Source organism: Mustela putorius, unplaced genomic scaffold (assembly GCF_011764305.1).
Source record: "Mustela putorius furo isolate JIRA1106 unplaced genomic scaffold, ASM1176430v1.1 tig00003942_pilon_pilon_pilon, whole genome shotgun sequence".
Taxonomy (NCBI): Eukaryota; Metazoa; Chordata; class Mammalia; order Carnivora; family Mustelidae; genus Mustela; species Mustela putorius.
This window is the reverse complement of record NW_025422087.1, coordinates 20,883,837-21,093,756: the sequence shown is the minus strand read 5'-3', so window position 1 is coordinate 21,093,756 and position 209,920 is coordinate 20,883,837. Positions and strand designations below refer to the sequence as shown.

Genomic DNA, 209,920 nt, shown 5'->3' with positions numbered 1-209,920 from the left:
ATGTTCCCTCTCTCATTCTGTCTCTCTCTCTCTCTCTCTGTCAAATAATAAATAAATGAAATCTTAAAAAAAAAAAATCTCTGAAGTCTCACAAGGAGAAACCTCTTGATAAAAGTTTCTGAAGAGAAGAGAAAAGAATCCTGCCTGATCTGTGCTCCCCTCCCAGCCAAGTCAGCAAACAGGGATGGCAGCCGCCAACACTTGGATATATGCCAGCTTCAGCTTCGAGAACTTCTAACTCTACTAACTCAGAAGCCTTAGAGGATCTGAAAAATCAAACCATTGTCCTCAATTTGAAATGGAAATGGCACCTAAACATTTTTCTTCAACAGACAGAACATCTTAAAGTAAACAAACAAACAAACAAACAACCTCCCCCACACAAAACCTTAAAAATCACTGAATCAAGCCTGCATTCCAGTCCGGATTCCCACTAACTTTGGCTGTGATTTCATCCCACCTTGGCTTAAGTACTGTATAGGCAGCCTTGTCCCCTGTCAGATTTCTCTAATTGCTACAAAGTAATAATATCCAACAAACGTCACCTTAATCAATGGCGACCCATGATTCTTTTTCTCTGCTATCACTATGATGCTAATAGCATCTGTAGATGGTTCAGAAGTTCAGGGGGGCTCCACTAATGATGACATAAGTTTTCTGTGGTTTTTAAAAACGAAGAGGAGAAAAAGAAAGAAGAAAACAAAAAACCAGCCTGACAGCACAAGGCCGCAGCATGAGGGGTAGAAGGAGCAGGATGACCACAGAGATGGGTAGCCAGAACGCTCCACAGAACCACTCAAGCACCTAGCAAGACCACAGCCGTGGAAGGCTCCTGTTATCAGACCAGATCAATTTCGAGTCATCACGGGAGAAACAGAGCATAGAAAACGAGAGAAGAATTGGACTGCATTTCGACATGACACAGCAAATAAAAACCGGGTTTCTTGTATACCCCCCGTCATTTCGGAGGAACTCCGGGCCATTTGGTAAGACTATCCATAAGATTTTGCAATTTCTCCCTTTTAGACTCTTCATTTGTTCCACTTCATCTTTTAAATTTATTCCATTGACGCTTCTCCATTTCATGTCAATTTCTTTCTGCAATATTGCAAGGTCTGCAGTGTCCTAGGTAATACGCATGGAATCAAACCATTCATTCACATAAAGATACTTCTCAGTATTCTTAATTCAAATATTAATTAGTTAAATTAATATTATAAATACTAGAGAGTGTCCCATCGGAAAAGGGATCAAAATGGATCAAAATTTTGAGATCAATTTGGATCAAATGATCAAATTGAGAATGGTATTTCCTCTTTCAAAATATCATCATAACATCACACACAGTTCCTTTGCTGGTGGATTTTTCCATGGTACATAAAATATGGAGACAAGATATATTTTCCTTTCCAACATGAGGCCTAATTTCCCCATGCGGCGACTTTCATGGAAGGTAGTGTGGTACACATGGGAAGAACAGAATTTCAAAGTCAAACAAAAACCAAACGTTAATCCTAGCCAATTATTGGCTATGTAACCTTACAGATGATTTGCTTTAAATTTATTAGGATTAAATTTTTCTATCCATAAAATAAAGACCCTAATATATATCCTCAAAAGGATTTTTATAGAATGAAGTGAGGGGGGTGCCTGGGTGGTGCCTCAGTCCTTTAAGCATCTGCCTTTGGCTCAGCTTGTGATCCTGCGGGTCCCTGGGATCAAACCCCGCATCAGGCTCCCTGCCTCAGAGGGAAGCCTACTTCTCCCCTTCTCCCTCTCCCCTCCACCTGCTTTATGTTCTCTCTCTCTCCTTTCTCAATACAGAAATAAAATCTCAGAAGAAGAATGAAATGAGGGATGCCTGGATGGCTCAGCTTGGTTTAAGCATCTCGCTTTCGGCTCACGTCATGATCCTAGGGTCCCTGAAACTGAGTCCCACATGGGGCGCCCCTTGCTCGGCGGGGAGCCTGCTTCTCTCTCCTCTTCTGCCTGCCTGCCTCTCTGCCTACTTGTTGATCTCTCCTCTCTGTGTAAAATAATAAATAAAATATTAAAAAAAAAAAAAGAAATGACCAGTGTAAAATGGTATGATTCTAGAAACACACTAAATGACACATCTCATCCCTTTTAACCAAGTGTGTGCATTGAATTTTTTTTGCATTAAATTGCAATAAAATGGATCAGAATACCACTCATCAATGAACACAGCTACTTACATTTTCCAGTTTAAAATACTATAATAGAATAAGTCTATAATAATATTTGCAACTAATTATTTTCACTTAGAGAAATTATTTAATATTGCTTTAATTAGGCTAGAAGACAAATACAAATAAACCACAGACACCACTCAAGCACCCTAGCAGGTGCTTTCCTTAGATTTTTCATTTCACTCACAATTAAGTGCAAACACAAAAGCTGTATTTAAAATTTACAAAACTTAGCAAAGTCTTCTTATAAATCAACCCTCAAAAGGCTAGAGTCTCTTTTTCTTATAAATGTATAGTGAATGTGAGCTTTTACCTTGGTTGACAGCAGTATGATGAAATGCTTAGTATATTTATCTTCATTCCACCTTTTTCATTGATGTAAAGTCTTTGAGCCAATATGACTCTATTTTTTTTTTTCAATTACCTATTTTGAAAAAAGTACTAAAATAGGAAATCTAAGACATTAATAAACCACGGTGATTTTATTAAACCCACAACCAATTTCAAATATCAATTTCTCACTGAATCACTACTTCAGTCACACATCTTTTGTTTAGATCTTGAACTAATCTTAAATCATACATTCAGGCTTTCTAAACCTACTAAAACTGAAATCAAACTGAAGTAGTTTGAAATCTCAAAAAACCACTTTATACTACTCTGAAAAATTAGTGAAGACTCCAAAGAACTTTCATTTTATAAATGGCACTATGTCTACTTGAATATTCCTCTGTATTGAACTTAAAACCTAAAATCATTTAAAATATGTATTTTGTTTTTAATTCACTTAAATGTAACAATAAATCTAATTATATATTAACATAAATAGTATTTTGATGTACTCATATGCAAATGAGAGTGAAAAGGCAATAACATCTTTAATATTGTGATAAAAACTAGTTTTTTTCACCTCATGAAAGGTCTCAAACGTATCCCCAGCAGTCAGGTCCTTGGGACCATATTTTGAGAACCACCAGTACATCAAATCAATCAATATAGTAGTCATTTAATGAACGACTGTTTGTGGACACTGTGCATATAACCATGAACAAAACAGACAAAGTTCTTTTTTTTTAGGGAAGTGGACATCCTAGCTGTCACTCATTTCCTATTGGAAAGGACTTTAGGCATGAGCCTAACACAAAAGCCTCCTCCACCAAATTCAAAGTATTTTTTTCCACAGAAACCACTAACAAGGGGTCAGTTCTCTATTAAAAATAAAATACTTCTAGAGTGACTTTCTTTTCTCTCTCCTTTATTGAAACTTACTTGTCTTCTTCTTTATTCCACTGAACACAGGGTCCTACTAATAACTAAACTACCTCTAAAAATATATTATACATTTTGTTTCCTATCATGATTGTTCCTCCTCTTGACATGAGATTTTTAAAATTCTGCATTCAGATGAAACATTGTATCCTAAATGAGATCTGACTATTCCAGAGGAAAAATGAGACAGAAATTTGAATCCGGTGATGGTCATAATGTGCTATTAATTCTTAGTAAACATCACGTCCCAGGTGTGAGAATAGGCAACCAACCAGCAAACATTTCAAAAATAGAATATTGTGAACTATGATACTTTCCCTAAATTATGTATATTAGTGGCCCACAGACTGCCAGTTTTTAACAACTCATTTGTCATCTTGGATGCCAAGGTAATAGAACCAAAATCATATACTCCTAATATGGTTACAACTGTGTAAAAAAAATACAAAACAACTTTTCTAGTTTTATTATTAAGCATAATTAAAGTTAAAGGGTTTTTGGGGGGGGGGAGTTTGTTTTTTTTTTAAGATTTTAAAGATTTTATTTATTTATTTGACAGAGAGAGATCACAAGTAGGCCGAGAGGCAGGCAGAGCGCGAGAGGAAGAAGCAGGCTCCCTGCTGAAGTCAGAGAGCCTGATTTCGAGGGCTCGATCCCAGACCCTGAGATCATGACCTGAGCCGAAGGCAGGTGCCCTGGTGCCACTGAGCCACCCAGGTGCCCTGAGTTTAAAGTTTTAACCTTTTCACCAACAACAGAAAAAGAATTCTTGCTCATACTTCATAGACTCTGGTGATAAAAAGATCCCTTAACTTTGGCGATAGCCGGCGTACTTAATAGAGAAGAAACAAAAGAAAAAAATGTAATTTTCCTTTTTCAAGGCCCAAAATAGCTACATTATTTCATAAATTAAATATACATCCTCATTTTTAAAATTTTTTGTCTAGATTATTGAAAATTGTAAAACAAAACTTTTATCAGTCAAAAAAGAAGTCTGAGTTATGATTCCAGAGGAAACCAACCTTTAGGGCCAGTTTCATATGTGGCTGAGCTCCAAAGATCTCTTTCTTTCGGCCATTAACTGTTTAATATCACTCTCCATCCCTTCCTCTTTGCAATGTGTATAAGTCATGGTATTCTTCTACAACCCTGAAAGAAAAATAAAAAAGTATATACAGACTTTGTTTTTTGGTGAGAAGTCACATTTATTGGATAATTATTATGATATTAGACATTTAAATAAACAACTTTGTTCTACCATAGGCAATTTGTTCCTTTAAAAGTTATCATAAAGTAATTATGTCTTAATAAAGTAATTAATACCGACTAATACCAAGTAAAATTAAGAAAAAACAGTCACATTTCCTTTATAAATCTTATAAAAGTCCCTTAAAGTAAAAAATTACATATATTGTTCCCTGCTTCTGAGCTCTTTCCTTCATATTGTTTTATTCACTAGAATTTTCACAACATGGTATTCCAAATAGAATAACAGCAAGTATATCTAATTTTAAAAATCTGAATACAAAATACAACTAGGGTTCTTTTTAAATTTTTTTAAAGATTTTATTTATTTTGTTTTCATATGAAATCACAAGTAGGCAGAGAGAGGCAAGGCAGAGAGGGGGAAAGCAGGCTCCCCACTGAGCAGAAGAGCCTGATGTGGGGCTTGATCCCATGACCCTGAGATCATGACCTGAGCCGAAGGCAGAGGCTTAACCCACTGAGCCACCCAGGCGACCAAATTAGGGTTTCTTTATTAAAGACAAAAAAAAAAAACATTAATTATGAGCCACTATACTTTTTAAATTACATATAATGAATATGATTTAAAGAAATTCTCTACCAACCAACTAAAAGATTAAGTATAATCAAGTAAGTGCCTTTTTTCCTAACTATCTTTTCTTCATGTTTTTTACCAGAATATACATTTTTCCTTCGAACTTACACTAAAGCTTAGAATTAAATTTAGAATTAAAATGCTTCTGAGATTAAATAACAAACAAAGTTGTTGTACAAGCCATTTGAAACACCCGATCCTCCCAAGGAATATTAACTTTGCAACAAGAATTAAAGGCCCCAATACAGGAATTCCGCAAAGTGGCAGAATAAAAATCGATGCACAGAAATCAGTTGCATTTCTATACACTGACAATGAGACAGAAGAAAGAGAAATTAAGGAGTTGGTCACATTTACAACTGCACTGAAAACTCTAAGATACCTAGGGATAAACCTCACCAAAGAGGCAAAGGATCTGTACTCAGGAAACTACAGAATATTCATGAAAGAAATTGAGGAAGAGACACAAAAGAAATGGAAAAACATTCCATGCTCATGGATTGGAAGAACACAATATTGTGGGATTTTTTTAAGATTTTTATTTATTTATTTGAGAGAGAGAGAAAGAGCACATGAGCATGAACCAGGGGGAGAGGCAGAGGAAGATGGAAGACGACTCCCTACTGACCAGATGGCCTGAAGAAAGGCTCAATCCAGGACTTTGGGATCATGACCTGCACCAAAGGCAGACACCCTAACCAACTGAGTCACCCACGTTCCCCAAGAATACTCTTCTTAAAATGTCTATGCTTCCCAGAACAATCTATATATTCAATGCAATCCCTATCAAAATACCATCAAGTTTTTTCTCACAGAGTTGGAACAAATAATCCTAAAATTTGTATGGAACAAAAACACCCCAAATAGCCAAAGGAGTGTTGAAAAAGGAAACCAAAGCTGGTGGCATCACAATTCCGGACTTGAAGCTCTATTACAAAGCTGTCATCATTAAGGCAGTATGGTACTGGCACAAAAACAGACACATAGATCAATGGAACAGAATAGAGAACCCAGAAATGAATGCTTAATTCTATGGTCAACTCGTCGTTGACAAAGCAGGAAAGAATATCCAATGGAAAAAAGACAGTCTCTTCAACCAAATGTGTTGGGAAAACTGGACAGCCACATACAGGAGAATGAAACCTGAACCATTTTCCTTAACCATACACACAAAATAATCTAAAAATGGATGAAAGACCTCAATGTGAGATAGGAATCTATCAAAATCCTAGAGGATAAACACAGGCAGCAACCTCTGTGACCTCGGCCCCAGCAACTTCTTGCTAGATATGTCCCTCTGAAGGGCAAGAGAAACAAAAGCAAAAAATGAACTGATTGTGGATTTTCATCAAGATAAAAAGCTTTGTACACAGCAAAGGAAACAGTCAATGAAAATCAAAAGACAACTGACAGAGTGGGAGAAAGATATTTTTTTAATGTCTTCTTATCAGATATCTTATCAGATAAAGGACTAGTATCCAAAATCCATAAAGAACTTACCAAACTGAACACCCAAAGAACAAATAATCGAATCAATAAATGGGCAGAAGACATGACCACACATTTTTTGCAAAGAAGACATCCAAATGGCCAACAGAACATGAAAAAATGCCCGACAACATCACTAGGCATCAGGGAAATACAAATCAAAACCACAATGAGATACCACCTCACAACAGTCAGAATGGCTAAAATTAACAAGTCAGGAAACGACAGATGCTAGTGAGGAAGTGGAGAAAGGGAACCCTTCTACACTGTTGGTGGGAATGCAAGCTGGTGCAATCCACTCTGGAAAACAGTATGGGGGTTCCTCAAAATGTTTGAATATAGAGGCTACCCTGTGCCCATCAATTGCACTACTGGATGGATAACCCTCTACCCCAAAGATACAAATGTAGTGATCCAAAGAGGCACACCTGTACCCCAATGTTTGGAGCAGCAATGTCCACAATAGCCCAACTATGGAAAGAGCCCAGACATCCACTGACAGATGAATGAATAAAGAAGATGTGGTGTATATATACAACAGAATATTATGCATCCATCAAAAATGATATCTTTCCATTTGCAATGACATGGATGGAACTAGAGGGGATTATGCTAAGTGAAAACAAGTCAATCAGGAAAAGACAATTATCATATGATTTCACTCATATGTGGATTTTGAGAAAAAATAAAGGAGCCTAGAGGAAGGGAGGGAAAAACAAAACAAGATGAAACCAGAGAGGGGAGAAACCATAAGAGACTCTTAATCACAGGAAACAAACTAAGGGTTGCTGAGGGGAGTGGTTGAGGGGATGGGTTAACTGGGTGATGGACATTAAGGAGGGGCATTGTGATGTAATGAACACTAGCTGTTATAAATGACTGATGATGAATCACTGAACTCTATCTGAAACTAATAATATAGTTTATGTTAATTAATTGAATTTAAATTTTAAAAAAAATTTTTAAGAATTAAAAGCCTGTGGCATAGAATTATTCTAATTTTGGTGAAAGCCAGGAACCACCAGCATCAGTTTCTTAAAAGTCTTCTTTTTGGAGACTTCCATTTGTTCAGAGTAACTAATAAAGTAATCAAAAACCTAGGTGTCCACATAGGTGAATATACATATGAAAATTCAGGTTATACCTATGCCCTTACAATTTGTGCACATTACTACCTGAAAGTTAGTCACTGATTTTTTTTTTCAGGTAGGCTCACACCCAACATACAGCCCAATGCAGGACCTGAACTCATGACCCCAAGGTCAACACCTAAGCTGAGATCAAGAGTTGGACACTTAACTGATTGAGCCACCCAGGCAACCCAGTTATTTTTTAAAAAGCAGATACTTTTTAATGACCCTTGTTTTATAATAGCAAAAGAAAAAATTCAGAAATAACCACAATGTTCAATAATAAGGGATTGGTCACATAAAATATATGATATAGCTCTATGACGAAAATACTCTGCAACTAATTAAAAGATTTTGTTGTTGTTAATACTCTGGTACATGGGAAATTTTTTTCATGTTGTAACATGAGATAACCCAAAATGGTAAAATTATACATTCAGTTTTGATCTCATGTATATAAAAAATCCATAGAAGTGAAAAAGTGAAAAAATATATGAAAATATTAATAGTGATTACTTCTGAGAGAAAGAATTATGGGTGTTCTTTTTTTCCTTACTTGTTTCTATTTTCCTAATTTTCAATAAAATGTTATTATTTTATAAATTTGTTTAAGATTTTATTTTTATTTTATTTGACAGAGGGAGAGAGATCACAGGCAGAGAGGCATGCAGAGGGAAAAGGGGAAGCAGACCCCCACTGAGCAGAAAGCCAGATGCAGGGCTCCATCCCAGGACCCTGAGATCATGAACTGAGCCAAAGGCAGAGGCTTAACCCACTAAGCCACCCAGGCGCCCCTGTTATTATTTTTTAAAGTATTATTAAAAAATTCTAATCATTTCTAATCCATCCTACTTCAGATATTCTCCATTTCCTTCCCTTTTTCTCTGGCGTTAGATGTTTCTTATAATGGACATTAGCATAAAAAGAAGTTCTAACTTGGAGAGCCTGGGTGGCTTAGTTGGTTAGGTGACTGCCTTCAGCTCGGGTAATGATCCTGATGAGGGAGCAGGAGGCTGGCTGAGGACAAAGCAAAAGCTGGCGCCTTGCACCCCCTCTTCACCCGCTCCCCTCCATATGTAGTAGCATTCCTCAGGCACCCCTGACTGCCATAAAACGATAAATAGTTAACTTGCAGGGATCGCAATCCTGCAGAACAGGAATCTCCCTTGCCCTACAAGATGTCCTAGAGACCTAAACAGGGAGGTTACCTTATCAATAGCACAAATTTCCAGAGGCAAAATAACTCTTGGTTCCTGAAGCCCTAATGTCCCCCCTCCCACCATAAACTGGAGGAGACTGGAGTAGAAAGGAATGTAAATGATAGCCAGATCATAATGCCCCACCAAGAATCTCCCAATTATCTTGATGTTAATGCCTGACCTAAAGACGACATTGATCAGGCCATAAGGGCAAAGACTCCCCCCGGCACCTTGCAGACCCTCCCTAGCATGTGAGAACTCTGTCGAAACCTCCCATCCCTTCACCACCTCCCCCCCCCCAACCGTGGGTATATAACATGCCCACCTTCACAACCCGGGGCAGCAGCTCTTCCTGCCCACGGGTCCTGTCCCGTGCTTTAATAAACCACCATTTTGCACCAACGACGTCTTAATTCTTTCTTTAGTCGTCGGCTCCGAACCTCCTCACCCCACCGAACCTGACTTAGGTTCTGGGACTTCATCAATCCCAGGGTCCTGGGATGGAGCCCTGCATCAGGCTCCCTGCTCAGTAGGGAGCCTGCTTTTCCCTCTCCTTCTGCTGCTCTGCCTGTGTCTCTTGCTCTCTCTATCAAATAAATAAATAAAATCTTTTCTAAAAAGTTCTAACTTATTTTTATTAATTCATTCAATAAATATCTGTTTAGTGCCTACTACATGCCAGATACTATTCAAAACAAAACAAAGTTTAGTGAGAAGAGATAATCAACAAATCAACAAATAAAAAAGTAAAACATATTAAGCAATGATAGTACAATAGATAAAAAATCATCAGGAAAAGGGGACTGAGGGTACAAAATGTATTGTGGTTTTAAATGGAAGGGGATGAGTAAAAGGTCCAAAGGAAGGAGGGAGGAAGCTACACACTGTGGAAAGGAAGAGGAAAGGAAAGAAAAGGAAGAGAAAAAAGGAAAGGAAGAGGATTCCAGGCCCCAAGGTGGGAGTCCGTCTGGTATGTTCAAAGAGGAGCATACAAAAGGCAGCAGGTCTAAAATAAAGTGGGAGAAGTCAGAGAAATACTGGTAGGATGAATCTTGTAAACCATTTTTTAAAAAACATGGCCCTTTAAGATGGGGAGCTACTGCAGAATTTGGAGCAGAGAGATGACATTATTGGAGTCATATTTTAAAAGATCATACTGAAACCACATAGAACTGTAAAGACCGATGGAAATCAAGATGGATGTACTAATGCTTCAGCATTTGTTAGACTCTCTGAGTTGAACGAATATTTCTTGTCCTCGTTCTTGAAGCCCCCTCCCCCATTCACTTGTGCTTCTCTGGGATCCTCTGTTCCGGGAACTTAGTATGAATGTTTGAAACCTAGTAACCAGACTCACAGCCGGCACAATCACCAGTCACAAGACAACCTTGAAGACGTGAGGAACGTGACTGGCGGCACATACCAGATTCCCAGCGAAACCACCCAGATCCTGTATTTTTTCCTATAAAACCCCTCAGCCTTTTCCCTGGGGGGCAGTCCGCAGTTTTGAAGGCATTAGCCTGCTCTCTGCCCTCCTTTGCCTGGCAACGTAATAAAACTATTGTAAGGGCCTATTTAGCCAGAGCAGCTCCACCTTGGTTGAACAGCCATTTTGTTGTTTATGCAGTAAAAAACCCACACTGACCCTGCCCCACCCCCCCACCCCATGGGAACTTACTTAAAAAGCAAGTCCGGGAAACCAGTAAAATATGATCAACCAGTCCCTGATAACAGAGCCCAAATACAAGGGCAGGTCAGATCAGGTGGAGATAACAGCCCGAATGCAGGGAGGAGTTGGGCCAGGTGGAGACATCCAAACCGTGGGGCGTGCATAGGGTCTCCCTAGCTACCAAGGAGCGTGGGCCCCGCCTGTTGGGCGCCTTTTGGGCCAATTCTGACCAAGGTGATAGGCTAGGCTAGTTCAAATAGCTACTATGGGGACGCCTGGGTGGCTCAGTTGGTTAAGCAGCTCAGGTCATGATCCCAGCGATCCTGGGATCGAGTCCCACATCGGGGTCCTTGCTCAGCAGGGAGCCTGCTTCTCCTTCTCCCTCTGCCTCTGCCTGCCATTCTGTCTGCCTGTGCTCACTCTCCCCCCACTCTCTCTGATAAATAAATAAAATCTTAAAAAAAAAAAAAAGAATAGTTTTTTCTACTAAGACCAGAAGGGTGAATCATCTACAGAAAACAGCAGTATAATCAGTACATGAAAAAAGATCAAGGTACCCTTCTCATTCTAGTAAGGAATAAAAAAACAGAATAAAAGCTAAGAATATATCTCTGAATTTAGATTTTGTATACATTTGTGGTTTTCTTGACATTAAAAAAAAAAAGACAGTTAGTTACTCTTTGACACATCGTTTTAAAAAGCAGACTATGCTGAATTAAAAGGATCCTAAAACAAGATATAATGTGTGGCCCTATATTGGACACTCATTTGGACAACCCAATGTAAAATGTATTTTAGGAATAACTGGGAAATTTTGAATATGACCTGGGTAACTTGGAAAGTGAACTTAACTCAAATAGGTAGACTGTTGACTAAAAAAAAAAAAAGCTGTATAACGGTATATACAGTACAATTTAAAAACAACGCATGTAGGGGCGCCTGGGTGGCTCAGTGGGTTGGGCCGCTGCCTTCAGCTCGGGGTCATGATCTCAGGGTCCTGGGATCGAGTCCCGCGTCGGGCTCTCTGCTCGGCAGGGAGCCTGCTTCCTTCCCTTCCTCTCTCTCTGCCTGCCTCTCTGCCTACTTGTGATCTCTCGCTGTCAAATAAATAAATAAAATCTTTAAAAAAAAAAAAAAAAACAAAACAACGCATGTATGCACACATACATAGGAAAAAAAAAAAGGATATGCACTAAAGTATGTACAGCAGTAATCTATGGGTGGTGAAACTGATATTTTTAATTCATTTTTGCTTATTTGTATTTTTTACTACAAGGCACATAAAATCCTTCTATGATAGCATAATATTATTTTTAATCAATAAAATAAGAAAAAATTAAAAATCAAATATATCATTTGATAATAGATCCAAGAGATTCACAGTAATCAGAACTCTAACTGAACACGAAATAGAGTAAATGTCAGCAAACTACAGCCTGTGGGTTTAAACACAATCTGCCACTTTGCGTTTTGTATAGAATACAAGCTAAGAATTTTAGATTTTTAGTTTTTTATATTTTAAATGGTTAAAAAAGCAATAGGATAACAGTATTTGGAGACACATGTAAAGGTTTGTACCTTCACATTTCAGTGTCAGTAAATAAAGTTTTATTGGAACACAGCCATGTGCTGGTATCGCCCTTGCCTGCTTTTACAATGTAGTAGCACACATTACGAAGGCAGAGTTGATTGAGTAGTTGCTTCAGAAAACCGTATTTCACCATCTGACCCTTCACAGGTAAAGTTTGCTAACCTCTAAAATAGGATAAAAAACATTAGGATCATAGTAGATCTATTAAAATCTTAAAAAGAACTAGACTCACACTAATTAGGAAAACACAAACAAAAACCAGATACCTTTTCGTACCCTTCGGACTGATAAAAGATATGGACAAAGGGGAAATCTCATGCACTGATGAGAGGATATACTTGTTTGACTAGAGCATTTGGGCAATATCCCAGCAAGACAAGGCCATGCAGAGCCTATGACCCAGTAATTCCACTTCTAGGGATAAACCCCTGGAAAAATTCACACAAGAAGACACTAATGAGATGTGTATTAAAACAGTGCCTGAGGAATTAATAAATATATTAATTAAAAGATCCTTGTAGGGGTGCCTGGGTGGCTCAGTGGGTTAAGCCGCTGCCTTCGGCTCAGGTCATGATCTCAGGGTCCTGGGATGGAGTCCCGCATCGGGCTCTCTGCTCATCAGGGAGCCTGCTTCCTTCTCTCTCTCTCTCTGCCTGCTTCTCTGCCTACTTGTGATGTCTCTCTGTCAAATAAATAAAATAAAAAATCTTAAAAAAAAAAAAAAAATTAAATAAATAAATAAATAAGATCCTTGTATATATATTAACTCTTCCAGGCACTGTTGTAATAAAAAAAAGTTCAAATGTTTCTATAAAATTTTGTTTCTTCAAGTAAGGTGTGAAGCATGTATGACATAAGGGCTAACATCTTGTTAACTCACCTGGCATTCTTTTCAGCATCTAAAAGAGCTTGCGCCAAATCCTTGTGTGCCTTCTCTGCTTCCTTTGTTAATTTCATATCATGTGCACGAACCAGACACAACTCCCTGAAATAGAGTGAAGAAATTTTATGTCCATAGTTGAAGAGTTCCAGAAAGTTTTCTACCCAGGAAATCCGATTTATACTCAGGAATCTTCTCAGTTATGTGTATCTCTCTTCCTAGTTTTTACACCTTGTAAACCAAATCAAGAAATCTCATGTCCATTTAGATGGAATTATGTCAGGTTTGCCAGTGGAATCCGGTTAGCTGGAAAGGACTGAAAGATTATGTGAAAGATCTTCTCAAATTGGAAGAAGGCAGATGCTAATAGGCAAGGCCACCAGGCTCCTCTATCCTACCTTCTGACATGCCTATCTTACCCTCTTCTTATTCATTCTTGCTACCAATTATCTTGACACAGGTTACATTAGCACTAACCTTGACTGCTATGTAACGCTTATCCTCTTTTGGATTTAATCCTTAACATCTGTAATCATGGCACTGCTCTGTAAACATGATTAAGATCAACATCTCAATTCTGCAGAAAAAAAACAGGAATTATCTCCCTATTAAACATACATAGAGCCCTAGTTTTGTGTTAACCTGTGTAACCCAGGTCTCTACTTCTTCATCTAGTCCTTTCCATTCTCTTCCTAAACCCCCAAAAGAAAAAAAGAGTCCTCTATTTTAACCATTCTACTCTTCTTTTTATTCTCTTCAGAGACACGGTTTTGACTAGTGTCTTGTGTTTAAGATAATCACAGATTTTACCTGGTCAGTTCTTCAATAACATTCTTAAAATTGTACAGCTCTTCTAGAATGCGCTGGTCCATCATTCGCTGAGTTACCAAGTCTTTGTAGAACTCAATCATCTGTCTGGCAATTTGGTCAAGCATTTGTACATACCGCTCTCTGCATGAGAAAGAAAACAAGGTATCATTCAAAAAAAGGAAAAAAGGGAAAAAGAGCCAGAAAATATATGAAAGAAAAAGTAATGTTAGGGAAAGAAATAGTAGATACTCATAAAAGATATGCAAGAACAACAAAATAGGAAAAGAAAGGGGTCTAACATGTATATTCCTGCCATGCTTACACAAGCGAATAAACTGTGGAAGATTTTAAGCAGAGTCAATCATTTGGAATGTGATGTCTGAGATGTAAAGCAAGAGGAGAAATCCTTTTACATCTCCTTCTAAATTATAGACTCTATGAGGATAGAAACCATGTCTTATATATTTATATGGAATGGGATTTGTTTTTAAAGATTTCATTTATTTATTTGACAGAGAGATCACAAGCAGGCAGAGAGACAGGCAGAGAGAGAGGAGGGGAAGCAGGCTCCCTGCTGAGCAGAGAGCCCAATGCGGGACTCGACCATAGAACCCTGGGATCATGACCTGAGCCGAAGGCAGTGGCTTAACCCACTGAGCCACCCAAGCGCCCTTAGAACGGGATTTTTTATAAATAGTTGAGTTAATGAGTAAAACCACTTTCCCCAAGTTGTTTAAGTGTCAAAAGACACCAACTGTTCAAAAAATGAATAAAGACCCTAAATCCAAAGAAGCCATTTCTTTCAGTTTCAAATAAAACTAAATATTTGGAAGTGATTACAAATGAAAAATTACAAATACCATTCTAAGCAGCCTTTCTTCATATTAAAAGTGATCTAGGTGTTATATCCTAAACCTGAGACTGGCAATTTATAGTATTTTTGAATTGGAATGGCCATTTAGTTTAATATCTCACCCATAACAGAAAGAATTATCCAGGCTTTGCTCAAACACCTAGAGTCACAGAGAGTTTTTCAGTTTGATATGCAGTTCATATACTGGAAATATCGATTTTAAAAAACACACCTTCTTTAGGACTTCCCCTCCTGGCAATACAAGGACAACATAATCTGAAGGGTCTTCTTATTACACTACAACTAGATCCATGACAGAGCATACTTTCAGAAGCATTACTGGGCTTGCAGAAAAAGAACAGATGTCTCCAGGGGCAACGAACAAAAACTATAAACAAGATACAATAAACTAAGAATGGACTGGGAAATGGTAATCTTAGGCAAACCCAGGGTCATGTTGCCCCAGTGAAAATAACAACACTGGGGAGAAAGGGTAAGATGGCAGAGTAGGAAGATGCTGAACTCACATCGTCCCATGGACATACCAAGGCTGCTACTACATACAGTGCAACTTACTCTGCGAAAGACCAGAAGACGAGCAGAACAGTACTTCCAACAGTACTTCCACTTTATATAACGATATAAATAAAAACCTACATGAAAAAGGGTAGGAGGGGCAGAGAGAGAATCAAGAACTAAATCCCTGGTGTGGAGACCCACAAGCAGGGATATCACAGGTGTGGAGATCCCTGCACAACCTGCCCACCCTGGCAGCTGTGTCTTCCAAAGTGACTACTGTTGTATCACACCCAGCAGGTAGCCTCAGCCAGGAAAGACATGCCTCCAAAGTGAGTCCTACCCCAAGGAGAGAAGGAGCCAGCCCCACCCACTGCCATGCCTACAACTGTCCTGCAGAACCTCACAGCTGGCCATGCCACGAGCCTGCCCCACCTACCTACAGTGCACCCACAGCAGTTATGGCCCAATCAAGAAGGTTCACACAGTTCACAGAGGGGTCATCCCTGGAGCACCTAGTTCTGAAGACCAGCGAGGATTGTGTTACTGGGTCCCACAAGATGCCTTCTACATAAGGTCACTCATTTGAGACCAGGAGACAGAGCTGACCTACTTAATACATACAAACAAATACAGACTTAAACAAAACAGAGAGAAGAACATGTTCCAAACAAAACAATAAGACAAAACCGCAGAAAAAGAACTAAATGAAACAGAGATAAGCAACCTACCTGATAATGAGTTCAAAGTAATGGTCATTGATGCTTGGGAGAAGAATGGATGAACTCATTACGAATTTTAACAAAGACAGAGAATTTAAAATTTTTTTTTAAAAATGAAGCTGAAGAATAACTGAAAAGAAAAATACACTAAAGGGAATCCAAAGCAGAAAAGAGGATGCAGAATGGCTCAGAAATCTAAAGACGAGGTAGTGAAAATCATCTGAGGTGAACAGCAAAAAGAAAAAAATTTTAAAAATGAGGACAGGGTAATAGACCACTAGGCAACATCAAATGCACTAACATTCACATTATAGGGGTCTCAGAAGGAGGAGAGAGAAAGGGACAAAAAACTGATTTGAATAAATAATAACTCAAAACTTCCGTAATCTGAGTGCCGCTTCCAGTCGCTTCCAGTCGGCGACGGCGACGAGAGAAGAATTAGGCACAAACAAGTCAGCTGCAAAAGACTGGGAGCAGGGGACAACAGTCCAAAAGGACTACTGCCACGAGCAACTCTAGAGTCTCACTTTTATTGGATAGAAAACAATAGCCAACAGAAGGATTGGTGAAGGTCACACGTTAGTCACGTCTTGCAGGCCAGCAAGGAGGAGGGTAAGGTTTCTAGTTAACCAAGCACATTCAAAGGACTCCTCTAACCAACAACGAGCAGTTCTGGGAAGAGAAAGGAGCAATCACGAAAAATGGAAGCAGGCGGTTTTCGTTCCACCCTGAGCTGACCAGTCGTTCCCGGGTGCTCGGCTTCCCTGAAGCAGGCGGCGTTCTGCCCTGGGCGGGCCAGGCGTTCCCGGCTGCCCAGCTTCGGTGAAGGGGCGGCGTTCCGCCCTGAGCGAGCCGGGCATCCCCAGCTGCCCAGCTTCACGGTCCTACATCGTCCTTCTCCCCAAAGACCTGTTGTCAGTATCAGTGTTTCTTAAGGCCATATCTAAATGTGCTTGGCAACTAGTAAAATCCTCCAGGGGTTACAGTTAAGTAACAAGTTGTTCCGAGGGGCAGCAGCACTGAGGAAGGAAACAGACATCCAGATCCAGAAAACACAAAGAGCCCCAAAAAAGATGAACCCAAAGAGGTTTGTACCAATGCAAATAATTAAAATGCTAAAAACTAAAGAAAAAGAGAATATTAAAAATAGCAAGAGAAAAACAACTAGTTATGTACAAGAAAACACCCATAAGTGTAGCAGATGACTTTTCAGCAGGACCCTGCTAGCCAACAGGAGTGACTTGATATATTCAAAGTGCTGAAAGGAAAAAACTGACAACCAAGGATAGTCTACCTGGTAAGGTTATCAATCAGAACTGAAGGAGAGCTAAGAGACAAACAAAAATTAAAGGAATTCATCACCACTAATCCAGCCTTACAAGAAATTTTAAAGAGACTTCTTTAACCAAAAAAGGAAGGGCCACAAGTAGAAGTAAGAAAATTATGAAATAAAAAAAATGGTAAAAGCAAGCATATGCTAAAGGTAATATACCAATCACTTACAAAGTAGAATTAAGGTTAACAACAAAAGCAATAAATCAATTATATCTATAATAATTAATTAAGGTCTATATAAAATTAATTAAGGGATATATAAAATATAAAAATGTCAAACAGGATGTCAAATACATAAAGGGCTGCATGGGGAGTTTTAATTTAAACAACTGTCACCTGCCTCCTTAGCACAGTAGGAATCGCGTCAGTCTCATAAACAACTGTCAAGTTAAAGTAGACTATTAATAGGGCACCTGGGTGGTTAAGATGGTTAAGCATTTGCCTTCAGCTCAGGTCATGATCTCCTGGTCCTGGAGGTCAGAATCTCCTGGTCCCATGTCAGGATCCCGGCTCAGCAGGGAATCTATGGGGACTCTGCTTCTCCTTCTGCCTCTCCGCCCCTGCTCACACTCTCTTTCTCAAATGAATAAATAAAAATCTTTTAAAACAATAAATAAAATAAAATAAAATAGACTGTTAAGGGGAACCTGAGGCTCACTTGGTTAAGTGTCAGACTCTTGATTTTGGCTCAGGTCAGGATCTCAGGGTTGTGAGATTGAGTCCTGTGTGAGCCTGCTTAAGATTCTCTCATGCTCTCTCTCTCTGTCCCTCCCCTGCTCACATGCACAGGCACATGCTCTCTCTTAAATAAATAAATAAATCAGACTATTAAATAAAAAGGTCTTTTTTAAAAAAATTTTTTATTTAGTTATTTGACAGAGCAAGAGAGCACAAGCAGGGAGAGCAGCAGAGGGAGAGAGATCATGACCCTTAAACAAGTGAGCCACCCAGGTGCCCCTACAAAGGGTGTTATATATAAACCTCATGGTCATCACAGATCATGATCTCAGGGTCATGAGATTAGGCCCGATGTCAGGCTCTGCACTGGGCATGAGGCCTGCTTAAGATTCTCTCTCCCCCTCTCCCTTGCCTCTCTCTTGCTCAGGAGCACATGCATGTTCTCTCTCAAATAAATAAATAAATATTAAAAGTAAATAAATAAATAAATACCTGTTAAATACATAGGGTATTACAGATAAACCTCATGGTAACCACAAACCAAAAACCTCTAATAAATAGGGGTGCCTGGGTCGCTCAGTCATTAAGCATCTGCCTTCATCAGCTCAGGTCCTGATCCTAGGTTCTGGGATTGAGAACCACGTTGGGCTCCCTGCTCGGCAGGAAGTCTGCTTCTCTCTCTCCCACTCCCCCTGCTTGTTTTCCTGTTCTTGATGTCTCTCTCTCTCTCTGTCAAGTAAATAAATAAAATCTTTTAAAAAACAAAAAAACTATAATAAATACACAAGAAACCATAAAGAGAAAGGAATCCAAGCATAATACTAAAGAAAATCATCAAATTGCATGAGAAGAAAGGAACAGAGAAGAACTATAAAAAGAACCAGAGGGTGCCTGGCTGGGGGCTCAGTCAGTAAGCATGCAACTCTTGATCTCGGGGGTCTAAATTTGAGCCTCATGTTAGGTGTAGAAATAAAATTAAAATCTTTGGGGCACCTGGATGGCTCAGTGGGTTAACCCTCTGCCTTCAGCTTGGGTCATGATCTCGGGGTCCTGCGATTGAGCCCCACATAGGGCTCTCTGCTTAGCGGGGAGCCTGCTTCCCTTCCTCTCTCTCTCTGCCTGCCTCTCTGTCTACTTGTGATCTCTCTGTGAAATGAACAAATAAAATCATAATAAATAAATAAATAAATAAAATCTTTGGGGGGGGGAAGAGAGCCACAAAATTGCAATAAATAGAAACTTACCAATAATTACTTTAAATGTAAATGAATTTATTTTGGTTCCAAACAAAATAAATAAATTCAATAAATAAATAATAAATTCAATAAAAATAGAAGACTCCTATATGCTGCCTACAAGAGGCCCACTTCAAATACAAAGACATATACAAAATGAAAGAGAAGGGACAGAAAAAGATATTCCATGCAAATGGAAGTGAAAAGAAGCTGTGGTAGTGATACTTATATCACACAAAATAGACTTTACAACAATGAACATAACAAGGGACAAAGAACAGCATTACATAATGATAAAGGGAACAATTCAACAAAATGATACAGCAATTTATTTCTCAAAAAATTCAACAACCTAGAAGTAGAAGCAGAAACATACAATCTTCCCAGACTCAAGCAGGAAGAAGTAGAAAATCTAAACATATTAATTACTAGTAATTAAATTGAATCAATAAACAAAAAAAAATATTCTCAAAACCAACAGAAGTCAGGATCAGAGGTGAATTCTACCAAACATTTAAAGAAGAGTCAATATCTATTCTCAAACTATTTCAAAAAATGAAAATGGAAGAACTGTTTCAAATTCATTTGATAAGGACAGCATTACCCAGATAGCAAAACCAAAAACACCACAAAAGAAAAGAAAAGAAAATTAGAAGCCAATATCCCTAAGGAACACATATACAAAAATCCTCAGCAAAATATTAGCAAACTGAATTCAACAAAACCTTAAAAGGATCATCCACCACAATCAAGTGCGATTTATTCCAGGAATGCAAGGATGGGTCAATATCTACAAATCAGTGTGATACACCACATCAACAAAATGGAGGATAAAACGATATACAGTCATCTCACTAGATGCAGAAATATCATTTGGCAAGTTTAACATCCATTCACAATAAAATCTCTCAATAAAATGATATAGAGGAAATAAAACTCAATATAATAATGGCTATCTATGACAAACCCACAGCTAACATACTCAATGGTGAAAAGATGAAAGCTTTTCTCTAAGATCTGTAACAACACAAGTGTGTTTACTCTTACCACTTTTATTAAACATAGTACAAGAAGTCCTAGCCATAGCAATCAGACAAGAAACAAAAACAAAGGCACCCAAATTAGTAAGGAAGAACTAAAACTGTCACTATTTGCAGATGACATAATACTAAATATAGAAAACCCTAAAGATTCCACCAAAAACTATTAGAATAAATGAACTCAGCCAATTTGCAGGATATAAAATTAATATACAGAAATGAGTTGTATTTTTATATACTAATAAACGAGCAGAAAGAGAAATTAAGAAAACAATCCTATTTACAATTGCTCCAAAATAACAAAATACCTAGGAATAAATTTTACCAAGGAGGTAGAAGACCTATATTATAAAAATAGTATGATACTGATGAAAAAAATTAAAAGTAACACAAATAGAAAGATATACCCTGCTCATGGATTAGAAGAATTAATATCATTAAAATATCCATTTTGCCCAAAGCAATCTACAGATTCAATGAAATCTCTATCAAAATATTAACAACGGGGAGGCCTTGGGTGGCTCAGTCAGTTAAGCGTCTGCCTTCATCTTGGGTCATAATCCTGAGGTCCTGGGATCAAGCCCCATGTTGGTAGGGGGTTTCCCAATCAGCAGGGAGTCTTATTCTCCCTCCCCCTCTGCCCTGCTTATGCGCTTGCTCTCACTCTCTCTCTCTCTCAAATAAATAAAGAAAATCTTTTAAAAAATACTAATAATATCTTTCACAGAATTAGAACAAATAATCCTAAATTCCTACGGAACCGCAAAAGACCCTGAATAGCCAAAGCAATCTTGAGAAAGGAGAATAAAGCTGAAGGTATCACACTCCCAGATTTCCAATTATTCTGCAGTGCATTAGTAATCACAACCATGTGGTAGTAGCACAAAAACAGATACATAGATCAAAGGAATAAATCAGAGAACCCAGAAATAAACCGACATTTATATAGTCAATTAATCTATGACAAAGGAGGCAAGAATACACAATGGGGAAAAGACAGTCTCTTTGATAAGTAGTATTGAGAAAACTGGGCAAACATAGCAAAGGAATGAAAGCAGAACACTTTCTTATACCATATACAAAAATTAACTCAAAACTGATTAAAGACTTAAATGTGAGCCCTAAAATCATAAAACTCCTGGGTGGCTCAGTGGGTTAAACCTCTGCCTTCGGCTTAGGTCATGATCCCAGGGTTTTGGGATCAAGCCCTACATTGGGCTCTCTGCTCAGTGGGGAGCCTGCTTCCTCCTCTCTCTCTGCCTTGCCTCTCTGTCTACTTGTGATCTCTCTCTCTCTGTCAAATAAATAAAATCTTTAAAAAAAAAAAAAACCTTCCTAAAAAATAAAAAATAAGCCATAATCTCTCTAACATCAGTCTTAGCAGTATCTTTTTGGATTTATCTCTTCAGAAAAGAGCAACAAAAACAAAAATAAACAAGTGGGACTATACCAAAATAAAAAGTTTTTGCACAGTGAAGGAAATCATCAATGAAATGAAAGGCAATCTACTAAATGGGAGATATTTGCATATGATACACGCAATAAGGAGCTAATATCCAAAAGGCATATATAAACCATACAACTTAACACTAATGAAACAATCTGATTTAAAAATGGGCAGAAGGGGCACCTGGTTGGCTCATTCAGTTAAGCATCTGCCTTTGGCTCGGGTCATGATCTCAGTGTTCTAGCGTCGAGCCCCGTATCAGGCTCCCTGCTCTTGGGAAGCCTGTTTCTCTCTGTCCTCCCCACTCATGTGCTAATTCTCTCTCTCTCTCTCTCCTCATATAAACAAATAAATAAATCTAAAGAAAGAAACAAAGAAATTGGCAGAAGACATGAATAGACCCTTTTTAAAAGACACATACAGATGTACAAAAAGCACATGAAAATATGTTCAACATCACTAAACCATAAGGAAAATGTACATCAAAATCACAATAAGACATCACCTCACACCTGTCAGAATGGCTAGAATCAAAAAGACCCATAATAACAAGTGCTGGTGAGGATGTGGAGAAAAAGGAACCCTCAAGCATTGCTGGTGCAGTACTTTGAAAGTAATATGGGAATTCCTCAAAAAATTAGAAATAAAAATACCATATGATCTAGTAATTCCACTTCTGAATACTCACCTGAAGAACATGAAAATAGTAATTTGAAAATATATATGCACTCCTATATTTATTGTAGCATTATTTTTAAAAACTAAAACATAGAAGCAACCTAAGTATTGAAAGATGAATGGTAAGAGATAAAGAAATGGTGGTAAAAAAATTTAATTAACTAATTAATTAATTAAAATAAAAAAGAAATGGTGGTGTGTGTATAAAATAATACTATTCAGTCATTAAAAAAGGAAGTCCTACTATTCATGATATGAATGGACCTAAAGGGTATTATGCCAGGTGGCATATGTCAGGCAGAGAAAGACAAACATCATTTGATTTCATTTATATGTGGAATCTAAAAAACAAAACAAAGAAAACAGAAACAGACTCATAAATACAGAGAACAAACTGGTGGTTGCCAAAGGGGAAGGTGTAAAGGACTGGGCAAAACAGTTGAAGGGGACTAAGAGGTACAGACTCCCAGTTATGAAATAAATAAGTCATGAGGATGTAAAGTGCAGCACAGGAAATATAGTCAAAAATATTACATTAACTTTATGGTGACTTATCATGGAGAATATCTCATAATATATACATAGTTTCAAACCACTATGTCGTACACCTAACACTAATATAATATTGTAGTCAACTATACTTCAATTAAAAATAAATAATTTTTTTTAAAATACCAACATTGAGGGGTACCTGGGTGGCTTAGTCAGTTAAGCTGCCTTTGGCTCAGGTCATGATCCCACGGTCCTGGGATCAAGCCCTATTTCCAGGCTCCCTGTTCAGAAGGAAGTGTGCTTCTCCCTCTCCTTTTGCCTCTCATACCCTACTTGTGCTCTCTCTCAAATAAATAAATAAAATCTTTTAAAAAATTAAAAATATTTAATTATTTTCAGAGAGAAAGAAAGAGAGCAAAATCAGGGGGAAGGGCAGAGGCAGAGGGAGAAGCAGGCTCCCTGCTGAGCAAGGAGCCTGACGTGGGACTCAATCCCAGGACCCTGGGATCATGATCTGAGCCTAAGGCAGACGCTTAACTGACTGAGCCAGCCAGGTGCCTAATAAATAAAATCTTAAAAAAAAAAAATACCAACACTTTGTTCAAGACTAAGCCTTGGACCAGCTTCAAGGTAGAAGACCTGGGTGTTGGATCACTATATGAAGCGAGGATTCCAGAAGGAAGAAACTGGAAATCCTCTCTTCAAGAAGCATGGTTTACAACCTGAGGATTTCATGAATAAGATTAGCCAAATGTTACCTATAAAAGCAAATACTGCAAAATACTCATTTAAATAAATCATCACAAACGAAGACTCAGAAGAAACAACAGTCATTTTAGTCACTAGTAGTTTTCATATATTAGAAGTATGAGATTTAAAATATAAAACTATGCAGAAAATGTTTGAGAAATGAAAGACTGAATCTATAAATAAGCAATAAAAACATATTAACTATGATGAGAAAGATATGGAAACAACCAATAGAAACCTCTTAGATGGGAAGTATAATTACTGAATTGTAAAACTCAAAAGATGGGTTTTGGAATAGATGCACCTGAAGTGGTTTATTATTGTCTTCGGAAAAACTACCTAGAATGCAGCACAGAGACAAGGAGATGGAAATGAGGAAAGAGATATTAAGAGACAAAAAGCATAGGATGAAAGCATCCGATATAAATCTAATCAGAGTTCCAGAAAAAGAAAACAGAGAAAATTGAAAACAGATATTTATCAAAGAGATCACCATTGATAATCTTGCAAAACTCATTAAGGATGTTAATCTATAATAGGATTGTGGAATATAAATAGGTATAGGGGAAAAAAAAAGAAAAGAAATCCAGAGAAACTAAACGTACTCTCCTGCATGAAATAACAACCACCAAAAAAAGACAAAGTGTATGGAACAATTTTCAAGACATGTGTGACTGAAAAATTTTCAAGACCCTGCACCTAAGACACTGAAAGAAAGTAATTATTGACTAGAGGTAAATAAAGTAAGCCCTATGATTATTCCATCTTTTGGACTTGAAAGGCCAAAGCACAAGGACAAAGAACCCAGGAGAAACCCAGTAGATTCTGGGTTATGGAGACAGAGCTAAGAGTCTAAGGAGAAAAAGAGGACAGGGTACCAGAGGGAAAAGAGCTGTATAGGAAGATCCTCTGGTGGTCTGCTGAGAGTCCTTCTCAAGTATTCAGCTAAGTAATGATCAGAGGATCAATGTGAAGAAACTGTCTGAAGCCAGGGAAGGAGCCAGCTGAAAGGATCAATAACTAAGAGCATCCAGGATTCACAGGTGGCTCGAAATAGTGCTGGTTCCAACTAGTCAGACTGGAAAAACTTACGATTCATGGGTCACTGGATACAGTACAAAGAAGAGTCTGCCTAAGTATTCAGAAATAATTAGTTTTAAATTAAGCACTGTTCTGGTCCCGTCTAAAGGCCCAAAAGGATCAAATTATTTTCAAGTAGTTCATCATCACTTCATCATGTTTCAGATCAAAGTTCAATATTTTTAGAAATAGAAAAATACACAGTACACAGCATCCAATAAAACTAAAACTCACAATGCCTGCCATGCAGTCATATTTATTAGTCATGCAAAAAAGTCAGAAAACACATTTATGAAGAGAAAAAAACTGACTCAGAACTGTCATAAATGTTAGAATTAATAGACACAGATATTAAAAGCTGGAGGAGGTCATTCAGATTCTAGGAAATAGTTTCCATGATCTTGGGTGGCACAGAAAATTGACCTGCCAGAGTTCCAGAGAGAGCCTGAGGAGATTTGTGTACAGAAGTGTCAGGAAACAGCTCACCAGGTACAGGAGCTTGTACTGGTGGAGGACACCTAGCTGCTTCAATTCCTTTGGGAGCCCCCTGGCCCCTACATAAAGTGGTTTCTGGAGAAGTTAAAGCCTGAAGGTCTCTGCCAGCTCCTGCTGGGTTTGAGGACAGACTTGCCTGTGTGCTCTACACATTTGTGCTCAGCACCAAGGACCCCAGCAAGCCAGTGCCCCTATTCAGGGACCAGATCGTGGTGCTCCAAGGCCTCCAGAACTTTGGCTGAGACTCCTGCTTTCAGCCTGATGGATACAAGCAGACATATGCAAAGATGCCCAGAGCTGAGAAGAATGCCGCCTTCCATCACTTCCAGGCCCTGCCTGAGCTACAAAAACACTTTTGCAGCTTGACTTTTCTGGTGGACATTGATGATTGCCCTGGCTGGGGATCTGAGGAAGACTAGCCTGAAACCTCCCCCATCAATCAGCAGTCCTCCAAGTATTGCCTTCAGGGTTCCCACTTCCTAAGAGTGTTGAGACAGCCTCACCAGCCCTGTTTGGAGGAGCAGTTGGCTCTGCTTGGAGAAACTTTGGGTAGGGACATCATTATCATGTCTTTGAGGATTCAACGGTCCCTCCCACAACTTCCTGACCCGGAATCCTGAAAGGACCTTGGATGTTAAACTGGCGAGGGCACGATTGAGGGTTTGGGAAGAACCACACAAACACCCCAGATGTTTTTAAATTGCAGCAAATAAAAATACTGAAAGCACTTGCTTCCAATATAAAATGAATATATCAGCTTTGGGGGAAAAAACTATAACTATATTCTCTGTATTTGCATTGTTAAGTAGAGACATGGAAGATATTTTTGAAAAGACCCAAACTGAGCTTTTTGAGATGAAAACTACAATGTCTGAGTTGAACATCATTGGGTAGAGTAGATTAGAAAAGGAGATTAGATAGGGTAGAAGAAAAGATTAGTAAACTTGATGATAGAGCAATAGAAACTATCCAAAATGAACAGAAAAATATTTTTTAAATATGAAAAAATGTTCAAAGCATCAGTGATGCCTGGGACTATCTCATTATTCGTGGCCTAATGTATGAGTAAATGGACTTCCCTGAAAAGGGAGGAGGGAAGAAAAAATACTTGGAAGAAAAACTAGCCAAAAAACTCCTATATTTGATGAAAAACATAAACCCACAAATCCAAAAAGCTCAATGAACACCAAGCACAAGAAATATGAAGAAAATTACACCAAGGTGTATCATAATCAAATTGCTCAAAAGCAATGATATGACGCTCACAACTCAGTGAATTCTACAAAATAATGGTCAGAAAACATTTCAGCAGTTAAAATTGTGGTGTGAGTAAAGCAACCAGTCTGAAAAGACTACCTGCTGTGTGATCCCAACTAGATCACATTCTGGAAAAGGAAAAAGTATAGAGACTGCAGAATGATCAGTAGTTGCTGCGGGTTTGAAGGAATGGGAATGGAGGAGGGATGAACAGGTGATAGGTGGGGGGGGTTCAGGGTCGTGGAACTGTTCTGTAATGGTGGTGATACTGCATGAAATCGACACTGACTAATTAGCGTGCTTCCCACATATGGTATATTTCACCAAGAAAGCCTGAAAAAACTGGGGATATTTAGCCTGAATAAGGGAATGCATAACAGGGAAAACAAAAATGGCTATTTTCAAGGGGCGCCTGGGTGGCTCAGTGGGTTAAGGCCTCTGCCTTCAGCTTAGGTCGTGGTCCCAGGGTTCTGGGATCGAGCCCCGCATCGGGCTCTCTGCTCGACGGGGAGCCTGCTTCCTCCTCTCTCTCTCTGCCTATCTCCTCTGCCTACTTGTAATCTGTCTGTCAAATAAATAAATAAAAATCTTTTTAAAAAATTGCTATTTTCAAATATTTAAAGAGCTATAAGGTAAAAGGAAGAACCAAGTTATTCTGAGTATTTTCACAGTACAAAATGAGGGTAAGTGGGTAAATTTATAGGAAAGCAGATTACATTTATATAAAGTAGCTGTTAAATTTTTTTAGTAGGAGAAATTTGATACACAAAGGAATATGTGCAAATGAAGAATCACAGTGCTGAAATGACTGTGAACACTATAATTTTTTATTGAGATATAATTTATATGTCATAACATTCACCCTTTAAAGTATATAATACTGTTTAGTATATTCAAAAAGTTGTGCAACTATCAGCACTAATTCCAGAGTATTTTCTCATCACCCCACCCCTGCCAAAATCCTTTATGGTACCTATTAGCAATCACTCTTCCTTTCTCTTTCTCCCAGTCTCTGGCAACTACTAATCTACTTTCTGTCTGGATGTACCTATTCTGGACATTTCATATAAATGGAATCTTACAATATTGTGACCTTTCGTGACTAGCTTCTTTCACTTAGTATGTTTTCAGAGCTCATCCTTGTTATATCATGTATCAATACTTCATTCCTTTTTATGATTGAAAAATATGCAAAATATGCATTTGTCTGTACCCATAGAATACAACACAAAAAAATAAACCATAATGTAACCTATGGACTTAAGTTAACCATAGGATATCAGAGTATATCATAGCATGCCACATTAATAACAGATGTTAATAATGAAAGAAACTGTATATGGAGAAGGGGGGATAAGTGGAAATTCCTTATTATCTGTTCAATTCTGTAAATTTAAAACTATTCTTAAAAGAACCTTTTATCTTTTAAAGAAAGCCAGGGACATCTGGGTGGCTCAGTCAGTTGAGCAACTGACTCTTGATTTCAGGTCAGCTTGTGATCTCAGGGTCCTGGGATCAAGCCCTGCATCTGGCTCCTTGCTCAGCGGGAAGCAGGTTGACCCTCTCCCTCTGCCCCTTCCCCCACTTAGGCATGGGCTCTCTCTCTCTCTAAAATAAACAAATCTTTAAAAATAAATAAATAAATAAATGCCAGATGAGCACTTTTTTTTTTAAGATTTTATTTATTTATTTGACAGACAGAGATCACAAGCAGGCGGAGAGGCAGGCAGAGGGAGAGAGAGAGAGGAGGAAGCAGGCTCCTCGATGAGCAGAGAGCCTAATGCAGGGCTCGATCCCAGAACCCTGAAATCATGACCTGGGCCGCAGGCAGAGGTTTTAACCCACTGAGTCACCCAGGTGCCCCACGGGCACATTTTTTAAAAAAATGAGTAAGTTAAAAAAATTTTTTTAAATGAATAGGTAGGGGCACCTGGGTGGCTCAGTGGGTTAAGCCTCTGCCTCCAGCTCTGGTCATGATCTCAGGGTCCTGGAATCGAGCCCCACATCAGTACTATCTACTCAGCTGGAGACTGCTTCCCTGTCTCTCTCTGCCTCTCTGCCTACTTGTGATCTCTGTCTGTCAAATAAATAAACAAAATCTTAAAAAAAAAAAAAAAAAGAAGAAGAAGAAGAAGAAAACATTACTAAGAAAATCATAAGGAAGAAAAAATACATTTATAGTACCGGACTACAAAAAATCTGTTCTACGTGAACCTGTGAAATTCAAACCCATGTTGTAAACCCATGTATAAATGCTACATGATCCCATTGATATGAAGTTCCTAAATAGGTAAACTAATCTAAGGGGAGAAGAGGTCAAAACTCCTGGAGAAGGGGGTAGGCATTTACTGGGAAAGAGCATTAGGGAACTTTGTGGGGGAATGGTAAGCCTCCACATCTTAAGAGTTTGTGTTTGTCAAAAGTCAATAAAGGCAGACAAGATTTGTGTTTCTCGATACATGTAAATTTTACTCAAAATGGAAAAAAGGCAAATAAAAAACTCTGTCTGGTTAATGATATACATGACAAAGTGTTTAGGGGGAATACACTGAGGTCAGCAATTTACTTTGAAATACATGAAATGGATGGATGGATAGAAGGATGGCTGGATGGATAGACAAGTGATAAAGCAGAGTAAAATGTTAATGACAGATCTAGATAGTAGGTATTTGTGCGTACACATTAAAATTATTTCCATTTGGGGGCATGCAGGTGGCTCAATCGGTTAAGTGATTTCAGCTCAGTCGAGCCCTGTGTTGGGCTCCTTGCTCAGCACAGAATCTGCTTGAGGATTCTCTCCTTCTCCCTCTGTCCCTCCCCCTGCTCACACTCTTTCTCTGTCGCTCTCTAAAAGTAATAATATTTTTTAAGATCATAAAATAAAAAAAATAAAATAAAATTCTTTCCCTTTTTATAGATATTTGGAAATTCCCATAATAAAATATTGTAAAAAAATAAAAATAACAACAACTGAAAAAACGTCAGGTGCCTGCTACAACCAAAGATATTTATAGTGTCAACCAAGAAGATTGCAACAACATCCCTATTTCTTTGTAATGTGAGAATCTTGTTCAGCTCATATTCAACCTGGCAGTTATTCTTCCTCCTATAATAAACATTATTATGGGGACGCCTGGGTGGCTCAGTTGGTTGGACGACTGCCTTCGGCTCAGGTCATGATCCCAGAGTCCTGGGATCGAGTCCCACATCAGGCTCCCAGCTTCATGCAGAGTCTGCTTCTCCCTCTGACCTTCTCCTTGCTCATGCTCTCTCTCACTGTCTCTCTCTCAAATAAATAAATAAAATCTTTTAAAAAAAACAAAAACAAACAAACAAAAAAACATTACTATGAAACTCTGTTGCATATGAAAACTTTTTCTTCTGAGCTCCTGGGTGGCTGAGTTGATTAAATGTCTGCCTTTGGCTCAGGTCATGATCCCAGGGACCTGGGATTGAGTGCTGCATCAGGCTCCTTGCTCAGGGGGGAGGTTGCTTCTCCTGCTGCCTGCTACTCCCCCTTCTTGTACTCTCTCTCTCTCTGTTTGGCAAATAAATAAATAAAATCTTATAAAAAATAAAAAAAGAAGAAGCAAACAAACAAAACTTCCTTCTGCTGTAACAGGCCTCAGAGGCAGTTGCATGAAAAGCAGAGACACACACAAGCAGATCAGAAAGCACTCAATGAGACCAGAGGCAGAAAACTATGGTAACAGGCAAATGGAGAGAGGAAGTCAGAGGCTGATGTCAAGTATTTCCAAGGCATGAATGGTATTACCATCTTCTGGGGACTTCTATTGGATCCTCACAATGATCTCGTGAAGCAGAGAAAACACTTCAAGATACCAAGCTCAGGACAACCGTAGTCTTCCCCATTGAAGGTGGGCCCTACCCATTCAAAAGATCTCCTACCACAACAAAATGCTGACCACTAGATTATTCTGAACTACCGTGTTTCACCATTCCACAAACACATAGTGAATGTTTGCATAATCAGCCTAAAACCTCATGGCTTATTCTCACCTACCTTGTATTCTTTTTTTTAAAAAAAGAATATTCCACATTCATGTATACTTTCTATTTACTTATGTATGTATATATTTACTTACTTAAAATAAGCTCAACGCCCAAAGTGGGACTTGAACTCACCACCCTGAGATCAAGAATCACATGCTCTACTGACTGAGCAAGCCAGGCTTTATATTTTTAATTCCCAACTTTACCCTATTCTAAGTCCTTAGCTTAGGACTGCCGGTCTCTTTCTGTCTAGACTTTTGGGATTGGACCTGACCTTATTTTGGCCCCTAAAGGCTAACTCCTGAAATCAGCTAGAAGAGTCCCACTCATTTCTACGCCTCATAAGGGGAAAGTCTGGATCTGCCATTAGTCATTGAGCTCCTTTGCTATGCTTCCTCACCTGTCCCTCCCAGCTCTGTTCTTGGATTGACAACTCAGACTTCAGTTGTTCTGACCCTCATTTCAAGTTGCATTCTCCAGCTCTTGAGGTGTTCCAAGAACTGACTCCTTAGTATCCAATCTTGACAAGTATCTTATTAATGGCTTTGCTCCTCATATCTCCATAAATCCATAACTCAGACAGTGGAAAATGGGGCAAACTTATGTTATTTATTCTCATTCCATAAATCAGACAGTGGGAAAATAGGGTGAATTTATATTACTTGTTCTCATTCAGGAGAAATACTTTCAGAAGATCTAATAATCTTCCTGTGGTTCCATGGCAAGTAAGCTGCAGATATGTAATCTGAACCCAATATTCTAATTACACTATTCCTTCCAGCTTTTTGTTAAGTACCACAGTCATACAAAGCATTACAGTTTTAATAGTATTTATCATGATCATCTATAATAATTATATATACAAGGCATCTACTTCTGTGCTCTCATTTAACCTCACCACAATCCTATGAAGCTTTTTAATACTTGACACAGAGTACATACTCCACAGACACCACTGACTGATGAATGGACAAATGGACAAATGAATTGGGACAAATTCCCAATCATAAAAGAATATGGTGTTGGGGCACTTGGGTGGCACAGCTGGTTAAGCATCAGACTCTTGGTTTCAGCTCAGGTCACTATCTCAGGGTCGTGGGATCAAGCCCCCATCAAGCTGCACACTCAGCATGGAGTCTGCTTGAGATTCTCTCTCTTCCTCTCTCTCTGCCCCTGACTCATGCTCCCTTAATCTCTCTTTAAAGTAAATAAATCTTTAAAAATAAAAAAGAGTGGTGCCTGGGTGGCTCAGTGGGTTAAGCCTCTGCCTTCAGCTCAGGTCATGGTCTCAGAGTCCTGGGATCGAGCCCCACATTGGGCTCTCTGCTCAGCAAGGAGCCTGCTTCCCTTCCTCTCTCTGTCTGCCTCTCTGCCTACTTGTGATCTCTGTCTGTCAAATAAATAAATAATTTTAAAATTTTCGAAAAAAAAAAAAAAGAATATGGTGTCCAACATCTCAAAAGAAATCATCTTAAGAAAGTCCTCAACTGGGGCGCCTGGGTGGCTCAGTGGGTTAAGCCTCTGCCTTCAGCTCAGGTCATGGTCTCAGAGTCCTGGGATCGAGCCCCACATTGGGCTCTCTGCTCAGCAGGGAGCCTGCTTCCCTTCCTCTCTCTGTCTGCCTCTCTGCCTACTTGTGATCTCTGTCTGTCAAATAAATAAATAATTTTAAAATTTTCGAAAAAAAAAAAAAGAATATGGTGTCCAACATCTCAAAAGAAATCATCTTAAGAAAGTCCTCAACTGGGGCGCCTGGGTGGCTCAGTGGGTTGAAGCCTCTGCCTTCAGCTTGGGTCATGATCCCAGGGTTCTGGGATGGAGCCCCGTATTGGGCTCTCTGATCACCAGAGCCTGCTTCCCCCTCTCTCTCTCTGCCTGCCTCTCTGCCTGCTTGTGATCTCTGTCAAATAAATAAATAAAATCTTTAAAAAAAAAAGTCCTCAACTATTTTTTTTTTACTATAGAAAACAGAAATGGAATTCAGTTCCTTATTATCAATAGAATAGAGAAGGGAACTTTTTTTTATTTTCTTAAAAGCAGATATAAAAGAATTGTAATATAAAACTCACAAGGAAACTGGGATATTCCGATAATAGCTCTAACCTGATTTTAGACAGTAGTTCTCCTCTATCTGCACAGTCCACACTGACTTGCCGAATTAGTTCATGAAATACTGTATTGTAAATGTTCTGTTCCTTCCTTAACATATGTAGTAGTTTGTGCATCTGGCAGAAGATAAGGAATATCATTAGTATTTATTGCAGTCTTATCAGCAAAATAGCACTTTAGGAAGTAAGTATGCTGAATGTGAACGTTTTAGAAACACCTTGATAATTTATTTCACTTATATTTTTCTTTATAAATATAACTACAAAAATAATATATTATTTTTAGAAGTCTGTTTCATTATGTACCTCTTTACGCGATGCTCTGAGAAGGTCACAGTATCACTTCTATATCATCCCTGCCAAAAGTACATAACCTGAACCTAATCATGAGTACACATTAGACAAATGAAAACTGAAGAACGTCCTACAGAATAACTGGCATATGCTCTTCCAAATATCAAGGTCAAGAAAAGCAAAGAACTGTTTCATATTACAGTTGTCTAGGAACATGACAACGGAAAGTATTATGTGATCCTGGGATCTTGAAACAGAGGGGACAAGAGCTAAAACAACCATTATAGGGACAACTGGCAAAATTTGAATTCTGAATATGGACAGATAATTCTATCACATCAATGTTAAATTTCCCAATTTTGATAACTGTATTACAAATATGTAAAAGAATGTCCTTATCTATAGGAAACGTAGGATAACACCTGAAATTTTTGGTGATAAAGAGGCATGATGTCACCCGCTTACTGCAAATCAGTTGAGAAGAAACTATACATATACACATACAGATAGGTGTGTAAAGAAGAAGAGAGAATGACAAAGCAAGTAGAGCACAATGTAAACGAGTAAATCTGGATAAAGATTACATAGGAATGTTTTATACTGAACTTTAACTTTTAAATTCTGTAAAAATAAAAATTTACGAAATAAAAAAGAGCCCTCATAAAGAAAACTATCTGTGTCTCTTTAAAATTAAAAAAGTGCTTTCATTAACAAAATAAAAATTTTAAGTGCTAAGAAAGCATGGTTTAATTGGCAGTGGTTTCTTAGCGGTACATAAAATAATAAATGTAAAGTTTTTTCCGGCGAGATAAACACAACACCAGGCAAAGTGGGTGCAAGGCAATACTTATTAAAAACGCTCTCCGGTGAAGTTTCAGGGCTCAGGAGAAGGGGAGCCAGGAAAGTTGCGCCGGGAGGAGATGGGCACCCTCGGGCGAGTTTCCACGACTCTGGAAAGCAGGGTGGTGGAAGTCGTGCCCAAGGCAGGGAGGAGGGGGCTTTTAAGGGTTCCTGGGGAAAGCTCAGGGGTTAGGCTGTCAGAAAGGGCTGCTTAAGATGGCGAAAGCCCGCCACAAGACTTGAGCTCCGACAGGAGAACAAAGGCCCAAGCGGGAATCTGAGATCCCCGCCCCAGGCTCCTGTGGACCAATGGGACCCCGACGAGCTGGCGAGATATCCGAATAAGGGAAACTTGCCAAAAGACCCCTGAGCTTTCCCCAAGACCCCTTAAAAGCCCCCTCCTCCCTGCCTTGGGCACGACTTCCACCACCCTGCTTTCCAGAGTCGTGGAAACTCGCCCGAGGGTGCCCACCTTCTCCCGGAGCAACTTTCCTGGCTCCCCTTCTCCTGAGCCCTGAAACTTCACTGGAGAGTGTTTTTAATAAATCTTGCCTTGCACCCAATTTGCCTGGTGTTGTGTTTATCTCGCCAGAAAAACTTTACATTAAAGGTCTTATAATCAATGGTACTTTACAGTCAATGAAATGCAGTAATAATAATAATAGCAATAATTATACAGTGTTTACCACATGCCAAGCACTATTCTAAGCCCTTTACATTCACGTGTCATTTAATCTCCACAACAACCCTATAAGGTAGGTATTATTATTACCTCTTATTAAAGATGAGTAAATTGCAGCACAAATACATTAAGTGACTTGCCCAAGGTCACTAGCTAATAAACTGCAGGGCCAAGATTCCAGTCCAGACATTCTGGCTCCAGAATGCATGCTCTCAACCACTTTGCAAGTACCTTGGTTGGCCCTGTATATTCCTGATTTTCCACACCAGACCTCTCTAGCATAGCATCCATCACGTCATTCAGCTGGACCACTTCAACTCTTTTATTAGGTTTCCTAGAGGATTAAAGTGAGAGATTTATGTAATTAAGTGGTGTAACAGGTCATCCTCAAGTGACTAAAAGAATGTAATACAAATAAAATGTATATACTATGGAATATTAATGGTATATTTTTTACTTTAGGGAGAGAGCAAGCTGGAGGAGGGGCAGAAGGAGAGAACACCCAAGCAGACTCCCCACTGAGCACAGAGACCACAAAGGGCTCAATCCCAGGACCCTGAGATCATGACTAGGGCTGAAACCAGGAGGTCACCCAACAGATTAAGCCACCGAGGTGCCCCTGGAATATTAATGTAACTTTAAAGTATAGCCCTGTATGTACTGATCTAGTGGGTTATAGCAGTAATACAGTTAAAAAAAAAAAAAAAGAAAAAGGGAAAGGTAAATAGTATGATCCTCTTTTGTGTAAAGAAAATAATGCTTCCTTCCAATATTTCTATATACTTCGTGTGTAGGATTGTAAGAACATAGAAGAAATATGGAGAGATAAATACCAAGCTGTTAATGTTGGTTACTTCACAATGTAAGTGAAGAAAAGGGACAAGGGAGAGAGAAGAAAAAAAAAAGACTATAGCAAACAGATCTGTTGTACAACATTGTGCCTAGATTCAGTGATAACTGTATTGAAAACTTAAAAATTTGTTAAGAAGATAAACTTCATGTTAAGTGCTCCTCCCACAATAAAATAAAATTTTAGAAAAAAAATTTAAAACTGTAAAAAGAACTATTTTATAGCACTTAAATATTATTATAAATATGTAAAAATTTAAAACATTGATTAGATGATAGAATTATAGACAATTATTGTCTTGGATTTCTGCTATAATTTTAATATTTTCTGTGCAATAAAGTATTAAGGTAAATTTATATATATACAAGAAAAATAAATATGTATAAATAAATATGCATATGTAGATTAATAAATATGTATATTAAAATAAATAAATATATTCATGTGTCTATGTTCCTTCTGAGAAATATTTTCAAAAATAAACCATACTTACATGGATGGGAAGAGCAACAGCCTGTTTTCACTATCTGTGAGGAGAGTAGTATATTTGCTATAATAAATAAGTTAGATAAATATTATCATAAGAAAATTAACAGGCCTATTTATCACATATCACAGCATGATAAACCTAACACCTCATAAAATTGGGAAGCTTGGAGGCAATTTAAAAGGTCCATCATTTTACACAGAAGATCACACCTAGATAACTACAGACATAGATGTAATGACATTTATCATATTTGGAATATTTTTAGTAAAGGAGTTTTAATAACATTCCTCATATGTGAAAAATGAACATTTCCTTGATTCATTTTTTTAAATGCCTTTTCAAAGGTGGAAGGATGTTCTAAAAACACTGAAGTCAACAAAATTAAATGAATAAACAGGCTATAAAATTAATCAACAGAGACAAAACCAGAACCCAGTTTTCCTAACTCCCAGCCAAATCTGTCCTCTGAAAAGTGCCCATTTCCACCTAAATGAGTATCACAGTGAGAATCACATGGTAATCCTTCTAATTCATTATTATTCATGCAACATTTTTCTTCCCCTAGTTAATAAGCATTTCCTTTGGTTCTGCCCCCTACTGGAACTCAGCTGGTTAGTAACGTCCATTTTCAGAATTTAGAGCAGTGAAACTCTCCAGGGACTATGAAGACTCAAAATAAAGTTTCTCAAAAATGAGTAAGAGGAACCAGAAACAATGATAGTCCAGGCACAACGAGCACACCCACCACCCAGATCTTGACTTCTAAGTACCATTCTCCACTAAAAGGAATCTGCACTCCCTAGAGAAGTGACATAGCTGACTCCACAGCTGGAGCTGGGAAATATAAGATGAACCTGGAAATTTTATCAAGTTAGAAAATAAAGGAACACTCAAAGAATCATGGGACAGGTCCAAAAAATATAAGTGCCAGTTCAAAGGAGCTAACATTGACCAAATCTAAAAATCTTTTAGCATAAAATAATCATAGTAAAAGAACTATACCCCACTGAAAAAAACAGTAATCCATGAATCCATATGGTAAAATGTTAACTAATAAACAGAGAAGATACAATGAAGCTAAAAAAAGTCATCAAAAAGATCTATAACTGGTGGGCTTCTAAGAAATAAACACTGAAGTATTTGGTAGTAAAGGATCATATCTCCAACTTACTCTTGAATAGTTTTAATGTGTGTATCAAAGCAAATAAGGCAAAAAGTAAATACTCAGTGAGTTAAAACAGAGAGTACTTGAGAGTTGCTTTTCATTTTTTTGTAACAGTTTTATAATCTTGAAATTGTATAAAAATAAAAAGTTCCCCTAAAATGAATTCCATTTAGTTCTTTTTGACAAAATATTGTTCTGAAACCCACCATCATAAGGAAATGCCACAGCATTGGAAAAGTAAAAAGAGTGACAGCCTCTGGATATTTTATTATAAAACCTTAGTCCAAAGTTCTAGTTTTTTACACTACAAAACATTCAAACGTTGTTTCAGAACATACAAGCAAGATCCTATTTTTAATCCCCTAAGCAGAAAACAAAGAAAACTGGAGATGACTAGTGTGAAGGCTGGAGCCAAGCCCTAGAGTGTGCCTTATGAGACATCAGCTCAGAGGGCTACTTTCCTTTGTCTCCTTGGCCAAAACCATTCCTAAGGAGGCCTAGGTGAACATTCAGAACAAAGATACACTCTTTTAATTGAAAATTAAATAGTTGGAAAAGATAGAGAACAATTTGATCACTAAAATCCCAAACTCTTTTTTTTTTTTTTTAAGATTTTATTTATTTATTTGTCAGAGAGAGAGTGAGTGAGAGCGAGCACAGGCAGACAGAGTGGAAGGAAGAGTCAGAGGGAGAAGCAGGCTCCCTGCAGAGCAAGGAGCCCGATGTGGGACTCGATCCCAGGACGCTGGGATCATGACCTGAGCCAAAGGCAGCTGCTTAACCAACTGAGCCACCCAGGCGTCCCCCAAACTCTTTTCAATAAAACATTTTCATTTTGACACCTTTCTTAAATTTAGGATGGAAGGCCAAATATTTCCTTATTGTAATGTACATATTACCTGGGATAGATTACAGTACTCACTCATCGTAACACTCCAAACCTGAAACTCCTGTATTTGACACAATATGAAATTCTTCAGGAACCAAAGTATCTGTTAGTTTCTTTGTCTTAAAAAGAAAGAAAGACAAGAATGAAAAATTAGTAAATGAAAAAAAGTTGAATTGCATAAATCAACATTCCTACCCCCACAGGGATGCTATTTATTAAGAAGTTTTGATTATAGAACTAATAGCATTAGTAATATGGACCATAGGATGTAATAAAAAAACATTCAGCACACATTTTAAAAATAACCACTAATTAAAGAACAATCTTGGGTTTAGTGTTATTCACACATGTCCCACATATTCAGTTAATCCATTGACTCTTTAAAATTCAATAGAAATTTTAAATTTACCTTAGCAACATGCCAAAACTAAGAATTCTACAACTTTGAACTGTAAACCTAAAAAAAAAAAAAATCTAAACTTCTATACTGTATTTTCTAGATTAAAGTGGTTGGGCGCCTGGGTGGCTCAGTGGGTTAAGCCGCTGCCTTCGGCTCAGGTCATGATCTCAGGGTCCTGTGATCGAGTCCCATGTCGGGCTCTCTGCTCAGCAGGGAGCCTGCTTCACTTCTTCCCTCTCTGCCTGCCTCTCTGCCTACATGTGATCTCTATCTGTAAAATGAATAAATAAAATCTTAAAAAAAAAAAAAAAAGTGGTAACTGTTGTTTGGAAAATGGCTTAAAAAAGGGTATCATAGATCCTTTCCCACTAAATACTCTTTCCTAGAAATAATCAGAAAGTGCTACGAAAACTGACAAGTAATACAGGTTGTAGTCACAGTACAACATTGCTTTATATTTTTAAGGAAATGACTTAAAAATTAGAAGGAGAGGAAAAATACTTTATTTACCTTATGAGGCACAATGACACCATCATGTGACTGTAATGATCGTTCCAAGCGTGGGGGACAAAGTGAACTCTCCCTGGCCTCACCTTTAACGTATTTAACATCATACAGGAAAGAAATATCCCTAAAAAATACAAAAAATATATTTACAAAATAAATTTCCTGTCTGGCTACTGGATAAGAGTGGGTAAGATCCACACACATCCTTCTAGTGGGTAAAATGAGGCACAAAACCAGTCTCCTTACTTCATGCTTCACTAAGAGCGGAGGCGTTAGACATGAGCCATCCCCCTCCCCATTCTTCCTCTTCTCCACCTCATTTTTCTCCTTCATATCACAAATCCTTTCCCTTCCGTCAACTTCAGGTTAAGATGTATTCTCTTCCCCAGGGTTATTTCCTCCACTGACATCCTTGATTTCATCCTTACCGACATCCTTTGGGACTTCGTTCCACCAATCTACTCTCTGTTTGCTTCCTCCTCCCTTGGAATAATCACTTTGATCTGTAACTCAAATCTGTTCTCCTTCTAAAAGTCCTTCCTTGACCATGCATGGCTGTCATGTTATCAGGATCTATCAGATCTCTCACTGTCCGTTAATCAGACATTAATCAGATTTCTTGAAATCTGATTTCTTGAAATTTCCTTGCAATCTAATTTCAATCCCTCTCTTCTGAAACCACTCTAGAAAGCTGATGACTTCTACTGCTAAGTCATCATTTCCTTTCTTCCACCATTTTCCTGTAATATTTCCAGGGTTGACCATCTCTCTTTCTAAAAACACTTCCTCTATCCTCTGTGTTACTGGACTCATGGTTCTTTTGCCTTAACCTCTCCTTCTTGAACTCCTCTGTGACTTCCTGTCTACTAAATGGAAATGCTCTGCAACATTACACCCCACCTCTCTGTCTCCTGACCCTACACTTTCTCTTTGAGCAATGCCATCAAATCTCACCTTATCACATTTGTTACCTCTACATACCTCTGAATAAACCTCCCTCCATTCTAACTCTCCACCCTCCTATCGTCATTAATTCTGTCAGGAAGTACCACCACTCTATCCATCAAAAGCTCAGCATACATAATTGACTTCTTCCCAACCACTGCTCTAAATTCCCATCCACCACTAACATTCATTAATTTTATAGTCTCCTTCATAGCATTCCAGCATTGACCCTGTTGTTGCCAATACCAAATCACTAGTCCAAGCTATACCTACTTTTTATGTGGACTCTCAATTCTCTCTAGTATACTCTACACACTTCTGCCAGATTCACCATCCTATAGCAGTTATAATCACACCACTTACTGCACATGATTTTCACGTTTCTGCCCCTCCCCCAACTGTAACTGGGATAGCCATTATCCCAGTTAAATAGAATGGAGCTTCCTCAAAAAAAATAAATAAATAAAATAAAAATCGAACTACCATATGGCCCAGCAAACCCACTTCTGGATTATATCCAAAAGAAAATTAATCTGGATTTTTTTAAAGATCTTATTTATTTATTTGACAGAGAGAGAGAGCACAAGCAGAGGGAGTGGCAGGTAGAGGGAGAAAGAGAAGCAGGCTTCCTGCTGAGTGGGGAGCCTGATGCAGGTGTTGATCCCAGCACTCTGGGATCATGACCTGAGCCAAAGGCAAACACTTAACAACTGAGCCACCCAGGCACCGGATCTTGACAAAATATCTGCACTCCTTTGTCCATTGCCGCATTATTCACAAGAGCCCAGACATAGAAACAACCTAAATGTCCACTAATGAATGACTGGATAAAGAAAATGTGTATATATAGAGAGAACAGAATGTTATTCAGCCTTTAAAAAAGGAAATCCTGCCGTTCGTGACAGCATGGATGAAGCTGGAGAACATTATGCCAAGTGAAATAAGCCAGACAAAGAAAAATACTATATGATTCCATTTGTGTCAGATGAGGGCACTGGGAGGAAAGGGGAAATGAGGAGATGTTGGTCAAAAAGTACAAAAGTTTCAGTTATGCAAGATGAATGAGTTCTGGAGATGTAATGTATAGCACAATGATCATAGTTAGCAATACTGTATTGTATATTTGAAATCTGCTAAGAGAACAGATCTTAAATTTATCTTATCACACACACACAAACACGAATCCACACAAATGGTAACTATATAGAGGTGACAGATAAGGTCTTTAGCTTGATTGTGGTGCTCTTTTTACAATGTATACATTTATAAAAACACTAAGTTGTACACTTTAAATATTCACAATTTTTTTGTCAAAACTATCTCAATAAAGTTTTTTTTAATAAAAAAATAAAATTGCTTCCAGGATTGAACAGGATTATGGGACATAATTGCTTCCAGGATTATGGGACATTAGTCACTATCACACCAATAACTCCTAGAGATTGGCCAACACAACTTTGTTATATAAAAACATGAATGGTTCATACATATACATATACACACATACACATCTTTGTAAAGGAAATGTCAGTTTGGTAACTGTCAAATTTTCTCAAAAAGTAATTATAGGGCCCTCTTTTATTTCTATTATAAAAATTATAGGGGTGCCTGGGTGGTTCAGTGGGTTAAGCCTCTGTCTTTGGCTCAGGTTATGGTCTCAGGTTCCTAGGATCAACCCCCGCATCAGGCTCTCTGCTCAGTAGAGAGCCTGCTTCCCTTTCTCTGCCTGCCTCTTTGCCTACTTGTGATCTCTCTGTGTCAAATAAATAAATAATCTTTTTAAAAATAAAAATAAAAAATATCAGTTATCTAACTTGATTTTTATTTTTTTATCTTTATTTTTAGAGGGAACATTTGGTTTATGTGTTGGTATGTAAATCTCATTAAATAATAATCTGTTTTAGGGCGCTTGAGTGGCTCAGTGGGTTAAGCCTCTGCCTTCGGCTCAGGTCATGATCTTAGGGTCCTGGGAACAAGCCCCGCATTGGGCTCTCTACCCCAGGGGTGGGGGGAGCCTGCTTTCTCCTCTCCCTTTCTCTCTGCCTGCCTCTCTGCCCACTTGTGATCTGTCTCTGTCAATTAAATAAATAAAATCTTTTTTTTTTTAATCTGTTTTATTTCTGATAAAACTCTTGTGGTAAATCACTTGTCTCTACTCCTCTGGAAAATCTTTTTTTTTTTTTTTAAGATTTTATTTATTTATTTGACAGAGATCACAGTAGGCAGAGAGGCAGGCGGTGGGGGGGGCCAGCTCCCCGCCAAGCAGGGAGCCAGATTGTGGGGCTTGATCCCAGGACCCTGAGATCATGATGTGAGCGGAAGGCAGAGGCTTTACCCACTGAGCCACCCAGAAGCCCCTGGAAAATCTATCTTTATTTACAAAAACAAAAAAACAAAACAAAAAAAAACACTTTGATTCCTAGCCATAACACAAAAACTGGATCCCCCAGTTTATTACACTGAGTTCATACTTCAAATTTTTCTTCAAATAATCACTGGTTATGTTCACACATAAGCATGCTTTTTATCTGACGTCAAGGAATGAGGTATTTCAGAGAGATGGATTTTCTAAAGAGCTGAGATATGCTTTTTAAAAAAAACACTGTCTTTCTAAAATGTATTTAAAACTTGACAGCTTCCTTAAGCAGAGTGTATGTAACACAATATAATCTTTTCTTGACAATTCAAGTAATGACTTATGAAGTTAGAAGTGTCCTGAGGACAGTCTGGTTATGTTTTTGACACCTAAGTCAGTACTGGAATATGGCAGGCCCTAGTGTGTGTTGGGTCCTTCTTTGAGTTCAATGGTTGGAAAGCACTTCCCAGACACCCTTGCAGGTAGGGTTCTGGGTATGAACTAACTTCTGCAAGTAGATGCCCTTTTGCAAGATTTCAGAGGTAGAAGTAAAACGGGAGTCGCTTCCCTGTCATGTCTTTGGCGGATTCTACCAACATCAACATGAAAAAGTGGTTTTCCTGAAACATTCCAGAATCCACTGTCCAGCTACCCCAGTCCATAGGGGCAGTGCAGTAACTGCAGGGACAGCTTCTTGATTTCAGCTTCCAGATCCTTGGATCACAGTTAAGGGACTTTTTTTTTTTAATTGCAGTATCATTCACATACCATAAAATTCATCTTCTTAAAGAGTACAGTTTACAAGTTTTTACTATATTCACAATTTACAATTTCAATATATTCACAAGGTTGTTATGACCATCACCAGTATCTAATTCTAGATTATCTTTATCACCACTCCCAAAAAACCCTTACCCATCAGCAGTAATTCTCCACTCTTCTTGCCAGTCCCACCCCCAGTCTACTTTTTGTCTCTACGGATTTCCCTATCCTGACACTTCATATAAATAGAAACATACATGTGCCCTGTAATGACTGGCTTCCTTCACTTAGCAGGTTTTCAAGGTTCATCAGTGTTGTAGCAAGTATCTGTACTTCTTCATTCCTTTCTATGACTGAAGAATATTCCATTGTATATGCCATTTTGTTTATTTTTTCATCAACTGATGGACAGTTGGTTTGTTTCCACTTTTGGGGTGCATGAATAATATTTCCATGAATATTCATTCTAAGTTTTTGTGCAGTCATATTGTCTATTCTCTTGGGTATAAACCTAGGTGTGGAAGTGCTGGGTCATATGGTAAGCCTATGTTTAAATTTTTGAGGAACTGCGGAACTATTCTCCGACAAGGCTGCTCCATTTTACATTCCCACCAGGACGTATGACACTTCCGATGTCGATACCCTCACAAATCCTTGTTATTGTCTGCTTGTTGACGTTGGTCATCCTAGTAGGTGAGAAATAGTATCTTTTCAGGTTTGATTGCCATTTGCTTCTGGCTAATAATGTTGAGCATCTTTTCATGTGCATATGGCCCATTTTTACCTTCTTTGTACAAATGTCTATTCAAGCGGGCACACTTCTGAACTCTAGTGACAGCCTTGGAGGTAACAGCCTGGATAGTAGGTTAATTCCACCTTGTTCTGAGAGTTATTCCCAAAAGTATTGCTACATACCTGCTTCTCTAGCCCTTCCAAGAATTTTGTAAACAGTTGATTTATCGCTTAAAATTTTATTTTCTGCATTGAATTCTGACTGAGAAAGCTGTCGAAAAGTATTACTCAGAGGCTATTGCTAGGTTGTTTTATATTTTACTACTGTGCTCTAAATATTTAAGGTTGCCAGACAAGTTACCTCTTGTTATAAATACCATTAGTTATACATGTGTATTAATTTTCTACTGGTGTCATAAAAATTACCACAAATTTAGCAGCTTAGACAACACAAATTATTATGTTATAGTTCTGTAGGTCAGAAGTCCAACATAGGACTCACAGGCTAAAATCAAGGTGTTGACAGGGCTGTATTCCATTCTGGAATGCTCTAGGGGAAGATCCATTTCCGTGCCCACTGAAGTTGTTAAAGGAACTCAATTCCTTGCGGTTCTAGGAGTGAGATCCCTGTTTCCTTGATGGTTACCAGCTGAGGGCCATACCCAGCTTCTAGAAGACAAGAGTAGTTCTTAGCTTGTGTCCTCCCTACCTCCATCTTCAAAGCCAGTAATAGTAGGCTGAATTCCTTCTCTCTCACACTTCCACTGTGTCTTCCTCCATCTCTGATCTGTTCAACTTCCTTCTTTTTCCACTTTAAAGACTCAGGCCATTAGGTTGGGCCCAATCCAAGAATCCAGGTTAATCTCACCATCTTGTGGTCCTTAATTTAATCACATCCACAAAATCTCCTTGGCTACGTAAGGCATATATTCGAATTCTGAGGTACAGTGAGAACATTTTGTAGGGAGGCCATTACCCTGTTTACCACAATACAGATCACAGTTTCAAAATTCTAAGTCAGAAGTCATTTGACATTAAAACTTTAATACTGGGGGCGCCTGGGTGGCTCAGTGGGTTAAGCCGCTGCCTTCGGCTCAGGTCATGATCTCAGGGGCCTGAGATCGAGTCCCGCATCGGGCTCTCTGCTCAGCGGGGAACCTGCTTCCTCCTCTCTCTCTCTGCCTGCCTCTCTGCCTACTTGTGATCTCTCTCTGTCAAATAAATAAATAAAATCTTTAAAAAAAAAAAAAAAAAAAAAAAAAACTTTAATACTGGGTTACTGCTGTATTCAGATATAGCTTAATATTTTTTCAAAGTACTTCAAACATCTCATAACTACTAATCATAACTAGTGATAATTATAACCATGATTTAAATGTATAAAATAAAATACAGATACTTTGACACTTAAGCCCCAGGACACAAAAATTAATAGCCTAATTTCCTGCCACTTTTTCTAGCACTGAGACATAGCTAAGTAATAATAACATATTTATTTACTTTTTAAAAAGATTTTATTTATTTATTTGACAGAGATCACAAGTAGGCAGGGAGGCAGGCAGAGGGTGGGGGGGAAGCAGACTCCCTGCTGAGCAGAGAGTCCGATGCAGGGTTCGATCCTAGGACCCCAGGATCATGACCAAAGCCGAAGGCAGAGGCTTTAACCCACTGAGCAACTCAGGTGCCCCATAATAACTTATATTTAAATGGCACTGTATAGAGGCATCTGGCTGGTCAGTCAGTGGAGCGCATGCCTCTTGATCCCAGGGTCATGAGTTTGAGACCCATGTTGGGTATAGAGCTTACATACAAACATACATACATACATAAATAGCACTGTCCATTATCTCCTTTAAAATATGTGCTTTACAATATCCCTGAAAGGTCCACAAAATGGACTAAGTCTATTATTCCCTTTTTACAGATGAAAAAAATGGAACTCAGAAAGATTAAATAACTTATGCATGTGTTAATGTTTATTATTCCAAATTAATATGTCATTAATGTGTGATAATATTACATATTACTGCGTTCGGATGAAATAATATCTCATGAGGGGCGTGCAACTGATGAATGGACTACACATAGGAAATGAGCTGGTCACAATCTTCACAGGGAAACCCTGGACAGTCAGAATATTTTTAGGAATGACGTAAAAACAACAAATAGTATTTGCTGATTTGATATAAAGGTGGAGAGGAAAACCAAGGAGTAAGCACTTGCTTTTCAAGGTTTTCATGAAGCTATGTTACCTCACTCTTCTTAAACATGCAGATGAAAGAGGCACTCTAAGGCACTCTGCCTCTCGGATCTTGTCCCTTTTACTAGGGTACAACATGGGACAGAGGAGCAAGTGGACAAGGACACAAAGGCATGCAAAAAGCAAATCTAAACAAACCAAAAGCCAGTAGAGTTAATAATCCTACACACAGAAAGAAGGTCTTGTGTCTTCTTCAGATTGTATTCTGATCAACAAAGATACTGTAAACTTCAAATTTTAAAATCTTTGCTTCTGGGCACCTGGGTGGCGCAGTTGGTTAAGTGACTGCCTTCAGCTCAGGTCATGATTCTGGAGTCCCAGGATTGAGTCCAGCATCTGGCTCCCTGCTCGGCAGGGAGTCTGCTTCTCCCTATTCTCATGCTCGCTCTCTCTCCCTCATTCTCTCTCTCTCTCTCTCAAATAAATAGATAAAATCTTAAAAAATATATTAAAATAAAGTAAAATCTTTGACTCTGTAATTTTCCAAACTATGCCCCTCCCCAAGAAATGAGAAAACGACTCTATTCATCAGCATCCTCCCTACCATCTGCCTTCTTTACCTTCCGGCACCAGTTAGGGAAACAGGATGATCAATCAGGTATTTGAACTTATTTCTTCGAATAGGGTGATACCAGACCTGGTCAGTCTGACGCGGAAGAGTGCCCTAAGAAAAAGCAAATACATGAATACACAGCAGAGGGAGCTCTAGTCAAATGAAATCTGTTAATCCTTTGGAAAGGCATTTGAGTAGTCAGTGGGAAAAAAAGAGAAAGCAGAATGCTTAATCAACACTATGCAGAAAAACAGAAACTGGGACAATTCAAAAGTGAAAGAAAACTATCAAGACTGAGCAGTAATAATGATCACTTAGGTAAATCACATTTTAAATAGCATTTCCTTGGCAACACTAGCAAATGATTTTAGTTTTCATTCTAGGAAATTAATTTTAAAGTATGTTGAAAGACAATCAGGAATATATAACACTGGACATCTGGGTGGCTCAGTCAGTTAACCCTCTGCCTTCGGCTCAGGTCATGATCCCAGGGTCCTGGGATTGAGCCCCACATCAGGCTCGCTGCTCAGCTAGGGGTCTGCTTCTCCCTCTGCCTGCCACTCCCTCTGCTTGTGCTTGCGCATTCTCTCTGACAAATAAATAAAATCTTTAAAAATATATATATATATATATAAAACATTAAAAAAGAAACAACAAACCCAAATTGAATGCATTTGTGCTAAGCCTCACATCAGCAAAGCAACTGGAATTGCAGTTCTAGCATCTCCCAAGAGCAGCCAATCATCTGGAAGTTCCTGATCAGCACAAAGGAGGTAATTAGCCTGATAGGCTCCCACCCTTCCCCAGAAGATGATCCTGCCCAAAATAATCCTTTCTTTTGTTTATGACATCCCTGTCCCTGCCCTTTTCTGCCAAAAAACAAAAACAAAAAAAAAAAAACCCTCTATTTTGTACAACTTCTTAGAACTCCTTTCTACTTCCTATATGGGATGCAGTCTGATTCATGAATTGTTGAATAAAGCCAGTTATAATGCTCCTGAAATTTACTCAGCTGAATTTTGGTTTTTAACAAAGAACATGCTCAATGAATACCTAATGAACTGGATACCAAAGAGACGGGTTTCCATGTACTTCGTATAGGTATATACTCACTTTTGGGGTTTTAGTTTTCTTAGGGGGCAATAAGTTTTCAGGACAAGGACCAGCATTGGCGGCATAGGTCAGAGAAAGAAGAACTTCCTCAGGGATGAACTCATTCTGAAGGGATGTAGGAAGGGGTTTTGAACGATCCACCATATTTTTTTTTTCCTTTAGTTCAGGAAGTCCTAAGAAAGTGACAGGAAAGAAAAACTTGGTGCAGTTTTCAGTAGTTAGTTGGAGATTCCCAGGCTACCTCATCAATACCACCTGTACGTTTCTAACAGAGCAAACACTGCTTCTGGTTGCCAAGAATAGTAACAGTATTTTAAATACTGAACATCATCTAGTCAAAAAAAAAAAAAAAAAAAAAAACCCTCATATTGCCTTCCCTCCTCACACTAACGTCACACAGTTTCAAAAACCGAGGCACAAAGATGAACCTTCATTATTCCAAATTCAAAATCGAAAATTAAATTCACATCACCTGCCCAATTAAGTGGACCAGCCTTAATATGATGGGAATGCCTATTTCCCCTTTGATGTGAAAAGAACAAAAGAAACCTCTCCTTGAAACTGTCAAATTATTTAGTAATTATTTGTATGTAAATTCAAAGGTGAGAAGAACTGATTTAATTGGGGCATTTCTACAGTGGAAGGGATCTGAGTCCGGTTTAAAAGTAAAAGCAGAATGAGGATTGGTGGAAATGAAGAGAGTGGAATAATCTGAGCGAGCAGCAGAGTAAGAAACATATGGAGAGTGCTCCGTTCAGCCTGAGGAGGGCAGAGTTGTTGTAAAGATAGGGAATGGGGACAAACAGGAAAAGCCCTCCTGTGAAGTCAAGGAGAGTGGGGTTGTTGCTTATAGCACTCTCCACTAATCTATGCCCCTCACAAAGTATGGCTTATGTTAATGATATATTTTTGGAATGTTGATAAGGTCCAGAGCTGACAGCCAAGAAAGAATTCTTGAGATGTCTTTGGTGCAATAAAGGTGATTGTACTAAAGTACGGGGACAGGACCGGTGGGCAGAAAGAGCGGCTGCAACTGGGGTTTCGAGGAATGGCTGATGATATACTTGGGACTTGGAGGAGGTAAGGAAAAAGGGAGGTGTCCAAAAGACTTTGATATGCTAAAGATTTATAGGATACTGGAGGCCTAGCTAATGCTGAGTTATAGTGTTTTTCTTCTAGTAAGGCATTAACATTAAGTCAGTCTGGGGAGGTTTTTGGAGGAATGCTGTATCTTTCTATTACAACTTTCTGTCAATAAGTAGCAGGTGGTAAAGAAACTTAACTTTGTTTACATTTCCTTCTGCCTCTGTTTCCCACATCACTCATGGAAGAGGGTGATGTTAGGACTCCAGAAAATTGAATTATGGGTCTCTGAAAGTTACACTATTGATACGAATGCTTTTTCCTTGTAAATCACTAAGACACTGGTAAAATGATGGAGACTCCTGCCTGGTGGGACTGTGATCTCTCTTAGTGAACCATTTGTTTTTCCCGTCCCTTGGCTTTAGGGCAGCCAGCAGTATCTGAAGAGTGTCACACACATCCCACCAAGGAGCAGGTAGGTTTTGGGTGGGTTTCAGGTGTCAGCTTAACTTTGCCCCAGCTTGCCTTCTGCTCCCTCATTAATTTCTATAAGGAGGTAGCATGCCTTCCCTGTTCACCAGCAAAAGTTCTAAAGTTCCCATTACCAAATCTCTTTATCTCTTGAATGTTTGAAATGGAGGTAGAATATCACAAGAAATAGGAAGGGGAAAAAAAAAGCTGGTCGGGGTTTCAGCACAGTCTCCCCTTAAAGGAAGTTTTGGCATAATGGGAGTAGGGATGAGTCTGATTCTTATTCTAGAGCAGACCTGCATTTATCTCTATATGAATGAAAATCTTAAGGAATCACTGTTATTTAGAATAATTATTAAAACCTCATACAAACTGGTTCCTTCAAGTCAGAACCCAGTTACAAAAAAAATAGTTTCGTGCAACTACTGGAACTAAAAAAGGGTGAATATAAAACTAGGAGCGCCTGGGTGGTTCAGTCCGCTGAGAATATGGCCCTTGATTCTGGCTCAGGTCATGATCTCAGGGTGGTGAGATCCAGCCCTGCCGCTGCACTCTGCACTTGGGACTATGCTTGCGTTTTCCCCCTTTCCTTCTGCCGCTCCCCCCACTTTTTCTCTCTCTCTAAAATAAATAAACCTTTAAAAAGAAGATTTAAAACAATATAAAACTCATCATCATATTAAAAAAAAAGTACAGGAGCGCCTGGGCGGCTAGGTGGGTTAAGCCTCTGCCTTCAGCTCAAATCATGGTCTCAGGGTCCTGGGATCGAGCCCCGAATCTGAATCTCTCTCTGCTGAGCAGGAAGCCTGCTTCTCCTCTCTCTGCCTACTTGTGATCTCTGTCTGTCAAATAAATAAATAAAATTTTTTAAAAAATCTAAAAACAAAAGTACAGTCTTTAGGTGGAGTACTGAGGCAGGGCTCTGACTCAAAAGTACTATAAAAGGAATGGCTTTTTTTTTTTTAAGAATTTATTTATTTATTTGACAGAGAGAGATCACAAGTAAGCAGAGAGGCAGGCAGAGAGAGAGAGGAGGAAGCAGGCTCCCTGCTGAGCAGAGAGCCAGATGCGGTGCTCGATCCCAGGACCCTGGGATCATGACCCGAGCCAAAGGCAGTGGCTTAACCCACTGAGCCACCCAGGCGCCCCAAGGAATGGCTTTTGATTTTGTTGAAACAAGTGTATTAGAAAGACAAAACTAATTAAGGTATCCCGAAATCTCAAGATTCGGCTGAACAGGGAAGGGGCTGTGAGTTCCGTCCACAGCATGGTTACTTCTGTCTGCGGGATCCTTGAAGAAATTTACCTGTCTCCTCCTTGGATGCAGAGACTTTTAATTTTTTGCCCTCATGCGTTAACATGGAGGTTAGCGATGTGGAGGACGTTTTCGGAAGAAACATATTAGTCAAGGCTTCCTACCACTCTCTGGTCATTGGAAATACCGCTCCAGAAAGCGGACTTAGAAACAAATCAGCCCCCTACTGGGATTTGACAGTCCTGCAGGCAAAAGGAAGAAAGAAAAAACGAGAGAGACCCATTTAGTGCTTGTGTTAGGATCAGAGTTTATAATTCCTCTGGCGTGGGTTTTCCTTCTTTGGGGAGCCTTCCGCGCTCTCTCAGGTCACCTGACGCGGCTGAGAAGCCTGCGGCTGGGTCGGGGTCCGGGCCCAGGCCCGGAAGGACACGCTCGGGCCACTCACCGCCCCTGGCCCCACCCGGAGGGCGCCCCGGCTCCAGGCAGGGAGCTGGGCTCCGCGGCCTCCCACCTCCGCCCCACGCAGCGCCCCGGGGCACACCAGCTGCAAGGACTCGGGTAGGGCCGAATCCGCGCCGCGTCGCTCACCAGAAGTGATGGGAAACAGAGACAGCCGCTACCGGCCGATTGTGTTTCCCGCCAGACATAGCGCCTCGCCCTTTCCCGGAGCGCCTGCGTGTCGCCATGGAAACCCAGGACCCCGAGCTTTGGGCGCCCTCACGGGGGGCTGTCTTCGGAGTGCCGGCGGAGGAGGGGGATAGCGAAGAGTCCCAACCCCCGGGGATGCGGTATCTCTCACCATGGGATAGGTTCAGCAGCCATAGAAAACAAACATATTTAATCGGGCGGTTCTCACGGAGTGCGCAAGAGTGTAGATGCCGGCGCTTCCGCCCCAGGTCGTCGCCAGTGCGCAGGCGCCAGCGGGGGCCGGGTCGCTCTCCCTCCTCCCCGGGGACGACCTTCGCGGCTCCGGGGGAAGGCGCCAGCTGCCGTATTGGAGCTAGCAGGCTGTGAGAGATTTGTTTTCCCATCGCTCTCTCCCACTTTTTTGTTGTTTTTCCTATTTTTACAAACACACACACACACGCCCCACAAAGCCAAATTCAAAGTGAACTTAACCAAAAGCTGTTTTCCCATCTGTTGAAGCTTCCTTACGGATGCTGCCCTTGCCCTTGATCTCTTGGTGAAGGCTTCCTTGGGCACCCACGCACTACCCGCACCACCCCCCCCATCCCCCCCCCACCCAGCACCCTGACGGCATTCGTAGGTCGAGGCTGCTTTTGGGTGGAGGCAGGCAAGAAGATTGCGCTTTAGGATGAGCCCACCCGAATAAAATAGTTGGGGCTTCCCAAAAAGCTGTTCTCAGGAAAGAATGGCATAAACGCACTAGCATGGAGGAGCTGAAGCCCTGCCCCTTACTGTCACGGGGGTCATTTTCTATTAATATGGAACCTTGGGGGCGCTCTGTGGGTTAAGCATCTGCCTTGGGCTGAGATCGTGATCTCAGGGTCCTGGGATCTAGCCCCACATGGGGATCCCTGCTCAGGGATAGTCTGCTTCTCCCTCTTCCCCCTGCTCCTGCTGATTTACTCTCTAATAAATAAAATACACCTTTTTAGAATCCTAGCAATATTATGAACAAATTCCCTAATACCACTCAATACCTTAAAAAAAAAGGGTAGGGGAGCCTTAATGCCAAAAAGTGCGGGTGGAATCCCAGTGTCCAGGTGATTCCAGTCTGGCAAATAAACTTTAGAAGGGAAGATAACTTATCTTTCCAACTTTCCTATTCCCTAGGACCAAGCACGGTGCCTGGCCCAAACTATGTGGTGTTTTGAAAATCAACTGGACAGTTCTGTGCTGATGGATTTGGTCTCTGGTTTCCGGTTTTCAGGATAATAGCAATGAAAAATATGACCTAAGTGTTGCATCTAGCTCTTGGTTTTGGCTTGGGCCATGATCTCATGGGTTATGGCATAGAGCCCCCATTGAGCTCTGCAATGTTGGGGAGGGGGGTTCCTGCTTGAAGATTCTCTCCCTCTGTCCCTCCCCTCCCCCATCCCGGTCTTTAAATTTAATAAATCTTTTTTAAAAAATAAACACACACAGAGGTACTTAGGTGGCTCAGTGGGTTAAACCTCTGCCTTCCGCTCTGGTCATGATCTCAGGGTCCTGGAATTGAGCCCTGCATCCCGCTCTCTGCTCAACAGGCAGCCGGCTTCCCCAGTCTCTCTGCGTGTCTACCTACTTGTGATCTTTGTCAAATAAAAATTTTTTTTAATCTTAAAAAAAAAATACACAATCTCTGTGGCCCATTGTAATTCTTACTCAAACACCTTGGCTAGCTGAGCATTATAGCCTTTAGCCCTATCCCATCACTCATTTTTCTCTAGATTTCCCAAGAAATCAACAGAGGACACACAACACTCATATGGCACATACCTAGTTCCCTCTAAGGATTGGCAGTGATCAAGCAGGTGAAGGGCAAAAGCAATGCACAAGCCGGTGGAAGGTAACTTCCCTTCAGCTTGCCTTCTGCCTTCCTCACTGGTGGCATGACTCTACACTCTAGTTTGGAACCATAACCAGAAGACTAACTGAAAAAACAAAAACAAAAAAAAGACGACGACGACTAACTGAATTCAGAAATGCTAAAATTCTGAGCGTTCCTCTTAAAGTTTATCAAGCCTTTGGGTACTGGAAGACCAAGGTAACTAATCTTTCATATTCTTAACCTAGTTTTAAAAAAGTATCTAAGTAGGGACGCCTGGGTGGCTCAGTTGGTTGGACGACTGCCTTCGGCTCAGGTCATGATCCTGGAGTCCCGAGATCGAGTCCCGCATCGGGCTCCCAGCTCCATGGGGAGTCTGCTTCTCTCTCTGACCTTCTCCTCGTTCATGCTCTCTCTCACTGTCTCTCTCAAGTAAATAAATAAAATCTTAAAAAAAAAAAAAGTATCTAAGTAGGGGATGGATAGAAGAGATAGACAAGTGAACAGATTCAAGGACACATAGAAAATAAAATCTATCGAATTTGGTTAAGCGATTAGATCTTTGGTATTAAAAAGACATCAAAGGCCACTTCTCATTTTCCATCCTATGCAATGGTGTGATTATATATACTGTTTCCTGAGCAAAGGTATGCATTAAAGTTGTAGAAGTATATGGTAAATGCACAAAAACAGGTCAGAACTTAAGAATATTAGTTTATTGTGGATCAGATAGTTAAGTGTCGGCCTTTGGCTCAGGTCATGATCCTGGGATCCTGGAATCGAGTCCCACATTGGGCTCCCTGCTCCTTTGGGATCCTGTTTCTCCCTTTGCCTCTGCCTCTCTCTCATGAATAAATAAAATTTAAAAACATATATATTACAAGATCATAGCTATCGAACAACACAGTTGCCACTCTTGGCAAAACTCCTATTTCGATACCAAGGGAACCCTGAAGTGGAGAGAGGTAAAAATACTGAGGTCTTTGATGGAAACTATCACAGCACAATCCAAGATGAGCAGGTAGTAATCTTCCTAAATGGAAAACCTTATGATAGTAAAAATTGTCACGTAGTTATAACATGGCTAACTGAGCTTGTTGGCATTGACTGAATTCTGTGGCAGCTTAACACACACCCAGCTCAGTAGTAGGGACCTCTGGCTTCAAGCAGAGGGTACCTCAGAGGAGATTCAGTGTGATCACTGAACATGCCTTGAGCTGGGGAAAAAGCAGGAGTGCATTTGCACCAATCTCTTTGATCAATCCTCTTTTTTTTTTTTTTTTTTTTTTTTTTTGAGAGAGAGAAAAAGAGTTGGGGAGTGGGAAAAAATCTTAAGCAAGATCCAAGCTCAGTGCAGTCTCACCGCACTGAGCCAAAATCAAGTCTGGATGCTTAACTGACTGAACCAACTGAGGCACCCCTCACCAATTCCCTTTCTAAGTGTGTGCGCAGGGATTACACTCTCATTCATGGGCACTTACAAATAGCATGCATAGCTTCCTGAAGGAGTCAGTCTGGGGAAGAGGCCAATATTTGTACTTCGTGTAGCTTAACACTGAAGGTATCCCTAAGTGCTGTGAAGGAGACACTGAGAAAGCCAGCCAGACACTGCCCAGCCAAGCATCTCTCAGGGAAGAGTAACTTCTAGTGTTGCTTCCACAGGAGGACATTCCTAAAACCGAGATGCCTCAGCTGTTCCGTCATCATTCAGTTAAGTCCCCTCCTTCTGATTCCACGTGAGTGTGCATATGGAAGATGCTTTTGGTTTTGTTCACAAGCGTTATCTTCAGTACACAGCGCAGTACATGGCATGTGATGTTGATGCACTCTAGAAGAATTCCTCCTTCTCATCATACCATAAACTGGTCTTATACAGAACAATTGTTGCCAACCTGATTGATTTCTCATGGTATAGTTACAAACTGGTATTCCAGTTTTAAAAGTTTCATGAACTTCATTCATTGGAGTCCAAATGCAAGCTGAGTCTAAAGGGTCAAGACCCTCAACTTCATTAAATTTATTAACGAAAACTGCCACACCATGGTTCTGCCCTGGTGCCAAAGAATACTCACTTGGTCGAAGAAACAGAAAGGGGCCCATCTTATTTCTGAAGGAACTGCACCCTTCCCTGTCCTCTGGCCCTGCAGAAGCAGGTGGCTAGAGCCAGAGCAGGGGAGATTAGAAGACTTCTTAGCTTTTAGTATGATGATGCTTCTATGGGAAGAATGTTCTGATGTCAAAGCCTACTTATAATAGGTTTCTATTATGAGATTCTTTGGAGGAATGAAAGCAATGAATCTTGCTTCAAAATCAGTTTCCCCCAGTCTTGTCTGAAAAGGGACACTTTTCCACCAACGTATTTCCCAACTCTCATTAGAAAAGGAAGTCCATTTCTACCCATTAGGGGAAGAGCTGAATGCATTTTTAGAAACAGCCATTCACAAGTTTTAAGAGGCCAACTGCAAAAGGCGTCAAGCAACAAATAATGACCACAATAAAGAGAGGCGGCTCAAAGTGGCAGTGTCACAACTGGCCGTACCATTTATTGACTTGTAATCTTCAACATGATTCCCCCTCCATCATTCTGGGCTCCTGGGTGGCTTAGTTAAGTGCCTGCCTTTGGCTCAGGTCATGATCCCGGGGTCCTGGGCTCGAGCCCCACATCAGGCTCCTTACTTAGTGTGGAGTCTGCTTCTCCCTCAGCCCCTCACACCCTGCTTGTGCATGCACGCTCTCACAATCTTTGAAAACTGAAAAACATCTGTAATTATGAAATATGTAGATATTAAATGAACTTGATTACTTTTAAAAACAACAGAACTAAGTTTTTCCCAAATATTTTTATTTACCACATTCTTCACATATCCAATATCTTGCCATTTTATATATGTAGATTTTAAGACCGTGCATACTGAACAAAGTGACAGTACCAGTGATTAGACACACAGGGCAGGGTGTTGGGGAGAGGGGGTGGTTCCTGTATAGAAATTCTGGAAAACAGCAACAGGACTGAATCAGAAAAGACATCTTTTAATTATAGGAAAACCTTTAAAACCACCACAGATGTCCATGACCTCTGCTATGCTCAGAACACGACGGATTTCAAAGCACAAGCTGGACAAGCGTAGACACAGGAAGGAAGCTGCCGCACGGGCCCAAAGGGCAGAGCCGTGGCTGGAGCTGCAGCGCTCTTCTCACACAGGAATTGGCACATCTGCACACGGGAATCCAAACTGTATCCCTATGCGACTGCATGCACAAACTGCCTCAAGTCTCAGAACCACGAGGGAGCACACCCGCCCCCTCACTGAAACAAACAGACCCCAAACGGACCCCACAGCAAGGAGATTACCTGCTAGTGTCACATCAGCACTCCCTTGGCAGTGCTAGTAAAAATAAGGAAGAAAACATTTGGGGAAGAAAAAGGAATACAGAAGAGGCAATCTTAGTTGTGTTTTTTTTTTTTTTTAAACTACATAACTTCTGAGATTAACCCTTTTTCTCAGATCCAAATTAACTATTAAAAAGTCTTTATGCTTTACAGAAAAACAAAGTGGGAACTTGACTGAAAGGATTTCGTAGATTACATAGGCTACAGCTTTCCAGTTTTTATCATTATTGATGTTCAAGCAGGCATTAAATTTAGGGTGAGAAAGAGCAGACCAAGCAAGAAGGACTCCATTCTCCCCCTTTCGACCAGAGTTGAAATTGTGTTTTACCTCTTTTATAAACTGAGTTCCAAAATTCTATTACCTGATAGAAACTTTAGTGATGTTAGAAACTACTCAAATTCTTATATAAGCTTTACTAGTAATACTCATTTTATTCCTCAGAACCTTTATGTTCCAGTTTCTTTAATTTCTGAGCCATAAACATAAAGCCTTGAGAAAAGATATGCAAAAGTGTCCAAGACAGAGCTGTCTCTGTAGTATTTATGCACACACATATAAACTGTTCATAAAAACTACGTAAGTCACATAAAGTTTTGCACAAGGTTAGCAAGCAAGTCCATTACACATTATTAACCAAAGTGTGAACTATCTTCCATTAAGAATTTTGCCTTTCAAGACTAGAAGCTTTCAGGGCGCCTGGGTGGCTCAGTGGGTTAGGCCGCTGCCTTCGGCTCAGGTCATGATCTCAGAGTCCTGGGATCGAGTCCGGCATCGGGCTCTCTGCTCAGCAGGGAGCCTGCTTCCCTCTCTCTCTCTCTGCCTGCCTCTCTGACTACTTGTGATTTCTCTCTGTCAAATAAATAAATAAAATCTTTAAAAAAAAAAAAAGACTAGAAGCTTTCTTTACACAGGCAAAAGTTAATGCATCATTGGTTTCCTTCCTCTCCATAAATTCTAAAATTTAACTATAAAGTATACACACTATTTCTAACACTTAAATACCTAGGTAAAAGCAGACGTGCTTTTCTTTTTAAAATACTAAGCAGGTAAATCTGAAAGTAATTTCGGAGGTGGAAACACAAGTGCCTTTAAGAAATCTTGTTAAGGGGCGCCTGGGTGGCTCAGTGGGTTAAGCCTCTGCCTTTGGCTCAGGTCATGATCTCAGGGTCCTGGGATCCAGCCCCGCACCCGGCTCTCTGCTCAGCGGGGAGCCTGCTTCCTCCTCTCTCTCTGCCTCTCTGCCTGCTTGTGATCTCTCTGTCAAATAAATAAATAAAATTGTTAAAAAAAAAAAAAGAAAGAAAGAAAAGAAAAATTGTGTTAAATTCTTGTCAGTCCTGTTACAGGAGTGCTTCTATCAGTCAAGGTGACAACGGGGATTCACATTGTCATTGAGTCTATTTAAAAGCACATACTCTCAGGAGTGTGCAGCATTTCAAACATTCACATTTTTGAAAGATTCCAACGAGTTAACAAGGATTCAGGTTTAGAATTTATAGAAGGTAAGAAGATACTGAGGCCCACTTTCGGCCAGGGCTAGTGTTTTGCAATAACCCTATGAGGTAGTTACTGCCCCCATTTTACAGATGAGGGAAACTGTGGCTCTGATAAACAAGGCAACTGTGCCTACTGCCACACTGCTTAGTAAGTATGAGGCTATCTGAAACACCGGTGCATGCCTTTTTTGCTGCGTCATTGGTTTTCTGACTGGTATCTGGGGGTAGGAGAAAATGGGTGTCCCAAACAACAGGACTCCAGCCCTGCATCCCAATCTCAACCAGAAGCAGTTCTATTCTATCTGTTTTGCATGCTGGGCTTAAGTGTAACAATTTTTTTTATAGTTTCATAACTAAAACACACTCCATCAGGCCACCTGTTTACTACAATTGTTATTAGTTTACCTTCATTATTTTTCCCTTACAAAATAATGAGCTTTGCTCAAAATTACTCATGACCACATAAAACATCTTTTTGCATAGAAGACTTTAACAGTTCATAAATTACATCTTTTTAGGTACATAGCCCACATGACAAACCTTTTTAGATACATAATGTTCTATTAGGCCTGTCCACTCTTCAGGCCAAGTATGATTTTAAAATTCAATGAAAACCGCCTACACAAAATCAATGACTTGTGCAACAATCTGTGCTCCCAATTATAGACTATTTACACACTGTACCCTGTTAAGCTGCCAATGTCACCTACTTTTACCCTACAGCTAAAAGGAAAAGGCATTTCCCCCACTCCTCATGCTTCCAAAATCAAAAAGTAGTTACTGAAAGGTTAAAAGCAGCCTGAATTTTCTAATTAAATTCTATCATAAAGCAAGCAACTTCACTTATTAGGCAACTGTAGGAGGTTGATCCACCAAAAACAACTCCATTTTCCTTCACTACCCAGGACTGAGAATGAAAGCATCTAACAGATTTTAAAATTAAGTTTGAGATATTGTTGTTGCCTTGGAGGAAACACCCACAATTATGGCTACTATCATTAATACTTCTTATAGGAAAGGAGTTTTAAAAGCTTTCCTTTTCAAAATAAGAAAGTATCATCCTGGGGCACCTGGGTGGCTCAGTGGGTTAAGCCTCTGCCTTTGGCTCAGGTCATGATCCCAGGGTCCTGGGATCGAGCCCCACATCAGGCTCTCTGCTCTGCAGGGAGCCTGCTTCCTCCTCTCTCTCTGCCTATTTGTGATCTCTGTCAGATAAATAAAGAAAAAATCTTAAAAAAAAAAAAAGTATCATCCTATAAGCAAAAGAGGAAAAGTCAGTAAATCTTCCTAAAACATAACAGAAGTTTTATTTAGGAGTGTAGATAGTGGTTTAAATAAAATGACTTTTGCTATGAGCAGCTAGCAGTCCATGGCTATCAAACTAGTTTGTCACAGAAAGTAGCTCTTCCTTTACACATTTGTGAAAATTTCTTAGGGCAGTCTTAAGGTCTAAGGGTTCTAAAGAACCCTTAGTTTTAAGTATCCTTTGTTGTCACTTCAAGGTCTTGGGCAGGGGGGGAAAAAACTAGTAAAGGAAAGATGAAATCATGCTAAAAAAAAAAAAAGGCAAATCAACAACAACCAAAAACCCACCAGCCTTAATCAATCCAATAAATGCAATATTCAGAATTGAGAGACAGCAACAAAAATCAAATAGCAATGAAGAGTCCAACATTTACAGCACTTAACAGAAATACAGATTTGAGGGTTTCATTCTCTCCCTTCAGGTGATGACTCACTCATGAACAAATCTTACACCAATCTGGTTTTCTTAACTCCCTCAATATATTTAAAATGTAGTCATAAGTTCAAGTGAATAAGAGCACCTGGGTGGCTCAGTGGGTTAAGTCTCTGCCTTCAACTCAGGTCATGATCCCAGGGTCCTGGGATCGAGCCCCACATTAGGCTCTCTGCTCAGCAGGGAGCCTGCTTCCCTTTCTCTCTCTGCCTGCCTCTCTGCCTACTTGTGATTTCTGTCAGTCAAATAAATAAATAAAATCTTTAAAAAAAATTTCAAATGACTGATTCATTTTAACTTGAAAAAAAAAAAAACCAACATTTACAAGATGTCGTATAAAGCAGTCTCATTTGGAGGTTATGGCTCCCTGCTGGGAGACAGTTACTGCTGGGAATGTGTGAAAACCTCCTGTCACAGTCAGAAGCCTATCTGTTAAAGCTGGGTTTGATGTTTGAAAATTGCCCCAACTCATCTGCATCAAAGGTACTGAAGAAAATGGGTAATGAGGCTGGGTACTTGTGATACAAATTAAGTTGTGACTAAGAAACTCCATTCTCCTTATGACACTCAAACTGACTTTAAAACAATTCTAGAAGATGTCCCACAACTTTCTGGATAGAAGTAAGGCTATTAGGATACCAACACAGCCTCTCGGGTTGGCTGCTCCAAATAAAAATCACCTTTTGGGTAATTCTTAAGTCTCAGTTGTTTGAGTGGAAGATTGAACTCCATGGTCTATGATCCCATTCAATGCTTGGTCTTGACAAACATAATCACACCCCATACAGACAAAATAATTCCTGCACACCACACTGTATTAGCAATGAGCATCTTATAACAAGGAGACATCACATAATAGAGTACATTTTCTTGAAAATGATAACATATTAATTTGTTTCAGCTAAAGTATACATACTACCATTAAAAGTGTAATAATTGAGCACTGCAGAAGCCAGCTTCTGGATCTTTAAAAATCACTTTAATATTAATGGAATTTGATTAATACTTATATGTTACAGACTTACTAGTCTGCCAACTATTTCAAGTCAGTATTTATTAAACAGTAAGTATACCAAAGAGTACTTCTAAATAACTTCCCGAAAGTTATTACCTTAATAGCGTTTACAACCAAAAAAAGTTATCTTCCACATTAAGTTCCACGATAAAATAATTTAAACATATGACTGACTCAGCAAGTCTTTTTTAAAAATTATTTTGGAAGATGTAAAAGGAAGTGTCTTTTCTTTGTCCTGTGCCACTTCTCTCTTCTTCCCTTCCTACTTCTTTCTGTTCCCTCAATATGTAAGATTTCAGATACAAACTCAAGAATTCAAGGTGAAAGGTGTAATTTTGCTTCACAGAAATCATGACCTACACTTCATAGAGAAAACAAGGTAAAAACTGAGTAGACCGAACTTTTTAAAAAAACAAAAACAAAAACAAATAGGAGGCATAACAAGATTATCTTTGGAAACTAGAGATTTTCACTCTACTAGAAATAGCAAAATGTTCCACATTATTTTCTTTCCTTTCCCAGGTACATAGTTAATTAGCATACATTCCAACAGTGTGCCTGAAAAAAATTTCTAAGCCCCAAATATTTAAATTATTTCTTCGTTAAGTGTTTTGGCTAAGTCAGTGGCCAAGGACACATGGGGGTTTAGTCATGATGTTTAGATGGGAGTCAAAAACAAAACCCAGCAAAAATTGGTCACTGTTGTCAGCTGTAAGTCTCCCTTCTCCCAAAAAGGTTTAAAAAAAAAAAAAAAGAGTCCTGCTTTAAGTGCACAAGATTCCAGTAAACTTGCAATATCTCAGCTGACCTAGGAACGGAGCAAGCCATCTGTAAAGCGCGCAGTGATCCAAATACGACAGGTAACGTCAGCAACGACTGGAAACAGATGCTGGCCCCAAATCAGGCAGAATACCCATCTTCAGTATCAAGGAATGAAACGAAGTCCAAGCTTCTAAAACACATAACGACAAGTCCAGGAACGTGGCCGGATATAATCCAGAAATGTGGGCTTCAATGGGGAAAGAAGAATGGAAGAGTAGTTTATTTTCACACATGTGTGCGCAAGGTGTCAGGGTAGACAGGGATGCGTTCATTTTATACATTGTGTACCTCTACAATGCCTCCCATCATTTCAGTAACCTTTAAGCTATAAGCAGCTTGCTAATTCAAAAGATGTTCATTATTTTTATCTGTAACACAGATTATAGTGCTTTAGAAGTTTTACAGAAAGATTTTGAAGTCCAGTAAATTCTATACAATTACGTGGACTTCCGACCAAATTCCAAACAGGCACTACCTCTCTGCTGGATCTTGCATTTTATTTTAGCACAGACCTATGGTTTGTTGCCTAACATCTAAACTGTGGTAGGGTAAAGATGATAAAATATATACACAAATTACTATAATACAAGGTTTAGAATAACTAAATTATCTAAATGAGAACACATGAAGCATTATTAAAATTCACCAACAGGAAAAGCCTGGAGCAAGAATCTGAAAAAGCTGGAAGATGCTGCATCCGAAGTGGATTTTGAGAAAATAAAATCTGACAGGTGGACTCGGTGTGCAGATCACCAAAGACAGCCCAAAGCAGCTAGTTCAGATGCGCAAAGGGGGGATAAATAGGAAAGGAGGAGGCATGAGGGCAGCATAAGAAAAACAGCAGGAGAAGGATAAACAGCAGGAGCAGCTTTGGGAAAGAAACATTAATTTGTCTATAGGTGTCGTCTTCAGTTACAGGTACCTGTGAGAAATAGTCAGAAATACCAAGAAGGTGCCCCCTAAATATTTGGGAGTTACCGTATGCAACTAGAAGTGAAAGATTTAAAAATGAGACTCTTACATAATTACAAACAACCACACCACCAAAGGTCAAGGGAAATGAGATCTTAGACATAGGAGTATAGCTGGACATTTTCACAAAGAGTTGATTACTCTAGGAAGGAGGAGGGAAGAAATACATGTATTTGTAGGTGGTGGCAGAGGGGGCATATACATGCCACTGAGAAGGCCCTGCAGAACACCTACATTTTCAGGACACAGGAAGGAAATGAGAAGACCCTTTAAAAAACAGAACAAAACAAGAAACAGTGAAAAAGAAAAAAGAGAAAGAGAGAACCAAGAACTAGGAACATTCAATGTAAAGAAAACCAAAGAGAAGAAAAATCTCAAAGCCAGTACAGTAAGATCAGATAATAATCTAATCCTTTTACTCTTTATTTACCTCCCCTTAGCATTAATTCAGCATCATTTCCACTACTCTTCTTAATACTGCCCACGAAGCCTCACAATCAGGGGACAAAAACTTTACTTTTCCATTCCAGCCTAACCGAAGACTCACATTTTTGAGAGGACAGTGCTGACGTGCATACCACTCTTGGGAATAAAGGCACAGGATGACGCCATGGCCCGCGAAAAGGGAAGTCCACATCATAACATTCCAAATTGGCCTTTTCCGACTGTCGTTGACAATGAAGTTGAAAGCCACTAAAGTTAGAATGATAAAAAATATAGTTATCACAACATCATCTATCGGGAAACAAAGGGCCTCAGACATGTGCTGTAATCATGTTGTTATCACAATGAGCATCAACTATGGGTATACAGGTTTTATTCTGGCTACTGGTACTGTAAGTAAAAATGAAGCTTCAGGACACCTGGGTGGCTCAGTGGGTTAAAGCCTCTGCCTTTGGCTCGGGTCATGGTCCCAGGGTCCTGGGACCGAGCCCCATGTGGGGCTCTCTGCTTGGCGGGGAGCTTGCTTCCTCCTCTCTCTCTCTCTGCCTACTTGTGATCTCTCTCTGTCAAATAAATAAATAAAATCTTTTCAAATAATTAAAAATTTTTTAAAACTGAAGCTTCAAGTGTTGAAATTTATTAATCAGTGATTAACAAGAAATCAGAGAATATTCAGAGCAGGTGAAAATATATTTCATGGAATCATTCATATTTCAACTTGTCCTTCCCTCCACACACCCAAACAAGGGTCCATGTTTTTCTGGAGTGAACACTAACAGAGTGTGAAACTTGTTTATAGTCTTCATGATCTCCCAAATCAGTGTTATCATTAGTCTTCAAGAGCCTTCAAAATCCAAGTACACTTAAGTGTATGTCTCTTCTTCAAAGGATGAGTGCTGTGCACCAGAGCATGGTTAATTACTCAAAGTCAATGCTGTGACTGTCTGATAAACACTGCTTTGAAATGCTGTTGCTATGATCTAGTTGTCCACCCTGCCTTAGACGTCATCGTCTACTTTTCTTTCAGCGCGACCCTCAGTACTCTCAGGAGGCCAAGATACTTACTTCCAAAGAACATGAAGAGCACGAAAAGCACTGGATAGAAAAAGTTCAAGCAAATAGCCAGGGCATATTCATGCACTACAGCAGACACAGCAAAGACAGCTAACATGGCAGCCGACTTGAACCTCTTGGTGAAAAACTAGGGTAAAAGGAGAATATGAAAAAGCAATTTTTTAAAAAGTAATTAAGCCCAAAGTAGACACAGCCGACCCTTGAATAACACAGGTTTGAACTGCATGGGGCCACTTATTCAGTTAATAGAGCACAGTACAACTGGAGAAGGTATGTGCTATGCTAAGTGCTGTGAAGGGTATAAACCTGGCGATTCACAGACCTGTACCCCTGAGGCTAATACATTATATGTTAATAAAAAATAAAAAATTATTAAAAAATACAGCACAGTACAGTAAATGTGTTTCTCCTTATCATATTCTTATCAACATTTTCTTTTCCCTAGCTTACTTTATTCTAAATATATAGTATATAATACACAGAACATACAAATGCATGTTAACCAATTGTTTTATCTTATCAGTAAGGTTTCCAGGCAAAAGTTTTGGGGGATGCAAAAAATTACATACAGATTTTCCCCCTGCATGGGAGGGTCAGCACGCCTGCCCCACTTGTTGTTCAAGAGTCAACTGTATATATGACTTATAATTATCACATGCTAAAGGCACCTATTTTATTATGTTTATATTTGACTTTTCCAATCTATTCCTTGGGTTAATCCAAATGTAGTAAATAGGGGCACCTGGGTGGCTCAGTGGATTCAAGTCCCTGCTTTCAGCTCGGGTCATGATCCCAGGGTCCTGAGATCGAGCCCCACATCGGGCTCTCTGCTCAGCAGGGAGCCTGTTCCCGCCCCCCCACCCCGCTTGCGCTCTGCCTACTTGTGATCTCTGTCAAATAAATAAAATCTTAAAAAAAAAAAATGTAAATAATTACCAAAAAAATCTACGCTTAAAATCCTTATTATACTAAAATGAGGCACTGTCAAAACCATTCATGTTGGAAAAATTGGGCATATTTTTAAAAACCTACCTGTAACCTGTATTTGTAAATCATTACAGTAGACAAAACATAGTTTTCATATATAAATGGACACATCAAATCTCAACCTTTAGAGTAACACGGTATGGTAGAAAAGGCACACATCCTCTCCATCTGCACTACAGACCTTTAAGTGACACCACATTTATGAATGAAAGAACGCTTGACGACAGCACTGTCTGCACCATGTCATGCATCACTTAGCTAAATAGTGACTTAATAACCAAAACCCGCAATCCAGAGATACCAGGGATCATCAATCATGACAGTCATCAGTCTACGTAACATTCCGTTCTAAAGAATATCTCAAAGACACGTATCACCAATGGAGACACATAAATCCAAACTAAGTAGTTCCCTACTTTAGCAGAGAAACACACACACACACACACACACACACACACACACACACACACAGCTAGACAGAGATTATTTACTAGCAATGAGATTCGTAAGAAATGATCTGTTACTAATAGATCATTTCACCTTCTCTAGATGCCTCCATGCATTCTTACTTCATAATTGTGTAAAATAAATCCAGAGCACAACTGTGGTATTAGATCTCATCACTGTTCATACTGGTCTCTAAGCAGTACTGTCCAAAGCGTCAGCTGTCTAAATGGCCCACAGAGAAATGAAGACCACTTCTAGCTGCAGAATAATACTTTCTGGAGGAGCGCCTAAGTGGCTCAGTGGGTTAAAGCCTCTGCCTTCGGCTCAGGTCGTGATCCCAGGGTCCTGGGATCAAGCCCCACATCGCAGGGAGCCTGCTTCCTCCCACTCTCTCTGCCTACTTGTGATTTCTATCAAATAAATAAGTAAGGGCGCCTGGGTGGCTCAGTGGGTTAAGCCACGGCCTTCAGCTCAGGTCATGATCCTAGAGACCTGGGATCGAGTCCCACATCAGGCTCTCTGCTCAGCGAGGAGCCTGCTTCCTCCTCTCTCTCTCTCTGCCTGTCTCTCTGCCTACTTGTGATCTCTCTCTGTCAAATAAATAAATAAGAAAAATCTTAAAAAATAAAAAAAAAAAAAACTTTCTGGAAAAGGATCTTTATTTCTTTCACATCAAATGTATCTTGCCACTAACCCAGAGAAAGTCCTTGTAAGCATAGTAATACAACCAGTCATGAACCACAACGTTCCAGGTCCTGTAATAGTTAGCATATGATGTGGAGTTCCACCAATCCTGAGGAAAAAAAAGCAAAGATTTAGAACTACACACACACAACAAAGCAAAACCCCCTGAATATTCCTAAAGAACATACACACACAAAATAATATCCAGAATGTGTTATGACAATTTGTTAGTCTATACACTGATGTCAGAAAAATCTTAAAAGACATTTTGGTTATTAGTGCTCAATATATGAATTTTAGTTCCATATATGATGAAGTCCCTAACTTCACTTTGTCCCATTATCAAAAAAGTTATGACGGGGGGCGCCTGGGTGGCTCAGTGGGTTAAGCCGCTGCCTTCGGCTCAGGTCATGATCTCAGGGTCCTGGGATCGAGTCCCGCATCGGGCTCTCTGCTCAGCAGAGAGCCTGCTTCCCTCTCTCTCTCTCTGCCTGCCTCTCTGACTACTTGTGATTTCTCTCTGTCAAATAAATAAATAAAATCTTTAAAAAAAAAAAAAAAAAAAAAAGTTATGACGGAAGATACAGAACATAGAGAATCATTAAATCTAAGGTTCACCTAAATAGTGATCAGTATATCCCCTTACGCTGCTAAAACATAGGGAGAGCATTCTAAGAACTGCCCCACTGGTACCATAAATGACAAAATTTACATTGTACAAGGAGTGAGACAATGGTTACCTGTAACATATCACTCCTTATCTTAGTATCAGACCCATGGAATCAGACAGATGTTGCAACCCACACCCCCATTTCTCGGAGGAAGGAGTGCAAGGCTCTGGGTATTACCAGAACCACCACAAACAAACAAAACCCTAGAGGGTTTTACGCAGCATTGCAGAACACTATGAACACCCCGGTTCATCTAGAGCTTAATTCCAACTGTGTGAGAATACTATTTAAGTATAATTAATGTCTTCAAAAAAAAGGAGGGAAAAGTTATTTCCTTTATGAACTATTCAACAGTCTTAAATAATTTGCTAAGATCACTCCTACAGCACCAGACAGTCAATTTCAAAAGAATGATCTGCAAAATCTCATGATGCCCTCTGAACACACACCTTCCCACCAATACAGGATCCAACAGAAACCATATGCTTTTTTTTTTTTTTAACCATATGCTTTTTTAAGAGAACAGATATTAGGGGCGCCTGGGTGGCTCAGTGGGTTAAAGCCTCTGCCTTCGGCTCAGGTCATGATCCCAGCTGGGATTGAGCCCCATGTCCGGCTCTCTGCTCAGCAGGGAGCCTGCTTCCCTTCCTCTCTCTGTCTGCCTCTCTGCCTACTTGTGATCTCTGTCAAATAAATAAATAAAATCTTTAAAAAAGAGAGAGAGAAAGAACAGATATTAGGGTAGAAGATAAGGCTGTGAGTCTGTGCTAAGTATATCAACATCAGAATCTCAGAATTAATATTGGTAAAACTTATGGAAAAAGAACTTCACAATGTTTATGCTAAAAAGCTAGTAGCCAACGATTTTCCAATACTCAACAATGAGAATGTAAGTGCACAAATAAAGTGTGAAAAGAAAGGAGTCCAAGTATTTACCTTATAAAACATCCTGTCACCAAAGCGTAACATCTCAGCAAAGGCATTTAGCCAACAGTGTAAAAAGGCAAAAAACGTGAGGAACAGTACCAGCACACCTAAAAATAAGATTAACGATATTAAGAGTCTTTTCCAAATAGTTCACGCAAAGCAGTTAATTTTATGTCATGATGTTCCTAAGAGCTAGTATTATTCTGTAAAATAAAAGTTACTGTTCTAGCTTACCAAGTCAAGAAATGACACCATGTTCTTTTGGAAAGTTTTTTCATTTTAGAAAGCATTAAATTCCTGCCAAGTGGGTTTATAGGTAACAAATGACCCAGCCTGTTTTTAATAGAAATGCCTGGATATATGGCTTAATGTGGTACCCAAAGCCCTTTAACATATGACCCTCATGCATTCCTCTAAACGAGGTGCTGAGAACTGTGGGAGATTTTGCCCCCTAGAGAACATCTGACAATTCTGCAGACACTTTTCGTTGTCACAATTCAAGGGGTAAGGGTCGTACTACTGGTATCTAGTTTTTAGAGGAAGGATATTGCTAAATATCCTATAATGCACAAGACAGCCTCCAAATGTCCAGTGACAAGGTTACCTTATCTCTGACTCTATTCCCAGTGTTGTAAACATCGTCCATACCTGGACTTCTGCCATTCTGAAATACTCCATGCCATTCTGAAATACTCCATGCCTTTGCTTCCATCCACCACCTAGAAGCACGTTTCCACTACTTCTCTGCCAAACACCTACTTCTCAATACCCAATATTAAATGTCATGTCCAATATGATACAAAGTTCATTAGCACTTTGCTTATCTTACTTACTACACACTACATTGCAAAAGAGCCATTTTTATGCCCATCTCTTATGCATTAGACTATATGGGAAAGACTAGCTCATTGTTAAAACAAACACAATCCCTGATCAAGGAATTTGTAGCCTAGTGAAGAAGATATGTATTTAATACAAATTCTGTTAAAGGGACAGATAAAATAATTTATTGGAGTCAATTTGAGGGGGGGCAATCAGGAAGGGTTACCTAAAGAGTCTGGGATGGAGGTTAAGGAAGAAAGAAGGTAATAGAAAACATGACAAACATCTGACAGGTAGAGAAAAGAGAGTAAGTAAAGGAAACTAAGGAAACTGTAAATGCAATTAGACGGCAAGCTTTCAGAGTAAAGAGCATGTTATGTCCTCTTCACTGCTAGGTCCTCAACCCCTGGCACGTGATAGGTACTCATGTATCCCTAGAAAAAAAATATGAATCAAGAGACTGAGCAATGGCCAGAAAGAAAGGAGAATGAGAATGAGTAGCAAGAAAGAAATTTCACACCGTGGATCCAAACAGTGCTTCATGGAGATGAAACGAAGTAAGGGCTAAACCATCTACCAGATTTAGAATCCGGAGAGACTTCAGTCAAGGCCATCAGCATCCTGGTTGGATTAGTAGCAAAATTACAATGGACTGAAGACTGAACAGGAAGATCAGGCATAAATACGGACTACCCACAGCCACAGAAAGCAAAACTTGAATAAGTCAGAAGACAAAGAGAAAGACTGGGCTGAACCTGGAAGTATACTCACTTATGAAAACAGACGGAAAGAAGTCGAGATGAGGACAGATGCAGAGATAACTTCCGAGCAAAAACCAGGAAAGTCAAAGGTGTGCCTGTGCAACAGCTTTTTTTCCTCACAACTTCATGAATGGCCATGTTAACCAGTACCCATGTTACCTGGCAAGATGGAGTTAAATACACACAGGACCAGAACACGAGCGCTGAAGGGCTCCTGTTTGATATTCCGAAACAAGGGGGCGCAGAGCCTTTCAAAGATGTAGTACACATAAAAAAAGCAACCAAAAACCTGGAATATAACAGAGATATAGTTATAATACTGATGGATTGATATAAGGAAAGACAGTGATTGTTTTTCCTTCAAAGGAAGATAGATATGTGACCCTTAGACTAATGTTCATATGTATGTTCTTAAGTATGGAAGACTGCCAGACTGCAATCCTTCAGAGATGTTACACAGCTAGTTTCTGTCATAACCTTTTCTCCCAACCCTTTACCACATGGGTGTTCGATTGAGATTAAGAGTTTAAAATGGGCGGGGCACCTGGGTGGCTCAGTGGGTTAAAGCCTCTGCCTTCGGCTTGGGTCATGATCCTGGGGTCCTGGGATCGAGCCCCCATGTCAGGCTCTCTGCTCAGCGGAGAGGCTGCTTCCTCCTCTCTCTCTCTCTCTCTGCCTGCCTCTCTGCCTACTTGGGATCTCTATCTGTCAAATAAATAAATAATCTTTAAAAAAAAAAAGAAAGAAAGTTTAAAATGGATCTCCTGGGACTTATGATTCTGATAGAGAAGGGCAGGGGTGGCAATGGGGAAGCTGTCACAACATACCCACAATATATCCCAAAATAAAAAACCGTAAGGAGGGGCGCCTGGGTGGCTCAGTGGGTTAGGCCTCTGCCTTCGGCTCAGGTCCTGGTCTCAGGGTCCTGGGATGGAGCCCCACATCAGGCTCTCTGCTCAGCAGGGAGCCTGCTTCCCTCTCTCTCTCTGCCTGCCTCTCTGCCTACTTGTGATCTCTGTGTCAAATAAATACAATCTTTAAAAAAAAAGTAAAGAGTGGGGGGAAATTAACGTAGGTGCTTACTAAAGTAACCAAACGGAAAGCATTTAAACTCTTTTATTGCTTTTGACTTTGGCAAGACAAACACCATCTACTGGACTGGTAAAGAGTTTGAAAGACTTCAGAAAGAGGTCTAAAGTTCCCAGTAGACATGAATTTACCAACACTCTAAATAAATTATTATTATAAATTTGAATCTCCATGTGTAAGGGCTTGCCCCTCCCAGAGGAACTTGGACCCCGCTTGTAGGGATGGGGCAGGTCAGGTGGAGATGTCCAATCGGTGCGGCATGTGTATATCCACTAGGGTGAATTGAGAGCCTATTGACCACCCGTATAGGGGTGGGGCTCAACCAACCGCATATAGTTTGCTGTGCGCATAAAGTTTGCTGTGCGCATAAAGTTTGCTGTGCGCATAAAGTTTGCTGTGCGAGGCTAGCAGGGGAAGAGGAGAGCTGTGACGGGAGCAGAAGGAAGAATCAGTGGAGTGGAAGAGTCAGCAGAGTGGAGGAGCTGTAACAGCTCTTGTAAGAGCTATAACCGCTGCCAGCAGTCCCTGCGCTGACAGTCTCTGGTGGTCCCGCCTCCGGTGGCCCGGAGCGGCTGCCTGCAGCCTCCAACAGTTGCGCTGATGACGGTCCCGAGACGCCAGCAGCCCTGAGATGCCAACAGCCCGGAGATGCCAACAGCCCCTAACAGCCAGCAGCCTCACCGCAAAATGCCTCACCACCCCAAGCCACGAGCGGCTTTGTCCGCAGTGGTGGCTTCCTCTGGGTGGCAGCCTTGTCAGAGTGGCATCGTGGGGAGCAGAGTCTCTGTCATCCAGGTTGTCCTCCTTGTCATCGTCGCTGTCATCGTTGCCTCTTCGTCCTCGGGAGCAGCCTCGTCCCTGGGAAGTGGTCTTGTCCAGAATGGCCTCTTCTTGGGAGTGACCTTGTTGGGATCATCGTCATGGTCTTTTCCTTATCTCTTGTCTTTTCCTTATCTCTTAAAGAGAGCCCTGACCGGTCAGTTTGATTCTTGATGCTTGGCTCGAAATCAAGTTTTGCTTGACCTTTGCTTTGTATCAGTCTCGTTCCTTTGATCACGGACCCTAACACATGCCCCACTAATCTACAAAACTTATAAAGAAAAAAACTCACCTGTAAAAACTGCATAGCAACATAACCCCATCTTACAGTGGGAGTCCTAAAAAGAAACAAAATAAGTTTTCTAAATAAAGTAAGTTGTATTTTAATAAGATCCTCGTAATGTTTTCTCCACAGAGAACACGTCATTTTTCCCACGTGGAATGCCTGTATAATTCTGTCAAGAATTACCATAATCAAACTGGACTGCTAGAATCACCATCTAGGGCTTTCCCAAGCCAGCAAGAAAGTTAAAACTCATTTTACATTCGTTGTAACCCTACATGAACTGGCCCCCTGCCTACCTATCCCACCTCATTCATGCTACACTTCTGCTGCTCAACACATTTCTGGTTCACAGAACGGATACCTGGGATAGTTGTCACGGTAGATGAGGGTAGGTGCAAACAGGAAATATAGGTACTGGTTGACTGTGGGTATTGGAATCGTCTCTGGAAAAGGAAAACTCTGGTTAGATCAGACACTCTTCAGTTTTTCCCAGCAAAACTAAAAGGGAGAAATAAGCAAGCATATAATAGGGAAGAGTAAAAAAATGACTTCTCTTAGCTCGTAGCATTTCTTATCTCCCAGAGTGACTTCTTACCTTTATATTGATTCAGTATTGCCAATTCCTCTAAACTAAGCTATTTCTGTGACTCAAAATACCTTCTAGAGTTTGAAGCAGCAATTCAAAGAGTAAGCACACATGGAGGTAATGAGTCTATTAACACTCTATAAAAGTAAGGTAAAGTTTAACACTCCGGTGATGAGTGTTTTTAAATGGTAGGTACAAAGTCAAAACAGGGAACAATGAAGAAATAGTGAGATAGTCTTCCAAATCAATATGGATCCTACATCTTTAAAATCCAACATAACATCCACAGAATGTAAAACGCCATCCCACTGAAAAGTTTGAAATACTCCATTGAATAATCCTTGACCTAACGAAATTACATACCTGATTTCTCCTTAGCTGAATTTAGTACCCGAGGCACATTCTCTCTGACAAATGAATGGGCTTTCATTACGAAACGAATCTACAAAAGGAGGGGAGAGGGGAAAAAAGATGAACTTTTCTGCCACTGTCTTGTCTCCTATAAGCAACCCCAGAACAGCACTAAATCATATGAAGAACTTCCTAATTTTGCATACACCAACTCGAATTCATGTTTATGGAATAAAGCAAATGAAAAACAAAGTGTAAAGACGGACAAGTTATTACTCAAATTATTTTACATCTAACAGCATTATCTATTATAGTTATATTACAGTAAGAAATTAAAAGCCTGATCAAAGACAGTCTCCTGAAACAGTCCTTCAGAGCATAACAGACAGCCAATTTAAGTCCAAAAATTCCGAAGGGTGTATAAACAAAATAAATCCTTTATTCAGACAGCAACAGTTTATATGACAGAACAATGAATCTGATAACCTCAAAGGCAGAGTTTTTTTTTAATTTTTTTTAAAGGCAGAGTTTTTAATTACAAAACAACTTTATCATTTAAATGACTTCTACAAAATAAATAAAAATAAGTGACTTCTACAAAGTGTTCAAGAATAAAATCTGAATTCGTCCTAAACAGCTCAATATAATTTCATTACCAAGAATCAAAGAACACTGAAGCTAGTATGAATTTTAAGACATGAGATGATCTAGTTTAAAACTTTAATTTTATAAATACTAGCATGAAGAACTAACAGGAAAACTGACCCAACTAATACAATTGAAAGTAAAAGAATACCAGTATTATTATTTTGACAAAACATAGCATTGCATCGGGCAATCCTCAAAACCTTACCTGTTCAAGTATAACAATGCACCGGGAAGCTGGTGGTAGCGTATATGCCAATACAACATACGTTGGTCCCAAACCTAGAACGCCAATCTGGAAGACCATGAAAAGGAAGCAATGGAAGAGAGAATGGACCAGTGGGTGAGTACTCCTGCTATAATCTCTGGCCCAACGTTGAAAGAGGAAATAGGGAACACCAAGTGTACTCAAGAACATAGTACACCATGTCCACATAGCAATAGGAAGTTTGCCAAAAGCGTAAGACAGGAGACTGAACTCGAGCACCAGCCTGGAGAGAAAAAGCACAGAGAAAGAGCACAAAAGTAAATTTTCAATATGCACTAACTGACTCACAGAACTCAAAACTTTTACACCTAGAACTCTCAAACTTAGAAAATACAACAACATTAATCCATTGTGGTCAAGAGGGTAAAGTTGTATGAGAAGAAAAGGTGCTTCTAAGCCTCTGCTTCACAATATAACCCAACAATAAATATTCTAAAAGTCCTAAAGTAATATAGTATTTGAACATAAGATACCCAAGATGACCTAAAATAATAAAACTTCAAGCCATGATTAGAGTCTATCATTAATAAATTTTAAACTCTAAGTAATTTAATACATAAAAGTATTCAAACAGCAATCACCTATGTTCAAAAGATGATTTTTCAGGGAGCGCCTGGGCGGCTCAGTGGGTTAAAGCCTCTGCCTTCGGCTCAGGTCATGATCCCAGCGTCCTGGGATCCAGCCCCACATCAGGCTCTCTGCTCAGCCAGTAGCCTGCTTCCCTTCCTCTCTCTCTGCCTGCCTCTCTGTCTACTTGTGCTCGCGCTCTCTGTCAAATAAATAAATAAAATCTTTAAAAAAAAAAAAAAAAGATGATTTTTCAGAAATAAGAATTCAAAAATCTATTAATACACTATTATACCATTACCTCAAAATATAATTTTCTAATAATGTACGTAATTTGGTGGATGATGACCACACTGTCATTTTTAAAGTTTTATTTCACTTTTATATTAAAAAGAAAAGTTTTTCAGGGCACCTAAGTGGCCCAATCAGTTGGGTGTCTGACTGTTTCAGAACAGGTCATGATCTCCAAGTCCTGGGATGGAGCCCTGAGTCAGGCTCCACCTACAATCTGCAGTCTGCTTCAGACTCCTCCCCACTGCCCTCTCTCTTCCCCACCCCACCCTCTGCCCCCACCCCCACTCATGCACAAAAGCTTATGCACTCTCTCACTAAAAAATAAATCTTTAAAAGAAAAGGTTTTCGGGTGCCTGGGTGGCTCAGTGGGTTAAAGCCTCTGCTTTCTGCTCAGGTCATGGTCTCAGGGTCCTGGGATCGAGCCCCGCATCGGGCTTTCTGCTCAGCAGGGAGCCTGCTTCCTCCTCTCTCTCTCTGCCTGCCTCTCTGCCTACTTGTGATCTGTCAAATAAATAAAATCTTAAAAAAAAAAAAAAAAGAAAAGGTTTTCAAACATTAAATTCTAATAAGCTACTTATTTTTTATAATAACCTGAAATGCATACCACAGTGAGAAAATTTTTAAATCATATATACAAAATTCTCCCATCTGGAAAATTACCTAGAAACTACCAATTATGGACTCCTAAAATAGACCATTTTAAAAATAAAGGTAAAAAATTAAATAAATAAAAGTAATAAAACTTCTAATATTCCTTTTAGTTGTCCTTTTGGGAGAAAAGAATCTCACCCTCCAATCAGCTGCTTTGCGATTTTCTGAAGCAAATTCACCCGAAACACCAAAATTTACCAAAATTTAAATAATACCATGAAAACTCCCAACACCCCATGCAGCATCAACTAGCCAAACGTCTTTTTTCTGGTCTTACCTTCCTTCATCAATGTAATCTACAACAAGTGTGCTGAGGATGAACAGAATGAGGAGGGCAATAAACATGTGATAGATTGTTCTGATGTGGTCCACCTCAAACAGCTCACTGTAAATACAGTTCGAACAAATGAAATTATATTTCATTTTAAAGCACCATACATTAAAGTCTTTAAGGCAGTTCAGCAAATTCTTAACCCACCCTCAAATAGTAATCATGACTAAACATCTCCAAGAGGAATGACAGAATATGAAACGTGAAGCACAGACCATAAATGCCACGACCACGGTAAAAACTGAATGTGAAAGCTTAGGGTAAGGCTCTTTCCAATAAAATGATACTACCCTGAGAGAACAGTATGGGTATCAAACACTTAAGCAAATGGGAGCATTTTTGAAAACCTGCCGAAAGTGAGTGCTTCTCAGGTAGGCAAAACAGGAAACGCAAAAGCTATTCCAAATGTTAACAAGTGTTTGTCTTTAATCCTATTACATTCCACTCCCTATACCTAACTACTATTAAGTGCTATTCTATAATCCAACTACTACCCTACATGTCTATAAACTTAACCATTTACAAATATCGTTATTTTCTATCCTCACCTATCTTTTTATTTGATTAAAACAGGGCTATTTCCAAAATAGAGCAGTGACTTTCCAGATGACATTTTCTTCGAGAGGTAATTTCTTGTATTTCACTAAAACAAATTTTTTAGCCTTGTTTTTGCGAAGATGTGTGCTCATATCTACATTAACTTTTCAAAAATATTTTAGATTACCCTGGATTAAGGATCTTCAAATTCCAGTAAAAATCAACCTGAGCCATAAAATATGTGTTTTACTTCCCTGGTTAAAAAAATGTTTTGAGGGGGTGCCCAGATGGCTCAGTTGGTTACGCATCCATCCAACTCTGAGTTTCAGCTCAGGTCATGATTTAGCCTTTTTAAAATATTTTCTGTTTAATTTAAATTCAATTAGCCAACATATAGCAAGTACATCATTCGTTTTTAATGTAGTGTTCAATGATTCATTAGTTGTATGTAACACCCAGTGTTCCATCATGCGCCCTCCTTAAAGTTCATCACCCAGTTACCCCAGCCCCCACCCACTTCCCTTTCCAGTTTGTTTCCTGGAGTCAAGATTCTGTCATGGTTTTTTCTCCCTCTCTGACTTCTTCCCATTCAGTTTTTCCTCCCTTCTGTCCTCTGCCCTATTTCTTATATCCCACATATGACTGAAACTCTCCTCCAGTTACATCCATGTTGATGCAAAAGTTAGGTATTCATCCTTTCTGATGCCTGAGTAATACTCCATTGTATGTATGAACCACATCATTACCAATTCATCTGTTGAAGGACATCTCGGCTGCTTCCACAGTGTGGCTATTGTGGACACTGCTGCTATGAACACTGGGGTGCATGTGCCCCTTCTTTTCACTACATCTATATCTTTGGGGCAGATATCCAAGAGTACAATTCCTGGTTGTAGGGTAGCTTTATTTTTTAACTTTTTAAGGAACCTCCATACTGTTTTCCAGAGTGGCTGCACCATCTTCATTCCCACCAACAGTGTTAAGAGGGTTCCCCTTTCTCCATATCCTCACCAACACCTGTTATTCCCTGTCTTGTTAATTTTAGCCATTCTAACTAGTGTGAGGTGGTATTGTTCTTTTTAGCCTTTCTTTCAGCAGGGCACTGGCAGGGCTTTGTGCTTAGCAGGGACTCTGCTTCCCTGCTGCGTCTACCCCTCTCCCAACTGCTGCATGTGCACGCATTCCTTCTCTCCAAAATAAATAAAATCTCTTTTAAAAAGCTTTATAGGGGCGCCTGGGTGGCTCAGTTGGTTAAGCCGCTGCCTTCGGCTCAGGTCCCAGGTCATGGGATAAAGTCCCTCATTGGGCTCTCTGCTCAGTGGGGAGCCTACTTCTCCACAACCCCCTCACCCCGCCTCTCTGCCTACTTGTGATCTGTCAAATAAATAAATAAAATCTTAAAAACAACAACAACAACAATAAAAAAAAACTTTGGGGCGCCTGGGTGGCTCAGTGGGTTGGGCTGCTGCCTTAGGCTCGGGTCATGATCTCAGGGTCCTGGGATCGAGTCCCACATTGGGCTCTCTGCTCAGCAGGGAGCCTGCTTCCCTCTCTGCCTGCCTGTCTGCCTACTTGTGATCTCTGTCTGTCAAATAAACAAATAAAATCTTAAAAAAAAAAAAAAAAAACTTTGTAATTAAAGTATACTTTAGGGGTTCCGGGGTAGCTCAACTGGTTGAGCAACTGCCTTCAGCTCAGGTCATGATCCTGGAGTCCTGGGATCAAGTCCCACATCAGGCTCCCTGCTCAGCAGGGGGTCGGCTTCTCTCTCTGACCTTCCTCCTCTCATGCTTGCATGCCCTCATTCTCTTTCTTAAATAAATAAATAAAATCTTCAAAAAACAAAAAATAAAAAAATAAAAAGCTTTGTAATTGAAGTACACTGTAGGGGCACCCAGGTGGCTCAATCGTTTGAGCATCTGTCTTTAGCTCAGGTCATGGTTAGAGGGTCCTGGGACTAAGGCCCAACCATGGGTTCCCTGTTCAGCAGGGAGCCTGCTTCTCCCAATACTCCATGTTCCTGCTGTCTGACTATCTGTAAATAAGTAACTTTTTTGTTTTTTAAAGTGCTCTTTTTTTCATATAGTACAATTCTATCATTACAATCTTCTAATGTTCAAAATAATTTATCTTCCCCTAGATATATGGCCTTCTCATCAAATAGATCAAGGTGGTGTACAGAAAGTAAACTGTGGTAAGTGTAAGATGTTGTTTTTTAAAAAGCACATTACAGGACGCCTGGGTGGTTCCGTTGGTTAAGCAGTTGCCTTCGGCTCAGGTCATGATCTGGCGTCCTGGGATCGAGTCCCGCATCGGGCTCCTTGCTCAGCAGGGAGCCTGCTTCTCCCTCTGTCTCTGCCTGCCATTCTGTCTGCCTGTGCTCGCTCTCTCTCCCTCTCTCTGACAAATAAATAAAATCTTTTAAAAACAATAAATAAAAATTAAAATTAAAATTTAAAAAGCGCATTAAGGGATGCCTGGGTGGCTCAGTCAGTTAAGCTGCTGCCTTCAGCTCAGGTAATGATCCCAGCATCCTGGGATCGAGTCCCACATTGGGCTCCTTGCTCAGCAGAGTCTGCTTCTCTCTGCGCCTCTGCCTGCCACTCTGCCTGCTTGTGCGCTCGCACTTGCACTTGCTCTCTCTCTCTCTCTCTCTCTCACTGACAAATAAATAAGCACATTAAGACACTCAAAGTAATTTTCACCAGCCCAACTATTTCAGATGACCTATCCTAACACAGGTGAAACTGCAGCAGTATTCTGAGGAACAATTGAGTAAATAAATAAATAAATAAATAAATCATCTACTCAGAGAACAGTACAAAAGAAATATTCATTGTCTACCCAAAGCACATCTTTTTCCGTTCACACATGAGGCCCCATAAGTAATTTATACTGTCTAATTTTCTCTATAAAATTCACACAATCAGGGCGCCTGGGTGGCTCAGTGGGTTAAGCCGCTGCCTTCGGCTCAGGTCATGATCTCAGGGTCCTGGGATCGAGGCCCGCATCAGGCTCTCTGCTCAGCAGGGAGCCTGCTTCCCTCTCTCTCTCTCTGCCTGCCTCTCCATCTACTTGTGATTTCTCTCTGTCAAATAAATAAATAAAAAAAATCTTTAAAAAAAAAAAAAAAAAAAAAAAAATTCACACAATCAGGGTTTTAAAGTAAGTCTGAGAAAACTATCAGGTTTCTAAGCTGACTAGCCATTAAGAGATAATAATATATAATATACCAAGAAACACCAACACCAAAACACTCATGAGGGGTATACCTAATTAGAAAACACTTGTTCTAGCTTTGGGGGTAACCAGTTTTCTCTGTATACAACTTCAAGAAATTTGTCAGAGGACAGATAACTATGTTCACCTCTAACCCCGCCTTTGAAACTACATATAGAACCAGAAAATCACAAAAGAGGAGCAAGACAGCAAATGTACAAGAAGTACCAAAACTAATGATCTCCATGAATTCAGAACAAACTCACTAAACATGTAAAGATTAAGCAGTGATTTTAATAATCAGAGTAGTTTTTAATTCAAACTTATAATCAATAAAAGCAACTAAAAATACTCACTCTAAGAGAGATTGCCTTAGAACAAAAATCTTTCCATGTTCTGGAGGTGCTCTGAAATCTCTAGGAAGAGCAAAAAATTAAAATAAAATATAAATACTTCAAGTATTTTAAGACATTTAAACCTATGCATAAGAGAAAGAATATATTACTAACTACAGCATGTAATAAAGCACCTTCTCACTGACCCAGGTATCAAGGGTTCTATGCATGTCATTTACTCCTGAAAAATGCAATGAGGTAGATACATGCAGATCTGGTGAGAAGGAAGAAACATTAAGCACACCCCACGAGAGCGGCGCTCAGAAGCACACTGCAGCCCGGCCCCTGTGGAAACACATTCCTGGCATCAAACACTGGCAACCCCTCTTCCTTCTCCTAAACATCGCTAAGGTCGGAGATAGGCCTCTAGCCATACTCCAGTTCACAGGCTGTTACTGGTCTGAAACTGTACGAAAATTTATGAGACCTTCACCCTCCCTAATGTCAAAGGACTTCCAACAATCCCTAACACCCTCCTGATCTTATAGGTTGCCTCCAGTTACTAAAATCTCACACAGTGAGTATCTAGCATTATTACCTTTTTTAGGGCTTTCTGCACAACCACCCAACTATTAGTAGTCAAACTGTAATCCAGAACAAGACTGTCAGAGACCACTGGGGCATAAAACTGGAGACAGCATAGAATGGCAATTAGCACATACTGGCCTTTGATAGCTTTCCTTCTGCTGCTCTGGATGCCTGACCAATCAGAAACATATATACACCAACTGCACTGAACTTTACTGCAAGTACTGGATCGAGTACAAAAAAGAGGCTCTTGGGGCACCTAGGTGACTCAGTGGGTTAAGCCTCTGCCTTCGGCTCAGGTCGTGATCCCGGGTCCTGGGATCGAGCCCCGCATTGGGCTCTCTGCTCAGCAGGGAGCCTGCTTCCCTTCCTCTCTCTCTGCCTGCCTCTCTGCCTACTTGTGATCTCTCTCTGTCAAATAAATAAATAAAATCTTTAAAAAAAAAAAAAAAAGAGGCTCTTTACTGATGTGACAAAGGGCATGGACTCCTGAGCAAGGCTCTGGCTTCCAATACCCACTGTATGATCCTGGACATGTAACTGTCCCACACTTCAGGCATCCTAACTTGCAGCAGTTCTGGTACCAACCTCGTGGACTCATTGGTTTAAACGTAGAACATGCAACAAGTGTTGGCTCTTTTGTTCTGTAAGTCAACACAGTCTTCAATGATGTACGGATTTATTATAATCCTCATATTAAGATGAAGAAACCCAGGGTGCCTGGGTGGCTCAGTGGGTTGGGCCTCTGCCTTTGGCTCAGGTCATGGGATCAAGCCCCACACCAAACCTGCACCGGGCTCTCTGTTCAGCAGGGAGCCTGCCTCCCTCTCACTCTGCCTGCCTCTCTGCCTACTTGTGATCTGTCAAATAAATAAATAAAATCTTAAAAAAAAGAAGAAGAAGAAGAAGAAGAAATCCACCTTTCAAGTGGTTAATTTGCCCAAGGCAACACAGAGCTAATAAAAAGTGGCACCACGGTGTGAAACCAGGCATTTTTACTGCAGTACTGATTCTGACCACTGAGCATTATCAGAGAACATGTCTGCACCAAAAGAAACTAATACTCATACTTACTTAGCTCTGTGGTTGTTCTCTCCTTCAAGAACAGAAAAGCTTGTGATAGCACACCCACCATTGTCTAAGGATGCTGATTTTTCAATGAGACTGTTCACAAAATCATCAAAGTGACTGCCAACTTCCTTCATAAAAAATGGCTTCAATTCCTAGAATTTTAAAGCAAATTAAAAACAAAAAACATTAGGAACAAACACACGCTTGTGGATTATTAACATTTTTCCAAAGAATTCTCTTAAACAGAGATGGATCAAAGAAGTCCATGTTAAATCACTTCACAGAAGTAAAAACAGAAAATTGGTTTCTATACAACAGCTACTAGGAGATGATTAAAAGTGTCTTTTCTGAGCTAGGAGTTGAGCTGGAACCTCAAAAACATTGGAAGAATTAAGATTTAAGTGAAAAGGGGTACGAAGAGACAATGGAAACACTGTCCCATGTAGAAGGGAAATGTTAGTTCTGGGCACTGCTGTTCCAGGCACTAGAGATACAACAATGAATAAAACCAAGTCCCCACCTCCATGAAACTTAAATTTCCAATGAGGGTAGACAGGACACAGAGAATGCCAAATGGTGGTACAGAAAAAAATAATGCAGAGGTATGAGGGGTCAGCGGACGTGTTTTTCACAGAGGTCAAAGGAAAGCCTCAAACACAGCATAACATTGGAGATTTGAAGGTAAGAGGGCAAGTTAGTGGGTACCTATGGGAAAAGTAGCAGGAAGAAAAAAAGCACTAGCGTAGAAAGTCCTAAAGCAGGGAACCTGGATGGGTTTGAGAAGCAGCAAGGAAGGAGGATGTCAAAGCTTAAGAGGAGTGTAAGACCTGAGATTAGAAGAGAAGGCAGGGGTAGGGTACGTGCCTGACTGGCTCAGTTGGTAGGTAGAACAAGTGACTTTTTATCTTGGGGTCCTGTGTTCAAGCCCCACACTGGAAGAAGAGCCTACTCTAAAAAAAAAAAAAAAATCAGGGGCGGCTCAATGGGTTAAGCCACTGCCTTCGGCTCAGGTCATGATCTCAGGGTCCTGGGATCGAGCCCTGCATTAGGCTCTCTGCTCAGCGGGGAGCCTGCTCCCCCCCCCCACCTGCCTCTGCCTACTTGTGATCTCTCTGTCAAATATATAAATAAAATCTTTAAAAAATAAAATAAAATTTAAAAATAATAAAAATAAATAAAGAAGAAAGGGGGGGCGGCTAAACCATGTAAGGTTTTAAAACTTTGCTCCCTACTCACATCAGTCCTCTGAAATTTTACTCGACTTTGAGAAAGAGGCCTGGAATTTTTAGCTGTGGCTAAGGATGTCAAGCCATTTCTTTTAACAAGGATTCCTCCTACTCTGCAACCAGTCTCCTTCCCAGTTAAGTACTGGATTAAGCAGACCAGAAATATGAAAAAAAAATCATTAATACATGTTACACAAATGCCAGTAAAAGCTATTAAATATCAGGTCCTAATCCACCCAACTCAAAGTGAAGAGCACACAGCCAACGTCTTCCAGCACAAGTCTTGGCTTGGCCTTCCACAAAACCCACCCGCACGCTCCTTTGCCTTACACGACAGAACTTGCAGCTTCCCGTCCTATAGTGAGAACACCTACAACCCCCCACCCACCCTCTTTGTCAACTGTACCCTTTTCTTTTCCCCCTTCCTTCTATTTCCTTCCTTCTGCTCCATATTCCAAAAACTCCTATCTTTTAATCTTTTCCCGTCACTCCACCAATAAGAATACCCCTTGTTATCCTAACCCAGTATCCAACCCCCAAAAAACCCACTATCCAACCCAAGGAACCAAACAGATCTGGACGACTAGGGATATTTTTATTCAGCACCAAAGGTGCTGAGCAAGATACACACAGCCCTGGTCTCACTGAGCTCACCGTCCATCAATGAAGAAAGACGTAATTTATTCACAGTGTAGTGAATGTCACAAAGGGGCATTCCGACTAATAGAACAGGGGAAAGAGAAGAGAAAGAGTAAAAGAAGAATCACAGGCATCTCAACAGCGTGAGAGCCAGCATAAGGTGTACAGATGTCAAGTCTCCTTGTAACTTCCTTTCACAACAGCCTCGCCCCGACATCCCGTCTACAACCCCAACCCCTCACACCAAAGACAGGACAGAACACATCTCAGGAATGGTGTACTAAAAAGAGCTCTATTTCATTTTTTTTTTTTTTTAAGATTTTATTTATTTGACAGACACAAGTAGGCAGAGAGGCAGGCAGAGGGCGGGGGGAAGCAGGCCCCCGGCTAAGGAGAAAACCCAATGCAGGGCTCGTTCCCAGGACCCTAAGATCATGACCTGAGCCAAGGCGAAGGCTTAACCTACTGAGCCACCCAGGGAGCCCCAAAAGTTCCATTTTAATATGATTAATTTGTGTCTCCTTTCCCTGCAGTAAAATTTATATGCAGGAAGGAAAAAGAGGTCTTTAGTGCTGAGTAGTGAAGTAGTAAAGAGACAGAAGCTTTCTGCCAGGCAGACCTGGGTTCAAATACTACCTCCACCACCGAGTGTGGTGGCCTCAGGCAAGCTCTTTCACTTTTATGAGCAGTTACTCAAGTGCAAAGTTGAGATGAATAAAAACATCTAACTTACTAAACTAGTGTAAATTTTTTTAAAAGCCCCAAAACAAATCCCCTGCAAAAAATGCCCAGCACAGTACCTGACACAGTCATCACCTTACAGCTGTCTGCTGCTCTACCCAGTCAGAACCAACCAATGAAGAGGGGGAAAAAAAATGCACAATAAAAATCATCCTATAACTATTTTTTATGTCTATTTTTATTTAAATTCCAGTTAGTGGGGGCACCTGAGTGGCTCAGCTGGTTAAGTATCTGCCTTCAGCTCAGGTCATAAAATTCCAGGGTCCTGGGGTCCCCATCGGGCTCCCCGCTCAGTGGCAGCCTGCTTCTCCCTATCCTTCTGCCTCCCCCTGCTTGTGCTCTGTCAAATAAATTAAATCTTTAAAAATAAGTAAGTAGGGGTGCCTGGGTGGCTCAGTGGGTTAAGGCCTCTGCCTTCAGCTCAGGGCATTATCCCAAGTTCCTGCGATCAAGCCCCGCCATCAGGCTCTCTGCTCGGCAGCAGAAAGATTGCTTCCTCCTCTTCTGCCTGACTCTCTGCCTACTTGTGATCTCGGTCTGTCAAATAAATAAATAAAATCTTTTTAAAAATAAATAAGTAAATAAATTGCAGTTAGTTAACATACAGTGTAGTAATATTAGCTTCAGGTGTATGATATAATGATTCAACATTTCTTTTCTTTTTTTTAAAGATTTTATTTATTTATTTGTTTGTTTGTTTGACAGAGAGAAATCACAAGTAGATGGAGAGGCAGGCAGAGAGAAACAGAGGGAAGCAGGCTCCCCGCTGACCAGAGAGCCCAATGCAGGACTCGATCCCAGCACCCTGAGATCATGACCCGAGCCGAAGGCAGCGGTTTAACCCACTGAGCCACCCAGGCGCCCCAATGATTCAACATTTCTACACAACACCAGTGCTCATTAGAAGTGCCCTCCCTCATCCCCATCACCTGTTTAAATCAACCCCCACTCCCGCCCCTCTGGTGACCATCAGTTCTCTCCAGCTCAGTCTGTTGGTTTGTCTTTCTCTTTTCCCACCTATGCTCATGTGTTTTGTTTCTTAAATTCCACATAAATGAAATGCCTTTCTCTGACTGACTTCTGCTTAGCATAATACTCCACCCATGTCACTGCAATAGAACTATTAAAAGGAAATAATTCAAGTCTACCACATCCCTGTACACAGCATTATACTAACCAGACGCCTAATATGCATTTCTTTTTTAAAAAAATTATTATTAACATGGGGCGCCTGGGTGGCTCAGTGGGTTAAGCCACTGCCTTCAGCTCAGGTCATGATCTCAGGGTCCTGGGATGGAGCCCTACATCGGGCTCTCTGCACGGCAGGGAGCCTGCTTCCCTTCCTCTCTCTCTGCCTGCCTCTCTGCCTACTTGTGATCTCTCTCTGTCAAATAAATAAATAAAATCTTTTAAAAAAAAAAGAAAGAAAGAAAAGGTCAAATAATTAAAAAAATATATTATTAACATACAATGTATTATTTGCCCAGGAGTACAGGTCTGTGAATCACCAGGCCTACACACTTCACAGCTCTCACCACAACACATACCCTCCCCAATGTCCATAACCCAGCCACCCTCTCTATACCCCCTTCCCCCCAGCAACCCTGGTGTTTTGTGAAATTAAGAGTCTCATGATTTGTCTCCCTTCTGATCCCACCTTCTTTCATTTTTTCTTCCCTACCCCCACAACTCCCCACCATGCCTCTCAAATTCCTCATGTCAGAGAGATCATATGGTAACTGTCTTTCTCTGATGGACTTATTTCGCTCAGCATAACTAATATTCATTTCTTAATGCTGAGATTTCTCCTCTTCTTCTGAGAATTCAAGTGCACAGGAGCTGCTGCCTCCAGGACACAAGGAAGAACTCAGCTGTGGGCACCAAGTTTCCTTAGCCTTTCCTTTCATGTATCTAAATACTAATGAATATAAAGAGTGAGTGCTTGTTACTATCATTCCCCCATGTAAGAGGAAATACAGAAAAATACATTACAAACAGTGCTCCACTCCTGCCTTTGGAGTTCTTCCCTAATATGAGACTGTCATTAATCAGAACGTCACACTGTGATCATTATAAATCAGAACAACCTGATACTAGTAACCTGAAAAAGGAGACTGGAGTGTTACAGGCTTTCTAATCTGCTGATCTTCTCAACCTCACCTCTATGAATATTAACTTCATTCAGCCCATGGATTATGATTGTCCAAGCATGATGACAGATGGGACAGAAAGACGACCAAAGAAAGGAGGCAGGCAGTGAATTAGAAACTAGAAAAGCAGGTGCTTAAATCACTGTATTTTAGAGCTCAAAGAAACCTCTGACACAGGGCTCTATCGCTCAACCCTGAAACCATGAGCTGAGCCAAAATCAAGAATGAGACACCCAAGTGACTGAGCCACCCAGGCACCCCAAGAAACCTCTTTAAAAAGGGGGGGGGGCGAGGTGCCTGGGTGTCTCAGTGGGTTAAAGCCTCTGCCTTCTGCTCAGGTCAGGATCCCAGGATCCTAGGACCAAGTCCTGCATCAGGCTCTCTGCTGAGCAGGGAGCCTGCTTCCTCCCTCTCTGTCTCTCTGCGTACTTGTGATCTCTGTCAAATAAATAAATAAAATCTTTTTAAAAAGGGGGGGGGAGGGGGCACCTGGGTAGCTCAGTGGGTTAAGCCTCGGCCTTCAGCTCAGGTCATGATCTCAGGGTCCTGAAATCAAGCGGGGAGCCTGCTTCCCCCTCTTTCTCTGTCTCTCTGCCTACTTGTGATCTCTCTCTCTGCCAACTAAATAAATAAAATCTAAAAAAAAAAAAAAAAAAAAAAGACGACGACGACTTGACTTATTCATTTGATAGACAGAGCATGCATACACTGGAAGCCCGTATCTCCCTTTCCCCTTCACCCATTCTGCCCATCCCCTTACTCTCTCTCCTCTGAAAGAAATCCCATTTTTAAAATAAGCAGCTGAGGGGCGCCTGGGTGGCTCAGAGGGTTGAGCCCCTGCCTTCGGCTCAGGTCATGGTCCCAGGGTCCTGGGATCGAGCCCCCCATCGGGCTCTCTGCTCAGTAAGGAGCCTGCTTCTCCTTCTCTCTGCCTGCTACTCTGCCTATTTGTGATCTATCTGTCAAATAAATAAATAAAATCTTAAAAAAAAAATTTAAAAAAAAATAAAATAAGCAGCTGAACTGGACAACTTCTAATAATCTAAGAAACACCACCATGAAGCCAAGATCCCACAGTCTGAACACCTACTGAAAGCACTTAGAAGTGAGTTGATAGGAGATGAGGCTGAAGAAGCAAACGCGCTACAGCATGACAGACCCTTAGGCCATTTTAAGAATTTTTTAATTTTTTCCTAAAGGGCAACTGGAAACCAATTATGTTTTAAACACATAACATGCTCAGATCTGCATTTTAGAAAGATAATTCTTCTAAAAAGCCACCTAAGGAGAGGTTACAGGTTACCTTGAACTGAGTCTTACTTAGAATGACAAAAGAGCAGGGTCATTTATGGATAAATAAAATCACCCTTTCAAAGGTACAAAGGCATGAAAAAAATAAAGGCAGAGAGAAACACAAAGTAAAAACATACACTGAGAACAGGGTATAAAAAATTATACTCCGACTCCACAAGGTCATATTACTTGCTAGACCATGAGTCAGGGGAACTACTTGTAGAACTACAAGTAGTTCCCCTGACTCACTGCCTCGCTTTATACAAACAATCTTTTAAACCCACAGTGGTGTGGAACCAGAAACCGGACCTTTTGGGGAAAAACACAGTAATATTGTGGGGTCACACAATAGAACAAGTAATACAATATATAGATCTTAAACTAAATTAACTCGAGAGGTTTCCCCTAACAATTCACTCTAAAGCTACTGCATCTTACTCATTTCTTTCACTGCACTTGATGCCATCTGAAATTCTATATATTTCTATTTCTTGATGCCTTAATGTCTGCCTCCCCAACCTGAGTTTAAACAGCACATCTTTTTGTTAACCACTGCACATCTAGAACTCAGCAAAGGAACTGGCAAGACTGCAGACATTAAGTATATTTCAAAACAGCTTTTGAAACCAACCCCTGGCACTGAAACTCCTACTCATACCACTGCTGACTTTACTCAGTGTCTTCTATCACAAAGCAGAAAGTACTTGTGTAAAAGAACTCCTAGCCCTGCTTTCTTTCTGAAGGTTATGAAGGAAAAGAGACTAAAAATCACTATTGTTGCCATTGTCGGTAATGCCTGGGATTTATTCAACACTTGTGACTGCTAAATGCCAGATACTGTTAGGCGCTTTTATACACTACTAGTTCTAGTTAGAAAACAATCTTTGTGAAATAAGCAACATAATTCCTATTCTGCCTAAGAGAGTGCCAAACTCGAACAAATCAAGTAATGTGACTTGTCCAAGGTCACAGAACTTGTAAGCTAACTAGGATGAGAACGAACGCCCAATCTATATGACTCTGAGTTCATAAAACATTATACTGCTTTCCACTGTACTTGATCTAAAATGTTCTCTATAGGGGCACCTGGGTGGCTCAGTGGGTTAAGCCGCTGCCTTCGGCTCAGGTCCTGATCTCAGGGTCCTGGGATCAAGTCCCGCATCAGGCTCTCCACTCAGCGGGGAGCCTGCTTCCCTCCCTCTCTCTCTCTGCCTACTTGTGATCTTTCTCTGTCAAGTAAATAAATAAAATCTTAAAAATAAAATAAAATAAAATGTTCTCTATAGGGGGGCACCTGGGTGGCTCAGTCATTAAGTGTCTTCCTTCAGCTCAGGTCATGATCCCAGAGTCCTGGGATCGAGCCTTCCATCGGACTCCCTGTTCAGCGGGAAACCTGCCTCTCCCTCTCTCACTTCCCCTGCTTATGTTCCCTCTCTCACGGTCTCTCTCTCTGTCAAATAAATAAATAAAATCTTTAAAAAAATAAAAAATTTTCTATATGCTTAGTACCATAAGCCAAAAATAAAACCTAAAAAAAAAAGTCAACAGTGTATAGGTAGCCTGAAAATGGTAGGTAACCTAATAAATCAGTCCTATGACAAACATTTCATTTGAATGCACCAATGTAAAAGAGGTTTAAAGTCATTAACACTGTGCTGTAATAAAACTCCTCCTCCATATTAAACACACACACACACACACACACACACACACTTGTTTGGAAGTCAAGTCTTGAGCATTAACTACTGCATAATCCTTAATACCAGAAGCCAAAGGTACAAGATACCCAACTAATGAAATTAGAGCTCTAAACTATAATCCCTTTTTATTTAAAATAAAATACATCCAGAGCGGTCTCCCAGCTTAAGTCAGACTGCGATATTCCTGGTATCACGTTGTTATTAATACAAACTAAGCTGAAACACATTTATTTTCATCTACTCAGGGAGCTCCCCCATCTTACCCGATTCATATATTCTGCCATTTCTCATCATCTTTACCAACCTCCTTCAGCCATTGTTAAATGTTAGAAAACCAGAGAGAAGTAAAAATACATTCCTAGTAATTAATGATACATTCATACAAATGATTGTGAAATCATTTTATATCACATTTTCAAAAACTATTTTAACACAAAAAATCCCACAAAATAATGTCTAAAAATATGTAACTGAACATATGATGTTATCTTTGCCGTTAAGACTTACGCAGTATAAGCCCAGAAGTGTCTACATTGTCCACATGAATCTGTGTATACAATGAAGAAGGAAAACAAAATATTGGGAGTGGGGCAGAACCAAAATGTCCCTCAATCAGCGAAATACATAGTATCACCATCTGACTAGTTTTGATATTTTGCATTCTTGTTAATGTAAAATAGAGAGTAACTACCACATGTAAGGACCTCAATAAAGCTCTAAAATAATGTAATTTCTTATCACAAATACCAACCTACACTGACATCACTTCTCAGCTTTCAAAGAACATTTCTGAAGTATCTAATTCAGTTGTTGTCCCTCTTTTTATCCATTTTATACATGATGTTTTCAGCTAACATGAGGACAGGAACTGTGACATCGTTGGAATCCCAGCACCTAACACAGTGCCTGAGAAAGGAACCAAGTAGGTTATTCATGGAGCTGGATTACTGAACATTCCTGAGAGGGCACCATGACAGGCACCTTCCTGCATTTTAAGTGCTGAAATAATAAATAATAATAAACTGATTTTCCCAAGGTTCATCAAAGGAAAGTAGAGAATGATACAACTACATATTTAAGCAAAATGGAAAAAGCCAGAAAGGGAGGGATGAGAATGATACAATCACGTGGACACAGCCAAAAGAAGACATGACCAGAAGGATCAAGGGCAGGGAAGGAGAATGAACAAGTTGTAGTAGAGGCTGTTAGTTATCAACCCTCTCTTGTTTTCCTAACTCAGTCCTACTCCCTGGAACTCAGATGAAGTGGCTGGAGTCATCTGGACAATGAATAGGAAGGTCACAGACTACAAAATCCAAAACATAGAGGTAGAAGGGACCATGGTCCTGGGAGGACCACTGAGTCACCCCGTAACCATTCTAGATGGTTCTAGATCATTTACATGGAAGGGCAATACACAAAGCCACAATTATTTGTGTTCATCTTATGTTAGTCTCCTATAGCACAACCTAACCTCAACATACATAATAACCGAACAATTTCTGGGCAGGAAAAATAGATTGGCCCTATCTAACCACTCACTGTTTTAGAAGAGGTTACTTGGATGAGCAATAAGCCATATAGAGAAGTCCTCATTTGCAGATATGCCATCTGAGCCTTACTCATTACAGTTTGCTCATTTAATAGTTGCGCAACAGTATAAGGTACTGATGTGTCAAATAGGATCTTAAATGCCACACCAGAAGGAAATAATGAAATATGTTGCAATAAATCTGTGTTTTTAAGAAATAGAAATAGGAAGTAATTTTTCATCCCCTCACGTTAGATCTAGGATTCCCTCTATAAAGTTGTATGAATTAATGAAAGTTCTACAAATATTCGTAAGTATCAAGGCACTCCTTTTTAACTCTTCTCATACTCACTTTTCTCAGAAACTGTCCTCAGTGGTTAGACCAGGGTGATACTATATGGCCCTGCCCTTCTGGCCAAAACCCAATTCTCTCTCTCTCATAAATCTGAAACTCTGAGAGGAGACTGAAAATCTGATTAACTGAAAAATTCAGAAATACATGATCTCTTACTATTAAACCCTTTCCATATAATACCCCGAATAAGGGGGGGGTCTCTGCTCAGCAGGGAGCCTGCTTCCTCCTCTCTCTCTGCCTGCCTCTCTGCCTACTTGTGATCTCTGTCAAATAAATAAATAAAATCCTTAAAAATAATAATTATTATAATTAATAAACACATGTTGTATAATACCACTTAAGTGTTCAACTTCTGGGGTTCTATGAGATACATTAATATCTTTCAAATGTTTCCTTTTATACTTAAGCCAGAAGTAGGTTTCTTTTATTTACAACCAAAGAAACTGTTTCAAATAGTTTCATTAACACAATGTTAAAACAAAGTTAATTTATCTATTAACAGTAAATTGGTTGGGATTTAATCACTTGAATCTCCCTTGGACATTGGAGCTTTTAAGTCTTATTATTACACAATTCTAAGGACTTCAAAAGGTCATGATTAAGAATTACATGGGAGCACCTGGATGGCTCAGTGGGTTTAAAGCCTCTGCCTTCAGCTCAGGTCATGATCTCAGGGTCCTGGGATCGAGCCCCGAATAAGGGGGGGGGGGGGTCTCTGCTCAGCAGGGAGCCTGCTTCCTCCTCTCTCTCTGCCTGCCTCTCTGCCTACTTGTGATCTCTGTCAAATAAATAAATAAAATCCTTAAAAATAATAATTATTATAATTAATAAACACGTGTTGTATAATACCACTAGCACTGGATTTTTTTAATTAAATACTTAAAACTTTTTTAATGACAGACAGCATTTGTACCTAGCCATGACCTTAACAGATTCAATCAGTTCAACGCACTAATTTCATCATCCTGTCATTTGTCTTCCCTTCAGTCTAGAGTTTCAATACCTGACAACCTTTCCACACCTTTCTTTAATACGAGCTCTTCTATCTGTGTAGCTCAACTTTCAGAAAGTCCTTTGTTGGTTGCCAGATTTTGCAAATAAGCATATAGGACACTCAGTTAAATGTGAATTTGATAAACAAATGACTTTTTTAATATAATTATATCTCAAATGTTGCATGATGACTAAAAAAATATTTATCTGAAATTCAAATTTGACTAAGTGTACTATATTTTATCTGACAATTCCAGTTCTGTGGAGCTGAAAGAGTTGCCCAGTAAAATCTACAGATTATCCATTTCTTTCACACCAGGAAACAGTGAATTAGGAGCAAAAGTTTAGATTAGTTATGCAATGACACAGACTACTGGAGCTGAACAGAACCCTGGAGATGGTTAGAGCCATGTTTTCACCTCAAAAGATTAGGGGAAGATGGTCCAACCTAGTTGAGAACTGGGTCAGAGTATGACTCCAAACTACAAATGACTAAAAAGATTTTTCATTTTCATTTGTTTTAAAAATTATTTCTAGGGGCAGCTGGGTGGCTCAGTTGGTTAAGCAACCAACTCTTGATCTCAGCTCAAGTCACACTCTTAGGGTATTAAGATCAAACCCCGCCTTGGGGTCTTCAACACAGAGCCTGCTTAAGATTCTCTCTCTCTCTCCTTTTCCCTCTGATCCTCCCTGACCCTCTTCCTCTCTAAAAAAAGAAACAATTATTTCTAAAAGCCCACAAAAGAGAAGAACAAGTACATTTCATGGCCTCCAAATAATATTCACATACCTTTCAACCTCAATGGCCCTTTCACATTAGTAAGTATCAAACCATAAAAAAACAAATGTAACCATTTAGAGATCAACTTTGTAAATCAGATAATTTAATAAAATTATGTACGTAAACCACCTAGTACACGGCCTAGCCCATAAGGGACTAGGACTGCTAAATGGAGTTCCCCTCTCCTCCCTGCCCATTTACCCTATAGAATACTAGAATATTACAATAGCTTCCTATCTTGTCTCATCTCCAAAGTCCATACATTATCTTCAACTTTGCTATCAAAATAGCATTCCTAATATATCTCCCTCAAAAACATTCCAATTAATAAACAATGGTAAGATGTTCAACTCATTAGATATCACATTACCAATTAAAACATCCCTAAGTCTATAAGCTCACCAAAAAAATTATGGTGATTAAAAGTAAAAAGGAGGAAGGAAGGACACCATTTCAAGCTGGTACTTAGCAAACTACAGAAGCAGCAGCATTTGAGCTAGAATTTGATGGATATGCAGTATTCTGACTAGTGAAACAGAAGTTACAAGTTTCAAGAAGAAAGAGCTTTATGAAGAGGGCATGAAGATAGCGGGGGGAAAATGCTTAACAATCTAGTCCCAGTTGTCCAACTGTATTTTTCTTTCTGTCATGCTCTAACAGGAGCACAGATGCCCATCAACTGAAGTGCCATTTCCAAGAGATAGTCTAAGCTTCCTACCTCCATACTTCTGCTCAGGCCATACCCTCCCTAACAACAGGAATCCACTTTTAGATTTACTGCTGAGCCTATTCACTACAAACCATGACAGGTGGTGACAGAACCTTTCATATAGCACTTGTACAGACATTCAACTATATCACGGTTCACTAAAATCAAGTTCTGCTGGTAAAAGCCAGAAAATGAGGGACACCTGGGTGGCTCAGTTAGTCAAGCGCCTTCCACGGGGGTCATGATCCTGAGGTCCTGGGATCTGCCCTACATCAGGATCCCTGCTCAGCCAGGAGTCTGCTTATCCCTCTCCATCTGCCTTACCCCCGCTCATGTTCTCTCTCACTCTCTTTCGCTCTCAAAGCAGCAGCTAAAAATCTTAAAAAAAAAAAAAAAAAAAAAAAAAAATTAAAATAAATAAAAGCCAGAAAATTGGGGGGGGGGGCAGGATGGGGAGAAAAAAGCAATCAGGTTCTTACGTGTAGGACGACAGAAGTGGCAGAATAGTGTCAACTGAGAAGGAAGGTAAATTATTCTTCCCCCCCCCACCAAAGACTTTATTGTTTATTTGACAGAGAGAGAGATCACAAGCAGGCAGGGAGGAAGGCAGAGAGAGGAGGAAGCAGGCTCTCCAAAGAGCAGAGAGCCCGATGCAGGGCTCAATCCCAGGACCCTGAGATCATGACCTGAGCCAAAGGCAGAGGCTTTAACCCACTGAGCCACCCAGGCGCCCTGGTTAATTATTCTTTAAGCAACAGAGCATCAAACACTTACTAAACAAAATCCCTTACCCTAACTCTACATTCTTGTTTCAGAACAGGAAGCTACTACTTACCTCTGCCTCTGCTGTCAACTGTATCTTCTTTGCCATCAACTGTTTTAAGTTAATCCTACCTAAAGAAAGAAAACAAGGCAACTCTTAAGTTGATGGATATAGCTATTAACCAGCACTATTTAAATCATGAAGTTGAAAAACAAGCAGAAGGATGACTATGTAAATTATAATACAACCACAAAACATGATATAGCTCTTAAAAAATGCAGCATGGGCAGAATCAATAGAAGGAAATTTATACATAAAAATGTTAAGGACACCTGGATGGCTCAGTTGGTTAAGTGTCTGCCTTCCGCTTGGGTCATAATCCCAGGGTTCTGGGATTGAGTCCTGCATCAGGCTCCCTGCTGAGTAGGGAGAGCCTGCTTCTGCCTCTGCCTGCCACCTCCCCTGCTTGTGCTCTCTCTCTCCAACAAATAAATAAAATCTTACCCCAAAAAATGTTAAGAAGAAAAAACAAAACTAGGTACACACAGTAATCAGAACTGTATTAATCATATGATGCTTTCAGATCCAATTTTGACCATGAGAAATTAGACTCTGAACGGATCTGCAACTGTGACTACAAAAAATTCACAAGCAACAGTAGAAAACTTGGATACAATGGACTTCATCAAAATTTATTCCTGCAAAGGACAACATGAGGAAAGTAAAAAGACAACCCACAGAACAAGAAAAAAATTTTTTGCAAATGTAATCAGGAACTTTATACACACACACACACACACAAAGAATTCTTACAACTCAGTAATACAAAGACAAGTAATCCAGTTTAAACACAAGCTAAGTATCTGAACAGACACTACTCCCCAAAATATATCCAAATAGCCAATACTAAGATACTCCGTATCACTGGCCACCAGTAAAACACAAATCACAACCAAGACAAAACAGCACTTCATGCCCACCCAAGGTATGACTACAATCAAAAATAACAAGTGCTGGCCACTGTACACCATAAACTTATACAATGTTAATGTGTCAATTTGATTTCAATAAAACTGGGGAGAGGAAAAAAGTTGTTTGAGAAGAGTGTTATTTCAGGGACTGGATGTGACAGTTCTTTTGTGATACAATTAGATAAGTGTTTATAAACACCTGTAACAAGATAATCTACAAGAATGGTATCCACTTCGTAAGAATAAACAGAGGTTTTGTTTGTTTTTTGTTTGGGGGCACACGGAGTAAAAAAAAAGGTGTTGGCCAGAACATGAAGAAATTAAAACCCTCCTCCACTGGAATGTAAAATAATGCTCTAAAAACCAGTCTGAAAAGTTCTTCCAAAGGGTTGACAGAGCTACCACCTGACCAAATCCCAGTCCTAAGTATACACACAAGGGAAATGAAACGTGTCCAGCCAAAAGCCTGAATATGAATGTTTATAGGTGCGGTATCCATAACAAACTGAAAACAACTCCAATATCCATTAACTCGATACATTAACAGAATGTTTTCGATCCATATAATGAAATATTACCCAGCAGACAGGAGAGAAACATGGGACACACTTTAATATGTATGAAACCTGAAAATAGCTAAACAAAAGTCACAAAAAAAAACAACATATTGTAAGATTCCATTTACATGAAATGCAGAAGAGATGATTCTACAGAGACAGACAGAAGGCTGGTTGTTGCCCAGGGACCAAGGGTAGAAGTGTGAGGAATGGGGAATGACTGCTAATGGGTACAGACTTGTTTTTCGCTTGTTCTTGCAGAGGGCAAGAAAATTCATTTCGTTCTGAGATGACTAGGTGATTCAGTTCATTAAGCATCTGCCTTCAGCTTAGGTCATGATCCCTAGGATGGAGTCCCACATCAGGACCCCTGCTCAGTGGGAAGTCTACTATTCACCCTTACTTTTGCTCTGATAAATGAAGTATTTAAAAATAAACAAAATTCATTTTGTGGGACGCTTGGGTGGCTCAGTTGGCTAAGCAGCTGCCTTCGGCTCAGGTCATGATCCCAGCGTCCTGGGATCGAGTCCCACATCAGGCTCCTTGACTCTGCCTGCCACTCTGCCTGTGCTCGCTCTTGCTCTCTCTCTCTCTCTCTCTGACAAATAAATAAATAAAATCTTAAAAAAAAATTCATTTTGTACTCATTTCCTTATTCTGAAAGATTCCTTTCTGTATACTAAGTAACATTAACATAGCTTCCTAATGTTTAACTGAGGTTTACAGTCAATTATTTCTTTTTAAAGATTTTTATTTATTTATTTGACAGAGATCACAAGTAGGCAGAGAGAGAGGAAGGGAAGCAGGCTCCCTGCCAAGCAGAGAGGCCAATGTGGGACTCGATCCCAAGACCCTGAGATCATGACCTGAGCCGATGGCAGGGTAACCCACTGAACCACCCAGGTGCCCCTAGAGTCAATTATTTTTTTTAATTTATCTATTTGACAGAGATCACAAGTAAGCAGAGAGGAAGGTGGGGGGCGAGAGCAGGCTCCCCGCTGAGAAGGGAGCCCGATATGGGGCTCAATCCCAGGACCCTGAGATCTTGACATGAACCGGAGGCAGAGGCTTTAACCCACTGAGCCGCCCAGACATCCCTAGAATCAATTATTAACTAACATGAGCATCTTTTTCATATTTTAAAGAGAAACTGATTTTCAATGTACTAAAATATTTCTAATTAGAATTTGTTGCTCTGAAAAAAAAAAAAAAAAAAATTTGTTGCTCTGTAGGACTCCCATATACACTGTATATTTTGATTTATTACTGTCACAGATTTGCACACAGCTCCTAATTTTCATACAGAATCACAGTACTATTATAATTGAAGCAAGCAGCAGACTGTGTGCCCTTTCAATGTGGGAGAGATTTGCCTTCATTCATCAGTTTGTCTTCACACACACAGTATCTTGCATAATTCATCCCTAAAAAAATTTTACGATACCTGGGTGGCTCAGTTGGTTAAGGGTCTGTCTACCTTTGGCTCAGGTCATGATCCTGGGGTCCTTAGGATAGAGCCCCACATCAGGCTCCTTGCTCAACAAGGAGCCCGTTTCTCCCTCTGCTTGTGATGGCACTCTAATCTTCAAAAAAAAAGTGGTTTTAAGGTTTTTTTGAAAAATATCTAACTTGTATCCTTCCTACTTGGAGAAAGAAAAACAAACTGTTTAAAAAAAAAAAACAGCTGGGAGCACCTTTGCCTTTGGCAAAACATTCACCGCATAATGCAACACTATTAAGGTAACTGAACAATTAAATAGTAATGCAAAAGCTAATGTCCATTCTATTAAACCTGGTGCCCATTAACAGTCACATACACTGCTCACTCTTCTTACTGTAATAATCTCTTACTGGAAATATTTGTTATGCTTAGATTTTTCTGAGTTACAGTTTTACTGGAATCCATTTAAGTTTGACATACACTTATCTTGAAATGGTATATTTCATATTTTTTCAAAGCATATTTTCAAACATTATAGGATCTTTCATTTTATCTCTTTTTCAAAGCTTATTTTCAAATATTAATAGTACCTTCTTCCAGAAAAGGAATTTCATAATCTGATAGCAAATGTTACTTTATCATTTTAAGTGAAATGTAAAGTTACCTGTTATACTATGGGAACCAAGGCTATCAGCCACCATCATGTGTAGAGACCTTCCACACAAATGAATAAAACAGAACAGACTGAGAGCTGAAACACGTGAAGTAGAAAACTAAAACTTCTAGCTCCCGAAGTCTTTGAAAAAACTGTAAGGTAACTTCTTGTCATTTTAGTAATAATTTTTAAATGAGAATTTCTATTTTCTCATCTATTCTCCTTGGCAAAATCTACTTGAGTATTTTTGTTTGTGTCAACAATTGCGACTGCGTATTATACTTACAAGAGTGAAGGGCACTCAAAGTTTTAAGTAATTTTCCAGAAATATTTACTTTGTCAGTGCTAAAACGAAAACCACAGGCCCAAAATGGAGTTGCATATGGTAGGACAAGTCACCAAAACTAGGAACCTAACCTACTTAAATTTGCAACCACTTCCAGAAATGCAGTTTTAACCAATCAGGAATTTTCTGGTCAGCATCAATGAGGTAACAGCCTGTCACATGGCCCTCTCCTCTCAACTCCCCTCTACTTGGCAGAAGGGTGATGTCCAATTCATGAATCAATCAATAAAGCCAATTAGATTTCAACTTCTCCCAGTCGATTTTTTTTTTTAAGATTTTATTTATTTATTTGATAGAGAGAGATTTTGACAGGGAGAATTTTTCCTCACAGTGAGACTACCCTCTGAAGGCCTCACTCAGAATGATATCAAAGCTACCTAGTGGAATGAAACACCTGCCTGCCTAAATGGTAGAGCGTGTGACTCGACTGATCTTGGGTTTGTTGAGTTTTAGCTCCATGTTGGGTGTAGAGATAACTTAAAAAAAAAAAAAAATTAAAGTTTACCTGGGTGGCTCAGTTGCTTAGGCATCCAGCTCTTGGTTTTTTGGCTCTGGTCATGATCTCAGGGGTTGTGGGATCAAGCCCTGCATGGAGGCTCCTCGCTCAGCATGAAGTTTGCTTCAAAGATCCTCCCCCTCTGCTCCTCTCCCCATGCACCCATACCTCTTTCTCTCTCTCTAAAGATAAATAAACCTTAAAAAAGAATTTTTTTTTAGGGGCGCCTGGGTGGCTCAGTGGGTTAAAGCCTCTGCCTTCCACTCAGGTCATGATCCCAGGGTCCTGGGATCGAGTCCTGCGTCAGGCTCTCTGCTCAGCGGAGAGCCTGCTTCCTCTCTCTGTCTGCTTCTCTGCCTATTTGCAATTTGTCTGTCAAATAAATAAATATAATTTTTTTAAGATTTTATTTACTTATTTGACATACAAGTAGAGAGGCAGGCAGAGACTGAGAGAGGAGGAAGCAGAGCAGAGAGCCTGATGCAGGGCTTGATCCCAAGACCCTAGGACCACGACCTGAGACGAAGGCAGAGGCTTTAACCCACTGAGCCACCCAGGCGCCCCAATAAATATAATCTTTAAAACAAAAAAATTTTAAAGCAGCATTACAAAGCTATATAGTAGAAAAAAATATATTAAAAAGCCAATTCTAGGTTGCCTGGGTGGCTCCGTTTGTTAAGTGTCTGCCTTCAGCTCAAGTGAGGATACTAGGGTCCTGGGATCAAGCCCTGCATCGGAATCCCTGCTCAGTGGGAGCTCAGCGGGAGCCTGCTTCTTCCTCTGCCTCTGCCTCTCCCTTTGCTTCTGCCTCTGCCTCCTGCTCCCTCTGCTTGTGCTCCCTGTCTCTGTCAAATAAATAAATAAATAAAATCTTTAAAGAAAAAAAAGCCAATCCTATTTATTTTTCTTCACCTTAAAATTAATTTCATGTAATAGTCAAAACAAAGTTACTTTCTTCCTACCTCAAAATTTAAAAATCAAATGTCATAAAAGCCAAAAGAAAGCCCTAAAAGCTAACATCCAATGATTAAAGAACACACATCCAACCCCGTAAGTCAAGTCAAGGTTTTTAAGTTTCTAAAACACTGACCCTGAAATAGTGATAAGCCAGGACTGAGAGTCATACGACTTCTGAAAGATCTGCCTAGGTCTAGTAATATCACCAACTGATAACAGATGGAATACACCCAAGGATAAGTCCATAAAAAAACCAATTTACATTTTGTTTTCTCCTAGCCTTCTGATCTCCAACAAATCAGGCATCCAACATTTACCTTTGTGAACATTATCTAACCTTTGTAAAGTCTACAATATTTAATTGAAATACCACAAATTTATTCCCTGAAGTATCCAAAGTCTTATTTTAACAGATTTATTTATTTTAAAGAGAGAGAGAGTACACACACATGCACCCAAGTGAGGTGGGGGGGGCGGGGTCAGGGACAGAGAGAATCCCAGACTTCCCTCTGAGCATGGAGGCAGAATCAGGGCTCCATCTCACAACCCTGAGATCACGACCTGAGCTGAAATCAAGAGTCTGCCTCATTTTAGTCAGTTTTGATGAAGAGGTTTCTAAAAATTATTATATGCTATATACCACCTTAAAAAAAAAAAAAGACTAGGGATGCCTGGGTGACTCAGTTAAGTGTCTGCCTTCAGCTCAGATCATGATCTCAGAGTCCTAGGATGGAGCCTGTGTGCCCCCTTCCCCCCACCCCACTTCCCCACTCAGTGGGGAATCTGCTTCGCCCCCGCCCCTGCCCCTCCTCCAGCTAAGATCCATGTGCGTGCACAGAAGACTGTATATAAAATAAAAATATTTTTTTGAAGATTTTATTTATTTGACAGACATATCACAAGTAGGCAGAGGCAGGCAGAGAGAGGAGATAGCAGGCTCCCCGCCAACCAGAGAGCCCAATGTAGGGCTCGATCCCAGGACCTGGGATCAGGACCTGAGCCAAAGGCAGAGGATTTAACCCTCTGAGCCACCCAAGCGCCCCTATAAAATAAAATCTTAAAAAAAAAAGATTTTTTACTTACTGCACTGTGCTATCATAGCAATAACTCCGTATTTGACTCATTAAATGAAAACCCACTGAGTACTCAAAATAGAGTAGTACACATGTACTCCAAACCCTTCCTTGAGGATCTCAGGAGAAATGTGCAAACATAGATAATTACAACACACAGAGGACTGTGCAGTGGAGGGAGCTTTTGCAGAGTAAGTAAATATTTGAGCTGAGTCCCAAGTAATAAAGGAAAATCATAGTAACAGGTGCTAGAAATAAAGGGAGGGAGGGGTCGGTAGGTAGGTACAAGTGAGTTCCTAAAATGTGGTATGTATTTTATAATTAAAGTGCTTACCTCAATGCCAACTAGCCACATTTCAAGCACTTAACTGGCTGGACCACATCGAAGTACACTACTGTCTCCCACACTGAACGGTGTAGTTCTAAAATCAGGGGTCAGCAAATGGGCCAAACAGCAAGTATTTTAGGCTTTGCAGGCCATATGGCCCACTCACTACAAACACAACAAATGAACATACAAGGCTATGGTTGCCAACTCCTGTTCTAGATGGCAAATTAATTGTAAATTTGCCCAACAAAGCTGACAGGTAAAGTACAAGGGACTTTGTACATGCTAACAGACCATGGTCAACGCTGTTAGCTGCTTCCCCAGTAAGGGCTGTGTTTCATTCCCCTTGCCAGAGACTGATTTAAGAACGGGCACAAGTGTCTCCCAGAGTGAGGGCAGCATAAAGATGACCAAGGTGAGCTAGTTTACTGAGATGAGTTTAAAGAGGGCCCTTTACATGTGTGTACATGTACATGTGTGGGCAGAATTTAAGAAAAGCAACAAAAGATGGTGTGAAATTAATTCTACAGCTAGTAAAAAGTACCGGGGAAGCTATTCCCATCCCTAGGCCTCAAAGGACAAGGAAAGGAAACAGGGAAATCCAAAGAGAACCCCTTGGAGAACTGTTGGACAGGAGTGACGGTCACCCAGCAAGGAGGAAACCAACCAAACCCACTCCCCTTACTCTCTCGGCCAGTCCTCTCCCAACCCTACCCCAGCCCACGCCCTCCACACCACCCCTTCCCCAACCACACCTTACTGGTAACAGTCCATTCCGGTCAACCTCCTGGGGCACAAAACAGGAGAAGAGTAGAGAGACAAAAGGAAAATAGCTGGCATAACCTGTAATCCAATTATAGCCAAAGTGGGGAATGTCTAGTTAAAACTTCATTGCTCTATATTTAATTGAAACATAGGCAAACAGTTTCTCTTCTATCAAAACTGTTTTTGTTTTTTATTTAGACTGTTTGCCTTACCAGTTTTCTTATTCAGCCTAGAGGTACTAACCTCAATAATTTTATCACCACCACCAATTTCCTGGACCCACCACACCACAGCAAAATCCCAGATACCACCCACTATTTGCTTTCTCAGATTTCAAACTGTCACGTACTACAGAAGTAATTATTAGAGATAATTTTTTAAATGGACCCACTCTAAACTGATGCTGTCAAGCCTTAACCAGTCCTGCAATAAAAAAATGGAATCTTCACCTTGGCCTCTTGATGAATTTAACAATCCTCACACCTGTAGCTCCATGTATTTTCCACCTTCCCCCAAGTCCAAGTAACCAAGTAACCTACCCAGCAACCTTCAGGTGATCACCTTGGATACTAACTCCTTAAATGTCTTCTTTCTTAACTTTCACTATCTCTGTTGTTCCTACCATTAGAAGGCAGAGGCCCTCTCATCTTCAATACTAACTCTTCAAACCATTGCCCTGATCCTTCCATATCCTTAGAGATACTGTTCAAATTGGGGCGCCTGGGTGGCTCAGTTGGTTAAACATCTGCCTTTGGCTCAGGTCATAATCCCAGGGTCCTGAGATCGAGTCCCACATCAGGCTCTGTCTTTGGGGGGACCTGCCTCTCCCTCTGCCTGCTGCTCCCCCTGCTTGCACTCCCTCCGACAGACAAATGGATAAAATCTTTAAAAAAGAAAACTAAGATTCAAAGAAATTAAACACCTAGCTCACAGTCATATGGCCACTGAGTAACTGAGCCTGAACTAATACCCATCTTCTAAACCCTAAGTCATGCAACAAGCAGCAGAGAAATAAATTTTTTTTAAGATTTTATTTATTTATTTGAGAGAGAGGCAGTGAGAGAGAGCATGAGCGAGGAGGTGGTCAGAGGGAGAAGCAGACTCCCCAAGGAGCTGGGAGCCTGATGCGGGACTCGATCCTGGGACTCTGGGATCATGACCTGAGCCGAAAGCAGTTGTCCAACCAACTGAGCCACCCAGGCGTCTGAAATAAAACAATTTTTAAAAAAAGAAAATCAAGGCCTACTTTTAGTGACTACATTCCTAAAGACAACTAAGTTCTAAGCAGTGACTAATAACCATTTTTTCAACTTTTAGTTCTTTTAACAAACATCTTCTTTGTCTCTTTGTGGCAAGTACAGAATTAGCTAATGTGTAGGCACCGGCTCTAGCATATTTTTATTGCCTAGAGAAATTCAAATTCATTTTAATATCCTGGTTATTTTGGAGGGTACAAAAAAAAAGCTCTCATTGACTATGCCTTAGTCTTCATCCCAGCTTCACTCCGCTCTCCACAGAAAAGTAATCCAAGAGAGTAAGTGAAGTAGCTTCAAGTCCACAGGATGTTATGGTTACAAGTATTCCTTAAAAGAATCAATCATGTGTCAATCTTTTCTTAAAGATTTATTATTTGAGGGGCACCTGGGTGGCTCAGTGGGTTAAGCCGCTGCCTTCGGCTCAGGTCATGATCTCAGGGTCCTGGGATCGAGTCCCGCATCGGGCTCTCTGCTCAGCAGGCAGCCTGCTTCCCTCTCTCTCTCTCTGCCTGCCTCTATGTCTACTGTGATCTCTCTCTGTCAAATAAATAAATAAAATCTTCAAAAAAAAAAAAGATTATTTGAGAGAGAGATTGCTTGAGAGGAAGGGGCAGAGGGAGGAAGAGAGAGAGGAATCTCAAGCAGACTCTGCACTGAGCACAGAGTCCAACAAGGGGCTCAATCCCACCACCCTGAGATAACCACCAGAGAGGAAATCAAGAGTCTCAATATATAACTGAGCAAGCCACCCAGGTGCCCCAATCATTAATTAACCTTAACAGCAAAAGGGGAGATAGTATAATCCACCCACCACCTTCCACTACTCCACTGACCTCAAAAATCTGAAATTCTCAACTAATTAAATGTCTGTACTAATGGCACAGGAATAAAAACTACAAATGAGGATCAGCATATAAGTATTCATACAGAACAGGTTTTAATAGATACTACTGAAAAACCTGCCAGCCATTTTAGAAAACTGAAAAATCAGATCCCTAATTCATTTATTATTCAAAATAAATTTCATACAGATTAAATATTTAAGTACAAAAAGCCCCCCCCAAAATTAAAAAATTCATGTTTTCCTTCTTCATAATCTTGGATGATTCCTAAGCATAATAAGAAATCTAAAAGCAATAAAAGAACATTTGGTAATATAAAAACTAAACATGGGGGGCACCTGGGTGGCTCAGCGGATTAAAACTTCTGCCTTCAGCTCAGGTCACCATCCCAGGGTCCTAGGATCAGCCAGCATCAGGCTCCTTGCTCAGCTGGGGGAGTCTCCTTCTCCCTTGGCCCCTCCGGCCTGCTCATGCTTACTTTCTCTCTCTCAAATGAATAAATAAAATCTTTTAATAAATGAATGAATGAGTGAAAAATAGCAGCTACCAGGTAGTGAACAAAAATGTGCAGAATATGATAATTTTTAAAACAAAGTTAGTAATACCTTAATTTGTGAACTAAAAAAACTCTTTGATCCAGAAATTTCACTATTAAGTGTCCTACTAGCACAAGTCAGCAATGATATTGTTTCAAGAACGCTTCCTGCAGGGTGCCTGGGAGGCTCAGTCAGTTAAACATCTGTCTTTGGTTAGGTCATGATCCTGGGGTCCTAGGATAGAGTCCTGCATCAGGCTCCTTGCTCAGTGGGGGGGCTTCTCCCTCTGCCTTTCTCTTTCTCTCATGAATAAATAAATAAAATCTTAAAAAGAAAAGAAAAAAGAAAAAAAGAAAGCTTCCTACAGGACTGTGTATGATACTGAAATTCCCATCAGTGATGGATAAGTTAAATAAATTACCAAGTATCTGTGGAACAGAAATACCCACATACATACTTTTAAAAACTTACATTTAATGTATACTGAATAAAAAGACATCTAAGACTTACTAAGTTTAGAAATGCAAACTGCAGGAGAGATTCCCAAATATGATTCTACAGCAGGAAAAAGATAATGACTGCTTAAAGGAAAGAGAATTATTACTTTATAATGGTCTCTAGTGTTTGAATTTTTTCATGTATCATATATTATTTTAAATTTAAAATTTTATAAGCACATTCCAGCAATCTGTCTTTTAATGAAACCAAACAATCTTGTATTTCTAATGGAGGACTAATAGCCCCAAATTAGAGGCCCCTGGGTGGCTCAGTCATTAAGTGTCTGCCTTCAGCTCAGGTCATGATCCCAGGGTCCTGGAACTGAGTCCTGCATCAGGCTTCATGCTCGGTGGGAAGCCTGCTTCTTCTTCTCCCACTCCCCATGCTTGTGTTCCCTCTCTCGCTGTCTCTCTGTTAAGTACATTAACTAACAGCATTAAAAAACAAAAACAACAAAAAACAACAACAAATTATTTACAATGGGACAAAAGATTGAGTTTTTAAAGGTGTATTCAGGCCAATCTACAAAAGTAAATGGACATACCAATCACAATTGGTCTATAATTTTTTTAAGCTATAAACAGGCTTCTATTCTGTAACTGAAATAATCTAGAAACACTATTCCTCAACCAGACTTATTCGGTTTTTCTTTTTATCACCATACCTGTTATCAACTGTGTAGGTGGGATGCCACATAGTGAGAGAATGAACCTGCTTATGATTAAACTTTCACAATGCCATTATCTTATTTTCAAATCAGGACATAATTTGTGATAAAAAAAATTGCAAGATTTCATGTAGATTACACTTCTCAGCTGATGTATTATATAACGAGGAATAATTACAAAGCATTCTTAGGAGCTGGGACAGCATCAATGAGAAGGTTAAGATACCTTAATGAATCTAATGCTATTTGCTCTCGTTGGTTTTGCATGAGGTAAAAGTTAAGCATTGAGAAGCAGTCTGTCAAAGACTGAATACACAGTAAGACTTAAAGCCCCATTTTTTTTACTTCCTCCTGCCTTTCCAATTGTCTTCACATTCATGAAAACCAAGTACAAGACCATCTATACCACCTCCCCCCTGACCTCACCAATCCTCTAAAAGCAAACAAAACACCAATACTTAACAGTCTCTAGTCTTCAACTCCATGCCTTTGCAAACTCATTCCCTAATTTTGGCTGGAAGCCGTCTCCTGGTCTCTTCTTCAAAAACCAAATTCTACTTCTGTTGAGACACTTCCCTCCATTTTAGAGCAAGCCTCATCCCCAACCACATTAGTGTTCTATACCATTCAGTCACTATTAATTTCCTTAACTATTATTTATAACATGGGACTTTCTCTTTAGTATCTTATTCATCTAAACCCCCTACTAACAAACCTGGTACAATGCCTTATTTATACATCAATGGTACTTAACTGACATCTGATTAACCTGTTGGCTAGAAGGCAGTAACAGACTTTCATCTCAGATATACGTGTGGATAGGAGGGCATAATTAAATGACTGCTAAGAAAAATGTGTTGTTTTTGTTTTTTGAGAGAGAGCGAGAGAGAAAACAGGGAAGGAGCAGAGGGAGAGGAAGAGAGAGAATCTCTAGCAGACTCCACACTGAGCACAGAGCGCCACACTGGGCTTGATCCCATGACCCTGAGAACATGACCTGAGCCGAAACGGAGAGTCAGGTGCTTAACCAACTAAGCCCAGGAGGCACCCTTTGCTGACAGCAATTCCTATTCTAAGAACTTAAAATTCCAAGATTGAAACTTTTGATAAAATTATTAGAACTATTTAGATTCCAGAATGTTCCTGGTAGAACAGAGATTTTAAAATGCTAGCTTTGGGTACCTGTCTCAGACAGCAGAACATGTGACTCTATCTTGGGATTTTGAGTTCAACCCCCATGTTGGGTGTAGAGATTACTTGAAAATAAAATCTCAGGGAGAAAAAGAAAAAGCAAGCTCTTCCCTCAAACTTTTCATCTCTACACATTTCTAGCAAGTAGACCTTAAAAACTGTCAAAATTGGGGCACCTGTGTGGCTCAGTGGGTTGGGCCTCTGTCTTCAGCTCGGATTGTGATCTCAGGGTTCTGGGATCAAGCCCCGCACTGGGCTCTGCACAGAAGGGAGGCTACTTCCCCCTCTCTTTCTGCCTACCTCTCTGCCTACTTGTGATCTCTCTCTGTCCAATAAATAAATAAATTCTTGGGCGCCTGGGTGGCTCAGTGGGTTAAGCCGCTGCCTTCGGCTCAGGTCATGATCTCAGAGTCCTGGGATCGAGTCCCGCATCGGGCTCTCTGCTCAGCAGAGAGCCTGCTTCCCTCTCTCTCTCTCTGGCTGCCTCTCCATCTGCTTGTGATTTCTCTCTGTCAAATTAATAAATAAAATCTTAAAAAAAAAAAAAAAAAAAAAAAAAATAAATAAATTCTTTAAGAAAAAAATTTTGTTGTGATCTCTGTCAAATAAATTTAAAAAAAAAAATCTTTAAGGCGGCACCTGGGTGGCTCAGTGGGTTAAAGCCTCTGCCTTCTGCTCAGGTCATGATCCCAGGGTCCTGGGATCAAGCCCTGCATCGGGTTCTCTGCTCAGCAGGGAGCCTGCTTCCTCCCCTCTCTCTTTGCCTGTGTCTCTGGCTGCTTGTGATCTCTGTCTCTCAAATTTAAAAAAAAAAAAAAATCTTAAAAAAAAAATTTTGTCGAAGTTGACTATGTATTTTCCCCATCAGTACATTGTTATGATTTGCAGTTCTATTCCAGTTCCTGGGCCTGGCAACATATAGGGTAGGACCAGGAAAAGTATCTCATTAAAAGCAAAAGACAATTACTGACCTCATTTTCTTTCAAAATAGTCAAGTTGTACTTCATATCCCATTATTTAAAAATTAGTGTACCTTGGGCACCTGGATGGCTAAGTCCACTGAGGGACAAACTCTCGATTTTGGCTCATGGTCTCTGGGTCCTGGAACCAGCCCCACGTCCCACTCTGCCGTCGGCACTCAGAGTCTTGCTAGTGTCTCTCCCTCCACACTGCTCCTGCCACACACATACACACACACACACACAGTCTTCTCTCTCAAATAAATGAATAAATAAAGTATTTTTTAAAGATTTTACAAGCAGGAGGAGCAGCAGGCAGAGGGAGAAGCAGGCTCCCTGCTGAGCAGGGAGGCCAATGTGGAGCTTGATCCCAAAAGTCCTGGGATCATGACTTGAGCCAAAGACACTTAACCAACAGAGGCATCCAAGCATCCCCAAATAAAATCTTTTAAAAATATAAAAATAGGGGCACCTGGGTGGTTCAGTCATTAAGCACCTGTCTCAGGCCCGCATGTGGCTCCTTGCTCAAAGGAAGTCAGCTTCTCCCTCCCTCTCCTACTCCCCCTACCTATGTCCCTCTGTCTCTGTCAACTAAATAAATAAAATCTTAAAAATATATATATATATCACACAATATTTTGTTTGCCCTCTTAGAATTTGAAACCTTTTCAGGATTATTTTTAGCATAATTTTTTTTTTTTTTTAAGTTAAAAAGCTGTCAAAGTCAGGGTGTCTAAGGGGCTCAGATGGTTAACCATCTGCCTTCAGCTTGGGTCATGACCCCTGGGTCCTAGAATCCAGCCCCCAAGCAGGGAGCCTGCTTCTCCCTCTCCCTCCTCTTCTCCCTGCTTGTGCTCTCACTCAATCAAATAAATAAAATCTTTAAAGCAAATAAATTTTTAAAAAAGAGTTCACATCATCTATGATGGGAAAAAGTTCAAAGGAACTGGCACTCACATTTTGCTACTACAAGAGCATTATTTCCAGAAAGCCATTTGGCATTTATATCCATAAACCCCTCAGAAATACATACTCTTTTGACCTCATTTCTAGGAATGTACCCAAAGAGGAATTGTAAACACCTGAACTTTGGCTTATCTGCATTTTCTAAAGACAACATTTTTGGCTTTTACTGTAATGAAAAAAATGTGCTTTCAACCTACTCAGTTGTTCAAAGCTCTATTTGGACTGGCCATACTTGGCTGCTTCTTCAAAGCTCTGTATGAACTGGCCAGTTTTAGGATTACATGTGTATATTGAAGACAGGGAATGATTATAAGTAACAATATTCAAAACTTTTTCTCATGTTATTTTTGCCAAAGGAGTCTCAAAATTTCTTACAAAAGGCATTTCTCCAGATATTCAAATAGCTGTATGGATCAAAAATACTGAAACTAAATAGAACTAAAATATATCAACTGAGCTGTTAACATGTGAAACCCTTAAAACAATGCCTGGCACGTGATAAAAATGATGTTAGTAGCTAGTAGTAGTATTAGTATATTGATTAAGTTATGAAAATGAACAAAACAGCAAAATAAAAGGTAGTCAAGAATAAAAACAACCTGTAAATTAGAAAAAGGTAGAGAACTCCCTCACCTGATTAAATAAAATAAACCTACAGGGGCACCTGGGTGGCTCAGTGGGTTAGGCCACTGCCTTCGGCTCAGGTCCTGATCTCAGGGTCCTGGAATCGAGCCCCGCATCGGGCTCTCTGCTCAGTGGGTTAGGCCACTGCCTTCGGCTCAGGTCCTGATCTCAGGGTCCTGGAATCGAGCCCCGCATCGGGAAGCCTGCTTCCCCCACCCCCTCTCTCTGCCTGTGATCTGTCAAATAAATAAGTTAAATCTTTCAAAAAAAAAAAAAGGAGTGGAAAAAAAAAGTTATCAGCATTAAATGTGAAACTTTTATTCTGCCAAGGTTTGCTGAAGGTCAAATATGCTCATGTTCTTTCTGTTGCAATGTGTTAGCAAAAAGACGACTAAAATGATGGTTACTTGTCCCATCAAAGTTCTTACAGGGAATTGTTAAAACAACTTTCAAAGTCTTTGGGATTAAATTCATTGGACATCTAGGTCTTTTTCAAACAGAATAATTGCTAAATCATTGCTTACTGGATGTGGGTTTGTGCTTCTGATTACTTATTGCAAAGAAACTAAGGGTATTTAAATCTGCTGGCAAACACATTTTGTGCTTAACTGGTTCGCAATTTTGCCATCTGAAGAATTCTGGTGCAACAGTTCACAACTGGTTACTACTTAGTCTTCACTGGAGACTGAGATTTCTAAGAGTGCAAAACAATTCTATATGCAGAAAAGTAGGAGGTATGTAAGAAGATACAAAGAATGGGAATCCATTTTTGTTGAAGGCAAAAGAAGTTAATTTTGTCCTAAACAGATGGTTATTTGGAGACGAATGGCTTGGGACAAAATCTGAACGCAAAAAATAGTTGTAGGTTTGTGAAGGGAAAACTTTTGAAGGGAATTTTAGGCACAGTGAGGATGGACTAAAATTAAAATAAAAGGATTTTAAAAGTACACTGGGGTAAGACTGAAAGTCCATCTTAAAAAGACTAAGTTTTCTTGAATTGTTGATGCTCTTGATAAAACATGAACAGCTATTTTCTCTTTTTTGTCTGCGCAGAAGAACTGTGGTTTTATCAGGTCTTTGATGATCCCTAATCCTCTTTACGCACGTGCCTTTCTAAGGTCTTTAACAAACTTCCCCAAGAGCTAAATCATGAGCTAAGTCTCTGACTAATTACGCTTGTTTGTTTGGTATGGTACATTCTGGCATAAGGTCATTATCACTCCATATTCTAGCTACTGAAGGGTTAGTGTCACAGAAATAACTAGATTGCCTTGCAAGCTATTGAAAACTCTCATCAGATCTTTAATCATGTCCATTCTGAATTTGTCATTTATAACTTATTAATCTCTTGCAAAAGGAGTTTCATCTTCAAGGAGGTTCATAAAAAGGACTTTAGGACAAATACAGATACTCAGCAGATCAAAACTGAAATGGGTGGGGCACCCGGGTGGCTCAGTGAGTTAAAGCCTCTGCCTTTGGCTCGGGTCCTCGTCTCAGGGTCCTGGGATAGAGCCCCGCATCAGGGTCTCTGCTCAGCGGGGAGCCTGCTTCCCCCTCTATCTGCCTGCCTCTCTGCCTACTTGTGATCTCTGTCTGTCAAATAAATAAATAAATAATCTTTTTAAAAAAAATAAATTAAACAAGAATAGTAACATGGGACTATGTGAATTGGGGAAAAAAATGATTATGGTTTTTTGGAACTCTTGGTTAAAACACTGCTGGTTCTCTAATGTTTGCTCTCCAAGATCAAGGAAACTTTTGTAAGAAGTATTCATTTGTAAACAAATTAAAGCACTTAACTTTTCTCTACCTGAACCCTCTGAAATTAAAAAGATCTCAATTAAGTACTCTCTTTTCCATGGTAATCATAGTCATTTGCATAAGTTCAATAAGGACCCCATCTCCTTGTAACAGTGTAACCATTGGAAACATTGGTTAAATTTTACCAAGGCTTTGTCTGAATGTCATAACTGAGAGAAACAGAATAGACTCAAATATGACCAGACAGTTCTGAGGAACTAAGAATGACTTTATGAAACCTGGAACCATAAAGCCCCTTGAACTGTTGGCCTGATACATTACTTACAAAGTGCCCAGCAGCCTCACCAGGTTAAGTAAAGAATGTTACTTCCTGGCAGGTGCAGAACCTCAGGATACTTTGGGGACCTTGTGAAAAGGAATTCACCCACATCTACAGGTCCTGCAGTCATGTCTAATGGCAAGTACTGAGCTTGGCTTCTGGCCTGGAGAGGCCACTAAAAGTTCTACCTAAAGACTGCTTATAATAAAGTTCTAGCAAAGCAGATTCTAAAACTTCTATATGATCATTCTTGCTGAGCTTATGTAAATAATTGACACTGTTTGTTAAAATTGGACTCATTTTTAAAATAAATTAGTCTTATTTGGTTATCTCTGCGGAGGTGCTAAATTTCAGTTCTGAATGTCTTCGAATGTTGTTTGCCTATGCTAGACAACTTGAGGTAAACTTCAGAGACATTGCCACAATAGGCCATGTATAGACAATCTCCTTGCTTGTTATTCTGTGGGGATAAGAGGACCCCATGGGCATATGATTACTTGGAACTGGGAAATGGGATAGATTCCCCAATAACTGTATAGCTCAGCTATCACCCTGATCAACTCTATGTGGCTGGAATGACAAAATCGCTCTTTTAAAAAGTTAGAGGTGGGGGCGCCTGGGTGGCTCAGTGGGTTAAAGCCTCTGCCTTCGGCTCAGGTTATGATCCCAGAGTCCTGGGATCAAGCCCCACATCGGGCTCTCTCTGCTCAGCTGGGAGACTGCTTCCGTTCCTGTCTGCCTCTCTGCCTACTTGTTATCTCTGTCAAATACATTAAAAAAATCTTAAAAAAAAAAAAAAATCAGAGGGTACCCCATGGAGATAATGGATGGCCCCACTTTCTTTATGATTAGATAGGATAATGCACTTGGGGATGCCCTCATCTTCTGAAACAAGACTTCCTGCATTTGCTAGTGATTCCTTGTAATCAGGATATTGTTCAGGCTGGAACTCAAACAAAAAGGGCTTCTTTATGGTTTCATCCCTCATAGTCATTTATCCTGGAAGCCACCTCTACTGACCTACAGTTGCAAACAAAGGCTTTAGCTATGCATACAACAGCCCTCCTCCTGGCAGTAAGAGTCTCAAAGCTCACCATGGGCTTTCTGGGGCTTAACTGAGAACTGCAATATAAAACAAGCAAACAGGATGCTCACTCAGCAGGACTCTAAACAATAATACCCAGGCACTGGATGCACTCAAGCCAAGAATTAAATGAAGTCAGAGAAGGACTTCTCGAGAACTACACCACTCTTGACTGCACTATTATAGACCATCTGAGGTGTGGAAAATTTCCTCACATATGTTTTAACATTACAGTTAACTCCTGCAAGGTGTCCCAATTAAAAGGGGACATATGTGATCAGTTAAAATCAAAATATCCACTGATCTATTTGACAAAATTGGTAACTGGGGATCTTATCTAAGGGATGTGATCATAATTTGGGGCCTAAAATTTGTTTTCTGTCCATCCTTTTTGCATGTGCTGGTGCATGTACCATTTGCTGCCCATCAGGATCCCCCTGGAGCCATCTGGTGGGCCCCCAGACAGACCCCTGGATAGATTCTACCTGCCATACAGCCCACTATCCCTTTTCAGCAGGAAGCAGCCAAAGTACTCCTTTTCCTATTCCCTAAAGACAGTTAGGGTTACCACTGCAGGGAGAGGACTGGGTAAGGGACAGGGGGCTAGGTAGGGAGAGACAGGTAAGGAGCTATGTGATCAGGCTCACAGAAATCCCAAAAATGTGGAGGTGTAGGGAAACCCAAATTTGTGGGGACCACCCTGCCCCAGGTGTGTAGTGGGGTGTCTTTTATGATAATCACCTATGACTAACAAAGAATAACCAGACTGGAGGTGGGAGGTGGGCCACTGAAGGTGTCATCACTAGTCCTTGCTCAATGGTGGTGTCAACAGAGATGCTAAAACAGAACAGAGATGTTCCCTGGTTAGCTTTCTATAGAAGACCAACCCTAAAGGTCCTGTCAGGAACCCCTCTCTCACTCTTAAGAGCATTTCCTGTATCTTCACTTTAAAAAAAAAGTTAAATAAAATCTTAAAAAATAAAAAAATAAAAAAATTTTTAAAAAGTTAAACATTAATACATCATGTAAACTCAACAACCCACTTCTAAGTATATACCCAAGTAAAACTCAACAACCCACTTCTAAGTATATACCCAAGTAAAATCATTAGTTCACACAAAGCTTATACATGAATATTCACAGCAATATGATTCCTCATAGCCAAAAACTTAAAATAACCCAAATAATCAAATATTCATCAACTAATAAACAGCTGAACAAAGATTTATCCATACAATGGAATAATGCTCAGCCTTCAGAAAGAATCAAGTATTAATACCAGCTAAAACATGGAGAACATTTGCTAAGTGAGAAGTCAGACACAAAACATCACATATTCTAGAATTCCTTTTGTATGAAATGCCCGCAACTGGCAAATCCAAAGTGACAGGAAACTGATTAGTAGTTGCCAGGGCTGAGAGAAGGGAGAATGGAGAATGACTATTACAAGAACAGAGTTCCTCTCTGGGGGGATACCAAAGTTCTAGAAGCAAGCAGTGATAATGGCCATGCAACAGTGTAAATATATTTGCAACCACTGAATTGTATCCTTTAAAATACTAGTGAAAGGGCACCTGGATGGCTCAGTGGGTTAAGCCTCTGCCTTCTGCTCAGGTTATGATCTCAGGGTCCTGGGATTGAGCCCCGAGTCAGGCTCTCAGCTCAGCGGGGAGCCTGCTTCCCCACCCCCAGCACCCACCTGCTTCTCTGCTACCTGTGGTCTCTCTCTGTCAAATAAATAAATAAAATCTTTAAAAAAAAAAAATACTAGTGAAGGGCACCTGGGTGGCTTGGTCAGTTAAGCATTTGCCTTCAGTTCAGGTCATGATCCCAGGGTCCTGGGATCAAGCCCCACATCGGACTCCCTACTCAGCAGGGAGTCTGCTTCTCAGTGTCTCTGCTTGCACTATCTAATAAATAAAATCTTTAAAAGAAAACAAATAAACAAACAAAAAAAAGCATTTAAAATATTAGTGAATTTGGGGCACCTGGGTGGCTCAGTTGTTTAAGTGGCTGCCTTTGGCTCAGGTCATGATCCCAGGGTCCTGGGATCGAGTCCTATGTCAGGCTCCCAACTCAGCGGAGAGCCTGCTTCTCCTCCTACTTGTGTTCCCTCTGTGTCAAATCAAGATAAAATTTTTAAAAATTAGAAATCCCACATCGGGCTCCTTGCTCGGCGGGGAGCCTGCTTCTCCCTCTGCCTCTGCCTGCCATTCTGTCTGCCTGTGCTTGCTCTCTCCCTCTCTCTGATAAATAAATAAAATCTTTTTTTTTTTAAAAAAAAGAATAAAAGATTACTGAATTTTATGGTATATGAATTGTATCAATAAAAAATTAGGACAGAAGCAAAAAGGAAGAGGAGAAAGAGCTGTAAGGAGGAGGGAGTAGGAAAGAAGAGAAGAGATGAAAATGAGGAGAAAAAGAAAAAAGAACCTAGACCAAGCTCTACTCAAATCTTGTTTCCACATTTAGCATAAAGGCAGAACTGGTGGGCGAATGGATGGGTTAGTCAGCTGAGGTGCCAACTCTTGGTTTCAGCTCAGGTCACGATCTTGGAGTCATGGGACGGGCTCCAAGCTCAGCATTATGTCTGCTTGAGAGTCTCTCCCCCTTCCCCTCTGCCCTCCCCCGTTCATGTGCACATGCTCTCTCTCTCAAATAAATGAATACATTTTTTTTTTTAAGATTTTGTTTATTTGGCAGAGAAAAACACAGCGAGAGAGGGAACACGAGCAGAGGGTATGGGAGAGGGAGAAGCAGAGCAAAGAGCCTGATGCGGGGCTTGATCCCATGACCCCAGGATCATGACCAGAGCCCAAGGCAGACACCTAACGACTGAGCCACACAGGCGCCCCTAAAAAAATAAATCTTAAAAAAAAAAAAAAAAGAGGGCATTCCCTCTGCTTCGCCAAGAGCCTGCTTCTCCCTCTCTCTCTACAGCTCCCCTGCTTGTGTGCTCACTCTGTCAAATAAAAAAAATCGTAAAAAAAGACAGAACTGGTAAATGGTAGAGCTAATACTGGGTCTGGATAAGACTCTAAATGTTATTAGCTTTTTCTCTTAAGTTATACAGGGCCATCATTTCTATATACTTCTTAGAAAAACCATTACACAGCATATTACAAGAAATGCAAATCAGAGAGTAAAAGCAACAACAACAACAACAAAAAAAGCTGGTTATGCTGTCATGAAAATTAGTAGTAAGGGAAAAGTAAGATTTTTAAAATTTGGACACAGTAACACCAAAAACAAGGAAAGATTAATAGAGTGTAAGGTAAATGCTGCAACCCAGTACAGTATTTCAAAATACTTATTTTAAAATAACAACCTAAACCTGCAATTCTACCTTAGGCATCTGAGAAATATGTAAATATGTTCATTAGCATTTGTGTATAGCAGAAAAAATATTCATCAGGGAAACAAGTATGACACATATCAAATACTTTATAGCCACTCATCTATTTACTACTTGACAATGGAAAGATGTCTATCATGGGGTTCTTGGGATCCCAGTTACTAAAAAACTTAAAAAGTATTCTATTTGGGACGCCTGGGTGGCTCAGTTGGTTAAGTGGCTCCCTTCCGCTCAGGTCATGATCCTAGCATCCTGGGATCGAGTCCCACATTGGGTTCCTTGCTTGGCGGGGAGCCTGCTTCTCGGTCTGCCTCTGCCTACCACTCCGTCTGCCTGTGCTCGCACGCTCTCTTTCTCTCTCTGGCAAATAAGTAAATAAAATATTTTTTAATAAAGTATTCTATTTATGTAAGATGTTAGTAATTTATGGAAATGAAATGTCTGGACAACACATACTCATTTTTCCATTAAAAATTTTGAGTCACTTCTGCTTTCTTGTTTATCCTCTTCCACGTACTTTGAACCAACTGAACACTTTAACTGAAGGTAAATAAACTGAATGGCATAGCAACACTTTTTTTAGATGAGTATGTATTACTTTTTTTTTTTTTTTTAAAGATTTTATTTATTTATTTGACAGAGAGAAATCACAAGTAGATGGAGAGGCAGGCAGAGAGAGAGAGAGGGAAGCAGGCTCCCTGCTGAGCAGAGAGCCCGATGCGGGACTCGATCCCAGGACCCTGAGATCATGACCTGAGCCGAAGGCAGCGGCTTAACCCACTGAGCCACCCAGGCGCCCGAGTATGTATTACTTTTAAAATCAGGTTATGGTAACATTTTTTCAATTTAGGCATAAATTTTTTATCTTCAGAAGGGGTATTTCAAACAAATACCACAAAATACAAAAAAAGCTAGTTAATCATAATTTCACCTGATAGGCACTGGATAAACAAAAGATACTTTATATTTATTCACATATAAAGATATATGAATACTATAAAGTGACAGTAAGGTTTCTACTCAATGTGGACTCATCCTTATATACAAATTTCACATTTTTTAACATATTAAAACTAAAAATACACAAATATTTCGTAAGTAGCTAATGAAGAGCCTAACAATATAATGTAAATATAAGCAGCAACATTTATATTCCTGGTGGGATCCAGCTGCTGTATTCACAATTAGATTTAAGTAGGAAAAGCAAAGCATGTTTCTCTATGTAGGACGCCTCACAATGCCAAAGACAATCTGTCTCAGAAAGTTCCATCCCTACTTGTTAACCCAACAAGGCTCAAATTTCAAATCCTTCTTGAAATCAAACCTATATAAATGTCATTGCAAAAATAAATAGGCTGACGCAAGAGGGGACATCAGCTGGAGTTGCGCTTACAGGTCTATCAATCTCAAGCATTAAGCCTTGACCTTAACAACAAGCAGTGTGTCGTATTCTTTGTATTTGTGTGTTAAGCAATATTGGATAGAAGAACTAATAAAACTCCCTTATCTCTCCCTACACCAAGATTTATAGCCCTGTACTAACTTAAGTTAGGTACCCCGCTAACTAGGCTTACTATGCTCATTACAACTCCAAGGAGTAATTAGTACCACTTATTTGTAGTAATATAATTAACGTTAATTGGGGGTGGAATTCTCATTCACTTAACCTGAACTTTGCGAGGGCAAACGCACACATACATCACTACACCCAGCACCTAGCAGGGCACCAGTAATCACTGGTAAGTTAGGTGTTGAAGGAATAAATAAAAGGATGAATGGTGTCTAAAACATAGTACTGGGTGCCTAGATGGCTCAGTCGTTAAGTGTCTGCCTTCAGCTCAGGTCATGATCCCAGGGTCCGAGATCCAGCCCTACACCAGACTCCCTTGGTTAATGGGAAGCCTGCTTCTCCTTCTCCCTCTCCCACTCCCCCTGCTTGTGTTCCCTCTCTCGCTGTCTCTTTGTCATATAAATAAATAAAGTATTTTTTTAAATAAACATAGTACATACCCAAAAAAAGTTCATTTAATTCATTAACAAGAAAGGCTTATTTTCTAATTTCTTTCTTACCAGATACAAGAAATTTTATGTATATAAATCTTCTAAGTACACACTGCAAATTCCACTTAGATCAATAAAGCCCACCTCTGATCTGACACATGCAGCAATTTACACTCCAGTGTCACCAGCATAATGGGGCTGTGACCAGCACTTAAATCAAGATGTTCCTTTCTATTCTCTTTTTTTTTTTTTTAAGTTTTTATTTATTTATTTGACAGAGATCACAAGTAGGCAGAGGCAGGCACAGAGAGAGGAGGAAGCAGGCTCCCTGCTGAGCAGAGAGCGAGACTCAATCCCAGGAACTCGAGATCATGACCTGAGCCAAAGGCAGTGGCTCAACTCACTGAGCCACCCAGGTGCCCCGGTGCCCCCTTTCTATTCTCTTTATCAATGTATTTTTCACCTCTGTACCTTCACACTGCCAGCATACCCACCTATAATAAAGAGAGCTAAAGAGATGGCAATTCCTGCTCTAAAAAACACTGAATTTGTTCTTCTTTCATTAACTCACCTCAAAAATATTACAAGTCTCTCCTACAGTTGCTGAGCTCTTGCTGATCTCTGAATCAAGTTTGCTGCTGATTCTTTAGAGCACTAATCAACCTAACCCCATGGGCAAAGACCCTATCAGTATCGTTATCCTTAACCATGTGGAATCCTCTAATTCCCTCCCCGCCCCTACCAGGGATCTAGCTCATCTACAAGCAGGGGAGCACTGATAAAGGAACCACTGAGACGTTCAAGGGCAGAGAGCAGTGATGGGCAAGGGCCCCTTCAAACACACCCAGGTGCTGGACAAGCTGAAGGTGGAAAGCAAGCGTGGCATTATCACTCCTCCCTGTGGAAGTCAACAGACTAACCACCATGACATCACCACCAATGCTCCAGGCCCCAGCTAATTCATCAAGAATGTGATCAATGGGGGCACCTGGGTGGCTCAATGAGTTAAGCTTCTACTTTTGGCCCAGGTCATGATTTTAGGGTCCTGGGACTGGGCCCTACATTGGGCTCTCTGCTCAGCAGGGAGCCTGCCTGCCCCCTCTCTCTGCCTACCTATACCTTTGATCTCTCTCATTGTCAAATAAATAAAAATAAAAATCTTTAAAAAAAAAGAACGTGATCTCTAGACATCCAAGGCCAAGTGTGCCATGCTCATCATGGCGGCAGTATGCTCAAGTTTGAAGCAGGCATCTCTAAGAAAGGCAGACCTGTGAACATGCACTGGGGCCTACATGCTAGGCCTGAAGCAGCTTGCAGCTCAGGGTGGCCATCAACGAGAGGGACGTTGCCAAGCCTACCTCCAGCACCATGTGCTTCCAGATCACTAGAAGTGAGCACCTGCCTTAAGAAGATCGGCTACAACCTGGTCGCCGTGGCCATTGTGCCCATCTCAAACTGGCACAGCAACAATGTGCCCTGGCTGGAATGTCAAGAGGGTAAATGAAACATCACCAGGTGACTCTGCTAGAAGTCTCTGGACTCTGCCCCCCACCCAGTCAACAAGCCCCTAAGGCTGGCTCTGCACGGAATGTACAAGATCGGGAACACTGGCACCATGCCGGTGGGATGGGTGGAGACTAGCTGCGCCAAATCTGGGATGGTGGTCACCTTGTCGCCACCCAAGCTCAAGTCTGTGGAGATGTCCTGTGAGGCCTGCTGGAGGCCCTGCCTGATGACCATGTGGACTCCGACACAAAGCATGTGTCCAAGAAGTGGCCAAAGACAGCAGGAACGACTGCTCCGAGGAGGCTGCCCATGCTGTGGCACAGGTGATGGTCCTCAACCACCCCGGGCAGAGCCATGCTGGCTACACGACAGTGCTGGGCTACCACATGCTCAGATCTCCTGAACAGAAGGAAAACACGGACCAGCTCTCTGCCAAGAGGCTGGAGGACAACCCTAAGCCCTGAGGCATAGTGAGGCGGCCACTGTGCAGACAGCCCCCAGCAAGGCCATGTGTGAGGAGACCTCCTCTGAGTACCCAGGTCTAGGCCATTTTGCTGCGCGGGACATGACACAAACGATGGTCCTTGGAGTTATCAAAGCAGCAGATAAGCAGTCATCCCCTGTCAGCAAGGTCCCGGAGTCAACAGAAGTGAAGCATGTCCTCTGCAGTGTCCTCAGCAATCTTCACTATAAAAATTACTTCACATCCTAAGTATTTACTGACGAAGGTTAACAAAAGTTAAATAGCTAGAGGAAGAAAATTAAAAGCCTCACCATTACTAGCTGTCTCCAGAGACCCCCTTGAAGGGCTTCTCTGGTCTTCATTTTCCTCAGAATCTTCCCTGGACTTTGACAGCCGTTTTCTTAGAGTCGTCTTCTCTTCACCCACCATTGTACTGTCTAGGAAGGAAAATATAAAAAGCTTTTGTAAGAGAGGAAAACTTTCCCTTTCTTCCTTTCTAGGGTGCTGGGCTGGTCTGACAATCAGAGAGACCCTAAGACAGATTAATAGGAGAAAAACACATTTAATTTCATATGGAGGGGAGCTCATAAAAATGTGGATCAAAACATGGAACGCAGGCGCCTGGGTAGCTCAGTGGGTTAAGCCGCTGCCTTCGGCTCAGGTCATGATCTCAGGGTCCTGGGATCGAGTCTCACATCGGGCTCTCTGCTCAACAGGGAGCCTGCTTCCTCTTCTCTCTCTCTCTCTGCCTGCCTCTCTGCCTACTTGTGATCTCTCTGTCTAATAAATTAATTAATTAATTAAAAAAAAAAAACATGGAACGCTGCTATCTTTCCAAAGAAACAATAAATGTGTGAAGAATTAACTGCTAAGACAAAGAGATTTGGACTTGGGGTAGTAAATCACTGAAGAAGGCTGTTTAACATTTGGAAACCTAAATTCCTTATGTCTGGTGATAGGGATGTCCTCTACTATCCTGGTACGAGGAGGGTACGTTTCACATGGGAGATTTACCTCCTATTTTCAGAAAGACAAGGGAGGCTCAGAGCATCCTCATGCAAAGGATGTTCTTAAGTTAACTTTGACTCAAAATTAATATGCCAAAGCGGCACATTTTGGGGTGGTGTATTTTGTACCCCTTCACTTTACTTTGAAGTACATGGCTTAGGCAAATGTCACAGTATCACCATATTCACAGGAGGTGACAAATGATGTGTTCTCTTCCTTTTGTTTTAATCATGTTTAAGCATTTTCTAACATACTGTAACAAATTCAAATAAATGAGTCCTTATAAAACAACTGGTTTCAAAGGTCCTTGTTTAAACAAAGCCCTCATCCCTAGAGAACAATTTAGTTGAACAGGCATAGTATGAAAAATTCAGATAAGAAGGGGTGCCTGTTGGGACGCCTGGGTGGCTCAGTTGGTTAAGCAGCTGCCTTCGGCTCAGGTCATGATCCCAGCGTGCTGGGATCGAGTCCCACATCAGGCTCCTTGCTCGGCGGGGAGCCTGCTTCTCCCTCTGCCTGTCATTCTGTCTGCCTGTGCTCGCTCTCTCCCCCTCTCTCTCTCTGATAAATAAATGAAATCTTAAAAAAAAAAAAAAAAGAAGGGGTGCCTGGGTGGCACAGCCGGTCATGTGTCCAACTCTTGGTTTCATCTCTCGGTTGTGTTGGGAGGCTGAGCCCCAATTCAGGCTCCACACTCAGCAGGGAGTCTGCTTGAGTCTCTCCCTGCTCCCACAAATAAACAAATAAATCTTAAAAAAAAAAAAAAAAAAAAGAATTAGCTAACAGAAGGTGCCACAAAATAGAGTAGAATTAATAGGCAAGTCAATGGTAAAAACAATACCTGAAGTTCAGATGCAAGAGCTCATGAAGAGATGGGAAAGGTTTCACGGAAAAGGTATCTGAACTGAGTCCTGAAGGATGAGAACAGAGTGCTCCATGGATGAGAAAGGGTTAAAACAAGGTCCTTCCAAGCCCTGCCAGGGGACCATGACTAATCAGAGTACTTTACTAGAGGACAGGAAACAAGCTTTTGTTGAGCAGCTCAAAGTTGGAGGACTCTGCTGGGTGCTTTACATTTTCTAATCTAATCTTCAGTAACTCTGCCAAAAAAGATCTTATTAATCCCAGTTTGTATATTAAAACAAGTAAGGCTCAAAGTGTTACTGTCAAGACCCTCTGCCCACACACCAGGAACATACCTATAGCTGAACAAGTTGAATTTATTAAGGACATGCACCAAGGGAAACCAAGAGGAATTCCAGAATACCAAAAATGACTTCTTAGGATTTGGGAACTGGCTGGGTGATTTTTTTTGTAAGAGTCCAAAGCAGCAGGGGTTCACTCTGTCTGGGTACTATCAGAACGTGGGAACAATTCTACAACTGGATAGATCAACAAATCTCTTTACGAAGGCTAAAGCTGTAACCAGTAGAACAGCAATAATCATTCGCATCATAGCCTGGAGTGAGGGATGTTGTGTATTTTGTGAGTTGGACAATGTTCATGTTTTGTCTAGGTCAAGACATGATTATGGCATGTTCTTGTTTTTGTCTTGATCCACCATGGTTAGAGAGTAGCCTTGTCTGATGCTGATATTCAGTGAAATTGTTTGTGTTCAACACCAGAACACCAAGACCCAGATGATGGGTTCCAGGCTAGCTCACAACAACATCGAGGCCAGCTGTCAGTACCAGCACAGCTCCTGGATGCCAAGGGCTGCTTTTCTTCTCTTGACAGTAACTTGCCCAAGACCACACAGGGCCAGATCTGAACCTGGGTCAGAATCCAAACCACAAACACCATTCACTCTCTGAATTTTTTTTAAGTTGGTAACAGAAATGTGATAAGGGAAAAACTAGAAAGGAGAGCCAGAGTTAAACTCTAAAGCCCTAAGAAAGGAGGGTTTTGTTTTGTTTTTTGTTTAAAGATTTTATTTGTTTATTTGATAGGCAGAGATCACAAGTAGGCAGAGAGTCAGGCAGAGAGAGAGAGGAGAAAGCAGGCTCCCCACGGAGCAGAGAGCCCAATGCGAGGCTAGATGTGAGGCTAGATCCCAGGACCCCGGGACCATGACCTGAGCCGAAGGCAGAGGCTTTAAACCCACTGAGCCACCCAGGCGCCCCAAAGGAGGGGTTTTTTTGGTTTTTGGTTTTTTTAGTTAGGCAACAGCAAGCCATTCTAAGCACTGAAAAATACGTCCACAGTCCAACTTTAGGCAGATTGATATCAACACAGTACAAGGCTGACTCCAAAGCAGTATTTTACTAGATATTCATTAGTCTCAGGCAAAAAGAAATATAATGAAGTCCTCGCTACATTATTTTTAAAGCTCCGTACTTTAAATTCTAGTATTAATGGCCTTTCTAAACTTTTAAAATGTCTTTTCCAGGGGCACCTGAGTGGCTCAGTAGGTTGAGGCCTCTGCCTTTAGCTCCTAGGGGTCCTAAGATCAAACCCCGCTTTGGGCTCTCTGCTAGGTGGGGAGCCTGCTTCCGTTCCTTCCCTCTGCCTGTCTCTCTGCCTACTTGTGATCTCTGTCAAATAAATAAATAAAATCTTAAAAAAAAAAAATCCTTTCCAGTATGAAATGTAGTACATGGGGAGTCTGATTGTTTTCTTAAGCATCATTCCTTAGCAATGTAAACATCTGACTAATCTAGATCATTTCCCTTCTGGTTTTTTCAGAAATCAAACAAATGAAACAGAATTATGGATCAGGTCGAAATTTTAGGGAGACCAGTAGAAGCCAATTTAAAGGAACCTAGGAAAGAAGTCAGGGCCACTGATGAAGTTAAAAGTGCTTTGTGTAACAGTGACAGAGGAAGCCCGAAGAGCATCTAACCTCTCCAACAGAAAAGAGAAGTGACAACAGACAACTAAACTCTGGGGGATGCCTCAAAGACAGACATCAAGAAGTAGAGAAGAAAATCAGGGAAGAAATAACAGAGATATAAAGATGCAATAAAAGAACCAAGATGTTTTAAAAATGAAGGAATTATACAGGGGTAATGTGGAATTTAAAAATAAAGGGCTGTACTTTTTTTTTTCCTGGCATCTAGGAAAGGTACTATACTTTTCCATGTTTATGTGTTTTACATGTACTTTATTCTTAACATAATCTGTAAGGCAGATATGTTTGTTATTTTATTCCCCAAATACTATCTTTGGTCATCATGTCTTTCCATATACTCTTTCCTATCTCTAGAAAGCTGTTTGTCCTCTGCTCTTTATTCCTCTAACCCTACCCACCCATCAAAGTGAGGGTCACAGCAGCAGCAATAGTAACAACAGAGCTTTGATTTAATGAGCCCTACCCACCCATCAAAGTGAGGGTCACAGCAGCAGCAACAGGAACACAGTAACAACAGAGTTTTGATTTTATGAGCAGCTATTATGTACCTACCAGATGCTGTACTGCCAAGTCCTTTATTTTTCCAACCTTAAGAGGCAGGTACTAGCCTCATTTTACAGGAGGCTAATGCGGTTTAGAGGAACTTAACTTGCCCAAATCATCTAATTCTCCAAAGGCAGAACTGAGATCCAAAACCAGACCCCAGGAATTCCAGAGCCTGGCCTGTGATGACCAGGTGACCTTGCATGACCTCCTGTGCTAAGGTTTCTTTGAGCACCATCTCTCACATCACCCCCTCCTCTGCGGTCCCACTGCACTCTGTATCCTATCACACCACGACACTCAGCGACACCATCTGCCTCTTACACGAAGCATCAGCTTCTCCAAGACAGGGACAATAACCTAACCCTAACCCTCAAATAGAAAGGGAGCACCTGGAGCGTGACAGGCATGCAGGAGTACAGAGTGACTAGTTATTCCAACAGGATACCGTGCTCCTCACAGAGGATCAGGAGGAAAACGGATGCTGGGAGGATGACAACGAGCATCATCTTTACTATGAAGAGCTCCCTGCATCCTACTCATCAAGACCTAAGAGAATTGTTCTTAATCGGGGGTGAGAAGAGGTCCCTAGACTTTTAAGGCTATGCAAAAACTTAAAATATTTTAGCAACTGAGATAATTACACTTTTTATCACATGAAGTTAAGTTCTACCAGGTGACTAAAACAATGTTACTTTGCTTTTGGCTGATACTATATCATGTTGATTATCCCTTGTTGATTAAAAGCATTAATAAACGGGGCACCTGGGTGGCTCTGTCGGTTGAGCATCCAGCTCTTGGTCTCAGCTCAGGTCTTAATCTCAGGGTTGTGAATTCAGGCCCTGCCTCAGGTTTCATTCAAGTTGTGGAGCCTACTTTAAAAAAAGGTGAAAAGGGGCGCCTGGGTGGCTCAGTGGGTTAAAGCCTCTGCCTTCGGCTCAGGTCATGATCCCGGGGTCCTGGGATCGAGCCCTACGTCAGGCTCTCTCCTCTGCAGGGAGCCTGCTTCCTCCCCTCTCTCTCTGCCTGCCTCTCTGCCTACCTGTGATCTCTGTCTGTCAAATAAATAAATAAATACAATCTTTAAAAAAAGGTGAAAAAAAATACTTAAGAAAGAGGCACCTGGGTTGCTCAGTCCATGGAGTGTCTGCCTTTGGTTCAGGTCATGATCCCAGGTTCTGGGATCGAGTCCCCTATCAGGACTCCCTGTTCAGCAGGGAGTCTGCTCTTCCTTTCCCTCAAATAAATTAAGTATTTAAAAAAGGGGGGGGGGCACCTGGGTGGCTCAGTGGGTTAAAGCCTCTGCCTTCGGCTCAGGTCGCTATCCTAGGGTCCCGGGATAGAGCCCATCGGGCTCTCTGCTCCGTAGGGAGCCTGCTTCCCTTCCTCTCTCTCTGCCTGCCTTTCTGCCTACTTGTGATCTCCATCTGTCAAATAAAATAAAATAATCTTTAAAAAAAAAAAAACCCACAAAAACTTAATGAAACAAGTTTGACAACTAAATGGTGTTTAATAGCCCCCCTACCCTGTTCAGCAGGGAGTCTGCCTCTCCTTCTACCTAAAGTAAGTATTAAAAACAAAAACAAACAAAAAAAAAAAAAAAAACACTGAATGAAACAAGTTTGACAACTAAATGGTATTTAACAGCCTCCCCCCAAAATTTAAGCCTGGGTATCCTATGGAATAATGAATCAAATTCTTGGTGATGAGAGGAGCAAACAGTCTAGAGAACGAAGCCTTCTTTCAAAAGCTATTATTGAGGTACTGAGTCTGTACAATTACACCACCAGAGTTTAAATCTAGTTATTTTTAAGTCAATACTAACTTCTATAGCTTCAATATCCTCTACTTTGAAGGAAGTGAGAATTCCAAAGGCACCGGATTTGGTATCCAAACACTAGAAGGTAGTTTACACCCCTGCTCTGTCATACCACAGTGTCCTTGGTAAATCTGCCAGCCTCTCGTGAGTCTGTTTCCTCATCTAAAACATGAAGATAAATACTACTGCAGGAAGCTGTAACAAAAGAGACAATATACCCTGAAGTGTCATCATTACTAACAACCAAGTTTGCAAAACTAACCAAGTAAACTGATACCTACGTATCTACCTCCTGTATGCTAAGTGGTGGTCAAACATTAAACCATTAAACCATACCATCTGTCAAATTCTACAGTTTGCTTTTATGATGTACTAGATGAGGGTAAATAAAGGGCCATATTTATACACCTTCTCAAATGCAGCTCAAACACCATGTGGCTTCCAAGAAAATACTAAATTTTATTATTGTCATACATACAGATGTTAGGAAGGACAAATTACTTAAAATGGTTCACCTTGGGGCACCTGAGTGGCATAGTTGGTTAGGCGTCTGACTCTCGGTTTAAGCTTAAGTCATGATCTCAGGCTTGTGAAATCGAGCCCTGCATCAGGCTCTCTGCTCAAAGCAAAATCTACTTGGGGTTCTCTCTCCTTCTCTCTGCCCCTCCAGCCCAGGCTCTCATGCTTGCGCTCTCTCTTGTGCTTGCGCACGCGCTCTCTCTCTCTCTCTCTCTCTAGTAAAGAAATAAATCTTTAAAAAAAAAAAAAAAAAAGCTCACCTCAATTTTGAGCAAGTCCTCAGATCATCAGATCATGTGACTCATAAGATTATGAGGGTACATCTCTGAACCTCACTCAGTCCCCCTGTCTCTCTCCCTACCACTAATTTCTCTACACTTCTTTAACTTCAACACCCACGTACAAAGATCCATCCAATACCCTGGCCTCCCAGCTCCTTGACTTCTGTCCCCAACATACTCTTCTTATGTCCCAATTATACCTTCCCCTAGAACTTACTGTTAACCAACAATTTACCATGACCATAATTCTGATTCCCAGCAACTGAACCACTGTTGTTCCCTCCAAGTCCATTCTCGCAGTCTTCTCCATCTCAGTTAATGGGACGAGCAGTCAATTCTGCCCAGATTTTTTAAAAACCCAGGAGTCATCCTTAATTTTTACTTCCCTTATCCAATCCAAAAGCAAGTCCATTTTACTCTACCTTCAAAATAAATCCCCAAATGTGACGCCTTCTCACTACATCCACCACTTTTCCTGAGTCTAAGTGTGGTCCCGTCTCATAGTAGTAGCCTCCTAACTGGTCTGTCTTCATTTTCTCCCTTCTGCTCTACTTTTAACACAGCACCCAGACTAATCCTTCTAAGGTAAGTTAGAGCAAGTTACCCCCCGATCAAAACCCTCCAAAGGGGGGCACCTGGGTGGCTCAGTGGGTTAAGCCGCTGCCTTCGGCTCAGGTCATGATCTCAGAGTCCTGAGATCGAGTCCCGCATCGGGCTCTCTGCTCAGCGGAGAGCCTGCTTCCCTCTCTCTCTCTCTCTCTGGCTGCCTCTCCGTCTACTTGTGATTTCTCTCTGTCAAATTAATAAATAAAATCTTTTAAAAAAAAAAAAAAAAACCTCCAAAGGGTGGATTTTTTTTTTTTTTAAGATTTTATTTATTCATTTCACAGAGAAAGAGATCACAAGGAGGCAGAGAGGCAGGCAGAGAGAGGGGGAAGCAGGCTCACTTCTGAGCAGAGAGCCCAATGCAGGCCGCAGACCTCCATCCCAGGGCCCTGGGATCATGACCTGAGCCAAAAGCAGAGGCTTAGCCCACTGAGCCACCCAGGTGCCCCAAAGAGTAGATTTTGTTCTAAGTGCTCACCACGGTCTAGTAACTCTTCCATCATCTGCCACTCACCTCCCAGGCCCTCCCCAACACCACCACTTCCCACAACTATTCTCACTTGTTCTGCTTTAATTACTTTGGCCTTCTGCTGTGTTTTGGACAAGCCAACTCATTCCTACTCACAGGTCTTTGCTATTTCCTCTGTCTGGAATATGTCCCCCAGATACTCTCAAGCCTTTCTCGAACTTCACCTCATCCAAGTTCTCTGTTCTAACACCCCCTCCTCAGGGACTCCCCTCTCTACCCTGACTAAACACTCTTGCACCTTCTTACTCTCTTATCCCTTACTTTATTTTTCTTCAGAACCCTTACTGCCAGCACATTATCACCTTTATTATCTACCAACCCCACAGACTAGAATCCCCATGAAAAGTACAATTCTGTCTTGTTCATTATTTTCTCCAAGTATCTAGAACCATGCCCGAACACTCTGTACTTAATACACCTTTATTAAGTGGATAAAGTGTTACCAAGCATTTTCACGAATGTTAAAGGAATGAAACAAAGGTCCTTCACATGTCCATGAAGGACATGAGAGTTGAAATGATACTCACTTTTATTCCTAACTTTACCTATTAAGGCTAAAAGATAAATATAAAACAGTTTATGAGGACATTTGCCTAGCCTGGGATTTCCTTTCTTTTTTTTTTAATTTTATTTATTTGACAGAGAGATCACAAGTAGTCAGAGAGGCAGGCAGAGAGAGAGAGAAGGAAGCAAGCTCCCTGCTGAGCAGAGAGCCCGATGCGGGGCTAGATCCCAGGACCCTGGGATCATGACCTGAGCTGAAGGCAGAGGATTTAACCCACTGAGCCACCCAGGCGCCCCGATTTCCATTTTTTTATACATACACACACAGGTGCTCTGCTCTATAGAGTTTCAGACTTCTCATCGATATCTTCTATTCAGGACCCAACTCTAAACTTAGATTGCCTAAGAGACTCTGAACAACAATTTGCTGACAAATGCTATGCCCTTTACTCCATTGGAAAATTCTCTCAAACTTGAGAGACTGTTCTCCTGAAATGATTCAAATAATTAAAAAAACATTAAGAATTGTTAGTGAGTTCCCTTAAGTGAGTACTTAACTATTTGCTCTACTCTCTCATTAAGACCTTTATGTAGGGGCACCTGGGTGGCTCAGTGGGTTTAAAGCCTCTGCCTTCAGCTCAGGTCATGATCTCAGAGTCCTGGGATCGAGCCCTACATCGGGCTCTCTGCTCAAGCAGGGAGCCTGCTTCCTCCTCTCTCTCTGCCTGCCTCTCTGCCTACTTGTGATCTCTGTCAAATAAATAAATAAAAATCTTAAAAAAAAAAAAAGTTTTTATTTATTTATTTGTCAGAGAGAGAAAGACAGAGGGAGCACACAAGCAGGGGAAGCGGCAGGCAGAAGGAGAAGCAGGCACCCAGCTGGGCAGGGAGCCCAATGTGGAACTCTATCCCAGGACCCCAGGGATTAAGACCTAAGCAGAAGGTGGCCGCTTAACCAGAACCACGCAGGCATCCAAGGAAAACAATAAACTTTAAAAGGAGAAATAAACATTGAAGAGAGAGAGCAAGAGTAAGTCTTTCAATGAAGGACCAGAAGGGTTATGTTTCTTATAAGGCCCAAAAAACATCAGCGTATCAAATTAGACCTTGAAAGTTCATGCTCAAAAATGACCCTGGCACCTTAAAAAGTCTATGCTGGTTTAAACTTTGAAGGCAGGGGGGGTGCCTGGGTGGCTCAGGGGGTTAAGGGTCTGCCTTCAGCTCAGGTCATGATCCCAATCAGCCCGGCATCCAGCTCCCTGCTCAGCAGGAAGCCTGCTTCTCCCTCTCCCTCTCTCCCTGCTTGTGTTCCCTCTCTCACTGTGTTTCTCTTCTGCCAAATAAATAAACTCTTTAAAATGAATAAAATGAACTTAGAAGGCAGGAAAAAAACTTTGTAATTTGAACTGAAAAAATTTCTTTTAAGTTCTGACACTTCAAAGGCACATGTCAAGTATGTGAAAATTCATGTAGATTAAGCACCTCCTTCTACAATGACATCAGATAAATGTGTTGTGTAACAGAGAGGTGTACCCCCATCACACTGGTTGCGCAGGTGCGCACGCGCACTCACACACATACAGTATAACAAACCATTTAGGGAATTCCAACAAGTCCTCATCGAAGAGGTGATATTCTAGCCAGAGTTCAAAGAAGAAATGAAGTTTCTAGGTATCAAATCAGGATGGGATGGAGAGAGCACTTTATGAAAAACCTAAGTACAGACCTTGGTGACGGATTCACTATTTAAAATATTTTATGGAGGTCTACTACAGTAACAAGCCCTGGGATACAAAAATGACTATATAACAGCCTTTGCCCTCAAAGAGTGAAATTCTAGTGGGTAAAAGACAAAAACATAATTATAATACCTAGTGGTATTACAGAGCTATACCTGAGATGTACAGGGTATTAAGGAATTACAAGACTGGTGCCTAGAAAAGTCTCCTAAATAAAGTAAAATCTAGGTTAAATCTTAATGGAAGAGAAGGAATACGGTATTCCACAGGATACACGGAAGGGCATGACAAAAGATCAAGGACGCTCAGAACTGATTAGAAGACATTTGCAACTTCACACAAACAGGGAGCTGCAGAGTTTAAAAAACAAAAGGACAGGGGAACCTAGCAGGTTCAGTCCTTGATTTTTTTTTTTTCAGTCCTTGATCTTGATCATACTCTTCATCTTGGGGTTGTGAGCTCGAGCTCCATGTTGGGTGCTGAGATTACGTAAAAAAAAAAAATTTTTTTTTTTAAGAATTTATTTATTTATTTGACAGACAGAGAGATCCCAAGTAGGCAAAGAGGCAAGGCAGAGAGAGAGAAAGGAGGAAACAGGCTCCCTGCTGAGCAGAGGGCTCCATGCGGGACTAGATCCCAGGACCCCAAGATCACAATCTGAGCTGAACGCAGACGCTTAACCCACTGAGCCACCCAGGCGCCCCCTTAAAAAAAACTTTTATAAAATATAGAAAAAATAAACAAGAGGGTGACTTGATATTTATCTTTCAGTAAGATAATTGAGGCAAGAATGTGAAGAATGAGAGAATGGCAAGAACAATTAGCACACACACACAAAAGGACCTGAAATAGGGCTCAAATGGCATGTGATTATTAAATGAACAAATGACTTCACGAACAAATTAGAGATAAAGGAGATAAATTTACAAGCATTAGGCTGGTGTCTAGGATATCCAGGTGGCTATATCCAAAGGCATTTGTTAGAAACCTTAGCTTACAAAGGTTATGGGTGTGCCATCAAGCTAAGTAACTACAGATGGAAAAGGGAGTAGTTAAGTTCAGTCTGATTGTCTGTGGGTCAGCCAAGTGATGATGAAAAAGCAGACAGGTGAATGTACAAGTCTGGACTAAAGACAAAGATTTGGACTCATAAGTGTCAGCTAAGGCCAAGGCACAGGAAGGAAATCTCCTAGGGGGAGACCATAAATCAAGAAATATCTAGGAAATAATAAAGCTAACATTTCCCTAGTAAATACTATGGCTCATTCAATTCTCACAACAACCTATGCAGTAGATACTATCTTCCCATACTAGAGGTTAAGTAATTTTCCCAATATTACAAGGCACTTAAACAACGGTGAAAACCCAAAGCCTAGGAGAGATTAGAGTAAAACTATGAGCAAGCAATGTCATAAATCCAGTTAAAAGATTCAAGAACTAATCTGATCAGTATCATGGAAAATTCAAGTTAGACCAAAAAAAAAATAATAATAAAAAGGAAGGAGGGAACTAAAACAGGAGGTGGGACCTAAAATATTTCACAATTTGGGGACATTAATAGCTACAATTTACTTTACTTGTACAATCTGTTTCAGGAAGAAGGACAAAGAAATATATTGGACTGGGTTGCAAAATGAGTTGAGGAAGTAGAAACAGTGATCATAAGACCAGTCTCTCAGAAGGTCTAGCAATAAAGGAAGCAGGAACTCATGTTTACTAATCCAGTAACATTTACAGTACTGGGGAAAAGGGCAGGTGCACAACGGATCACATTTAACATTTGCATTTTAAAAGACACTAAAGATTCAGAAACACTATAAAGCCTGTCCAAAGTCACACAGCCAGTAAGTGGCAATGGAAACATTTTCACTCAAGGGGACATAAATCTGATCAGAGAGCTATTTTAAAATACAACAAACAAAGATTCCAATCTATGCAATGGTTCTGTCATGTTCAGTGTGACATTAAGAAGCCAACATAGGGGGCACCCGGGTGGCTCAGTCCATTCGTCAAGTGTCTGCCTCCGGCGACCGGGATCATGCCAGCATTGGAATCAGGCTCCCTGCTCATGGGGGAGCCTGCTTCTCCCTCTCTGCCCCTCCCCCTGCTTTTGCAAGCCTCTCTCCCTCTAATAAATAGAATCATTTTCTTTTGCATAGATTTTTTTAAAGATTATCTATTTATTTGACAAAGAGAGACCACAAATAGGAAGAAAGGCAGGCAAGAGAGGGAGGAGGAAGCAGGCTCCCCACTAGGCAGAGCGCCCAATGTGGGACCCTGAGATCATGACCTGAGCCAAGGCAGAGACTTAAATCCCTGAGCCACACAGGCGCCCCAATAAATAAAATCCTTTAAAAAAAAAAAGAAGAAGCAACACAAAACTGATTTGTCAACTGAATGTCAACTTTGGCCTGCATGCAGTGTACCTGTTAAAAAAGCTTTCAGGGGTGCCTGGGTGGCTCGGCTGGTTAAACTGCCTTCAGGTCACAATGCTTGAGTTGAAGGAAGTTGCTCAGCAGGGAGTCTGCCTCTCTTTCTGACCTCCCCTACTTTTGTGCTCTCTCTCTCATTCTCTGTCCCAAATAAAAATAGATAAATAAGCAAGCAAGAAAGGTTTCAGGGATGCCTGGGTGGCTCAGTCCATAAACATCTGCCTTCATCTCAGGTCATGATCCCAGAATGTTGGGGATCCAGTCCCAAGAGGGAGCTCCCAGCAGGGAGCCTGCTGCTCCCTCTGCCTGCCGTTCCCCACCCCACTGCTTTGTGCACGTGCCCTCTCTGTCAAATAAATTTTTAAAAGCCTTAAAAAAAAAAAAAACTTTCAAAAGAACCTATATAAAACAAAGAGTAACCAACTCTCAGGGACCAACTTCACTGTGTCACTTCCACCGTCAGTGAAGGAAAAGAGAACAATTGCAGATATATTTACAATTCCAAAAATAAAGCTTCCTCCTTCCCTTCCCAACAAAGACTTAACCCAAGTACAACCCTATAACACTTAAACATCTCTAAATGATTAAGTCACTTAGCTAAAGAACCCAAGATCTCATTCACATCTGTATGGGCAATATAATTATTTACTCTAAGTGACAAATTAAAAAAAAAAAGTCATTAACTGCCTTTTGTTAAAAACTTTTTTCATTTCCTTCCCCAAAGGAAGGGGCACTCCTTCCTTGTTAACTCCCTTATTAACATTTTCCATTCAAACAAGTTCTTTCCTCTGTTCTCCAACTCATTCATTCTTTCCTTGTGTCAGGTGCTTGACCAGACTCTGGTAATTAAGACACAAATAGATACACTAGCCCAGCCTTCCTGAAAGGTACATGCTAAACAAAGAGAACAAGCATTACAACTGATGATTACCAGCTGCTAAAGAAAACAGATTACCAGGTGGGCTTAAAAGAGAGAAGGCTGGGTTTCCCCAAGTGATAACTTGAGGAATGGGTTGGATTTGAGTGAAAAAGAGAATGGCAGGGCCGCCAGGGTGGCTCAGTTGGTTAAGCTGCTGCCTTCGGGTCAGGTCAAGATCCCAGGGTCATCAGATCAAGCCCCACATCCGGCTCCTTGCTCAGTGGGGAACCTGCTTCTCTCTGGGCCTCTGCCTGCCGCTCTGCCTGCTTGTGCTCTCCCTCTCTCGCTCGCTCGCTCTCTGACAAATAAATAAATAAAATCTTAAAAAAAAAAAAAAAAAAGAATGGCACATCAGAGGTGGAGGAGACCCCAAAAGACCAGGAGATGGTTTAGAGGACTTCTTAGAACAAAAATAAAACCAATGTGGCTTGAGTCTAGAGAACCAGAAGGAAAGTGGCCCAAAATAAAATGGAGAAGAGTGGCAGCAGTATTTTGGTCTTTATTCTAGGAGAACGTCAAGTGTTTTAAGAGTTCTAAGCAGGGGCGCCTGGGTGGCTCAGTGGGTTAAGCCGCTGCCTTCCTCTCAGGTCATGATCTCAGGGTCCTGCGATCGAGTCCCACATTGGGCTCTCTGCTCTCTGCTCAGCAGGGAGCCTGCTTCCCTTCCTCTCTGCCTGCCTCTCTGCCTACTTGTGATCTCTGTCAAATAAATAAATAAAATCTTTAATAAATAAATAAATAAAGAGTTCTAAGCATGTGAGACATAGATACACATGCGTTTTTAAGTAATTAGTCTTGAATATACCAGAGCTCCTTCCAAAAGCCATTCTCCTGCCTAGAGAGCACACAAACGTCCCCAACAAGTCATTCATTGATACTACCCACATCAAGGGGGGCGGGGGACCGCTTCAAGATGAATTCTGTGCCAAAGGAAGGTACTCTGAAAAAAGTAGTTTCAACTACGACTTAGAAAGTGACCAGTGAACTTTATCTACATATAAATAAGAAAAACAGCGTTTACAGTTGTTTCTCGGTTACAAATAACTTCTAAATATACCTATCAGAGAAACTAAATGGCTATTAACATTTAACAGTGACAGAAAATTGCACTTTAATATTTAAAAATATGAGCATGGTTACTTTGGTGCCCAGCCAGCCTTCAAGGTCTTGAGGCGCCACCTGCCCCCTGACACACTTTTCCTCCAAATCAATTCTAGGCTTCCTGGGCACATTTTTGGTTTCGCTTTTTCAACAGAATGTCTTCTAATTCGTAACTTTACTCCCAGCTTGACAGATGCCACGGGATCTGGGGGGCACGTAACAAACCTCCAAGATTTAAAGGGCGCCCCCACCGTAACTTTCCCGCCCACCCCAGCCCCCAAGCTCCCCAGGACTCACGGAGCCTCCCCTGCCCGCGGCTCCGGGCCGCCTCCCCCACCCTTTGGCCCAGAGCGAGGCCAGGCCCGCCGGGCCGGAGGTGCAAGCCGCCACTTCTTCCCCCTTCCTCTGCGGCTGAGGCGGGGGGGACCCGGGCGGGAAGTGAGGCGCGGATCCTCAAGAGCATTACCTGGGGCCGGAGCCCGACAGCGGAGACCTCGTCGGGAACCGCAAAGCAGGGAAGCCGGCACCGCGCGGCCGGCAGAAAGATGCCCTGACGGGAACTCACCCGCTCCCCGGCCCCTCCGCCCGCAAGTCCGCAACCCGCTACGCAGCGTCAAGCGCACGGCCCGCTCCGGCTCGCGATTTTATTGGCGGCCCAGGTCGCCGCCAGGCTCCGCCCACCGCCCACGGCCGCCCCGCCCCTTCCCGGGCTCCCGGGTACCCGGGAGGGGAGAGCCCACCTGGCCTCGGCTCCCGGACTCGGGAGCTACGCGCGATCGGGTTGTGACACCCGTGGCAGCAGCTTGCTTTCGTTTTGCTCCAGCGACCCGATGTGCGGCAGAGAGGAGGCTGAGAGAACGTCCGAAACGGCACCCGGCGCGATAGCTCCAGACCGGCGGGTCTGGTGCCTCTTCCAGAGACTCAGAGAAGCCGCCCCTAGAACCCGGGATCTTTGACTTTGGAGCTAACCCTCTAGGAACAAAACTGAAGCATTTAGCCAGCAGCGTTCATCATGGGATGCTTTACTGCTTCGTAAACTATACTTGACTGTGGCCTTCACAGGCGAACTAGATAAGGAAACAGTGAAATTTATTGCAACAATTAAGAAATTAAAAAGGAGGGGCGCCTCGGTGGCTCAGTGGGTTAAGCCTCTGCCTTCTGCTCAGGTCATGATCTCAAGGTCCTGGAATGGAGCCCCACGTCGGGCTCTCTGCTGGGCAGGGAGCCTGCTTCCCCCACACCCGCTCTCTCTCTGCCTGCCTCTCTGCCTACTTGTGATCTGTGTCTATCATAAATAAATAAAATCTTTAAAAAAAATTAAAAAGGAGGCTTCCTAATCAAAGGAACTTAATGATGCAGAGAGATTTAGGATGTAGATAAGATGCAACAGTTAATCCGATTTAGGTGAATTTAGAGTAAAGGTAGGTGCAAAGCAACGGATGAGAGCAGGAGAGACTGAGGGGTCACGCTCAGCCTACAAACCACTGCGAGCTATCCTAGCCTGCCTAATGACTGAGACCCTACTCCAAGAGCTGAGATAGCCACCCATGACCCTATTAAAGCACCCTGAACAAATGGATCAGCTTTATTTGAACTGACTACTCTGTGAACCTTTAAACAAGAGGATTTGTACAGGTTACCCTTGCAGCACTGTTCACCCCAGAGCTGGCCCTAACAGTCAGTCAGATTCAGAGCTTGCCTCCTCTACAACTGTGACTGGTGCTTCTGCCAACTAGATGGCAAAGGGAGCTGGTAGGGGCACCTGGGTGGCTCAGTGGGTTAAGCCTCTGCGTTCTGCTCAGGTCGTGATCTCAGAGTCCTGGGATCAAAGCCCCACATCAGGTTCTCTAATCAGCAGGGAGCCTGCTTCCTCCTCTCTCTCTGCCTGCCTCTCTGCCTACTTGTGATCTCTCTCTGTAAAATAAATAAATAAAATCTTAAAAAAAAAAAAAAAGAAAAGAAAGAAAAGAAAAAGAGATGAAGGAGCCAAGTATGCCAACCATGGGGAAGTAGAGCATTCTAAACAGTGGACAATGGGTGTTAAGGTGCTGATGCTGATATATAGTTTTGCTTACATGAGGAAGCAAAGATTTTATTTATTTATTCGAGAGAGAGATCGTGAGAGAGAGCATGAGTGAGGAGGTCAGAAGGAGAAGCAGACTCCCCATGGAGCTGGGAGCCCAATGCGGGACTCGATCCCGGGACTCCCGGTTCATGACCTGAGCCGAAGGTAGTCCTCCAACCAACTGAGCCACCCAGGCGTCCCAAGTCCTATCTTATTTTTATTTCTTTTTTAGAGAGAAAGAGAGCACACACATGTTGGGGGGTGACAGGGCAGAGGGAGAGGAAGAGAGAGAATCTTAAACAGGTTCCATGCCCAGCGTGGAGCCCAGCATAGGCCTTAATCTCATGACCTGGACATCATGACCTGAGCCGAATCAAATGCTTAACTGACTGAGCCACCCAGGTGCCCCATCTTTTTATGTTTTGTAAGGTGTTAAGGCACCTGGGTGGCTTAGTCAGTTAAAGCCAATGCCTCTTGGTTTCAGCTCAGGCATGGTCTCGGGGTCCTGGGTTCCAGTGTCACATTGGGCTCCACATTCAGCAGGGAGTCAGCTTGTCCCTCTCCTTCCTCCTCTGTCCCTCTCCTAACTCGTACACTCTCTCAAAAGAATAAATGAAAAAAGACAACAGGCCAAGTGTTATAATAAAATGAAGTGATAAAAAGGCCCACCTAACAGGGTCATTGTGAGGATTAAATACATTAGTACCTAAGAAGCCCCAAGCACAGATACTGGCATATAAAAGTGTTCAATAAACATCAACAGTTACTTTATAATTTTTACCCCGAGATCCATCATCACTGTTGATGTTGCTATCTTCTGGATACAGTGGGAGCAGATGGGATGATTTTCACAGCCTGCACTCTATGAGAGGGAAGGCTGAATGGAGGACTGACTCCCCCTTCCGAACCAGTAGGGGAGGAGTTTAGTTGGCAGGCAAGGGAAGAGGGACATTCTGACCAAAGGAAAAACAAAGTCAAAGGCCAACAGATAAGAGGGAACCAAAGCCAACTAGAAAAGAAGGCAGTTTGAGTGTTGTTGAACAAGAAGCAGCAGGAGATCCACTTGGTGTCAGTGCTTAAGAAGTGGGTAGGCCAGGACACCTGGGTGGCTCAGTTGGTTAAGCAGCTGCCTTCGGCTCAGGTCATGATCCCAGCATACTGGGACTGAGTCCCAAATGGGACTCCTTGCTCGGCAGGGAGCATGCTTCTCCCCCTGCCTCTGCCTGCCATTCTGTCTGCCTGTGCGCTCGCTAGCTCTCTCTCTCTCTCTGACAAATAAATAAAATCTTAAAAAAAAAAAAAAAAGAAGAAAGCGTGTAGGCCATGCTGGGACAATCTGACATAGACTCTCTCAGAAGAGCCAGTGAAAGACGTTCCATAGAGAAGAGTCACTATTTAGGAGACTGAACTCGAGGGAAATGCAACTGCACTTGAGCTCAATAAGGAGGGCATTACAGTAACATAGATGAAGGATGACAAATGCTTAAACTAAGGGTAGCAGCAAGTGGGGTGAGAAGAAGGGGACATATCTGAGAGCTATTTAAAAGGACAATTGACAGAATTAGTAAGTGTTTGGATGTGGGGATTAAAGATGTAGCTAGGATATCTAGCTTAGCAAACTGAATGGCTGGGTTTTGTTTTGTTTTTTTTAAGATTTTATTTATTTATTTATTTATTTATTTATTTATCAGAGAGAAAGAGAGCAAGCAACAAGCAGGGGGAGCGCAGGCAGAGGGAGAAGCAGGCTCCCTGCTGAGCCAGGAGCCCAATACAGGACTCAATTCCAGGAGCCTGGGATCATGACCTGAGCCCAAGACAGATGCTTAACCAGCTGAGCCACCCAGATGCCCCAGAATGGCTAAGTTATTGAGTTTGCCAAGTTGATGCTAAGTGAGGTAAGAAAATATATCCTGGACAAAGGGCAAGAATAACTACTTGCTATATCAGCTGAACTCATCCATCTCTTATTGAGACCTAAAGAAACTGAACAAGAAGCAATCAAGTTTTGTTTTGTTTTCAGAATAAAATCGCTTTAACGTGTTGTTGTTGTTGTTGTTGTTGTTGTTTTTCTGGTTGTGTTGATATTGCACACTTACTATGGGAAATAAAACCAAAGGTTGAACAGGTCATAGGTAAAAGCCATCTAATGCTAACCCAGAGATCCACCTAAAATTTGATGTGGGGAAGGAAGAGAACAATGGCCTGAGCCTGGGACTGAGCTCAGTCACAAGAAAGCCCTGGGTTCTATGGGGAACCAGAAAGGGAGACTGAAAAGGAACCACACCAGGGTTTAAAACACAAACATCTTGGGGCCCCTGGATGGTACAATCAGTTGAGCATTCGACTCTTGGTTTCAGCAGGACACACGATTTCAGGGCCGTGGGATCAAGCCCTCCATCGGGCTCCCTGCTCCGCAGGGTATGTTGAGATTATCTCTCTCCCTCTCCCTCTAGCCCTCCCACTCGTGCTCTCTCACTTGCTCTCTCTCCCTAAACAAATAAATAATAAAATAAAATACAGATATCTCACTTCTTCAAAGGTTCACATCTCCCTGACTGATACCAAACAAGCAATAAATATCCCAGCCCAGGAGCACCTGGGTGGCTCAGTGGGTTAAGCCTCTGCCTTCGGTTCAGGTCATGATCCCCAGGTCCTGGGATTGAGCCCGGCATCAGGCTCTCTGCTCAGCAGGCAGCCTGCTTCCTCCTCTCTCTCTCTCTGCCTGCCTCTCTGCCTACTTGTGATCGCTCTCACTGTCAAATAAATAAATTAAATAAATGAATAAAATATAATAATAAAATAAATAAGATTTTTAAAAACTATCCCAGCCCAAGTTCGTGTAATTTCTTCATTGGCACTTCAGCCTAGCGAAAGAGTTAGACTCAGCTGAAGTTGAAGTTTTGTGGCTAAGCACTAAGGACAATGAGTCAAGAGTGTAAATCAGAACGACCTAGATTGCTATGTCCCTGAAAACACTGGGAGAGCTGGAACCCTGCTTTATTAATGTATTCCAGAAGCACCCAGCACAGTACGCAAGAACCACCAGATAAATACACTGAATGGGTTAATGAAGCCAACAGAAGGCATAAGTCCTGAGATTGTGGGGCAGATCCCAAACAAAACAGATGTCAGGCACAATTTCATTCTTTGTCTTGGTGTTTCAGTCATCTTCCATGCTCTGAAATCATCATTTGTTTTTCTACAGACAGAAGTGTTGGTGTATAATAGGCGAGCACCATCTACCCCAGTTAAACAGGCAGAAAACTTGACTCTGTTGATTCTCTCTATCAAAATAGTGAAGCACATTTTAGGCACTGCCACAAATATAATAATAGTTCAAATATAACAATAGTTCAAGGGAGATACACATAAGAGGAAACACCCTCAAGAGTTCCTGAATCAGGGTGCCTGGGTGGCTCAGTGGGTTAAGCCACTGCCTTTGGCTTAGGTCATGATCTCAGGTCATGATCTCAGGGTCCCACATCGGGCTTTCTGCTCAGCAGGGAGCCTGCTTCCCTCTCTCTTTCTGCCTGCCTCTCTGCCTACTTGTGATCTCTGTCTGTCAAATAAATAATAAATAAAATTAAAAAAAAAAAGAGTTCCTGAATCACCACAGATTATTTTTTTTAATCTCACTGAAATTAAGTGGGTATAAATCTAAAGAGGATTATGAACCTTTAGGATAATTTTTTAAACCCTAGAGGAATCAATAAGAAAATAACTCTAAAAAAAGTGAAAAGGGGCACTTGGGTGGCTGGACCACTGGATGGCTTAGTCCTTAAATGTCTGCCTTTGGCTCCGGTCATGATCCCAGGGTCCTGGGATTAAGCCCCACATTGGGCTCCCTGCTTAGCAGGAAGCCTGCTTCTCCCTCTCCCAACTCCCCCTGCTTGTTTCTCTCTCTCTCGCTGTGTCTCTGTCAAATAAATAAGTAAAATCTTTTTAAAAAGTGAAAAAAGTAAAGGAATTTAAATGTTACACTAGAGGGATGCCTGGGGGCCTCAGTCGGTTGGGCATTAGTCTATGGCTCGGGTCATGATCCCATGGTCCTGGGATCAAGTCCCACATCAGGTTCCCCGCTTAGCAGGGAGCCTGCTTCACCCTCTGCCTGCAGCTCCCCTGTTTGTGCTCTCTTTCTCTCTGACAAATAAATAAATCTTTTTTAAAAAGTCCACTCTCTCACTCTTGCTCTCTCTGGCAAAGAAATAAATAAAATATTTTTTTAAAATGTTGCACTAGAAAATATTCAGGTAATGAAAACAAACAAATAAACAAAAACAAAGAAGAGAACAAAAATGTTGTGAGACATAGAAAAGAAAAATTTAAATGGCAGATGTTAAGTTCAATTACATCGATAGTAGCAACATTAAAAGTGAATGAACTGAGCAATCCAATGTAGATTGTCATTAATAAACATTAATAAATTAGATCCAGCTGTATGCTATCTTTAGGAGATACTCTTTTTTTTTTTTTTTTTTAAAGATTTTATTTATTTATTTGAGAGGGAGAAGCAGACAGGGAGCCCACTGCAGGGTTCGATTCCAGGACTCTGGGACCATGGACTGAGCCGAAGGCAGATGCTTAAGGACTGAGCCACCCAGGTGCCCTAGGAGACACTCTTTAGATTCAAAGATACACATAGGTTCAAATTTTTTAAATGGAAAAGGAAAAAGATGTATTGTGCAAAAAGCAACCATAAGGAAGCTTAAGTGTCGGTGTTAATATCAGACAAAATAAACTTTTTTAAAAAAATATTTTATTTATTTATTTGACAGAGAGAGATCACAAGTAGTCAGAAAGGCAGGCAGAGAGAGAGAAGGAAGCAGACTCCCCGCCGAGCAGAGAGCCCGACGCGGAACTCGATTCCAGGAACCTGAGATCGCGACCTGAGCCGAAGGCAGCGGCTTAACCCACTGAGCCACCCAGGCGCCCCACAGACAAAATAAACTTGAAGGCAAAAATTCTAGGGGCACCTGGATGGCTCAGTGGGTTAAAGCCTCTGCCTTCAGCTCAAGTCATGGTCCCGGGGTCCTGGAATGAGCCCCGCATCGGGTTCTCTGCTTGGCAGGGAGTGTGCTTCCTCCTCTCTCTCTGCCTGCCTCTCTGCCTACTTGAGAACTCTGCCAGATGGATGAATAAAATCCCTGGACCTTGATCCCTGGACCCTGGGATCAAGACCTGAGCCAAAGGCAGAGGCTTTAACCCATTGAGCCACCCGGGACCCCAGGATGAATAAAATCTTTAAAAAAAAAAAATTGCTGGGCGCCTGGGTGGCTCAGTGGGTTAATCTGCTGCCTTCGGCTCAGGTCATGATCTCAGGGTCCTGGAATCGAGTCCCACATCGGGCTCTCTGCTCAGCAGGGAGCCTGCTTCCCTACCTCTCTCTCTGCCTGCCTCTCTGCCTACTTGTGATCTCTCTCTGTCAAATAAATAAATAAAAATCTTTAAAATTAAAAAAAAATGCTTAAATGCTGTGCCACTTAGCAAGACAGTGTGAAAGTTAAGCAGAGTTGATGAAGGACATTTGGAAGGCAGACAGGGACAGGAGCTCCCACCACCTGAAGAGGAAACCATACTTAAAAGGATTTTATACCCCCTGAGGAAGGAGCCCTCCACCCTTTCAAAAGATAGATGGCAAAAATCTGATTGGATGAGAGGTGCAGGGAGGGTTAATTAGATTAAAGCAGCCCACCCACAAGTCCTTAACCCCCCCCTAGACTTAGACACACTGGTGGCAACTCCCTTGGGATCCTTCCCTTTGCGGGAGCTTTGTACTGCCACTTTATTATGGCTCCGTAAACTGCTTTGCAGCCCACCACTCTTCATTTGGTCTACCTCTTCATTCTTCGAAGTGGCATGACCACGAAACATGGGCACCAAAGAGAAGGAAATCCTGTAACAGAGTGACCATATGACCCAGCAATTCTACTCCTAGGTATAGACCCAAGAGAAATGGAAACCTACCTCCATAAAAAACTTGTCCAAAAGTGTTCATAGCAGCATTATTCATAGTGGCTAAAAAGTGAAAACAACCTGAGTTTTCACCCACGAATGAAGAGATAAATAAATTGTGATATATCCATATAATGGAATATTATTGAGCCATAAAAAGAAATGAAGTACGGGGCACCTGGGTGGCTCAGTCGGTTGGGTATCTGCCTTCAGCTAGGGTCAGAATCCCAGGTCCTGGGATCGAGCCTGGTATCAGTCTTCTTGTTCAGCAGGGAGCCTGCTTCTCCCTCTCCCTCTGCCCCTTCCCCTATGCTTGTGCTCACCCTCTCTCGCTCTTCTCTCTGAAGTAAATAAATCAAACCTTAAAAAAAAAAAAGAAAGAAAGAAAGAAAGAAAGAAAGTGCTGATATATGCTATGACTTGGATTAAACTCGAAAACATTCTACTAAGGAAAAAAAAGTCTGTCACAAAGGAGCCCATATTGTATGATTCCATTCATACGAAATGTGCAGAATAGGTAAATCCATAGAAACAAAAAGTAGTTTGGTGGTTACATGGAGCTGGGAGAACTGGAGGGAAATTAAGGGCCTAATAAGGGTACCTGTCTGTCCCAATGTGTGGAACATGAAACTCTTGATCTGTGAGTTGTAAGTTCAAGTCCCATGTTAGGAATAGAGTTTTCTTTAAAAAAGAAAAACCAGAATAACTGCTAATAGATACAGAGTTTCCTTGGGAGGGGTGATAAAAATGTATTAAAATTAAATGTGGTGAGCACCCCAGTAGCTCAGTTGGTTGCGCCACCCTTTCAGCTCAGGGCATGATCCTGGAGTCCCAGCATCGAGTTCCACATTGGGCTCCCTGCTCAGCAAGGGGTCTGCTTCTCCCTCCATCTGACCTTCCCCTTCTTGTGCTTGCTCTCTCTCATCCTCTCTCTCAAATAAATAAATAAAATCTTTTTAAAAATTAAATTAATTGTGGTGAACGGTGCTCAGCTGTATGAATACACTAAAAACCATTGATTTGTATACTTTAACCGGCTGGATTGTGAGGTATGTGGGTTATATCTCAAAAAAACTTATTTTTTTAAAAACAGTCCAAACTAATCTAGAGGTCTGAATGGTGGTTACCTTTTGCTATGTTATCAGTTGAAAGAAGGCATGAGGGAGCCTTCAGATGTATTAGAAATGGTTAATATCGGGGCAACTTGGGGGCTCAGCCAGGGACACATCTGCTTTTGGTTCAGTTCATGATGGTCCTGGAATGGAGCTCCATGTCTGGCTTTCTGCTCAGTGAGGAGCCTGCTTCTCCCATTCCCTCTGCTGCTCCCCTTCCTTGTGCTCTCTCTCACTCTCTATCTCTTTCTCTAATAAATAAATAAAATCTTAAAAAAAAAAAAGAAATGTGTAATATCTTTTTTTTTAAGATTTTATTTATTTGACAGATAGAGATCACAAGTAGGCAGAGAGGCAGGCAGAGAGAAAGGGAGAAAGCAGGATCCCTGCTGAGCAGAGAGCCCGATGCAGGGCTCGATCCCAGTACCCTGGGATCATGACCTGAGCCGAAAGCAGAGGCTTTAACCCACTGAGCCACCCAGGTACCCCAAGAAATGTGTAATATCCTAGCCAGGATGATGATTACATGGTGTACACAAATATGAAAGTTTTTCAAACTGTATACTTAGGATTTTGTACTTCATATAATACCTCAACAATGAGAAAATCATTTTTAAAAGTCATCTTTATTTACATAATTTTGACTTAAAATATTAATATTAATTAATTACATTTCCTATGACATTTAAAAACCTATATTAATTTTTATACATTTACTTTTTTTTTTGGCAGGGCTCGAACTCACAACCCTGGTATCAAGGCCTGAGCTGAGATTAAGAGTCTGACCCTTGGGGTGCCTGGGTGGCTCAGTGGGTTAACTCAGGTCATGATCCCGAGATCCTGGGATCGAGCCCCGCCTCAGGCTCTCTGCTGAGCCAGGGAGCCTGCTTCCTCCTCTCTCTCCTCTCTCTCTGCCTGCCTCTCTGCCTACTTGTGATCTTTGTCTGTCAAATAAATAATAAAAATCTTTAAAAAAAAAAAAAAAAAGAGTCTGACCCTTAACCGACTGAGGCACCGAAGTGCTCCTACATTTGCTTTCTTAGTGAAACTATATTCAACACATTCAATTTGCATACTTTTATTTATTTATTTATTTTAAGATTTTATTTATTTATTTGACAGAGAGAGACACAGTGAGAGAGGGAACACAAGCAGAGGGGGTTGGAGAGGGAGAGGCAGCCTTCCTGCTGAGTAGGGAGCCCAACTTGGGCTCGGTCCCAGGACCCTGGGATCATGATCTGAACCAAATGCAGGTGCTGAAGGCAGAGCCACGCAGGCACCCTAGCATACACTTTTTTTTTTTTTAAAAGATTTTATTTATTTATCGGACAGAGAGAAAGATCACAAGTAGGCAGAGAAGCAAGCGAGTGGAGGGGGGGAGCAGGCTCCCTGTTGAGCAAAGAGCCCATTGTGGGGCTCAATCCCAGGACCCTGAGATCATGACCTGAGCCAAAAGCAGAGGCTTAACCCACTGAGCCACCCAGGTGCCCCGCCCCCGCCGCATACACTTTTAAATTTTGGACACTTGTGTATTAATACTTAAGATCATTACAGCAGATAGAACACAAATACATGAAAATCTTCTATGGTAATTATTTCTAATAATTAATGATTTTATTCAAATAATAGCAAGATAAAAGTTATGGAATAAATACATGATAATATATAAATAGCATATGTTTTAATTTTGTCCTCATCCAAACATCATTAGATCATCAGCCAAAATTTTAGACAAATGCAATAATACTTAAATTGTCATTTTTGGCCTTCACTCACATAAAAACCCATAGCATCACATGTATTCTCTTATTTGATTCTTATAAAAATAGGAGGATAGATTTTGATAGTCTGTGTGAACTTGATTTATAACCTTTAAAGAATTAAACTTAAGGCATGTGGGCTTCAATTAGTTCTTTTGTCGTCACTCCTACAAATGGTACTGATGGGCTTACATATGGCTGCCTTGTTTACAGACATCTATATACTTTTTAACTGCCTTCTCCAAATTCCCACGAGTACCATACACACACACAATTCTGTATTGCTTCTGACGAACAGAGATAGTAATACCAATGCTTGATTCACCGGTATAGTGTCTATCACAGTGACTGCAGGCATCAGTAAGTAGGTTTTGAATTTAACTGAATCAAATGTTGGAAGTAGGAGGTATACTTTAAGAGATTTCTCTAGATATGGTGGATTTAAGAAATCCAAAAGCGGGAGGGAGTGATAGGTATGAAAAGTCAAGTCTTTTGCCCTCAGGACATGTGAAGTATAAGCAATAGAGAACAAGTTTTCCCAGTCCGAGTCACTACCAAGCATCCTTTGGCACAGTGAATATTTTCTACAGGAGAAAAGTTCACTGACCCAGAATTGGGCTGGCCAGTGAGCAGTAATGAGACATATGTCTTCTTGGTATGTTGCTTTAGAAGGAGAGGAGGAAAATATTAAACCTCATGCTCAGGGAAAAACAAAGCCAAAAACAAAACCAAAATAATCACTCTCTCTAGAACTATATAAGATCCTCTATGCAATGTTTTAACTATTCAGCTTTTATTTTCACAGGAATCTAACTCTGTAGAAATTACCAGTAAAAATTCAAGTAATAATTGTGGTGGTTTTAGCAACATAGTGAATAGCTATCTACTACAAATTTGACTAAATTTCCTACTAGGTTGTTGGGGCTGAATTAATTTTACTTCGTTTTTTGGGGGGCGGGGCACGAGTCGCTCAGTCGGTTAAGCATCTCTTTAGCTCAGGTCATGATCTCAGGGTTCTGGGATCGACCCCCGCGTCGGGCTCTCTGCTCAGCAGGGAGCCTGCTTCTCCCTCTTCCTCTGCAGTTCCCCCTGCTTGTGCTCACTCTGTGTGTGTGTCACATAAATAAAATCTTCTTTAAAAATTATTTTTTTTGGGGCACCTGGGTGGCTCAGTGGGTTAAAGCCTCTGCCTTCGGCTCAGGTCATGATCCCAGGGTCCTGGGATCGAGCCCCACATCGGGCTCTCTGCTCGGCGGAGAGCCTGCTTCCTCCTCTCTCTCTGCCTGCCTCTCTGCCTACTTGTAATCTCTGTCTGTCAAATAAATAAATAAAATCTTTAAAAATAAATAAATAAAAATAAAAATTATTTTTTTTAAGTAATCTCTATACACCTAATGTGGAGCTTGAACTCACAATCCCGAGATCAAGAGCCACACACTCTACCAACTGAGCCAGCCACGCACCCTGAGGCTGACCTCATTTTTCTTTTAAGATTTTATTTATTTATTTGACACAGAGAGAGAGAGAGATCACAAGTAGGCAGAGAGGCAGGCAGAGAGAGAGGAAGGGAAGCAGGCTCCCCGCTGAGCGGAGAGCCCGCCGCGGGGGTCGATTCCAGGACCCTGAGATCATGACCTGAGCCAGTCAGAGGCTTAACCCACTGAGCCACCCAGGCGCCCCTGACCTCATTTTAAATAATAATGAGAATAAGGTGAAGCAACAGTTAATTTCACCGAACAGCTCTCATTTCACGCTGTTGCAAGATTAGCATGTAACAATGAATGCAGTTCCTTACGTTTCAGGTCAGAAGGCAGACTTGCACAAACATTAGAGGACTGTCTCCCTTCTAATTTACATTCTACATAGAATGAAAATTAAAATTGTGCTCAGTCTTTGGCTCAGGTCCTGATCTTCACGGTTGTGGGATTGATCCTTTAGTCTGGCTCCAGGCTCAGTGAAGAGTCTGCTTGAGATTCTCTCCCGTACCCTCTGCCCCTCCCACTCTCTCTCTCTCTCTCTCTCTCAGATACATAAAGAAATCTTTAAAAAATAAAGAGTAATAACAGGCGCCTGGGTGGCTCAGTGGGTTAAAGCCTCTGCCTGCGGCTCTGGTCATGATCCCGGGGTCCTGGAATCAAGCCCCTCATCAGGCTGTCTGCTCAGCAGGGAACCTGCTTCCTCCTCTCTCTCTGCCTGCCTCTCTGCCTACTTGTGATTTCTCTCTCTCTGTGTCAAATAAATAAAGTCTTTTAAAAAAACAAAACAAAACTCTTTAAAAAATAAAGAATATGGGGACGCCTGGGTGGCTCAGTTGGTTGGACGACTGCCTTCGGCTCAGGTCATGATCCTGGAGTCCCGGGATCGAGTCCCGCATCGGACTCCCAGCTCCATGGGGAGTCTGCTTCTCTCTCTGACCTTCTCCTCGTTCATGCTCTCTCTCACGGTCTCTCTCTCAAGTAAATAAATAAAATCTTTAAAAAAAAAAAAAAAAAGAATATGGGGTGCCTGGGTGGCTCAGTGGGTTAAAGCCTCTGCCTTTGGCTTGGGTCGTGATCCCAGGGTTCTGGGATCAGGCCCTGTGTCAGGCTACCTGCTCGACGGGGAGCCTGCTTCCTCCTCCCTCTCTACCTGTCTCTCTGCCTACTTATGATCTCTGTCTGACAAATAAATAAATAAAATCTTAAAAAAAAAAAGATAATAAAATAAATTAAAAAATAAAAAATAAAGAATAATAAATCAAACACTAAATAGCTACCACTAACTTGAGAAATGAAATATCCCAGAATCTTAAAGCTTCTAATATGCCCCTTCCAGATTGCTTCTTTTACTCGTTCTCTATTCCTGAAACCACTATCTTGACTTTTATATTAATCACCTCCTTTGTTTTTCTCTGTAATTTGCTAGCTTAACACAAACGCAGATGTTCCTAAATAGTATAACAAAGTAGCATAAGCAGCTTTGTTTATTTGTGACCGTAATATAAATGATATATGTATTCTAGAATTTGCTTTTTCAGTTCCACATTGTTTTTATGATTTGTCCATGTCAATTGCGTTGCTAAATTTCATTCATTTTCACTTACAAAAATATCTTTCTTTATGTATCCATTCCAGTGTTGCCAGGCATTTTCATTATTTTTAGTTTTCTATAATTACAAAGTGAAGTGTCTCCAGATGCACATGGGAAGGAATTTCTATGGGGTAAATATCCAGGAGTGAAATTATGAATCATAAGGTCTACACATCTTCCATTTCAGTAAATACTGCCTATGGAAGATAGTATTTTCTAAAGGTACCTACAAAAGTATCTTCCATTTGAGGTCCCTGGCTGGCTCACTCAGTGGAGTGTGCAGCTCTTGATCTCAAGGTTGTGAGTTTGAACCCCACACTGGGTATAGAGATTACTTAAAAATAATATCTTAAAAAAAAATTTCCATCCACGTGCTCTTTTTATAATATGAGCTTGACATACCTCCCATTAAGAGGTAGAACCTAGGGACGCCTGGGTGAATCAGTGCATTAAAGCCTTTGTCTTTGGCTCAGGTCATGATCCCAGGGTCCTGGGATCAAGCCCCACATTGGCCTTCTCTCTGTCTGCCTGCTTCTCTGCCTACTTGTGATCTCTGTCAAAAAGATAAATAAAATCTTTAAAAAGAGAGAGAGAGAGAGAGAGAGAGAGAGAGAGAGGTAGAGTCTATGTCCCCTCCCTTTGTTAGTGGGTGAGGTTTTGTAACTGTTTCAACAACAGAGTATGGCAGAAGTTACTCTTTTTGAGTTGCTCAGTCATTTAAGCATCTGCCTTTGGTTCAGATCATAATCCCAGAGTCTTGGGATCAAGTCCTTCATTGGGTTCCTTGCTCAAGCAGGGAGCCTGCTTCTCCCTCTGCCTACTGCTGCTCTCTCTCTTTCTGACAAATAAATAAAAAAAATGTTTTTAAAAAAAAAGAAAAAAGAAGTTACTATACATGACTTGAAGTCTAGTATATAAAAGTCTGTACATCTACATTGTTAGCTCAAATACTAACTCTTAAAAGACTCTCACTTTGGGGCGCCTGGGTGGCTCAGTGGGTTAAGCCGCTGCCTTCGGCTCAGGTCATGATCTCAGGGTGCTGGGATCAAGTCCCGCATCAGACACTCTGCTCAGCAGGGAGCCTGCTTCCCCCTCTCTCTCTGCCTGCCTCTCTGCCTACTTGTGATCTCTCTCTGTCAAATAAATAAATAAAATCTTTAAAAAAAATGTATAGAATTATGGAATCACTAGATCGTACACCTGAAACTAATGTAACACTTTATGTTAACTATATTAGAATTAAAATTAAAAACTTAATAAAAAATATTATGAGTACTAACACTATGTCAGTCATATCTATTACAATGTCGCTTCTGGTGTTTCTTGTCCTTTTCTCTCTCTTGATATCGTATTTTGATGAGCAGGAGCTAGCAATATTTACCTTAACGTTTTGAGCATTTTGTCTTACATGTTTCCATCATAAAATCACAGAGAAATTTTCCTATAATTTATCCTAGAAGTTTCACACATTTTGTTTTTCATATTTAAGTCTTTTTTTTTTTTAAGATTATATTTCATTTATTTGACAAAGAGAGATCACAGGTAGGTAGAGAGGCTGGCAGAGAGAGAGAGAGAGAGAGGGAAGCAGGCTCCCTGCCGAGCAGAGAGCCCGATGCGGGACTCGATCCCAGGACCCTGAGATCATGACCTGAGCCGAAGGCAGCGGCTTAACCCACTGAGCCACCCAGGTGCCCCCATATTTAAATCTTTAATCACACACTTGGAATTTAATTTTGTTTGATATGAGGTAAATTTTTAATCTTTTTTTTAAATTTTAAGTAAACACTACACCACACATGGGGCTAAAGCTCACAACTCCATCAAAAGTCACATACTCTACTGACTCAGCCAGCCAGTTACCCTGATGTGAGGTAAATTTGTAAAAGTAAGTCTCATTCAGGATCTTTTCGCAACTGAAAGCCCTATTGTATGTCAAGTTGCCATAGTATGGTCTGTTTCTGTGCCTATACATACACACACACATACACACACACACACACACACACCTTTTATAAATATATATATATATAAATATGTATGATATATATAAAAATATATATAAATATATACACCTTATTCTTTCTCTCTCTTTTTTTTTAAAGATTTCATTTATTTGAGAGAGAGAGAGAGAGGGCAAGTAAGAGCACAAAAGCAGAGGAAGGGAGAAGCAGGCTTCCCACTGAGCAGGGAGCCTGATTCAGGGTTCAATCCCAGGACACTAGAATCATGACCTGAGCTGAAGGCAGCCACTTATTAGATTGATCCACCCAGAGACCCCTATATATACCTTTCTCTTGTGATTTAAAATTTTTTTTTTTAGGTAATCTCTACACCCAATGTGGGGCTTGAGCTCACAGCCCTGAGCTGTGACACATGGACAGGAGACATATGGACTGAGCCAGCCAAGTGACCCTGTTTCTGTGCTTTCTTGTCAATTCCATTAGTTTGTTAATCCTTTTTTCAGTACCACATTGTTTCAATTATTAAACCTGAATTATATATCTATATAATATATATAACTATATATCTTACATAATTATATATTGTATATCTATATATTATTATATATCTTATATTATATATTATATAATTGTATTATGATATATATGTATTATTTTATAATTATATTATATTGTAATATTATATTATATATCTTATATATTATAGATATATTATATAATATATCTATAGATATATATATACTACTATATACTATATATATACTACTACTAGAGATATATGTATATCTCTAGTAGGCCATGATTCTATTATCTGATTTTTCTTATTTGTGATAGGCTATGTCTCCCTATTTATTTATTTATTTATTTGACAGGCAGAGATCATAAGTAGGCAGAGAGATGGAGCGGGGGTGGGGGGCAGGGAGAAGCAGTCTCCCTGCTGAGCAGAGAGCCGAATGCAGGGCTTGGATCCCAGGGTCCAGAGATCATCACCTGAGTGGAAGACAGAGGCTCAACCCACTGAGCCACCCAGGTGCCCTTCCGTATTTATTTTGTCTACAAATTGCTCTACGAATATCTTGTACATTTTTGCCATGTTTATTCCTCAATATTTTACACTTTTTTTTTGTTACAATGATAATAGAGTCGTGAATCCTTCCTAATTGGGAAAGAATCCTGAGCAGACTTCCTGCAGAGAGTGGAGCCCAAACGCGGGCTCAATCCCATGACCCGGAGATCACAACCTGAACCAAAATCAAGAGTCAGATGCTCAACTGACTGAGCTACCCAGGAACCCTGAGAGAGAGAATCATAAGCAGTCTCCGAGCCAAGCACAGAGCCTGGGGGGGGGGGGGCTTAGTCTCAGAACACTGAGATCACAACCTGAGCAGAAATCAAACAGCAATTGCTTAACGACGAGCCACCCAGACGTCCCTCATGTAGAAAATACATGATCTCCAAAGAATTATAGTCATATCTTCCCTTCAAATTCTTACATACTTTATTTCTTGCCTTGCCTTGTTACATTAGCTAAAGCCGATAATACAACAGTGAGTAAGAATGGGCAAAGAGAGGGCGCCTGGGTGGCTCAATGGGTTGGAACATCTGCCTTTGGCTTGGGTCGTGGTCCTAGGGTCCTGGGATCAAGCCCCATGTCGGGCTCTCTGCTTAGCAGGGAGCCTGCCCCTGCCTCTGCCTGCTTGTGATCTCTCTCACTGTCAAGTAAATAAATAAAATATTTAAAAACAAAAAAAAAAGAGAGAATGGGCAAAGAGGACATTTCTGTCTATTCCTGATTTTATATTTTATTTATTTATTTTTAAAGATTTTACTTATTTATTTGTCAGAGAGAGAGCGAGAGCGAGCACAGGCAGACAGAGTGGCAAGCAGAGTCAGAGGGAGAAGCAGGCTCCCTGCAGAGAAAGGAGCCCGATGTGGGACTCGATCCCATGATGCTGGGATGATGACCTGAGCTGAAGGCAGCTGCTTAACCAACTGAGCCACCCAGGTGTCCCCTTTTCCTGGTCTTAAAGGGAAGACTTCTAGTGTTTCACCATTGAATGTGATATTTAGGGTATTTTTTTTTTTAAGATTTTATTTATTTATCAGAGAGAGAGGGGGAGAGAGCGAGCACAGGCAGACAGAATGGCAGGCAGAGGCAGAGGGAGAAGCAGGCTCCCCGCTGAGCAAGGAGCCCAATAACCTGAGCTGAAGGCAGCTGCTTAACCAACTGAGCCACCCAGGTGTCCCCTTTTCCTGGTTTTAAAGGGAAGACTTCTAGTGTTTCACCATTGAATGTGATATTTAGGGTATTTTTTTTTAAGATTTTATTTATTTATTTGACAGAGAGAGAGACAGGGAGAGAAGGAATGCAAGCAGGGGGAGTGGGAGAGGGAGAAGCAGGCTTCCCACTGAGCAGGGAGCCTGATGTGGGGCTCAATTCCAGGACCCTGGGATCATGACCTGACGGAAAGGCAGACACTTAACCATCTGTGCCACCCAGGCACCCCATACATTTAGGGTATTTTGAAACTAACTTTTTTCAGATTTTAAAGTGCTCTTGTGTTATGAATTGCTAAGAGCATTTTTTTTCTGTATATGTCTTGGTAATGATATGGTTATTGCTATGTGGTACCTAGCCTCCAAAATGACCCCAAATTATTTTTGTCTCCTGTTTTTCACACCCTTACATAGTTTTTCCCATACTGTACCAGGGATGATCAGCATAATCAATAGAACACGGCAGAAGTGATAATATGCGATTAGATGACATTATTAAAGATCCTATGACATAAATTTAGATATATAAGTCAGGGGAAAAAAACTGAGAGTCCAAACACAAACTTTACATTTATGGACAGTTGGTCTCAAAAAGGGTGCCAAATCATTTAAATGAGAAAGGAATGGTATTTTTCTTTTCTTCCTTCTTTAAAAATTTATCATTAGGGCGCCTGGGTGGCTCAGTGGGTTAAGCCGCTGCCTTCGGCTCAGGTCATGATCTCAGGGTCCTGGGATCGAGTCCCGCATCGGGCTCTCTGCTCAGCAGGGAGCCTGCTTCCTCCTCTCTCTCTCTCTCTGCCTGCCTCTCTGCCTACTTGTAATCTCTCTCTGTCAAATAAATAAATAAAATCTTAAAAAAAAAATTAAAAAAAAAATTTATCATTAAATATTCTTTTTTCCCTTTTAGTTTTTTTTATAATTTTTTATTAAGTAACCTCTACACCCAATCTCAAGATCAAGAGTTGGATGTTCTACTGAGTGAACCAGCCAGGTGCCCCAAGGAGTAGTCTTTTTCTTTTTTTTTAAATTTTTAATTTTTTTAATAAACATATAATATATTTTTATCCCCACGGGTACAGGTCTGTGAATCGCCAGGTTTACACACTTCACAGCACTCACCATAGCACATACCCTCCCCAATGTCCATAACCCCACCCCCCTTCTCCCAACCCCCCTCCCCAGGAGTAATCTTTTTCAACACATGATGCTGAGACAACTGGACACCCACACACAAAAGAATGAAGTTCAACATCTACTTCACATCAAACACACAAAACACAGCTCAAAATGGATCAAAACCCAATGTAAGAGTGAAAACTACACAACTCCTAGAAATAAATGACCTTACATTCTGCCATGGGTTCTTAAAAAAGTCACCAAAAGCACAAGCAGCAATAGAAAAAAAATGGATAAGGGCACCTGGGTGGCTTAGTCATTAAGCGTCTGCCTTCAGCTCAGGTCATGATTCCAGGCTCTTGAAATCGAGCCCTGCATCAGGCTCCCTGCTAGGTGGGAAATCTGCTTCTCCCTCTCCCACTCCCCCTGCTTGTGTTCCCTCTCTCTCTGCCAAATAAATAAATAAATAAATAAAATATATTTTTTTAAAAGGATAAAAAGAGTAAACTGTACTTTATCAGAAAGTAATCATTTTTAGAATATCTAAAGAACTTTTGATGCAACAATAAGAAGAAAAATAACCTAACTTAAAAATGGGCCAAGGATGTGAATGACACTTCCCCAAAGCCAAATAAACAGTCAACACCACATGAAAAGATGCCCAACAGCATTAGTCATTACGGACTAATGCAAATGAAAACCGCAATGTGATACTATTTCACACTGACTAATGTGTCTGTAATTAAAAATAATAATAATAAAAACAACAGGGGCACCTGGGTGGCTCAGTGGGTTAAAGCCTCTGCCTTCACCTCAGATCATGATCCTAGGGTCCTGGGATGGAGCCCCGCATCAGGCTCTCTGCTCAGCAGGGAGTCTGCTTCCACCTCTCTGCCTGCCTCTCTGCCTACTTGTGATCTCTTCTTGTCAAATAAATAAATAAATAAATATTTTAAAATAAGAATAATAATAACAACAACAGGTGTTTGCAAATATACAGAGGAACTGGAATCCTGCCACATTGTTCGAAGGAATGTAATGTGGTGTAGCCCGCATTACACAATGTGGGAACAGTTTGACAGTTCCCCCAAAAAGTTAAACTTGAAGTTACCACAGTTATAACTCATATGCTTTGGGAAATCTCGGAGGCCCCGGTTTATTTCCTTGCTTTTGTCGTTTGTTTTTTGGTTTTGAGGCCCCGGTTTAAAGTGCGTCCTTCCTGGGAGTATTTAAATTGACTCTGTCAAGTGCTTCTGCCAAGTGAAGCAGTAACAATCAGAGACCAGTTTTAACTACATTTTTAGCTAGAGTCTTGTTTATTTTGTTTTTTGAATGACTGGGAAGTCCTCAAGAGTCATGCATTTCCTCCGACAACGCTTAGGTGGAGACCTACAAGAGTCACTGGCAAACTCTCTATGGTATTTTTTTTTCCTGGTTTATATGCTGAAGAAAAGTAGCTTTGAGGGGATTTTCGCTTTCAAGGGAGGGTTTCTAACCAATGTTCCATCGTAACAGGGCAAGTCTTAATTTTCTCCCCCTACTCACTACACCTTTTAGAACTCAAACATTAGGCCACCTGTGTATATAGATGCCCCTAGAATAAATACCAACCTGACTGCACTGATGATTTCAAGGTTTTCAACCAATTCAGCCATACATTTTAAAGCTATACACACACACACACATACACACACACATTCACAAATGTGTGCTTTAGTGTTTTTAGGTATGCCATATTAGGATTTCTCTAGACTATTAATCTGCCATAAGACCCCAAATGAAAAAAAATCTGACAAAGTATATTTGTGCCGTTCACACTCCCCATTCTACCCCACTCTTAAAAAAAACAAAAACAAAAATAAAATCTTTTTTTTTTTTTTTTTTTTTTTTTATTTATTTATTTGACAGAGAGAAATCACAAGTAGATGGAGAGGCAGGCAGAGAGAGAGAGAGAGAGAAGCAGGCTCCCTGCCGAGCAGAGAGCCCGATGCGGGACTCGATCCCAGGACCCTGAGATCATGACCTGAGCCGAAGGCAGCGGCTTAACCCACTGAGCCACCCAGGCGCCCCAAAAACAAAATCTTTAAACAAACACTAGTCTTTGGGAAAATGTGCCCTGCTCATTCTGTGCTCTCTTTTACCCTGGACATTCTTGCATCAGTCATGGTTGAAGTAACACAGAGGAGGGAAAGATTAGATTGAAAAGTAAGTTGAGGTCACATTTAAAGCCTTCAGTGCACATGTAAGCTTATTTGTATTTCCAAATTGTCACTTTTGTGATTCAGTAGGATGAAATTCTAACTGGCAATAGTTGTTTGGGTTTTTTGGAGTTTTTTTTTAAGATTTTTTAAATTTATTTGACAGGTAGAGATCGCAGGTAGGCAGAGAGGCAGGCAGTATGGGGGGTGCGGGGGTAAGCAGGCTTCCCGATGAGCAGAGACCCTGACTCGGGGCTCAATCCCAGGACCCTGAGATCATGACTTGAGCCTAAGGCAGAGGCTTTAACCCACTGAGCCACCCAGGCGCCCCAGTTGTTTGTTTTTTTTTTTTTTCTTTCCAAATAGTTTCTTTCATTCATTTTTAAAAAAATATTTTATTTATTTGTTCTCAGAGAGGGAGAGAGCGTAAGCAGGGGGAACGGCAGGTAGAGGGAGACGCAGGCTTCCAGCTGAGCAAGGAGCCCGCTGTGGGACTCCGTCCCAGGATCCTGGGATTATGACCCCAGCCGAAGGCAGTCCCTTAACCGCCTGAACCACCCAGGCGCCCCAACAAATAGCTTCTTTCATTCAAACTGGTAAGCGGTTCCTGTGTGCCTGACACTTGTTTCTTGCTGTGTGCAGTGAAAGAAATCATGAAAGACAAGTTCTGCTGTTATGTAATTTACGAGCAAATCTGGGAAGCATTTCTTGTGTACAAATGATTACCACGCAAAGTAAACATGGCAAGTGCCAAATAAAGGGTGAGAGTTGAAATAGCTAAAGAAGTTCAAGGTAAGGATCAGTTCTTCTAGCCTCGAGTGTGAGCAGGGTGACCAACTGTCCTGGTCTTCTGAAACTGAGTGGCTTCCCGGAACACAGAACCTTCAGAGAGAAAACCAAGATAGTACTGGGTGAACAGGACAGTTGGTCACCTTAACAAAGGATGTTGTAAGGGGAGTCAGAGTAGACCTCATGGAAGACAGGAAATGAAAGTTGAAAAGGATCCTCTAAAAATTAGTTGGGAGCACCTAGATGGGTCTCAGTCAAGGGTCTCCCTTCAGCTTGGATCATGGTCTCTGGGTCCTGGATGGAGCCACATATCAGGCTCCCTACTCGGTGGGGGTCTGTTTCTCTCTCTCACCTGCCCTTTCTCCCCCACTCAGGCATGCTTTCTCTCTCTCTCTCTTTCTCAAATGAATAAATAAAATCTTTTTAAAATTTTATTTATTCATTTGAGAGAGAGCAGAAGCAGGGGGCAGGGGTAGAGAAAAATGGAGAAGTAGGCTCCCCACTGAGCAGGGAAACTGACACAGGACCCTGAGATCATGAACTGATCATGGCACTTAACTGACTGAGCCACCCAGGTGCCCCTAAATAAAATCCTTTTAAAAAAAAGTTAGTTGGAGGGACGCCTGGGTAGCTCAGTCTGTTAAGCGTCTGCCTTTGGCTGAGGTCATATCCCAGGGTCCTGGGATCGAGCCCTGCATCAGGTTCCTTGCTCAGCAGGAAGCCTGCTTCTCCCTGTGCCTGCTGCTCTCCCTGCTTGTGCTCTCCCTCTCTCTCTGGTGAATAAATAAATAAATAAATTTTTAAAAAAGATTTTATTAATTTATTTGCCAGAGAGAGATCACAGGTAAGCAGAGAGGCAGGCAGAGGGGGATGGGGAAACAGGCTCCCTGCTGAGCAGAGAGCCCAATGCGGGGGTTTGATCCCAGGACCCTGAGATCATGACCTGAGCTGAAAGCAGAGGCTTTACCCTCTGAGCCTCCCAAGCACTCCTAAATAAATAAAATCTTAAAAAAAAAATTAGTCGGATTGGATTGGCTGCCTTCTTCAATTGATACCTGTAACATACACAAGAACTCAACGTCTTCTCTTCTCTAGCCAAATAGCAGTCCTAGCAACTGTGTCGTGATTTTGTTCCTGGGAATACCTTGTTTGGACTGCCATATGGATGGAGATCTTTTAGTCAACCATTGGCTTCCACTTTCACTACTCCAACTTGAGTATCCTACCTGGTTTCCTAATTTTTGGTTTCTATCCTTCCTTCCAATACTGTGTTAAATGAGAGCTTTCTGTAATGCCTACTCCTCTCCAAATGTATTAGATTACGATGGAATCTGTATTAGCGGCAATAATGTCTTTGGGTCAATAATCAGAAGGAAGGCTGCTTAGAAATAGAAAATGGATCTTCATTTGAATGAAGCAGTAGTTGGCCAACTTTACAGTAAAGAAAGGACAGGGTATTCACCTATGTGGAATATTATAAACCGTGTTTCTCATACCTTACCCTGCATGTGGACTACCACCACCTCTCCCACAGCCTGACTAGGAGGGCAGAGAGGGCCTGAGAGTTTGCATTTCCAACAAGCTCCCAGTAGATTTTATTGCTAGCACTTCTAGGACTATATATCACTCTTTCTGCCACTTGTATGTTCCCGAATTTCCCTCCATTCCCTAAAATTCTTTTACTTGCTGCCGAATCTGAAATTCCACCAACTATACTCTTCTGAAACAAGTTGCAGCTTTATGTATAACTTAATATTGACTCTTCCTTTTTTTTTTTCTCCAAGGTTTTATTTATTTATTTGAAATAGGGAGAGCATGAGTGGGAGACAGGGGCAGAGGGAGAGAGAGAAGCAGACTCTCCACTGAGCAGGGTGCCCGATTCCAGACTTGATCCTGGAACCCTGGGATCATGAACTGAGCTGAAAGAAGATGCTTAATCAACTGAGCCACCCAGGCGTCCCTTGATTCTTTCTTTCTTTCTTTTAAAAAGATTTTATTTATATATTTGACAGAGATCACAAGTAGGCAAAGAGGCAGGCAGATAGGGGCAAACAGGCTCCCCACTGAGCAGAGAGCCTGATGCAGGGGATCATTACCCAAGCTGAAGGCAGAGGCTTTAACCCACTGAACCACCCAGGCACCCCTTGATTCTTTCTTTCATTTAGATAGTTTTCCTTGGTGTATCCACCAAATTAGGAACATTAAGAGCAGACATTGGTTTTTGTGGGTAAATATGACAAAATTTTAATAATTGGGTATTGTATTAAAGGATAAACTCACGGGCAGGGCATGAGAAGGTGAGGAAGAGGAGGTTAGGTGGGCGAAGGCAGCCGCAGAGTAATTGTGAAAATGGGAACGCCTGGGGTCAGGCCAAAGGCAACACTAGTAGGAGGAGGTGAAGAAAAGGAGGTGAGAGGTTCCTGATAACAAACCACGTGGTTTTAAAAGCCACACTTCAGGCCAGTCTGAGGAAACGTGATCATATTAAAGATAGTTAATCTATCATAGAAAGATAACATGACACCTGTGAAGGTCAATATGATTCACTGTGTCCGCCGCCCATTGTGAAATGCAAGGAGTCCTCTTGCTAATCGCCTATGTTGGTCAAGAGGGTAGGAAATGTCTTCAATCAATATCAAAGACTCCAACATAGAATTTACAGCTCAAGATGTGACCCATAACCGATAACACAGAACGACAGCACTTGAATGAATCAGAGATCCCTGTTTATTTTAACTCTATGAGGAAACTGAAAATAAACAGGTTTAATTAGCTTGCTCAGTTTCATTCAGGTTGTTAATGAAAGAGCCTGGTTTTGAATACTGGGACTCTTTTGATGTTTAACCAAGCGCTTTCTGTAATACTATTTATTAGTTGAAAACCCAGGTGAACATTTCCCTAAAGGCTTCACATTTTAATTTTAGTAAGTTTTTGTTTTGTTTTGTTTTGTTTTTGAGAGAGAGAGAGAGAGAGAGAGAGTGAGCAGAGGGTACAGAGGGAGAGGGAGAATCTCGAGCAGACTCCACACTGAGTTCAGAGCCCATCACATGGCTCCAGCCAATGACCCTGAGATCATTACCTGAGCCCAAATCAGGAGCCGGATAACAAACTGAACTATCCAGGTGCCCCAGTAAGTTCTTTTTTTTTTTTTTTTTTTTTTTTAATGTAATGATGCATTTTTTGGAATGCCGGGGTGGCTCAGTGAGTTAAGCATCTGCTTTCAGCATAGGTCACAATCCCAGAGTCCTGGGATCGAGTCCCACATTGGGCTCCCTGCTCAATGGGGAGCCTGCTTCTCCCTCTGCCTGCTACTCCGCCTGCTTGTGCTCTCTCTCTCTCTGACAAATAAATAAACAAATCTCTTAAAAAAATAATAAAGATGCATTTTTGTGTTTAATGATCTTGCATTTGATGCTTCAACTAAATTTGACTAATTTCCTTTTTTCTTTCTCTACTTTTTAATTTGTGTCCTTTTTTTTTTTTAAGATTTTATTTATTTGTTTGACAGAGAGAGAGAGAGATCACAAGTAGGCATAGAGGCAGGCAGAGAGAGAGGGAGGAAGCAGGCTCCCACGGAGTGGAGAAGCCGATGCGGGACTCTATCCCAGGACCCTGAGAGCATGACCTGAGTCAAAGGCATTGGCTTAACCCACTGAGCCACCCAGGCGCCCCTAATTTGTCCTTTATATTTTCTTTTCCTTTCCTTCTTTCTTGTTAGTTTATAAACCCTTGCATCAAGGATTCCATTCTTTTTTAGTGGGGTCTATTTTCATTACTAGGAGACCCATTAGACCCATAAAAGTCTATTCTTTTTTATTTTTTTTTTTAAGATTTTTATTTATTTGAGAAGGACAGCATGAGTAGGGGAGGAGCAGAAGGAGAGAGACAAGCAGACACTGCGCTGAGCACAGAGCCTGACACAGGGCTCAATCACACCATTCTGAGATCAAGGGTTGAATTCACAAACAACTGAGCAACCCCCCACCCCCGGGTCCCCTACAATTCTTTGTATAAGGCTCAAACTGAGATAAATCCATTTATTTTTTTAATATATTCCAGGTGTCACCGAGCACCGTTTTTTTGATAAAACAATGAAACCTATATTCTTTTCCTGAAAATAAGCTCCGTTTCCTTCTGATATTTCTCCACCTGCTAGCCACATTCTCGACAACTGGGTTGGGATAGCAAAGGTAGATGTGAATTAGAGCCAAATGAGATATACTTGTAGGTCCTGACCCTTGACATTATTCCACCTATCAGTTTGGCCTACTTGGCCAGGACATACCTAGAAGCTTTTGAAAAGTAAATATTATGAATATAATGAAAGGTAAGACTATTTCACCATGAAGATTATAAAACAGTGAAATGTACTACCAGAAATGAACAAACTAATATGTTACTTCCCCAAGCTCCATATTGCCCCTTATCAAAAAGGCATTATGCTCCACAAGTAAGATAATTGATTCTCTCTGCTTGACTTATTTCACTCAGCATAATCTCTTCCAGTCCCGTCCATGTTGATACAAAAGTTGGGTATTCATCCTTTCTGATGGAGACATAATACTCCATTGTATGTAGGGAGCATAAGGAATAACACAGAAGACATTGGGAGATGGAGAGAAGAAGTGAGAGGGGGGAATCAGAGGGGAAGACAAACCATTAAAGACTGTGGACTCTGAGAAACAAACTGAGGGTTTTGGAGGGGAGGGGGTTAGGGGGTTGGGTGAACCTGGTGGTGGGTATTATGGAGGATACATACTGCTTGGAGCACTGGGTGTGGTGCATAAACAATGAATCTTGGAACACTGAAAAAATAAAATAAAATATTTTTTTAAAAGGCATTATGAGGGGCGCCTGGGTGGCTCAGTGGGTTAAAGCCTCTGCTTTCCGCTCAGGTTGTGGTCCCAGGGTCCTGGGATTGAGCCCCACATTGGACTCTCTGCTCGGCAGGGAGCCTGCTTCCTTTCTTCTCTCTCTCTGCCTGCCTCTCTGCCTTTTGTGATCGCTCTCTGTCAAATAAATAAATAAAATCTTAAAAAAAAGAAAAGGCATTATGGTATCAATTTCACTTGCATGTGAATTTTAATTCAACTTACTGCATTTTCTAAAACAAGTTGGGGAATGGCTCAGTCAGTGAAGCATCTGCCTTCAGCTCAAGTCATGGTCCCAGGGTCCTGGGATTGAGTCCCGTGCTGGGCTCCTTGGTCAGTGGAGAGCCTGCTTCTCTCTCCCCTTCTCCCTCCTGCTCCCCCCTGCTAGTGCTCTTTGTCTCTCTCTATCAAACAAATAAAATATCTTTAAAAAAAATAATGAGTTTTCTTGAATAACTTAAAAGAAAATTTACTTCAGGGACGACTGGGTGGCTCAGTTGGTTAAGCAGCTGCCTTCGGCTCAGGTCATGATCCCAGCGTCCTGGGATCGAGTCCCACATCAGGATCCTTGCTCGGCAGGGAGCCTGCTTCTCCCTCTGCCTCTCCCTGCCATTCTGTCTGCCTGTGCTCGCTCCCTCTCTCTCTCTGATAAATAAATAAAATCTTAAAAAAAAAAATTAAAAAAAAAAAAAAGAAAATTTACTTCATGATATTTTAAAGACTTACTGAGAAAATTAAAATCTCAGAATCGTATCATCTTCTTACAGTTGAAGTTGGGAAAGAAATCTGCTCACAAAACATCCTTTGGTATCAATATCAGAATCAAAGCCAGCCTGAATGAGTTATGAATGTTTCCAATGATGGCAAATAAACTCCCAGGATCAGGGATGCCTGGGTGGCTGAGTTGGTTAAGCGGCTGCCTTTGGCTAAGGTCATGATCCCAGCGTCCTGGGATCGAGCTCCACATCAGGCTCCTTGCTCAGTGGGGAGCCTGCTTCACCCTCTGCCTTGGCCTACCACTCTCTGCCTGTACTCCCTCGTTCGCTCTCTCTCTCTCTTTCTAACAAATAAAAAGAAAAAAAACACAGAATTGTAGAGATTACCTAATATAAACTTGCATTTTATAGATGAGGAAATTAATCCTTATGTTCTCATACACATAATGAGCTACAATTAATAAAATAAAGGGAGAAAAAGTAAAATCTACAGAAACCATAAGAGAGAAAAAGAAGTCAGAACCCAGAGAAATATTTTAGTTACTGTATTCCTTGTTTACTTTCCTATAATCCTTTTTATAAGAAGATTTTATTTATTTATTTGACAGAGATCACAAGTAGGCAGAGAGAGAGAAAGGGAAGCAGGCTCCCCAGTGAGCAGGGAGCTCAATGCGGGGCTCGGATCCCAGGACCCTGAGATCATGACCTGAGCTTAAGACAGAGGCTTTAACCCACTGAGCCACCAGGCCCGCCTCCTATCATTCTTTTTTATATCCTTTTCTATAATCCTGTTGTATACCATGTTACTTCTCTATAATCCTTTTCACCCTATAAATTTCCAGATCATTTTATACCCATTTAATTGCAAAGACCATCTTCAGTCTCTTTTTCTTAAATATATTTTAAAAATTTATTTGAGAGAGAACATAGAAGCGGGGTTGGGGGGAGTGTGTGCAGAGGGAGAGAGAGAAGCAGACTCCCCACTGATCAGGGAGCCCATCATGGGGCTCGATCTCAGGACCCTGAGATCATGATCTGAGCTGAAGGCAGATGCTGAACCGACTGAGCCACCCAGGCAACACCATTTTCAGTCTTTTTTGGAATTTAGCTTCAGCTGAGTTAATATACCTTGAAACTGAATTTGCTATACAGGACTCCATGGTGCCTCACTGTTGCTTAAATGGAGCATAAATAAAGAAAATCATCATATGCATGTGCAGGTACGGGGCAAGTAAGAAGAGAAGCTTAAGTATTGTTCACCTTGAAATTCATCATCTCAATACAGATAAATGTATTGTTTCCTAAGAAATCACAAAGCATAGGATGAGCCAAAGTGTTCAATAAAAACTAAAAAAGATTGGGGTGCCTGGGTGGTTCAATGGGTTGTGCCTCTGCCTTCAGGTCAGGTCATGATCTCAGGGTCCTGGGATTGAGCCCCGCATCGGGCTCTCTGCTCAGCAGAAAGCCTGCTTCCCTCTCTATCTCTGCCTGCCCCTCTACCTACTTGTCATCTGTCTGTCAAATAAATAAATAAAAACTTAAAAAAAAAAAAGTAGAAAAGAACAGATTTGAGGGGCATTCATCATGTTTAGAAATTCATTCTATTCTTGCCTTATACAGGATAAAAATCACTTCTTTCCTCTCTTCGGTAAGTGCTCCCTTTAATCAGTGTTTAAGTAGTGCTTGTAGTTCAGAGAGTCCAAACCCCGGGAATTCTTATGCTTCAGACATAGAGTTCAAATGGAAAAGAAAAATGCAGAGTTCTTGCCAATTTCTAGGTGAACTTTCAGTTTTGCTTTCCAGGTTCATTGAAAATGGTTCAGGAATATATTTTATGCTGAATGAATACATGGGATTTATCCTAAAGATTTTCCCTGAATAATTCAAAAGGAAAAAAGAAAGAACTTTTGATCAAATCCCTATGTAGCAAAATAATTTGCACTCCCCAACTGTGTAGAGCATTATAATAATGGCTCCCATGGTATCATGAGTCCCTGTCTTTGTAGCCCTTTGCAAAGTGGTGTTGCTTTTCCTTCCATCGAAAGGTAGAGTCTTGGGGCACCTGGGTGGCTCAGTAGGTTAAGGTCTCTGCCTTCAGCTCAGGTCATGATCTCAGGGTCCTGGGTCAAGCCCCGCATCGGGCTCTCTCCTCCTCGGAGAGCCTGCTTCCTCCTCTCTCTCTGCCTCTCTGCCTACTTGTGGTCTCTGTCTGTCAAATAAATAAATAAAATCTTTAAAAAAAAAAAAAAAGGTAGAGTCTTTCATTGTACTCTCTAGAATCTGAACAGACCCTGTGACTTGCTCGGACCAATAGAACACAGTGGAAATGGCACATGAGTTCTGGAGCCTATGCTTTCGGATACTTGCTGCTTCTACCTTTGTTCTTCTGGAACAAGGGGGCTATGTAAGAAAGCTTAGGCTGGCTACTGAATGATGAGAAGCGACTGGAAGAGAAATGGCCCAGGCTTGCTGCTACCCCATCAAGATCACAGAACAAATCCTGTAATGAGCCACGATCATGCATGATCTTTATGTTGCATTTCTATGCTAAATGTGAAATAAATAATATTGTAGAATATATATGTAAAGAGAGAATAGATTTTTTTTTCCATTCTCATCTAAAGAATGTACATAGTTTGTTAATAATCCTGGAGAGTTTATTGTAAAATGAATAGAGGGTAAAAGTCAATATTGTAACATCATCACTTAAAATTGATTAATTTAATACAGATAAGGTATAGCCAGGCATAAAAGAGCTACTGACCTTTGACAGCCCCAAAACGAGACCGGAAAAGCAATTAGATAGCTGGGGTTACAATAGTGCATGTAAGTGATGTAAGAAGCCAGTTTGGAAATAACATCTAAATTTAGGAGTCCCAGTGAAGAGAAAATAGAAAATAGATCTTTTTAAACTTATGGTATTTGTGGAGGGCATTTGGAACCATGAGCACTGGGTGTTACATGCAACCAATGAATCACTAAATTCCACCTCTGAAACCAATAATACAGTATATGTTAATTGAATTGAAATTTAAATTTTTAAAAAGCTACAGTATTTGTTTTCTGGCTAGATTTAATTATTTTGTTTGTGACATTGATTATTTTGTTTGTGATGTCCATTGAGAATAAAAAGATAAATTCTGGGAAATCAGATCATATAGATAAAGCCATACCAAAGTGAAAATTTAAGAATACAGGTGTTTAATGTTCCTGATGTTCTTATCTACCTACTTCTTGCAAGGTTTGCCTGTAAACCAGGTACTCGTGCCCAAAGGTTAGTTCTTGGGTAATCAAGCAGAGTTCACTAGAGTTCACCTATAACCTGAATACAAAATATTAGGTGCTCTTTTCTGAAAACAAGAGCCTATCTTTTTACAGGAGTTCCTCAAATAGAATAGTGAGGTTTATGTGATGCCAGCAGGGCTTTCTTTCCTTTTCTTTTCTTTATTTTTCTTTTTATTTTTTTTTAAATATTTTATTTATTTATTTGACAGAGAGAGATCACAAGCAGGCAGAGAGGCAGGCAGAGAGAGAGAGGAGGAAGCAGGCTCCCCACTGAGCAGAGAACCCAATGCAAGTCTTGGTCCCATGACCCTGGGATCATGACCTGAGCCAAAGGCAAAGACTTTAACCCACTGAGCCACCCAGGTGCCCCCAAATTTGCATCTCCTCCAATTGAGCCATCCAGATGCCCCATCTTTTTGAATAATTCTTTTTTTTTTTCTTTAAGATTTTTTTTTTATTGATTTGACAGAGATCACAAGTAGGCAGAGAGGCAGGGAGAGAGAGAGGAAGGGAAGCAGGCTCCCTGCCAAGCAGAGAGCCCAGTGCAGGTCGATCCCAGGACCCTGGGATCATGACCTGAGCCGAAGGCAGAGGCTTTAACCCACTGAGCCACCCAGGCGCCCCTTTTTGAATAATTCATAAATAAATTATGGAACAGTTTATTGAACCCATCATTGTGATTAGTACTCCATAAGTGTTTATACCGATAGGATCAGTGTTTCAAGTCACCAGGGCAAAGGGGATTAATAGGTGAACTTGACTTCCCTAACAGACCTTTGTACATAATAGACACTCAGTAAACATTTAATTAAATGAATAATTTTAAAAAGCATTGTGAGGGATGCAGAGTTATGTATGACAAAGTTTTATGAAAGGATATGTAACCAGGGGCACCTGAGTGGCTCAGTAGGTTAAGCATCTGACTCTTGGTTTCAGCTCAGGTTATGATCTCAGGGTCATGGGATTGGGCCCAGGAGCCCCTTGTCTGGCTCCACACTCAGTGGGGAATCTGCTGGGGATTCTCTTCCTCTCCCTCTCCTACTCCCCCACCTAAAAATAAATAAATCTTAAAACAATAACAACAGTGTATGTAATCAGAGACTCCATTCTCCTAGTTTCCAAGACTGGGGTTTACTCAAGCCCTAGCTTTTCCTCGTAGTGTGCATCCTAGGTCCCTGTAATCTAGGACTCTTGGAGAATCCAGATTAATCAGTACACTGACTTTCTTATGCTATCATAAAGTAGAATACTGACAATAAAAAGGCAGCAGGCCTATGCAGAAGGCTGGGCTTGGTTCTGGCTTCTGCTAAGGCGCTGGTACGATGCCTGTTTATAAAAATCTCCTTCATCCTTAAGCACTACTGTCTTATAGACAATAAACTGGCCTTAGGCCCAGAATTGGGATGTATTCTGGTACCTGCCACCTCATGAACCCAAGGCTCTGGCTAATTGTTCTCTTTTCTTCTTTGGGAACCTGACACATTACTTTCAAATTCAGCTCTAAACAGAAAGATACATTGATTTTCTAGCCTGACTATCCAGCCAAGCCTTCTTTATCCTCATAATTATGACCACCCCCTAAGTCTCTGGGCCCCAAAGAAGGGAAGATAAAGCTCCTTCTTTATATTAATGGGCACTTTTCCCCAGACTTTTCTTGGTTCCTGCCATGGGATTCAAAGAATGGATAGTAACTACCATTTAGGCAGCAAAATAAGAGGGGATCTAGCTTGGATGTGGCCAGCTCCCATATTCCCTATTATTTTGTGAACATTCGAGCCTCTGCCATCTCTCTGTTTTGGATCCTTTGCTACCTATGGAGGGAGGGAAAGCTGGTATCAGCTTTGGGATCCTCCTTTCTCTTTACCCTTGTTTTCTGAAAACTCCAAAACATGGCTTATCGTTTAAGGTTCTCCTTTGTGCAGTCCTCTATGAATACCCATCACGGGGCGCCTAGGGGGCTCAGTTGGTGAAGCATCTGCCTTCCGCTCAGGTCATGATCCCAGGGTCCTGGGATTGAGCCCCACTTTGGGCTCCCTGCTCAGCAGGGAGTCTGTTTTTCCCTCCCCCTGGTTCTTGCGCTGTCACGCTCTCTCTCTCTCTCTCAGAGATAAACAAAATCTTTAAAAATAAATAAATAAATAAATAAATGTCTGATGATTCTTTATATTCTAAGAAAAAAAATTTTTTTAAGTTTTAAGGTCTCAAATCCTAATACCTGCAACAACAGGAATGAATCTCAAAAATGTTCTCTTCAGTGAAACAAGTCAGATTCACAGGGTTACGTACTATATAGATTACACTGATGTGCATCCTGAAAAAGGTGAAACCAGAGTGTCAGAAAAGAGATCAGTGGATGCCACAGACTGGGGCTCTGGGGAGAGGGTGATTACAAAGGGCAGTGATTTGGGGAGATGGAAATGTTACTTACATATCTTGATTCTGGTGGATGTTAAATGACTCAAAACTCACAGAACTATAGCTCATGTCCAGTTTTGATAAAGAGCGAGTTTTACTGTACATAAAAATCATGCTTTTTTATAAAAATGGTAAAAACTATTTTGTCCAAATATTTTTAAGGACCTCCAAATACTTTGCACAGCCATAAAGGTATTTTCTATCAAAGGGTCACCAGTAACTTTCAGGGCACTCCCACTGAAGCACTGTGTTGATATCTGTCTCTTTTACAGGACTTCTGCAATTTGTCCTAACTTTTTAAAAAAGATTTATTTATTTATTTATATGTATTTTATTTATTTTTATATTTTATATTGGTATATTATATATAATATATTTATATCTTATTTGTATTAATATATATTTATTTATATTTAATATAAGTATTTATATATTTTATTTATTTATTTATATTTTATTTATTTGACAGACAGATCACAAGTAGGCAGAGAGGCAGGCAGAGAGAGGAGGAAGCAGGCTCCCTGCTGAGCAGAGCACCCTATACAGGGCTCAATCCCAGGACCCTGGGATCATGATCTGAGCCGCAGGGGGAGGATTTAACCCACAGGCGCCCCTGTCCTAACTTCTAATATCTTCTTCTATTATCTGCCTCTTTTCTGGGCCTTCAGCAATATATCCTAATTAAAAATTTTATTTCTTTTCTGGGGATGTAAAGGTCATTCCAGATCAGACCCTCAGATTCTGGGAAACATTATTTCTATCAGAAGCTGAATGGCTCCCACCTGCCCCCACTACTGCAATAGAACATGTTGGGCATGTCTTTGACTTGTTCAGGCAGGCTTGAGGTAATAAAGGTTTTTTTGTACACCAAGACTTGCCACAGTCCCTGCTTTAAGGAAGAGTGCTGGTATTTTTAGAACTCTGTAGAGTCTGAGTTAGAAGTTTTGGAAACTACCTTTTATATATCTACCTTACGCAAAATTCTCTAGGGATAGGGATTACAAACAAAAAATTAATATCATCAGGTCTTCTCTTCTGCATTGTCTGCCAACTGATGAGGGAGGAAAAGGCAAGTTGAGGGCAAAGCACAAACTGTACCCTTCTGTCCCTGCTTCCAGGTGGGAAATATGGTACATTCCTCAGGTACTCCTAGCTGCCCTGAAGCTAAGGGAAAGAAAAACAAAGGGTTAACTTATAGACAACACAGTCCCTCGGAACAGGAGCCTCTCCCAGTTTACAACTGTTGGTGATTTACAAGAAAAAAGCATTCTTATCAATAGTCTAACTTTCAGAAGGAAACTCCCAACTATCTTAATGTTAATACTTTGCTAGAGGGAAAAACAACCTTAACTTGACAATGACAAGGCCTCCAATATCTTATAGGTCCTCTTCAGCGTGTGAAAGTTCTTTTGAAAATCTCCCTTTTTTCCTACCCTCAACTGCCAAGCATATCATCAGCCATACCTCCCCCCAGTACAACAGCTGTTTCTGCCCACGGGTTCTGTCCCTGTACTTCAGTAAAACCATCTTTTCACCCCAAAGACGTGTCAAGAATTTTTTCTTGGCTGTCAGCTCTGGACCTCACCTACAGTCAAAAAACTACATCACCCACCACTCTAACCTGTCTGGTTTGAAAGTGCAGTGCAGAATGCCGGTTTGCCACAGACCACTGGTGTCTGTCCCCTACATTAGCAGAGACTTTTAAGTATCTACACCCACCGATGTGTTCTAGCCTGTCTGCAGCATCATAGCCACTGTCTAAAAAATATAAAATACTTCCCATTTGGGGAGTTTCCGTAGTCCTTTTTTTTTTTAATATTTTTTTTATTTATTTGACAGAGATCACAAATAGACGAGGGTGGCTGGTAGTCTCCCTGCTGAGCAGAGAGCCTGACGCATGCAGGGCTCTATCCCAGGACCTGAGACCATGAGCTGAGCTGAAGGCAGAGGCTTAACCCACTGAGCCACCCAGGCACCCTGAGTTTTCATAGTCCATAAAAGAAGTATGTTGGGGCGCCTGGGTGGCTCAGTGGGTTAAGCCGCTGCCTTCGGCTCAGGTCATGATCTCAGGGTCCTGGGATCGAGTCCCGCATCGGGCTCTCTGCTCAGCAGGGAGCCTGCTTCCCTCTCTCTCTCTCTCTCTCTGCACCAGCCTCTCTACCTACCTGTGATCTCTCTCTGTCAAATAAATAAATAAAATCTTAAAAAAAAAAAAGAAGTATGTACAGGATGGAAATTTCATAAATACCCTAGCATAAGACCCTTGGTAATGTAACATATTCCCTTTGTGAATACATGATACAAATATTGTCCCATCTCTTTATCTTCCTGAGTAAATTGCACTAGTCTCAATCCCACAAATCAGGAAGTCTAGATCTCCCTGTACAGACTTCCTTCTCTCCCTGAATTTGCAATTAACTTAGGGCCTTAAGCAGTTCAACAGTCTTACCTCCCCAACCCCCCAAGTATATCATCAGCCATTCCTCACAACCCCAGTGCAGCCGCTCTTTCTGCCCATGGGTCCTAACCCAGTGCTTTAGTAAAATCATTTTTTTGCACCAAAGATGTCTCAAGAACTCTTTCCCGGTTGTCGGATCCGGACCTCACCAACATCCCAAAACCACATCAAGGCCATCGGGCTGAGATAGAATGACACCATCAGCTCTCTGAGGCCTTCGGTTTGCTAACTACAGATCTTGGGACTAACACAGTTTCAAAGTAGTGATGAGCGATGAGTGTAAACAATATCTTTTTTTTTTTTTAAAGATTTTATGTATTTATTTGACAGAGAGCGATTACAAGTAGGCAGAGAGGCAGGCAGAGGGAGAGAGGAGGAAGCAGGCTCCCCGCTGAGCAGAGAGCCCGATGCGGGACTCGATCCCAGGACCCTGAGATCATGACCTGAGCCGAAGGCAGCGGCTTAACCCACTGAGCCATCCAGGCGCCCAATATCTTTTTTTTTTTAAGATTTTATTTATTTATTTGACAGACAGATCACAAGTAGGCAGAGAGACAGGCAGAGAGAGAGAGGAAGCAGGCTTCCTGCTGAGCAGAGAACCCGATACAGGACTCGATCCCCTGGGATTGTGACCTGAGCTGAAGGTAGAGGCTTTAACCCACTGAGCCACCCAGGTGCCCCTCCTCTGTCCATTTTTTAATAGAATTTTTGTGCTATTGAGTTATATAAAATTTTTCCTTTTTTTTTTTTTTAAGATTTTATTTATTTATTTTACAGAGAGCAAGAGATCACAAGTAGGCAGAGAGAGAAGGGAAAGTAGACTCCCTGCTCAGCAGAGAGTCCGATGCGGGGCTCGAATCCAGGACCCTGAGACCATGACCTGTACCAAAGGCAGCAGCTTAACCCACTGAGCCACCCGGGCACCCCAAAATTTTTCCTTTTAAAGCTCAAGAGCTTAATAGGTAGATCTTTGAGAAATCTATCTTTTAAAGATTTTTTTTTTTTTTAATTTATTTGACAGACAGAGGTCACAAGCAGGCAGAGAGGCAGGCAGAGAGAGAGAGAGGAAGGGAAGCAGGCTTCGCTGCGGAGCAGAGAGCCCGATGCGGGGCTCGATTCCAGGACCCTGGGATCATGACCTGAGCTGAAGGCAGAGGCTTTAACCCACTGAGCCACCCAGGCGCCCCGAGAAATCTATCTTAAAGGATTATTTCCGAATCTTTATGTAATGTACCACCTATATATTTGGATTTTGGTTGTCTTGCTAACTTAGGAAATTTTTAAAAATTGTTATTATTATTTTTAAAGATTCCATGTATTTATTTGACAGAGAGAGAGATCACAAGGAGGCAGGGAGGCCAGCAGAGAGAGAGGGGGAAGCAGGCTCCCCACTGAGCAGAGAGCCCGATGCGGGGCTCGATCCCAGGACTCTATCCCAGGACCCTGAGATCATGACCTGAGCAGAAGGCAGAGGCTTTAACCCACTGAGCCACCCAGGAACCCTGAGTGTAAACGATATCTTGAGAGATGTTGCAACATGTGTGCAACTACTATGATGACAATACCTGTGACTTATAATTCGCAGGAACAGCTAATACTACTGTGATTTGTTGCCTTCATTTAAAACTGATTGAAGCAAATGCTACATTTCAGTTGGGGGTTGGTGAAAAAAAGAAGTAATTTATCCCCCATACTGGTCAACACTGTTGGTAGTCTGCCTGATCCCCTCAGATCCTTTTTAGGGGCTCCATGTGCTAATCCTACAGCTTCTATTACCTTTTTTTTTTTTTTTAAAGATTTTATTTATTTATCAGAGAGAGAGGGAGAGAGAGAGAGCACAGGCAGACAGAATGGCAGGCAGAGGCAGAGGGAGAAGCAGGCTCCCTGCCGAGCAAGGAGCCCGATGTGGGACTCGATCCCAGGACGCTGGGATCATGACCTGAGCCAAAGGCAGCTGCTTAACCAACTGAGCCACCCAGGCGTCCCTTTTTTTTTTTTTTTTTTTTTTTTTTAAATCAGCTCTCACCTGAGACTTACTTTAGAGGCCTACCCTTGGGCTACTGCAAACCTTTGATCAGAAAGCTGGAAGTGCATGGGTGTTTACGTGGCAAAGTCAGCCAATGACTGACTGGTAAGCATATATGAAAACCCAGCTTCCTACATTGGGATGAGGGTGGTGAGCTTGGGAATTTGCCTAAAATTGCATGCTATCATTATTCTGCTTTTCCCTCATTCCTGATCGGTCCTTAGTAAACCACTTGCACACGAAGCCTCATTTCAGGGTCTGCTTCCAGAAAACTTGACTTAATACACCATCCAGGGGCGCCTGGGTGGCTCAGTGGGTTAAGCCGCTGCCTTCGGCTCAGGTCATGATCTCAGGGTCCTGGGATCGAGTCCCGCATCGGGCTCTCTGCTCAGCAGGGAGCCTGCTTCCCTTCCTCTCTCTCTACCTGCCTCTCCGTCTGCTTGTGATTTCTCTCTGTCAAATAAATAAATAAAATCTTAAAAAAAAAAAATACACCATCCAAGTTATATAACCCTTTCTTCAAGAATCCCTGTTCTAGGGGAAGTGGTTGGAAAGAATTTGACTGCTGGCGTGCTTGAGTTTTAACTTTCTGCTCTTCAGCAAGTTACTATTGAAGAGGGAGAAACACAGGCTACCATTGAGCTAGACTCAATTTAATCAGAGATTGGAGAGGATGAAGAAAACCCAGGGATCATGAACTTCAGAGGGCTGGAAAATCCTACTGCTTCTAGAATCCAAAATTAAGGAATTAGATAGTAAAAGCCTTGAGTGACAAAGGTAAGATTACTAATTAAACAAAATAACAGCTGTGTGGCAATTAGATTAAGGATATTCCCTTGTCTGCCAAGCCTTCAGGTAATCAACCATCTTTTAGGTGAAAGAGTAAATCATGGGGTAAAGAAGCAAAGAAATAAGATAGCCTTTAGAACCGGACCTTGAGGGCGCCTGGGTGGCTCAGGGGGTTAAGCCACTGCCTTCGGCTCAGGTCATGATCTCAGGGTCCTGGGATCGAGTCCCACATCGGGCTCTCTGCTCGGCAGGGAACCTGCTTCCCTCTCTCTCTTTCTGCCTGCCTCTCCATCTACTTGTGATTTCTCTCTGTCAAATAAATAAATAAAATCTTTAAAAAAAAAAAGAACCGGACCTTGATATAATTGTCTAATTTAGCCAATAAGGGATCCTTGGGTGTCTCAGTTGGTTAGGTGACTGCCTTCAGCTTGGGTTATGATCTCGGGGTCCTGGGACTGAATCCCACATTAGGCTCTTTGCTCAGCAAGAAGCCTGCTTCTCCCCTGCCTGCCCTCTCTCTTCCAAATAAAATCTTTTTTCTTTTTTTTAAATATAGCCAATATGGGTTGCCTGGGTGGCTCAGTGGGTTAAAGCCTCTACCTTCCGCTCGGGTCTGATCTCAGGATCCTGGGATCGAGTCCCACATCGGAGTCTCTGCTCAGCAGGGAGCCTGCTTCCTCCTTTCTCTCTCCCTGCTCTCTGCCTACTTGTGATCTCTGTCTGTCAAATAAATAAATAAAATCTTTAAAAAAATGTAGCCAATAAAAATATGGGATGCCCAATAATTTTTCTGGTAATCCTACATCTAGAAAATAACTTTGGGAATAGTTACTAGCACGTGAGTCTTTCTGAAAGCAAATAGGTCAGAAACATCCAAGTTTTTTGTTGTTGTTGTTGTTGTTGTTGTTTTTTTTTTTTAAAGATTTTATTTATTTATTTGAGAGAGAGAGACAGTGAGAGAGAGCATGAGTGAGGAGAAGGTCAGAGGGAGAAGCAGACTCCCCATGGAGCTGGGAGCCCGATGTGGGATTCGATCCTGGGACTCCGGGATCATGACCTGAGCCGAAGGCAGTCGTCCAACCAACTGAGCCACCCAGGCATCCCTGTTGTTGTTGTTTTAAAGATATTATTTATTTATTTGTCAGAGACAGGGAGAGAGAGCACACAAACAGGGCAAGAGGGAGAAGCAGGCTCCCCACTGAGCAAGGAGCCCGATGTGGGACTCCGTTCCGGGACCCTGGGATCACGACCTGATCCGAAGGCAGATGCTTCACATGATTGAGCCACCCAGGCATCACAGAAACATCCAAGTTTTTTTTTGAGGGAGTGGCACTGGCAAAGAAACCGAGAGCCTAGTCTATAAAACCTTTGGCATATCCAGGAAACTTTAAAAAATAACCATCAAGCTATAATGAGCACCGGGTGTTATATGGAAGTGTTGAATCCCTATATTGTACCCCTGAAACTCATATTGAACTGTATCTTAACTAACTGGAATTGAAATAAAAACTTTTTAAAAAAATAAACAAAATCAAGCCTCCAAATTTGCCTGGGCAGGAAGCACACTATGAAAAGTCCTCAAAGTTGACATGTTCTGCAACGCCAATTTCACCTGTGGCCATGAAGGATAATGAAAAAGGAAGAGCCTCTGAGAAGATGGAGCCAGGGACTCCCAAGGAAAACAGTAGCAGGAACTCTTCCCAAAAGGCAGGACATGATCTAATGAAGGAGATTCTCCCATCCCAAGACAGAGGTCTCCACAAAGCCTGCCCAGACATTTTTCAAAACTGCTAAGGACCAACAACTGCGTCTATCTCCTGTTCTTCCTTTTCCTAACTTTTCCTTTTGTTTGTTGCATTGTGGACAATATATCCTAGCTCTACCATTGTATCTACAAAAGAGGAGAGGGGCAATTTAGAGAAAACATTTTTCCTAATTCAAGAGTGATTAGATCATGAGGAGCTCGATCCAAACATAATGGGGAAGACAGAGATCCTGTTTCCAGCTTGGTGTGATGACTAAAAAAGACCAGATTGTTTCTCTTGATAGAGAAAGAGGATTGTACTCTATCTATAGTGAAAAGTATGAAATAGATATTTGATGACCAGAAAAGTAGACTACCACAGAGACCTCATCTATATTCTCTTCTTCCTGGGCACATGGCTGGACAACATCTCCCAGCCTTCTTTGCAGTTAGGTGTGGCCATATGTCTCAGCAATATAGTGACTTCTAGGCCTGGTCCATAAAGACTTCCCAGAAGTGACCCTGAGAGGTCCGTGATCAAAGGAGAGAGACTGATACAAAGCGAAGGTCAAGCAAAGCTTTATTTTGTGCCAAGCGTCAAGAATCAAACAGACTGTTCAGGCCTGCCTCTTACAGAGAGGGCAACCACCCCTAGCCTCACAGACTAACTTTTATAGAGCAAAGGCCATGTGGTTGGGCCTGGCCACACACAGGTGGCCAATGAGATTGTAACATAGAGAAAGCTGCACAGTCATGCTAGGTCACACATGGGTGGCCAATTGAATTACAATTCACCCCATAGTAGCTATTTGAACAGCCTATCACCTTGGTCAGAATTGGTGCCCAGAAGGCGGGGCCCACACTCCTTGGTAGCTAGGGAGACAGTATGCATGCGCACCCCACTGATTGGATGTCTCCACCTGGCTCGACTCATCCCTACATCCAGGCTCTGTTGTCTCCACCTGCCCTGCCCTGCCCTTGTATTTGGGCTCTGTTATCAGGGACTGGTCAACCACATTTTACTGGTTTCCCAGACTTGCTTCTAAGTTCCTGGGCGGGGGGGGGGGGGGGGGGTGTCAGTGTACGTTTTACTGCATAAACAACAAAAATGGCTGTTCAAGCGAGATGGAGCTGCTGCTCTGGCTAAATAGGCCCTTACAACCCTTTATGTTTCTCCCCCTTCCAGATGACTAGAAGATGATGATTCCTATAGCCACCTTGGGGACACACTGAAGATGGCAGAACCAACATGAAGGAAGCTGGACATTTGAATCACCATTCAGATGAGAGCTGCCCAAGACAGCCACCTAACCCCAAACACACACTTTGGACTGTTGGGGTGAATGACAATTATATCAAACCACTGAGATTTTGAGGACTCATCTAAGTCAGTGGCTCTCAAAGGTGGCTCCAAACCAGCAGCATCAGTATCACCTGGCACCTTGTTAGAAATCCAACTTTTCAAGAAAGGAAAGAAGGGAGGAAGGAATTCAAATTCTGTGTGACCGCCCCCCCCCCCAGACCAGAGCACTGGGTGTGGGGCCCAGCAAGCCTTTCAGGGGATCCTGATGCACAGTGAAGTTGGACAACCATTGATCTAGGGAAACAGATCTGAACTAATAAAACAGTTGAGTGGGGAGCCCCTAAAGTAGACCAGTCTACTGTTCCTATTGTTTCTCACTGTACAAGGTGATGGTATTGACCTCTGCTCTAACTCTACTGAGAGAAGATACAGGTAGACTCCTGACGCAGATCTCAGCACAGGGCTTGGTAGAACCTTGAAGGAGGATGAGCCTTTTTACTTAATGATAAGCTCATCTGAGGTTGTTTCTCTTGGTTTCTTTTGTTTTCATTTTTTTGTTTTTCTAAAAGGTTTTATTTATTTGACACAGAGAAAGAGACAAAGAGATAAGGGGGGGGGTGGTCTCAGGCTGTCTGGGATGTTTGGTCGCCTTAGTCAGTGTGGGCTAAAATGTTCATCACTTGTGACCCAGAGGCTTTTCTCTCACAAGTGTGATCCACTGCTCAACAGGTTAAGCAACATTTTATTTTCAACTCCCAAACACAGAAGTCCTAATTACACAACCTTTCCCAGATAATTGACCTACTTGCCCTGCTTGCCTCCTGGTGTCGCTGCACATTCCCTTTTATGCATGTGTGATGATGAGGGGAGGAGGAGTCACTTTCAGGATTAATGGATAAAAGGGACCAAGGTAACTTTCTAGCACCTACTTCAGTAAACGGAGAGAGAAGGGCCGGGGACCCACATTTTCCAGTTAAACATTTCCTACATATTTAAGGCCGGTAGAGGATATGATATGTACCCCAACTTTATAATGCCAAGTAAAATGTTACCTGTGTTATGAATAATATGCAGTCCAGGAAAAGGAAAAGAAAAGGATTTCTTTTTTCCTGAAAGGTCCCCCACTAATGGGGCGGTGATTAAAGGAGCGAGACTGATAAACAAAGCGAAGGTCAAGCAAAGCTTTATTTCACACCAAGCATCAAGAATCAAACCAACTGACTGGGTCTGCGCTTCCTACAGAGAGGGCGACCCCTCTCTGCTTTACAGGCTAGCTTTTACAGGGCAAAGGCCATGTGGTTGGGCCTGGCCATGCACAGGTGGCCAATGAGATTGTAACACACAGAGAAAGCTGCACAGTCATGCTAGGTCACACATAAGTGACCAATTGAATTACAATTTACCCTATAGTAGATATTTGAACTAGCTTATTACCTTGGTCAGAATTGGCTCCCAAAAGGCACCCAAAGGGCGGGGCCCATACTCCTTGGTAACTAGGGAGACAGTATGCAACCCTCCACTGATCGGATGTCTGCACCTGACCTGACAGGTGTATTTGGGCTTTGTTACCTGGGACTGGTTTCTGGGACTTGTTTTTAAGTAAGTCCCCTGGGGGAAAGGGGGCCAGGGACAGTTTAAATTTTACTGCATAAACAACAAAATCACTGTTTAACTGTATGGAATCACTCTGGCTAAATACGCCCTTACATTCCTTAATTTCCTTAGGACTCATTCAGAACACTGGTTTTCAAAGGTGGGCCTGGGGTGCATCTCTAAAGTGGGGGAATTTTTTTATTTTTTGGAAGTACACACCTCCCCAATATATTCCAGGCTTGGGAGGGGTACATTTTGAAAAACCTTCTCAGGCGATTTTGAGCTGTCCTGTTTCTTTTGGAAATCATTTTTGAGCAGGGTTTCTCAGCCTTAGCAATACTGACATTTCCGGCCCAATCATTCTTCTCTGGGGGGCCTGCCCTGTGTGTTTTGGGATGGTTAGCAGCGTCCCTGGTCTCTCTACTCCCTAGATGCCCTACAGCACCATACAACCAGCTTTGAGAACCAAAAATGTCTCCAGGCATTTGTGGGTAGTGATGTAGTTCTGGAATACAGGTGGGGTTCAGTGGGGTAGACTCCGAGGCTGACCACCAAGAAAGAATTCTTGAGATGTCTTTGGTGCAAAAAGGTGGGGGAGAGGGGTGGCTGATTACATACTCTGGGGTTGGGGGAGGTATGGAAAAAGGGAGATTTCAAAAGAACTTTCATATGCTAAAGAGGACCTATAAGGTACATAGGCTTGCCATTGTCAGGTTAAGGTTGTTTTATCGCCCCCTCCAGCAAGGCATTAACATTAAGATAGTTGGGAGATTCCTGGAAGAATGGAACACTTGTCCCACCCAGATGGAGGTGAGGGGGTTGCAGGGGATCAGCTTTGCTAGTCTTCAGCAAGTCCTGCTCCCTCATCAGTAGGGTTGCCAGAAAAACTACAGTGTGTAGGATATATGCAATATGTGAGACATACTTATACTAAAAAAAAATTCATTATTTATCTGAAACCCAAATTTAACTGGACATCCTGTATTTTTATTTGCTAAATCTGGGAACCCTACCTGAGAACAGTAGGGCTTCCCAGCTACGGATCACTACTTTATTATTTTTTAAAAACTTTTGTTTCTGTTTTAATATTGATTTATTTGACACACAGAGAGGGAGAGAACACAAGCAGGGGAGCAGCAGAAGGAGAGGGAAAAGCCAGCTATCCACCAAGTAGGAAGCCAGACCTGGGGCTTGATCCCAGGACCTTGAGACCATGACCTGTGTGGAAGGCAGTTGCTTAACCAACTGAGCCACCCAGGTGTCCCAAGATCAGTACTTTAGAACAAGACTGGAAATGGTTATGAAAGCCCTAGATAAAAAAAACAAGTACAATTTAGTGTCACCTGCTGGAGAAACATTTTGATACATCTGTTAATAAAGACAGATTTTCCGTACATACTTTAAATAAGCAACCAGAGAGGGTTCAAGGGTGGCTCAGTGGGTTAAAGCCCCTGCCTTCGGCTGGGTCATGATCCTGGGGTCCTGAGATGGAGCACCCCACCCCCACCCCCGCTCCCCTCCATTGGGCTGTCTGGTCAGTGGGGAGCCTGCTACTCCCCACCCCTCTGCCCTTCCCTTCTCCAGGAAAAAGATAATTCTGTGTCATGCTTAGATGTTCTAGAAACAAAAAGGACCATCGCCTAGGTGAGAGATGTGTGTAGAAGGGATGGGGATAAGAATTAAAACTGATCCAGTCCCAAAGGCTACCTATCCTCTTTTTCTCTAAAACACAAATCGAGATCAAAGTAATTTATTTTACTTTGATTGTATAGAAAGTAAATTTAACTTTTACTTTGGGACTCTGGAATATTTTCATCAGCAAAGGGATGAATTCAGGCTGGTAAATGACAACTCAACCAACTCTGCGTCATTCCTAGCCCCTTGCTTCCTACTTCCCTGGAACCCTTTCCCTTAGTGAGCTAGTACAGAGATCCTTCCTGATTCAAGCTCATTAAAAAGCTGGGGCTGGTCCCAGAGCCAGCTTCAGATTTGGGGATCAAATGTACTTTATTTATTTATTTTTAAAAGATTTTATTTATTTATTTGAGAGAGAGAGAGAGAGTGTACACAAGCAGGGTGGAGGGGCAGAGGGAGAAGGAGAAAGCAGGGTCCCTGCTGAACAGGGAGCCCGATGCAGAGCTTGATCCCAGGACCCAGAGCTCAATCCCAGGACCCAGAGCTTGATCCCAGGACCCCGGAATCATGACCCGATCCAAAGGCAGATGCTTAACTGACTGAGCCACCCAGGCACTCCAATTAATTGTACTTTAAATAAGAACCTTAATGCTCAGGCTTGTAGACAGTGACATGACATTTTACCAATTTTGGAAAGAAAATTTTTAAATGCATGTAAATCAATCGAATTCATCTAGTACTTGAGGATTAAGTGACCTCCCACACTGTTTTATTCCTGCATTATGACTTTGTTATCCTAAGCATCCCTCTGCATTATTTAAAAAAAAAATGATGCCATTTGAAGATGAGCTCTTTATTGGCCTGGCAAGCATCATTACCAGCTGGTCAAGTCCATGGACTCTTGAGTCATAGAAGCTGTGTTCCAATCCCAGCTGTGTTACTTACTAGCTGTATAACCTTTGGGCAAGTAATTTCATCTCTCTGGGCCTCCATTTCTTTATCTGCAAAACAGGGATGATAATAATAGTACATACCCTATAGGGTTGTTACAAGGATTAAACAAATTAATATTTGTAAAATAGTTTGAATACTCCCTGGCACTCATAAACCCTGTATAAATACTTACTACATTACAAAGCTAAAAATTCAAATCACTACCATGGATTAAATACCATTTTGTGGGCATTTTTAGAAGCAGAATAGAAAACCCTAAATTCCTAATAATTTAGATGTGTGAGAGCCTGGAGGAGGGGACTTCCACAGGAAGATCAGGCCAGGAGTCACCCTGGGACCCCAGGGCTTCTCTCACACCCTGTGATTCTGTTCCATGCTTATACCACACTTGTAAAGGCATTTACAGCTAAAGAACATAAAATATTGTTTATGCATAACAATTAAGTAGAAGGAGATTGTTAATAAAAAACCATTCTTAAAAATGTAATACTGGGTGCTTGGTGGCTCTGGCTTTTGAGCAGCTGCCCTGGGCTCAGGTCATGATCTCAGGGTCCTGCGATTGATCCAGTCCCGCATTAGGCCAGGAACCTGCTTCTCCCTCTCCGTCTGCTGGTCCCCCCCACTTGTGCTCTCTCTCCGACAAATAAATAAATAAAATATTAAAAAAAAAAAACCAACATGGGGCACCTGGGTGGCTCAGTGGGTTAAGCCTCTGCCTTCGGCTCGGGTCATGATCCCAGGGTCCTCTGATCGAGCCCCGCATCGGGCTCTCTGCTCAGCGGGGAGCCTGCTTCCTCCTTTCTCTCTGCCACCTGCCTTCCTTGCCTACTTGTGATCTCTGTCTGTCAAATAAATAAATAAATTTTTAAAAATAAAAAATAAATTAAAAAAAAAAACAACCTTACAACACTTCTGATTACTGACTATGGGCACATAATTAACATAAAAGAAAAATATGTGGGACAGGGGTGCCTGGGTGGCTCAGCTGGTTGAGTGTCTGCCTTCAGTTCAGATCATAATCCTGAGATCAATCCCCAGGTTGGGCTCCCTGCTCAGTGGGAAGTCTGCTTCTCTGCCTTCTTCCTGCTCATGTTCTCTCTCACTATCTCTGTCTCTCTCAAATAAATAAATAAAATATTTAAAAAAAAATGTGTGTGCTTCCTCAGCCAACAGAAATGAAATAAACAAGTACTGACCCCGTGTGACCTGTGATCTCCTTGTCGGAGTCTCCTCCTTTCTCCAAGGACCCTGGAAGTTACAGAGCAGAAAGAACATGAGAATTCCAGAACCCTGAGAGCAACCAAAAAAAGAAAAAGAGGAAGTGATATTTAAGGATATTTTTTCCCAAGAGAGACGATGTAGGGCAAAACGATCATCTATCAGGTCTCCAGAGCCGGACAACCAACTCACGTCCCTTCATGACGGCCCAGCTGGCTGATCTGGAGACCCACTAAGTCTCCAGAGCAAGAAGTGAGACGTCAGTCGTCCTGCATTACTTCACATTTCCTCACATTTTCACTTTCCCTTCTTCTGCGGATGGCTGCCCTGACTTCCTTCTCTGAGGGAAAGCATGGCCACTTAATCATTCCCTCTGACTGTTTTCCAGAGATCCCAGGATAAAGTTAAGTGTTAAGGAGAAAAATAAAGCAGGCGTTCAGGGGCGCAGAGAATTTGCTCTCTCTGGGCTTCACTTTCCTCATCTGCAGTGAGAATTCAGTGCTGTAACAGGCAGAACCTCTTAGAACATACCTGGTGCAGGATTAAGAAGTGTATGAATTTTTAGCATTATTACAGATGTGGGAGACTCCTTTCCCCTGCCTGTGGAGGAGTTGGCCTCCTTGAGAACTCTGCCCATCCCCTGCTCCCTACCCCCACCCCCCGCATCAGGCTGGGCTTGGACTGGGTTTCCTGTGAACCAGGAGTTTTTGCTTTAAGTGTGACTGTGAGTCTGCCTGAAGGATTTTGTGCAACCCTGCACTGGGCCTATTAGCTTCCTGTGGCTGCTGAAACCAATTCTAGAGGCTTTGGCTGAGAATCTGTTCTGGCCTCTTCCATCTTCTAGAGGCTGCCTGAATTCTTTGGCTTGTAGACCCTCATTTTTCCAACGTCTGCTTCCATGAGCACATCTCTGACTCTCCTGCCACTCCCTGACAAGAACTTTGTGTTGATTTGGGGCCGATCTGGATAGCCAAGGAAAATTTCCCCATCACTTAATTTAATTTAATTTAATTTCCCCATCACTTAATTTAATCACACCTGCAAAATCCTCTTTACCTTGTGAGGTAATATAGTCACAGGTTCCAGAAACTATGGCCTGACTATCTCCGGGGAGAGGGGCATTATTTGCCTACCCTACTGGGCAAGGAGTTTATTCCAATGGTGGGGAACGCATTTCTCTGAATCATACATGGCAATGTTGGCCATTTTCTCACTGCTGCTGTTCTTCCAAAGAATAGAAGTGGGCAACCTACAGTGCCTTGGTTTTGAGAGAAAGAGGGAAGGAGAGGGTGAAAGGTCGCAAGTCCTTTTTTCTTTCTTTTTCAGAAGTTCCCACCCTTTCTTGGTCCCTTCTCCTCTCCTCCTGAACCACTCCTGACAGACATCTTCTCTATGGCTCCCTCTTTTTTTTTTTTAAAAGACTTTATTTTATTTTACTTATTCATTTGAGAGACAGAGTGCACTCATGCCTGTGTAAGGGGGGTGGGAGGGGCAGAGGGAGAGGGAGATGCAGACTCCCTACTGAGCTTATAGCCCGTGGGCTCTATGCAAGGACCCTGAGATCGTAACCTGAGCAGAAGGCAGATGCTTAACCAACTAAGCCACCCAGGTGCCCCTATTTGACTGTATTTTTAAGTAATCTCTACACCCAATGTGGGGCTCGAACTCATGACCCCAAGATCAAGCGACTCAAGCTCTTCCAGCTGAGCCAGCCAGGAGCCCTCCCCTGGGACTTCTTACTTAAGCTCATTCTAGTCTATTTCTCTATCCATTTAACTGAGGAGTCTCACAAGGGCACAATACCCAGCAATAAAAAAGTTCCTTTTAAAAAAGCACAGAAGTGGGGAAAACAAGTCGGTCACTACTTAACCTGGTTTATTTTTGTTCTGTCACTTTATTATCCTCACACTCTCACTTCGTTACCCAGGTCAAGCATGCCAAATGTTTGGAGAACCGGATGAAGTGAGTTAGTTTATTTTTGTGCTGAGACATTTGTGAGACTCTCTGACCTACACTGACAAGAGAAAAAGGTTATTTCTTCAGGTGGTGACTGCTCTGGGATAGTCCTCTGTAGCATTAAGCTACAGGTTTCCTCTATCCAAGGAGGACACCTAGAGGCTAGGTGTGGAAGCCTATTCTGAAACATTTTCCAAATGTTTTCCTCACAGATCCTGTCATAAATCATAGATCCAATAAGACCAGATAGAATAAACATTAATGTATAGCTAATCATATAGGGGAGGAAACAGACCTACAGAGGTTATGTTCACTTTCTAGGAACAAAAGTACATCACAGATACAGAAAAACTTTGTTCTTTTTAAGTGGGCTCCAAGCCCAACGTGGTGCCCAATGCAGGGTTTGAATTTACCACCCTGAGATCAAGACCTGAGCTGAGATTAAGTCAGAAGCTTAACCGACTGAGCCACCCAGGTGCCCCAATTAGAACTTTTTAAATGTAATAGGTGGGTGGAACGATTAAGGAAGGGACATTTTGGGGACAGTTGGGGAACTTAGAGTGTTCACTCTGTGTGTTGGTTGTTGTGATTGAGTTTGTGTTGATTTTCTTAGGTGTAGTTAGGGCATTGTGCTTGTATTGGAGAATGTTTCTGTTCTTAGGAGATTCAGGATAACATATTTAAGACTAATGTAGGAGGATGTGGGCAACCTACCTTCAGCTGTTTTGGCAAAAGGAAAGTGTGTGTACACATATGGAGAGAGAGGAAGCAAGTATGGTAAGGTGTTAGTAGCTGGCGAATCTAGGTGGGGAGGGCGAGATTGTTCAAAATAAACAAATTGGAATGTGAAAGCATTGACCTAAGTAATTTACAATGTTAACTGAATTTTTTAAAAAAGATTTTATTAGAGAGAGAGAGAGAGAAAGTGCACACAAGGAAGGGGAGAGGTAGAGGAAGAGGCCAGTTCACTGCTGAGCGGGGAGCCTAATGCTGGGCTCGATCCCAGGACCCTGAGATTATCACCTAAGCCGAAGTCAGACGCTTAACTGACTGAGCCACCCAGGCACCCTTCAATGTAAACTGAATTTGTATCTCAATAATTGTGACATTTCCTGTGCTGTGATGTTCCTCCACTAAAATTTCACTTTATCTCATACATTCCCACCATATTGTAATCACTCTGTAATTATTTGCTGCCCTTTGTATTTCTCATAGGGCACACAGAAAACACAATTATTTGCTGATGCTGGGTTAAAAAACATGATAGAAAGTTTCATAGCTCCCCACTTGTGCCATGATCTCACTGGCCTTATTTAGGGCCTAAAGGATGTTTCCTTGTGTCCTTTCCCCAACCGCCAGCTTCCCCTGGCTGACTCATATTCATCCTCCAGTTTCCCATCCTAGGGGAGGTCTTCCTTGACCTGCCTCTGTGCTCTTAGATCATTTCCCCTGCCTTAACACTTACCACACAGTACATTATAATATCTGTTATCTCAACTGAGTACCCATTAAACTATATGGTCTTCTTGAGAAGGGAGTTTTGTTCACCTTTTTACAGCTGTAACCTTAGTCCTTAGTCCTTGACACAGCCTCTGGCACATAGTAAGAACTTAATAAATATTTAGTGAATGAATGCCCAGTATAGGGTGACCAACTTTTTAGAGAGCCAAACTGAATATAAGCCATATCATACTCCCTCTTTCCCTCGATATGTGTGCGTGCGTGTGTGTGTGTGTGTGTACTTAAAAATTATACACATATGTGCTCTTCAATTGATAGAAAATATTAAAAATAGGTGTTTATTTTATATCAAGGATTTTTGTTAAAATTGTGGTAAAACAATTTCTTAGAAAGTTATAATTTATGGGCGCCTGGGTGGCTCAGTGGGTCAAGCTGCTGCCTTCAGCTCAGGTCATGATCTCAGGGTCCTAGGATTGATCAAGTCCCGCATCAGGCTCTCTGCTCAGCAGGGAGCCTGCTTCCCCTTCCCCCTCTGTCTGCCTCTCTGCCTAATTGTGATCTCTCTCTCTGTCAAATAAATAAATAAAATCTTTAAAAAAAAAAGTTATAATTTATAATACTCTTTCTCCTCAGGAAGAATTTTCTACTTACTAGTTAATCTTTATATTCTTTTCATTTAAAAAAAACTTTTTTTTTAAGATTTTATTTATTTGTCAGAGGGAGAGAGAGCACAAGCAGGGGGAGCAGCCGGCAGAGGTAGAAGCAAGCTTCTCGCTGAAAAGGGAGCCCAGTGCAGGGCTTGATCCCAGTGTCCTGAGATCATGACCTAAGCCAAAGGTAGGGGCTTAACCCACTGAGCCACCCAGATATCCCTTTTTTTTCTTTTTTTTTTTTCAATTAAAAAAAAAAATGGGGGACGCCTGGGTGGCTCAGTGGGTTAATCCTCTGCCTCTGGGCTCTCTGCTCAGCAGGGAGCCTGCTTCCCCCCCCTCTCTCTGCTTGCCTCTCTGCCTGTCAAATAGATAAATAAAACCTATTTTTTAAAAAGGATTTTTTTTTAAGCAAGTGCTATGCCCATTGTGGGGCTTAACTTCATCACTCAAAGATCCAGAGAGTCACATGCTTTACCAACTGAGCCACTAGGCACTCCTTTGTGTTCTTAATTACAGTTTCCCACTTACTCCCACTTAATATATTTCTGATCAACTTATTTCATATACATACATACGTTTGCATATGTATATATTTCTTTCTTTATCTGCAATTCTTTTTTTTTTTTTTGTAGTATTTTATTTATTTGACAGAGAGAAACCACAAGTAGGCAGAGAGGCAGGCAGAGAGGGAGAGAGAGAGAGGGGGAAGCAGTCTCCCCACTGAGCAGAGAGCCCAGGACCCTGAGATCATGACCTGAGCTGAAGACAGAGGATTAACCCACTGAGCCACCTACGTGCTCCCCAATAAACAAAATCTTAAAAAATAAATAAATTTTAAAAAATAATAAAAATAAAAAATAAACAAATAAATAAATAAATAAAAGGGCGTACTTTTTGGTACTGATAGTCAGGATTATAGTTAAACTTTCCAATGATATATATATATATATATATATATATATATATATATTCAAGTTATCTAACTTATCTCATTTTATAGTGCAAGAAACTGAGTCTCATTGAAACTAATACCTAAAGGTCTTACAGTTCCACATCACCTTAGCACTATATGCCAATTATGCATCATTTTTTTCCAGCTTTGTTGAGATACAATTAACAAATAAAAATTATATATAGTTAAGGCATACGACATGATGGGTTTTTTTAAAAGATTTTATTTCTTTACTTAGAGCATGCATATGAGTGTGGATGAGCGGGGCAGGGTGGGGGGGCAGTGGCAGAAGGAGAGGGAGAGAGCAGACTTCAAGCTGAGCTCTAAGCCTGACTTGGGGCTTGATCTCACAACCCTGAGATCGTGAACTGGGCCAAAACCAAGAGTCGGCTGCTTAACCAACTGTGCCACGCAGATGCCCTACAGCATGATGTTTTGACATGCATATACATTATAAAATAATTACCATAATCAAGGTAATTAACATGTTGGAAAAAATTTAAATGATTCTCATTTTATATCTGTAATTGTATCAGAAAAATAAAATGATGGGGTACCTGGGTACCTCAGCGGGTTAACACCCATTCTTGGTTTTTGGGCTCCGGTGATGATCTCTGAGTCAAAGATCATGCCCCATGACGGTTCCACAGCGGGTGTGGAACCCTGTTTAAGATTCTCTCTCCTCTGGGGCACCTGGGTGGCTCAGTGGTTGGGCCTCTGCCTTCAGCTCATGTCATGATCTCGATAGAGCCCCACGTCGGGCTCTCTGCTCAGCGGGGAGCCTGCTTCCCCCTCTATCTCTGCCTGCCTCTCTGCCTACTTGTGATCTCTCCCTCTCTGTCTCTCTCTGTCAAATAAATAAATAAAATCTTAAAAAAAAAAAGATTCTCTCTCCTTCTGCCCCTGCCCCCCCCAAAAAAGAAGATGAGTTATTAGCATTCCACAGTCCCTTTTTCTTTGCTGTCTAACTCATCAACTTTTTAGGATTATAGCACTTATTTCCTTATCATTATCTTCATTCTATATTTCAATATGAGAGTTGTATATATTAATATATGTTATTATGTCAATTGTATTAATTAAGGAAATTATTAAATTTGAACTTGAGGAATTAAAGTCCGATTCCAGGGCGCCTGGGTGGCTCAGTGGGTTAAGCCGCTGCCTTCGGCTCAGGTCATGATCTCAGGGTCCTGGGATCGAGTCCCGCATGGGGCTCTCTGCTCAGCAGGGAGCCTGCTTCCGTCTCTCTCTCTCTGCCTGCCTCTCCGACTACTTGTGATTTCTCTCTCTGTCAAATAAATAAATAAAATCTTTAAAAAAAAAAAAAATAAAGTCCGATTCCAAATCCGTTACAGTTTTTTTTTTTTAAAAGATTTTATTTATTTATTTGACAGAGAGAGATCACAAGTAGGCAGAGAGGCAGGCAGAGAGAGAGAGAGAGGAGGAAGCAGGCTCCCCACTGAGCAGAGAGCCCGATGCGGGACTCGATCCCAGGACCCTGAGATCATGACCTGAGCCGAAGGCAGCAGCTTAACCCACTGAGCCACCCAGGTGCCCAAATCTGTTACAGTTTTACTAGTGATATTGACAGTCTTATTTGACTTGGCTCTCTTTTTCCAATGGTGACTCTTCTTGTCATTCTGAAGGAGTCTTGGGGCGCCTGGGTGGCTCAGTGGGTTAAGCCGCTGCCTTCGGCTCAGGTCATGATCTCAGGGTCCTGGGATCGAGTCCCGCATCGGGCTCTCTGCTCAGCAGGGAGCCTGCTTCCCTTCCTCTCTCCCTGCCTGCCTCTCCGTCTACTTGTGATTTCTCTCTGTCAAATAAATAAATAAAATCTTAAAAAAAAAAAATTTGTTGAAGGAGTCTTATTCCCCAAAACAAGTCATCTTTTTTTTTCCTACTGTGTGATTTTTTTTGTTGTTTTTGCAACTTCACACATTACAGTGAATGACTCAGGGTGGTCAATTTATCTTTTTTTTTTTTTTAAGGCCTCTTATGCCCTGTTTACAAATCAACAGTTTTGGAGAAACAGGATACAAATCTCTATTTTACTATAATCCCTTTCTCCATTCCCATCCTCAATGTATTTGCAAAGTAGAGGAGACCATTCTTCTTGTCCCACATTTTGAAAATCTGATGTTATAGTGGGCCAACATCTTTTCTATGGCAGACAATGATAGTCACCTTGAAGGCATATGTTTTAAGGATATTACCTCTTTACATTTCTATAAAGTTAGATATCTCATTAAGTGCTTCTGCATGTTTGAAGGAAACTTAAGAGTCACCAGATATGGGGTGCCTGGGTGGCTCAGTGGGTTAAAGCCTCTGCCTTCGGCCTAGATCATGATCCCAGGGTCCTGGGATCGAGCCTTGAATCCGGCTCTCTGCTCAGCAGGGAGCCTGCTTCCTCCTCTCTCTCTGCCTGCCTCTCTGCCTACTTGGGATCTCTGTCTGTCAAATAAATAAATAAAATCTTAAAAAAAAAAAAAAAAAGAGTCACCAGATACTTTTTTGTAAAAACTTCAGGAACACAGGTAAACAAATCACGTCTTTAAAAGCAGTGTTGCGTACAAGGTATGCAATGCAGGATTTTTAGCAGGTGAACTTCTTTTCATTTTCTTCGGTAAGAAGTTTATAAACCGAATGGAGTTTCCTAGCATGTACGCTTAACACTGTCTACTGAATGTACAGGTAGATGACCAAAGTGTCGTTTGCATTTAGACAAGATATAAGCAATCTTTTATTTTATGTATTATGCTCCTTCAGTAAAATCTTCAGCCAAATCAGGAAGATCTTTTGAAACTCCTTTTTAAAAATCCAAATGCCTAAGGGCTAGGGAGACTGTTTTGTTGTTTCTGTGATTTAGGCATCCCTTAGTACACTGCAGAAAGCACGGTTGTTGGTAGGGCCTGTCAGAATCACTCTACATTCTAAGGGGCCAAGTATCTGTCATCAAAAATTTTCCTTCTGTTTGCCAATAAGATATATTTTTTAAAAGATTTTATTTATTTATTTGAGAGAGAGAGAGAGAGAGAGGTAACAAGCAGGGTGGTGAAGGAAAAGCAGGCTCCTCCCTGAGCAGGAAGCCCAACCTGGGGCTTAATTCCAGGACCCTGGGATCACAATGGGAGCTAAAGGCAGATGCTTAACCAACGGAGCCACCCAGGTGCCCCAACAAGATGTTTAGTTGCTCTGAATTAAGAAATATAACTTTATCCAGTTTCATAAAAGAATCAAGGAAAGATACAATAGCTATGTTCATCCCAAGTTAGTTTGGCACACCCAAGCTCATTAAACAGCAACTATTTACATGAGCCAGGGTGTCTTTTGAGGAGATGAAAAACTTTTATTGTTATAGAAGTACTTGCCTTTCTTATCCTGAATTTGTGAGATGGTCAAAGTCAGCACTTTCCCTTGCTTTTCTCCAGGTTCAATCCTCAAATTCTTTTCTGCAGATAGTGCAGTACACCCTGTTTTGGTTATTTACCTCCTTAATCCTGTGATACGGGTCCTCCTACCCACCTCTCATTAAAGCCGTTGGGGAGCTTTCTTTTTCAGCCATGTGTAGGTCTTGCTCCCGTAGGTACTACAATTGTTTTTCATTACTCAACTCTTAGAAAGTATGGTCACAATATTCACAGTGTAAAAAATTAAATGTGCTCCATCTTGATACAAAGCACTATTTAACTATTGTTAAAGCAGAGGCAAAACCAAAACCAGATTGTTACACAAAGCATGTAAATTTTTCATTTTAATTACAACATGAGGGGTCAGGCAACAATGGATGATCTGTTACTGTGAATGTGGCTAATCAAGATTGTCAACATCAGCCTCAGGGGAAAAACAGCATCCAGGGACTACAGAAGGTGGATAATTTGTGTCCAAGTCATTAGGTACCCAATGCTTTCAGCCTCTATTTTTGTGGGCTGCCACATGGCTTTTGCACCTTTCCCTAGAAAGTGGGGAACAACTGACACTTTTCATGTCCCCACAAGGGGTTTCCAAGTAAGTGGGATTTTCAGTGCTAGAACTGGGACAATCCCCAGCAAACTGGGAGGGCTGATTTGCTCTAGCATGAGCGGCAATCCCTAGAATATCAGAGACATGGTGATGAGACTAGCAATGAGAAATTTTCAGAAATATATCCCTCTGAGACTGTAATCCCAGTCCTTGACCAAATGCTAATTAATAGATAATTTGTCAGAATACGCGTGCACGCCCAGGCACACACACACTCACGCACGCACACACACACATGCAATAACCACTACAGACATGAGAGACAGAAACAGAAAAATGTTTACCTTTAGCCCAGAAGGTTGCATGGTTTCAATAAAGGAGAAACATGTGCTGGTTGCTACATTCTTTCTTTAAAATTTACTTTGTTTTTTGAGTAGTCTCAACCCAGGGCTTGGATTGATGCCCTCAATATCAAGCATTACATGCTCTTCCTGCTGAGCCAGCCAGGCACCCCCCATTGCTACATTTTTTTTAATATATATATTTTTAAGAGATTTTGTTTATTTATTTGACACAGAGAGAGAGAGAGACTGTGAGAGAGGGAATACAAGCAGGAGAAGTGGGAGAGGGAGAAGCAGGTTCCTTTGGAGCAGGAAACCTGATGTGGGGCTGGATCCTAGGACACTGGGATCATGACCAGTGCCCAAGGCAGATGCCCAATGACTGAGCCACCCAGACACCCGTACTTACATATTTGTCAGAGGGAGAAAGAGAGAAGAGCACAAGCAGGAGGCTGGACAGGCAGAGGGAGAAGCAGTCTCCCCATGGATCAAGGAGCCCGATGATGTAGGACTCGACCCCAAGACCCTGGGATAATGACCTGAGCCAAAGGCAGACAAATGATTAACTGACTGGGCCACCCAGGTATCCCTGGTTGCTACATTCTTAAATGGTCTCATGACTGCCTGTATACTTCACTGATAGTTAATATCCAGCTGGATGATAAGCACCAGAGAAATCTTGAAGAAGTAGTTTTACAAGTAGAAATTCTAAGAGCGCCTCTATGATTTAACAATCCCTGCATGTCCCTTCTCTCTTGAGCACTAAGCGAATACCCACCAGCTTCATAAGGCAAAAGTGTAGCCTTTCTGCCCATGGGTCCTGTCCCTGTGCTACTTAAATAAACTTACCAAGTTACACTGTACAATGTCTCAAGAATTCTTTCTTGGCCTTTGAGCTCCACAACCCTGCAACAGACAGATATACAGTGTTCATTAAAAATAAGTCATTCTGAGGTAACCTTGTTTGTTTGTTTGTTTCTTTCTTTCTTTCTTCCTTTCTTTCTTTTTTTAATAAGATTACTAGATTAGTGGGACGCCTGGGTGGCTCAGTTGGTTAAGCAGCTGCCTTTGGCTCAGGACATGATCCCAACATCCTGGGATTGAGTCCCACATCGGGCTCCTTGCTCGGCATGGAGCCTGCTTCTCCCTCTGCCTCTGCCTGCCATTCTGTCTGCCTGTGCTCGCTCTCCCATCCTCTCTCTCTCTGACAAATAAATAAAATCTTTAAAAAAAAAAAGATTACTAGATTAGTCAATGAGGAGAATATTAAAAGACCTATATATCTTGTTTTGGGGGTGGGGGGCATCTGGGACTGAGTCGCCAATTTGATGTGCCTTTATTCCGTACTATATTAGTGTGCATTTTCTATAAACATTTACCTATATAGTCACAATTAATTAACACTCATATACTGGTAGCTTTTACTTCAGATCACATTCGAATTTTGCCGAGCATCCCTTATAATAAATAGATCTGACCAGGATAACATGTTGTCTTTACATTGCAATGTCTCTTTAGTATTTAGACCTTTTATTCTGAAATAGTTCTCCAGTCTTTTTTTTTTTTTTTTTTTTTTAGTTCATGATACGTTTTTGCAGATTTCAGGATATTTTGTAGAATGTCTCTCATTTGGGATTTCAGTGGGTTGCAGTTTTGGGTTTCTTTCTTTCTTTTTTTTTTTTTTAGTTTATTTGACAGACAAGAGATCACAAGTAGGCAAACAGGCAGGCAGAGAGAAAGGAGGAAGCAGGCTTGCTGCTGAGCAGAGAGCCCAATACGGGGCTCGATTCCAGGACCCTGGGATCACAACCTGAGCTGAAGGCAGAGGCTTTAACCCACTGAGCCACCCATGCAACTCTCAGTTGGGGGTTTCTTTTTTTTTTTTTTTAATTTGTCAGAGAGAGAGAGAGCATGAGTGAGCGCAGGCAGACAGAGTGGCAGGCAGAGGTGGAGAGAGAAGCCAACTCTCTGCTGAGCAAAGAGCCCCATGTGGGTGGGACTCGATCCCAGGATGCTAGGATCATGACCTGAGCTGAAGGCAGCTGCTTAACAAACTGAGCCACCCAGGCATCCCCTCAGTTGGGGGTTTCTAATGATTAGATTCCAATGACTCATTTTTGGTAGGAAGATCCATGTTCTCCCTGCAAGCTATTGACTGGGCCACAATGTTCATTAGTCCCACAATGATGTTGTTTACTTCAATTACCTGTCTGGTGTCTGTCAGTTTTCTCCATTGTAGAGTCTGTCAGTTTTCTCCATTGTAGAGTGTCTCTTCATTAATAAGTACCTATTAATACATATTTTGAGGGGAGGTAACTTGAAACATATACATAACTTGTGACTTCAAATTTTGAATTATTTATGTATTGTTTTATATCAGCATGGACTTAGGATCCCTTATTTTATTCATTGGTTTTCTCCCTTTCCATGTCTGTAACATCCTTCTCTAATAGTGAGAAACCTGGATCCCATTATCCTGAATATATTTACTTTTTTCAAAATTGCTTATATCTTTTTTTTTTGAAGATTTTATTTATTTTTTGAGGGGGAGAGAGAGAGAGAGCACAAAGGAAGAGTGAGAGGGAGAAGCAGACTCCCCACTAAGCAGGGAGCCCAATGTGGGACTTGTTCCCAGGGCCCTGAGATCATAACCTGAGCCAAAGGCAGATACTTAATCAACTGAGCCACCTAGGTGTCCCATATTTTTTACTTTTTTCAGCAAATAGTATGCAACTTACTCCATCCTAAGAATTAAAATATTATAGAACATAGATTTAAAAGTGAAAGTTGTCCTTTAACTCTGCTCCCAATTGTTAAAAGTGATAATTTGCTTTATGTATATATTGTGAAACAATCACTACAATAAGGTTAGTTAACACATCTGTAAACACACACACACATCCATCACTTCACATAGTTCCTGCTCCTTGTGTATGTGTGTGGGATCTTTTTTTTTTTTTTTTTTTTTTTTAAAGATTTTATTTATTTATTTAACAGAGAGAGACTCAGCAAGAGGGAACAGAAGCAAGGGGAGTGTGAGAGGGAGAAGGAGGTTTCCCACCATGCAGAGCCTGATACAGGGACTTGATTCTAGGACCCAGGGACCACAGGCCTGAGCCAAAGGCAGGGGCTTAATGACTGAGCCACCCAGGCATCACAAGTGTGTGGTCCTTTTTAAAAAATTGGGGCACCTGGATGGTTCAGTGGGTTAAGCCTCTGCCTTCAGCTCAGGTCATGATCTCAGGGTCCTGGGATCAAGTCCCACATTGGGCTTTCTGCTCTGCAGGGAGCCAGCTTCCCCCTTTCTCTCTGCCTGCCTCTCTGCCTATTTGTGATCTCTCTCTGTCAAATAAATAAATAAAATCTTAAAAAAAAAAAAAAAAGAGGGGCGCCTGGGTGGCTCAGTGGATTAAAGCCTCTGCTTTCAGCTCAGGTCATGATTCCAGGATCCTGGGATAGGGTCCTGGGATCGAGCCCCGCAGCGGGCTCTCTGCTCAGCGGGGAGCCTGCTTCCCTTCCTCTCTCTCCCTGCCTCTCTGTCTGCTTGTAATCTCTGTCTGTCAAAGAAATAAATAAAATCTTAAAAAAAAAAAAAAGAATGGGAATTTTATAGGGGCACCTGGGTGGCTCAGTGGTTTAAAGCCTCTGCCTTCCGCTCAGGTCATGATCCCAGGGTCCTGGGATCAAGCCCCACATCAGGCTCTCTGTTCAGCAGGGAGCCTGCTTCCTCCTCTCTCTCTGCCTGCCTCTCTACCTACTTGTGATCTCTGTCTGTCGAATAAATAAATAAAATCTAAAAAAAATAAATAAATAAAATAAAAATAAAAAAATAAAGCAACATTGAGATCATAATGCATATATATGGTTTTTGAATTCTGTTCTACTTAATAGTAAAAAAATGTATTTTATGTTACAATCCAGTTATATACACACATACATGCCCATGTGTGCCTGCACACATATACTGATACATGATTAAAATTAAAAAAAATCAGGAAACACTACTGACTCTTGTAATATACTCATATTTTCTAGTCTAATTTGGGCTATATCCATTTTTGTTTGTTTAAGCACTATGGTGCTAGAGAGGTGACTCAGGATGGGCTGTCAGAGCCAGGCAAAGTAGAAGGAAAATGTTAGGAGAACAGCCAGCCAGTGGGGAGGGGTTATGTCAGAGTTCAGGTGGGGTAAGGACAGCATTTCTGTGGAGCAACAGTCTTGCATGAACTGTCAGGACCCGAATAGAATAAGGTGAGCAACGGTGTGGAAGGGTGACCCAGTTTGAGGTGACAGAGTCTAAAGGTCACGAGGAGGGCGCCTGGGTGGCTCAGTGGGTTAAGCCGCTGCCTTCGGCTCAGGTCATGATCTCGGGGTCCTGGGATCGAGTCCCGCATCGGGCTCTCTCCTCAGCAGGGAGCCTGCTTCCTCCTCTCTCTCTCTGCCTGCCTCTCTGCCTACTTGTAATCTCTCTCTGTTAAATAAATAAATAAATCTTAAAAAAAAAAAATAAAATAAAGGTCACGAGGAGAGTATCCACATAAGGGAGGAAGCAGCAGCGCTCATGGAAGATCTATTGCATACAAGAGGCATGATTAAAGAAATAAATTTAGTCAGAAAATCAACCAGGTTTTTTATTAGCAGAGAATGGACTTACCTGTTGTGGAAAGGGAAGGAGCTTAAAGGAAGCTTGCCTTCTAATGGAAGTTCTTAGTATATTCAGAACAGACTACTTCATTTAGGAGGCCCTATGCAAAATGGAAATGTGGGGGTCCTCTGTTGAAAATTAAGAATTTCAAGATGGGTAGGCTTAGCAACACAGTTGTGGATGTGTCTCCTCAGGCAAAGGAAACAAAAGCAAAAATAAACTATTAGGACCATACCAACTACACCAAAATAAAAGCTTTGTCATAGGAAAAGAAACCACCAACAAAACTAAAAGACAACCTTTTGAGTGGCAGAGGATATTTGCAAATGACATACCTGATAAGGGGTTAATAAAAATGGTAAAGAACTTACATAACTCAACACCAAATAGTAGTAATAATAATAATCTGATTAAAAATGGGCAGAGGAGGGCGCCTGGGTGGCTCAGTGGGTTAAGCCGCTGCCTTTGGCTCAGGTCATGATCTCAGGGTCCTGGGATCGAGTCCCGCATCGGGCTCTCTGCTCAGCGGGGAGCCTGCTTCCCTCTCTCTCTCTCTCTCTCTCTGCCTGCCTCTCCATCTACTTGTGATTTCTCTCTGTCAAATAAATAAATAAAATCTTAAAAAAAAAAAAATGGGCAGAGGAGGGCCGCCTGCATGGCTCAGGGGCTTAAGCCTCTACCTTCAACTCAGGTCATGATCTCAGGGTCCTGGGATTAAGCCCCGCATCGGGCTCTCTGCACATCAGGGAGCCTGATTTCTCCCTCTCTCTTCTCTCTGCCTGTCTCTCTGTCTACTTGTGATCTCTCTCTCTGTCAAATAAACAAATAAAATCTTTTAAAAAAATGGGAAGAAGACCTGAATAAACATTTTTTCCCAAGAAGGCATATTGATAGCCAACAGACACATGAAAAGATGCTCAACATCACTGATCATCAGGGAAATACAAATCAAAACCACCCAATGAGATATCACCACACATCTGTCAGAATGGCTAGAATCAAAAAGACAAGAACTGAAAAATGTTGGCAGGGATGGAGAGAAAAAGGAATCCTCAGGGCACCTGGCCCTCTCAGTCAGTAGAGCATGCAACTCTTGATCTTGGGGTCATGAGTTTGAGCCCCACATTGGGTGTAGCGATTACTTAAAATAAATAAATAAAATTTTAAAACTAAATAAAAAAGTGTAAAAAATAAAAAATAAATAAATAAACAAACAAATAAATAGAAGACTTTCAAGATGGTGAGAGCCGAGTTTTTATTAAACCAAGCTCAGGGTCCTTCTAAGTGCAGAGTCCTGTGTGACTACAGGTCTGATGTCCCTGAAGATAGCCCCAGATTTTTTTTTTTTTAAGATTTTATTTATTTGACAGACAGAGATCACAAGTAGACAGAGAGGCAGGCAGAGAAAGAAGAGGAAGCAGGTTCCCTGCTGAGCAGAGAGCCCAATACGGGGCTCGATCCCAGAACCCTGGGATCATGACCTGAGCCGAAGGCAGAGGCTTTAACCTACTGAGCCACCCAGGCGCCCCAGCCCTAGATGTTTTCATGGTTTTTCTATCTATAGAGGTAGCAATGTACATCTATATTTATTTACAATTATGAAATGTGATATACAATTTAAAATATATAATATTCCCTACTTTTATTCATGAATATATGTGAGATTAGCAACACACCAAAAGTAGTAGTACCTCTAGTGCTTAGATTTTGGCTTCTGAATACCATCCTCTACCAAAAGGAACCAGAGCTCCTCGGAAAAATAGTCTGAAACGGATTTGGAGCAGGAAAGAGTTGACTCTGGGGCTGTGCCAGAGGGCAGAGAAATGCTCAGAGAATGAAGAGACATGTCAACAGAGCACAAGGGCTCACTCACATGTGCTCTCATTTCCGAATCTGGGAAACTTGAGCATCGAAATAAGCAACTGATTGAGCCCGGTGGGGAGCCTGCTTCTCCCTCCTCCTGCTCCCCCTGCTTGTGTTCTGTCTCTCACTGTCTCTCTGTTGAATAAAATTTAAAAATCTTTTAAAAAATAACAAAATAAAAAAAACTTAAACGCATGCATATATAAGCACAAAGGAAAACCACCAAAAATATTTATATCTGAATGGTGAGATTATAGGAAACATTGTCATTCTTCTTTACAATTTTCCACATTTTCCAAATCTCCTAAAATGAAAATTTATTACTCTGACAGATTTCCACTTAACTTTTCAAAAGAAATATAATTGAGGGGGCACCTGGCTGGCTCAGTTGGTAGAGCATGTGACTCTTTTTTTTTTTTTTTTTTAAAGACTTTATTTATTTATTTGCCAGAGACAGAGGGAGAGAGAGCGCGAGCACAGGCAGACAAAGAGGCAGGCAGAGGCAGAGGGAGAAGCAGGCTCCCTGCTGAGCAAGGAGCCCGATGTGGGACTCGATCCCAGGACGCTGGGATGATGACCTGAGCCGAAGGCAGCTGCTTAACCAACTGAGCCACCCAGGCATCCCGAGCATGTGACTCTTGATCTCAGGGTTGTAAGTTCAAGCTCCATGTTGGGTTTAGAGATTACTTAAAAATAATATCTTAAAAAAAAAAGAAATATATTTGAAAAGTTATTTGTAGACAATATAGAAAATAGAGATTTCTAATGTTCTATTTTATTCAATAAATATTTAATGAGCGCTTTGTGTACACTAGGCACTGTACTAGCTGCTGGAGGATGTTGCTGGTGAATGAGACGGACCCTCTCTTTGCCTTCATAAAGCTGAGAGTCTAGTGAGGAAGACAGATAATAAACAAGTCATTACAATAATGTGGGATGCTGGTAGGGGATAAGCAGTTGCTACAAAGGTGAGACTAGACTAGGGGTTGGGATGTCCCCCCAGGGGAAGACTGGGGCGGTAAGCTAAGTAAAAATTAGCCAGGCAACCTGGAAAGGGAACTGCATTTTAGCAGGGGGAATATTGAGCAATAAATTCAGCTTGCTTCTTTTGCAGAAAGCAGAGTCTCAAGAGATATAGTTATGAAGCTGGAGAGGAAGCAAGGAGGCTCAGGAAGGCCTGGTAAGGCATCCTGAGGGAAACGTGTGAAAATCTCTTTGTAGCTCCTTTATCAGCACTTGGAGCTTTTCTAGATAGCTCAGTAGAAAATACAGCAGTTCTTGAAGCCACTTGCCTCCTAAAGGAAAGTACTTATAAAGGAAGGCATTTATATTTATAATAAAAGACTACAGGATTTTCAGCTTTTTAAAATTCACTTTAATTTTTGTTTTTTTTTTTTTTTTTTTTTTTTAAAGATTTTATTTATTTATTTGACAGAGAGAAATCACAAGTAGATGGAGAGGCAGGCAGAGAGAGAGAGAGAGGGAAGCAGGCTCCCTGCTGAGCAGAGAGCCCGATGCGGGACTCGATCTCAGGACCCTGAGATCATGACCTGAGCCGAAGGCAGCGGCTTAACCCACTGAGCCACCCAGGCGCCCTAATTTTTGTTTTTAAGTCTTCATTGATTGTTAAAACTTTCTCTTTAATTGTGAGGAAGGTTATTACTGATCACGTCAAAACATTAACATGCTGGGAAAGGTCTGAAAGATACTGTACAACTTATTTGTTTACTGATATTGTTCTCCAATTTTCCAATGTGTACAAGTAATTTGCATCAAATAAAAATGGTTATAGAAGGGCGCCTGGGTGGCTCAGTGGGTTAAGCCTCTGCCTTCAGCTCAGGTCATGATCTCAGGGTCCTGGGACCGAGCCCCAAATCAGGCTCTCTGCTCAGCAGGAGGCCTGCTTCTCCCCCATCTCTCTCTGCCTGCCTCTCTGCCTACTTGTGATCTCTGTCAAATAAATAAATAAAATCTTTAAAAAAAATTTTAGAAAAGTCGTTATAGCAGAGCATTTGCATTGATTGTATTGGTGAGGATTATGGCAGAAAATCAGCTTAAGCTGGTTGAAGCAAAAAATAGATTATAGAGATAAATGCTTCATTTTCTCCCTGCATGCCAGTTCCCTCTTCTTCTCTACTCCAGATAGAGGAAACATGGCTGCCAAAATATTTTGTTCTTTACAGATCATGGTCCAGGTTCTCAAAGAGGGGCTGGTCTTTCAATTTCAATGTCAAATTTTCCTGGGAAGGACTGTAATCGGTCAAGTTGGGTCAGCTGACCACCCCTAGACCAATTTCCTGTGACTGTTCTAGAAGCTTCACTTATATTAACTCCTCATCCAACTCTTGAAGATAGATGTTATTATTAGTCTCATATTATAGGTAAAGAAACTGAAAGAGTTTTCAGAAGGAGGCATAAACATAATAGCAAATGCTGTAATTTGTCCAAACAAGATGGTAGCAGGTCTGGTTATCAACACAACACCCCCTTCTTCTGGGAACTGTTCCCCAATACTGTGCCTGAAGAGGCTTTCATATTGTTCTGTGACTTGCTGGGGTGTTTGTTTGCTTTTTTTTTTTTCTAATATACTTTGGATCTTCCTAAGCCCATACACATGTACCTATTTCAACCTCCTTTAAACCAATGAACCAACCAACCAAACAAACAAACAAACAAACCAGGGCTTGGCCTTACATTAACTATTTCCATATTGAAAATATGGTTGGTTAGTTGCTTTCAATTTTTCACTATTAAAAACAATATTGTGGGATGCCTGGGGGGCTCAGTTGCCTTCAGCTCAGGTCATGGTCCCAGGGTCTTGGGACCTAGTCCTGCATCCGGCTCCTTGCTCAGCAGGGAGGGAGCCTGCTTCTCTCTCTGCCTGCTGCTTCTGGGGTCTCTCTCTCTCTCTCTTTCTCTCTCTCTGACAAATAAATAGATAAAATCTTTTAAACAAACAAAACAAACAATACTGCAACTGTACTTGAACATGTATCTTTGTGTACGTATAAAAGTAATTTGGAGTAATTAAAGTAATTAAAGAGTAATTTAAAGTAATTAAAAGAAATTATTAGATAAAAGAATGTACGAATTGATACACTATGTATATATACTGAGTGTACATAATAATAGATTCTGGTAAGTTGCTCACCAAAGACGTGTTACAGTTCAAACATGGGCCTATTGGTCATTCTTCACACTAACCTCAACAACTCTAAACAGATAGCTTCTAAAAACTAGGGTACAGGGGGCACCTGGGTGGCTCAGTCGGTTAAGCATCTGCCTGTGGCCTAGGTCATGATCTCAGGGTCTTGGGGTCAAGTCCCACAATGGGCTCAGTAGGGAGTCTGCTTCTTCCTCTCTCTCTGCCCTTCCCCCTACTTCTACTCATTCTCTCTTTCCTTCTCTCTCAAATAAATAAAGAAACAAACAAACAACTAGAAACATATGTTTCTTAAAACATAGAAACAGACTAACTACAGATGATGGTGACTGTCGGCCCAGAGAACGACTTCTAGTCCAGGATGTTGGTCAGGCTTCTTAGAGAAGGTGACTCCTAAGCTGAGTTTTAAAAAAATGAATAGGAGTTAGGCAACAAAAGAAGTGTAAACTGGGTTAAAATCTTACAGGATGGAGGTGAACAATGATCTGGAATAACTAAAACTCTTTCACACTATTTGCAGAAGTATAAATTGGTAAAAACACTTTGGAATATCAGATAGTATCTAGTTCTAACTTAGTTCTAAGTTCTAGATAAATATCTAACAAAATACTTATCTGTGGTCATCAGAAAACACGTACTAGGATATTAATAACAGCAGTATTTATTAGAGCCCCAAATGAAAACTACCTAAATGTTCATCAGTAGTGGAATGGATAAATGAAGTATAACACAGCCTCATGTAGTGGAATACTATACAACAATGAAAATAACTTACAAGTATATCGGGGTGCCTGGCTGGCTCAGTGGGAAGAGCAAGCAACTTTTGATCTTGGGGTCACGGGTTCAAGCTCCACGTTGGGCCTAGAGCTTTCTTTAAAAAAAAAAAAAACCTACAAGTATGAACAAAAATAGAAATGAATCACACATATACTATTTTGGGGAAAAGGTGTCAAACACAAAAGGTTACATATTATATGTTACCATTATATAAAGCAAAAAAACATGAAAAAATTAACATATGCTATTAAAGTCAGAACACTTGTTACCTTTGTTGTGTGGGAGGGTATGGGTAAAGATTGGGAGAGGGCATGAGAGTGCTTCTGGGGTGCTGTTAGTGTTATGCTTTTGGATTTGGATGTTGATGACAGGGATGTGTTTTGTTTATGAAACTCGTCAAGCAATACACATATGTGTGCACTTTCCTATATAAAGACTATCCTTCAATAAAAAGATGGAAATTTTTTAAAAAGATGGAAATAAGGGAAGGGGAAATGGACTTTCGAGGCAGAGGTTACAGCATAAGCTCAGACACAGAGGCTTGATGAGTTCATGTGGGAATAGCCCATAGAATGGACAGAGAAGGGGAGCATGGGAATAAGAAAGGGGCAGAGGAAATATATGCATTAGTGGAAATAAGGTTGGCCTTAGTCCCTTCCAATTCTGAGAATCTATGCTTCTATGATTAGCCTACATTCATAGAGTTAATTGTAAAAAAGGAGAAGACTCCATAGAAGATTGAAAACATGGCTATAATATTCTGCTAATCTTCCCATTAAGACATGGGGTCTCTTTCCCCATTCTACAAGTCTGGGCTGGTTTTGTGACTTACTTTGATTAATGGAATGTGGTAGAAAGGGTGTTTTCAGAGTCTTGGAGTCTAAGCCTCAAGAGATCTTGCAGCTTCCACTTTTGCTGTCTTAGAATCCTGAGACCAGCCACCATGCTATGAGGAAGCTCTGTGTTAGGGGTTGAATATTTTCTCCAAAGTTTGTGTGTTGAAGTCTTCACTCCCAGTACCTCACAATGTGAATGTATTTGGAGATAGAGTCTGTAGGGAGGCAGTCAGGTTGAAATCAGGTCATTAGGATAGGCCCTAATCCAATAGTACAGAGGTCCTTAAAAGGGGGGGAGGATTATTTATTTATTTATTTATAGATATAGATATATAGAGAGATCACAAGATTTTATTTATTTATCTAACAGAAAGGTAGAGAGAGATCACAAATAGGCAGAGCAGTAGGCAGAGGGAAAGGGAGCAGGGAGCCCAATGTGGGACCCAATCCCAGGACTCTGGGATCAGGACCTGAGTGGAAGATAGATGCTTAACCAAATGAGCCACCCAGGTGCTCCCAAATGGGGGGAAATTTAGACAGAAAGAGCAGCAAACTTGTGAAGATAGGCAGAGATTGGATGCTGCTTCTCCACACCAGAGATCACCAGCAAATTGCCAGGAGCTAGGAGACAGAGAGAGAACAGATTCTTTCTCACAGCCTTCAGAATCAGCCCTGCTGACATTGTGGCCTCAGACTTCCAGGCTGCAGAACTGTGAGAAAACGAATTTCTGTCGTGTAAGTCACCGTGGCGGTGGTGTGTTGTTACGGCAGCCCTAGCAAACCAATTCACCTCTGACTCCCTAAGGTTAGATTGTTTGTCTCAGTTTGCTAGTGTTGCCATAACAAAGTACTTCAGACTGGGCGAGTTAAACAACAGACATTAATTTTGTCAAAGTTCAGGAGACTGGAAATATGAGATGAAGATTTCAGTAGGGTTGGTTTCTTCCAAGACCTCTCCTTGGTGTGTAGATAGCCATCTTCTCTCTCCAAGTCTTCATGTGATCTTCTCTGGTGTGGGTTGTGTCTCAACTTCCTCTTCTTATAAGAACACTGGTCATATTGGAATAGGGTCACCCTAATGACCTCATTATTATTATTATTATCTTTTTTTTAAAAAGATTTTATTTATTTATTTGACAGAGAGAAATCACAAGTAGTTGGAGAGGCAGGCAGAGAGAGAGAGAGGAGGAAGTAGGCTCCTCGCCGAGCAGAGAGCCCCATGCGGGACTCCCAGGACTCTGAGATCATGACCTGAGCCGAAGGCAGTGGCTTAACCCACTGAGCCACCCAGGTGCCCCACAATGACCTTATCTTAACTTAATCACCTCTTTAAAGATCCTATCTTCAAATAGAGTCATAAGCTTCAACCTATGAATTTGGGGGAGGGCACAGTTCAGCCCATGAGAGGCCAGATGGAGGAGAACCGAGCTTGAACTGACAGCAGCACCAACTGCCAGATATGTGAATGAGGCCATTGTGAACCTTCCAGCTCAGCTGACTCTTCCTCCAAATGCTGTCACATGAGTGAGCTGAGGTGCCCTCAGCAGAACTGTCCAGCCATCTGTAGAATTGCAAGGAGTAATAAATCACTGTCCTTTTAAGCCCTAGGTTTGGGGATGGTTTGTTACGCAATTGAAGCAACATGTATGTAGGGTCACCTGGGTGGCTCAGCTGGTTAAGTGTCTGCCTTCGTGTCAGGGCATGATCCCGGGGTGCTGGGATTGAGCCCTGAGTCAGGCTCCCTGCTTGGTGGGGGGCCTGCTTCTCCCTCTTGTGCTCTCTCTTGCTATCTCTGCTGCTATGTCTGTCTCTCTCTCAAATAAATAAAATCTTGAAAAAAATTAACAAAGTGTATGAGCAGTTGAGCATCTGCCTTTGGCTCAGATCATGATCTCAGGGTCTTGGGATCCAGGATCTAATGGAAACAATGTGTATAGTGACACATAAGTTACAAACTAGGCCCAGTTCTACTACTCTACATTTACTGATGGGCTACGTCAAATGGATTGTTTAGCCAGCTTGTCATTGTTACCACAGAAAAGGAGTGAGTACTAATTTATTAATTTACAATGAATAGATGCTATTACTGCAACCTGTAACATTTTATATAGCATTTTGCTAATTGTTTGAAAGAGTATCTTTAATAAATAATAAAGTTTTTTAATCAAAGAAATATTGAATCATAGACCCTTGGGGCTAAAAAAACAAGAGGTCATTTAATTCAACTCCTTATCTTCAAAGAGAATGACTTACTCTATCCCAGCCAGATAAGAATCCTCCACCTCTTCATTGTCATCCAAAAAAACTTTTAAAATATCGATCTATAAATGGAACTGTATTTGGCACTGTACAGGCCTTTAAAGATTTAATACAAGAACAATGCAGAGACAAACCACACATAAACAAATCTAAAGTACAGCATGCACAAAAAGCTTAAAAGGAATGGATAAAAAAGATGTGATACGGGGCGCTTGGGTGGCTCAGTGGGTTAAGCCGCTGCCTTCGGCTCAGGTCATGATATCAGGGTCCTGGGATCAAGCCCCTCATCGGGCTCTCTGCTCAGCAGGGAGCCTGCTTCCCTCTCTCTCTCTCTGCCTGCCTCTCTGTCTACTTGTGATCTCTGTCTGTCAAATAAATAAATAAAATCTTAAAAAAAAAAAGATGTGATACGCACATACACGCACACACACACACACACACACACACAGGAATATCATTCAGCCATGAGAAAGATAAGATCCTTCATTTGCAACAACAGATATTGACCTTGAGGGCATTGTGCTAAATGAAATAAGTCAGACAGACAAGGACAAATACTGTGGGTCACTTCAGTGTGGAATCTAAAAAGTCAAACTCGAGGTACTCACTGGCTCAGTCCTTGATTTAGGGGTTGTGAGTTCGAGCCCTGCGTTGGGTATAGAGATTACTTAAAAATAAAACCTTTGAGAAATAATGAAATAAAAATAAAAAAGCTAAACTCATAGAAACAGAAACTAGAATGTAGCAGGGGTGGGGTGGGGGAAATGGAGAGATGTTGGCCAAAACATCTAATTTGGGGATAAGCTCTGGGGATCTAATGTACAGCATGGTGATTATACTTAATAATACTGTATTATATACTTGGGAGTTGCTATAAGAGTAGATTTTAAATGTTCTCACCACAAAAACAGAATGGTTATTATATGATGTGGTGGAGGTGTTTACTAAAGCAACGGTGGTAATCATTTTGCAAAATATGTGTATCAAGTCACCACGTTGTACAACTTAAACCGCATGTTGTATGTCAATTACATTTCAATAAAGCTGGGGAGAAAAAGAAAAACGCTACGTATAAAATGACATTTTTTTCTTCCAATTTATCTACCTAAATATTTTTAGCTCATGTAGATAATATAAACAGAGATAAACGTAACTAAAGAAGCATATACACGTACACAAGTAGTAAAAGAAAAGATTTGGGGCCACATGACAGTTCTCAAATATTTGAAGGGTGGTTGTGTAAAAGAAAGGTTAGATTTGTTTTGTTCAGCTACTGGGTAGAACTAGGACCAGGGTGAAACAGGTAGAAGTTTCAAGGAGGCAGGTGTCAGTTTATCTTTAGGATGAACTTTTTAGCAATTAGAACTCCTTAAGGGTGCCTGGGTTTCTCAGTTGGCTGAGTGTCTGCCTTCAGCTCAGGTCATGATCTCAGAGTTCTGGGACTAAGCCCAAAGGGCATCTGGCTCCCTGTTTCGCTGGGAGGCTTCTTCTCCATCCCCCTCCGCCTGCTCTCTGTTTTATTTTTATTTTTTATTTTATTATTTTTTAAAGACTTTATTTATTTATTTGACAGGCAGAGATCACAAGCAGGCAGAAAGGTAGGCAGAGAGAGAGGAAGGGAAGCAGGCTCCCCACTGAGCAGAGAGCCCAATGCGGGGCTCGATCCCAAGACCCAGAGGCTTTAACCCACCGAGCCACCCAGGCACCCCTCTCTGTTTTATTTTTAAAAGATTTTATGTATTTATTTGAGATAGAGAGAGCATGAGTAGGGGCAGAGAGAGGGAGAAGCAGGCTCCCCATTGAGCAGGGAACGAGATACCCACTGGGCTCAATCCCAGGATTGAGCCAAAGACAGACTGAGCCACCCAGGTGCCCCTGACTCTCTCTTAAAAAACAAACAAAAAGGGGCGCCTGGGTGGCTCAGTGGATTAAGCCGCTGCCTTCGGCTCGGGTCATGATCTCGGGGTCCTGGGATCGAGTCCCGCATTGGGCTCTCTGCTCGGCAGGGAGCCTGCTTTCCTCTCTCTCTCTCTCTGCCTGCCTCTCCATCTACTTGTGATTTCTCTCTGTCAAATAAATAAATAAAATATTAAAAAAAAACAAAAAAAAAAACAGAAACAGAAACAAAAGAACTCCTCCAAATAAATGAGTTCCGTCACTGAAGTTACTGTCAAGGGAATTCCAGATTAGCCTAGGTGACCTTGAAGGCTCTTTCCAACCCTGTGATGCTGAGCCCCATGTCAAAATTAAGCAAATTTACCAGCCTGGAGATGCAGGGATCAAAATGCACAGGGATCAGTGCAGCATTGCAACACTCCCCATGAAATAAGCTAATTGGATGAAATACCCATGCATGCCCTAGGAGGGGTGGGGGTTTGAGGACCAAGAGATGACATAACTTAAACAATTATAATCCAGGATGTTCTGGAAAATAATTTTGAAACAGGTGAAAAATTTGGGCATTGCACATAATGAAGGGCAGGGGAAACATTGTCCAAGTGATGAGAGGAAGAAATGTTTTTGTCTTAGTGAGTTGCTTGGTACTAAAGGTCAGGAATTTAGGAAGGAAAGGCTTATAATAGCAGAAGAATCCAGTAGATATGACCTGAGTCTAAATGAACACTGTGTTCACACAGAGGTAGAGAAAGAAGTAGATATGAAAGACAGTAAGAGTGTGATGATTGCCTGGAAACGCAGAGTGGTGAAGAAAGGGAGCATTGCTCACAAGTCCCTTGCTTCTGGAAATAGTGGTATTGCTCCTATTACAGGGAAGGTAAAGATGATAAGCATCTATGTCTTCCGTGTGCCTTGTTAATGTTGGTGATGGGTCTGTCTGCTCTTCCATGCCAGACCCAGGCTATCGGTTGGTTGAGGTTGTCCCTGGGCTATTGTGTATCATCCCCGCTACTTTTTTTTCATCTGGTTTCTGTCCCTGCCTGGAGCTCACAGCTGCCCCTCTGTTCAATTTGAGATGATACTACTTGGGATTGTTTAAATGTTGTCCTCAGGTAAGTCATCTTGCTTTGGTTATATTGAGATGAAATAATTTCCCATGCCTAATGAAATAGGTTTCTACCTAGTCTATAAAGTTCCCATTCTTTTTTTTTTTTTTTTAAGATTTTGTTTATTTATTTATTTGACAGACAGAGATCACAAGTAGGCAGAGAGGCAGGCAGAGAGAGAGGAGGAGGAAGCAGGCTCCCTGCTGAACAGAGAGCCTGATGTGGGGCTCGATCCCAGGACCCTGGGATCATGACCTGAGCGGAAGGCAGAGGCTTTAACCCACTGAGCCACCCAGGTGTCCCTATAAAATTCCCATTCTTTTTTTTTTTTTTAAAGATTTTATTTATTTATTTGACAGACAGAGATTACAAGCAGACAGAGAGGCAGGCAGAGAGAGGAAGGGAAGCAGGCTCCCCGCTGAGCAGAGAGCCCGATGCGGGGCTTGATCCTAGGACCCTATCCCAGGACCCTGGAATCATGACCTGAGCTGAAAGCAGAGGCTTTAATCCACTGAGCCACCCAGGCGCCCCTCTTTTTTTTTTTTTTTTTTTTTAAAGATTTTATTTATTTATTTGACAGAGATCACAAGTAGGCAGAGAGGCAGGCAGAGAGAGAGGAGGAAACAGGCTCCCTGCTGAGCAGAGAGCCCAATGTGGGACTCGATCTCAGGACCCTGAGATCATGACTTGAGCCAAAGGCAGCGGCTTAACCCACTGAGCCACCCAGGCGCCCTAAAATTCCCATTCTTTTTTTTTTTTTTTTTAAGATTTTATTTATTTATTTGACAGACAGAGATCACAAGTAGGCAGAGAGGCAGGCAGAGAGAGAGAGGAGGAAGCAGGCTCCCTGCTGAGCAGAGAGCCCGACGCGGGACTCGATCCCAGGACCCTGAGATCATGACCTGAGCCGAAGGCAGCGGCTTAACCCACTGAGCCACCCAGGCGTCCTAAAATTCCCATTCTTAAAGGTTCATTCTTAAAGTTCCCAATTCACTTTGAAAATGAAAGAATGGAAAATATCTACAAGATAATGCATATATCCTAATCTCCCCTTACAGAATATTTGCTTTAGTCTAGAAAGGATCCTAAGAATCAATGGTAGAGGAATCCTCATATGCAAAATAAGAATTATATTATATAGTCCATGTGTGCATAATCATGTAGGAATAATCATGGATTATAGTCCATGATATATATATATATCTCACATTTATCATGATATATATATATATATATATATAATATATGTGATATAATTATAATGAATTACATGATATAGTCCATGTGTGCATAACCATGTAGGAATGACAAATAAAGTGCTATTTGATTCTACATGTTTTAATTGGTTGATTGGTGTTTTTTTGTTAGCTGGTGGCAAGTGGAAGGGGGGCTCACCTGAATAAATACTGTAGCATTTATTCCATAATTTAAGTTGTACCACTTGAAAAAATTAGGCTTGGAAAATCTGATGGACTTCTGAAAACATTAATTTTTTTGAACTAATACTTCTATGACACTCATTAAATGTCAAATACTGTTTTAAGAGCTTCATGTTAGGGGCACCTGGGTGGCTCAGTGGGTTAAAGCCTCTGCCTTCATCTCAGGTCATGATCCCAGGGTCCTGGGATCGAGCCCCACATCCGGCTCCCTGCTCAGTGGGGAGCCTGCTTCCTCCTCTCTCTCTGCCTGCATCTCAGCCTACTTGTAATCTCTGCCTGTCAAATAAAAAAATAAAAATCTTTTAAAAAGTTTTTTAAAAAAAAGAGCTTCATGTTAACCTATTTATTTATTTATTTATTATTATTTTTTAATGTTAACCAATTTAGTTCTAACAACAGCCCTATAGGTATTATTGTTATAACCATTGCTTCATGGATAAAAGAACTGACACACAGAAGGTTAAATATTTGCCCAGGAGCAAATACCTAATAAGTATCAGAGCCTAGAATTAAAAAAAAAAAAAACTGGGTCAGTATTAAGATGCAGAATGTGCAAAAGGGCAATGATTAGTGAATATTTGTACATATATATGCGGGTGCATGTATAAAAAACAGCTGTTGGCATCACTCTCTTTAGGCAATATAAATTAATGATAAGATCTGACTCAGAAGCAGGGTCAAAGAGAAATTTTCTTTTCCCCTTTGTCATGGAAAGAAGACCTGACCACGAGCACTGTATATAAATCACACCAGTGCGAAGATTAGCTTTACTGTTAAGAATTGTAAGGGTAACAGAAACACAGGTATGGTTAGACGGTGAAGGAAGTCAAGAGAAATTCATGGTAATATGAGGAATGGGGCCACAACTGCTTCTCCAATGAGACGGCAGAGTACAGACAACGGAGGCGACTGCAATTTAACATCATGAAATAATTTCAAAAAATTACAATAAAATAATAATGTACCTTTTTACTACCTTCCTGTAAATTTTGTATAATCTTCGACTCTAGGCCTGCTGCTGACAATGGAGTTGGAAGGGATTCTCCTGGGCGTTTCAGGGATCTTCACCTGGATGGCAAGCAGCAAATGCCTTGTGCTTTCCTTTTTCAACTGTGCCTGCTCTTTAGCAGAGCTACCTGGGGGGC

General features: G+C 41.2%; 2 protein-coding genes across 8 annotated transcripts; both read right to left on the bottom strand.

Annotated features, from left to right (window-relative positions):
* Positions 1–4,570: 4,570 nt before the first annotated feature.
* LOC123389022 (axonemal dynein light chain domain-containing protein 1-like) lies at positions 4,571–51,350 on the bottom strand. The gene is made up of 12 exons (XM_045069575.1): positions 51,022–51,350; positions 50,485–50,675; positions 47,625–47,797; positions 46,519–46,622; positions 38,907–39,027; positions 38,030–38,115; positions 35,946–36,002; positions 34,834–34,936; positions 32,782–32,903; positions 14,087–14,227; positions 13,277–13,381; positions 4,571–4,628 (listed from the first exon to the last, which is right to left on the bottom strand). Exons 2-12 carry the CDS (start codon positions 50,576–50,578, stop codon positions 4,571–4,573), a joined length of 1,164 nt encoding a protein of 387 aa, XP_044925510.1. The 5' UTR covers positions 50,579–50,675; positions 51,022–51,350.
* Positions 51,351–60,347: 8,997 nt separating this feature from the next.
* On the bottom strand, positions 60,348–135,002 carry SOAT1 (sterol O-acyltransferase 1). Of its 7 annotated transcripts, none has more exons than XM_045069560.1 (16): positions 134,903–135,002; positions 119,623–119,748; positions 93,767–93,825; positions 80,817–80,965; positions 79,176–79,235; positions 75,010–75,117; positions 73,161–73,443; positions 72,320–72,398; positions 71,732–71,813; positions 71,377–71,422; positions 69,336–69,465; positions 67,603–67,700; positions 66,006–66,104; positions 63,869–64,004; positions 62,907–63,052; positions 60,348–61,574 (listed from the first exon to the last, which is right to left on the bottom strand). In XM_045069560.1, exons 2-16 carry the CDS (start codon positions 119,738–119,740, stop codon positions 61,518–61,520), a joined length of 1,650 nt encoding a protein of 549 aa, XP_044925495.1. In that variant the 5' UTR covers positions 119,741–119,748; positions 134,903–135,002; the 3' UTR covers positions 60,348–61,517. The 7 variants fall into 7 exon arrangements, with proteins under 7 accessions (XP_044925495.1, XP_044925494.1, XP_044925493.1 ...); XM_045069559.1 differs by lacking the exon at positions 134,903–135,002 and adding an exon at positions 134,728–134,812; XM_045069558.1 differs by lacking the exon at positions 134,903–135,002 and adding an exon at positions 134,629–134,794.
* Positions 135,003–209,920: the final 74,918 nt, after the last annotated feature.

What these genes read in the sequence shown, in the direction of transcription:
- LOC123389022 (XM_045069575.1), bottom strand. Translation starts at nt 50,578, where the DNA reads ATGTTTCTTCCGAAAACGTCCTCCACATCGCTAACCTCCATGTTAACG. An exon ending in TGCATCCAAGGAGGAGACAG is followed by an intron (nt 47,798 to 50,484) that starts GTAAATTTCTTC and finishes TCACTTTCTTAG; the next exon opens with GACTTCCTGAACTAAAGGAA. An exon ending in GGTTTGGAGTGTTACGATGA is followed by an intron (nt 36,003 to 38,029) that starts GTGAGTACTGTA and finishes TATTTATTATAG; the next exon opens with CAAATATACTACTCTCCTCA.
- SOAT1 (XM_045069560.1), bottom strand. Translation starts at nt 119,740, where the DNA reads ATGGTGGGTGAAGAGAAGACGACTCTAAGAAAACGGCTGTCAAAGTCC. An exon ending in GAGAACAACCACAGAGCTAA is followed by an intron (nt 79,236 to 80,816) that starts GTAAGTATGAGT and finishes TGCTCTTCCTAG; the next exon opens with AGATTTCAGAGCACCTCCAG. An exon ending in GCTCTTCATGTTCTTTGGAA is followed by an intron (nt 63,053 to 63,868) that starts GTAAGTATCTTG and finishes TTCTAACTTTAG; the next exon opens with TGGCTTTCAACTTCATTGTC.